Here is a 288,358-nt window from a genome sequence, read left to right on the forward strand (position 1 = left end):
CTTGACTTGACTTGACTTGAGTAATACTGTACCATCCCCAGGAAGGAGCAGAGTTGAGACACATTCTGTGGTGTTGGTGCGTTTGCAATAGCTTCAATCTTTTCCTTCACTGGTTGCAGTCTACGTTGATCCACTTTGAAACCTAGATACACTACTTTGGTCTGTAAGAATGCACATTTGCTTTTTTTCAACTTTAGATTGTGATCATCAAGCTGTTGCAACACTTCACTGAGTATCTCCCGATTCTCCTCCTCAGTAACAGTTGCAATCAGCCAGTCATCTTGATTGCTCAAACAATCTGATGTTCCTTGCAGAATCTTGTCCATTGTAGCTTGGAAGATTCTTGATGCTGATGGGGTGGTTTTGTGTAGGAATACAGCCCCATGTGTGTGTTTGTCGTGAGATACTGCTGGCTCTTACGATCAACATTTAGCACATGCATGCGACAGATCTAGTTTAGAGTACTTTGGACCTAGCAAGTTCAGTGTATAAATCTTGTGATACTGTTCATCATCTACTGCCTGGTTGATGGTCACATTGTAGTCCCCACACAATCTCACTGTGTTGTCCGCTTTCCAAAACACCACTATTGGAGTAACCCAATCACTGCGATCTAGTTTACCCAGTACGTCGTTTTGTTCCAACTGTTTGAATTCAGCTTGGAATGGAGTGGATTTATTGTCATTCAAACAACTAGGTTTGAACGAAATTTCATTTCTACAGTTTTTTACATTACAAAAAAACCCAAGACCCACACTTAACACCTCCAACACCTCCTCACTGTGATGGAAGGCAAAGTCTTATCTCTTCCCTTTGTTCTTCTCCCGTGGTCCAGCAGCCCAACTGCAGTGTCGAGGCGAACTGGGGCTCCGATGTTAAAGCCCCCGGTGGGCGATAGAAAGTCCTGAGGCCGTTTAAGCCACGCCGGGGGATGTTAGGCCCCGGCTCCATGTCCTTAAACCCGCGATTCCAGCGGGAGAAGTCGCCGTTGCGGAGCTCGGAAAAGCGGTCTCCCACCAGGGACCTGCGAGCTCCCGATGTTACTGTCCACCGGGTCTGTGGCCGGAGCCTCCGAAGCTCCAAGGTCGGGTCGCAGCCGAGCGCCACCACAGCTCTCCCCGTTCCGAAGACTGCCAGCTCCGCGATGTCAGGTCCGCAGGCTCCGCGACTGGAGCCCTCAGGTTGGTCCCGGCCAGAGGCCGCCGCCGGCTCCACGATGCTAGGCCCAACGACATCGGAGACCCGACAGGGAAAAAGTCAGGTCCCCGCATTCAGGGAAGAGATTAACAGTTTCCCCTACCCCCCCACATATACACAGCTAAAAAAAATTAGTAAAATCTAGCTCAAGACATACATTTAACAAGACAAAAAAAAAAAAAAAGAAAGACGACTTTGGTCGAGCCGCTGCCGTTAGGCGCCGCCACACCACGGCTTCCACTTTACTTCTCAGCAAATATGGCACTGGCCGTGGTCTGCAGTAGAGAGGGTCCACATCGGGTCAAATCCTGATGTGTGCTTGCTCACCCCTGATGCCATTGTAGCTGTCATTGAACACAGCATGATGTTTCTGCAACAACTGATCTGGTTGTGTTTGTGCTTCGACTTGGAACACAGATTTCCAGCCCAGTTTCAGTAAGCGGAGACAATATTTGCCCATCAACGTTGGCCTATTGACATAACTCGCGACAACTATTGGCAACTTCAAAGTCTTTTGCTTTTGTGTTGTACATCACAAACTATCTCTCCACATGTGTCCAATACTTCTCCAGAACGTTTGTTTCTGTGACAGGCATATTGCTAAACTTGGATTTGTAGGTGTCTTTGCTTATAATTGTGCGATCAGCATCGGTATCAATACACATTGTAATGTATTGATTGTAGACAAAAATGATGGAGAATCTCAGCAGGTGAGGCAGCATCTATGGAGAGAAGGAATAGGCGATGTTTCGGGTCGAGACCCTTCTTCAGACTGATGTCGGGGAGGGGGGTAAAAGAAAGGAAGAGGCGGAGACAGTGGGCTGTGGGAGAGCTAGGAAGGGGAGGAGGGAGAAAGCAAGGACTACCTGAAATTGGAGAAGTCAATGTTCATACCGCTGGGGTGTAAACTACCCAAGTGAAATATGAGGTGCTGTTCCTCCAATTTGCAGTGGGCTTCACTCAGGCCCAGGACAGAAAGGTCGGATTCGGAATGGGAGGGGGAGTTGAAGTGCTGAGCCATCGGGATATCAGGTTGGTTCTTGCGAACTGAGCGGAGGTGTTGGGCGAAGCGATCGCCAAGCCTGCGCTTGGACTCACCGATGTAGAGAAATTGACACCTGGAACAGCGGATGCAGAAGATGAGGTTGGAGGAGGTGCAGGTGAACCTCTGCCTCACCTGGGAAGACTGCTTGGGTCCTTGGATGGAGTCGAGGGGGGAGCTAAAGCGACAAGTGTAGCATTTCGTGCGGTCGCAAGGGGAAGTTCCAGGGGAGGGGGTGGTTTGGGTGGGAAGGGACGAACTGACCAGGGATGTATTGATTGTTTGCTTTGACCCTTGTCCGAAAGTCTTCCTTTCCAGACCCAACGTTCATAGTATAGATGACGTACGGTCCAAGTTCATTACTCTCTGAGTGTTCGAGGTTGTGAATCCCACGCATTTGGTTTTGGCGAGCCTTGTGTTTTGGTTTGTCCTGTGATGGTGCTCTACATGCCGATGCAATACGGCTACAGTTGTAGCACTTAGATTCCTTGAACTGGCACTTATTTGCTTTGTGTTGCCCTTTGCTTCGATAGCTCAGATCTGCACTGTTCCCAGAACGTTGCTGTGAAGGCCTTTTCCCCGTCTCGTCAGGCTTGTGTCTTGGAGCTGCCTTTTGACTGTTGACTGTGCCAGCATGTGTTGGTGGAAACTCAGGTGCACTTTGAGATGCCATCTCCATGGCCAAAGCAGTTTTGCATGCCAAATCAAAGGTAAGGGCTGGTGAGTTCAGTCATGTTGATTGGATTTGCTCATCCAAGCATCCCACATACAAATCTAATCACGCAAAGCTCGATCCAGAAATGTCGCAAAATTGCAATGTAGAGACAACTTCTTCAGTTAGATAATGTACAGTTAGATGATCCACAGTCTCACCAGACTTCTGGTTTCTTGTGTGAAATTTGTAACTTTCTGCAATCTCTTTGCTCTTAGGGTTGAAGTGAGCATCAAGTTTTGAAAGAACAGTCTCAAATGAACCATTCCTTGCTTTCTCTGGGGCGGGAAACTTTTAAGTCTCTTCCCTGTACGGGGACCCGACCTTTTCCCTGTCGGGTCTCCGTTGTCGTTGGGGCCTGGAGCTGTGGAGCGGCCTCCAGCCGGAGCGAGCTGGGGGCTCAAGTCAGGGAGCCTGCGGAGCTGCGGACTCACCATCGTGGAGCTGGCCGGCTTCGGAGCGTGGAGAGCTGCGGTGGCGCGCGGCTGCGACCCGATTCCGGTGGATGGTGACACCGGGAGCTCGCGGGTCCCCGGTGGGAGACTGCTTTACGGAGCACCAGCAATGGCGACTTCTCCCGCCCGAATTGCGGGGCTGAGAGCGACCTGGAGCGAGGCCTTACATCGCCTGGCGCGGCTTTAAATGGCCGCGGACTTGCTAGCGCCCGCCGGGGGCTTTGACTTTGACTTTGACATCGGGAGAGCAATGGAGAGCAGGGGAGAGACAAGACTTTGCCTTCCATCACAGTGTGGATGTTTGTGTACATTGTGTTGGTGTGTGTCTTGGTTCTTTTCTTGTATGACTGCAGAAACCAAATTTCGCTTGAACCTCATGTGAGGTTCAAATGACAAATAAATGGTATTGTATTGTATTGTATTGTATATCACATGACAGAAATCATACCATTCTAGTACTCACTACTTAAAGTTAGTTACCATTACTCTTCCTCAATCTCCCTCTCCCTCTCCCTCTCCCTCTCCCTCTCTCTCCCTCCTCTCTCCCTCCTCTATCTATCTCTTCTCACCCCTCTCTCTCCCCCCCATCTCCCTCTCCCCTCTCCCTATCCCTCTCCCTCTCCCTATCCCTCCCCCTCTACCTCTCTCCCCATCTCTCTCCCATCCCTCTCTCCCCTCTATCCCCATCTCCCTCTCCCTCCCCTCCCTCTCCCTCCCTCTCCCCTCCCCTCTCCCCTCCCCTCTCCCTCTCCCTCCTCCCTCTCCCTCTCCCTCTCCCTCCCTCTCCCCCTACCCCCTCTCCCTCCTCCTCCCCCTCTCTCTCTCCATCTATCTCCCTCTCCCTTCCTTTATTTCCGCTCCTCTCAACAATACGTTTGCCCGTCGAGAAGATAGAATCACACGTCGGATGAGATCCAAAATTAGATAGGAGGTCCCCCTTTTTTTAATGAATCGTTCTGCTTTGAAAGAAAAAGCGTCACAGAATTAGAGATACACACAGAGATAAGTGATCAAGGGATTTGGCACGCTGACAAACGTGGGTGCCTAAAGTCGATGCACTTACAGGCCAATGTATGTAAGAGCGCAAGGCCAACAAAGATATGTGTGCAACCTTTAGTAACCCACCTTGGCCATCTGTTATTTTAGATAATACAGATAGCATCATTTGTCTTACTTTGTCTCCTCAATAGGTGGCTGGTGTCATGTTGCTGGGAGTAGTCTGTACACAGGTGAGCAGATGGTTTGCAATTAAAGACAACTGACTTGTGACATCGGAGATGTGTAATTACAGCTTCATGTTAATGTACATTCTGGGCCGGCCTCACGGTTTCTCTCATTCCTCCTCGCTGGACCATCAAAATGATTCAGAACGTCGCTGAAACTTTAAGGGGTCAAAACTTAAAGGGTTCATTTTCGCAGCGCATGAGATTAGATGAGGGCATCAAACACTAATGCGTGCAGGGGTTTATCACGGCGCGCGTGGCCTCCAAATGTAGACACAAAAATGCTGGAGTAACTCAGCGGGAATTCAGAATTCGGTCCGAAGAAGGGGCTCGACCCGAAACGTTACCTGTTGCTTCTCTCCAGAGACGCTGCCCGTCCCGCTGAGGTACTCCAGCGTTTTTTGTGTCTATCTTCGATTTAAACCAGCACTTGCAGTTCTTTCCCACACATGACGTCCGTGTGTGGGGTAGACCATTTAGAGCGGAGATGAGGAAAAACTCTTTCACCCAGAGAGTTGTGAATCTGTGGAATTCTCTGCCTCAGAAGGCAGTGGAGGCCAATTCTCCGGGTGCTTTCAGGAGAGAGTTAGATAGAGCTCTTAAAGATAGCTGAGTCAAGGGATATCTCTGGAACTCTCTGCCACAGAGGGTAGTTGAGGCCAGTTCATTGGCTATATTTAAGAGGGAGTTAGATGTGGCCCTTGTGGCTAAGGGGATCAGAGGGTATGGAGAGAAGGCAGGAACAGGATACTGAGTTGGATGATCAGCCATGATCATATTGAATGGCGGTGCAGGCTCGAAGGGCCGAATGGCCTACTCCTGCACCTAATTTCTATGTTTCTATATGGGGAGAAGGCAGGAATGGGGTACTGATTGTGGATGATCAGCCTTGATCACAGCGAATGGTGATGCTGGCTCAAAGGGCCGAATGTTCTACTCCTGCACCTATTGTCTATTGTCTATTGTCTAATGTGCTTGGTCGCTGCACAGGCTTCCAGTAGGATGCTTCACGGCGACTGAGCCCCCCGTCACCCCCTCCAGAGTTGTGGTCAAACGGCAGGAGGGCTCTTTCCACAAACCCCTGTAGCGTGGATTTGCAGAGGAAGGAACTGCAGATGCTGGTTTACACTGAAGACCAGACACAAAATGCTGGAGTAACTCAGCGGGCCAGATAGCATCCCTGGAGCGAAGGAACGGACGACACTTTGGATCGAGACCCTTCTTCAGACTGAGATTCAGGGGAGAGGGAGTCTAGAGATATGGAAGGGCGAGGTGTGAAAATGACAGATCAAAGCAGATGAAGTAGCCGTACTTCAGAGTAAGGAGAGTAGAATCTTGCAGAGTAAGGAAATATAGAATGGTTCCTTGTTAGCCGAGTGGTACTGCTCTTCCTCTCCCAGGAGGCATACAGTCAGTAATATTTAATCAGGAGGACAGTAGAACTAGTCAGAGGACTAGGATGGGGGAGGAAGGGAGAGGGACGGAAAGCACTGCAGACGTTGGCAAAGCACCTTTGGAAAGTAGATTCACCAGGTTAATACCTTGGTGGAGAGGGTTGGCCTGTCAGTTTAGTTTAGTCTAGTTAAATGTAGTTTAGTTTAGTTTATTCGGAAGTGGCGGCGCTGTTAACAGCTGCGGCTCGCCTGTAGTCCGTCTGTCTTCACTTTTTTCTGGTGTTTTTTTTGTCTTGTTTTGGTTAAGTTTTAGTTTGTTGGGTTGTGTTAGAGGGGGGGGGGTGAAACATGTTCTCTGTCTCTTCCTTCGGGGGAATGCGATTTTTTTCGTGTCGTATCCCCCTTCTCTGCCTCCGTCTGCGCTGAGGCCTAATGGCGGAGCTGGCGGCCTCCAACCTGCGACTGACCCCGAGGCTCCGGAGGCAGAGCCGGCCAGGACTCACCAACGAGAGGCTGACCGACTGGCAGCGGTGGCCCGACTTGCTGGTGCGGCTTTCTGTCTTTCAGCGGCGGCCTGGAGCTGATGCAGCGGGGCCCGGAGCGGAGACTGCGGTACCCGGAGCTGGGGCAGCGGCCCGGAGCAGAGACTACGGGACCCGGAGCTGATGCTGTGGCGGGCCGTCTCGGAGCGGAGACGGCGTTCCGGCTTTCGGCGGCGGCGACATCACCACGGAGGTCCGCTGGACTGGAGGGCGGCATCTTCGGCCTGGATCGATCGCCTCAGCGCAGAGGGAGAACAAGGAGGGAAGAGACGGAGACTGGGACTTGGCCTCCATCACAGTGAGGATGTGCTTGGTGAACTCACTGTGGTGGATGTTTAATTTGTGTTTATTGTATGTTTTGTTATTATTGATTCTGTGTTTGACTGCAGGAAACATAATTTTGTTCAGACCGAAAGGTCTGAATGACAATAAAGGATCTATCTATCTATCTATCTATCTATCTATCTATCTATCTATCTATCTATCTATCTATCTATCTATCTATCTATCTATCTATCTATCTATCTATCTATCTATCTATCTATCTATCTATCTATCTATCTATCTATCTATCTATCTATCTATCTATCTATCTATCTATCTATCTATCTATCTATCTATCTAGTGTACCGAGGTCCTGTACCTGTTAGAATGAAGGGCAAGGCTTGTAGGAGTGGGGAACTCTGGCTGACAAGAGCCATTGAGTCTCGGGTCAAAAAAAATTTCAGTTTAGGTTCAGTTTCGCTTATAGTCAGTGGAAGGACTTCACATGATCAGCCATCCACAGTACACAGATACAAGATAAAGGGAATGACATGCAGGAAGGAACTGCTGATGTTCGTTTACACCAAAAATAGGCACAAAATGCTGGAGTAACTCAACGGGTCAGGCAACATCTCTGGAGAGAAGGAATAGATGACGTCACCTATTATGCCCCTGTCCCACTTAGGAAACCTGAATGGAAACCTCTGGAGACTTTGCGCCCCACCCAAGGTTTCCGTGCGGTTCCCGGAGGTTGCAGGGAGTTGTCGGAGGTTGCAGGTAGTGGAAGCGGGTAGGGAGACTGACAAAAACCTCCGGGAACCACACGGAAACCTTGGGTGGGGCACAAAGTCTCCAGAGGTTCCGTTCAGGTTTCCTAAGGTAAAGGGGAAGAGGGAAGAAAGAGGGAACTCCAAAATTGACGAGGAATACTGACAGGGGGCCTAAAGGAGATGCTGCCGGGGGGAAGAACCACCCCACTGAATTACTCCAGCAGTTCTATAAAGAGGAACCTGAAGATTAGAGCAAGTCCAGATAAAGTCCTGGAAAGGGGAAAATAAAGCAAGTCTGAGGGCCTCCAAGAGGGGGAAAGGAAAGGGAGGGGGAGAGAAGGGAAAGGGGGGGGAGGGGGGAATAAGGGGAAGAGGGGAGTAGAAGAGGGAAGAAGGAGGGGAGAAAGGAAGAGGCAAGGGTTCAAGGGAGCTGCCTCCGATGAAGACTCCATAGACTTGAGAGTAGACTTGGGAAGGGGAGGATGAAAAGGGAAGAGGGAAACAGAGAGGTTGAAGATGTGGGAGAGTGAGGGAAAGGTTAGGGGAAAGGGGGGGAGAGAGGGGAAAAGGGAGGGAGAGGGAAGAAACTGGGGGAAGAGAGGCCGAGAGGAGAGAGGAGGAAGAGAAGGAGGGATGAGGGAAGGAAGAGGGGGGAGGGAGGGAGAGGGGAGGGAAAGGAGAGAGGGGCGGCTGAGGATCCAGGGAGGACGGGGAGGGGACGGAGAGGGGAGGGGAAAAGAGGGGGAGGAGAAGGGAGGTTGGGAAGAGAGAAATGAATAGAAGAGAGGGAGACAGGAAGAGAGAGGGGAAAGGTGTTGAAAGGTTGTGGGGAGGAGAAGAGAAGGGAGGAGAGAGGGAGAAAGACGAACGAAGGAGAAATTGAGAGGAGAGTAACAGCCTGGGGAATGGGATGTTCCCTGATCAGGAGTGTTCTCTGTTGGCCCTGGGGGTGTTCGTTTAAACACACCTGTGCCTGACAAGGTGTGCGTTTTCACACACCTGTTCCTCTTGCCTGATGGGAGAGGGGAGAAGAGGGAGTGGCCGGGGTGAGCTAAAGAGGTTGCATCCATATTATTTGTAGTTTTGAAGAATGAAGAGTGATCTTATTAAAACGTTTAATAACCTTAAGGGGCATTACCAGGCCGATGCCAGGATGTTCCCATAAATAGGTTCATAGGTTCATAAGTCATAAGATAACTGCTGTGGCTCAGTGTTCACGACTTCAGACACCAGACCGGGTTAGACCAGAGCATTGAATCTAGGCCAATGCTCCAGTACCAGTGTCATAAGTTATTGGAGCAGAATTAGGCCATTCGGTCCATCTAGTCTACTCCGCCATTCAATCATGGCTGATCCATCTTTCCCTCTCAACCTCATTCTCCTGCCTTCTCCCTGCAACCCTTGACACCCGTACTAATCAAGAGCCTGCTTTCAAAAGAGAGTTAGATAGCGGAGTCAGGGGATGTGGTGAGAAGGCAGGAACAGGGTACTGAATATGGATGATCAGCCATGATCACAGTGAATGCCTCGAAGGGCCGAATGGCCTACTCCTGCACCTATTGCCTATTGTCTATTGTCTGTCAATCTCCGCTTTAAAAATACCCAATGACTTGGGTCTCCACAGCCGTCTGCGGCAATGCGATCCACAGATTCACCACCCTCTGGCTGAAGAAATTCCTCCTCATCTCCTTTCTAATGGTGCGTCCTTTTATTTAGAGACTGCGCCCACTGGTCCTAGACTCTCCCACCCGTGGAAACATCCTTTTCACATCTTGAATAAGGGGTCATGGTTACAATATTAGGGCACACTCATTAAAAGTGAGGCATCTTGCAAGAGGGTGGTGAGTCATGGGCATTCTGTACTCCAGAGCTAGTACACTATATATACTGTATATACACTACACTCTTTGATGACCCATCGGATTATCCTTGATCAGACTTGCTGTCTTTATCTTGCACTAAACATTATTCTATTATCATGTACTGTACCGACACACAGTAAATGGATCGATTGTGATCATGTTTTGTCTTTCTGCTGACTGGTTAGCACGCAACAAAAAGCTTTTCTTTGTACCTCGGTACAGGTGACAATAAACTAAATTGACAATAAATATAGGAATATATATATATTCTATATGAATATAATATATATATTCTATAGGAATATATATATATATATATATATAGACACATATATACACATAAAAAACAAACGATATTAGCGCAATAATAGTCTATGTGGTTCAGAGCTTATTGGAGGTTGTAGTGTTTAATAGCCCGATGGATGTAGGGGCACAACTCAATGTTAACGCAGAATTATCTTAAATAAAGCTAGGCTAAACTATTTTGCCATTGCCTACTCATTGCTATTGAAAACTTTGTGGGATAGAAATGTATCCCTCCCGTTTGATTTCCTGTAATTATTCCTCCTTCCTCAAGCAGATGATGACCTGTTTTATTGCTCTCATCTCCTGCATTGACAAGCTGGGCTCCTAAATCAATCTAACTACACAAAGGTTGCTGGTTGGTTGGTTTGAAACTATCCCACACTGACCTAACATGTGGGGATGATTGGTGGAGAAAGTTAAAATTCCGCAGCGTTTAAAGTCAAACATGTTTTCACTTGATTCCCCCGAATTTCAATCCTCAAGCTATCAAGTCTGCTAATGGTGCCAGCTACATATCTGAGCAATCTTGCAAGAGACCAAGGCAGTTTACATGCAGGCAGTAGATGCCATATTACACATTATCCACAGCCATCATTACTAGCAGCCCATACAGCATAGATTTATGGATAATGAAAAGGCAACTTACAGAAAGTCTTCATTGCTAATGAATTATATAGACATTTTTTTAAATCTCTTTCACAAGTCATTTGTTAGTATTTATAGGTCTTTGTTTTACCTAGGTTTCTCTTAGTTTTTTTTTTGTTCTGGGCATTGTGAAAAAAAGAGTTTTTACTGTAGACTGGAACAGCTTTTTACACTAAAGATAGACACGAAATGCTGGAGCAACTCAGCGGGGCAGGCAGCATCTCTGGAAGAAGGAATGGGTGATGTTTCGGGGTCAAGACAGGAGAATGGGGTTGAGAAGGGATGATAGATCAGCCATGGTTGAATGGCAGCGTAGACTCAATGGGCCGAACAGCTTACTTCTGCTCCTAAGACCATGTTTCAGACTGCTCTTCTTCAGACTGATCTCTCTGATCAATCAGCCTGAAGAAGAATCCTGACCCGAAACATCACCCTTTCCTTCGCTCCAGAGATGCTGCCTGACCCGTTGAGTTACTCCACCATCTTGCTTCTATCTTCGATTTAAACCAGCATCTGCAGTTCCTTCCTACACATTTCTCCAGGGATGCTATCTGATCTGCTGAGTCACTTTTGAACTTATCAATATCTTCCTCAGATTGATCTGTCTGATCGGTCAGTCTTCAGATAGTCTGAAGAAGGGTCTCGACCCGAAACATCACCTGTTCCTTGTCTCCCAAGATACTGTCTGACCCATTGAGCTACTCCAGCTTTTGTGTCTATCTCCGACATCCCTGGAGAACATGGATAGAAACATAGAAACATAGAAACATAGAAATTAGGTGCAGGTGTAGGCCATTCGGCCCTTCGAGCCTGCACCGCCATTCAATATGATCATGGCTGATCATCCAACTCAGTATCCCGTACCTGCCTTCTCTCCATACCCCCTCCATACCCCCTGATCCGGCAGAGAGTTCCAGAGACTCACCACTCTCTGTGTGAAAAAAGTTCTTCTCATCTCGGTTTTAAAGGATTTCCCCCTTATCCTTAAGCTGTGACCCCCTTGTCCTGGACTTCCCCAACATCGGGAACAATCTTCCTGCATCTAGCCTGTCCAACCCCTTAAGAATTTTGTAAGTTTCTATAAGATCCCCTCTCAATCTCCTAAATTCTAGAGAGTATAAACAAAGTCTATCCAGTCTTTCTTCACAAGACAGTCCTGACATCCCAGGAATCAGTCTGGTGAACCTTCTCTGCACTCCCTCTATGGCAATAATGTCCTTCCTCAGATTTGGAGACCAGAACTGTACGCAATACTCCAGGTGTGGTCTCACCAAGACCCTGTACAACTGCAGTAGAACCTCCCTGCTCCTATACTCAAATCCTTTTGCTATGAAAGCTAACATACCATTCGCTTTCTTCACTGCCTAGACAAAGTTTTGGGTCAGGACTCTTCTTCGGACTGACTGATCACTCAGATCTTATTCGCAAGTGCATGTCATAGGAGCAGAAGTAGGCCATTCGTGCCATCAAGTCTATTCCATCATTCAATCATCATTCCTTCTCAACCCCATTCTATTGCCTTCTCCCGATAACCCTTGACACCCGTACTGATCAAGTATCTGTCAATCTCCAATCTCTGTCAATTCATGTTCTCCAGAGATGCTGTCTGAGTTATTCCAGCACTTGATGTCTTCTTTAGGGGTAGGTCAAATCCGCGGCAGGTCAGGCAGCATCTCCAGAGAACATGCATAGGTGGCATTTTGGGTCGCGACCCGAAGCTGGATACATTGGTGATGTATTCAATAAATTGGTGAATTCAATGTTCACACCTGTTTGCATGTGGTCTCACTCTGGCTATAGAGAAGGTCCAGGCCAGGAAGGTAGGTAAGAGAATGGGAAGGAGATTTAAAACGGTTAACAACTGGGAGATCCAGCAGGCCTTGGCAGATTATTTTACAATGCCCTTTTTAATGGCAGGTTCTAGTACGATTAGAAGGATTCCGCAAGAGACTGGGTCATCTAGCCAAGTTACCTGGGGTAATGCCAGGAAGCACTTACTCACACAAAGGCTAATGAAAGCTTAGAACTTTACTCCCAAAATAAGATCATGTTACAGCTGTGGTGACATTGGTAAGGCCACATTTGGCGTATTGCCATAATGTCATAAGGTCATAAGTGATAGGAATAGAATTAGGCCATTCGGCCCATCAAGTCTACTCCGCCATTCAATCATGGCTGATCTATCTCTCCCTCCCAACCCCATTCTCCTGCCTTCTCCACATAACCTCTGACACCTGCACTAATCAAGAATCTATCTAATACTGCCTTAAATAATATCCACTGACTTGACCTCCACAGCTTCTGTGGCTAAGAATTCCACAGACTCACCACCCTCTGACAAAATAAATTTCTCTTCATCTTCCTAAAAGAACGTCATTTAATTCTGAGGCTATGACTGGTCCTAGACTCTCCCACTAGTGGAAACATCCTCTCCACATCCACTCTATCCAAGCCTTTCACTATTCTGTACGTTTTAATGAGGTCCCCCCTCATTCTTTTAAACTCCAGCGAGTATTGGCCCGGTGCCGACAAATGCTCATCATAGATTAACCCACTCATTCCTGGGATCATTCTTGTATTGTGTACAGTTCTGGTTGCCTTGCTGTAGGAAGGATGCCATTATACTGAAAGCTGTTCAGGAAAGATCATCATGATCTCTCATGGCTGATCATCCACAATCAGTACCCCGTTCCTGCCTTCTCTCCATATCCCTTAACTCCGCTAGCCCTAAGATCCCTATCTAACTCTCTCTTGAAAGCATCCAGAGAACCAGCCTCCACTGCCCTCTGAGGCAGAGAATTCCACAGACTGTGTGAAAATGTTTTTCCTGATCTCTGTTCTAAATGGCTTACCACTCATTCTCAAACTAAGGCCCTTGCTTCTGGACTCCCCCAATATTGGGAACATGTTTCCTAACTCTAGCGAGTCCAAACCCTTAATAATCTTATATGTTTCAATAAGATCCCCTCTCATCCTTCTAAATGCCAGAGTATACAAGCCCAGCCGCTCCAATCTATCAACATATGACAGTCCCGCCATCCCGGGAATTAACCTCGTGAGCCTATGCTGCATTCCCTCAATAGCATAAATGGCCTTCCTCATGTTTGGAGACCAAAACTGCACACAATATTCCAGATGTGGTCTCACTAGGGCCCTGTACAACTGCAGGAGGACCTCTTTGCTCTTATACTCAACTACTCTTGAAGGCCAACATGCCATTCGCTTTCTTTACTGCCTGCTGTACCTGCATGCTTACTTTTAGTAAAGGGAGTAATGTTTGGTGCAAGATAAAGTCCAGTAAAGACCGATTTAAGAGTCCGAGGGTCTCCAATAAGGTAGATAGTAGCTCAGGAAGAAAGAATGAATGAATGACTGCTTATCGGCCAAGTATTCACATACAAGGAGTTTGCCTTGGTGCTCCGCCCGCAAGCGACAACGACATACAATGACAGTTAGGAATGATACATAAAATATGGAACATTAATAATAAAACATTATTGATTAAACATGTGAATTAAATAAAATACCAAAGCAAAAGGAGGTTACAGATATTTGATTATTGAGTAGAGCTACTACTCGTGGAAAAAAGCTGTTTTTATATCTGGCTGTGGCAGCTTTGACAGTCCGGAGTCGCCTTCCAGAGGGAAGTGATTCAAAGAGTTTGTGGCCAGGGTGAGAGGTACAGTTCATCAATGGAGGGAAGGTTGCAGCCAATAACCTTCTCTGCTGATCGGACGATTGGCTGCAGCCTCCAGGTATCGTGCTAGGTGGCTGAGCCAAACCGGACCATGATGGAGAAGGTGAAGAAAGAATGGGTCGACTGGGCTTGTGTCCACTGGAATTTAGAAGGATGAGAGGAGATCTTATAGAAACATATAACATTCTTAAATGATTGGACAGGCTAGATGCAGGAAAAATGTTCCCGGTGTTGGGGAGTTCAGAACCAGGGGTCACAGTTTAAGAATAAGGGGTATTTTGTTATTTTTTAGGGTTTTTTTTAAGTTTTGCTTTAATGTTCTGTGGCTAGTTTTATGTGGGGAGAGGGGGGAGGGGATCAGGTTCTTACCTTCCCGGAAATGTGATCAATTTTTGGATCACATTCTCCGGGCTCTGCAGCCTTCCATCGCTGGAGCTGGAGACCTCCTCGGTCTGTCCTGAGCCTCACCGTGGGGCGCGGACTTAATATCGGAGCTGATCCCTTGCCTGGGATCGCTCCCACCACGTCCACCACGGAATCAACATCCAGGGTTCGCAGTCTCGGGTGAGGCCGAGTCGAGAGCTCCAACGTTGCGGAAGGTTCACCAGCCCGGACACGAGGTTTGATCGCCCGGCGCGGGGGAGCCGACATCCCCCCGATGCAGGAGTTTGATCGCCTCGACACGGAGGGCCTGAACGCCGCCGGCTACAGGAGTTAAGATCATCCCGTCAACAGGGGCTCCAGTCCCACGACCGAGGAAGAACTAAGGGAAGGACTTGAACTTTATTTCGCCTTCCATCACAGTGAGGAATGTGTCGGAGTCACTGTGGTGGATGTTCATGTTAAAATGTGTTTTTTAAGTGATCTGTTGCTTTTAATTGTATGACTGACCTGGCCAATGAAATTCCTCATTTGTTGCAAAATATAGACAATAGACAATAGGTGCAGGAGTAGGCCATTCGGCCCTTCGAGCCAGCACCGCCATTCATGGCTGATCATCCCCAATCAGTACCCCGTTCCTGCCTTCACCCCTGACTCCGCTATTTTTAAGAGCCCTATCTAGCTCCCTCTTGAAAGTATCCAGAGAACCGGCCTCTGTGGCAGAATAAGGTGTGGTGAATGAAGTGTGATTCTGATTCTGATGATTGAATGGGGGAGTAGACTCGATGGGACGAATGGGCCAATTCTGCTCCTTTGTCTAATGTCTAAGATCCTGTGTGTCCTTTCCCCTTCCATTTGACCTTCCAAAAGTGCAACACCTGACACTTGAAAGGATTAGGTTCCATCTGCCATTTCCCCGCCCCTTATCTGTAGCTGATCGACGTCCTGCTGCATATAATATGGAATTAATGCCTAGTCCAATCCAAACGAAAAGTCGAGCATTATTTACGCGGGGTGACCAATCTCACCACTGAGTGACAATTTAGGTAAACTTCCTCTATGACAGTACAACCGTCTCCCTGCTGTACCTGCAGGATTGCGGCCTTTTGTTTCCTGCACCACACACCTTGCCGTTACGGGCTTCAGCCTTCAGCTTGATTTTTGATGCAGGAAAACAGCAACGTAGTAACAGGCGCAGAAGTGCAGCAATCATTTTGATTCGTTGACCTGTGCTGGGGAGTTTATCTTTTCAATCTCCTAGCCCCAACTTTAAAACGCGCTCGGAATTACGCTCTCGTTACAACGGTACAAGGCGCCAAAAGACACAACGCTGTTTGCCTTTCTGAAAAAAGCATTACCATCCCCAAAAAAACCAAAACTGCTCAATTCCGAGACAAGGGAGAGTGAGAAAAAAAAGCTGTCTGCTTAATGATATGGCCACTAAACCATTCAGTCTGTTGCCTAGTTCATTTCCCTACTCGTTCCTTGGAGACTGCTTGCTCGGAACCAGCTAATTTAAATTGAACGCGGCGCTCAGGATAAGAGAGACAGGCTGCCAAACAGTGGGGGAGCCCCAGCAGACCCAGTGGTCAGGGTCAGGGAGATGGACAAAAACGGATGTTCCACACCTCGGGTCCCCATCCCTTCATCTATCAGTGCCAGAAAGGGGAGCCATCATCTTTTTTTATCCTAACCCTAATTGTGTGTTGCCAGCCAGATATGCATTTCTTTCCTTTTTTTTTTTACATTTAATTTATTTTTCCCCTCTCCTCCTTCGGATGGGGGACGCGCTACATATTCGTTAGGAGTGCACATCATTCCTATTCTCCCAGGTCAGTGTGGGAACAATTAAGTGTGGAGGGTGCAGCCAGATTTCACTGCACGGCGGACAATTGATGAATGGGCGAGCAGGCAGCTAGTGACAATATGCAGAGAAGTGATGTAATTTGCAAATGGATACAGACGGCAAGACAAAGTCACGAACGAACAGCAAGGAGGGGGGGGGGGGATCTTTGCTTTTTTTTCCCTTAACTTTATTTTCAGATTTTTAAAAACTATGAAGACGCATAACACTGACGCAGGTACCAATTAAAACAATGATTTGTCTGTTTTATACTAATATTTGTTGACATTCATCCAGACCACTTCAGCCCCTCCACCCTGGTGTAAAATGTGCTGTAAATACGATTTTCATTAACCCCATGGATACCGAACCTCCTCGACGACATTCTGAGGATGTTTGTCCTTTATTTCCCACGGTTGCAGCGGTCGATTTGCTGCCTTACAGCGCCTGAGACCCGGGTTCGATCCTGACCTCGGGCGCTGTCTGTACGGAGTTTGTACCTTCTCCCTGTGACCGCGTGGGCTTTCTCCGGGTGCTCCGGGTTCCTCTCCCACACTTCCAAAAGACGTGCACGTTTGTAAGGTTAATTGGCTTCTGAAAAGTGTGTCGGATATGGCTAATGTACGGGGGCGATCGCTGGTCAGTCGGGCCGAAGGGCCTGTTTCCTCGCTGTGTCTCTAAAGTCTACAACATCAGGTAAGTTGGCTAATAAATGTTGGCTCCATTAGAAATGAGGAAATAAAGAGCGAGTTTGCACTGCAGCTGGGCCACTTTCATTATGTAAACCACTTTATCTGAAATATAGGCAGATAGTTCTGTAATAAACTTCTACTTCAGACAGTTTATTACAGAAAGTTACTGTCTGGTTTATAGTAAACATGTCTTTATTAAAACTCCCTCTCTCTTGGAACTCTTTGCAAGCTCATGATAAATTCAATTGTTGGTGAGTCTGCTCAATGGAGAGAGAATCAGAATTAAAGTTTCAACTTCAATCCCTTCAATCCCTATGAATCTGCCAAAAGATCTCCATACACGTTTCTACACCTGGTATCCACTATTGCCCTGGTCGACTCTATCTTGACAATGTTTATCCCTGGCCTGATACATTCCAATTCCCTGCATGGAACTCTATTTCCTAACTCAGAAGATTCCACCACCCTGTCTCATCCATTGCTCTGCCTGCCAGCCTCTACAGCCTTGCCCTGAAATGTTTGTTGCCCTTCGGGTAACCTCTACTCCCCTCGCTGGTGTAGGATTATTGTGATGGATACAAGGAACTGCAGATGCTGGTCTACAACAACAAAAAAGACACAAGGTGCTGGAGTAACTCAGCAGCTCAGGCAGCATCTCTGGACAACATGGATAGGTGATACTTTGGGTCGGGACCCTTCTTCAGACTGCGGTGCCCTAATATAATAATGTTATGGTGTTTGCCACACTGTTTTTCTGCCATGCAGCTTCTATTATCTCGCCAATAAGTGTGTGTTATCCTCCCTGGTATTCTCTATTACCCCTCGATCTACTGTCCATTGTCCGGCCTGTCATTTGCATTACTCCTTCTTCAGCTAATATACTCAGGGCAGTTTTGTATAGTTTTTCATTTTTTTAGTTTTTTGAGATACAGCGTGAAAACAAGCCCATCGGCCCTTCGAGTCTGCACCGACCCCACACACTAACGCTAGCCTACAGACACTGGGGACCATATATATTTATACCAAGCCAATTAACCTACAAACCCGTACATTTATGGTGTGTGGGAGGAAAGCGAAGATCTGGGAGGAAATCCACGCAGGTCACGGGGAGAACGTACAATCTCCATACAGGCAAGCGCCCGTAGTCAGGATCGCACCCCGGGTCTCAGGTGCTGTAAGCGCTGTAAGGCAGCAACTCTGCTGCTGCGCCACCGTGCCGCTCGTAAGCGGAATGACGTTTTTTAAATGTGTTTCTGCATTCTGGATTTCATATTTTAAAAAACTTGAATAAGAAGAAACCCCAAATTAAATTTTAAATTATAAGAAGAAACCCCAAATTAAATTACTTCCATTGTTCTATTGCCTCGAATTAATTACATGTACACTGACTAGACATTAATAGAAAGGTTGGTAAACACAAGATAAATAAAATGCAAATTAAAAAAATGATAGATGTCAGATTAATTAGGTAGTTGAGGATGGGAGACTATACAACAGATGGGTATAAATATCAAATTGATGACATTGCACATAATAAGGAGTGCTTCAATGGTTCAGCTTTTATTTTTGTGTTTTAATGTTATTTTTGGTTATTAGAATAAAAATCTTTCAGAAAATGCATCGTTTTTAAATTTTCACTCTCAATTGCAGATCTGTAAAGATAATGACAATATTCCCTGAACATTCAATGTTATTGATCCCTTGCAGAACAATGGAAAGAACTGCAGGTACTGGTTTATACCAAAGTGCTGGAGTAACTCAGCGGGTCAGGCAGCATCTCTGGAGAAAAAGGATGGGTGATGTTTCGGGTTGAGATCCTTCTTCACCGAAACGTTGCCCGACCTTTGCAGTGGCGATGTGTAACTTCACCGACGGAGGCAATGTATTTACAAAGCAGGGCATTTATTCCAAATGAGCGGCACGGCGGCGCAGCGCTAGAGTTGCTGCCTTACAGCGCTTGCAGCACCGGAGACCCGGGATCGATCCCGACCACGGGTGTTCTCTGTACGTTCTCCCCGTGACCGCGTGGGTTTTCTCCGAGATCTACGGTTTCCTCCCGCACTCCAAAGACGTACAGGTTTGGAGGTTAATTGGCTTGGTATAAGTGTAAATGGACCCTCGTGTGTGTAGGATAGTGTTAATGTGCGGGGATTGCTGGTCGGTGCGGACTCGGTGGGCCAAAGGACCCGTTTCTACATTGTATCTCTAAACTAATTGGCTGCAACTTGGACTAGAGGTTGCCAGTGTGTGGAGGTGTTCACAGGAGGTGTGTGGGCCTGCTGTCCAGGTTATCGATGTCGCACATTTGGAGAGGCTGGGCAAAAGCAGTGCATTTTGTGGATAGTTTCATCGAACGATACAGCACGGCAACAGGCTCTTCAGCCCAGAAGATCCAAGCCAGCAATCAACAATCCATTTGCACTAATCCTGCATTAATCACATTTTTTAATTAGAGTCAGAGAGTCAAGGAGTGTTACAGCATGGAAACAGGCCCTTCGGCCCAACTTGCCCACACCGGCCAACATGTCCCATCTACACCAGTCCCACCTGCCTGTGTTTGGCCCATATCACTCCAAACATGTGCTATCCATGTACCTGTTTCTTAAACATTGCGATAGTCCCTGCTTCAACTACCTCCTCTGGCAGCTTGTTCCATACACCCACCACTACCCTCGATTCCCCTACACTGGGCAAGAGACTCTGTGCATCTAACCGATCTATTCCTCTCATGATTTTATATACCTCTACAAGATCACCCCTCATCCTCCTGTGCTTCAAGGATGCTCCGTTAGATTTAGCTCTGAGGGCTAAAGGGATCAAGGGATATCGAGAAAAAGCAGGAACGGGGTACTGATTTTAGATAATCAGCCATGATCACAATGAATGGCCGTGCTGGCTCGAAGAGCCGAATGGCCTACTCCTATTTTTCTATGTTTCTATGAGTACAGGAGTTGAGGTGTCATGTTACAGTTGTACAAGACGTTGGTAAGGCCATATTTGGGAATACCTTGTACAGTTCTGGCCACTCCACTGTAGCAGGATGGATGTCATTAAACTGGAAAGGTTAATAAAGGCAATAAAAGGTTTACGAGGATGTTACAGGAGCTGGAAGGTTTGAGTTGGAAGGAGAGGCTAGATAGGTTAGGACTTTTTTATCTGGAACATAGGAGGCTGAGGGGCGACATTATAGATGTGTATAGAATTATAAGGAGCAACTGGTGTCTTCACCTCAGGATAGGGAAATCTAAAGGCCCTGTCCCACTTTCCCGAGTTACTCACGAACTCTCCCGATTTTGCCCCTTGATTCGAAATCGGGGAATGTCGGGTAATGTCGGTAGCGAGCCTGTAGGAGTCGTTAGATGTTTTGTAGCGGCACGTAATGCCAGCCGTAGGAGCTCGGGGCATCAGGTAATGGGGCTGTCCCACTGTATGCGCTAATTCAAGAGTTCTCCCAAGTTTCTCCTGATTCGAACTTGGAGAATTACGGTAATGGCCGCTCGTAGGTACTCGGGGCTCTCGTGGACATTTTTCAACATGTTGAAATATCTTCACGCGTCTTCACGAGCTTACCGCGTTTCCCGAGTACCTGCCGTTAGCGTTACCAGCCGCTAAGAGACGTCCCGAGCTCCGACGTACCCTCTACGCACATTCTACGTGCTTACCACGAGTTTGATTTTTTTTTAAACTTGGGAGAGCTCTTGGGTGAACTAGTACAGTGGGACAGGCCCTTTAAATTCCGGACATTTTTTCAACGTTGTAAATGTCCAAGAGTTTTAAAAAATAGTCCCAAGTACTTACGAGCGGCTATTACCGTAATTCTCCGAGTTCCAGTCAAGGGGAAAACCCGGGAGAGTTTGTGAGTAACTCGGGAAAGTGCCTTAAAGCCCTGTCCCACGGTGCGAGTTCATTCCAAGAATTCTCCCGAGTTTGCCCCGATTCGAAACTCGGAGATTTACGGTAATGGCCACTCGTCGGTACTCGTTGAAAAATCTTCACGAGTCTTCCCGTGCTTACCTGCCGTTAGCGAGTCTTCCCAGGTACTTGCCGTTAGCGTTACGAGACATCCCTGAGCTCCGACGTACCCGCCACGTTCATTCTCCGCGCTTACCACGAGCTTGATTTTTTTTTAAACTCGGGAGAGCTCGTGGAATGAAATCACAACATGGGACAGGGCTGTTAAGCCTAGATGATTTAAGGTGAGAGGTGAAATATTTCGAAAGGACCTGAGGGATATGGGTCAAATGCAGGTAGGTGGGACTAGTGTAGATGGGACATGTTGGTCGGTGCGGGCAAGATGGGCTGAAGGGCCTGTTTCCACGCTGTGACACTCTATGACACTCAAAACTGCGATCTTCAGGAGGTTGTGTGGACTAGATTAGATTAGATTAGATTAGATTAGATTGGATTAGGTTAGATTAGATTAGATACAAGTCTCAGAGATGCTGTGTTTTGCATCCCGTTGCCATGTAAAGGGGGCTGATAAAAAAAAGTACCCCTTTTTTTGCCCCCGTGATCCCCTCTTCCCCCCCCCCCCCCCCCCCAGAGTTCTCAACCCCCCATCCCCCACGCCCAGTCCCCCACAATTCTAGGCGTCACCTCCACACCAGTTCCCCCATTTGTCCTCTGCGCAACCCCCCCCCCCCCCCCCCCCCCCCCCCCCCCTCCATGCGACTTGACTATTTGATCATCATTGGAAATCCACTGAAAGAAAGACTGTCTTCAAGGTTCCCCACTATCTGAGACATACCCTCTTCTCATTGCTCCTATCGGGCAGTTAGTACAGAAACCTGGAGTCCCACACCACCAGGCTCAGGAACAGTTACTTGCCCACAGCCATCATGTTCTGGAACCAATTTGCACAATCCTAATCCTACCTTGGCGATGAAAGACTAGGGACCAATTTAATTCATGTTTCAATTGTTATTTGAGCCTCTGTGCCTGTGATGCTGCTGCAAGCAAGGTTCCCTTGTACCTACAGCTCACTGTACTTGTGTGTGTACCATAATAAAGGTGAGGTTGTGCTGTGAATTTACACAGAGCATAAAACATAGAGCACAGGACAACACAGGAACAGGCCCTACATTCCACAATGACTGCGCCAAACTTGATGCCAAGATAAACTAGTCTCGTCTGCCTGAGCATGATCTGTATCCCTCCATTATCTGGTGTGGCCAAAATGCTCTATCTACCTACACTAGTCCCACCTGCCTGCGTTTGGCCCATATCCCTCCCAACCTCTCCTGTCCATGGACTTGTCCAAATGCCTCTGCATTTGGACAGGTCCATGGACAGGAGAGGTTGGGAGGGATATGAGCCAAACGTACCTGTGCCTCGTAGACAGTGGCAAAGCCATGGGGTGTCAGAAGGACCTGTTCATCTTCCCATGTTATTTATATATGCCTATAGTATAGCCATATATAAAAACATAAAAAACAGACATAAAAACAGTTTTTATCCACGAGTAGTTGCTCTACTCAACAGCCAAAAATCTGTAGTTTCCCTTTGATCTGGTATTTTGTTGGTTCACATGCGTGTTTTATCATTAATGTTTTATTATTATTAATGTTTAGTGTTTTCTGAGTCATTCGTAACTGTCACTGTATGTCACGTTGTTACTTGTGGGCGGAGCACCAAGGCAAATTCCTTGTATGTGAATACTTGGTCAATAAACTTACTTACATACTTAGACTGCTCAGTCTGAAGAAGGGTCTCGACCCAAAACGTCACCCGTTCCTTCTCTCCAGAGATGCTGCCTGTCCCGCTGAGTTACTCCAGCTTTTTGTGTCTATCTTCTCTTTTATTTATATGGCTGGCTCAAATTCAATGGTTGTCCCCGGGATATCGCTGGAATGGCACTGAGCGATGGTGATACCGTTGCATTTCTATGGCAAGTCTTTTGATTCTCTCTCGTTGTCAGTGTCTGGCACTCCTGTGGCAGGACTGTTACCCGCCATTTATTATCATAATCATGATCATCGGAATGCAAAAGAAATGAATGAGAACTGGCTTTATGAAGATGAGAGGGATGGGGTGCATGGAGGACGTGACATAGATATTGGCTCCGCAGAAAACCATCGGGATGAAAATCATCCAGATCGTCTGGAGGGTTTAACCGAGAGAAAGGTGCAGCCGCACCTACTCACAGTAGGTGAGAGGTGTAGCAGTGGTCAAGGCCATTAAATCGGGTAGATGCACAGAGTCTCTTGCCCAGAGTAGGGGAATGGAGGACCAGAGGACATAGGTTCAAGGTGAAGGGGAAACGATTTAATAAGAATCTGAGGAAGTAACTCTTTCACACAAAGGGTGGTGGTGGGCGTATGGAACAAGCTGCCAGAGGAGGTAGTTGCGGCAGGGACTATCCCAATGTTTAAGAAATAGTTAGACAGGTACATGGATAGGACAGGTTTGGAGGGATGTGGACCAAGCGCAGGCAGGTGGGACATGTTGGTCAGTGTGAGAAAGTAGGGCCGAAGGGCCTGTGTCAATAGACAATAGACAATAGGTGCAGGATTAGGCCATTCGGCCCTTCGATGCAGCACCACCATTCACTGTGATCATGGCTGATCATCCCCAATCAGTACCCCGTTCCTGCCTTCTTCCCATATCCCCTGACTCTGCTATCTTTAAGAGCTCTATCTAACTCTCTCTTGAAAGCATCCAGAGAATTAGCCTCCACTGCCTTCTGAGGCAGAGAATTCCACAGATTCACAACCCTCTGAGTGAAAAGGTTTTTCCTCATCTCCGTTCTAAATGACTTACCCCTTATTCTTAAACTGTGGTCCCTGGTTGTGGACTCCCCCAACATGGGGAACATGTTTCCTGCCGTTAGCGTGTCCAATCCCTTAATAATCTTATACGTTTCAATAAGAACCCCTCTCATCCTTCTAAATTCCAGAGTATACAAGCCCAGCCGCTCCATTCTATCAACATATGACAGTCCCGCCATCCCCGGGAATCCACGCTGCATCACTCTAGCACTCTATTGAATGAAGGTGGATCCATCGTGGTTAATGGTCGGGAGACAATCATTATTGACCACTGTCCCTCAAAGTTGCCTCTCTGTTTTTCCCTCTGTCACGTCACTTGGGCTTTGCATCAGTGTAAGAGGCCGATAACTCACGAGAAATGAGTGAGCAGCAAGAGGGGTGATGTATTGTGAATGATGTAATGTTCCTTGAGTGATTCATTCCTGCGCCTTAAACGTGTGCTGGAATCAGGCTCAGTGATAATTCACTGCTGTAGTGAATTAATGTCATGTCAGCTGGCAAAAAAATAGTTCCCCTTGCACCTGGGGATTGATGACATTTTCACTGCTGTTACCACAAGTGTGCAGATAAAGGGAGCATGAAAATGTGTGTGGCATTCCACCATAATTGAATAGTAACTGTCTGATAACACAGAGTGAGACCTCATTAACCTCTGCAATCTGCAACACAGCTAATCCTCGCTCACCCTACTCACAGTTTGAGACCACAGTGACTTTAGAGTTTAGTTCAGAGGTACAAGCGTGTAAACGGGCCCACCGAGTCCGCGCTGACCAGCGATCACACCAGCACTATCCGACACTCACTCGGGACAATTTACAATCTTTACCAAAGCCAATTAACCGACAAACCTGCAGGTGCTCGGAGTGTGGGAGGAAAGTAAAGCTCCCGGAGAAAACCCACCCGTTCACAGGGAGAACATGCAAACTCCGTGCAGACAGGACCCGTAGTCAGGATCGAACCCGTGTCTCTGGCACTTAGGAGATTTTTTTAGGCAACTACAGGCGACTATATTGTCGACACATGTTCGCCGGTGGTCACCAGGAGTAGTCTCCTCAGTTGGGCAAAAAATCTTCGCATCTTTCTGGTCGCTGCTAAATTTTCAACATGTTGAACATTTTTTGCCGACAGTGGGTTTGACGCCAATGAAATGAGCGTAGCTTGACGTAGGTACGTTGTCGCCAGGATGATGGAGGTTGGCGGCGACCTGCTATGACTATGATAGTCGCCGGCAGTTGCCTAAAAAATCGCCAAGTGGGACAGGCCCATTAGGCAGCAACGCTACTGCTGCCCCACCGTATCACCTATTTAGACTCCTGCAGAATAATGGCCCCCAGTGCTGATGTGGAGTATGTATGTTGGGCATATTTTGCCCAGTGGACAGTGTTTCCCATTCCTCAATGAAGGAAAACTCAAGAGGCCACTGCACAACGAAGAGATTGATATTTTAATCATCAGGCTCGACAAACAAGTACTAGCATTAAACCTGGTCCGATAACATTCTTGGGTGGCACAGTGGCTCAGAGCCACCACCTCACAGTGCCAGAGACCCGGGTTCAATCCTGACCTCTGGTGTTGTTTGTGTGGAATCTGCATGTTCTCTCTGCGAACACTTCATTTGGATGCTCCTGTTGCCTCCCAGATGTCAGGTCGGTCGGCTGGTTAATTGATCCTCGCATGCAGGTAGGTGAGTGGTAGAATCTGGAGTGAGTTGACGAGAATGTGTAGGATTAGTGTAAGTGGGTGGTTGACAGCTGGTGTGGATCTGTGGGATCGCCCGGATGTTAAACACTGCAACTACCCCTCCCATTCCCACACTGACCTTTCTGTCCTGGGCCTCCTCCACTGTTAGAGTGAGGCCACACACAAATTGTAGGAACAGCTCCTCATATTTCGCTTGGGCAGCTTACGAGTACCACCCCCTCCCCGGGCACTTTCCGTTGCAACCGCAAGAAATGAAAACACCTGTCCCTTCACCTCCCCCCTCGACTCCATTCAAGGTCCCCAGTCGTCCCAACTCCATGTCAGACTGATTCCTGGGATGTCAGGACTGTCCAAGCTTGGTTTATATACTCTCTAGAATTTAGGAGTCGTTACAAAATTCAGGGGTGCAGGACAAAGGTTCAGCTTAAGGATAAGGGGGAAATCTAAAACCGAGATGAGAAGAACTTTTTTCCAACCTCTGGAATCTACTGCATCCAGTTCTGCTATTTAGATATAGATGTGGCCCTTGTTTACATCGGGGGGAGAAGGCAGGTAAGCGATCGAGTTGGGATCAGCCATGATCATATTGAATGGCGTTTCGAAGGGCCGCCTACTCCGCAAATTTCATGTTTCTATGTTTCCTCCAACCTCATTTACTGCATCCGCGCTCAATGTCAGCTACCTGAACTCCCGCCGTAGCTCCGCTCAGTCCGCAATAACCTACCTCAACTCCCAGTGGCTCAGCACTTCAACCCCTCCCATTCCCAATCCGACCTCTCTGTCCTGGGTCTCCTCCATTGCCAGAGTGAGCAACACCGGAAATTGGAGGAACAGCACCTCATATTCCGCCTGGGTTGCTTGCATCCTGATGGCATGAATGTTGAATTCTCCCAATTTTGCTAGTCCTTGCTGTCTCCTCCCCTTCCTTACCCCTCGAGCTGTCTCCTCCCATCCCCCCGCCCTCGGGCTCCTCCTCCTCCCCTTTTTCCTTCCTTCTCCCCCCCCCCCACCCCCCATCAGTCTGAAGAAGGGTTTCGGCCCGAAACGTCGCCTATTTCCTTCGCTCCATAGATGCTGCTGCACACGCTGAGTTTCTCCAGCAATTTTGTGTACCTACGAGTATGAATATTGACTTCTATTACAGAGTATGAATATTGACTTCTCTAACTTCAAGTGCCCCTTGCCTTCCCTCTCTCTCCATGTCCCTACAAGACCCTAGTTCTCCCACTAGTTTCACTCTTCTCCTGATTCATTTTGCTGTTTGTAGGCCTTGGTATCACCTTGCCAATCAACCATTCCTGGTGCAGGAAGGAACAGCAGATGCTGGTTTAAACCAAAGATAGACACAAAATGCTGGAGTTAACTCAGCGGGACAGGCAGCATTCCCGCGGGAAGGAATGGGAGACGTTTTGGGTCAAGACCCTTCCCGCTGAGTTGCTCCAGCATTTTGTTTCTATCCTTGACCATTGTCTCATTTGATCTGTCCTTTTCACGCATTACATGCTCTTTGAACCCTTCCTTTTATCTCTAGTTTCCCTCTCCCCTGACTCTCAGTCTGAAGAAGGGTATCGACCCGAAACGTCACCCATTCATTCCTTCGCTCCAGAGATGCTGCCTGTCCCGATGAGTTACTCCAGGATTTAGTGTTAATCTATGCGCTGAAGGATGTATATCCATGCTCTATGCATCTGTGACAAGACATGAGATGTCATCAAAGCATGCCCAACACCGTGTGCAGTTCCCCTATTTTCTGCCTCTGTTTCAACTTACCTGCAGTTTCGAATACAGGTGAGTGACTAATTTTCCAGCACTCTTAGTTGCAGAGCCTTGCCGGATTATCTGGACCAACAGAGCACACGGCTTCAGTGGGCTGAGATACCGGCCTCGCAAAGGCGGCAATGGGAACAGGTCTGATGGACCTGGCCGGGCTGTAGTTCCAGACCCCCGGCTGCAACAAGCAAATTCCACCCACCAATTCTGGGAGGTCGAGATCAGCCGCCCCACCCAGCCTGACCACCATACATTCGGGGGGTCTTCTGGGGTGGGGGGTGATTTCAAGTGCACTTTTGCAGTTTTGTCTGTCTGGATTAAAAGAGGTGCCGAACTGCCAGTCGCTGTGAAATCGGTGGTGGACCCGTATTCTAATCGGATTGAAAACTGGGTTTCCAAGTACGTTACCAGACTGAGATGTCCACCTCATGGGCGTTCTCTTCCCTTGAGTAGCAAATGTCGATGGGGGGGCTTCTATTTCAACACGGGATGGTTTGGACGGTCATGGAGAAAACATTCTGGAGAAGTGGGTTTTCTCCATGAGTTTCGGTTTCCCCCCACACTCCAAAGTCATAAAGGTTTGTAGCTTGATTCAAGATACATTTATTTGTCACGTGCCAGTTGGCACAGTGAAATGTGACCACCATACAGCCACACAATCAACATAAAGAACATAACACACGATAGAGTTCAACATAAAACATCCCCACACAGCAGAATCAAAAGGTTTCCCACTGTGAGGGAAGTCAGTCATCGTCCTCTAATGTTCCTGATGTTCACCTGTGGTCGGGATGATTGGCTTGGCATAAACGTAAATTGCCCCTAGTGTGTGTAGGAGTGTGTTAATGTGCAGGGATCGCTGGCCGGTGTGGGCGCGATGGGCCGAAGGGCCTGTCTCCACGCTGTATCTCTAAACTAAACAAAACGAATTAGCCCGACAGAGGATCGTTGGCATGTGGGAGGAATCCTGAATAAGCCAGGGAGCATCATAAAACGACTGTTATTATTCAGGTGGATAAAACCCTCAGGAGGAACATTCTTACCAAGAGAGTGGTTAGAATTTGGATTTCCCATGAGCTGGAGTGGTTGAGGTAAACGACACTGTTACAGTACATTTAGGGGAAAGCTGATCAACACACGAGGCGGAAAGGAACAGAGAGGGTTGAATGAACTGAGCAGTTAGAACTTGTGCATGGAACATAAATACAGACAATGACCAGTGGGGCCGGATCAGCTTTTCCTGTGCTATAATTTCTATCAACTTGTGACACAGACCAGAGCCCAGTCATGATTTATCTTTCATAAGCCATTAGGGTGATGTTTCACATTATGCATGGCTCGCTGAGAAACGTCTCAAAGTGATTCAGGGCTTGAGAATTATTTTTGGATTGCAGTCGCAGCTCTTCGGAGAAGACTGAAGCTCCAACGGAGGTTGGGGGTCTCGGGGGAATGAGGGGGCGCAGTGCTGATAGTGTGAGCTCTGCAAGCCCGCCACAGAGGCAGGAGGGCAACTCCTTTCTGTAAGTTTCTGTAAGTTATTGCTTGGACTTTCTAAATGCAGTGGTAAATCTTTGTTGTCCCATTAGGGCAGCACAGTGGCACAGCGGTAAACCTGCTGCCTTATAGCGCCAGACACCCGGGTTTGACCCTGACCACGGGTGCCATCTGTATGGAGTTCGTACGTTCCCCCATGACCTGCGTGGGTTTTCTCCGGGAGCTCCGGTTTCCCTCGACACACCAAAGATGTACAGGTTTAGAGGTTAATTGGCTTGGTATAATTGTAAATTGTCCCCTGTGTGTGTGTGTATTATAGTGTTAGTGTGCAGGAATCGCTGGTTTGTACAGACTTGGTGGGCCAAGGGGCCTGTTTCCAGGCTGTATCTCCAAACGATATGAAACAAAAAATTGTGTTCAGGGCTGCCAATGATCAAAATAAGGTTTAACCGAGAGGAACACTGGACTCTTCGAGGGTTGTGGATTTTAGATCATTACACAGAGGGAAAGATGGAAAGGCATGGAAGGGTTTGAAGTCAAAGATAGGAATTTTTAATTGGGGCCATAATTGTCGAGAAAGCCCATGCAAACACATCCATAGATAAGTTCTCAAGCGATATATGAGGGGCTGTTCCTCCAATTTGCATTTGGCTTCACTCTGACAATGGGGGAGGCCCAGGCCAGAAAGGTCAGTGTGGGAATGGGAGTTAAAGTGTTGACTCCTTACCATTCCCACACTGACCTTGCTGCCCGGAACCTCCTCCATTGTCAGTGAGGCTTGGGCAGCTTACAACCCAGCGGTATGAATTTGAATTCCCTAACTTCAAGTAAACCTTGCGTCCCCTCTCTCTCTGTCCCCGTCCCACTAATCATTGTACTAGTTTCATTGTTGTCCTGTTGAGTTTCACTGTTTATGTAACCCACCCAGCCTGCAGCCAACAATGAACCAACAATGCACCTTTCTTTGACCAATTTTAGAGTTTGCACATCTTGTATTCATTTGTTCTATATCTCTCCCTACCACCATCTATATCTCCCCTTTGCCTTTCCCCAGTCTCAGTCTGAAGAAGGGTCTCGACTCGAAACATCACCTGTTCCTTTTAGTCAGAGGTGCTGCCAGACCCGCTGAGTTACTCCAGCATTTTGTGTCTATCTTTGGTATAAACCTGTGTAAATAACTGGTTCTAATTATGCCCCTGTCCCGGAAACCTGAACGGACACCTCTGGAGACTTTGCGCCCAGCCCAAGGTTTCCGTGCGGTTCCCGGAGGTTTTTGTCAGTCTCCCTACCTGCTTCCACTACCTGCAACCTCCGGCAACCGCCTGCAACCTCCGGCAACCGCACGGAAACCTTGGGTGGAGCGCAAAGTCTCCAGAGGTTTCCGTTCAGGTTTCCTAAGTGGGACAGGGGCATAAGCTTCCCCCCAGTCTAGTTTCAGTCAATAAAATACTAAAACACTTGCGCATCTAAACTTTATTTTGGAACATCACATTAACAGTTCCCCTCTATATATCTAACCACCGCGGGTTCGATCCTTGTATCTGCTCGGCCAAGCCCTCCTAGCCTCGTGCAAGCAGAGACACTCTAAAAGGTCACGCAGTCCCAAGAGTTCTTCCAGAAGATCGACACAGGACCTCGTGGGAGCTGCCTTTTATAAAGTCTTTTCGATAGTCGCCTTGCAACATGCATTCTTTCCTCTTCCTATTCATGAAGACAGCCGATATTTGTTTGCCCTCACATGTAGGGGCCAACAATACACCTGGACCAGATTGCCTCAAGAATTTATCAATTCGCCTACTTTATTTTCCAGGTGTCTACAGGATCAACTGAGCACCTTTAAGTTCAAAATGAATTCAACATTAGTGCAGTATGTTGATGATCTGTCAGCAAATATGAATCCAGTAATCGGAAAGATACTGCACAATTCTCGTTGCTCGTTCTTCACTGGCTCGTCTCCAGTTGGTTCAGAATGCTGCTGCTCGCCTTTTAACAGGGACTCGAAAGAGGGAGCACATATCGCCACCTGGCCTTACACTGGCTCCCGGGTGCACTTTCGGGTTCATTTTAAACTGTTATTTGTTTTTAAATCTCTGATGGGCTCGCCCCGCCTTACCTCTCTGAGCTGCTAGTGTCCCTCAGTCAGCTGGTCAGCTGCTCCTGATCTCGGAGGCTTAGCCTTCTCTGTTGTGCTCCCAGCAACCCTGCCGCTGCACATCAGACAGGCCCCCTCACTGTCCATCTTCAAATCCGGAAAACGCATACTCCCTGGCTTTTGACCATGCCTGAGGCTTTGCTTCTGTTTGTGGTGTTTTTGATGTTTCTTTATTTTACATGTCTTTTCCTACTATTTCTTTTGATTGTTATTTTTGGTGTGTATTAACTTTTTTGTCAATGATTAGTGATCTACAGCCTTTGTTGCATCTATGTTTTGTTTTTAAAGTGATATGTAACTCTAAACCATCTAGCCGATCTAGGATATGTGGTCTCACCATCAAAAGTACTGGTAGCTCAGGAGAAAGTAACATTTCTAGGGGTTATAATTTCGGCCACCGAAAGAAGGCTTGAGAAGAGCAGACTCGAACCTATCTGCGAATTTCCAATCCCAAAAGAAGCCAAACAAATGAGGCAATGGCTGGGCATGGTTAATTATTGCAGATCCCGGATTCCAAATATAGCTCTAGAAACAAAGGAGCTAACACCCTATACCAGCAAGGAGGGTGGAATTTAAACTAACAAAAGAGGCACAGGAAGTATTTGAGAACTTGAAAAGATGATTGATGCGTGCCCCGGCATTGGGAAGACCATTATACGATCGTCCTTTCCAGCTGTATTGTACAATTCTATCTGATTGTGCCACTTCGGTATCAATGCAAAAGCAAGGGGATAGACATAGGCCAGTTGCATATTACTCCTCCAAATTAGATCCAGTAGCTAGGGGCCATCCTCTTTGCACTAAATCTTAACTGCAATCTATAATAATTTACAATCAGCTGCTAATTTGACACTCCAGCAGGAATTTGTAGTGTACAGTTCACATTCGGTATTGGCATTGTTGGGGCAGCTACAAACCCAACACTCATCAATGGCCCGTCAAAATAAGTATGAGATCTATCTGTTGAACAATCCAAAATTGCAGTTCAAACATTGTACGTAGATTAATCCAGCCACTTTTCTTATTTCACCCCCAGAAGAGCAATCAGAAGCAGGACAACAGATAATAGACAATAGAGTAGGCCATTCGGCCCTTCGAGCCAGCACTGCCATTCAATGTGATCATGGCTGATCATCCCCAATCAGTTCCTGCCTTCTCCCTATATCCCCTGACTGCAATTTTTAAAAGCCCTATCTAGCTCTCTCTTGAAAGCATCCAGAGAACCGGCCTCCACCGCCCTCTGAGACAGAGAATTCCACAGACTCACCACTCTCTGTGAGAAAAAGTGTTTCCTCGTCTCCGTTCTAAATGGCTTACTCCTTATTCTTAAACTGTGGCCCCTGGTTCTGGACTCCCCCAACATCTGGAACATGTTTCCTGCCTCTAGCGTGTCCAAGCCTTCAACAATCTTATGTGTTTCACTGAGATCTCCTCTCATCCTTCTAAACTCCAGAGTGTACAAGCCCAGCTGCTCCATTCTCTCAGCATATGACAGTCCCGCCATCCCATTGTAAACTTACGCTGCACTCCCTCAATAGCAAGAATGTTCTTCCTCAAACTAGGGGACCAAAACTGCACACAATACTCCAGGTGTGGTCTCACTAGGGCTCTGTACAACTGCAGAAGGACCTCTTTGCACCTATATACGATTCCTCTTGTTATAAAGGCCAACATGCCATTCGCTTTCTTCACTGCCACTGCCTGCTGTACCTGCATGCTTACTTTCATAGACTGGTGTACAAGGACCCCCAGAGACTGATGTACAAGGACCCCCAGATCCCCTTTTCCCAACTTGATGTAATTTAGATAGTATTCTGCCTTCCTGTTTTTAATACCAAAGTGGATAACCTCACATCTATCCACATTAAACTGCATCTGCCATGCATCTGCCCACTCCCCCAACCTGTCCATGCCACCCTGCATTCTCATAGCATCTTCCTCACAGTTCACACTGCCACCCAGCTTTGAGTCATCTGCAAATTTGCTAATGTTACTTTGAATTCCTTCATCCAAATCATTGATGTATATTGTAAATAGCTGCGGTCCCAGCACCGAACCTTGCGGTACCCCACTAGTCACTGCCTGCCATTCTGAAAGGGAACCGTCAATCCTTACTCTTTGTTTCCTGTCTGCCAACCATTTCTCTATCCATGTCAGCACTCTACCCCCAATACCATGTGCCCTAATTTTGCCCACTAATCTCCTATGTGGGACCTTATCAAATGCTTTCTGAAAATCCAGGTACACTACATCCACTGGCTCTGCCTTGTCCATTTTCCTAGTTACATCTTCAAAAAATTCCAGAAGATTAGTCAAGCATGATTTCCCCTTCGTAAATCCATGCTGACTCAGACCGATCCTGTTACTGCTATCCAAATGTGCGGCTATCTCATCTTTTATAATTGACTCCAGCATCTTCCCCGCCACCGATGTCAGGCTAACTGGCCTATAATTCCCCTTTTTTCTCTCTCCCGCCTTTCTTAAAAAGTGGGATAACATTAGCTACCCTCCAATCCACAGGAACTGATCCTGAGTCTATAGAACATTGGAAAATTATCACCAATGCATCCACGATTTCTCGAGCCACTTCCTTAAGTACCCTGGGACACAGACCATCAGGCCCTGGGGATTGATCAGCCTTCAGTCCCATCAGTCTATCCAACACCATTTCCTGCTCAATGTGGATTTCCTTCAGTTCCTCTGTCACCCCAGATCCTCTGGCCACTACTATATCACGAAGATTGTTTGTGTCCTCCTTAGTGAAGACAGATCCAAAGTACCTGTTCAACCCATCTGCCATTTCCTTGTTCCCCATAATAAATTCACCTTTTTCGGTCTTCAAGGGTCCAACTTTGGTCTTAACCAATTTTTTCCTCTTCACATACCTAAAGAAGCTTTTACTATCCTGCATTATATTCTTGGCTAGCTTACCTTCGTACCTCATCTTTGCTCCCCGTATTGTCTTTTTGGTTATCTTCTGTTGTTCATTAAACATTACCCAATCCTCTTGCTTCCCGCTCATCTTTGCTACCTTGTACTTCTTCGCTTTAAATTTTAAACTGTCCCTGACGTCCCTTGTCAGCCAAGGTCACCCCTTGGAATCTTTCTTCCTCCTAGGAATGAACTGATCCTGCACCTTCTGTATTATTCCTAGAAACACCTGCCATTTTTGTTCCACTGTCATCCCTGCTAGTGTATCTTTCCAGTCAATTTTGGCCAGCTCCTCCCTCATGGCCCTATAGTCCCCTTTATTCACCTGCAACACTGACACCTCTGATCTACTCTTCTCCCCCTCCAATTGTAGATTAAACCTGACCATGTTATGATCACTGCCTCCTAATGGCTCATTAACCTTGAGGTCCTTTATCAAATCAGGTTCATTACATAACACTAAGTCCAGAATTGCCTTCTCCCTGGTAGGATCCAATACAATACATGGTACATTGGCATATCATAATCAGTAGCATCATCATACTCCTCAGATTGTAACCAATAAGCAACTCTGTATACCTTGTTTTTCCTCAACTTTTCAATTTTGACATTGTAAACTACAAGTTTTTGCTCTTCAAGCCACACATGACATGCCTTTCTGACCACTACTTTCCCATTAAGTGAAATCTCCTATTAAAGCGACTGGAACATGCCTGCCTGGCACTGCCCCAGTCCCACTCTCCCCACTTTGGCAGTCAGCGGGGTTCAGTAAATGGGGAAACCTAGAGGATCTGTCCTGACCCTTTAATTAGGCAGGTTCATGAGCCCTTAAAACCTGGGACATCTGCTGCAGTCTCATTTAATTTCCTGTTAAAGCGACTGGAACATGCCTGCCTGGCACTGCCCCAGTCCCACTATGGCCATTACCCCCACTCTGCACACTGGCAGTCAGTGGGGTTCAGTAAAGGGAAAACTCACAAGAACTGCCCTAACCCATTAATTAGGCTGGTTCAGGAGCAGGACCTCTGCGACAGTGTCATTAAAAAAAACACACTCACAATTATATTCATATTATTATTTTTATATAATATAATTATACTTAATTATATATGATAACATTCATATTAACAGGTTATATATATTATATATATATATATATATATATATATATATATATATATATATATTGGTATAATAATATGTAGTTTAAATGGACTGCAACACGGAAATAGGCTGCCCATGGTGAAATACGGGCATTGGCCACTAGATGGCGCTTATTTTCCTGATCTCATTTTCTAATTAGTTTTATTAATTAATGTGCAACTTTTGGCACTGACGAGTTATGACGTCATTCTCAATTATATTTCATCCAAATCTGTGAAAAGTGTCATGTAGTTTGGTGACTTAGGTCACGAAAACCTATTTCTAGACACATTTTTGATGCTCGGCCCACAGCCTATATTTAGTATTAAAATATTGACTATGGATAGACAGTACCACAAAATATACACGATTTAGATGTTCTTATGACATGATTGTCCAAAACAAAAGAGCATTTAAATTATCTTGCGAGTGGGATTTTCTGGAACGCGATCGATTGGAACGTTGCATTTGCAGTGAATTTGAAGCCCGTATCGGCAGGAAAAACACTGCTGGTTCATATGGGGCCCAAATCACATTTTCGCAATGTAAAATTAGATTAAAACCATCCCAAGAAGCAGGTTTAGATGTAAAATAAACGACTTACCCTTTGTTATGTCCCGTTCTTGCGATCCGTCACGTTGTAGGCGTTGAGGGCGTTAGAAGTCGCTTTTTATTTAAATCTAATTATTAAATTGTCTCGCGATTAAAAAAATAAAATCGGGAAGGAAGTCCGATCGATTATTCTTCAGCAGCTAGCAGCCCAAGGAAATCCGCTGCCGACAGGCAGTAGAAAACTGGATTTTAAACCCCCCCCCCCCCCCCTCAAAGGCGCCAAAATCGCGCTGCTGGAGGTAAGTTTTGTAACACGGCCATTGGCAGAACTTTTGCAGCGCCGCATGGAGGTGCAAAACTGCTGTACATTTTTATCAATTTTGTAACATCGCTAATTATACCAGTCTTATACTATTTGCAGTGACTTTAGCAGCGATCCAGTATAACGAAATGATTGCATTTCGGGTTTGTATGCAAACTTTGCTATCAATTTACATGTTTAACTAATTCAGATTAAAATTTAGGAGAAACAAGGAAGAACACACCTGGACCCCCCACCATCACTGTGAGGGAAGGCACTAAAATATAGTTCTCCCCCTCAGTCTCGGGGTCTATATGTGGCCTCCTCAGCCAACTAGACTGGCTGGAGCCATTCCAAAGCCTGTGAAATTTCAGCTGACAAGGTTACTCGGAGCAATTCTGAAAAGTGCCCAGGGATCCTCCATTTTATGGTGTCGTTTAGTCCCGGCAGGAAACGCCGCTTGGCCAGTATTAACATTAGCATCTGCAGTTCTTTGTTTCTACAAGGAATTAACAATATTGAATGCCCAGGTATATTATGCCCAGGTATTATTATCAATATAGAGTCAGAAAGACAGAGTGATACAGTGTGGAAACAGGCCCTTCGATCCAACTTGCCCACACTAGCCAACATTTCCCAGCTGCACTAATCCCAGCTACACTAGTCCCGCATTTGGCCCATATCCCTCCAAACCTGTCCTATCCATGTATCTGTCTAACTTAAATGTTGGGACAATCCCTGCCTCAACTACCTCCTCTGGCAGCTTGTTCCATATGCCCACCACCCTTTGTGTTAAAAAGCTACCCCTCAGATTCCTATTAAATCTTTTCCCCTTCACCTTAAACCTATGTCCTCTGGTCCTCGATTTACCTACTCTGGGAAAGAAACTAATTCTATATTCCTTTTGACCTGATGAGATCTGAACCTGAGACCGCAGGGTCTGAGTTTGCAGAGGGGAGGCAAAATGACACAGAGAAACCTCAAGCAAAAGCCGACCTCCAGTGCAGGAACCGACGTTCCTTGGTGCTCTGTCTTGGCACAGAGACGGCTTCATTAACAACGTGGCCACAAAGCCATCCCGGTGGCTTCTGGCTGCTTTCATCAGTGCCTTTCTCAAAGGTACTTTGCTCATAGCTAGTTAATTAAAATAAAATGAAGGTAGCTCTGAGGAGAGAGTAAAACAGCTTGCGGAGAGCAGTGGAGGTCCAGTTACACTTAATCATCCTCGCCTAATGGAACCGTGTAGCTGGGTCCCAGGCACAGGGTCTGGAGTCCCCTTTGTGAGAACTGAAGGCACAGATATGACTCCACCTGAGTCGCAGGGAGCCACAGGCTATCAGTAGCCACTACGGTAAGCCCAGTCTACATCGTGAACATGCTGCTTTCACACTTGCCATTATATTCATTGTTGTGTTTATCATTACTTTATGTCCACTGTTTACTGGGTGAGCTTGATGTGAACAAGGTACATCATTGCACCCCAATGTACAGTATATGAGTGTGCACATGCTAAGTGTGTAGAAAGGAACTACAGGTGCTGGTATATACAGAAGATAGACACCGTGGGTGGCATGGAGGTGCAGTGGTAGAGCTGCTGCCTTGCAGACCCGGGTTCGATCCTGACTACGGGTGCTGTCTGTACGGAATTTTGTACATTCTCCCCGAGACCCGCGTGGGTTTTCTCCGAGATCTTCGGTTTCCCCCCCACACTCCAAAGACGCACAGGTTTGTAGATCAATTGGCTTGGTATAAATGTATAATTGCCCCTACTGTGTGAATGTGCGGGGATCACAGGTCGGCGCAGACTCGAGGACCAAAGGGCCTGTTTCCGCGCAGTATCTCTAAACTAATCAAAGTGCTGGAGTAACTCTGCGGGTCAGGCAGCATCACTGGAGAAAAAGGATGGGTGACGTTTCGGGTCGGGAACCCTTCTTCAGAACCTTCTGAGACTTGAATAGCTATATCTCTAAACTGAAACTAAAGATACTTACTTGAACAGCTAAACAAAATTGCAATGCAGTAATCTCCCTTTGCCCAGATGTTCACAGCTCCAGCACCTCACGAGGGCTAGGGAATTACTCAGCAGGTCGGGCATCATCTGTCTTTCGGGACGGGACTCTTCGGGATGAAGGCACGAAGGGAATGCACGCTAATGGGATTAGCATAGATAGGTCAGCAGGGATGAGGTGGGCTGTATCAATTCTTGCCATTGAGGGAGTGCAGCGTAGGTTCACAAGGTTAACACCCGGGATGGCAGGACTGTCATATGCTGAGAGAATAGAGCGACTGGGCTTGTATAGACAATTGATAATAGACAATAGGTGCAGGAGTAGGTCATTTGGCCCTTCGAGCCAGCACCGCCATTCAATGTGATCATGGCTGATTATCCCCAATCAGTACCCCGTTCCTGCCTTCTCCCCATATCTGCTATTTTTAAGAAGGTTGAGAGGGCATCTTATTGAAACATATAAGATTATTAAAGGTTTGGACACGCTAGAGGCAGGAAACAAGTTCCCGATGTTGGGGGAGCCCAGAACCAGGGGCCACAGTTTAAGAATAAGGGGTAAGCCATTTAGAATGGAGATGAGGAAACACTTTTTCACACAGTTGTGAATCTGTGGAATTCTCTGCCTCAGAGGGCGGTGGAGGCAAGTTCTCTGGATACTTAAAGAGAGAGCTAGATAGGGCTCTTAAAGATAGTGGAGTCAGGGTATATGGGGAGAAGGCAGGAACAGGGTACTACTGATTGTGGATGATCAGCCATGATCACATTGCATGGTACTGCTGGCTCGAAGGGCCGAATGGCCTACTCCTGCACCTATTGTCCATTGTCTATTGTCTATTGTTGTTTGATGTTACTCAGCGGGTCAGTCCGCATCTCTGGAGGAAATTTCAGTCTGATGAAAAGGTCTCGACTCGAAACGTCGCCCATTCCTTTTCTCCAGAGATGCTGCCTGCTCCGCTGAGTTACTCCGGCACTTTGTGTCTATGTAAATGTAAACCAGCATCTGCAGTTCCTTCCTGCACATGAGATAAACAGAAAATGCTGGTGGAACTCAGTGGGACAGGCAGCATCTCTGGATGGAAGGAATGGGTCATGAGAGAGTCAGGGGAGAGGGAGATACAGGATGTGGAAGGGTAACATGTGAAAACAAGAGATCAGATCCTTCCTACATGTCTTTTGTTTGCTGGTTCATTAGTAACATTAGCCCATTGAACGCGTGGGTTACGGTTATATTAATGCACGGATGAAATTTAAACGATGATAATAAATATATCTAAATTAATAAAAGTTTCAACTCTCAGCTGAGTGTATCTGGTTTTGGTATTCACTCCTACTTGAAACTCTGACATACTTTTCCTTCTTTTTCTCTATAATCTTTTAGTTATTTTCTTCCTCAAGTATTTATCCAATTTGCACTGAAAAGTCATGATTGGCTTGTCTTTAATAGTCACTTGTGGGTAATATATTCCCATTTGAAGAACGTTTTACATGAAAGTGTTGAAAAACCCTTTTAAATCTCGCTGGTAAACTAATAGTCACACAGTGCCATTTCAAAGGCATCATTCTCTAAGTGGGCTTGCTCATTGTTTTTGAGACTTCTATAAATTAAAAAAATTCAATTCAATGAGGTGCAGGTAATTGCCTGGGATAATTTCCAGGCCAATGTTTGTCTGTTTACACAAACAAAGTACCTGTAGCCTGTTGCAGCAACATGATCACAAGCCAAGTAAAATCAACTATCTCTGACTCAACAAGCTAACATGAGAATGCCCAACAGCCATCACACACGCGCACACCACACATATACACACACACACGTGCGCACACACACGCACACACTCACACACACTCACACATACATTCAAACACACGAAAACACACTCACTCACACACACACACACATACACATATATATATACATGCACCCACAAAAACACATGCACACACACTCACACTTGCACGCACACATACACTCACTCACACACACACACACACGCACATACACACTCACTCACCCATACTCTCACATACATTCAAACACATGTACACACACACACACTCGCACTCACACTCACACACACTCACTCACACACACATATATATACGCACACACAAAATCACATGAACACATACGCACACACACTCACATACTCACACTCTCTCTCACACACACACTCTCACTCACACACACTCACTCTCTCACACACACACACACTCACATGTACACACACATGCATGTACACCTGTGCACTCATGGAAGAGCACACACTAACACAACCAAATGCATGCACAACCTGCCTTCACACACGTGTTCACACACACACACAATTTGCTCCAATAGTTGATGAAGTTCAGAAAGCATTGTGACAGTCCTGGCATCTCCTTCATTGCCTTGAACCTGGCTGGGTCAACTTCCACTCATCCCCGATGATCCAAACAAATGTCCTCCTGTACTGTGTTGATTCTAAATAGCCTTTCCCCAAAGAGTTATGAAGCTACACAGTGTGGGAAAAAAAGCCTTCCGCCCAACTACTCCATGCCGATCAAGTTGCCTAATCAAGCTAGTCCCACATGTCCGCCCTTGGAACATATCCCCCCAAACCTTTTCTATCAATGTATCTGGCCTGGTGTCTTTTATATCTCATAATTGCACCCACTGAGGTAGCTGAGGCTCCATCGGTTCCCACCTAATGGTTGTCAGATCCTGCCCTTGATCTGAATATATATATGAACACACCCCAAGGATACTGAAGACAGAACCTGTTGTTTATTCCTCCTTCATTCCTTCCCATCCCTCCACACGTGTCCCCTGACCTTTCTGACTCATAGTAACACATGATACGGTTAAATACCACGTCAGTTACAGTAATCTCCCTCCCTTAACAAACAAAAAGTATTTCTGCATCATCACATTGTAAACTGGACATTCCAACACCATTTAGGATATGGCATTGTTACATTGATAACGCAACAATTTATAAACCTATGGCCCCCACACACACACGGATACTCTTACACACACTACATACATGCACACAGACCTATACACACACATTCACACACACACACACACACATACACACACACACACACACACACACGGATACTCTTACACACACTACATACATGCACACAGACCTATACACACACATTCACACAGATATACACACACACACACACATACACTACATACATTCACACACAGACCTATACACACACATGCACACACAGATACACACACACATACACTACATACATGCACGTACAGACCTATACGCACACATACACGCATACACTACATACATGCACGCACAGACCTATACACACACATGCACACAGATACTCACACAAAGACACATATGCGCACAAATACACACACACACTACATACATGCACACAGATACTCACACAGAAATACAGAAACATGTATGTTGCAGATGGACCAGTTCCCAAATGCTGGGACGATCACAAAGCATTTTGGTCAGATTCTTTTCTATGGCGTAGCCAGCTTGGCACTTATACTGTGCATGTGTACTTTTGATCCAATAATTTGATATTGCAACTGTAATAATGCATATTACAGTCAAAATGTGTTTTGTTATTAATGTGATTTGTTTGTGACTCTTTGCTCCTAACATTAGCTGCAACCCCCACACACATTATTAGCTGTCCAACTAATCAGTCTGGATGGATAACATCTTTCTGTAATAAACATTTAGGTTAGTATTGCTCGTTATAATAAAAATGTAGAAAATAAAAGTGATTTAAAAAATAAAGCCCTCTGTGTGAACACATGAAGCATTTGGCGTGTAAGATGGAAAGCAAAATGAATGAAGCCATTGAAAGCTAAATAAAGACAGGGAACGTCCTTCATATATTTCACAGGGATTTAGATGGTAAGATATTGCACAGAAATTTACTTACAACTTAACCTGACTCCTCTGGAGTGGATTTAGAATATTAATGACAATAGACGATAGACAATAGGTACAGGAGTAGGTTATTCGGCCCCAGCGTCATTCAATGTGATCATGGCTGATCATCCCCAATCAGTATCCCGTTCCTGCCTTCTCCCCATATCCCCTGACTCCGATCATCCCCTGACTCCGCTCTCTTTAAGAGCCCTATCTAGCCCTCCCTTGAAAGTATCCAGAGAACCGGCCTCCACCGCCCTCTGAGGCAGCGAATTCCACAGACTCACAACTCTCTGTGAGAAAAAGTGTTTCCTCGTGACCTTGTCTCCGTTCTAAATGGTTTACCCCTTATTCTTAAACTTATTCTTAAATGGTTTGGATATGAATGTGATTCTAGTGCAAGATAAATTCCAGCAGAAAAAAAATACTTGTTTTCTCCCGTAGAACAGAAAGTGATGGGGTAACACTTTTTTTAAAATCAAAAATATTTATTCAAATATTAAAACATTATACACAATACAACAAAACAAAATAGAACCCACCACCATAATACAAGACAAACAAATATACTAAATAAACTGCTATACAACTATGTTACAATCCTTGTCAAGGATGCATTCAACCCCCCGTGGTGCCCAGCGGTCCTGGAAATCCCCCAGGGCGCCCGTGGACAGCGCGCGTAACGGAGTAACTCAGCGGGTCAGGACACGGGTGGGTGACATCTCTGGGTCAGGACTCTGCTCGCTTTCTGAATTTTAGTTTAGTTTAGGTCAGAGATACAGCGCAGAAGAAAGCCCTTCGGCCCATCCAGACCGTGCAATCCAGCAATCACCCAGCACACCATCACTGTTCTACACCCCCTCTCCAGTTAAAGTTCTAATCGTTTTTATGGTTATTATTGGTTATTATTGGTTATTATTATTATTATTATTATTATTATTTTTTTTTTAATTATTATTATTAATTTTTTTAAATTATTATTATTATTATTATTATTATTATTATTATTATGGATAGGACAGGTTTGGAGGGATGTGGACCAAATGCAGGCAGGTGGGACTAGTGTAGATGGGACATGTTGGTCGATGTGGGCAGGTTGGCCAGAAGGGCCTGTCTCCACGCTGTAAGACTCTATGATTGTCCATGTCGTTCCCCCCCCCTCCCCCCCCCACCCCAGTTTTGTGTGGAACCAGGAATGCTGGAAAATCCCGAAGCTCGACATGCTCCTTGTCACCACTAGATGTCACATCGCTCAGTTGTGGCGCCTTGGAACGTTGAATTCTCCAGTCTTTTCCCACCTCCTCTCGATCCTGTGCCTCAACCCCCCTCTACTCCCCAGACCGATGTGCATGGTCTATTCCTCACACTATCCCGTGACCTGCACCTCCTCCCACCTGCATCCCTCCCTCTAGCTTGACATTCCACGCTTCCCCCTTTACTCAACACCCTTGTGTCTCCTTGACATCTCCTTGTCTCCTTTGTCACCAATCCCACCCATCTGCCAAAAAAAACCCTCCCCCCCCCCCCCCCCCCCCCCCCCCCGCCCCCCCCCCCCCTGTATGCGCCTATCACTTGTCAAGCTCTATCCCGCCCCCACCTCTTTTCCAGCTTGTAGGCACTGATTGTATTTCCCAATTCATTCTTCTGATACAGTCTTGGAGACCTGGAGTCCTGGAGCAATACATACACAATATAGAAACAGCTCCGACGGCCAAACTTATCCATGCTAACTAAGTAGTTTAACTGAGCCAGTCCCACTTGCCTGTGCCTGCCCATATCACTCCAAATCTTTCCTATCCATATACCTGGTCGGATGTTTTTTTTAAATATTCGTTATTGTACCCAATTTACCATTTCCCTCTGGCAGCTCGTTCCATGTACGTACCACTCACAGTCAAAATGTTGCCCCTCAGGCCCCTTTGAACCACGCGGTCACAGGGAAACGTACAGACTCCGTACGGACAGCACCCGTAGTCTCTGACGCTGTGAGGCAGCAACTCTACCGCTGCGCCACTGTGCCCACCCCAAAATAAAATGTGAATTCTATTTCTCTTTCCGCAGATGCTGCCTGACCTGCTGAGTGTTTCCAGCATTTTCTGATGTTGAGTTGTGTCACATGTTTTCTTAAGTACATTTTGCCTGTGGCCTTAATGATGCCCTTGCAAGATGCAAGTACACCAACTCAATATGAGTGCCCAGAACTCCAGGCCTGGAGGACCCAAATGCAACCCTCCCCATGCTGAGTTCTGGGCACCATGTTGTAGCAAAGATGTTGTCAAGCTGGAAAGGGGACGGAGAAGATTTACGAGGATGTTGCCAGGACTCGAGGGTCTGAGCTATAGGGAGAGGATGAGTAGGCTGGGACTCTATTCCTTGGAGTGCAGGAGGATGAGGGGTGATCTTATAGAGGTGCATAGAATCATGACAGGAATAGATCGGGTAAATGCACAGAGTCTCTTGCCCAGAGTAGGTGAATCGAGGACCAGAGGACATAGGTTTAAGGTGAAGGGTAATCGATTTAATAGAAACCCGAGGGGTAACTTTTTCACACAAAGTGTGGTGGGTGTATGGAACAAGCTGCGAGAGGAGGCAGTTGAGGCAGGGACTATCCCAACATTTAAAAAAATAGTTAGACAGGTACATGGATCGGACAGGTTTGGAGGGATTTGGACCAGACACAAGCAGATTGGGGAGTCCAGAACCAGGGGCCACAGTTTAAGAATAAGGGGTAAGCCATTTAGAACGGAGACGAGGAAACACTTTTTCTCACAGAGAGTTGTGAGTGTGGAATTCTCTGCCTCTAGTGGAGGCAGGTTCTCTGGATACTTTCAAGAGAGAGCTAGATACGGCTCTTAAAATTAGCGGAGTCAGGGGATATGGGGAGAAGGCAGGAACGGGGTACTGATTGGGGATGATCAGCCATGATCACATTGAATGGTGGTGCTGGCTCAAAGGGCCGAATGGCCCACTCCTGCACCTATTGTCTATTGTCTATTGTCAGATGGGACTAGTGTAGCTGGGACAAGTTAACCAGTGTGGGCAAGTTGGGCCAAAGGGCCTGTTTCCACGCTGGATTACTCTATGATAGATCATCTCACTGTTGCACCAGATCACATACACCCCAACGGCATGAGTATTGATTTCTCTAACTTCAAATAACCCTTGCTTTCCCTCTCTCCTCATCCCTCCCCCACCCTGGTCCTCCTGCTAATTTCACCATTTGTATTCCTTCATTATCACCTTGTCCCCAGACAACAATGGACCATTGTGGGCTCCACCTTTCCCCGAGAGTCATCGACGCAGGCTCTGCTTTGTTCTGTACCTTCCCATAACTCTAGTTTCCCCTCCCCCGACACTCAGTCCGATGAAGGGTCTCGAGCCAAAAGGTCACCTGTTTCTTCTCCCCAGAGATGCAGCCGGCCTTCTGAGTTACTCCAGCATTTTGTGCCTACCTTGGGTGTAAACCAGCATCTGCAATTCCTTCTTCCACACTAAATGGCCATAGAGTGGTGAAGTAACTGCATGGTGAATACTCTCACCCCCGATCATTGCAAAGTCCTGAAATCACTAAGGAAACAGAGCAGCAATTAAGGTAGGATCACCTTGGGAAACAATGGAAATTTACGCTGCTTAAGCATTTTTAATTCAAACATGGCAATATCACATGCAATTATTTCAAGTCCAAGTGCTGTGAACAGATTAATGGTATAGGGAAAGGAATTGGAAAGGCAATGACCAATGTCTCATTAAGTTGATGGCATCACATTAAGAACAGCCTCTACGAGAACTAAATGAAGGAATGTGTTAATAGCAGGACCACTGAAGAACCAGGTTTATTAGTGGATCTTACTTCTCTCCGTTCCTGACTCTGTTGATTATTTAAATAAATACGATTAGTCAAAATCATCCACTGATGTTGCAGAAGGGATTTGCCACAGTTATAGAGGGAGAGGTTTTAAGGGAGCTGAATTAGTGATGGTTTAGGCATATTCATTAATCCAGAGGCTGCTGCACACAGGGAACTGAGTCAAAATCCAATGTCTTTTGCATTATCTGAGGTCCACCACTCCTGATGCTATGATTGGACTCAAGCTTGTATAAAATGATGGCAGCGGTAGAATTGCTGCCTTACAGCGCCAGAGATCCTGGTTCGATCCTGACCACGGGTGCTGTCTGAATGGAGTTTGTACATTCTCCCCGTGACCTGCGTGGGCTTTCTCCAGGTGTTCCAGTTTTCTCTCACACTCCAAATACGTACAGGGTTGTGGGCTAATTGGCCTGGTAAAATTGCGAATTGTGGGGTAGTGTTAGCGTGGTGGTCGGCGCGGACCTGGTGGGCAAAGGGCCTCTTTCCGTGCTGTATCTCTAAACTAAATTCAAACAAAACTCTCCGAAAAGGCATGTGAAACGAAATATAAAGATAAACAAAAGAACTGAAGGACGATTTGGTTTGAAGCTTTAAGGCACTCATTGTTCAATAGTTCTACATCCAAAGTCAACACCAAAGGGTTGTTACCCAGTAAGTACACATGCCACATGCCTTTGGACATATGACGACACATGGTATACTTGCCTTTGCTTTCATGGAGCAGCTTGTAGAACTTTAGTTAGGCTGCATTTGGAGTATTCCGTACAATTTTAGTTGCACTATTTTGGAGAGAGTGCAGAAGAGGTTTACCAGAATACTGCGTAAAAGGTATAAGCCATTAGGAGAGACATACACTGTGGAAACAGGCCCTTCGGCCCAACCTGCCCACACCGACCAACATGTCCCAACTACACTAGTCCCACCTGCCAGCATTTGGTCCATATCCCTCAAAAAATATCCTATCCATGTTCCTGTCTAAATGTTTCTTAACAGTTGCGATAGTCCCAGCCTCAACTACCTCCTCTGGCAGATCGTTCCAGCCACCCACCACCCTATGTGTGAAAAAGTTACCCCTCAGATTCCTAGTAAATCTTTCCCCACCCTCACCTTAAACCTATGTCCTCTGGTCCTTGATTCCCCTACTCTGGGCAAGAGACTCTGTGCATTTACCCGATCTATTCCTCTTATGTGGATGGATGAACTTGGATAATTTTCTCTGGAATGTCAGCGTTGGAGGGGAGACCTGAGAGAGGTATTTATAATTATGAAGCATACCTAGGGTAGACATCAGGACCCTGTTTCCATGCTGGTAATGTCAAAGATTGGAGGACAAAACATGAAGGTGAAAGGGGTCTAGTTTAAAGGAGGTGAGCAGGGGAGATTACACAGAGGGTGTTGGGTGCCTGGAACACATTGCCAGGGATGGTGGCGGATGGAGAAACATAGTATTGTAAGAGGATTTTAGATGGGCGCATAATATGTAGTGAATGAAATGGTATGGATCACATTCACGTTTAGATGAGATTAGTTTATCTTGGCATTATGCTTAGCACACTGTGGACTAAAGAGCCAGTTCCTGTGCTGTAATGTTCAATGCTGCATCAACTAGCGATCCTCGCACACTAACAGTATCCTACACACACTGGGGACAATTTTCAATTTCGCCAAGCCAATTAGCCAACAAACCTGTACGTCTTTGGAGTGTGGGAGGAAACCGGAGTACCCGGAGGAAACCTACACAGGTCACGGGGAGAACGTGCAAACTCAGCGTAGACAGCACCCGTAGTCACGATCGAACCCGTGTCTCCGGCGCTGTAAAGCAGCAACTCTACCGCTGCGCCACCGTGCCGCTCCTTGCGAATGGTGATGCAGTATTTCATACCGATGATTAGAGCTTGTGATATTTTAATCCAACTGATTAAAAACCCAAGGTAGACAAGAATGCTGGAGGAACTCAGCGGGTGAGGCAGTATCTATGGAGAGAAGGAATAGGCGACGTTTCAGGTCGAGGCCCTTCTTCAGACTGGAAAACCCAAAGCACAATCCAGAAGATCTAACCAGAAGATCAGGTCTTCAATGATAAATCTCTGTGCCGACAGTAAATGTCAGCCACTTCCATTCATGTTGCCTTGCAGGTGGCTTTCAAAGTGTTCACATTGACCAGTGGCCAACCTCATTGATCACTAGGCTGCCTACTTCTTTCATGTGATTGTGGTGAAATGACCAGAAGACTACATACGAGGGAGAGGAAAGAAGTGCAGGGCGGCACAGTGGCGCAACGGTAGAGTTACTGCCTTACAGCGCCAGAGACCCAGGTTCGATCCTGACTACGCCCGCTGTCTGTATAGAGTTTGTACGTTCTCCCTGTGGGTTTTCTCTGCGATAGTTTTGAGGTACAGCGCGGAAACAGGCCCTTCGGCCCACCGAGTCCGCGCCGACCAGCAATCAACCCGTACACGAACACTATCACACACAATGTGAACAATTTTACCGAAGCCAATTAACCTACAAACCTGTATGTCTTTGGGATGTGGGAGGAAACCAGAGCACCCGGAGGAAACCCACGCAGGTCACGGGGAGAACGTGCAAACTCCGTAGTCAGGATCGAACCAGGGTCTCTGGCGCTGTGAGGCAGCAACTCTGCCGCTGCTCCACAGCGTGCCGCCCTGAGTCATCTGAGCTATTCCACCTGCTGCTCTTGGGCTGCCTCTCTGTGACCATTGAATGCCTTCTATGGGGCCCATTACAAAATATCTCCTGGTTCTCGCTATCTCCATTGGTTGAGGATTCCTGGAGGGTCTCTGATGAATTTGTCAGGCATGATACAGTTCTAGAGGGAGATGTTATCAAGTCTGCTGGATTAACTGGTCTGGGTGCGTCCAAATATCCTTAAAATGAATCACCTGCCTTATCCTTTCACATTACTCTTGTCCTGTCTCCAGCTCAGTGGCTGCCTTTATAAACACTGGGATCCAGGGGGTGGGGGGTGGGAGAGAGGGGAAGCAGCAGGCATGATTCTACACACTCTTATTTAAGCATAAGGGGTAGGCCATTTAGGACTGAGATGAGGAAACACATGTACAGGGCCCTAGTGAGACCACACCTAGAGTATTGTGTGCAGTTTTGGTCTCCAAATTTGAGGAAGGACATTCTTGCTATTGAGGGAGTGCAGTGTAGGTTAATTCCCGGGATGGCGGGACTGTCATATGTTGATAGAATGGAGCGGCTGGGCTTGTATACTCTAGAATTTAGAAGGATGAGAGGGAATCTCATTGAAACATATGATTATTAAGGGATCGGACACGCTAGAGGCAGGAAACATGTTCCCGATGTTGGGGGAGTCCGGAACCAGGGGCCACATTTTAAGAATTAGGAGTAGGCCATTTAGAAAGGAGATGAAGAAAAACGTTTTTGCCTAGAGAGTTGTGAGTCTGTGGAATTCTCTGCCACAGAAGTCAGTGGAGGCCAAGCCACTGGATGTATTCAAGATTTAGCTCTTGGGGCGAACGGAATCAAGGGATATGGGGAGAAAGCAGGAACGGGGTACTGATTATGGATGATCAGACAAGATCATATTGAATGGCGGTGCTGGCTCGAAGGGCCGAATGGCCTACTCCTGCACCTATTGTCTATGTATCTATGTTGCTGGTGTCAACAGACACACTGGCCCGACATTATCCATGGTCCAGGCTGCGAGAAATCAAGGGCAGCTTCTGCAAGATGCGGTGTGAGAATTGATGGAAGCGGCAGGTTCCATTGTCTGTAAAAAGAGTCTATTAATTCCTCCTCAATCTCATATTGTTTACACTGCATAAAATGTGTTAAACTGCTATTGAGGTTTTATGGATTAAAACAAAGTAAATTTATTTTCCATTCCCTAACACTTGGCTTTAATTTACTGCAGGGTATAATCTACTTAGTACCAGTTGTTTCATGCGGTGAATCTAGGGACAGCTTGTTCAAAATGCTAACTGGCTAAAATAATTTATCATTAGCGTGCCGTTGAGTGGGGAACATTTTCCGGGCTCATTGACTGAAACACCGTGGGTGTAATAATTCCAGTGAGTCAGACTGCTTTTAGTTTTAGTTTAGTTCAGAAATACAGCGTGGAAACACCCCTCGGTCCACCAAGTCCGTGCAGACCAGCGATTAGCCCGTACACTCGCACTGCCCCCAAGACACACACTAGGGACAGTTTGCAATTTTACCAAGCCAATTAACCTACAAACCTGTACAGCTTTGGAGTGTGGGAGGAAACCGGAGCGCCCGGGGAAAGCTCACGCAGGTCACAGGGAGAACGTACAAACTCCGTACAGACAGCACCCGTAGTCGGGATCGAACCCGGGTCTCTGGCGCTGTGAGGCAGCAACTCTACCGCTGCTGCTTGCAGAGATGTCCAACTGATACACCTTTGGCAATGCCATATCACCTCTGAATCTAAGTTGATTGTGATCAGCATAGACTTGATGGGCCAAAGGGATAACTAATCTGTTGTGTTTGACGGTTATTTAATGATGAATATAAAATGGTCAGATGCAAAAAGTTAGAAAGTAGTTAGAGCTTGTGTCAAAGCTAATAAAAGTGTATTACCCTGTTGTTGTGGAGCAGGATGGCACAGTGGTGCAGCGGTAGAGTTGCTGCCTTACAGCGCCAGATACCCGGGTTCAACCCTGACTACGGGTACTGTCTGTACTGTCGTTCTCCTCGTGACCGCGTGGGTTTTCTCTGGGTGCTCCGGTTTCCTCCCACATTTTTAGGTTAATTGGCTTGGGTAAGATTGTAAATTGTCCCTATTGTGTGCAGGACAGCGCTAGTGTACGGGGTAATCACTGGTTGGTGCGGACTCGGTGGGCCGAATGGCCTGTTTCTGTGCTGTGTCTCGGAAGGCCCGAGTGTGACTCCGATCACAGGCTTGACGCCAGGGCTGAGGGTGACCGCATTGAGCACATTGAGCGCCTTCTATTCCCACGTGCCGGCTGCGTCGTACCTATGCAGGCTGGGGTTAGTGCGCGTTCCAGTGCAGCGTTGCTGCCGGAACAATCTGCTAAAGCCGAGCAGAACACTCTCTCACTCCACCGCTGTGACATTTCCATTTCCTAAACCATCTGTGCCTGTGGCTCCCCTTGGTGAGATCGGCCGACTGGTGTCGCAGGGGTCTTGCACCTGCTGAGAGCAGCGCACCTGACTCCACAGCAACTCAGTGTTAGGTACATGCCTGCAAACCCCAGGCACTCAGAGTCCTCCGCTTGGGGGGAGAGACAGGGCAGAGACGAGAGGTACAATCGTACGGAGCTTTGCTGTGTGAGGTATGCCACTTGTGCTTTCACGTTCATAAGTGATAGGAGCAGAATTAGGCCATTCGGCCCATCAAGCCTGCTCCACCATTCCATCATGGCTGATCTATCTCTCCTAACCCCATTCTCCTGCCTTCTCCCCATAAACCCCGCCACCTGCACTAATCAAGAATCTATCTATCTCTGCCTTATCCATTGACTTAACCTCCGCACTACAGAAACTCCTCCTCATCTCCTTCCTAAAGAAGTGTCCTTTTATTCTGAGGCTGTGACCTCTGGCCCTAGACTCTCACACCAGTGGGAACATCATGTCCACATCCACTCTATCCAGTCCTTTCACAGTCCGTTAAGTTGCAACGAGGACCCCCCCCCCCCCCCCCGCCTCATCTTTCTAAACTCCAGCGAGTACAGGCCCAGTGCCGGCAAATGCTCATCATATATTAATCCACTCATTCCCGGGATCATTCTGGTAAACATTCTCTGGTCCGTTTCCAGCACCAGCGCATCCTTCCTCAGATACGGGGCCCAAAATTACTCACAATACTCCAGATTGGAGGTGGGCAAACAGCATGTAATGGCAAAACCATTGAGGTGTTTCACTGAACACCTCCACACAATCCGCTTGTCCTATGCGATCTACTAGTTTCCTCCCAATTTAGCTCCCCTTCCCATTCCCACACTGACCTTTCCATCCTGGGCTTCACTTCACTGTCAGAGTGAGGCCACACACACATTGGAGGAACAGCACCTCATATTTTGCTTGGGAAGCTTACACCCCAGCGGTATGAACATTGACTTCTCAAATTCAAGTTCAAGAGAGTTTATTGCCATGTTTTCCCTGTATAGGGCAATGACATTCTTGCTTTGCTTCAGCACACAGAACATAGTAGGCATTTACTACAAAACAGATCAGTGTGTCCATATACCATTATATAAATATATACACACATGAATAAATAAACTGATAGTGCAAATAACAGATAATGGGTTATTAATAATCAGAGTTTTGTCCGAGCCAGGTTTAATAGCCTGATGGCTGTGGGGAAGTAGTTATTCCTGAACCTGGTTGTTGCAGTCTTCAGGCTCCTGTACCTTCTATCTGAAGGTAGCAGGGAGATGAGTGTGTGGCCAGGATGGTGTGGGTCTTTGATGATACTGCCAGCCTTTTTGAGGCAGCGACTGCGATAAATCCCCTCGATGGAAGGAAGGCCAGAGTCGATGATGGACTGGGCAGTGTTTACTACTTTTTGGAGTCTTTTCCTCTCCAGGGCGCTAAAGTTGTCGAACCAAACCACGATGCAACCGGTCAGCATGCTCTCGACTGTGCACCTGTAGAAGTTAGAGAGAGTCCTCCTTGACAAACCGACTCTCCGTAATCTTCTCAGGAAGTAGAGGCGCTGATGAGCTTTCTTGATAATTCTCTAATTTCAAGTAACCCTTGCATCCCCTCTCTCTCTGTCCCTGCCCCACCCTTGTCATCTTGCTAGTTTCATCATTCGTATCCTATCGTTATCACCTATTCCACAGCCAACAATGGACCATTGTGGGCTCCACCCTTCCCGAGTCATCGGTGTCGGCTCTGATTTGTCCTGTACCTTTTCATACATCTAGTATCTCTCACACCTGACTCTCAGTCTGAAGAAGGATCTTGACCTGAAACATCACCTATTCCTTTTCACCAGAGATGCTGCCTAAGCCGCCCGCAGCATTTTGTGTCTATCTCTGGCAGAGCCATAGGTTTAATCTTCATTACCAGGACCGCATGGAGGTCACTGAGTGCTACATCTATTGTGTGCTCATATCTTAAGTGCGGCATGATTCGAGTGCAGTATTTCATCAGTGCCATTTATTTTTTTTATTATTTTTTTAGTTTTAGAGATACAGCGCCCTTTAGAGAATCAGGCCCTTCAGCCCACTAAGACTACCCCAAACAGCTATTACCCCGTGCATTAGCACCATCCTACACAATCTGACAATTTACAATCTTTACCAAAGTCAATTAGCCTACACACTTGTAAGTCTTTGGAGTGTGGGAGAAAACTGGAGCATCCGGAGAAAACCCTCGCAGGTCACGTGGAGAACATACAAACTCCGTACAGACAGCAGCCATAGTCTGGATTAACCCGGGGTCTCTGGCACTGTGAGGCAGTAACTCTACCACTGCGCCACCGTGCCGCCCCTTTTCTTGCCTGTAATATTACTTGAGTTGAGTTTAGTTTGGAGGTGCAGCATGGAAGCACTAGCACTGTCTGATACGCTAGAGACGACTTACAGAAGACCATTAATCTGCAAACCTTTGGAGTGTGAGAGGAAACCAGAATACCCGGAGAAACCCCACGTGGTGGCGGGGAGAAGGTACAAACGCCGTACAGGCAGCGCCCATTGCAATGCTGCGTGAGTGCAGATTGCCTTGAGTGTAGTATTTGTATTTTAGAGTTCTTGAGCGTAGAAATATTTGAGTGCAAAATTCCTTGAGACCCGGGTACGATCCTGCCTACGGGTGCTGTCTGTACGGAGTTTGCACGTTTCTCCCCGTCACCTGCGTGGGTTTTCTCCGAGATCTTCGGTTTTCTCCCACACTCCAAAGACGTACACGTTTGTAGGTTAATTGACTTCGGCAAAATGGTAAATTGTCCCTAGAGTGTGTGTGGGATAATGATAGTGTATGTGGATCGCTGGTCAGAGCCGACTCGGTGTGCTGAAGGGCCTGTTTCAACACTGTATCTCTAAACTAAACTAAACTGGATGCGTAAGAAAGAACTGCAGATGCTGGTTTAAACCGAAGATAGACACAAAAAGCTGGAGTAACTCAGCGTGACAGACAGCATCACTGGAGAGAAGGAATGGGTGACATTTTGACAACATTACAAATCCAGCTGTGAATCTCATTTAAAAATAAGCTAAGAATACCCTTTGCTGAATTCATGGAACTCTGATTGAAACAACTTAATATCTGCATTATCATGATACTTGCCATCCAGACACAAACAAACACTTAACAATATTCACACAGTTAATTTTAATCTAAGATAATTTATCTATTACAAATCCAGCATTTACAAAAATTCTTTATTTTTATAAGCAGGGATTGATCCTGACAAAAATGTAGTTTAGTTTAAAGATACAGTGTGGAAACAGGCCCTTCAGCCCACAGAGACCACACTGACCAGCGATCCCCGCACACTAACACTACCCTACACACAATGTTACATTCATAACAAGCCAATTAACCTGCAAACCTGTACGTCTTTGGAGTGAGGGAGGAAACCGAAGATCTTGGAGAAAACCCATGCAAGTCAAGGGGAGAACGTGCAAACTCCATACAGACAGCGCCCGTAGTCGAGATTGAACCCTTGCACTGTAAATCAGCAACTTCATCGCTGCGCCACCATGCCACCCATAATCTCTTCATTTTCGGACACCAAAACTAAATCTAATGTACAGGAAAAAATAGTGCTCAACTGATAATGCCTTGAAGCATGTTATTCAATCACAATGCTATTGATTCAGCAAGTTTTAAATAAAGATTAACAATTTCAGGTATGTGAATATAAAGAAGGACAATAAAAGCTTCTTTAGATATGTTAAGGGGAAAAAGAATAGCAAAGTCAAATGTGGGTCCCTTGAAGGCAGACACGGGTGAAATTATTATGGGCAACAGGAGAGTTCAATAGGTACTTCGGATTTGTCTTCACTAATGAAAACACAAACAATCCCCCAGATGTACTGGAGGACAGAGGATCTAAGGGGGTAGAGGAACTGAAAGACATTTTCATTAGGCGAGAAATAGTATTGGGTAGGCTAATGGGACTGAAGGATGATAAATCCCCTGGACCTGATGGTCTGCATCCCAGGGTCCTCAGGGAGGTGGCTCTAAAAATAGTGGACGCATTGGTGATCATTTTCCAATGTTCAATAGTTTCAGGATCAGTTCCTGTGGATTGGAGGATAGCTAATGTTATCCCACTTTTCAAGAAAGGAGCGAGAGAGAAAACGGGGAATTACAGACCAGTTAGCCTGACTTCGGTGGTGGGAAAGATGCTGGTCAATTATTAAAGAGGTAATAATGGGGCATTTGGATAGTAGTAAAAGGATTAGTCCAAGTCAACATGGATTTATGAAAGGGAAATCATGCTTGACTAATCTTCTGGAATTTTTTGAGGATGTGACAAGTAAAATGGATGAAGGGGTGCCAGTGGATGTAGTGTATCTAGACTTTCAGAAAGCCTTTGATAAGGTCCCGCACGGGAGACTGGTGACTAAAATTAGAGCACATGGTATTGGGGGTAGGGTGTTGACATGGATAGAAAATTGGTTGGCAGACCAGAAGCAAAGTGTAGGAGTGAACGGGTCCTTTTCAGAATGGCAGGCAGTGGCGAGTGGAGTGCCGCAAGGCTCGGTGTTGGGGCCGCAACTGTTTACCATATATATTAATGATTTGGAAGAGGGAATTAGGAGCAACACTAGCAAGTTTGAGGATGACACAAAGCTGGGTGGCAGTGTGAGCTGTGAAGAGGATGTTAGGAGGTTGCAGGGTGACCTGGACAGGTTGAGTGAGTGGGCAGATGCATGGCAGATGCAGTATAATATAGATAAATGTGAGGTTATCCACTTTGGCGGCAAAAACAAGGCGGCAGATTATTATCTCAATGGGGTTAGGTTAGGTAAGGGGGAGGTGCAGCGAGACCTGGGTGTCCTTGTACACTGGTCACTGAAAGTTGGCTTACAGGTACAGCTGGCAGTGAAGAAAGCTAATGAATGTTGGCCTTCATAACAAGAGGATTTCAGTATAGGAGTAAAGAGGTTCTTCTGCAGTTGTATAGGGCTCTGGTGAGACCACATCTAGAGGATTGTGTACAGTTTTGGTCTCCTAATTTGAGGAAGGACATCCTTGTGATTGAGGCAGTGCAGCGTAGGTTCACGAGATTGATCCCTGGGATGGCGGGACTGTCATATGAGGAAAGGTTGAAAAGACTAGGCTTGTATTCACTGGAGTTTAGAAGGATGAGGGGGAATCTTACAGAAACATATAAAATTATAAATGGACTGGACAAGCTAGATGCAGGAAAAATGTTCCCAATGTTGGGCAAGTCCAGAATCAGGGGCCACAGTCTTAGAATAAAGGGGAAGTCATTTAAGACTGAGGTGAGAAAAACCTTTTTCACCCAGAGAGTTGTGAATTTATGGAATTCCCTGCCACAGAGGGCAGTGGAGGCCAAGTCACTGGATGGATTTAAGAGAGAGTTAGATGCTCTAGGGGCTAGTGGAGTCAAGGGATATGGGGAGAAGGCAGGCACGGGTTATTGATAGGGGACGATCAGCCATGATCACAGTGAATGGCGGTGCTGGCTCGAAGGGCCGAATGGCCTCCTCCAGCACCTATTTTCTATGTAATATCTTTTTTTATATAATGTAAGGCTACAAACACTCGCACTGAAATCTCACTTGATATGAATGCAAACTTTAATAATTCATACTATTCACTGTTCACAAGATCATGTCATAGGAGCATGAGTAGGCCATTCAACCCATCAAGTCTACTCTGCCATTCGATCATGGCTGATCTATCTTTCCCTCTTCACCCCATTCTCCTGTCTTCACCCCATAATCCCTGACACCCTTACACGTCAAGTATCTGTCTATCTCTGACTTAAAAATATCCGTTGATTTGACCACCACAGCCGTCTGTGGCAATGAATTCAACAGATTCACCACCCTCGGACTGAAGAAATTCCTCCTCATCTCCGATCTAAAGGTACGTCCTTTTATTCTGAGGCTCCCCCCTCTGGTTCTGGACTCTCCCACCAGTGGAAACATCCCCTCCACATCCAAGTGGCAGTTTGACAGTTTACAGAGATGAAGTGGTGAAATCTAGCACATTGTAGCGGTTGTGAAGTTTAAACCATTGTATGAACATCGAAAGACTGCAGATGCTGGAAATCTGAAATAAAATCAGAGAATCAGCAGGTTGGGCAGAAAGTGTAGAGAGAGAGAGAGAAGCAAGGTTAATCGCTTGGGTTCGAGACATATCGTTTTGATAAAGGGCTCTCAGAATGGGTGGCACAGTGGCGCAGTGGTAGAGTTGCACCCTGACAGCATTTACAGTGACGGAGATCCAGGTTCGATCCCGACTACGAGTACAGTCTGTACGTACTTGTAAGTTCTCTCTGCGACCTGCGTATGTTTTCCTCCCAGATCGTCGGTTTTCTCCCACACTCCAAAGACTGCGGGGCTGTAGGTTTGGTACCAATGTAAATTGGCCCTAGTGTGTGTAGGATAGTGTTAATGTGTGGGGATCGCTGGCCGGTGCAGACTAAGTAGGCTGTTTCATCGCGGTTTCTCTGAACTAAACTAAACTTAAATTTTAACTTTCCTCTTCCGCAGATGCTGCCTGACTTGCCGAGTGTTTCCAGCGTTTTTGCATCTATTCCTCTACACCAGTACAATTATTGGAACAACAAACCCAAACCCTCTCTGGATCTCTTTTCGAGTAAGTATTCCTTTGATCAAATTCTTGGTTTTAGTTGATGTACTGCATGTTTTCTGTGATGACGAACACTTTTAGAACATTGCACATAGAAGAAAGAGTACAAGGCAGGAATGGGTCCAAGGCCCAAAATGTCCTTACCGAACATGATGCCGAAGATCGGCGGGGAGGCTGGCTGGACTATGGTACCTTCCTAGTGGAATCTTATTGCCATAGAGGGAGTGCAGAGACGGTTCACCAGACCGATTCCTGGGATGTCAGGGCTGTCTTATGAAGAAAGACTGGATAGACTTGGTTTATACTCTCTAGAATTTAGGAGATTGAGAGGGGATCTAATAGAAACTTACAAAATTCTTAAGGGGTTGGACAGGCTAGATGCAGGAAGATTGTTCCCGATGTTGGGGAAGTCCAGGACAAGGGGTCACAGCTTAAGGATATCGGGGAAATCCTTTAAAACCGAGATGAGGAGAACTTTTTTCGCATAGAGAGTGGTGAATCTCTGGAATTCTCTGCCACAGAGGGTAGTTGAGGCCAGTTCATTGGCTATATTTAAGAGGGAGTTAGATGTGGTCCTTGTGGCCAAGGGGATCAGAGGGTATGGAGAGAAGGCAAGTACGGGATACCGAGTTGGATGATCAGCCATGATCATATTGAATGGCGGTGCAGGCTCGAAGGGCCGAATGGCCTACTCCTGCACCTAATTTCTATGTTTCTATGTTTTTCCTCAACTTTGGTGCCACTGTGTTGTGTTGTGGTTATGTTGTGTCGTGGACTTCTGTGTTTGTGCTTTTTTTAAATTTTAGTATGTTTTATTTATTTATTATTTATTTTTATGTTACTTGACTGTAAGGAAAATTCATTTTGTTATCTCTAATATGAGATAATAACAATAAATTGAATACAATACAATATAATACAATGCCAAGTTAAACTAACCCCATCTGCCTGCACATGATTCACTTCCTTTCATTCCCTGCATATCCATGTGCCTGTCGAAAAGCATCAGACACCACCATCGTACCCACCTCCCGCTCCACCTCTGGTAGCGCCTTCCAGGTACCCACCACCCTCTGTGTAAAAAACATGCCCCACACAACTCCTGTAAACTTCCCCCCCCCCCCTCACCTTAAACCTATGTCCTCAAGTCTTTGACATTTTACCCCTGGGAAAAAGGTTCTGACCCTCTACCAGATTTATGCCTCTCAATATTATAGAAATATATAGATGTACAGGATATCTGTGCGTGTGTGTGTGCTGAATGCTGCTTGGATAAGACAATTTCAGCTCCAGGAGGCATTAAATAGACTTGGATTTAACAACACATGCAGTGTGTGTGTGTGTGTGTGTGTGTGTGTGTGTGTGTGTGTGTGTGTGTGTGTGTGTGTGTGTGTGTGTGTGTGTGTGTGTGTGTGTGTGTGTGTGTGTGTGTGTGTGTGTATGCGTGTGCATGTGTGTACTTTCCAAACCTTTCATTCTGTTGTAACTCCTCCCAGCTTAAAGGACTGGAAGTCTTTGAAGTCCCATTTCAAGGCTGATGTCAGCGCAGCTCTGAAAGTGGTTTGGACTTGCAGCAGCCTGAGCCAAGTAGGCCATGTTTCTTTGCCTCCGTCCTGTGGGAGTCAGCGCCCCCCCCCCCCCCCCCCCCCCCTCCCCCTTCCCCGCAGAGTCACACACTCCATCACTTAGTGCCGGTGAAGCTCCCTGCCAAGTTGGTGACAGACTTAAAACCGAGCATCGGCCAGTAGCAGCACTGGAACATCGCAGCTATCCAAGAGGGAGGCAGGAGCATGCAAACCGTCCCACAGTATCCCCGGTCATTAACAGAGAAACAGTGACCCGCTAAATATATTCATTGAAAGGCGTTTTTTTTTGTTTCCGTACATGGAACTTATAGCACCTGCAGTCAGAAATATATGCGGGCTTTTGAATATGTAAAAGTAGTTTATATTCTGCTGATGCTTAGCCTACATTGGATAGTGTGCTCTAAATCTGAAGGTCACCCAGCATCCATATGCAGCACAGATATGAAATAGATGGTGCCCAGCCTAGAAGGGTTAAACATTCCACCAAACTTGTATGCCAAAGGTGCATTTGCAGAACGAAAAGCAAATTTGCTTTAAAATCGCTGACCCTTTGAAACGGGAGTCAAAGATCAGGTCCGAGGGGTTAAGCTGGATATTTACAAATCGTAGTTTTTAAAATTCTCAACAGAAAAATAGCTCCGTTATTCTGTGTTCCCATCTTCCGCCAGCGTTTTGTCTTTGACGCTCATTAATAAAGGATGTTGGCGAGGCGGAAAGTGAATCTCCTACTTTGGAAACGCAGGCTCAGGATGAGACGCTCCCAAGTGAAGTGGAGTCTGAGTTAAACTGACCCAGTAAATGCTCCTTAACCTCACTCTCAGAAGAGCTCTTACTAATGAAGCCCACCTGATTTCCCGCGCTAGTTATCATGGCGGCCATTGTGAAGGAGCCCGCTGACTTGTGTTAAAAGATGGTCAGTTTTATGCTCAATAGGTCAATTATCACATGTACAGACAATTAGTGAAATTCTTATTTTTTGCATACAGTTCAGTATGGCCACACCGAAGCACAATTAGTGCAAAGCGTATACGCGCACAGGTTTGTACACTAATTGGCTTGGGTAAAATTGTAAATTGTTCCTGGTCGATAGTTCACCGGTTAGCACAGACTCGGTGGGCTGAAGGGCCTGTTTCCGCGCTGTATCTCTAAACTAAACTAAGCATTCCAAAATATTATGGCGGCACGGTGGCATAGCGCTAGAGTTGCTGCCTTACAGCGGCAGAGACCCGGGTTTGATCCTGACAATGGGTGCTGTCTGTACGGAGTTTTCATGACCTGTGTGGGTTTTCTCCAGGAGCTCTGATTTCCCCCCACACTCCAAAGACGTACAGGTTTGTAGGTTAATTGGCTTGGTATAGATGTAAATATTGTCTTCAGTGTACGTAGGATAGTGTCATGCCCCTGTCCCACTTAGGAAACCTGAACGGAAACCTCTGGAGACTTTGCGCCCCACCCAAGGTTTCCGTGCGGTTCCCGGAGTTTTTTGTCAGTTTCTGTAAAGAAGTCTCAACAACACATTGTCTTAACTGTAGCTTTTATTAACTGTTCACATAATGGCTATACTAGCTGTACGTGGTCTGTCACTGGAGCTAGAGAGCCAGACCCCAGGGAGGGAACATGCAATTATACACCTAATAAGGGGAGTGGTTAAGGGTGGTGAGGTCACTATGTTAAAGGCACATGCACTAGCTATCTACATCCTTCCTCTTGGAACAAAGCAATATAACAGTGACAGGGCGACCACGTCTCATGCGCTACAAGCAGGCATACAATGATTACAGAGTTAAACAAAATCCCCGTAGCGAACAGGCGGCTTGACCAGCCTGCCTGACCGGGTGCGAAGCTCGCCACCTCCTCCCCCTGCAGGAACAAGAGCAGCCGGGGCCGGGGCAGGCGAGCGAACCGGGGATACAGGGGGAGAAGAGGCAGGAGAAGACCCACCCGCCGGCGGGGTAGAGGGAGAACGAGGGCTGGGAGGCGGAGACGGGGGCTTAATCAACGGCGAAGGGAGGGATCTGGGCACCTGCGGAACGGCAGGAGCGGAAACAGGCAAGGGAGGGGAGAAGGGGGCAGCAGGCGGAGGTCGGGGCTCGTTAACGAGCAGCAGATGCTGGCGGGAACGGCAGTAGATGACCCCGTCGTGGTCCACCAAGTAAGACCGCGGTGAGCCGGCATCACCGACCACCGTGGCGAGCTTGTAGTGGCCAGAGGTAGTCTGCATCCGGACGACCTGGCCGGGGAAACAGGGGCAGCAGGGGGCGGCAGGACTGGTCGTGGGAGCGCTTCTGCGAGTCTTGCTTGGCGGTGATACGCTCCTGGACAGTAGCAGGGGGGAGAACAGAGGGAACAAGGGATTGCTGGGCAACAGGGGGGGGGGGGGCGAGTTCTGCGAGACAGCAGTCGTTGTGCCGGCGAACCCAGGGCAGGGTCGCGGGAGATGTTGCGGAGATTAAGTAGGGCCAGGTGGAAGTCCGACTTGGACAGCCGACAGTGCTCCAGCAAACCCTTAGCACTGCGGACTGCACGTTCCGCCAGTCCGTTGCTTTGCGGGTACTCAGGGCTGCTGGTAAAATGTTTAAAGTTCCACTGAGAAGCGAAACGCTGGAACTCGGCACTGGTGAACTGGCTGCCGTTGTCGGATTGGAGGCGAGCAGGGGAGCCAAACGTGGCAAAGTGGCGACGCAGCCTCCCGATGACAGCCGAGGAGGAAAGGGAGTGGAGTTGGTCGACCTCAAACCAGTTGGAATAGGAGTCGACGAGGACCAGGAAGTGTTTCCCACGCCACTCGAAAATGTCAGTAGCGACCGCCGTCCAGGGGAGATCAGGGGCAGGTTGTTGCAGCAGCGGCTGACGTTGTTGATGTGGGGCCAGGCTGTTGCAAGAAGGGCAAGCAGAGACCCACTCCCGGATGTCGTTGGCCATGCTGGGCCAGTGGAACTGGCCCTGGGCGCTGGACAGAGTGGCCTCGGCCCGAGGATGACCGTTGTGGGCAGACTGAAAATAGGCAACCCTCAGTGACTCGGGCACTACGACCTTGTGCCCCTTAACCACCACGCCGTCGTGCAGGACGAGCTCATCGCGGACCAGGAAGTATGGGACTACACTGGCCGGCAAGGAGGAGCGGCGTTCAGGCCAACCCTGGATGATGATGTCGGACAGTAGCTGCAGGGTAGGATCCTTGGCAGTGTGGGAGACGAGGGACTGCATCTGCTTGGAAGGCACAAAGTTGACATTAAGCACCATTAGGTCCGACGACTCGTAGGGGTGGCGGGCAGAGGAAGGCAGAGGGGCGCGGGACAGCGTGTCGGCAACGAACATGTCTTTGCCTTTTCGGTAAACGATGGTAAAAGTAAACCGTTGCAGCTGCAACATCATACGCTGCAGCCTGGAGGAAGCAGCGTGGATCGGCTTGTTAAGAATGGTCACTAGCGGCTGGTGATCCGTTTCAATCGTGAAGGTATTGCCCAGAATGTAGTCCTTGAACCTCGAGCAAGCAAACACCACAGCAAGGAGTTCTTTTTCAATTTGAGCGTAGCGCTGCTCGGCAGGGGTCATGGTGCGGGACGCATAGGAAACGGGCAGCTGCTGACCGTCGTGGAGCTGCATGCAAGCGGCGCCGAGGCCAAACTTGGAAGCGTCACAGGTGAGAACAATGGGGTGCTGTAGGTCAAAAAAACTTGAGTGTGGGGGTACTGACCAGTCGGGACTTCAGGACGTCAAAGGCGCGTTGGTGTTGCGGGAACCAAGCCCAGGCAGTGTCCTTTTTGATGAGCTCCCTCAGGGGCGCACTCAGTTCGCTGAGGTCGGGGATAAACTTCCCCAGGTAGTTCACCATGCCCAGGAAACGCTGCAGAGCGGGCACATCGGTAGGAGGGGACATTCCAGAGACGGCAGCAGTTTTCTCCGGGTCGGGCTTCAGCCCCGAGGCGGTAAAGACGTGGCCCACGTAAGTGACTTCTTTAACGCGGAATCGACATTTCTTTGGGTTAAGTTTCAGATTAATGTCCCGGGCCCGATCTAGGACTTTACGGAGGTTCAGGTCGTGTTCAGCCACGTCCTTGCCATAGACCAGGATGTCGTCAACTATGATAGCACACGGCAGACCGGCGAACAGCTGCTCCATGGTCCGCTGGAACACCTCACTGGCAGAGTTAATGCCGAATGGCATCCGCAGAAATCGAAACCTTCCGAAAGGCGTGCTGAAGGTCGTCAGGTAGGAAGAACGTTCATCTAACGGTATCTGCCAGAAGGAGCTTTTGGCATCGAGGACCGAAAAGACAGTGGCCGGGCCAACCTGTGCAGCGACGTCCTCTACTGTGCGCATCGGGTAGTGCGGGCGTTTGATTGCCAGGTTCAGGTCCTTGGGGTTGATGCAAATGCGAATCTCAGATTTGTCCTTCTTGGCCGCCACCACCATGGTGGAGACCCACCGGGTGGGCTCGCTCACCTCTTTCAGGATGCCCTTGGAGACCATGTTCAGTAACGCAGACTTCACCTTGTCCTTCATGGCGAAGGAGACGCGGTGTGGCGGGCGGACCACAGGCTCTATGCTGGAGTCGACAGCAATCTTGTAGCAGCTGGGTAGCTTGCCCAGCCTGTCATCGAAGCGATCAGGGTATTCAAGCAGGGGGTCCATGAGGGTCTGTACCTGATGGATGTCGTGATGAAAGGAGACCAAACCGAGGTCCTGGCATGCTCGGGCGCCGAGCAGGGTCACGTTGTCGGAATCTAGCAGGTAGAAAGTGAGGGGCCGAGAGGCCTCCAGGACCTTGCAGTGCAAAGTTGTCTTTCCCACAGGAACGAGTACAGCTCCCCCATATGCATGCAGGCGGGAGTGAGCAGGAGACACTTTCTCACCAGACCTTATCTTGCGAAACAGGCTTGTTGACGTAACATTTCCAAAAGCGCCTGTGTCCAACTTAGCTGAGAAGGTCGTACCATTAACGGTCACACGGACAGAAGGGTTAGCAACCAAAGCATGAGAGTCTAGAAGCGAAAACACGCTGGCCTCCCCTTCGGAGGAACTGATATCAGAAAGGGTGAGATCATCAGGCAGGTGCTCTGAGACAGTACTATCAGCCTGAGCAAGGTTGACCGGCACTCTCCGAAAAGGGGGGGCTTGATTCCCGCGGGCTCGGCAGGCTGCAGAAAAATGATTTAGCTTTCTGCAGAAATTGCAGGTCTTCCCCAGGGCAGGGCACACGTTGAATTGATGGGTAGCAAAGTTGCAGTTGGGGCAGCGGCGGACGACTCCTGACCTGGGTGGGGGTGGACCCTGTTGTCGCCGCGGGGCAACGTTTCTTGGGCGGCCGGTGGCAGAGGCTAAGTCGACATGAGTGTCCTCGGGTGGCAGGGTAGAGGCGACAGCTTCAGCCATGAGTGCAGCGTGTAGAGCCGCATCCAGAGAAAGTTCGGGCATTCTGAGAAGTTCTGCTCTCAGTTTGGTATCGCGGAGGCCGTATACAAGGATATCACGAGTCAGCTGCTCGGGGGTCAGGGCATCAAGGCGGCAGCGCCGAGCCAGGTGCCTCAACGCGGCGATGTAGTTAGTGACGGACTCGTCAGCGCTCTGCCGACGGCCAAACATTTTGAAACGCTCCAAAATAGAGTTGGTGGGAACATCACACAGGGCAGTAAACTTAGCAATGAGACATACCGGATCGAGGGCACTCTCACCAGCAGCATACACAAACGACTCGGACCGTTCCAGGGCGTCGGGACCGGCCAAGTTGAGGAGCAGAGATGCACGCGTCTCAGCGGTGGCAGCAGGGTGGGCGATGGTCACATAATGCTGAAAATCACGTCGGAAGACATCCCATCGATGGGCAATGTCCCCATCGAATACAAGCGGGTCGGGCTTGCGGCACGAGTTTGCCATGGCACGAGGGAAGGAAACAGGATAAGGGTACTGGGGTATAAACTAAAAGAAAACCGGCAAACAGGAGGCGCAGGGTCTCACAGCTGAGACACCATGTAAAGAAGTCTCAACAACACATTGTCTTAACTGTAGCTTTTATTAACTGTTCACATAATGGCTATACTAGCTGTACGTGGTCTGTCACTGGAGCTAGAGAGCCAGACCCCAGGGAGGGAACATGCAATTATACACCTAATAAGGGGAGTGGTTAAGGGTGGTGAGGTCACTATGTTAAAGGCACATGCACTAGCTATCTACATCCTTCCTCTTGGAACAAAGCAATATAACAGTGACAGGGCGACCACGTCTCATGCGCTACAAGCAGGCATACAATGATTACAGAGCTAAACAAAATCCCCGTAGCGAACAGGCGGCTTGACCAGCCTGCCTGACCGGGTGCGAAGCTCGCCTACCTGCTTCCACTACCTGCAACCTCCGGCAACCACCTGCAACCTCCGGGAACCGCACGGAAACCTTGGGTCGGGCGTAAAGTCTCCATAGGTTTCCCAAGTGGGACAGGGACATTAGTGTGCTGGGATCGCTGGTCAGCGTGCAGTCAATGGGCAGACGGGCCTGTTTCCGAGCTGTATCTCTAAACTAAACTAATCTAAAAATAATTCCACGGCGATCACATGCAAGGGTCACCGGGTTTTGGCGCCAACTTCAAGGTCCAGTCTACTGGATCCAGGCGAGTTCCAGACTACTGCGGGACTTCCAGCCGTCACCTCCATTGCCCAGCAAACCAGCCAGTCCTCGCTTGTGGACTAATCTTCTCCAAACCAGGTCCAGCAAACTAAAAAAAAAGAATAAATGCTGGTAACACTCAGCTGGTCAGGCAGCATCTGCGGAAAGAGAAACAGATATTGAAGAACTGAAGGCGATTGAAGTTCCATTTCACATGTCCGTCAACATTGCTTCACAAGTGGTTTGGACTTCTTTAGTCAGAGGGTGGTGAATCTGTGGAATTCTTTGGACATTTTTAAGGCATGGATAGATAGATGTTTAGTACGGGTGTCAGAGGTTACGGGGAGAAGGCAGGAGAATGGGGTTATGAGAAAGTGATACATCAGCCATGGGGTGGGAGATTTCAACCTTCACGTGGTCCGCCCTGTTTCAATCAACCCGGCGTGCACAATCAAATGAGAGCAAATAGAACAAGTTGCCCTACAAGTTTAGGCTGTGCACGCCAAAAGCAAGAAGAAGAAGATCAGCCATGAATGAATGGAGGAGTAAACTTGATGGGCCGAATGGCCTAATGCTACTCCTTATCACTAGATCTTATGATCTAGCTTCCAGAGTAAAGGTTCTTGGTCAGAACTAAAAGAGAAACATTAGTTTTTTTAAAGATACAGCATGGAAACAGGCCCTTTGGCCCACCGATTCTGCACTGACCAGTAATCAGTCCAACACTACACACTATCCTACACACTGGGGACAATTTGCAGAAGGCAATTGACCTGCAAACCTGCACATCTTTCGAATGCGAGAGGAAACCATAGCACCTGGGGAAAACTGACACGGTCACATGGAGAACGTATAAACTCCGTACAGACAGCACCAGTAGTCAGGATCGAACCCAGGTCTCTGGCACTGTTAGGTGGCAACTCTACCGCTGCGCCAGCGTGCCACTGTTGTTAGCATTGCTCTGCATGTGGTTTGGACTTGCTGCAGCTTGAGCTGTAGCTTCCAGGCTGAAGGCTCTTTGTCAGACCTAGAAAAGAAGGAAACAAGTTACTTTTAAGTTGTAGAGAGCATGGGGAAGGGAAGAGAGGCTCAGATAATGTCTGTGAGAAGGTGAACTTGTGGCTGGCCCAGATACAAGTTGTCGAGGTCAGGTTCATTAGGAAAAAGGGAAGTGCAATGAGACCTGGGTGTCCTTGTACACCAGTCACTGAAAGTAAGCATGCAGGTACAGCAAGCAGTAATAATAATAATAATAAATTTTATTTATGGGCGCCTTTCAAAAGTCTCAAGGACACCTTACAGAATTTAACAGAGTAAAAAACATATAATTGGAGTAAAATAAATAATAAGGACAGCACCAATACACAAATTAAAGACAGAATACGATCCAAAGACAAAAAAAATCAAAAACACAATGTGAAGAGAGAGCAGCGGCAGCTAAACCGGGCCAGCGTACACTCTCCCTTCCGACAGCCATCTTGGACACAAACTAAAATAATCACTTACACACAAAAATCATCCCCCCACAATGGTTACCACTGTGGGGGAAGGCACAATGTCCAGTCCCCATCCCCAGTTCTCCCAAAGTCAGGCCTAATGAGGTCTCCGCTATTGCCTCTACGGAGGCCCGATGTTCCTGGCCGTTCTGGCCGGGTGCTGTTGTCCCGGCGTCGGGAGAGTCCTCTCAGCGGCTGGGCCACCTGGAATGGCGGCTTCCTTACCGGAGACCGCGGCTTCCGAAGCCGACAAGGCCGCGACGGTTTGGAGCTCCCAGGCTCCCGACGTTGAAATCGGCGCCGCCCGCTCCGCTCCGCAGACCCGCAGCCCGGAGGTGTTGAACACGGCGGTCTCAGCTCACCGGAGCTCCAGCGCGTCGATCCAGCGCGGCGACCCAGGCAAGGCATCGCCCGCTCCGTTCCGCGATGGCGCTCCAGCGCTGTGCCGCCACTGAAGCCGAGGTGCTGGGCGGTACCCGCCAGGAAACGACGCTCCAAGCCCGCTGGTAGGCCATGAGGACGGGTCGACGGGGCAGCCCGGAGAAAAAGCTGCCTCACCGACCAGGTAGGGACCTAGAAATATAGTCACCCCCTTCCCCCCACATTAAAAAGTCTATTTCTCCCACAAACAAAACACAGGACTCACTAGAACTACAAAAAAAAATTGAATTAAACAGACGGCTGCTGGTTAGCAGCCATTCCCCAAGATGGCTCCTCCTCCTGTTGTGATAGTCCCTTCCTCAACTACCTCCAGTGCAGAAAGCTAATGGCATGTTGGCCTTCATAACGAGAGGAGTTGAGTATAGGAGTAAAGAGGTCCTTCTGCAGTTGTACGGGGCCCTATTGAGACTACACTTGGAGTACTGTGTACAGTTTTGATCTCCAAATTTGAGGAAGGACATTCTTCCTATTGAGGGAGTGCAGCGTAGGTTCACAAGGTTAATCCCCGGGATGGCGGGATTGTCATATGAGGAAAGATTGGAAAGACTGGTCTTGTATTCACTGGACTTTAGAAGGATGAGAAAGGATCTTATAGAAACGTATAAAATTATAAAAGGACTGGACGAGGTAGATGCAGGAAAAATGTTCCCAATGTTGGGGGAGTCCAGAAACAGGGGTCATAGTCTAAGAATAAAGGGGAGGCCATTTAAAACTGAGATGAGAAAAAAACTTTTTCACCCAGAGAATTTGTGGAATTCTCTGCCCCAAAGGCAGTAGAGGCCAATTCACTGGATGGATTTAAAAGAGTTAGATTGAGCTCTTGGGGCTAGTGGAATCACAGGATATGGGGAGAAGGCAGGCATGGGTTACTGATTGTGGATGATCAGCCAAGATCACAATGAATGGCGGTGCTGGCTCGTAAGGGCCAAATGGCCTCCTCCTGCACCTATTTTCTATGTTTCTATGAATGGGAGTGAAATAAAAGCTGGGATGGTGAAAATGTTGTGAATTTAGAAGGATGAGAGGAAGTCTTATTGAAACATATAACATTCTTAAGGGATTGGACAGGCTAGCTGCAGGAAAAATGTTCCCCATGTTGGGGGAGTCCAGAACCAGGGGTCACAGTTTAAGAATAAGGGATAGGCGATTTAGGACTGAGATGAGGAACAACTTTTTCACCCAGAGGGTTGTGAATCTGTGGAATTTTCTGCCGCAGAAGGCAGTGGAGGCCAATTCATAGTATTCAAGAGAGTTAGACTTAGCTCTTAGGGCTAATGGAATCAAGGGATATGGGGAGATAGCAGAAATGGGGTACTGATTTTGGATGATCAGCCACGATCATGTTGAATGGCGGTGCTGGCTTGAAGGGCCGAATGGCCTACTGCTGCACCTATTTTCTAGGTTTCTCTATGTTTCTATGAGAAACAAAGCCAATTGTGTCGGGCGGCATTTGTGGAGGGAAATAGATTTTAAATGTTACCTCCGAGTGGCCTCCACACAGTCCAGATGAAGACTAGATCTACGGCTCTGCTATAGCTGCTATAGATAGCGACAAAAAGCTGGAGTAACTCAGCGGGTCAGACAGCATCTCCAGAGAGAAGGAATAGGTGACGTTTCGGCTCGTGACCCTCTCGAGAGCCTGGGGAAAGGGAAACGAGAGATATAGACAGTGGTATAGAGAGAGATACAGAACAGATGAATGAAAGATACGCAGGGTGCCTTGTGGAGAAGGGAACTACAAACAAAACTCCTGACGTAAAAAAAAACTTGGCATTCAAGCCAAGGTGCCGGAGCTCAGAATTCATTGAGGAAGTCCCCACGGTTATCATCCTAACTGTGCCAACTTCTAAAATTACCTCATAAAGTCAATTGCAATTCCTCTGTCCAATTCCACCCTGTTTTATTCTGCAGCGAGTCTGCTTGTAACACTGCCGTGTGAGTCTCCCCTTGGGTGGCATCATTGCTCATGCTGCTAAACATCTCGTGAGCAGATATGACCCCAGCGCACCCTTCAACAGCCGAGCCCCGGCAGCACAGTGCAGGAAAACCAGGTTACCCGATTGGACTTGCAAATTTAAAGCATACCTTCATTCCGGCAGCAAAATGAGCTGTGAAATCCTCAAGCAAAAAAAACAAACAAGGAAGTCCTCATTCCACCAATGCTGAACGAATTCTACAGAGCAAGACATTCAGAGGGGTCATATTTTAAAACAGCAACTTGGTCGATTGCAATCATGTTTGGTCTTTCCACTGACTGGCTAGATACGATACTTAGGCCCCCTTCAGTCATGGCTGACCATGGGTGTCTCCAGGGTGCTGTTCCCTATATGGAGGATGCCTGTGCGTGAATTTGTTTAACATAGAAACATAGAAAATAGGTGCAGAAGTAGGCCATTCGGCCCTTCGAGCCTGCACCGCCATTCAATATGATCATGGCTGATCATCCAACTCAGTATCCTGTACCTGCCTTCTCTCCATACCCCCTGATCCCCTTAGCCACAAGGACAACGTCTAACTCCCTCTTAAATATAGCCAATGACCTGGCCTCAACTACCTTCTGTGGCAGGGAGTTCCAGAGATTCCCCACTCTCTGTGTGAAAAATGTTTTTTCTCATCTCGGTCCCAAAGGATTTCCCCTTTATCCTTAAACTGTGACCCCTTGTCCTGGACTTCCCCAACATCGGGAACAATCTTCCTGCATCTAGCCTGTCCAACCCCTTAAGAATTTTGTAAGTTTCTATAAGATCCCCCCTCAATCTTCTAAATTCTAGCGAGTACAAGCCGAGTCTATTCAGTCTTTCTTCATGTGAAAGTCCTGACATCCCAGGAATTAGCCTGGTGAACCTTCTCTGTACTCCCTCTATGGCAAGAATGTCCTCTGCTATTTCCGGAAGATTATTTATGCCTTCTTTTGTGAAGACAGAACCAAAGCAAAGTAGTTTTTGTTTTGATACTATCCCTGATTTCCCTTGTTATCCACGGATGCACTACCTTCCCCGATTTATTCTTTTGCCAAACTGGGATGAACAATTGTTGTAGTTCATCCGTATAGACTTTAAATGCCTTCCATTGCATATCCACTGTCAACCCTTTAAGAATCAATTGTCAGTTCATCCGTCAATCTTGGCCAATTCACGTCTCATACCCTCAAAATTACCTTTCTTTAATTCAGAAGCCTTGTTTCTGAATTAACAATGTCACTTTCCATCCTAATGAAGAACTCAACCATAATAAACTGATAAAGTACAAATTACAGATAATGGGCTATTAATGTTCAGAGTTTTGTCCGAGCCAGGTTTAATAGCCTGATGGCTGTGGGGAAGTAGCTATTCCTGAACCTGGTTGTTGCAGTCTTCAGGCTCCTGTACCTTCTACCTGAAGGTAGCGGGGAGATGAGTGTGTGGCCAGGATGGTGTGGGTCCTTGATGATACTGCCAACCTTTTTGAGGCTGTGACTGCGATAAATCCCCTCGATGGAAGGAAGGTCAGAGCCGATGATGGGCTGGGCAGTGTTTACTACTTTTTGGAGTCTTTTCCTCTCCAGGGCGCTCAAGTTGTCGAACCAAACCACGATGCAACCGGTCAGCATGCTCTCGACTGTGCACCTGTAGAAGTTAGAGAGAGTCCTCTTTGACAAACCGACTCTCTGTAATCTTCTCAGGACGTAGAGGCGTTGATGTGCTTTCTTTATAATTGCGTTAGTGTTCTCGGACCAGGAAAGATCTTCAGAGATGTGCACGCCCATGAATTTGAAGCTCTTGACCCTTTCAACCATCGATCCGTTGATATAAACGGGACTGTGGGTCCCCCATCCTACCCCTTCCAAAGTCCACAATCAGTTCCTTGGTTTTGCTGGTGTTGGGGGCCAGGTTATTGCGCTGGCATCATATGGTCAGTCGCTCGATCTCTCTTCTGTTCTCTGACTCATCCCCATCAGTGTTACGTCCCACAACAGTGGTGTCGTCAGCGAACTTGATGATGGAGTTCGCACTATAACCGGCTACGCAGTCATGAGTATAGAGTGAGTACAGCAGGGGGCTGAGCACACAGCCTTGAGGTGCTCCCATGCTGATTGTTATCGAGGCTTCTTCTTCTTCTTCTGTGTGGCGTGCACAGCCTAAAGTTCACAACTTGTTCTATTTTATCTTCCATTTGTGCACGTTGAGTTGATTGCATTAGTCGAAACAGGGCGGACCACGTGAAGGTTGCAATCATCCACCCCGTTATCGAGGCCGACACATTTCCACCAATACGAACAGACTGTGGTCTGTGAATGAGGAAGTCGAGGATCCAATTGCAGAGTGATGCGCAGAGACCCAGTTCTGCGAGTTTGGTAACCAGCTTGGAGGGGATGATTGTGTTAAATGCCGAGCTGTAATCAATGAATAACAGCCTGACATATGAGTTTTTGTTGTCCAAGTGATCCAGAGCGGAGTGGAGAGCCAGCGAGATCGCATCCACCGTTGATCTGTTGTGGCGGTAAGCGAACTGCAGTGGGTCCAGGTTTTTGTCGAGGTAGGAGTTGATTTGCGCCATGATCGACCTCTCAAAGCACTTCATCACCACCGGCGTTAGTGCCACTGGTTGATAGTCATTGAGGCACATCACCTTACTCTTCTTGGGCACCGGTATTATTGATGACCTTTTAAAGCAAGTGGGGACCTTAGACCTCAGGAGTGAGAGGTTGAAAATGTCCGTAAAAATGTCCAGCCAGTTGGTCCGCACAGGTTTTTAGAACACGACCGGGTATACCATCAGTTCCAGGCGCGTTTCGAGGGGTTTACCCCTCAGAAGGATTTCCTGACGTCAGCCTCTGTGACTGATTGGCCACACTGGATTTGCCCTGCCTTTTTGAACCTCACATCCCTGGGCAGAGTCCATAAGTTGGAAATGTTTCCGACAGTGTCACACAGCACGGAAACAAGCCCCTCAGCTCAGCTCATCCACCCCAGCCAAGATAGCCATCTGAGCTGCAGGCACAAGGAACTGCAGATGCTGGTTTACAAATTAAAAAAAACACAAAGCTTATCTAAGATAGTCCACTTGCCTGTGTTCTGACACCTGAATCTTTCCCAGCCATCTTTTCACATTTTTCGTTGTACGAGTTTCCTCTCCTCTCTCTCCGTCCCTCCCCAACCAAGTCGTTGCACTATTTAACTGCCGTTCTGTTGTACACCCCCCTGTCTGTACACTCATTATTACCTATCACACAGCCAACAATAGCTTATTATGTGCCCCACATTTCATTGATTAGCAATGCTTTCTGCAAATGGTCCATTCATTTTTCCATGGTACAGTCTCTATCTCTGATTTCCCTTTTCCCCTGACTCTCAGAAGGGTGTCGACCTGAAATGTCACCTATTCCTTTTCTCCAGAGATGCTGCCTGACCTGCTGAGTTACTGCAGCCTTTTGTATCTACTGTTCAAGCCAGCATCTGTAGTTCCTCCCTACACTTCTCATCCATTTACTTTGGCTTTTCTTACAAGAGGGATACAATATTCTTGCAGATCAACATATGATGGAGGATTTGCTATTGTGCAAACTCTCCTTAGATCATCAGGTTCTTGACAGTTGTTCATTCAAAACCTGACTCCATTATCAGCCATTCTCCAAGCAAAGATTCTCTCACCACATTGGCTTCCTTGTGAAGATAGACACAAAATGCTGGAGTAACTCAGTGGGCCCGGCAGCATCTCCGGATAGAAAGAATGGGTGACGATTCAGGTCGAGACCCTTCTTCTGAAGAATGAGAATAAACATGCAGGAACGAACTGCAGATGCTGGTTTACACTGAAGATAAACACAAAATCCTGGAGTAACTCAGTGGGGCAGGCAGCATCTCTGGAGAGAAGGAATGGGTGACGTTTCTGAAGGGTCTCACCCTGACACATCATCCATTCCTTCTACCCAGAGATGATGCACGTCCCGCTGAGTTACTCCAGCATTTTGTGTCTATCTTCGGTGTAAACCAGCATCTGCAGTTCCTGCCGGCACCCGTTGGTTTCTCGCTCCCGATCCAAAGCTGTTTCACTCTTCATCAAGCTTTCACTGAGAATAAACTGAGAAACATACTTGTGTGTTTGAAAATCAAGATTTTCTTCAGGCAGCCTCCGTGCATTGCTTGACATGCAAACCAAGGATCTTCAAGAAAGTGACAATGTATATAATTAGTGCAAGGAATCAGGCGGCTGAAAATTCCTTGGAGTGAATTCCCGATTCCCAGTGGCGAGATGGTGCAGAATGGTGGAATATTTCTTCATTGAAGGGAAGGAGGGAGGAAGGACAACTTTCACGACCTGCAAGTAGTCAGCTGTAATATGGCATCGACTAGGGGATAGGATTCCCTCACAACGTGTGGCTTTAGAGAATGCGAAGAGAGAATGCTTCAGGAGAACCTTCTTTCCTGTGGCTATCAAACTGTACAAATGAATGAATGAATGAATGAATGAATGAATGAAAACTTTATTGTCATTCAGATATACACCTAGACACAGTGCACCTTGAACGAAATTTCGTTGCATTTTACTCTCCAAAATCAGTTAATAGTTACAAAGTTCTAGGTGCGTCCATAAAAATGCCTCATGCGCATGGTTCTGTAAAATAAATATATATAAAAAAGTTTTTAGTCTCTACTGCTTACCCATTGTAATCTCAGTAGTGCTACCCCCCGATCGTAAACGTAGGGAATTGAAGAAACTTGCAGCCTGTATAACCGCTGCAAGTTCCTTGAATGGAACCGGACCTGGTAAAGAAAACTTTTATCGCTATCCCCGACGAGCTGGGAGTCAATGTTAAAAGTACAAGGCATTGGTGAGACCAACCATGGGCGTCGCCAAATTGTATGAGCAACAAAATCTACAGACTCCTTACTCTGTTCCTCAGTTTCAACGTAAGTTATTGAGATGCTTGAATGATAGGTCTTTATTTCACACCTTACCCTTCCAGGTCTTTAAAAGACTCTCTCTCCTGACTCTTCAGCCTGAAGAAGGGTCTCGACCCGAAACTTCATCCATTCTTTTCTCTCCAGGGATGATGCCTGTCCTGCAGAGTTACTCCAGCATTTTTTGCCTATCTTCAGTGCATAACCAGCATCTGCAGTTCCTTCTTACACAATTGAATGTGTCATGCAATTGATCAAAAGGATTGCATGCTGCATTATAGTGCGCATGGGCCAGCGGAAGTCATCATGCAGCCCAATGATTCACCACAAGGAGTGGTTGGACAAGCTTGGATTGTTTTCTTTGTAGTATCGGAGGCTGTCGGGAGAGATAATAGAAGTTTATAAAATCATAGTAGACACAAAATGCTGGAGTAAGTCAGCGGGACAGGCAGCACTTGCAGAGAGAAGGAATGGGTGAAGTTTCAGATCGAGACCCTTCCTCAGACAGTCACCCATATCCTTCTCTCCAGGGATGCTGCCTGTCCCGCTGAGTTACTCCAGCATTTTGTGTCTATATTGGGTGTCAACCAGCATCTCCCTCCTAACCCCATTCTCCTGCCTTCTCCCCATAACCCCTGACACATGTACTAATCAAGAATCTATCTATTTCTGCCTTAAAAATATCCACTAATTTGGCCTTCCCAGCCTTCTCTGGCAATGAATTCCACCGATTCACCACCCTCTGACTAAAGACATTTCTCCTCATCTCCTTCTTAAAAGAACATCCTTTAATTCTGAGGCTATAACAAGTCCTAGACTCTCCCACGAGCGGAAACATCCTCTCCACATCCTCTCTATCCAAGCCTTTCACTATTCTGTATGTTTCAATGAGGTCCCCCCCTCATTCTTCTAAACTGCAGCTAGTACAGGCCCAGTGCCGACAAACGCTCATCATAGGTCAACCTACTCATTCCTGTAAAGGATCATTTTTGTCAACCTCCTCCCAAAATTGCTCACAATATTCCAAATACGGCCTTCCCAGCACCTTACAGACCCCTCAACATGACATCCCTCTTGAAATAATCATGTGCAGACTGTTTGGAACTGATGTCTGGGTTGAAGGGCCTGTTGCTGTGCTGTACTCTTCCATGTTGCAAATCCACCAGGGCAGGCTTCTATTTCTCCTTCGCAAACTCTGTCAGCACCAGAGACGTGGCGACTCTTGTGTATTGCCCAGGTGATTTTACTGGGGTACACAAAACAAAGCATCTTACCGTGCACAGGGACACGTGATAATAAAGTATCATTGATACTTTACTTCAACTTTTTGTGCCTATCATCGGTTTAAACCAGCATCGGTACTTCCTCCTTAGTTAGGTTTGTTTATTGTCACGTGTGTACTGAGAAACAGTGAAAAGCTTTTAGACAATAGAAAGTAGACAAGAGGTGCAGGAGTAGGCCATTCGACCCTTCACCGTCATTCAATGTGATCATGGCTGATCATCCCCAATCAGTACCCCATTCCCGCCTTCTCGCCAGATCCCCTGACTCCGCTATCTTTAAGAGCCCTATCTAACTCACTCTTGAAAGCATCCAGAGAATTGGCCTCCACTGCCTTCTGAGGCAGAGAATTCCACATATTCACATCTCTCTGGGTGAAAGAGTTTTTCCTTATCTCCGTTTTAAATGACCTACCCATAATTCTTAAACTGTAGCCCCTGGTTCTGGATTGCCCCAACATTGGGAACATGTTTCCTGCCTCTAGCGTGTCCAAACCCTTAATAGTCTAATATGTTTCAATAAGATCCCCTCTCATCCTTCTAAATTCCAGTGTATACAAGCCCAGCCCCTCCATTCAATCAACATATGACAGTCCCATCATCCCGGGAATTAACCTTAACCTACGCTGCACTCCCTCAATAGCAAGAATGTCCTTCCTCAAATTTGGAGATCAAAACTGCACACAATACTCCAGGTGTGGTCTCACTAGAGCCCTGTACAACTGCAGAAGGACCTCTTTGCTCCTATACCCAACTACTCTTGTTATGAAGGCCAACAGGCCATTAGCTTTCTTCACTGCCTGCTGTACCTGCATGCTTACTTTAATTGACTGATGAACCTTTTTACCACCATTCAGATAATAATCTGCCTTCCTGCTTTTGTCACCAAAGTGGATAACCTTACATTTATCCACGTTAAACTGCATCTGCCATGCATCTGCCCACACACCCAATCTGTCCAAGTCACCCTGCATCCTCATAGCATCCTCCTCACAGTACACACTGCCACCAAGCTTTGTGTCATCTGCAAATTTGCTCATGTTACATTTAATCACTTCATCTAAATCAAAAATGTATATTGTAAATAGCTGCGGTCCCAGCACCGAACCTTGCGGTACCCCACTAGTCACTGCCTGCCATTCTGAAAGGGACCCGTTAATCCCTACTCTTTGTTTCCTGTCTGCCAACCAAATTTCTATCCATGTCAGCACTCTACCCACAATACCATGTGCTCAAATTTTGCCCACTAATCTCCTATGTGGGACCTTATCAAAGGCTTTCTGAAAGTCCAGGTACACTACATCCACTGGTTCTCCCTTGTCCATTTTCCTAGTTACATCCTCAAAAGATTCCAGAAGATTAGTCAAGCATGATTTCCCCTTCGTAAATCCATGCTGACTCAGACCGATCCTGTTACTGTTATCACATATTCCTTCTTACACATATTTGTTAGTTTAGTTTATTCTTACGTACCGACATACAGTGGATAGCTTTTGTTGCGTGCTACCCAGTCAGCAGAAAGACAATACATGATTACAATCGAGCCACACACAGTGTACAGATCCATGATAAGGGAATAACATTTAGTGCAAGATTAAGCCAGCAAAGTCCGATCAAGGATAGTCCAAGGGACACCAATGAAGTTGATCATAGTTCAGCACTGCTCCCTTATTGTGGTAGGATGGCTCAGTTGCCTGATAACAGCTGGGAAGAAACTGTCCCTCAATCTGGAGGTGTGCGTTTTCACACTTCTATACATTTTGCCCAATGGGAGGGGAAAAGAGGGAGTGGCCGGGGTGCGACTCGTCCTTGATTATGCTGCTGGCCTTGTCGAGGCAGCGCGATGTATAAATGGAGTCAATAGATGGGAGGTTGGTTTATGTGGTGGTCTGGGCTGCAATTTCCTGCAGTGTTCAATGGAGCTGGAGGTCTTGGAGGTGACCAAGCATATGTTGCTCAATGGGATTAGTATAGATTGATGTCCGGGGCATACACTCGTCACCCCACTACCTTCAGGTAAAAGGTACAGGAGCCTGAAGACTGCAACAACCAGTTTCAGGAATAGCCTCTTCCCCACAGCCATCAGGCTATTAAACTCGGCTCGGACAAAACTATGAACATTAAGTCCATAATCTGTTTATTTGCACTTTATCAGTTTATTTATTCATGTGTGTGTGTATATTTATACAATGGTATATGGACACACTGATCTGTTCTATATTCGTGCCTACAATGTTCTGGTGTGCTAAAGCAAAGCAAGAATTTCATTGTCCTATCAGGGACACATGACAATAAACTCTCTTGAACTATTGAATGATCAGCATGGTCAGTTTGGGCCAAAAGGCGTGTCTATGCTGTAAAACTCAATCTGAAGAAGGGTCTCGACCCGAAACATCACCCGTTCCTTCGCTCCGTAGATGCTGCCTCAGTGTTTCTCCAGCTTTTTGTCTACCTTAGTAAAACTCTGCAACATCTGTTAAGGAACGCATTCTCCTAATGCATACCCTTACAGTTCAGACTTGATTTTTATAAATCCTCTTTGCACTGTCTCCATCGTTTCTAAATCCTTTCTCATAATATGGGATTCAGATTATTAATGGAGAAGACCAGAATAAACGCAGTCTCCCCTCTTCTATATGTTATTATTTGGTCACAAAGCAGCAGACTGCAGCATGTTGCATTATCTTGGAGAAGGGTTGAAGAGTAGCAGGGAGGGAGAGGGAAGAGGTATTTGCAAGGCGTGGAGGATAATTAAACTCACTAATTCAAAGTAGTTCTGCTCTTCCCATAATCTTCTTCCACCCTGGAGGATTCAGTTCTTGACCCGAGCTATTTCAGACAGAACTAAGATGATGAGCTTTTGAAAGCGCGTACCTATTTGGAGAAATGTTCTTTGTTCTGCCCTATTATACATGCAGAGGGGTGGAAAAAAGAAAATCTATTTAATTAGCACCTTTCACAACCTAAGGGTGTTCCTAAGCACGTCACAGACAATTAAGTACCTTTCGAAGTGTAGTCACTGTTGCAATGAAGGGAAATGTAATTTCTACACAGCATGGTCCCAGAAACACCAACGGACTAAGTGTCCAGTTGATCTGTTTTAGTGGTTCTGCTTGGCCAAGAACATGGCAAATCCCCAGCATTTGAAATAGCACCAAGGGATTGTTTGTTTAACCTTTCTTGTTAAGTAGTAGTACAACACTCTGGAGAGAGTGGATGTGGAGAGGATGTTTGCATTGGTGGGAGGGTCGAGGATCAGAGGCCACAGCCTCAGAATAAAAAGGACGTACCTTTAGAAAGGAGATGAGGAGGAATTTCTTCAGTCAGAGAGTGGCAAATCTGTTGGATTCAATGCCTCAGATGGCTGTGGAGCACAAGTCAATGGATGCACAAGGCACAAGTCGATGGCGGGACTGTCATATGCTGGGAGGATGGAGCGGCAGGGCTTGTATACTCTGGAGTTTAGAAGGATGAGAGGATATCTTATTGAAACATATAAGGCTATTAAGGTTTTGGCATGTTCCCGATGTTGGGGGAGTCCAGAACCAGGAGCCACAGTTCAAAAATAAGGGGTAAGCTACTTAGAACGGAGATGAGGAAAAACTTTCACAAAGAGGATCACAAATCTGTGGAATTCTCTGCCTAAGAGGCCGGTTCTCTGGACACTTTCAAGAGAGCTAGATAGGGCTCTTAAAGATAGTGGAGTCAAGGGATATGGGGAGAAGGCAGGAACAGGGTACTGATTGTGGTTGATCAGCCATGATCCCATTGAATGGCGGTGCTGGCTCGAAGGGCCGAATGGCCTATTCCTGCACCTATTGTCTACTGATATTTTTAAAGCGGAGATTGACAGATTTTGATTAGGACGGGTATCAGGGGTTATGGAGAGAAAGTAGGAGAATGGCGTTGGGAGGGAAAGATAGATCATTGAATGGTGGGGTAACTTGATGGGCTGAATGGCTTAATTCTGCTCCTATAACTTGTGAACATTCCTCGATACTGGTGCTGGAACATTGACCTCAATTCAATGCTCTGGTTAAACCCAGTTTTTTCATCTGAAGCTGTACGACACTGTGGCACAGGCAGTTATCTTACATTTGCACTATATATTTAGCATGAATTGACATGTTTAACTTTGCACGTGCATTCTGACAGAGCCAGATCCCCATATTAGTGGAGGGGTGTTGAAATGGAGGGAAACATTTTACTCTGCAGTCCACTCTTACCCCAGTAATTCAAATTTCACTGTAGAAACATAGAAAATAGGTGCATGAAGAGGCCATTCGGCCCTTCGAGCCAGCACCGCCATTCATTGTGATCATGGCTGATCGTCCCCTTTCAATAACCCGTGCCTGCCTTCTCCCCATATCACATGTACCTTAACTGGTACATGTGACAATAAACTGGCCTTGAAACTTTTACCTTGAAACCCTATAATATTGAGAACAAGGGGGACCTTAATCTTAAAATTAATATCCAAATGTACCCTGCCCCACACACTAAGCTTGTGGTTCCCTGTCTTAGAGACGGGGTACAGGCAGCACAATGGCACAGTGGTAGAATTGCTGCCTTACAGCGCTAGAGACACTGGGTCGATCCTGACAATGGGTGCTGTCTGTAGGGAGTTTGTACATTCTCACCGTGACCTAAGTGGTTCCCGGGGACCTCTGGTTTCCTCCCACATTCCAAAGACGTGCAGGTTTGCAGGCTAATTGGCTTCTGTACATTGTCCCTAATGTGTAGGATAGATCTAGTACTGGGGTGATCGCTGGTCAGCAGGGGCATGGTGGGCCAAAGGGCCTGTTTCCACGCTGTATCTCTCAACTAAAAGTGATGGGGAACAGTTACGTTTTTCGAGACAGATAATCCTCCGTGATTTCACTGGCACCTGGTCAAGCAAGAGAACAGAGGAATCCTTAGCAATGGTAGCATGCCAACTTAAATAGTAGCACAGACACACTTAGCTGGATCATGAAGTTCAGCGATCAGTTTCCACTGGCTCTCCACCTGGGATTAGAGTCGGACCAAAAATCAAATGGAACAATCAGTGATGTACAAATAGCGAGGTCGGCTAATTCTGTTCCATGGAAATGAGCTGAACTGTACAAATTCTCCGGTGGCCAGCTTAAACATGGCTACTGACCCTATTTTCAATTTCTTCAGCTTTCCCCACAGTACATGTACCTGCTATTAAAAACAATGAAAATCATCTCAGTTCATTTTCTTACTGAGTTTAGTTTAGAGATACAACGTGAAAACAGGCCCTTCTGCCCACCAAGCCCACGCTGCCCAGCGATCACCCCCATACAATACCACGATCCTGCTCACTCGGGATAATTTACAATTTTTACCTAAGCCAATTAACCTACAAACCCGTCTTCGGAGTGTGGGAGGAAACCGGAGCACAGAGTAAATCCACCCGGTCACAGGGAGAATGCATTTCGTTGTCTCTGTACCGTACACTGACAATGACAATTAAAATTGAATCTGAATCTGAATCTGAACATACAGACAGCACCCATAGTCAGGATCGAACCGGAGTCTCTGGTGTAGTAAGACAGCAGCTTTACCACTCCGCCATCGTGTCGCTTCTCATTTTCAAGCTGCAAACGTATCATGGATATATACCCAGAAAATGAAACATTACCAATGTCAGCACAAAAAAGATCTTTCTATTTATACACACACAGTGGTAGTGACAGGAATTTAAGCAGTAATACTTTTTAAGGCTTTTGGTTTCTTAATAATTACATTTTATGCTTTTGTAAAAAAAGTATCATGTTCAAAAGTAACTATTTCACCCTGAAGATGCACTTCAGTCAAATCGGGTGGCATGGAGGCGCAGCAGTAGAGTTTCTGCCTGACAGCGCCAGAGACCCGGGTTCGATCCTGACTACGGGTGCTGTGTGTACAGAGTTTGTACGTTCTCCCCGTGACCTGCGTGGGTTTTCTCCGGGTGCTCCGGTTTTTACCCACATGCCAAAGATATGCAGGTTTGTAGGTTAATTGGCTTCTGTAAACTGTCCCGCGTGTATAGGATGGAAATAGTGTGTGGGGTAATTGTTGGTCAGCACGGATTGTTGGTCATTGTTGGTCTGGCCCTTCAGCCTGGTGGACTGAAGGGCCTGTATTGCACGCTTGATTTCTAAACGGAACTAAACAAAACTCGAGCCTGATCACGGAATAGAGCTGTTCCATTGTAGAATCCAAACAAGTACAATACTGCTGCAAATTCATTGAGATGTCCAATTTTGTACTGATGAACTTGACTTATAGGTGGCTTATAGGGATGTTATTGATTTAGGGACATTGCTTTGTGGAAAGTGTGGGTCCTTCCCTGACTCAGGAAGCAATATAACAGCCTGCTTGTGGCTTTCCTACTTCCTGCACCATTATTCCTTGCTGGGGATCTCAAGGACTTTGAAAATTGTGCAAAACCTGGGACCTCATGAATGTTGGCTCAGTAGACTATTTCTGTACACGTTACTAATCGGTATTGTACTTGGGTAATGGCAATACTCCACTGGACTGTATGTAAGAAAATAATTTCACTGTGCGTTTGCGCATGCAACAATAATGAAGGAGCAGAGAATTGTTCTGAAAAAGTGTTTTAGGGGATAGGGCAGAGGCCTATCTAATTGTCGTAAAGTACTTTAGGCAATTTCCCCACTGTAAAAAATAATGAAGGGCAAGGTTATGAAACTTGCCCTGTATAAAAAAATGCAACAAAATGATTAATTGTTTAAAAATACTATTTATAGCAGTCCCTGCCTTCAGCCAGGTCGGGGTAGTTTCCCCCCCGCCACGGATAGCATGTAATCCCGTGCTACCTGCTCCATGGTCAGATAGTCGGCAACCAAACCGTCTCCCCCACCTGGTTTGCCAGGTGAGGAGGGGGCTGTGGACCCCCAGCAGGACCAAAAAATAGACCTGTCAAAGGGCGGGTGAGCTTCTAGCGAGCCAACGGCCATCCACACTTCAGTAGAAGTTGCGATCACTGTCGTACACAGCATCGTAAGGAATGATGATAAAGCACACACACACCAACATCCTATACTTCCAGCGGCGGAAGTCGGCAGGAACTGGAGGACAGGGATGTGTGGTGCGTCCGTCACCGTTCCCGCCGGAAACCAGCGCCACTGCGTCGCTAATGTTTTCAACGCTGATGAATGAATGACTGCATACATTACACACTAGGAAAACAAAATGTGCATTTTAGCTGAAATCGCAGAACAAATATTTTACTTGCTGTGGAATACACTGAATATTAATGTGGTTACAGGGCAATAATAGGTGTATGAAATAACTTCAAGATTTTTTTTAAGCCAATACCATCATTTTAATGCCATGATGTTGGGGAATGAACAGCAACATTCCCGGCTTTGGGAAAATGTCAAAGGCTTTGCATCCTTTAAACATGAAAAGTAAAAGTGGAAACTGGAAATTAGTTGACGATGAGCAACAAATGTAATTTAGTTTAGTTTAGAGGTACAGAGCGGAAACAGGCCCTTCAGATCACCGCGTCTGTGCCGACCAGCAAACCCCGCACATTAACACTATCCTACACACCCTAGGGACAATTTACACTTATACCGTCAATTAACCTACAACCTGTACGTCTTTGGAGTGTGGGAGGAAACCGAAGATCTCGGAGAAAACCCATGCGGTCACGGGAAGAATGTACAAACTCCGTACAGACAGCACCCGTAGTCAGGATCGAACCCGGGTCTCTGGTTTTGCAAGCATGTAAGGCAGCAACTCTAGCCCATGGTAATATTTTTTAAGAGTTTTGTCTTAAATTTGATAAGATCCCACACAGGAGATTAGTGGGAAAAATTACGGCACATGGTATTGGGGGTAGAGGGCTGACATAGATAGAAAATTGGTTGGCAGACAGGAAACAAAGAGTAGGGATTAACGGGTCCCTTTCAGAATGGCAGGCAGTGACTAGTGGGGTACCGCAAGGCTCGGTGCTGGGACCGCAGCTATTTACAATATACATCAATGATTTAGATGAAGGAATTCAAAGTAACATTAGCAAATTTGCAGATGACACAAAGCTGGGTGGCAGTGTGAACTGTGAGGAGGATGCTATGAGAATGCAGGGTGACTTGGACAGGTTGGGTGAGTGGGCAGATGCATGGCAGATGCAGTTTAATGTGGATAGATGTGAGGTTATCCACTTTGGTAGCAAAAACAGGAAGGCAGATTATTATCTAAATTGTGTCAAGTTGGGAAAAGGGGAAGTACAATGGGATCTGGGGGGTCCTTGTTCATCAGTCAATGAAAGTAAACATGCAGGTACAGCTAGCAGTGAAGAAAGCAAATGGCATTTTGGCCTTCATAACAAGGAGTTGAGTATAGGAGCAAAGAGGTCCTTCTGCAGATGAACAGGGCCTTAGTGAGACCACACCTGGAGTAATGTGTGCAGTTTTGATCCCCTAATTTATGGAAGGACATTCTTGCTATTGAGGGAGTGCAGCGTAGGTTTACAAGGTTAATTCCTGGGATGGCGGGACTGTCATATGTTGATAGAATGGAGTGGCTGGGCTTGTATACTCTGGAATTTAAAAGGATGAGAGGTTATCTTATTGAAACATATAAGATTATTTTTTGTTTGGACACGCTAGAAGCAGGAAACATGTTCCCGATGTTAGGGGAGTCCAGAACCAGGGGTCACAGTTTAAGAATGAGGGGCAAGGTATTTAGAAGGGGGATGAGGAAACGCTTTTTTTTTTACACAGAGTTGTGAGTCTGTGGAATTCTCTGCCTCAGGAGGCCGGTTCTTTGGATACTTTCAAGAGAGAGCTAGATAGCGGAGTCAGGGGATATGTGGAGAAGGCAGGAATGGGGTACTGATTGGGGATGATCAGCCATGATCACTTTGAATGGCGGTGCTGGCTCGAAGGGCCGAATGGCATACTCCTGCACCTATTGTCTATTGAAAGTTTTCAAATAACAGTCCATTTCCAAGAGTTCCGGAGTTCCTTGCAGATTGTGGTACAAACGCCTCACATCTTTCCACTTCGACTATTACTTATTCCCTTTATTAGTGCCTATTATCCTGTATCTGTACACTGTGGATGGCCTGATTGCAACCATGTGTAGTCTTTTCGCTGACTGGGTAGCATGCACCAAAAATTTTTTTTTTTACTGTACCCCGGCACACGTGACAATAAACAAATCTATTTTTAATTAAATCTATGGTTTACCTGTGCAATGGGCTTGAACTTACCTGCAGCTTTACAAATGCGCGGGATACATTTTCCTTTTAAAACACAGAAAGGGCGGCACGGTGGTGCTGCGGTAGAGTTGCTGCCTTACAGTGCCATAGGCCCGGGTTGGATCCTGACTACAGGTGCTGTCTGTCTGGAGTTTGCACGCTCTCTCTGTGACCACATGGGTTTTCACCGGGAGCTCCGGTTTTCTCCCACACTCAAAAGATGTAGGTTAATTGACTTCGGTAAAATAAAAAAGTAAATTTCCTTCAGTGTGTTGGATAATGTTGGTGTGCGGGGATGGTTGGTTGGTTGGTTGGTGCGGACTCAGTGGGCCAAAGGGCCTGTTTCCACGCTGTATCTCTAAACTAAACTACAAAGAAACAAAGTGCTGAAGTAAATCAGCGGGACAGCGGTATCGTTTCGGTTCAGGACCCTTCTTCAGACTGGGTCGACATAACACACATGACTCCTGGCACACTGGGGACTTGGCTTCCATCAACAGAAAAATTGGGACTTACCTGCTTGCCTTCTTTTCTGCTGTTCGGCCCTTTTCATTTTCACAGGTTTTATAGCTTGAAAAACATGCCGTCCACTCACTCAGTGGGGAACTATCCACCACACTTACAGAGCTCCGTGCTGCACATTGATACAGCATGATAAAGATTTCTGCATGTGCTTCCCTCCACTTCCTTTTCAGTTCAGCAGAGCTCAATCTGCACTGGGTTTTGGTATTACCCATTACTGTACTGTGCCTCTTAACTTGATAAGAATAAGGCATTAAACGTTCAGAGGCCTCAATGAGGTGTGCAAGATTGAAGGGGCTTTGGAGAGTAGATGTTTTGAGAATGTTTTCTTGGTGGGAATCTTAAACTAATGGACAAAGTTTCAGAACAAAAGTATGGCCACTTAAAAATAAGAAGTAAATCTTTGGAATTCACTGATCAAGTGGGCCATCAATGCCGAATTACAAGATATATTCAAGACCGAGTTGGATATTGTAGGATGCAGGAGAATCAAGGGTGGGGTTTGGGCCTGGTTAAAAAGATCAGATCTTATTGAATGGCAGAGCAGGCTTATGTTTTTAAACAGAGGCATACGGTACTTGCAGCATAATTCCACTAGGGGCAGCTTGGGTGAACATCTCTTATTCATGTTCATACTTGGTGCTAGAATACACCACAGTCTTAAAGCAACAGGTCCGACAATTGCAATGCTTCCCTTTTGAAACAGAATACAATACAACTGCACAACATAAGACAGGCTGTTTGCAACAATCTGCATTTATTTCTGCCTCAAAGATTTCCCCTTGGGCTGTGGTTTACAAATCTGAACAAAAAGACTTCTGCAGAGGAGAGGAGTCAGAAAATGGAGTCACAAAATTGCAAACAAATTCAGTAGCAAGTGGAAGATATATTTTCTCAAAAAAAACCCCAAAGTGCACCCTAATTATCATCTTTGGAAGGTGAGCTTTTTGTTAAAAAAAAAATCATCCTACTAAGTAGTCACATTCAAAAGCAAATACAGCCACAACTTCCGAGGGAAAAATAAAGCCATTTAACTGAGAATACTGCTAAACGTTTACCAATAAGTGATTTATTTTAGTGTTTTGTGAGTAGAAGCATCTAACACAAAACCTAAATCAGACAAGTAGTTGATATTTTAATGAAAGGACAGTGTTAAGCCCGTAGCTTGTTTGACACTGGTGCAGGGTATTGGAAGATGACATGGACACAGTGCTATTAGCGAAGACACTCCCAGACAGAAGTGTTGCTCAGGCCACTCTCTTCCCCCAAATTGGTCACGTTAAAAAAAAATTAAAAAAAAATTGCTAAAATAAAAATTCACTGTCCTTAAAGGATTCGGTGAGCAATACTAGCAAGTAAATTAATAACGAGTGCTTTGTAGAATTTGCTAAAACAACAAAACTCTTCTTCAAATAGAATAAATGGTGCAGAATATGTAAATAGTGGAATGAGAAACCAGCAACTAGATCTTTACATTTCAACATTTTTGCCATCCTCCAAAACATGGGTTTGCCCTAGTCTCAGGATACAGTATCGTTTTGCTCACAATGATAAAATCAACTCCAGCATCTCATAAAGATCCAAAGCTAAATTTTGCAAAGCATCAATTTTTCTGAGGTAATGGTAACCAACTAGTTGGTTGGAGCTATAAATTTTTGTTTTATTCTCAAAGGGGCAATTATCCTATTTTCCATATTACCACATTCGTTCCATTCAGACCATTTCTGAACTATAAAGGAAACTAAACCAGACAAGAATCTGAATTAAACAAATGTTCGGTAGTTGGGGATTTAGTATGAGATAATCTTTTGAATTGAATTGAAAGACACCAGCATGGAAACAGGCCCTTCAGCCCACCGAGTCCACGCAGACAATCGATCAGCCTTTTTATATTAGCCCACATTCTCATCCACTCCCGACACACTGCGGACAAATTAAAGAGGCCAATTAACCTTCAAATCTGTTAGTTTTTAGGATGTATGAGGAAGCTGGAGCTCCCAGAGAAAATCCACGTGGTCATGGGGAGAACATGTAAATGCCACACACAGACAGCATCCGAGGTCAGGATTGAACCCGGGTCTCTGGTGCTGAGAGGCAGCAGCTCAACCAGCTGCTCCACCCAGTTCCCAATTTCAACTACGCAGCTTGCAAAGTTAGCAATGGACATTACTTTGATGGCAATGGTTGGTGCTTAAAGCAGCGTCTCGGTACTTCATTGTTTAATACGCCCAAAGGCAATTTGTCCATTACATTACCAGAATCTGAATTTCAATTGCAAACAACACTATAACACAAAGTGGGTATCAGACTTTGCTAAGCACCAGTTGATGGCAATTTAAATGAACAGATTTCCTTGTTAAGTGGCGGCACGGTGGTGCGGATTGCCTCCTCACAGTGCTTTCAGCGTCAGAGACCCGCGTTCGACCCCGACTACGAGTGCTGTGTCTGTCTGGAGTTTGCACGTGCTCCCCATGACCATGCGGGTTTTCTCCGAGATCTTCAGTTTCCTCCCACACTCCAAAGTCGCAGAGGCGCGTAAATTAATTGCCTTGGTATAAATGTAAAATTGTCCCGAGTGTGTGTGTGGGTGTGTGTGTGTGGAAGATAGTGTTAGTATGCGGGGATCGCTGGTTTGCACGGACTCTAATCTAAACACTATTGGAGGCAAAGGAGTGGTGAAGTTGAGAGCAGAAATAAAATGGCAAATTATCAAATCTGCAAGGGTGAAATTCTAAACATTTACTTTAAGAATCAGTGTTATAACTACATTCAATGCAAACTTTGCTCTCTTTGTAACATATCAGGAGAGAGGATTTATTTTCCCCCCTCTACAGTAGTCACCGGAGTTCATTAACCCATATAAGCATGGCGGATGAAACAGTAAAAATGGGTAGAGTAACCAATATAGACTAAAAACAAAATATACAGCTTTGGTTAAAATATGGGGGTTACATGACCAAACACTTAGGGGTAAAAGTGCGACTGAAAGATGTGGGCAAGTGTCCTATGGCTGTACTGGGTCTCCAATTTTTGAAGGCCATTAAACCTCAGCCCGCACAAAATCCCATCTCGCGTGGAATGCGGTAGCACCTGGTGACCAGCTGCTCCCAGTCTTGTGTGGACACGATATATCTCTAGTTGGGGGGTTCAAACACATGGCACCAACTTACTCATGGGAACTAAGGGCCACACCAGTTTAAACTGTCAGAGACCAGAACAGTAAATATTAGCCTAGATTTTCTTTAAGTGTTTGCAGATGGCATTGATGCCAAATGCATGAACCCATCAACATTATCAAAGGCTCTAGAGTTTTGAAGGATTCCCAAGTTTCTAAGCTGTGGTTATAAATGGCTTCAGTTTGCCCAGTCAGAATGATGAACTTCCCTGCAAGTCATAATGCAGAATTCTATGTCAGCCTTCATCTTGTGGTGATGTTTAATGATTACAATATGCCTCAAGCAGACACGATGCTCCAAGAAGGCATATGGAACCATGACATTCACTCCCTGGTACACAAGTTGGTTAATCATTCACCGTTGAAATACTTTTCACCAATGGGAGAAAAAAACTAGAAATAGCAACCATCTGATTATAACATTAGACAAAGGGCTGTGATCACAGTGGATGGGTTGGAGTGCATATAATTGTTTGTACTCCAACTGAATTCTTATAAATGTAGAAACAGAAAATGAATATTTTGTTCAAAAGCATTACATTAAATCACCAAAAGGGCACAAAGTGCTGGAGTAACTCAGAAAGTGAGACTGTATCTTCAGGTGACGTTTTGGGTCGTGACCCTTCAGCAGTCTAGAAGAATCTTGACCAGAAACGTCCAGTCTGAAGAAGGGTTCTGACCTGCAACTTCACCTATCTATGTTCTCCAGTGGTGCTGCCTGCTCAGCTGAATTGCTCCAGCACTTTATGGCCTTTTGTGTATTAACCAGCATTAGCAGTTCTTTGTTTCTGCATTAAATCACCATGTTCTCCAAACAGCATGCATGTGGCATTAAATTTAAAGGCCTTACTTCGCCAAGAGATTTTCTCTATTGCTTTTCAATTGTCAGAGCTTTTTTTTGCTCTAAAAATGCCTCGTTAAAAACAAATCTGAAATCGTTGACTTTTGATGCTGAAATCGTACTTGAACCGATACAAACTCTCCCTCCATTCTGCACGCAAGGTTGAGATGAGGCGAACGAACATCGGTTGGAAGCTATTTTAGGACCACCTCTTTTAAATGAACCAAGAAAGACACAAACTGCAAGAGTAACTCAGCGGGACAGGCTCTGGAGAGGAGGAATGGGTGACATTTCGGGTCGAGACCCTTCTTCAGACTGATCTGTCTGACAGTCTGAAGAAGGGTCTCGACCCGAAACGTCATCTATTCCTTCCCTACAGAGATGCTGCCTGTCCCACTGAGTTACTCCAGCATTGTGTCTATCTCCAGTTTAAACCAGCATCTGCAGTTCCTTCCTACACCCTTTTAAATGAACTATTATTTTACCAGGAAGTACATTCTTGTGACAAGACCATTTTGGCTCCAACTCGTCTCACCTTAAAAAGACATGATCAAATATGCTGCACTGTCAGCAAGTGTAATGTTCAGAGTTCCCATCTGCACCTCACACTAGCAATGACTGGACTCTTGTATTGTGATTGTCTTTCAATTTCAACTTTCACTACATTCAATCCTGTCTGCAGTAGTCTCTTTGGCATCTCCATTCTCTTTGGTGTCGTCTTCTTGTTTGCCGTTCTCTTGGCTTTTGGGATCGGTGTGGTTGGGAAAAGTGCTCTCGCCGTTCATTATCCCCAGACCGCCCACAATCCCGTCATCCAAAACCTCTGTGAGCTTCAACTCGTGATCTCCTTCCTCGTCACTGTTTAAATTTCTCAGGACCAGTGGGATTTTTGAGTCTGTTATAGTGTTCTCCAGCATGGCTATGTTACTCTCCTCGTATTTGGGAAGTGGGGCGTTCTCGTCCTGGAGTTCCGTAAAGTGCTCTCGTTTCATGGCCGCGCTCTGCACCGCTTTCTCCAAGATCTCCTTCTCGGCCGTACGGAGCTGGATAGCCATCTTACTGTGGTACGACAGCTCTGGCTTTTCCAGCAATGACTTATCGTCCTGACATCCCAGGAGCATAAAAGGGAAGAGGAGGAGGAGGAAGAGTACAAAGGCAATTATTGCAATGGAACTGCGTCATTTTCCTTCGAAAAGATTTAGACTTTTATTTAGGAGATAGACACACAATATGCTGGAGTAACTCAGCGGGACAGGCAGCATCTCTGGAGAGAAGGAATGGGTGACGTTTTGGGTCGAGACCCTTCTTCAGACTGATGCCAGGGGAGTGGGCTGGGACAGAGATAGAATGTAGTCGGAGACAGTAAGACTGGTGGGAGAACTGTGAAGGGGAGGGGATGGAGAGAGAGGGAAAGCCAGGGCTATTTGAAGTTAGGGAAGTCATTGTTCATACCGCTAGGGTGTAGGACTTTTATTTACCTGGATACACTTGAAAAATGTCGATGCCCTCATTTAACAGTGCGGTTGCAATCAAGAACTGGTTGGATAATAATCTGCATTTAATCTGATTTTTTTTTTTAAAAAAGCAGCACTACGATGCGGCAGGAAGTGCAGCTGAGTCTGAGCTCGAGGGATCTGGGTTTAGTTCTGACCTCCTTGCAAGGTTTTGTGGAGTGTGCATATTCTCACTGTGGCTGCGTGTATTCCCACCTCCACCCACACCCTGAAGTAGTGACCGTTTTTCACATTTATTAACCACTGAACATTCCCTTCAATGCACTAGGTTGGATCAGGGCAATATCTATCAGGCATGAGAAAGAGACAGAGAATAGGTTACAGGGAAATAAGTTTGGGAGTGGAACTGAAGAAATTAACGGGCCTGTCCCACTTAGGCGATTTTTTAAGCGACTTCAGGTGCCTGCCGCAAATTTTCAACATGTTGAACATTTTTCGGCGACAGTGGCGACAATTTTTGTTGTCGTTGGCTGTTGTAGGTTGACGTTGGTGTTATCGTAGGTGCTGTCGTAGGTTGTCACCAGGTGTTGTAGATTAATTCCTTTAAAACTAGTCCCTGGCAGTCGCCTAAAGAGTCGCCCAAGTAGGACTGGCCTATGAGGCACTGAATGGGACTGAAGGGGCTCGATGGGCTAAATTCCATGACATGGGAAAATATGAAATAAAATGTGCCCACGGGCCAAATACTCCCTAAAAGTTGAAAAAGAGTGACATTAGCAACTTGGCCGAGGAGGTAAGCTTGAAGGAACATTATGAAGGAGGAATGGCATAGAGAAGCTAAGTGGCAAATCCACATCTTAGGGCCTTGATAGAGACATGCACTGCTGCCAACTGGCAGAGAAAGGCAACTCAGTGGTGGCGCAGCGGTTAGTGCTGCTGTACCACGAGGCCATGGGTGCTGTGTGCATGGAGTTTGCACATATTCCCTGCGGGTTTCCTCCAGTTTCTTCACAGTTCCCAAGGACATTGTGACAGTTTGAATGACCATTGGAAATTCTCCAAAGACAGACACAAAATTCCGGAGTAACACAGCGCATCAAAACATCACCTATCCATTTGCTCCAGAGATGCTGCCCGACCCTCTGAGTTACTTTGGTATTTTGTGTCTATCTTTGGTATAAACCAACGTCTTGCCTGGGTCTGGACCGCGCTGGAGCTCCGGTGAGCTGTGACCGCCGAGTTCAACACCTCCGGGCTGCGGGTCAGCGGAGCGGAGCGGGCAGCGCCGACGTCAACATCGGGAGCCTGGGAGCTCCAAACCGGCGAGGCCTTGTCGGCTTCAGAAGCCGCGGTCTCCGGTAAGGAAGCCGCCGTTCCAGGTGGCCCAGCCGCTGAGAGGACTCTCCCGACGCCGGGGCAACAGCACCCGGCGAGAACGGCCAGGAACATCAGGCCTCCGTAGAGGCAATAGCGGAGGCCTCAATAGGCCTGACTTTGGGAGAACTGGGGATGGGGACTGGACATTGTGCCTTCCCCCACAGTGGTAACCATTGTGGGGGGATGATTTTTGTGTGTAAGTGATTATTTTAGTTTGTGTCCAAGGTGGCTGTCGGAAGGGAGAGTGTACGTTGGCCCGGTTTAGCTGCCGCTGCTCTCTCTTCACATTGTGTTTTTGATTTTTTTTGTCTTTGGATCGAATTCTGTCTTTAATTTGTGTATTGGTGATGTCCTTATCATTTATTTTACTCCGATTATATGTTTTTTACTGTTAAATTCTGTAAGGTGTCCTTGAGACTTTTGAAAGGCGCCCATAAATGAAATGTATTATTAAAATGTATTATTATTTTTAATTATTTATTGTAAATTCTCCTTTGGAAATGAGCTGGCTGGGGGATCGGCAGGAGATGCATGTGGCAAGGAGAAGGCAATGGGAGGGTTTGGGAGGATGGCTTACAGATGGCTTACAGATTTGATGGGTTAAATGGCTTTCTAGGTCATAGGATAATAGGAATAATTGGAAACAGCATCAACCACTATTTTTGAGAGACCAATAAATACTGAAGGCACAAACTTGCGTGGCAAGTGGAGTAACTGGATGGTTCTTTCACATACTTTGCTGGGCTCTGTGGACTGAATGGCCTTGTTCGGCACTTCAGGGGTCCCATTGTAGTCTGGTGTTATCAAATGCAATTGTTAATGGAGATAATCTTTACATGCATTGTCAAACATAACCCGCCAAATGTATACTGAGCTTCCAATTGTATATGCAAGGCAAAGACAATCATTATGCTCATCATGGCCATAGAAGGCTTTGGAGGCCAAATCAATGGATATTTCTAAGGCAGAGATAGATAGATTGGTGATTAGGATGGGAGTCAGGGGTTTTGGGGAGAAGGCAGGAGAATGGGGTTAGGAGGGAGAGATAGATCAGCCAGAATTGAATGGCTGAGTAGATTTGATGGGCCGAATGGCCTAATTCTACTCCCGTCACTCATGGACTTATCTCATCACTTACAAATTTCATTCAGATTTTCACAGAACTTACCTCGGTAGTAGTTTTATATGTCTTTAACAGGAGTGCAGCCCTGGTTTCAAGAAAGGTCCACAGTTTAATTTCATTATCCCAGCTCACAGGGAAATCAGAGTTCCCCAAGGTAAAGATCTTATCGATGACATGTTCTCGAACAAGATGTCCTTTCAATTCATCTGAAATTAAAGGTCATAATTAAGAGTATACAAACTATGATGGATCAAATACCCCAAGGCCCATTTTAACACTGGGATAACTTGAATTGATTACATTTTGAACAAGAAAACCATAACATCCTTGCCTTCGCCCCATGGTTTTTCATTACTTCTTGCACCTTTTTGCATTCGACAGCCATGCAACAAAGGACCAGGCACACACTCGTTTCTGAGGTTTGTGCAAGTGGATATATATAATTGGATGCATCTTTGCTGACTGCACATTTCTCCTTATTTGTTTTTTTTAGTTGGGGGATACAGCATGGAAACAGGCCCTTGGGCCCATCGAGTGCACACTCACCATCGATCACCTCTTCGTACTAGCTCTACGTTATCCCATTTACCCATCCACCCCCTACACACTAGTGGCAATTTACAGCGGGCCAATTAACCTGCAAACCTGCACATCTTTGGGATGTGGGACCAGAGGAGAAACCCGCGTGGTCACAGGGAGAAGTGCAAACTCCACACAGACAGCAGCCGAGGTCAGGATCGAACCCCGATCTCGACCAGCTGCGCTACTGCGCCGCCCATTGTCGTACCGACTGATCAGTTGAGAAAACTAATATTAGAGTTACCTCCTATTCATTAAAGTCAAGCTGAACTTTAACAAGTCACTTTTCAACCTTACGATCGTTGCAAACCTGACGAGGACATTACCGTTAATTGGACTTGAAAAGTTGGCATAAGTAATTACAACAGTAATCACAATTCAAAGGTGCTTCAACTGAACAATCTTTCAACTTATCAACTTAATAACAAATAAGGACTTTGCAATCTTTGTCTCAGTTAATTAGCAATGATGAAACCTAACCAAAAGACTAAATGACAGCAGAGAAAGAGACAGAGTATTGAAGGGGTCTACTTCTCCAAAGGTCAAGTGCAACACACTTTACTTGAGATCAGCTCCTCCAGCATGAAGTAATCAGGAAATAAAAGCACTAAGGATCAGCAACTGCTTTTAATTTTTGAAAAAAATACAATTAATCTCCTCGTATTGATTGATTAACGATCTATCTTACGTTACAAAGGCCGGGGCAGAAAAAAAGGCTGTATTTCATACGTACCGCTTCATTTGTTACATTGAGGCCAGGCACAGAGTTGAGGAACAGCACCTCATCTTGCATTTCGGCATTTCTGCACCATTCTAGACCTGATATAAAACTCTACATTGTAGACAGGAGGAACTGTAGATGCTGGTTTACAAAGAAGATACAAAGTGCTGGAGTAATTCAACAGGTATGCGGCATCTCTGAAATACGTGGGTGGGTAACGTTTCAGGTTGGGACCCTCGTTTAGACTAAAGAAGGGTCCCGACCTGATATGTCCCGTGCACAGGTCTTCCTGCCTGACCGGCTGAGCTATTCCAATACTTTGTGTCTTTATTGAATTCAACAACTTGAGGTAACTTGATTTCTTGGTCTGCACCTGTCATCCATCTGTGATATTGGTTGAGCACGTGTGCTTTTTTTCCTCTTAACTCCTAAGCTCCATTATCTATATTCCCATTCTCCAACTAGGAATCGGGTTAGACATTCGCGGAAACAGGTCCTTCGGCGCACCGAGTCCACGCCGACTAGCGCTCACTCCATTCCCTAGCACTATCCGACACGCTAGGGACAATTTACAATTTTACCAAAGCAAATTAGCCTATAAACGTGTAAGTCTTTGGAGTGTGGAGAAAACCGGAGCAACTGGAGAATACCCACGTGGTCACAGGGAGAACGTACAAACTCCGTGCAGACAGCACCTGGAGTCAGGATCGAACCTGGGTCTCCAGCGCTGAAAAGCACCAAATCCACTGATGTGCGCTACTCCAATCTATTGATCGATTGACTGATTGAAAGATACAATATGGAAACATGCCCCTTAATTCACGGGGTCCATCCATTTTCTCATCCACTTCCGACACACTAGGGGCAATTTACAGAGGCAAGTTAATTGACAAAGCCACACGTCTTTGGGATAATTTCGCTTTTGCTAATGTTTGAATTGAAGTCGTGCGGCGACATGGAAATGAGAAAATCTTCCAATAAGCTATATTCCCATTTTCAAAGTTATTTTATTGGTTTTCCCTTTCTTTCACATGGGATGATAATCGGTGTTTGAAGGGTGAGATTACAAGGACAGAATCTGAATCTGAATCTGAATCGGATTTGACCTGCCAATGGGCTTTACTAGCTCAAGGGTGATCTGATGGAGATAGTTAAAAACAACAAAGAGCTTTCACGGGCAAGATATTTCTACTTGTCATAGCCTTGATACTACATCAGGGCAACGGGCCTTCATGGCCAGGCCAAGAACCCTACACTTACAACAACTGGGACATGAAACTGGCACCAAACTGGTGACCCGGTATACTGTCTCAAACTATACTCGTTTTTTGTTTTGTTCATTTAGTCTAGAGATATAGAGTGGAAACAGGCCCTTCGGCCCATCGAGTCCACACCGACCTGCGATCTCAGCACACTTAAAACTATCCTTAACACTATCCTACACACACTAAGAACAAATGTTACATTTATACCAAGCCACTTAAAGCCCTGTCCCACTTTTACGACCTAATTCACGACCTATTGTGGACATTTTTCATCATGCTAGAAAAAACGTCCCGACCTACTTGATGCCACGAGTACCTACGACCTACCTACGACCCCGTGACGACCACGCTGCGAGTATGAGTCAAGGGCAAACTCGGCAGAGATCGGGAATTAGGTCGTGAAAGTGGGACAGGGGCTTAACCTGTGCTGCTTTGGAGTGTGGGAGGAAACCAAAGTTCTTGGAGAAAACCCACCCAGGTCACGGGGAGAAGATACAAACTCTGCACAGACAAGCACCCGTAGCCAGGATCGAACCCTGATCTCTGATGCTTCAAGCGCTGTGAGGCAGCAATACTACCACTGCACCACCATGCCACCCTACCACCGCTATACTATATCTGTATCGGAGATGCTTATCTAAGATGTATCTGTGTGATACTTGTACTGAACTGTATACTAGATGAATTGCACTGTACCTCGGTACCATACCATACCAAGGCACACAGGGCAGAAAATCAGAAGCACCTTTTGCACTGAAAGGACACCTGAAACTGGTTAAATTACCAACAATGATTTAATTGCGATTTCTCAGACCAAAAGTCCTGTTTGTTGGTGAAAGGCCTCGAGAGCGGCAATGAAACAAAACAAAAAAAAACGATGAATGGATTGAAGGCGACTATTTGCCAGATCTGGGTGAATGTTGGAAGAAGCTCAGGAGGCTAAACAGATGAATCATAAGCAATGTGCATCCGGAGGCAAAGATCCTGTCTCGCTAACCTGCTCAGCTTCTCTGAAGCAGCAGCACCTCAGGGGAGCACTCAGATTTACAAAAGGTATTGGCAAAGTTCCTCGTGATCAGCAATTAGTCAAACTCAGAGCAGCGCAGATTCAAGGTGAACACTACTTTTGAAGAAGAAACATGGATGAAGAGCAAAAGAAAGTGTGCACAAGCACAATTATTCCAATAGCAAGCAAAAGGGGAAGAGACAGAGGGCAGAATATATGGTTCTCAGCAATGCAGGTCAAACAGTGATAAGGTAGAACAAAAATAAAATAATGTTGGAAACACTCAGCAGGTCAGGCTGCATCTGTGGGAAGGGAAAGAGTAAATGTTTCAGGTTGGAGACCTTTTATCAGAACTTAAAAGGAGTGAAAGCTTGTGGAACGTGCACTTTTCTGGGGGTGTGTGTTGTAAGAGGAATATCTCTTACAGGGTAAAACTAGGATGGCCATGGGGATAGGCTATAAACAAGGTTATCTGGTCAATGAGTGAATGGGAGCATTTAGAGAGCAAGAACATAGACTGCATCTCAAAACTAAACTAAAACTACATCTTTACAGATCTTCCTCATAGCTCCAACTGGTTTATTTTTTGTGTAGTAAGGGACTGCAGATGCTGGTTCAAACCGAGGATAGACACAAAATGCTGGAGTAACTCAGTGGGTCAAACAGCATCTCTGGAGAAAAGGAGTAGGTGACGTTTTGGGTCGAGACCATTCTTCAGTCTGAGAGTCAGGGGAGAGGGAAACGAAAGATTGGAAGTCAGTGGATTTGTGGAGTGACTGCATTATTGGAGGGAGAGATGAGGGTTTGGAGAGAGGAACTGCATTCCCCAGCTCTGTTTACAGGAGGTTTAGTTTTGTTTCAAGATCCAGCAGGGAAACAGGCCCTTCAGCTCACCAAGTGCATTCTGGCCCACCCTGGCATTGGTGAGGCAGCAAATCTACCACTGCTCCACTGTGCCGCCCAGGTGTTTACCTTGTTCACTTCACTATGTTCAAGCGAATGGATTTCCAACAAGTGTCTTGTTAATACTGGTGGTCCTAGCATCTACTCTGATCAAGAAGGCTCATCAGCGTCTCTTCTTCCTGAGGAGACTGAAGAAGGTCCATCTGTCTCCTCAGATCCTGGTGAACTTCTACCGCTGCACCATCAAGAGCATCCTTACCAACTGCATCACAGTATGGTATGGCAACTGCTCTGTCTCCGACCGGAAGGCATTGCAGAGGGTGGTGAAAATTGCCCAACGCATCACCGGTTCCTCGCTCCCCTCCATTGAGTCTGTCCAAAGCAAGCGCTGTCTGCGGAGGGTGCTCAGCATCGCCAAGGACTGCTCTCACCCCAACCATGGACTGTTTACCCTCCTACCATCCGGGAGGCGCTACAGGTCTCTCCGTTGCCGAACCAGCAGGTCGAGGAACAGCTTCTTCCCGCGGCTGTCACTCTACTCAACAACGCACCTCGGTGACTGCCAATCACCCCCCCCCCCCCCCCCCCCCCCCCCCCCCCCCCCCGGACACTTATTATTATTTATTCAAATCATGTGCTATGTCGCTCTTCCAGGGAGATGCTGAATGCATTTCGTTGTCTCTGTACTGTACACTGACAATGACAATTAAAATTGAATCTGAATCTGAATCTGATCTGGTTTTCCAGATTGAAAGGTGCCTTTTCAGCGCAGGTTAATCCTGCAGCAAGTCCCCATATTGATAATACCTATAGGAGTAGGATTAAGCCATTCGGCCCATCAAGTCTACTCTGCCATTCAATCACGGCTGATCTATCTTTCCCTCTCAACCCTATTCTCCTGCCTTCTCCCCATAACCCCTGACACCCGTAGTAATCAAGAATCGGTCAATCGGAGCCTTTAAAATACCCAAAGACTGCCTCCACAGCCATCTGTGGCAATGAATTCCACAGATTCACCACTATCTGACTAACTAAATTCCTCCACATCTCTTTTCTAGAATTCCATCTGAGGTTATGACCTCTCGTCCTAGATTCTCCCACTGGTGGAAACACAATTCAAAGAATATAATTTTAGTACAGGGAAATGTACTACATTTTGTTTGCCCCCATCCTAATAAACTAGACAGTACATTTCTGGTCTCAAATCTGGTTTAGTTCAGAGATACAGCATGGAAACAGGCCCTTCGGCCCACCGAGTTCATACCGACTAGCGATCCCCGCTCATTAATTGCTTTGTTAGATTAACATTTATACCAAGCCAATTAACCCACAAGCCTGTGCGTCTTTGGAGTGTGGGAGGAAACCGAAGATCTCGGTGAAAACCCACGCGCTCACGGGGAGATCGTACAAATTCTGTATAGACATTACCCGTGGTCGGGATCGAACACGGGTCTCTGGTGCTGTAAGGGCTGTAACACCTCAACCACCGTGCTGCCCAAATGCGTGCATAATTCTTGTACACATTTTTGGGACGGATCTTGCTGGGCAATGCATGTTCTAATTCAAAGCCTTGAACTGGATATCCACTACAATCTATTTCTATTCATCAAGCACTTCATGGGAAAAGGTTGTGTGTGACTCGGGTCAGTGTCCTCCTTCTACACCCACGGAGAACCCCACCACCTCTCCATTTATCACTCGAAGCTGCAGTAAAGATCATTAATTTCCAGCAAGCGTGGTGCATTTTCACCAGTGTGTAATAGCCCCGCTGATGAGCAGCTTTTGCATTGCGACATTTGTTTTGAATGCCACCGTTAGAAAATATCGCCAGATGGATCAACAGATATGACGGATGTGAAATCCTTGCTCACAACCAAGGTGCCTCCAGCTAACCATTGCAGTCATGAATCAGGAAAGGAGACTGGTCAAAACAACAAGCATTCACAAATAAATATCAGTAAATGAAAACATAAGAAATTTCAGACGCTGGAATCTTGAGGAAAAACTAAATGCGGGCCAGGTAGTATCCGTTGAGGGAATGGACAAGGACAATTTGAGTCAGGACCTTTCTTCAGACCCCAAGTCAATAGTCAATAGACAATCGGTGCAAGAGTAGGCCATTCGGCCCTTCGAGCCAGCACCACCATTCAATGTGATCGTGGCTGATAATCCCCAATCAGTACCCCGTTCCTGCCTTCTCCCCATATCTCCTGACTCCGCTATTTTTAAGAGCCCTATCTAGCTCTCTTTTGAAAGCATCCAGAGAACCAGATTTTGATCATTCAATGCAAGTAATTTTCACCAAGTAAGAATGTAATGAACAGACAGGGGGATAAAAGAAAAACCCACCCGACCCAACAAACCTGCTCCACACCATCATGATCAGAACACGAGTACCTTCCCTATCCCCCTTCCCCCCTCCCCCCGTAATAAAGTTTCACTAAAAACCTTCCATACAACTAACTACTTAAGTGGAATGCAAAATCAGAACAAAAGAAGAAGAAAAAAATCAGCCCATAAATAAAGAACAGCTTACTCAAATCCCTTTAAAGCTTTTTACATGAAAAAAAAATAGATAACACTAGCAGGAAAAGACGACAATATTAATAGCAGTTCTCAATACATCTGAGTGACAAATCAGAGTAGCCTTTTAACAATTACAGTAGAGGCAATAAATAAAGGATTTTGCCACCCTTAATGCTGACCCAGTACTACTTAGGACAGTCTGAGCAATAGGAAAGGATAGTCATTGATGACTGAGGTAAATTATGTGGATGAAGAGACACAAATGAGCCAACGCACCATTACACTTCTACAGCTGAGCGCATGCTGGCCAATGTCCACAAAGGCTTGTCAGCAGCAAGTTCAAAATCTAACCAACGTTTCGATCATAAGAGTTTTTTTTCCCAGGGATGATCTCACTTCAGACATCTATTATAACTTATTCCGATTTCTCTTGAAATTCAAGAGAGCCAATTTTGGTTTCCCAACAATACCGGGGTCCTAAGTGGGAGGCAAAGGGGCACAGCTAGGAGAGCCACTGCCTCACAGTGCCAGAGACCCGGGGTTCAATCCTGAACTCCGGTGCCGTCTGCCTGGGCTGAGTCCAGACGTTCCGGGGGGTTTTTTTCTCCCGCTTCCCAAAGATGTAAAATGTGGACGAGTGTGTGAAGCTGGGGGAAAATGATGGGAATGTGGGAACAAAACAAATGGGTTAGGATAGCATTACTGTAGACACATTTGCTTGGCTGACAGCAACAGTTCGATGGGCCGAAGGGTCTTCTATTTCCGTGCTACATTCCTCTTCGTCTCTGATGCAAGAGAGTCAGAACATTTAATTGTCATATGTACCAATAAATGGAGCAATGAAATGCTTACTTTGCAGCAACATAACAGGCCTGTAAACACAAGTATAATACACAAAAGGAATCAATAAATGAATAACCCCAATGCCAATGAGAAAAATAAAACCGAGGACTGTCCATAATTCAGGTTAGTGCTGTGTAGTATTCAAGAGCCTGATGGTTGTTGGTAAGAAGCTCCTATTAATATCTAGTGCCACATCAGTCTACCCGCTCCACCCAACTGTGGAAATGGCAGGAGTTAGGTTTTACCTTCAGTCATGCTGAACACCCGGAGGAAAGCCAGCAGTTGGGCTGAGATTGGAGGCTCGCTGCAGTGCAGAGCAAATACACTGGACCTGAGGAAAGAATATGGGTAGAGTTTCGTCAATTCCGTTCAGTCACCTCATCAGCTTCAACAAGCATCTAACGGCACCAAAGTCGAGCACACTCCAAGTTTGCTTCTCTGGTAATGGAGTAAGGTTTCCACTCATAGGTTCTCGGGGCAGATTTAGGCCATCCGGCCCATCAGGTCTACTCCGCCACTCAATCATGGCTGATCTATCTTTTCGTCTTAACCCCATTCTCCTGCCTTCTCTCCATAATCCGACACCCATTACTAATCAATATTACCTACCAATTCAGTGACTAATAATGCACCTCGAGATAAAACACCACCACAGCAGGAGGATTCAGAACTGCTGTTTAAATGAATAGACAGTAAACTGATTGGGCTGTGCTATTAATGCTATTATACACCTACGATTCCATTTATTGAGCTCTCACTGGGCGAGTCTATGTCCTGCTCTGAATTGAATAAGTGGGAAATGAACCCAATGATCACTGATCATTAATGGTTCAGGCGATTTTGTCTTCCTCTCCCTGGTACTTTTGCCACTCGTCCTTCCCTCCAGGCTTGCTCTCTTTAGCTGGAAGATAAGATGAGAGCACCAGACAGCTTGGGTTTGTTGTGAATGTTACCCCTTTGACAAAGGCCTTAACAAGAAGTAGGATATACCAAGATTGTACAATACTGTGAGTGTGGAGCGAATAGAAGAAAACAGCTTAGGGTGGCACAGTGGCGCACGGGTAGTTGCTGCCTTACAGCGCCAGAGAGCTGGGTTCGATCCCAACAATGGGTGCTGCCTGGATGGAGTTTGAACGTTTCCCCCCCTCCCGATCGTGTGGGTTTTCTCCGAGATCTTCGGTTTCCTCCCACTCTTCAAGGACGTATAGGCTTGGAGGTTAATTGGCTTATTATAAATGTAAATTGTTCCGAGTATGTAGGATAGTATTAATGTGTGGGAATCACTGGCCGGTGCAGACTCGGTGGGCCGAAGGGCCTGTTTTTGCGCTGTATAAACTAAACTAAGTTCAATCTGAATTATAGCAATGGGACACACATTATGCCAGGCACAATGATTTCTTATTGAGCTGGGTAGAAGTCATGCAAGAGCATGGGGGTGTACACAGAAAAATCTCTCTTACATCACCATACAAACTGAGAGCAGGAATGGACAACATAGCATGCCAAGGAATATACTATAAGGGTTTTAGATCAATAGAAATTGTGTGCAGATACAGCAGCTAATTTTTTATTTTGGATTACCTCTGTACTTTTAACCCATCTAGTCTAATGGGTGATATACACAAAAAGCTGGAGTTACTCAGTTGATCAGACAGCATCTCTGGGAAAAAAAGAATAGGTGACGTTTCGGGTCGAGACACTTCTTCAGACTGAGAGTCAGGGGAAAGGGAAACGAGAGATTTAGATGTGACATGGAAAGATATGGAACAAACAAAAGATATTCAAAAATAATGATGATAAAGGAAACAGGCCATTGTTAACTGTGGGCAAGGTAATGGGTGTTTCTATGTAAACAGAGCTCTACGTTTTGCTTTTAGTCGAACATGGTATTAAAGTGAGGAGAACCATAACACTACGTATTATCAGCTCACACAGAACTGGTATCAGAACATGATATAAGGTAGCTTTGGCCCATTTCTGCTATGAACAATAGGACTGGCGTAAGGAAGAGACATGGTCACTTAAAGTTGTCTTTGGAAGTGATACTAAACATTAGTCAAAGCAAGTAGCAATTTGGAAAGCTTATTATATATGCTTCCTTTACTAATTATTGCGTTAATTGGTTGTGATACAGACTCTACAAGTGAAAGGGCAAGGTATGTAAAAAGTGAATACTAGAGAATTCTAAAACTGAATACAGTGGAATATGCGGCACGGTGGCACAGCGGGAGAGTTATCGTCTTACAGCGCCAGAGACCAGGGTTCGATCCTGACTATGGGTACTGTCTGAATGGAGTTAGTATGTTCTCCCCATGACCTGCGTGGGTTCTCTCCGGGAAGCTCCAGTTACCTCCCACACTCTAAAGACGTGCAGGTTTGTAGGTTAAGTGGTTTGGTATTAATGTAAATTGTCCCTAGCGTGTGTAGGATAATGTTAGTGTGCGAGGATCGCTGGTCGGCACGGAATTGGTGGGCCGAAGGGCCTATTTCTGCACTGCATCTCTAAATTAAACAAAACACTACTGTTAAAAGCACAGAATGTTTGTGGTAAGTGCAGCATTTAACGTGTGCTGACCGATTTAACACCCTGCAAGTTTCAGGGAATCACACAACACTTTGTCCTTCTCACCTGTCAGAGAGACCTTTGTGTGCACTTAAAGCTTGAGAACTGAGAGGGGAAACAGTTGTGGGGTGGAGAGAAATTGCAAATCAGTCAGTCCATGGAAGATCGCATTAACCATGCCAAAGCTTTAAGTATTAATTTAAATGCTGAGATAATAAATAGAGAACATTCTTCATCCCCTCAATTTGCCTCCAGATTCACTTTTATTAATTGAAGTACACTCAGCCTCTTCACCTAACATTATAAATTAGCTCCGATTCATGGAATCATATAAATTTACGGCACAGAAGAAGTGAACTCACTCTTGATGTCTAATACAGCTGTGAAAGAGCTACTCAAGACTAGTTCTCAGATCCCGCCCTGCAGCCTTATCGGTTATAGCCTGTGGACTGTCCATTCGCCTGCTAATTGAGCACAAGATAGACACAAAATGCTGGGAGTAACTCAGCGGGACAGGCAGCATCTCTGGAGAGAAGGAATGGGTGACGTTTCGGGTCGAGACCCTTCTTCAGACTCCAGAGATGCTGCCTGTCCAGGTGAGTTACTGCCAGCATTTTGTGTCTATCTACGGTTTAAACCAGCATCTGCTGTTCCTTCCTACACACTTATTGAACATGATGAGTGTGTGCGAATCCAACACCCTTTTCTTCAATGAGCCTTTTCTTAATTGAGCCGTCTTGATGAAGGGAACCTGGGAAATAATTATCTTAAATCTCTGCCCCCTATTTATTGGCCTCCATGCCCACGGAAAATAGGTTTTTCCTGTTTACTATATGTAGCACTTTTCAATTTGTACATCTCAATTAATTATCTTGCTGTCCTTGTTCATGAACAAACAGTTGCAACCAAGACGAAACATCGTGAACACAGGTGGGGAGGGGGTTGATAAGCAGATGGTTGGACAAAGGCCGGAGATGATAAAAAAAACAGGCAAAAGGATTAAGGTGTGAATTGTTCCGTCCCTCCTCTCTTCCAGTTTTCTTCCCTATCGCACTCCTCCACCCCCCCCCCCCCACCTGACACTCAGGCCGAAGAAGGGTCCCAGCCCGAAACACCACCAATCCAAGTTCTCCCAGCAAAGGGCTTGTTTCAGATCTCTCTCACTTCATGATTCCACAATGATGAGATGGTAAGAAAGAGAAGAACCCCCTTTATAAGATACTTACGTTGGGATCCCAGCACGTGCCAAAACCTCTGCTTTCATTGCATAGAGTCGATCACTTTTACTCACTCCCAGTTTTATCTTCACTCTATCATGAGAGTTATTGTTGAAGAAAAATCCATTGTGTATCACAAACTCAGCATTGGATCGAGTCCCATAGAAAATGTAGATCTGAAAGATTGGTAGAATCTACGTTAGTCGAGTACAGATTATCTGATAAAGTTCTGTAACGTAACATTTTGAGTCTCGGACCTGAGCATTCGGCTTATTGTGTAGATTGAAACAATGTGCAGAGGGGATCTCCTCTCCAAATGACAATTTGGAAGTCTTAGCTTGAGTTGCAAACGTACACTATCTGTACACTGTGGACAGCTCGATTGTAATCATGTATTGTCTTTCTGCTGACTGCTAAGCACGCAACAAAAACAGTTTTACTGTGACCATAAACTAAACTCAACTCAAACTTCAATGGACTTTTCAATATGATTCAGGGATTTGCAGTCTTTTGCATTCCTTTCCTCAGAGAAGTCTAAACCTAAAAATAAAAATTACTGTAAACAACTTAAAAAAGAAAAAAACCTTTTAAAAAAAAATGAGTGAAAAAAGCAACAATATAGATGAACTAAGTTTCCAAACTTTCTACTGACAAAAATGGTAAGTGTACTTATGTTACAATATTTGGACTTTAATAGTCCAAACGGCCTGTCTCACTAGGTGATTTTTTTTAGGCGACTGCCGGCATCTACGACAATGGAATTCACCGAAGTCAGCACCGGCGACAACCTACGTCACTCTGTGGCAGAGAGTTCCGGAGATTCACCTGGCGACTGTGTGAAAAAAGTTCTTCTCATCTCGGTTTTAACGTCAGCACCTACATCACGAGAAGATAAGCCCACAGTCGCCGAAAAGTTTTGAACATTTCAAAATCCAGTGGCGACCAGAAAAACTCTACGACTCTTTGGGCGACTGAGGAGACGACTCACGACCGTACAGGCGACACCCCGGCGACCGTGTGGCGGCAGCCTAGTCGCCTAAAAAATCGCCTAAGTGGAACAGGCCCTTAACGCCCTATCATCTTTAATCTCACACATGTTAGATCATGATCCAGATTGACACCTTAGAGCAGTTCTAAGACAGTGCTGTACCACAGAACCTTGGACTATCCTTGATCAGACTTTATTGCCTTTATCTTGCACTAAACATTATTCCCTTACAATGTATCTGTACACTGTGAATGGCTCGCTTGTAATCATGTATTGTCTTTCCGCTGACTGGTTAGCATGCAACAAAAGCTTTTCACAGTACCTCGGTACACGTGACAATAAAACTCAACTCAACTACCAGAGGAGCAGCCTACTGATTGGGACTTTTAAACTGATGCCCATCTGCCCTCCCTCATGGTGGTAAAAGATCACCTCGCTCCATTTAGAGAGGAGCATGGGAGGTTCTTGTCTCTATTCTGGTCATTATTTATCTCATGGAATCACAGTCAGAGTTATACAGCGTGGAAGCTGGCCTCTCCACACATCTCATCCATGCCGACCAAGGTGTCCTTCTTGTGTAATACTATTTGCTGGCATTTTGCCCCTATCCCTCTGAACTTTATCTATCCACGTACCTGTACAAATGTCCTAACCAAAACACAGATGATTTTGTTTTCTTTCATTGCTCACAGGAGGGACATGTTTGCTTCCAATTAGCCATCACAGTTCCCACCTTAGTACAACATCAACATTTAACATCACTAGCTGCAAAGCAATTTGGACGATGCCAACACCACATACAAAGGCATGTTATAACTACTTTCATGAGATGTTATTGGCAGTAACCCTTTCGTCCGCTGAGACCTTAAGATTCAGAATTTTCTTCCTAAAGCTTACAGGTTTTCAACCTTTTCATTCATAAGAAGATGCTTCTTATAACCAAATCTTGGTCAGCTGCAGTAATATTTCTGTTCATGACTTGTCAAGTTTTGTTTAATAACATTGCTATTCAGTGCCTTGAGACCTTTTACATTGTCCAAGGCTCTCAATAAATAGAAGCTATCATTACTAAATTCCTGCTTTCATTTATTTAAAATTTAAAACAGATTCTCATCCTGTCTCTTTAAAATTATCATTCACAGACAGCCTATTTAAGTGTATTCATCATTTATATGAGCTATATTAAGACTAGGAATTTGCTGAAGGTCTTTACACTGGGGTGGTTAAGAAGATCCAAATACAGTCATTTACTTTGTTCGGCGATTAGTTAATTAGGTGGTGATTGGCAATATTGTGTAGGTACCATTCATATTTCTTCGTGCCAATGCACTTTTGTGTATTAGCTATCAACTTAAAAATTCATCAAACAAAAAGATTCGACCAAAATGATAATTTCTGCATTAAAAATATCTATTGACTGGTCCCCACAGCCGTTTGTGGCAATTAATTCCACAGATTCACTATCCTCTAAAGAAATTCTTTATCTTCTTTCTAAAGGTACACCCTTTTATTCTGAGGCTACGGCCTCTGGTCCGAGACACTCCTGCTTGTGGAAACATTCTCTCTACATCCATTCTATCCAGACTCTTCAGACTGAAGAGTCTGAACTTGTCATGAACAGACTGTACAGACACTGCACTTTCATGAGACATTTTAGGTTCTAACCCCAATTCAATGGATCATTTAGGCAACATACGAAAACCGTGAAAAGTGATACTGAAATGGTAATAGCAAGCAAATTTAGTGCAAAAAAAATCAAATACAATCATCGTTACGGTGAAGGTTAAGATTTAAAGCATTAAGATGAACTGGTCAAATCAATATTTTCCAATTGCAAAAATTCTGTCGTCCTATTTGTCAAAGGTTAGGTGTAATTATTTTTTTTTCACTCAACCTATTGCTGAAAGAGTGGATATCGTGGTTTATTGTTCATCCCCAAATATGCAACACAACATTTATATATTGGAGATGAAATCAAAAAGTGCTGGAGTAACTCAGCAGGTCAGGCAGCATCTGTGGAGAACATGGATAGGTGATGTTTCGGGTTGGGACCCTTCTTTAGACCCCTGTTTGAAGAAGAATCCCGATCCAAAATGTCACCCATCCATGTTTTTCAGGGACGCTGCCTGATCTGCCGAGTTACTCCAGCACTCTATGTCTTCTTTTGTAAATCAGTGCTTGCAGTTCCTTGTTTACACACTTCTTTACTGAAATTCACACCAGTGAAACGGAATATCCGGTCCAAATGTGTACGAGGGAACTGCAGATGCAAGTTTCCACCGATGATGATTGACATAAAATGCTGGAGTAACTCAGCGTGTTGGGCAGCATCTCTGGAGAAAAAGAAATAGGTGACGTTTCGGGTCAAGACCTTTCTTCGGACTGAGAGGGTCGCAGTCTGAAGGAGGTTCCAACCCAAAACGTCACTTATATAATTTCTCCAGAGATGCTGCCTGACCCACTGAGTTACTCCAGCATTTTGTGCATATCCAATCCAAATGATGCGATCTGACATTGGGGATTCATGCAAACTTTTGCCTCTGTTAACTTTAACTAATTTATTAAAACAATCTTGTAAACGTAGAAACGGATTCCCAGCTTACTCATCTGTCAGCACAAGTCCTTTTTCCTTTCCGACAAATGCCATTACAGTAATGGAATGATATTAATGCGGTTTTCTTGACAAATCCTTCGGGAAGAATGGAACCTCCAGTTTTTTCCCCCTTACCTGATCTCCAGCTTTGTAATCCTGCAGAGCTACACATTCGCATCTGTCATCCTCCAGGTTGTAGCCAGTTGTGATCTACAAAGAGAAAGGCCAAGAGTACACTTGGTGAATAAAGAGTGTATCACAGCAGACAGGGACCTCCCATGTTTTTATAATTTAAAATTACCCGTGCCTGTAAAACACTCAGAAGGGGAAACGTACTTTACTTCCACATATTACAAGACATTTCAAAACGAAAGCTTATGCATACTTTGGACAAAATTTAAATGCATACTTGGTTTTGATCTCCTCAGCCATCCTTTTCTATTTTCCATTTGTAACAAATAACATTAATGACACAAAATGATGTTGAATGAAACAACGCTGTGTTGTTCTGCATGAACGGCTGTGGGTTGAAAGTCATGTGGAATATCTTGCTGTGTGCATGACTCACAAGCACACACCCATTGATTTCCCATCCAACTAGCCCAGGGGTTCCCCAACCTTTTTCGTCCCGTTTACCCCTGGCAACTTTAACAGCACACAAGAATGTTGTTTCACTTATTTATGAACAACTAATGATGAACAGACAACAGTATACCAGAACCAAACACAGTCAGTCAATGAGAAATCATATGTGTACAAATCCCGAATCAACAAATTTACCCCCTGGGTAGGCGAAATTTACCCCAGGTTGGGAACCCTTGAACTAGCAGAAGAGTAGTATCCTGACCGTTAACCCTTCTATCGTGGCAAAAGTGCACTTAGTGGCCACATTCAAGTGTTATCATTTGCTTTAGGAAAACAGGGTCTGCTCTGCCATTCAATTACTTCATGATTGATGGTGCTTATCGACTACCTTTGCTCCTTCGTGATACCAAACAAAAACTTTCCTCTCATATCCCAAGGACGTATTCCTGTTCTTCCAATCTACCTTGTTATGCCTGTTGAACTTTTTTTGAATCTGTTTTCTCTAAAGCTGCAACACTATATTCTGCACTCTGTTTATTTGATCTTTTACATTTACACTATCTGATTTAGTTTAGTTTAGAGATACAGCGCAGAAACAGGTCCTTCGGCTCACTGGGTCCGCGCTGACCAGCGATCCCCGCACATTAACACTATCCTACACCCACTAGGGACTATGTTTACATTTATCAAGCCAATCTACAAACCTGTACGTCTTTGGAGTGTGGGCGGAAACTGAAGATCTTGGAGAAAACCTACGCAGGTCACGGGGAGAACGTAAAAACTCCGTACAGACAGCATTAACCATAACCCTAACGCAAGGTATTGAACCAGGGTCTCTGGTGCTGCATTCCTTGCAAGGCAGCAACTCTACCGCTGCGCCACCATATCCGCCCATACTTATGTATGGTACAATTTGCCAGGATAGCATGCAAAACCAAATGTTTCACTGTATGTTTGTACATGTGATAAGAATAAACCAATACTAATCTCAATACCCAAACTTCTGTCCCGAAATCGCCATTAGTCCCAATATCCACAGTCATTTGAGGAAGAATTTAACTATGTGTGATGAAAGAGGGGCAGCATGGTGGCAGAGCGGTAGAGTTGTTGCCTTACAGCGTGAGAGACCCGGGTTCGATACTGACCATGGGCACTTGTCTGTACGGAGTTTGTACATTCTCCCTGTGACCTGCGTGGGTTTTCTCCGGGAAGCTCCAGTTTTCTCCCACACTCCAAAGACGTACAGGTGTATAGATTAATTGGTTTAGTATGAATGTAAATGGTCCCTAGTGTGTGAAGGGAAGAGTTAATGTGCGGTGATCGCTGGTCGGCATGGACTCGGTGGGCCGAAGGGCCTGTTTGCACGCTGTATCTCAAAACTAAACATGAAATGCTTTCCCTTGCCTTCCTCAGTGTCCAGGCCCAGTTTTGGGATTACAAATCTCTTTCTTTATTGCCACATCATAGGAAAGGGCTTCTTTTTTTATCTGTCCTGTTGAAACTTTTAGAAACATAGAAAATAGGTGCAGGAGTAGGCCATTCGGCCCTTTGAGCCTGCACTGCATTCAATATGATCATGGCTGATCATCCAACTCAGTATCCTGTACCTGACCTCTCTCCATACCCCCTGATCCCTTTAGCCACAAGGGCCACATCTAACTCCCTCTTAAATATAGCCAATGAACTGGCCTCAACTACCTTCTGTGGCAGAGAATTCCAGAGATTCACCACTCTCTGTGTGAAAAATGTTTTCCTCATCTCGGTCCTAAAAGATTTCCCCCTTATCCTTAAACTGTGACCCCTTGTTCTGGACTTCCCCAACATCGGGAACAATCTTCCTGCATCTAGCCTGTCCAAACCCTTAAGAATTTTGTAAGTTTCTATAAGATCCCCCCCTCAATCTTCTAAATTCTAGCGAGTACAAGCCGAGTCTATCCAGTCTTTCTTCATATGAAAGTCGTGACATCCCAGGAATCAGTCTGGTGAACCTTCTCTGTACTCCCTCTATGGCAAGAATGTCTTTCCTCAGATTAGGAGACCAAAACTGTATGCAATACTCCAGGTGTGGTCTCACCAAGACCCTGCACAACTGCAGTAGGACCTCCCTGCTCCTATACTCAAATACTTTTGGAAGAAACTTGACAGTGTCGATTAAAAGTAGATGGCAAGTGAGATTCCACCATCACAGTGGTTAAGCTGTGGGACAAGTCATGCTGAACTGCTTAGAAACCAGACAGTTCACTGTTGACTGCAATAACAAGATTATAAAACACAGATAGCCATTTAACTTTATCGGAAATAGAATGGTGAAATGTCATCAATGGGCCGTTTCCAGGAAGAAGTACTAAATGCTCAGTTTAAAGAGAGGTTCAAAACATGGAGTGTGGCTATATGGTTTATAGAGTCATACAGCACAGAAACAGGTACTTCAGCCCAAATTCGGCCCGTATCCCTCGACAACTTTCCAATCCATTTACGTGTCAAAATGTCTTTTAGATGTTGTGATAGAACCTGCCTCAGCTCGTTCCATATACCCACCACCCTCTGTGCGAAATTAACCTGTAGATAGAATTAAGCTTGTCAAACTTTGTAAGTAGGGGTTTTCACTTACCAAGCCATTGGTGTGATTACACATATCCCACAAAGGTATCAGGGCCAAAGTGACCCGGGATCCATCCTCAGTTGGAATTTGGTTCTGACGGGTCATGACTGACGATACCGCCCACCTGTCACAACACATAAAAAGCAGCAGTCGTGAAATTGGATGTGTGCATTGGCGAGTGCATATGAAACTTGAACATTTTCACACATGTATATGGGGCTGTGTTGTCTTGAATGGAACGTGTGAATGTCTCATGCACAAAGTACCAAATCTTCATAAGTTCATACAATCATGTGTCATAGGAGCCGAATGATGCCATTCTGCCCATCATGTCTACTCCACCATTTGATCATGGCTGATCGATCTTTCCCTCTCAATCTCATTCACCTGCCTTCTCCCCATAACCTTTGGCACCCGTAATAAATCAAGAACCTGTCAATCACCACTTTAAAAAAATACCAAATGACTTGGCATCCACATCCGCCTGTGGCAATGAATCACTCTCTGGCTAAAGAAATTCCTCTTTTTCTTCTTTCTAAAGGTACGTCCTTTTATTCTGAGGCTGTGGCCTCTGGTCCTAGACTCTCCCACTAATGGGAGTATTGTGTGCAGTTTTGGTCCCCTAATTTGAGGAAGGACATTCTTGCTATTGAGAGAGTGCAGCGTAGGTGTACAAGGTTAATTCCCGGGATGACGGGACTGTCATATGCTGAGAGAATGGAGCAGCTGGGCTTGTATACTCTGGAGTATGGAAGGATGAGAGGGTATATTATTGAAACATATAAGATTGTTAAGAGTTTGGACACGCTAGAGGCGGGAAACATGTTCCCGATGTTGGGTGAGTCCAGAACCAGGAGCCACAGTTTAAGTATAAGGGGCAAGCCATTTAGAACGGAGATGAGGAAACACCTTTTCACACAGAAAGTTGTGAGTCTGTGGAATTCTCTGCCTCAGAAGGCGGTGGAGGCCGGTTCTCTGGATACTTTCAAGAGATAGCTAGATAAGGCTCTTAAAGATAGCGGAGTCAGGGGATATGGGGAAAAGGCAGGAACGGGGTACTGATTGTGGATGATCAGCCATGATCACATTGAATGGCGGTGCTGTCTCGAAGGGCCGAATGGCCTACTCCTGCACCTATTGTCGATTGTCTAATGGAAACATCCCCTCCACAACCACCCTATCTAGGCCTTTCATCAAATTTTCCAGCAAAAGCTTCCAAAAACATTCCTCTCTTGACATTTACCACCTATGTTTTACAAATCTCACTTTGTATTTTGCCTTCCTTGGAAGGCCATGACAGCCAATGAAGGAAGCAGTGCATAAAGACATGTTGCTGCATTTACACCATGTCGGTATGTGTTCAGACACAAGATCTGATTTACGAGTGGACATACCATTGTTGGAAAGCACCCAATTGTAAATTACATTGTACATTCAGTGTACACACACTGCCATTGTTTCCCCATGCTTATTATTTTGTTTACAGTGTATTATGTTTACATATTCTGTTACATGCTGCATGTAGGAATTTCATTGTTCTATCTGGGACATATGACAAGAAAACACTCTTGACTCACTCTTGGCATTTCATAAAGTATATTCTGCACACTGTATTTTCCTCTTTGCTCTACCTATTGGACCTGAATTTGATGAGTTTGTATTTATGTACAGTATTATCTGGTCCGATCGGATACCACACAAAGCAAAGCTTTTGACTGTACCTTGCTACACGTGAGAATAAAGCTAAACACAAGTATGTGTGCTTGTGAGCATGATTATGAAGAGGGGTTCAGACCCGAAATGTCACCCACCTGCCCCCCCCCCCCCCCCCCCCCCCCCCCCCCCCCCCCCCCCCCCCCCCCCCCCCCCCCCCCCCCCCCCCCCCCCACCCCCCCCCCCCCCCCCCCCCCCCCCCCCCCCCCCCCCCCCCCCGAGGTGCTGCCTAACACACTGAGTTACTCCAGCACTTTATACCTATCTTCCATAAATGCTTCAGCTCAACATCACATAATTATTGAAGGATGATGCACAATGATATCCAGGTTAAGCTGAGATGAGAAGAAATCTCTTCACTGAGAGAGCTCACAACCTTTGGCATTTACTGCTTCTGAGATTTGTGGTTTATGGCATATGACCGGCAAGTACATTCAAAGTCAGTCGATATTTTTTGGCACTGAAGGGAGCAAAATAATATTTTGATATGGCATGACAGTGTAGCTGAGGTAAATGGCCATAATCACACAGACACAGGGAATGGAGTCAAAAGCCAGATCAACCTGTCCCACTGCCATTACTTATGCCAAGACCACAGAGGACATCATTGCAAGATGACTTTGCCAGTTACACTTTCTTCCCAAGTCTCTCATTACTTGTCTGCATTTCCAAAATGTTGAATGGTCTCATCCTAAATACAGGCAAATGGGACTGGCTGGGTTATCAAACATTTTTTTCAGGTACACAATAAATCCTAAGGGGCAGAAAGGTAGATCAATGGAAGGATTAGTCCCAGGATGCAGAAGAGGTCTGATTCCTTCTACCCCTACCTCCTGCCTCCATGACGAAGCTCGCCTTTGTCAGATATTTACATAACCTTTCAACATCAATAACGGTAGACAAAAATGCTGGAGAAACTGATCAGTCTGAAGAAGGGTTTCGGCCGGAAACGTTGCCTATTTCCTTCGCTCCATAGATGCTGCCGCACCCGCTGAGTTTCTCCAGCATTTTTGTCTCCCTTCGATTTTCCAGCATCTGCAGTTCCTTCTTGAACAACATCAATAACATATTTAAAACACATCTCAACCCATGGCCAAGAATGAAATAACTGTAATACACTCAGGATATGCCAGGCGTTTGGAGTCATGGAGCCCGATAGCACGGAAACCTAACCTTCCTCCCAACTTTTCCGTGCTGACCAAGATGCCGACCGCAGCCGGCACCATTTGCCTGTATTTGGGACTAAACCTTTTCTATCCATGTACCTGTCCAAAGGCCTTTCAAATGAAGTCATTGTTTAAATGACTTTCCAAGAAATTACTGATAACAATCAACCAGAGAAATTACCCTGCCACTAAATTCCAAGTGAGCCGATATTTACCCAACATTTTTAGTGCTTTTTATTAGCTCTAAAAATAATGACTGCATCTGGTGTTCATGAAACAGGCAAGAAGTGAGAAATCTGGAGAAAGCGTTGAATATTGATTTCTCCAACTTCAAGTAACCCTTGCATCTCCTCTCTCCTTGTCCCTCCCCGATCCTAGTCACAGTCGCCCTGTTGAGTTTCACTGGCTGTATAACTCGTTATTCACCGAGCCTACAGCCAACAATGGACCATTGTGGGCTCCACCTTTCCTTGATCATTGTTACTTTTTGCACACCTATCATTCATTTGTTTTACATCCCTCTCTATTGCCATCTAGATCTCTCGTTTCCCTTTCTCGTGACTCTCAATCTGAAGAAGGGTCTCGATCCGAAACGTCACCTATTCCTTTTCCCCAGAGATGCGGCCTGATCTGCTCAGTTGCTCCAGATCTTTGTGTCTGTCTTTGGTTCAAACCAGCATCTGCAGTTCCTTCCTGCACGTGGAGAAAACTGTAACTGTTTTCCAAAGATGTCCTTTACGATCGATCGCAAGAACATCAGTGGGACATCCTGCTCCACGCGTTTCTCCACTATTCAACTTGAAGGCATGCAATGAACTTCAAAGGTAACATGTCTGCTGCCAAGCCCAACAGCTACACGCGGAACAAGTCTGACAAACCAGAAAGTGTCCTCTGCAGGCTGCCAAACCTCAGACTCGTATCTAGGATTTGCATTTGGAGGAAAGAGGACTTGGGAGGTCGTTGCTTTTGATAAGTGCTATATTTCACTCATTCGCAGAGCATTTCAGACAACGCATTTTACATCTTTGGTTGGCCGGCCGGAGAGCTGATGAAATAAATGGATTGCAAGTGCACAGGGGTCCATATTATTAAAATAAGGTGGTAGCTTCACACACATGCCTCAGAAAATATCTCACGCCATTGTGCTGACACTTAAAAAAGAGAGCAAATATTTTCCTTTTTTAAAAAAAAACATGTTCTCCTTTAACGCTTGCTTTTAAATACCGACCTGTAGTCGTCAAAGGTGAAGGATTCCTTCAAGGGCAGCTTGCTTGCGTTCGGATGGGTCTGGGAATCAAGACATGAATGGGGAAGGGTCAGGGGGGGCCAATGACAGGGGACAAACAGGACAGAGAAAGAGAGAAAAACGGAGGGGGGGGGGGGGGGGGGGGGGAAAAAAAGAGAAGCATAAGTCAGTCAACAGAATTTCATTACTTAGCAGCCTAACAGATACTAACAAGAGCCAAATGTAGCAAGAGGAGTCCAGTGGAGCTGTGGCAGGATCATCGTGCCATAATGCTCCCATACATCACTGTCAACTTAATTTGTTGTGCCCAGCAGCTGTCATAAATCTGCTCCATCAACTGCTGCAAGCAGAACCCACCAGCAATACAAAAATAAAACTTAGTGCCTGTGACAGTAACGCAATCTGCTGCCAACAAGTCCTTCAGCAGCCCACCGAATGTCACCTCGCTTCCTAAAAACATTCACTTGTTGACACTGGCAGGGGCCCCGGAGATGGATTTTTTTTTTTCTCTTTCCTCTTTTACGAACTGGGAGTCTTTCCTTGCGCTGAGCTCTGATGCAGTACTACTGTCAGTGGCACTCTGTGTAGCGTGCAATTTCTTCCTTGATGCATTAGCATCAGAAGTTGGGGTAATTCATCATCTCACTCAATAGTATATTGGCTGGCATCAGGAGTACAGTCGTGGAGGGGGGGGGGGGGGGGGGGGGGGGGGGGGGGGGGGGGGGGTGGGTTGTGGAAACTGAGGCTTAAGTAGCTGCTCTCCAAATCAATTATATACAACACAAGCCGGCACAGATAATGCAATTTCGGCCAAACTACAGATCACGAAAGACTGCTAATTGGATGCTGTAGTTGAGTCTGAAAAATTGTCCTGTTTACGTCTGCTTTCTTCATACGATGAGAGAATAAAAGGAGACGGGGGGGCAAGGTGCTTCTGAAGTACAAGCGACAATATTCCTTTTTAATGACTGTGTACTGTGGCAGGCTTTAAGGAGCATCAAATTAAAAAACGTTATTTTGCTATTTTCTTCGCTGATGGAAGACTGCGTAAAATTTGATGTGGGTGGTGGTGGTGGTGGTGGGGGGGGGGGGGGGGAGGGGGGGGGGGGGGAAATATTGCCTCCATGCACCAGAATCAATAGACAACAACCAACTTAAAAAAATCTTTGAAAATGACATTTATAAAACTTATACCAACCTACATATACAGAGCGGCAGAGCCGTAGAAGCTACAACCTCATAGTTAACTGATATCAGGGATCAAACGCAACCTCAGGGACTGTCATAAGGTCAGAAGGAATTGGAGCAAGAATTAGGCCATTTGGCCCATCAACTCCATTCAATCGTGGCTGATCCATCTCTGCCTCCGAACCCCATTCTCCTGCCTTCTCCTCATAACCTGTGACACCTGTACTAATCAAACAATGCGCTGAAATTGCGTGGGTGGCCTCCGCTTTCCTCCCACATGCCAAAGACTCCGGAGTTTGTGGGTTGAATGGCCTCTGTAAATTGCCCCCTAGTGTGTAAGGAACAGATACGAAAGTGGGATAACATAGAACTAGTGTGAATGGGTGATCGATGGTCGGCGTGGTCTCGGCGGGCAGAAGGGCCTGCTCCCAAGTTGTATCTTTCAATCAATTCAGTATGAACCCGTAAAAGAGTGTTATTTTAAATGCAGTGAATTCACATTTCTGCTGGTAAATGTTTTGAAAAGGTCGTGTGCTGTTTTGCACGCACAAATGAGGAGTTATTCTCTCTATTGTTTTCAACCTTTCGACCTGTGTGGACCTAATCTCAATCCTAGAAATTTTTGTTTAGAAATCGGATGTGGAAAGGTAGAGCTGCAGATGATTACAAGGTTGGAACGAACGATGCTGCACATCGTAGTCAAAAAGAAGCAAATTATATTTTGCAAATATCCCAAACACTGAATGCTGCCACAGACTAGAGAACATGAAGTGCAGGTTAACAATTGCTTCAATCCCCAGCACCGGTAACATTCAGGCCTCAATCAATAGAAAACTCACAAATTATAGGCAACAGTACATTATGTCATGACAGAGTAAGTTAGTTGACTGCTGCTGTGAAGAACAACTTCAGAACCGCACCAAGACTCGGGCACCAAACTGAGCTGCTGAAAGAAGCTGGAAAACCGGAGTCCATTTTAGTGTGTTTTTAATTTACTCCATGCTATTCATTAACTAGACTTCTGACAGGAGAGACAGTTTTTGCCATGATCAATCAAAGGAATCAAATTTGGCAACATTTTAGTGGGCTTAATTTATAGAAAAAATGGTGGCATTATAAAACTGTGCCTGATATATGCAAGTGTTCAGGCTTATTAACGCGGTTGTTTCATTAATTCAATTGAAAGCAAGTAAATAATTTTTAATCAGGGTGTCATGCCCACTTATGATTAACCTGAATTTGTAATAGCTGAAAATTACTACACAGAACAATCTACCAGTCCTAATGGGTTTCTAATGGTTACAAGAAGGCTTGGTACACCCTGATGATGTGAATGACTCTACTCCAGCTTTCACCACACTAGGTTCTCGTATCTGCCCAATCGACATGGGCAATTGTGGAGAGATGACAATGCTGTTTGACCATTATTGTCTTCAAAGTGATACTTCCTGCCATCTTTAGCCCCCCCCACACCGCCCCACACCGCCCCCCGCCAGGCATCGTTTACTCTCCAAGAGGCCAGGCCATCTGCAGCAGGATTTGTGCAAACAGTACTACTTTCAACCAGTTAGAAGTGCGTGTAGCTTCGTGTTTTCCCCTCCTACTGCAGACTGGCCTGCTGGAAGGTGAAGCACGTCACCTCATGTAACACAGCATCAGCAAAGTTCGATGCTTTATCAAAATAAAATGACAGATCATTACTTGAAATGAGTCATCACGAGTCTGCCACAGCACAGTAAGCCTCGGAACACACAGCATTAACAGGGATGGTCATCATCCCCTCAGTCAGGCTGGTCTAAGGAAATGGGATGAGCAGCTGCAGTGGTGCTGCCATTTCCACAAGACCATATGACATAGGATCAGAATGATGCCATCAGAATTATGCTACTTTACGTTGTGCAAAGCAAGGCCCTAAATGAAAAGGCTCTGCATTTCAGGTCCACTTTACTTTGGAGATACAGTGCAGAAACAGGTCCTTTGGCCACCGAGTCTGCATCCACCCACAAACACCACCGTTGTCCTGCACACTAGCGACAATATTTTTACATTTTACGGAAGCCAATTAACCGTCAAACCTGTACGTCTTTGAAATATGGGAGGAAACCGGAGAAAACCCACGCGGTCACAGGGAGAACATACAAACTCCGTACAGACAGCGCCCGTGGTCAGGATCAAACCCGGGTCTCTGGCGTTGTAAGGCAGCAACTCTACCGCTGCACCATAGATTTCTTGGCTGGGATACCACTCACCTTCCTTCATTGGGTTTGCCCTCAATGTTTCAGCAAGATTGAGTGGCCGAGATACAGACTGGGAATGACTGTGGTTTAGACCACACAGTTAGTGGAGACGAACTGGCAATTTTTCTACTGCCTCCGATCACCTGGGTTGGAGGAAATGGTCTGGCACGCAGTGGCGGTTTTGAGACCCCATTGCACGCAAGGCGAGGGCAGGATCAGGTTTATTGATACACCCTCTATCAAAGCTCGCACACTAATAATGCTGACAGTGCAGAATGGGAAGCTAGCAAAGAACCAACTGCTTCAGGAGATCAGGGAGAGGGCACAGTGTCCCCCACAGGCAGTGATGGTTTGCGGCGGACCAGAGAGTGTAATAAATGGAAAATAACATAGGCTCTTGAAATATGTTTTGTAATCCATGAAAGATGCTGCATTCGGCATCAAGGCAACAGCATGCATTAACAGGCAGCTGGCTTCGATAAAACTCCCAGCTTGAATGTGAGACAAGTCTATCGGCTTTCAATGTCGACTGCATTATAAAGCAGGGAAAATAATTACAGGCGACCAAATCCCTCAGATATATGCTGACAGATACCAAAGTAGTTTCATGTAGAAGCCCATTTTTATTGACTTCTGTGCTCACAAGACACTAGAGCAAAATAGCCATGAGTCTGGTAATAAAAAGTAAATCTACTTTTGTTTTATACGGACTTTTTAAACAAAAATTGCTGGAGATATTGATTATACTTCTTCAGATTAATATTGCAGCCTTTCTTTTTTAAACGAATCCCAAGTTTAAACATGTTACCATTTTTCAATTATCAGTAATATACAATAACACAGCTTTGGTGCCGAGAAAGATTAAAATTGCAAGAGTTCACTGAGTTCAAATGTTTGCAAAATCATATTTCTTCAGAGAAAAGAAAAGGTTAAATTAATTTCTTATTGATCTTATCTCTCTGTAAGAACATTATGTTTATTGCTGCAGGAAAAAAAAAATCAATTTTATATTAAAAGAAGTTCCAAAATTCACTTAAATCCACTGATGCTATTTTGCAATATTGCACAACATGCAAGTAAGTGGCACCATCTGCTGGCAATGTGTTGTTCTGCAAGCAACTGAACCCCAGTCAACGTTAAAATGGAGATGAAACACAAAGTTCTAGTGTAACTCAGCGAGTCAGACAACTTCTGCGGAGGGAATGCAGGAGCAATGTTTGGGGTTGGGGCTCTTCCTCCGACTCAGAGTCTGAAAAAAGGTCCTGGCGCAAAACATCGGCTATCCATTTCCTCCGCAGATGGTGCCTCACTTGTCAAGTTACTCCAGCACTGTGTTTTGCTCAAGATTTCAGCGTCTGCATTTTGTGTCCACATTAAAAAGGAGATCGCTGGTCAGGCAGGAGGGGGGGGGGAGGTAGGGAGAGAGAGAGAGAGAGGTAGGGAGAGAGAGAGAGAGGGAGAGAGAGGGAGAGAGAAAAATAAACCAAAAAAATCAACTTGTTCCACCATTCAGTTGCTTTGTTGTCTCCGAGACAGTCACAGTACACCATGAACCACTTCGACTTTTGCTTTTACAAAATATGGTGGAGAAGGTTTACCTTAAACACTGGTGCACTCAGCAGACGTTGTGATTAGATAGAGTCATGGAGACACGCAGTGAGGAAACAGACCCTTCGGCCCAACTTGCCCACACTGACCAACATGTCCCATCTACACGAGTCCCACCTGTCTGTGTTTGGCCCACACCCCTCCAAACCTGTCCTGTCCATGTACATAATGTTTGGAACAAAAAAACATAATTTACTTATTTCCCTCTGTACTCCACAATTTGAGATTTGTAATAGAAAAAAAAAATCACATGTGGTTAAAGTGTCACAATTTAATAAGTGCCATTTTTATACAGTTTGGTTTCACCATGTAGAAATTACAGCTGGGCTTATACATAGTTCCCCCCATTTCAGGGCACCATCATGTTCGGGACACATGGCTTCACAGGTGTTTGTAATTGCTCAGGTGTGTTTAATTGTCTCCTTAATGCAGGCATAAGAGAGCTCTCAGCAGCTAGTCTTTCCTCCAGTCTCCATCACCTTTGGAAACTTTCATTGCTGTTTCTCAACACGAGGACCACATCAGCCAAAACCTAGGCTTACCAAAATCAACTGTTTGGAACATGATTAAGAAGAAAGAGAGCACTGATGAGCTTACTAATCGCAAATGGACTGGCAGGCCAAGGAAGACCTCCACAGCTGATGACAGAAGAATTCTCTCTATAATAAAGAAAAATCCCCAAACACCTGTCCGACAGATAAGAAACACTCTTCAAGAGTCAGGCGTGGATTTGTCAATGTCCACAGAAGACTTCATGAACAGAAATACAGAGGCTACACTGCAAGATGCAAACTATCGGTTAGCCGCAAAAATAGGATGGCCAGGTTACAATTTGCCAAGAAGCATTTAAAAGAGAAACCACAGTTCTGGAAAAAGGGGGGACACTATGTATAAACAATGCTGTAATTTCTACATGGTGAAATCAAAATGTATAAAAATGACCTATATGAAAATCTGACAATGTGCACTTTAACCACATGTGATTTTTTCTATTACAAATCTCAAATTGTGGAGTACAGAGGCAAATAAATAGATGATTGGCTTTTGTCCCAAACATTATGGAGGGCACTGTACCTGTCCAAATGTTTTTTTAATATGTAGGAAGGAACTGCAGATGCTGGTTTAAACCGAAGGTAGACATAAAAATACTGGAGAAACTTGGCGGGACAGACAACATCCCTGGAGAGAAGGAAAGGGTCTTAAACTGGTCTCACAAATATTTTCACTCTGGCTAACTTCGTATGACTTTTGCTGAATGAGCAAGCTGCAGGCTGAAGCCCACAAAAGGTCTTTAGGTTGTTAGTCACAGCCAAGAGCAGTGCAGTGCCGAGTACTACACCGAGGAGTATTTTGGAGGAAAGCATACAGTTTCCAGAAAGCTCCCACGGAAGCGAGAGGGATACTTGCTGCAAAAACAGGGCCACCGAGTACAGGCGACACAGGTGGAGCCAGAGTTATGGTCACACTGACCAGAGATTGCACCATTTTGTTTTCCAAATTACCATCCAGGCTCTCCTCAAAATAAAACTTTTGGCTGCCATGTTGCCCCCTACAAATTTTGCAGAGCATGAATCGCGCCTCGATAAGCCAACTAATACAAAAACTTCCAGAGCTCTCATCAATACAACTGCATCGGTTTGTGTCCCCAGAAATGAAATTGTGCAACGTTGTTGTAAACAGCTCAAGTAGTACATTTGTTCCAAATATCCCATTGCTGTGTTAGTGCAAGACTTTCATGTGACAAAAGGGCGGCATGGTGACGGAGTGGTAGAATTACTGGCTTTACAGCATCAGAGACCCTTGTTCGATCCCAACTACGGGTACTGTACGTATGGAGTTTGTACATTCTCCCTGTGACCAAGGATTTTTCCCCGGGTGCTCCGATTTCCTGCCACACTAAAGATGCTGCAGGTTTGCAGGTCAATTGGCTTCTGCAAATGGTAAATTGTCCCTAGTTTGTAGGATAGTGCTGGTGCACGGGGTGTTGGCTGGATGGCGCGGACTTGGTGGGCACAGGCAGAGACGCAAAGAGATTCGGAGAAAAATAAAAGCATAATTAACAAAAAATGTCACATGACGCTGAGATTCAGAAGCCTGACAAGAGACCAGTGTGTATTGCCAAATTAATATAACAGGGATTTGCAACAGAATTTTACAGATGGCAAGTGTCACATTGTTAAAACTGACCGCGGCAAGCACAGTATGAGTACTTCCAGAAAGGGCGAAGAGGAAAATAACATAGCCAAGTCACCGCTTGCTGTTCAGACTTGAGGTATGAATAGGACATTAACATCTGGCCCCCAGTAAAACGGGGAGAACAAATCAATCCAGAGGTCAAATGGAGTATGTCCCAGTGCCACAAGACTTCACCCTGACACAGTCTGAGGAAGAGTTCCGACCGGAAAGGTCACCTATTCCTTGTCTCCAGAGATGGTGCCTGACCCGCTGAGTTACTCCAGCATGTTATGTCTATCGTTGGTATAAAGCAGCTTCTTCTTACAGTTACTGGCCAACTTGCACACACTCCAGGAGCCCATAAACTCCCAAGCAATTCCAACTAATCATTTATTTAAAAAAAGATATACAGTGGTTACAAATTGGTGAACAAAATGTAATAATTACATGCCAGAATTGACATAAATGATATGATAATAAAAACAAAAATCCATGACTGCTTCATGGTGATATTAATATAAATGTTTAATATTTACAATAAGTTGACAGGCAAAGTAAAAATGAGACCATGGACAGAGAATTGGGCAATATCTTTTAATAAAAGATTTTACTCCAGAAATGTTTGATTAATTGATGTCAATGTTAAAACTCATAAGAAAAATTGCCATTTTCTTTGATTTCTACTTGTGACCACTTCAAGGAACAGCAGAACCTGTTTTAATTGTCAACAGAATGCTCCACTGGCAAAGAAAAATGAACTACCTGATCTTGCAAGTCCATGACCAGCCAGAATGGTGTTCGTAAATATGTAATAAATAAGAAGTCTAAAAGCCTTCTTGACAAAGGCAATTAAAATAAATCGCCATGCAAAGCGGTAGATCTTTACAAATAATCACAGGACCTTTATCCAATGCATTCGAAATGCAATTTAATACCTGTCTGCTCTTCAAAGTGAATAGATTTTAATGGTAATACACATATTTAAGAGGGAACACTACACTTTCTACGGCAACAAGGGAAGCACAGAGATGATCTTTCTTGCCCAAGTCAAAAAATGTAAATTTGGCAAAAACATTTAAAATTAAAAGGAAATAGATTTTCATGCAGATACGCATGAAAACCCACTAGCTTATTTTTTTCACATCTGCTTCTCACTCTTACCCTCACATTTTATATACAATGACATCCAGGTCATTCAAAGAGAATGTGAATGACAAAGACATTATTGAAAATTTCAGGTAACACACAAGCAGGCCACCTGAATATTCTTTATCTCAGCTGCAGGCAGTTCTCTGTGGCAAAGATTGGAATTGGCTGGCTGCCCACACAGGTCGAAATGACTGCTAAATTAAATCTCTACCAATGTCTCTTTATCCAAATTGATCTGCCCAATCATCTAATCATTTGCTTTGGCCGTGACCTTATTCCGAACACTCTTTCCACCTTTGTGTCCTAATGGAAATTAGCAACTCCTTTAATGTCAAAACAGGCTTCCCGAATTGTGCTAAATACTTTCAAACAAGTGAGCATTACTCAGAGGAGGGAGAGACACACGGGAATGTACAGTAGATGCAGGAATCTGGAGTTTAAAAAAACACGCAGCTTGAGGAACTCAGCGAGCCAAACAGCACCCGTTGAGAGAGGAGGGGTGGTGCAAGGAACGATCAAACTTTTGGATTGAGACCCTGCATCAGAATTAAGAGCAGAGGGGAAAGATAGGCAGTATAAAGAGAGGGGAAGCGGTAAAAAAAGGAGCTGGTAGGTGTTGGTGGTCTGAGGAATGGTGCAGGATAATGGGCAGAAGAAGCAAGGTGGGGGATGAGGTGTTGGAGACAAAGGTAAGTAGGTGAAAGCCAAGATAGATGCAAAAAGCTGGAGTAACTCAGCGGGTCAGGCAGCATCTCTGAATAAAAGGAACAGGTGACATTTCGGGTCGGAACACTTCAGTCTTGAGGAAGGGACTGGACCCAAAATGGCCACCTATTCCTTTTCTCCAGAGATGCTGCCTGACTCGCTGACTAACTCCAGCATTTTATGCCTATCTTCGGTATGAATCAGCATCTGCAGTTCCTTCCTACGCAAGCAGGCAATAGGTGGAAGCAGAAAAGAAAAAAGAAACAAAGTGGTAGATGGAGCCAGTTGGTGGGAGGGGAGAGGGAAGGAGGAAACAGAGACGGGAGGGTGACACAAAGGCGACAAGGACAGGAGCTGGCCGACCTGCTGAGTTACTCCACCACTTCTGAGTTTTGCTGAGGATTCCAGCATTTGAAGTTCCTGTGTCGACAAGTACAGGGCTCTACAGATACGCAAGGAAGGCGAGAGTGAGAACCATCAAGGGAGAGACAGGGCGGATAGAACCAGACGCGGGAGGGGATATGGTAGATGAAGTGTGCGGATAGTAGGTAGACAAAACCAGGATGGGAAGGAGATGGAATAAAAGACAGAGGATAGAAGAGTGAATTAAAAACCGAGGGAGTTGGGGAAAGAATAGGTGGCGAAGATAATCACTATCAAAATAACGGTTTTGTTCTAGAGCCGTCATATGACTCTCCCTTCAAGACAAAGGCACCAACTATATGAAGCATTATCAACTCACAGGTAGACCATTCACCCCAATGCTTGTGTTTAAACTCCACTCAAGCTTTCTACCTTCTTTCCTCATCTAAATTGATCAGTTTAATCCTCTATTCATTTTCCCAGCTTGGCCCAACACCCTTTCAATATTGCCTGAAGAATTCTGTCAGACCGAGATCCCCATTCACAACAGTCCTTGAGTAAGGCCGTTTCTTACTAATTCCCTTCTGGGTTCTTCGTAATCATGTTATATTGGCATGGCTCCTTTTGCCCATGTTGATACAAATGGAAAACTCAGTATCTACAATCAAAATCTGAGGTGGTCACTGTGGAATTCTCACTCTATCATTCTTATCATACCTCTCTTACAAACTAGTAATGATTCTGGAAACTAATGTCAATCCATATAATGGTTTCACACAGTGATGGAATTGGATCTAATGACAACTGGCTTTGCAACATCAACCACCTTTACCCAGATGAACAACACGGCATATTTTTTACTTGACATGTTTTTAAACAACTTTACGTACACCCGCATCCTTTCAATGAGCTAAAGGAAAAAAATGGCATTTAATATGCAATTGCATATTACTGGTTTTGCAATTAATGGTCCTACGATTAGCATTTGCACTTTGCTGTGGCACTCAGTTCATTGTGCTCAAATGAATGATTTCTTCTACTCTGTAGGTGATGGGTATCAAAGGTCTCTGACTGCAAATACATTTCTCAGGCTTCCTTGTGTGAATTTGGAAACTGGCATCTATGAAATTAAGTGCAAAGGGAAGCAAGGGCATAGGCCTGGTACTGATCTATTTCAGGCCTAGAGTGGGTAAGTGCACCATAGTTTTAACCCAACAAAATAATTTTAAAATCTACTTTTTGTTCCAACCTCCATTTGGTTCTTCTTTCAGAGAACATCCGTGATGCATTTCAGTAGTCTTTGTGGATTCTCATACTTAAGATATGAACAGGGCTTTCCTAATTATTAGTAACAAAGATTAAATTTTGTATCAATTGGCATACCGAACCTTGTGAATGATTCATGTTCAGAAGTTCTCAGAGCAGCACTGGGCCATTCGGGCCCATCAAGTCTACTCCCCCATTCAATAATGGCTGATCTATCTTTCCCTCTCAACCTCATTCTCCTGCCTTCAACCCATAACCCCCGACACCCTATTGATCAAGAATCTGTCAATCTCCGCCTTAAAAATATCCATTAACTTGGTCTCCACAGCCGTCAGTTTGCAATGAATTCCACTGATTCATCACCCTCTGACGAAAGAAATTCCTCCTCTTCTCTATAGACAATAGGTGCAGGAGTAGGCCATTTGGCCCTTCGAGCCAGCACCGCCATTCAATGTGATCATGGCTGATCATCCCCAATCAGTACCCCGTTCCTGCCTTCTCCCCATTTCCCCTGACTCCGCTATTTTTAAGAGCCTATTTAGCTCTCTCTTGAAAGCATCCAGAGAACCTGCCTCCACCGCCCTCTGATGCAGAGACTCAACGCTCTCTGTGAGAAAAAGTGTTTCCTCGTCTCCGTTCTAAATGGCTTACTCCTTATTCTTAAACTGTGGCCCCTGGTTCTGGACTCCCCCAACATCGGGAACATGTTTCCTGCCTCTAGTGTGTCCAAGCCCTTAACAATCTTATATGTTTCATATGTTTCTCCTTTCTTAAGGTATGCCCTTTTATGCTGTGGCTATGGCTATGGCCGCTGGTCCTCGACTACCTCACTAGTGGAAACATCCTCTCCACATTCACTCTATCCAGACCTTGCACTATTTGATAAGTTTTAATTAGGTCCCCCCTCATCCATGCAAACTCCAGCGAGTACAGGTCCAGTGCCTTCAAACGCTCATCATATGTTAACCTGATCATTCCTCGGATTATTCTCGTAAACCTCCTATTGCTGCACTGCTTTACGCTGTACCAGCTGTACACTCTGTAACTTAAGAGGATGTTTATCAAGTCCAACTCAAATCCATTGCATCAGTTTTAATTTAGGGAAGTGCTTTAAGAGGGAATCGATGTACACTGGCATAGTGTAAAATCTTCCACTGGTAATTTATAGAGAATGGGAAGAGATCAGCAACGCTCCAAATTAACAATGGGAACACAAAATAACCCATCACCTAGACAAATTAAGAGTAAATACATTTGCAGCCCTACAATATCAACACGTTTGATCTCTTTGGGTGAAAGGTACAAATATGCAGCGTTTTAATGAACTTCTGCCACTCTTGCGGTTACAGCGAGGCCAAAAGAGGAACTGCAAAGCCAAGCAAATATTGAGGAATTCTTCAAAATGCCCACTGGAATATGACACTTAGCAGCAGTACACCCTTCAGCTGAAACCACCAGCAATCAACATGTCATGCACTCGGTTAATTGTGTCAAGTCAAGTGGGGAAGCAATTGAAACTTCAAATTGTCTTGTATCTCCAGACACAAGTTATGAACACAGCAGAAAGACAACTGCTGTGTTGCACAGATTAACAATTTCAATGAGGTAGAAAAATCATTACGAAAAAAAAAAAAAAATTAATGAGTTTAATTATATTAACCCTTTGAGGGGTACAAAAATTCAGTGAGGGGAAAAATGCGCATGGATTATCTGCTCTAAAAACAGCAAATCAACATGGAGGGGTGAATTTCCAGCTCGTTTAAACGACAGGGCAAACACAAGTATCTTCAGATCCACATTTATCACTACCAATTAATATTTGCATTGCTAAGTGTCAGTCTGAAATATTTCAAAGCACTTCATATAATTAATTACTTGAAAGAGTGGCTGACAGTTGTTATACGGGTAAATTAAACCATTAGTCCCGGCCAGCAAGTGTCATGAAATGCTGCGAGTGGGAGAAACACTAACCCGTTTTGGTCTGAGGAAGGGTCTCGAACCAAAACATTTCCCATGTATTTTCTCCAGAGATGCTGCCTGACCCACTGAGTTACTCCAGCTTTTTGTGTCTATCTTTGGTGTTAATTGGTTGGGGGAAGAACAGCAGTCAAGGCAGAAGGAGAACGGCATGGACTTCCATTTTATGGGAACTTTGGTGTTCACTCAATTAAGGCATCTACAGGTCAACATAACCAATATAAGGACATTTTTGGAAAAACAAATAAAAATACAGATGCTGGAATCATTGATTTCTCCAACTTCATGTGAACCGCCCTCACTTTGTTTCCTATCATGTGTAAGAAAGAACTGCAGATGCTGGTTTAAACCGAAGGTAGACACAAAATGCTGGAGTAACTCAGCAGGTGAGGCAGCATCTCCGGAGAGAAGCAATGGGCGATATTTCAGGTCTAGAATGTCACGACCCGAAACGTCGCCATTCCTTCTCTCCAGAGATGCTGCCTCACCCACTGAGTTACTCCAGCATTTTGTGTCCACTATTGTTTCCTATTATTATGCGTATGGCCCTTTCTCATCCTGGTTCTTCAAAATGCGTTGGGTAATGGAGAGTACTCATGCTTCTTATCAGCTGCTCTGTCTTAACCTGTCTTCACTGATTGAAAGATACAGTTTGGAAACGAGCCTTTCGACGCACTGCGTCTGTGCCAAACATTGATCGCCCATTCACACCAGTTCTATGTTATCCCAATTTTGCAGCCATTCCCTACACTCTGGGGGGATTTAGAGACTTATTAACCTACAAATCCGCACATCCAGAAACTGGAACACCCAGAAGAAATCCACATGGTCACCGGGAGAATGCGCAAACTGCACACTGAGAGCAACCGATATCAGGATGAACCTGGGTCTCTGACACCGAGGCAGCTGACATTATATTGTCTTTTATTTCATACCTCACTCCTCCCCCCTGCTCTGCTTTGGAAACAACTTTTTACTCTTTCTCCCCATTCTGAGGAAGGCTCACCAACTCAAAATGTCAACTAGTTTCTCTTCAACAAATGCAACTCGAGCTGGCTTACTTTAGTTTAATTTAGAGATACAACGGGAAAGCAGGCCCTTCGGCCCACCCAGTCCGTGCCGACCATTATCGTATGCACACTATCGTATGCACACAAGGGACAATTTACAGAAGCCAATTAGCCTACGACTTTGGAGTGTGGGAAGAAACTGGAGCACCCGGAGAAAACACACGGAGGGCCTGGGGAGAACATACAAACTCTGTACAGGCAGCCCCCAGTCAGGATTGAACCTGGGTCTCTGGCACTGGAAGACAGCAATTCTACCCCTACACCACCTTGCCGCCCTGCAAATGCTGCTCGAGCTGGCTTAGTTCTTCCGCCATTCAAGTTTTTAATGTGTAAAGCACTTCCATTGCATGCTGTAGGGTGGAAGATTGCAACCTTCACGTGGTCCGCCCTGTTTCGACTAATGCAATCAACTCGACACGCACAAACGGAAGATCAAATAGAACAAGTTGTCCAACAACTTTAGGCTGTGCACGCCACACGGAAGAAGATGATTGCCTGCTATTAGAGTGTTTGATTCAATTAGAACAAAAAAAGGCAAAATTGCTGGAGGAACTTAGGAGGTCGAGCAGCATCCATGGGGAGAAAGGGATTTTTGTCATTTCAGGTGGAGAGCCCTCATAGCGTAAATGTGAGATGTATTTCGGAGGGCAGTTCCATTCTGTGCTTTCCCGCAAACTACTGTACAGAGACATTAGCTAGATTTTCTAGGAAACCACACGGTGAGCTAGTAGATCCATTAGATCTCCATGGATGGAAAGGTCTGGCTGGTTATTCACCTGTACATTCCCTCTTGTTATAGCAGTAACGATCTGGCAGAAGAGCATTGACCAACACCAGTTTTAGTGAATTGATTAGAGTCCCGGTCACAATGTGTCAAATGGAATTTAGCTAGACATATACATTATTTGGAACAAATAATAGTTACCCAGGCAGATGTTGCAGTTTTTTAGTTTTAGAGATACAGTGCGGAAGCAGGCCCTTTGGCCCACCGGGGTGGTGCCGACCAGAGATCCCCGCACACTAACGTTATCCCACACACACTAGGGCCAATTTACATTTATAGAATGCCAATTAATCTACAAACCTGTACCAGTTTGGGGTGTGGGAGGAAACCGAAGAAAACCCACTCGGTCACGGGAGAACGTACAAACGCTGTACAGACAGCACACGTAGTCGGGATCAAACCCGGATCTCTGGCGCTGAAAGCGCTATAAGGCAGCAACTCTACCACTGCGCCACCATGCCGCCCTGTTGAAAAGACCATTGCCACAGCCAATGTACGGGGCACGCCAGAGACAGCAGATGCTAGAGTCTGGTGCAAAGAACTAACAGCTGGAGGAACTCAGCAAGAGTTTCTCAATTCCAGCAGCATCTGTGGAAACAAAGGGATGGTCAATGGTCCATTTGCCTCCAGAGATGCTGTTTGATGCTGCATTTCTCCGGCAGATTCTTTTTTTTGTTTAGTTTCGGGATACAGCGCAGAAACAGGCCTTACTGCCCAACGAGTCAGCGCCAACTAGCGATCCCTGCACACTTACACTATCTTACACACACTAGGGACAAGTTACAATTATACCAAGCCAATTAACCAATTAACCTATACGTCTTTGTAGCGCGGGAGGAAACCGGAGAAAACCCATGCAGGTCATGGGGGAGTGTACAAACAAGCACCCGTACTCAGATTCAAATCTGGGTCTCCAGAGCTGTAAGGCAGCAACTATACCACTGTGCCACCGTGCCGCCATAAGCCCTTTGCTGTGAGATGTTTCTGCATTGCCTCCCAGATACTTACGGCCGACTGATGCAATGTATATTACATCAGTAAGGAGAGACGGCCAAAATAGTACATATGTATTATAGATGCTCCGATATACTTTTTGTGTGATGGGTCATTTTATTGTCATTGACAGTAATTTACCTCGATGTTATAGTCCAAGAAAAACGATGGATCTAGCTTTGGAAAGCCAAATGAAAAGTGATGCCAAAAGGTGCATTTTGTTGTTCAATTGGCCACTGCCTGAAATTTGACATGCCATTTCCTGAAATAAATAAACTTCCACAAGCTTTTGAGGGGCCAGTGTCACAAACCAACAGCTTGTAAAATTGGTCTGGCACAATGCGTCATGACAGCACCAGCCGCGTGTAATATTTCTGTAACTCCAGAGTAACTGACTGTGCAAGAATGCCGCTTTAAAATACAAACTAAAACACAAAAACAAAATCAATGCAGGAAGGAGGGAAGGAACACGATGCAAGGTCCCATCACCTCTCATGCTACAAACTGCAGCAAGACTGCATGTCCACAAGGCTGCCCATCACTCTCTATAACAAAACACTTCTTTGAAAATGTCATTCATCACGACAAAGATGCCGATCTACTTACGTTTATTGCCCGAAAATATACTTTCAGCGGAGAATGCTAGAGACAGCGGTGACTATATATATATTTTTTGAGTTTACAGATGAAGAGAAAAAAAAAACCGCACTAACACCGGGTGCCATATATTTCCCCACTTTTAATATCGATACGTGATCCGCAAATAAAGTATAAATGCCGCAGGTGGTGGAAATACTCAAACTTTAAACTTCCCTTTCTCTTTTGTAAGACATCTAAAAGCAAAAATCCTGGCAGTTGAGAGATCAGTCACAAGTTTCCTATCATTTAGATTATCCACTACTTATGAACTAAATTGAACCTTAAATAAAATTGAAATAAAACCTTGTTTTAGGTGAGGCAGCACCTCAGAGGCAAGAAAATGGACACAAAATGTAGGAGTTATTCCAGCATTTTGAATCTACCTTTGGTATAAATCAACAGCTGCAGTTCCTTCCGACACACAGAGGAAAGAACACAGTTAAATGTACCAGGTGAATGACATTTTATCAGAATTCCTGAAGGATTCACTTTTTCCACACACTTCTACATCAATACACATTTCCATCTGCATGCGTGTATCAGCTGGGTATGCTCACCATTTTCTGCTTTTATACCAGCACCATCAGTTTTTCATTTTGTGAATAAAAATGAACTACAGGTGTAAATTGGAGCCGTAAGAGACTGCAGATGCTGCAACCTAGAGCAATAGCAAACTGCTGGAACAACTCGGCGATCGCGCAACTTCCGTGGAGGCAATGGGACAGTGCGGACTGATGCTGGGTCTTGACCCAAAATTACCACCATCCCTTTGCCTCCACAGATGCTGCCTGATCTACAGAGTTCTTCTAGTAGTTTTATTTTACATAAATTCACTTTAAATCACATGTTGCATAATACCACATTTAGAAATGCAATGAAAACTACAAAAGATCATTTGACATCACTCAGACACAATCCTGAAAATTAAATTGGTTTCTCTATCCTCGTTGTAGCTAATGGTTCAGGATAGAAGTACATGCTACATTAAACAACATGAGTGTAAAAGCTTCCGACTTTATAAAATGTGGAACGAATAAATGGGATCTGGCTTCAGTTTATAGCAAGCAGCACATAAAAGCAAAGGAGAACACAATCCATCACAACTGATCAAAAGCAAGAAAAACAGTGAGCACCTTGTAAATGGGAGTAACATCTTGGAAAGAATGCAGGAACCAAATTATGGATTCAATACGTTTCCCTTTATGATGAGTGGAATGTAGCCATAGATCTAAAACAGTCCTTTTGTGCAAACTGAGAATTCATGCACAAAATACGACATGCAACCTGCAATAAAGGCAATAAAGGGGTGGCCTAATCTGTGGCTCAGCAATAAATGCTGAAATGAGCTAAATCAAGATTGGGAATGCCTTTTGGAGAACAAATGCTGAAAACTACCCACTCTGATACTCCACAATAAAATAAAAGTTACACGATGTTGATCTTGCTGCCATTATGTCACCTAAACTAAATGTAGATTACTATGAAAAGCAGCAAAAGTATTAATTTATCCAACTGAGAAACAGGATGCTTTCAAGTTTGATCTTTGTTTTGGACCAGGGATAAAAAGAACGAAGGTAAAAACGGAAGACAAAACAGAATTGAACGGCATAGCTACAAATAAAAATTAAAGAGAAAAGAAAAGAGTGGGAATAAAATCAAATAAATGGACATGCGGTTCCAGGTAAAGAAATAATTACAATCTTAAGCCAAGAAAAACATGCAAGACAAAATGTGTAGGATGGAACTGCAGATGCTGGTTTAAACTGAAGATAAACACAAAAAGCTGGATTAACCCAGCGGGTCAGACAGCATCACTGGAGAAAAGGGAAAAGGTGTCGTTTTGGGTCGAGACCCTTCTTCAGCAAGCAAAAGTTGTAAGAGGCAAGAACTGCAACAGGCAAAAGTTACACAGGAACAACCATATCATGCAAAATGTGAACGGTTGATCAGTGCTTGGATCGTGGACTCGTTGGGCTGAAAACTTGTTTCCTTCTTGTATCTTTAATAAGAAGATATTAAGGAGTAACAGATAGAATTTGGAAATTGGACATCAAGCCCAGTCTGCACTGTGGTATGTTCTGAATGGCCACAGTGGTGCACAGGACATTCCTCAATTTTCTCATGGTGCAAAAAGTAGACATGGCAATCATACTCCCATGACTGCACATATTTCCTTCCCAAAGATATACACTTTCAGTGATTAATTAGTTACTGTAAGATTGTTCAGTGTGTATGTTAGTGGTAGAATCTGGCGGGGAAGTTCAGGAAGATGTAGAGAATAAAACAAATGGGATTATTTTAGGATTAGTGTAAATGGATGGATGATAGTGGTATGCCACAGTTCGGGACTATATCTATGCTGTACCTCCCTATGACTCTACAAATTTAGTTTAGCTTAGTTTATTGTCACGTGTATAGAGGTTCAGTGAAAAGCCCTTGTTGCGTGCTATCCAGTCAGCAGAAAGACAATACTTGATTCCAATCGAGCCATTGCCGTGTACAGATGCATGATACAGACAAGACTAAAAAACAGCTTCTACCATAGAGCTGTGACACTACTGAACTCTATCCCCCTCCCACACTGATTCCCCCCCCCTCTCTCTCACACACCCGCCCATACTCCTATATGTTTATAGTCTAATTTTTTAATAGTTCTTTTTTAAACGTATTTTTATACTCATATTCCTGTGCAGCTGGAGGACTGCTCCAACAAAATTTCATTGTCTTGTACAATGACAATAAAGATTATTATTATTATTATTATTATTATTATTGATAAGGGAATAACATTTAGTGCAAAGTTAAGCCAGCAAAGTGTCTGAGGGATACCAAAGAGGTAGATAGTAGTTCAGCACTGCTCTCTGGTTGTGGTAGGATGATTCAGTTGCCTGATAACGTTGGAAAGAAACTGTCCCCGAATCTGGAGGTGTGTGCTTTCACACTTCTATACCTTTTGCCTGATGGGATAAGGGCCAGGGTGCGACCCGTCCTTGATTATGCTGCTGGCCTTGCCGAGTCAGCACGAGGTGTAAATGGAGCCAATGGAAGGGAGGTTGGTTTGTGTGATGGTCTGGGCTGCGTCCACAATTCGCTGACATTTATTGTGGTCTTGGATGGAGCTGTTCCCAAACCGAGCTACGATGCATCCTAATAAAATGCTTTCGATGGGGCATCTGTAGCAATATGCTCACAAAGGGCCTGGCAGCAGTCAATGGTTGAGGTGATCTGACCATTCCTCAATGGGCACTTCGGCACTCACCATCAACTAGAGTAGGCAGAGCCTTTAAATGTGAAAGTTTTATTGTCAGGGATTCAATTCTACACGTAACAGGTCTATAAAGGCTATACATTTATGATTGGGAAGATCTGAAGATCAGCATGAACCATAATAAGGGAAAGGTATAAAACAGCTTGTGCAACAAGCATTCTAAAAAAAAAAATTCCCAGCATGATTCCAGATTGAAAACTTTGCAGAATTACGTCAAATCAGAAAACACCATTAAAAATACAATTTGTGGAAATTAACCAGCAGTTTAGCAAATTTACTAATGATTTCATTTTAAACCCAGAGGAGATCATGGAAAATATACACCACCTGGTATTCAGTTAAGGAAAGCTAATTAGGCTGGAAGACTATAGGTACATTGAGAATCTGTTAAACAGGTTGTATCTGTGCATAGCAGCATGTATTAGGGGAATAGATCAGTTATTGTGTGTGCATTTAGCTGATGGTTCCAGATGTTCAAAAGGAAAAAAAACCTCGAAACTATATTTGGAAGATTTTCTGAATGAATTTGTCTTGAGTTCGGCACTCCAAGGAATAAATGAAATGGCGGGTTGGAGTTAGTAGATTGAGGGTGGGAGTGGGAGGGGGGGAGGGGGAGTGAGGAGGGGGGGGGGGGGGGGGGGGGGGGGGGGGGGGGGGGGGGCAAGGTGGTATGTAGCCTGCACAGTACCATGGCTTGTGAACTATGGAGACAAGCTCCTAGAACCAAATGCATATCTGAGGAAATATCTGATTGGAAAGTTTTTGCAATTAAAAAAACAAGTCTCTCTATTTTATTGTAGCTATCCAACTTCAAGATGAGCAAGTCTTCGTTTATGGACGGTTCATATAATATTCCGGCAATTCCAGAAAGTCAACATGTCAGAGCTTGTGATTCGCAAACCAGCTGTGAACCCATGAGTCTGGACCCTCAAGAGTATCAAAGAATTAGAGGTGCAAAATGGAAAAGTACAAAGTTCTGAAGGGATGTGCACAAATCATTCTTTTTCTGATCAAATGCCAGGTATTTAGTTACGGCCACATATAATGGATCTAAATACTCTGGAGGAGATTATTGGACACTTTGTCTGGTACATCAGATATAGGGGAACCAGGTGATGTGTTGTATTTGGACTTTCAGAAGGTCTCCGATAAGAAGCCACACAAGAGCTCATTAAAGTCATTCACGATTGAATAACAAATAGAAACCAGGTCATGTTTAACCTCATACTTTGATACGTTCATGTGGCAGTAGTAGAATTAGGCCATTTGGCCCATCAAGTCTACTCCACCATTCAATCATGGCCAATTTATGTCTTCCTCCTAACCCCATTCTCCTGCCTCTCCCCGTAACCCCCGACACCTGTACTAATCAAGAATCTATCTATCTCTGACTTTAAAATAACCTTCAAATTTCCTTCAAATGTAGGAGGAAGACCCTACGAGTTTATGCTGGCTCTCAGAGCAATCCTATCAACCCCATTCCTTAGGAAGCTGTGACTAGTAGGGTATTAGTGTTCAGTGCAAGGATGCCAACACTTCATAATCTCTGCCCATGATTAGGACGAGTACCTTATACAGCTCTGCTGATGTTCAAAAGCTGGGTGACAGTACATTTTGCTAAGAGGATGAAGAAAGATATAACAGGTTACATGAATAATTCAGTGCATGGTAGATGGAACATGATGTGGAAAAATGTCAAGTTCTTCCATTTGAGAGGAAAATAAATAAAAAGGTGCTCTTTTGTCTTTCGAAGGATGTGAATATCTTTGGGCACTAGTCATTACCTGCGCATGTCGGTATGCCAAGCAATTAGGAAAGCAATTGCCATTTGTCGCCTTCATTTCGCGTGAATTAGATTACAAAAATAATAAAATGTTACTGAAATTACCTGGGGCTTTAATGAGTAATTCCTCGGATGGGCCTTGGTAAGAGGTGGGGAGGTTGGGGAGGGCAAGGCCTTAGAACATAGAAGAGCACAGCACAGAAACAGACCTTTCAGTCTACAATGTCTACATCAAACATGATGGCAGGTTTAGCAAATCTACCCTGCCTGCACCTGACCCATATCCCACAATTTTCATGTGGTGTCTTATGAGGAACAATTAAGCAGATGGAGTCAAGACCCTAGATAGTTTAAAAGAAAGAGAGTTTCAAAATGAAAAGGGATTTGTAGGGGGGAAGACATTGTCCCTTGGTTGGGATGTATAGAACATGCCATCCTTCTAAATTCCAGTGAATACAAGCCCTGTTGCACATGGCCCTGGTGACACCACACCTGGAGTATTGCGTGGGGTTTTGGTCTCCTAATTTGAGGAAGGACATTCTTGCTATTGAGGGAGTGCAGTGTTGGTTCAGGAGGTTAATTCCCGGGATGGCGGGACTGTCATATGATGAAAGAATGGAGCGACTGGGCTTGTATTGACCGGAATTTAGAAGGATGAGAAGGGATCTTATAGAAACATATAAAATTATTAAGGGATTGGACACGCTACATGTAGGAAACATGCTTCCGATGTTGAGGGAGTCCAGAACCAGGGGCCACAGTTTAAGAATAAGGGGTAGGCCATGGAGACCGATTCATTGGATGTATTCAAAAGAGAGTTAGATACAGCTCTTCGGGCTAGCGGAATCAAGGGGTATGTGGAGAAGGCAGGAACGGGGTACTGAATGTGGATGATCAGCCATGATCACATTGAGTGGCGGTGCTGGCTCGAAGGCCTGAATGGCCTAATCCTGCACCTATTGTCTATTTATCTATGAAACATGGGACCAGAGATTCAAAATAAGGAGGACTGGTGAAGGACTGAAGTGAGGGCAGTAAAACACGGGATTCTCTACAGAATAGGGTTAGAGTCACAATTGCTGAGTACATTCAAGACAGAGATTGATAGATCCACTATGATCGTATTAAACAGTGGAGCAGACAGAAAGAGTGAATGGCATTCTCCTGCACTTGTTTCTCATGTTTGTAGATTTTTATGTCAGGTTTAAATTGTCGACCAGACCTCCTTTTATCAAAAAAAACTGAAAGTATGGCCACTGCAGATCAATCCGTTTTTATTTATCTGAATGTCATATCCTCTATTAGTCTGTATTCCACGCTTGGTGCATTAAGATGTACTGAGGTATTCTGCAGATTCACTTCTAAACACTACTGCTCCATCTTGTGGTAACAGGAAAAACATGCAACATGCAATGGTAACATGGTTAAAAGAAAAACACTGATACACTGTATTGCAACAGGGATAACAGTGAAGATAACAGGTATTCACATCAGACAAGTGCCATATGTAAGCATTGTGGCATTGGTCATGACACAAGATTAATAATGAACACACTGGCACACACAGGAAGGTGAACTCCCCCGATGGGCTTTATATCTAGAGACAATTAGAAACAGAAAATAGGTGCAGGAGTTGGCTATTTGGCCTTTTGTGCCAGCACCACCATTCAATATGGCTGGTCATTCACAATCAGTAACCCGTTCCTGCTTTCGCCCCATATCCCTCTATTCCGTTAGCCATAGATTCACAACTCTCTGGGTGAAAACGTTTTTCCTCATCTCAGTCCTAAATGGACTGAGATTCTTCAATTCTTCAATAAGAATGTGCAGAATCATCCCTGCAGCTTCCCTTCTGGACCCCAGGGTTTATTCGGGGAATGCCTGTGGGATGGGTTAATTGGCCCAATGACCTTTCATTGGACTTGGACAAGTCCTGTGGCTGGGAGAGGAGCCGATCCTACAGCAGACGCGTTGTCACATTTCCCCTCCCCACAACGATGATCCCGGGATTTGAAGCAGATCCTACCAAAGGGCGGGAGAGGTTATCCATGTTCTCATTGTTGAGCTTCCGCCGTTGGCTTACATTTTCTCTCTTCTGTCCAACCCTGTGCTGGATGGCAGGCTCCGAGTTCAGAGTTTCAACCTGCATCGTGGTCCCTTGGAACCCATCATCGAGGCACTCCACGCCACTCTGTTCTCCCTCAGAATCCTCCAGGAGAGCGGATTTTCCAGATGTGCTGTTTGCAATTTTGTCTACCAACTCATCAAGTTGACATGGTGATGTGTTCACTCTTAAGCAGCCCGCTCCTCACGAAGCTGCAAGATTTATGCGTCAAGATTCTTCAGCTTTCTTTTGTTCTTCTTTGACTGAGTGAAGATCTCCTCTCAGGAAACATGAGCCTCTTCCAACTCCAGGGCTCAAAATTAGCAGTTGCCTGGGTGCCATTGACCACCCAAAGTGCCGCCGGGCAACCTAAACGGCGAGTCATTTTGCCCGGCATGGCACTGCAGATACTGGTTTATATGGATAGACACAAAAAAACTGGAGTAACTCAGCAAGTCAGGCGGCATCTCTGGAGAATAGGAAGGTGGCGTTTCGTGTCGGCGGCAGCTGTATTGCGGGGCAAAGATACTAGGTGCAGGGTGACGAAGGGTTGGATCGAATGACGGGCCCCAAACAGCAGCAGCAGCGGCCGCGACAGTGGCTCCACCGCCTCCTCCAACTGCACCCAGCCCGGCGGAAGGAGGCCTCCCTCCCTCCTCCCAGCCTCGGTGTGCGAGAGGGGTTGTTTTGAAAGCGCCATTGGCGGATTTGCAAGCAGCGGCCGCTATAGCCTTGATAATGGCCGCTGCCTGCAAATCCGCCAACGTAGCTTTCAAAACAACCCCTCTCGCACACCGAGGCCAGGAGGAGGGAACCTCCTTCCGCCGTCTGAAGCAGCTACACCAAAGATCCTATAGCTATAGGATCTTTGAGCTGCACTGCTCAGCCCCGCACATTCCTGTTGGCTGGCGGAGGAGGGGAGGCAGTGGCGAGGAGATCCCAACCGGTGGAGAGGGACGGACAAGGCAGCGGGGTGAGGTTGTCCGAGGAGGGGTGACCTTCCTTCCCACCTCCTCTGCCCCTTCCCCCTCTTTCTCTCTCTCTCTCTACGCCCCCCTCCACCCCTCTTATCCTTTGACCCCTCCACTCCATCCCGCACTGATCCTCATTCCCTCCTCTATTCAGTCCTCACTGACATACCCTGTGCTCCCCTCCCCATCTACCCCCCCCCCAATCTATTCATCACCCTACCACCTCGCATTGATTCTCCTGCCACCACCCCATACACCCTACACTGGTCCCCCAATTCATCCTGTACTGACCCCCCTTCCCATCCATCCTGCACTTCTCCCCCATTCATCCCGTACTGCCCCACCCTCCATTTACCCTGCACCGATCCCCACCCATTCATCCTGTACTGATGCCCCCCATTATTTATCCTGTACTGATCCCCCACATTAAACACCACTGACACCCCGCACGCTCTCCCCTTACAATTTTACATACTCCAACCAACACGTACTAATTTATGTTTTCTATGTTTTCCACTGTACCTCGATACTTGTGACAATAAACTAAATCTGAACTGAACTTATTTGCGGCCCCAATTTACGCTTCCAGGCCTTTGAGGTCCATCTCCACGCTGCTCCCGTTCATCCACCAGCTCGGCTTCAAGCTCACAAAGTTGTCTAACCGACATTATCCCCTTATCATTCTGCTCATCTCCGGCCTGCGTGTCCCACTCAGCCAGGTACACCGGGTGCGAATGAGGCTCCCGGGGCTCCTTGCGTCTTCTCCAAGAGCAGACGGATAATTCCTCTCAACTGCTCTATTGCACAAAGTGATTTATCATTGTGGAAATTTATGAGCTATCTTCTTCAATGTCTACCAGCATTTCTATATCCTCATCACTTATTTTCCCAGTCTCATTTAGTCATCTCTGCTTTTACATGTTTGTAATTGCCTTTTTATTTAAAAAAAAAAGCACTAGCTTCAGACATATGTTTGATACTCTCTCAAATGGAATAATACATCGTTTCGAATTATGATCACTATTCCCTAGAAGATCCTTAACTATGAGATTGTGAATTAATCTTATTTCATTTTAAAACAACAAGATCTAAAACAGTCTATACCATTTGTGTTGGAAGGAAGTGCGGATGCTGGTTTACACTGAAGATAGACAAGTAAAACTGGTGTAACTCAGCGGATCGGGGTAAAAGGAAGAGGCGAGGTGACATTTCAGGTCGAAAGGAAGAGGTGATGTTTCAGGTCGAGTTCGTTCTTCAAGTCTGAAGAAAGGCCTCAACCCAAAACGTCACGTATTCCTTTTCTCCCGAGATGCTGCCTGACCGCTCTGAGTTACTCCAGTGTTTTGTGCCTATTCCCCGTTTGGTTCCTCGATGTGTTATCCTAAGAAACTGAACCCAAATAATATGCGACAGAATCTTCCTAAAGGCAGTCGTTACTATGTTGGCTGGTTGGTTGAATTTATACAATTAATATTAATGTGTGATTTTTGCAGTACTTCTCTGACAAGCGCCCACGATTTACAATCTGTCCTGCAGTGAACTTCACCAGCCTGCACATGCGACAGCCTTGCTTCATGCGCCATCATTTGATTCAATTAGTCATTAGGTTTTCCAACTGGTCATTAATTAGATTAAGCTATAATTATGAATTATAATCTAGTTTTAAGATACCAATTTTTTTTTTTCACTTTTTAAAATTAGATGATAATTTACAGTGAATGTCATAAAAAACAGAAATAAAACTGCAATCAATTACTTCCTGCCACACTGCTTATTTCCTGTTTCTCAAAATCCTGATTGGAGCTGGGAACACTGGCGATTCTTATTACCTTAAACCTTATTTCTTCATAATTCTTCAAATTAGTGAGCAATTTTGGGGACCGTATCGGAGGAAGGATGTGCTGGATCTGGAGAGAGTTCAGAGGAGGTTTCCAAGAATGATCCCAGGCATTAGGAGGTTAACCTATGATAAGCGTTTGTCCGCACTGGCCCTGTACACGCTGGAGTTTAGAAGAATGAGGGGGGACCTCATTGAAACATATCGAATAGTGAAAGGCTTGGATAGAGTGGATGTGGAAAGTATTTCCACTAATGGGAGAATCTAGGACCAGAGGTCACAGCCTTAGTATTAAAGGACATTATTTTAGGAAGGAGATAAGGAGACATTTCTTCAGTCAGAGGGTGGTGAGTCTGTGGAATTCTTTGCCATAGAAGACTGTACAGGTCAAGTCAGTGGATATTTGTTACGATAGATAGATATTTGATTAGTATAGGTGTCAGAGGTTATGTGGAGAAGGCAGGAGAATGGGGTTACGGGGGAGAGATAGATCAGGCATGATTGAATGGCGAAGTAGACTTGATGGGCCAAATGGCCTAAATCTACTCATGACATGACACACACACCTGTTTTCCCCCTTGCTAACCAAATTCCAGTGTTTTGTACTCCGTGTGAGGTATTCCACAGAGTTGTATTACTTATTCTGTGCATTGCCAAAGATCTACATTAATACTAGCAAAAATTCACATACCATGAATCAGCTCCAACTGTTGGTGATGAAATAATAACCAGTTTTAACGATCCATCGCGTCAAATGCAACAACTCTTCTCCCATCTCCAGGGCAGTCTCCAGATTGAGAATGACTTGCGTTGACTACATTTTTGTAGATCTCGAAGGCAGTTGATGAAGTTGGCGTGGGGACTGCAGATTGTCCATAGATAGGGCAGGACGTGGTGGGGCAAGTGGGTGGTTAGTTTGTGAGGCGCTAATTTCCTCCTGTCACTTATGCTCCCAACGCACAATTTAGCACAGTGTATCGATTCTGCGTCAGAACATGTCTAAATGCTCGCGTATCCCCGACTAACATTGTTCATGCAACTTTACGGTTAAAATTAAATGCTAACTACTAATGACAGAACATTAAATCATCAAACAGGGATCAAGAGCAAAACCCCTGCTCACCAAAATCAAGTATCATACTCAGTAAAACACAGGCTCTGTGGACTAGATCTTGTGCCTCTTACTTCAAGCAAAAGTCTACTGTATTTATACAAACAAAAATCCAATTTCAGCACATATGACAATAAAACAGTCTTGACTTGAATTCCAAAGTCCTATACTAAAGTTCCAAAGAACTATCTCTGCATTTTTTCCTGGAAAGGTGTTACTATAGTTCTGACAAAAGTTCTTCCCAAACTTGAAATAGACTCAAGATAGGCACAACGTTCTGGAGTAACTCAGCGGGTCAGGCAGCATATCCGGGCAAAAGGAATGGGTGACGTTTCAGTTCGGGACCCATCTGCAGACTCAGTTTGTTCAGCTCTCAAACATTCTCCCCGACTTACCTATTACAACAGTGTTATGAATAGACACGCAAAAGTAGTTAAGGGAGAGACAGATCAATGACAATGGGCTTCCGCAATTTGGGCTGAAGCCCTCATCAACTCTCGACTTCCAACCGACGCGATCTTCTGGTAATCAGATGAGTGTAAAATAGACAAGAGCAGATTTGCTTCACACGTGAAGTCCTACACTACAGCATACCAGTGTTACATATCCGGACATGGATAGTGGGTACTTGGTACAGATACCGGAAAATGCCTGGAACCACTGGAGCTTTACTGTCACAAACAGGAAAGATGTTAGCTACAGATTCTGGTTTAAAAACACACACAACAGATGTTGTAACAAGAAGGTGTGCAAAACAGAGTGAAAGAAGGACAGGTGCTATGAATTTGACAATGATGCTGCAGCTTAGAAGGTTGACTGCTCCACAACTCCCTGAAATCTAGCTGTTACACCAAAACCAAGTCAGAGAGCGAGGTTTAATTCTGCAAATGAGAATATCATCTCAGAGGATGTTGCCCAGACAGCGAGCTGCTCATGAAGAAACCCGTCTCAGACAGCGCGTGTGATGCTTCAGATCATTTGTTGCTGATCCCAGAGGGAAAACAAGAAGTAGGCTAGCCAGGTTTGCGTCCTTTCGTGTATTTTATTCGGGGCACTTCCAGACAATGAGACATCCTCCAGGGCACAAATGCAAGCTCTCTGAAGAGAAGTGGTTCCTGCTCAAGACCATGTACTGCGATGTCTGTTGCTGCATAGTAAAGCGTGCTTCCTCTAGAGACAGTCAGCAACTGCAACACCATTCTGCTGGTAATTCTAATAAGGCCAGCCACCTCCCACTAGAGTAAGCATGGCTGCCAGTTGCTCAACCACTTCAACACAAGGAGGACAGCAGTTGTTTCTGCACTATGGGATTTGCTGTGCAACAATATAAATGATATGGAACTATAGCAGCAGGTAGTTATGCTGTTACTGAAGCACAAATACCTTGTTAATTTCAAAAGTGATTGGATTTTCTGAGACCTACATTACATTTATTTATCATTACCCTTGAGTGAACATAGATACAAAAATGTATGCATGTAATTTGTGTCTTAAAATGATTTGATCATGGACCAATGAAAGAAATAATGTGCCTTGGGAATATTTCAGAATCAGGCCGTTTTTCCTGAATGAATAACCAAAGGCAATCTACTTCATCCTTAATTCATACACAAGAGTGCAGAAACTACCCTATAATTATCAATTACTTTCAAAGCTTCCCGATGAAATTCTTCTATTAACAATGGTGCACTGGTTAGTTAGGAAAGCTACACAAAATAGAACAGCTAATGGATATCTTCAATGCTAAACTATTTGCTTTCCAGCACATTTCTAACAATTGCACTCCATTTGTTTTTTGACTGCACCAAAGTGTGATTTTGGATATGTACTTCAGCTTATGGGCAATTTGCCTTTTATAAACAGAAATAAAATCCTTTGTAAAATACAAATTGCTGGAGTAACTCTGTGGGTCATGGCAGCATCTCTGGAGGGCATGAATAGATGACCTTGCAGGTCAGGACTCTTCTTCCGATGTTGCAGACTCAATGCACTACTGTTAGCTCGCTTTTATTTAATCTTGATGAAGGTTAATACACCACAAATCTTCTCTACAGATGCAGCCACTTAGGGTTCTGCTTTTGAGCTCAAGAACATCCATTCAAAAAGAAAAATAAAACACTTTCTCTCTCTCTCTCTCTCACACACACACACAAGGTCATAACCAAAGATTGCCAAAATGGCAACAAAAAGTTCACTGTTGACAAGAACATGGTTATTTTGCTTTGAATGGTCCAACATTGCTCAGTTTACAGGCTCAGTGTTCAAGGAAGAGGGCTTGCCAACATTTGGAATTAAACCAATCCCATTCATATTGTTGATATTGGATAAGGCAGACAAGGAAATTCAAGTGGCACTTTGACCACTCATGTGTCTAACCCAAGGTCAGTTTCCAGCTTTATTTACTCTACCTTAAAACCAAAACCTCTGGTGCTCACAAGCTATGTATTGTCTCTTTAGAGGTCTGTGGATAGACCACCAACATTGTGATATTGATTGAGATCTTGGTTAATTCAGGTTTGTCCATCTCGAGGTCATGAGACAGGCTTGTAGAGGAAATGTTCTGATGGTAACTTTGCAAATGTACAATCATTTTTTTTTAATGTTTTGGTTCATGAACTACTTATAAACAAATATAGATGCAAGGTTTGAATTATGGATTGAGCTCATTTTGCCATGGCCATGTTTCACAGATGGCACAACAAGGGTGGCAATGTTCCCGCGACGCCTTTATGCCATGCTTGCGTCACTGTAACGAGTAAGGTTTCCAACTCTGAAGGAGTTGGCAAGACTGCTGGATTGTGTGACTCATGGAGACATGAAGTTACAAAAATGCAAAGAGTGTTTACATGAAAATAGAAATACAATTTTCACTATTGCACGCATTTAAAGAGAAGGAAGGTGTTTTCCCTTCGACCTCAGGACACAGCCAATAATTTAAAGGCAACTAAATCTCCACAAGAATCATTTACCTTCTAACTGAGTTAAGGATATATCTAAACAAGGAATTGCGGATGCTAGTTTACAAAATAAAAAGACTGGACTAACCAAGCAAGTCTGCCAGCATCTCTGGAGAACAAGCCTGGAATGGGACTTGATCCAAAATGTCACCTTGCTCCTTGAGTATAGGAGCAGGGAGGTTCTACTGCAGTTGTACAGGGTCTTGGTGAGACCACACCTGGAGTATTGCGTACAGTTTTGGGCTCCTAATCTGAGGAAGGACATTCTTGCCATAGAGGGAGTACAGAGAAGGTTCACCAGGCTCGAAGGGCCGAATGGTCTACTCCTACACCTGTTTTCTAAGTTTCTAATGTCACTTATCGATGTTCCCCACAAATGCTGCCTGAACTGCTGAGCAACTCCAACACTTTGTGTCTTTTTTTTTTTTTTTTTTTAAAAAGGATATTTGTTGGCAGCAATAAGATCTTTCTTTTCAGATAGATTCCGTGTCATCCTGCCATAGTTCGACAATTACATTGCATCAACGAAGAAGAAATACTTTTAGGTGCCTTATCTGCCAGAAGATGCAAGCCAGACGAGTTTTGCCATAACAGTATACTTGCATCGTCACTCGTTTCACTTTGTCCCATTTGTAAAGAGTGCGGAAAGAGAGGACTGGTGGGGGGTAGAATACAAGCACCTTTACATGGTGACAGAACATAATGAACGAGCACTTAGAAAAGACACATGGGATCATGGGCTTCATAAACAGAGGACGAGGTTATGATGCATCTTGATAAAGATATTAGGCCACAATTGAAATACCGTATTGCTTTGGGCCTAGTGCAGGCATGACTCGATTACTCCAAAATGGACAAGATGGGCCAAATTGCTGCCTTTTCTACTATAATTAGTTCATGACCATTTCTAGATCCATGTCCCCTCGAGTCAGGGTTCCTTTAACATTACACCAGAATCAGTCTAAAATACAAAGATAATCCCAGCCTTGTTAGTCTATTGCAAAATGCTATCTTAAATTCCTTTCCTCTGCCTCTTTTTGTTACTCATCTCTGATAAGAGAAACCCACAGCCACACCTCGACAGCAGGCCAGGCCAGCAAGCACATAACAAATGACATACCAAAAGGCAATCTACTGTTCCTCTTCCTTCTCAAGAAGTCGGCAGCATTTGGTACAGTTCCCTGACCATCCTCGTCCAGCATCTCATTATCATTTGCATTTGTTATCAACCAGTTGCAGGCGATTCACCTGCCACTCACAGCAACAAGGCTGGAATGTTTCACTCAATACTCTCATGGTTGATCATTCATCTTGCAGCTTTAATCTGGCGTTCCTCAAGAAACAAACATCCGACTCCTATTTCTCCTCACGATGTTGCCCTAAGCAAAGTCATCCAAAGCATGTAGGACAATGACACACAGCTCTTGCTCACCAAACCGAGTTGTTATTTTACTCGTCAATATCCACAACTGGGTGGCCAGAAACATGCTCCACTTAAATACGGTTTAGAAAAAAAACACTTTAGCCCCCTTCCCAAACTTCATTCCTTAACCACTGATACCAATCTCAGCCGTGGCAAATGTGAGGTTGAGCCCTAACGACCTACAGATCTGGCAATGTTCAGTCTGAAGAAGGGTCTCGACCCGAAACATCGCCAATTTCTTCTCTCCATAGATGTTGCCTCACCTGCTGAGTTTCTCCTGCATTTTTTGTCTACCTTCGATTTTTCCAGCATCTGCAGTTCTTTCTTAAACATACACAGTTCTGGCAATGCGTCTGTTCCACAGCCAAGCTGCTGACCACATATCAAACCATCAACATGAGTGCCCAGTTCTAATTCTGTAATGTCACTCTTCTATTGACCTTCCTCAGCTCATTCCATGCCAAAACCCTCATCCGTATCTGTTACCTATGGGCATGAAATAGTTCCAATGTACTATTTGACAAATTCCTACAGTTAGACTTGTGATCAACCAGAACTCTGCCGACCAGAACTTAGCTTGCATCACGCTTCATTTATCCGCCAACCCTTGCTCAGGGGCGGCACAGCAGTAGAGTTGCAGCATCTATGGAGCGAAGGAAATGGGCAATGTTTCGGGTCGAAACCCTTCTTCAGACTGATGTGAGGGTGGGGCAGGAAGAAGAAAGGAAGAGGTGGAGCCAGTGGGCTGAGGGGAGCTGAGAAGGGGAGGAGAAGGCAGGGACTACCTGAAATTAGAGAAGTCAATGTTCATACCGCTGGGGTACAAATAGCCCAAGCGAAATATGAGGTGCTGCTCCTCCAATTTATGGTGGTCCTCACTCTGGCCATGGAGGAGGCCTAGGACAGAAAGGTCGAATTCGGAATGGGAGGGGGAGTTGAAGTGCTGAGCCACCGGGAGATCAGGTTGGTTATTGCGAAATGAACGGAGGTGAGTTTCGCCAGCATTTATGTCTACCTTCGATTTTCCAGCATCTGCAGTTCCTTCTTAAACAGCAGCAGAGTTGCTGCCTTACAGCACCAGATACAGAAGGAGAGAGCCTTCGGGTCACGGCCCTGTTTCCACCAATCTTTCCACCACCACGCAGAAGAAACAACAAGACAGACGCCATTGTATGCAGATGCCAAGAAGTGTGTTCAGCTCTGGCTGAACAACTTCTAATCTTGTGTGTGGACTTGATAAGAAGAAGCACCAGAGACTCAGGTTCGATCCTGACTGTCTGAACGTAGTATGTACGTTCTCCCCATGAGTTTTCCCCGAGGTGCTCCAGTTTCCTCCCACATTCCAAGGATGTAAAGGTTAATTGGCTTCGCTGAAGATTATAAATTATCCCCAGTTTGTAGGATAATGTCAGTGTACGGGGATCGCTGGTCAGCATGGACTCGGTGGGTCGAAGGGCCTGTTTCCATGCTGTATCTCTAAACTACACTAAACAATGAGACATTAAGTTACACAATAACATAATTTTAAAATTCTTAATCACCCATCCAGCAACTAAAGAGACAATTTTAGGGTGGTACACAAAAATGCTGGAGAATCAGCGGGTGCAGCAGCATCTATGGAGCGAAGGAAATAGGCAACGTTTCGGCCCAAAACGTTGCCTATTTCATGCGCTCCATAGATGCTGCTGCACCCGCTGAGTTTCTCCAGCATTTTTGTGTACCTTCGATTTTCCAGCATCTGCAGTTCCTCCTTAAACAATTTTAGGTTGGGACTGATATCTTTGTTTCCTATTTTTTTGTTTAAATAATAGGAAACAAAGATATGAAAATGTGCAAGTTTACAACAGAACTTCAAAAATCACAGAAGTATTTTGTTTTGGGCAAGTTAGCAAAATAATAAATTGATTACACAATATTTAATCACAAACCACCCCAAATTAATATTTTCAGTGTATTTAGACCATGGAACAGTACAGTCCAAGAACAGGCCCACAATGTCTGTGTTGAACATGCTGCAAAGCCAACTCTTATCTAACTGCACATTATCCATATTCTCCATTTCCTGCATATCATAAGGAATAAGAGTAGAGAGAGGCCATTCGGCCCATCAAGTCTACTCCACCATTCAATCATGGCTGATCTATCTCTCCCTCCTAACCCTTCTCCTGCCTTCTCCCCATAACCTTGGATACCGCATAATCACATGCCTATGGAAGTCTCTTAAATGCCACTTTCTTATCTGCCTCAATCACCATTCCCAGCAGCGGTTTGAGAGAGAACTGCTTGTAACTAATTGTAATTATGAATAATTCATTGGAGGTGGACTTATCTTTGCCCCCAAAAATCACTGCCTGCTCCTGTAGCTTACTACTTGTTGCAAGAAGCACAGTCTTCCCCTTGAAACAAGGAATCACTGATAACAGATTTTGGGCTTTATTAACTCACCCCTCTATAGAAACTTATCATTTCCATGGTATACCAGTGAATGCTGACAGTTTCTTCATCATTAATCTGCAAAATCAGGTCCTGAAGAATGGACAATTTATTGCCCAACTGGGGCAAGAGGGCGGCATGGTGGGGCAGCAATAGTGCTACTGCATTACAGGCCCAGAATCCCGGGTTTGCTGCAGACTACAGGTGCTGTTCTGTACGTTCCCCCCGTGACCTGCATGTGTTTTCTCCGAGATCTTCGGTTTCCTCCCACACTCCAAAGACTTACAAGTTTGTAAGTTGATTGGCTTGGTATAAATGTAAAATTGTCCCTAGTATGTGCAGGGTATGTTAATGTTGAAGTGTTTAAGTGTTCCAAGTGATTGATAAGGCAAGGGAAGTTCTACTCTTTTTGCTTTGGTCTCCATGTGCTTCTAAGTAGATGTTCACTGGAGAGAGATACAAGTACAGGTGCACAACCTTTTATCCGAAGTTCCAAATAACGAAAACCTCCGAATAGCGACATTTTTTCAGTCCTTGAAGACGTTCACCGAGGGCGGCCCGCAGAGGTGACAGCGGAACCTCCGGTCGGTCCTCGAAGTAAGGGGAACTAAATCCCCATTCATAAAAGAGAAGGTGAGGGTATATTGCGCGGGAGGGTTAATAATTGACAATCTGCTGCTGCCTGCCCGCTGAGTTAAAAAGTTCCCACGGTAGACTCACGATACACAGTGTATCGTGAGTCTTGCATGAGAACTTTTTAACTCAGCGGGCAGGCAGCAGCAAATTGTCGCTCCCTTAAGTTTCACCCCTCTGCTTCCCGGCCATGTGTGTGACCCCTTCCCTCCCCTCTCCAGCTCCCCGCCCATTGCACCGGCGCGGGGGTTTTGCACTGTCTTCACGTCGGAGCTAGTGCCAATCACCGGAGACGTCAGGACCAACGGGACACCGACCCCCACGCCCACTGCAAGCACGGAGATCCCAGAGACCCACAGCCAGCAGCAGCCCAGCCCCGTTCCAATTCCAGAGGAACACGCTCCCCGTAGTGACCGAAGCTGATGGTGTGCAAGGTGCGTCTTGGTCTTGAGGTTGCGGATGAGGGGGCGCAGCTCGGGCTGTGACGTCTCCGGCCACCCCCTGTACAGGAGCTGAGACTGGGAACTGTGGGGTTGTTTGCAGTTGCAGAGGGAGGGGGCAAGGGCAGTACAGTTCCCAGTCTCAGCTCCAGTCCAGAGGGGTGACCGGAGACGTCAGGACCAACGGGACACCGACTGCAAGCACGGAGATCCCAGAGACTCACAGCCAGCAGCAACTTTAGCCCAGCCCCGCTCCAACTCCAGAGGAACCCGGGTTGCGGATGAGGGGGCGCAGCTCGGGCTGTGGGCGAAGTGCCACTTGTCGCTGTAGCGGCGCATCGGAGAGCGGGTTGCTGTTGGTCCTGACGTCTCCGGCCACCCCCCTGGACAGGAGCTGAGAGACGTCAGGACCACCAGAAGCCGCTCCCCGATGCGCCGCTACAGCGACAAGTGGCAGTTCGCCCACAGCCCGAGCTGCGCCCCCTCATCGGGACACTGACCCCCAGGCCCACTGCAAGCACGGAGATCCCAGAGACTCACAGCCAGCAACAACTCTAGCCCAGCCCCGCTCCAACTGCAGAGGAACCCGGGTTGCGGATGAGGGGGCGCAGCTCGGGCTGTGGGCGAACTGCCACTTGTCGCCGTAGCGGCCCATCGGGCAGCGGATTCCTCTGGAGTTGGAGGGACAGGGAGACACAGCGGCTTTTGAGAATGGTGGGCAATCCCTTCCAAAGTTCTGCCCACACAGTCAGTACACCTCTCCTACACTTGTCTCCCGCACTAAGATTATTTCGCAGAGAATGATCCCAGCCTAACCCTCCCTATTCTCTCCTATTCTGCAAGAAAAAAACTACATTGAAGACTCAAACTCGCGATCGAGTAACTGCCGGGATCGAGGCGCAAACTCGCGACCTTGCGGATATGAGCCGAGCACTCTACCACTGAGCCAGCCGTTAAAATCTACGCTAAAAATCTTCCATTCCGAAAGCCGAAAAATTCTGAATTACGAAAAATGTCTGGTCCCAAGGCTTTCGGATAAAAGGTTGTGCACCTGTAACAGCATATTTCACCACATGGAGGTCAAAGTGACGTTTTGTCAACAATACTGGACAGGTCCTTGTTTGGATTCTCGACCCCATTCTCCTAAAACATTTTCCTGCTGGCTTGGGTGATGGTCCAGAGGAGGTTTACACGAATGATTCCAGGAATGAGTGGGTCAGCATGTGATGAATTTGACACCACTGGGCCTCCACTCGCTGGAGTTTAGACGGTTGAGGGGGGGGGGGGCCTCATTGAAACTTACAGAATAATGAAAGGCACAGATCGAGCGGATGTGGAAAGGATGTTTACCCAGGTGGGAGAGTCGAGGACCTCAGAATTAAATGGAGCTCTTTTAAAAAGGTGGCGAGGAGGAATTTCTTTAGTCAGAGGGTAGTTAGTCTGTGGGACTCATTGCCACAGAGGGCAGTGGAGGCCAAGTCAATGGATATTTTTAAGGCAGAGATTGACAATTCTTGATTAAAACGGGTGTCAAGGGTTATGGGGAGAAGTCGGGAAAATGGGATTAAGAGGCAGAGATTGAAGTAGACTCGATGGGCCGAATGGTCTAATTCCACTCCTATGACTTGTGAAAACAGGCATTATTTTGAGCTTTGTCACAGGACAGGATTACCAGCCAAACAGAGGAAGAAAGATTCAAGGACGAGCTCAAAGACACCTTGAAGAATTCCAACACGGGAAGCCGTGCAGCGATGATTAGGCAACTCGTCCTGACTACAAGGAAAAGACGGACATAAATAAAACAGCTGGTGTTACAAACAGGAAAGATGTCAGCAGAAGTCAAAACGCACCAAGTCAGAATTTTTAAAAAGGGGAAAGCTGCAAACACTGGCGTCTGGCTGTGGACAAAAATACTGGAAAGGAATTTGCAGGTGAAGATGAACTACCCATGTAGAAAACACAGCATGTTATTTATTTGTTCATTACGTGGAAACAGGTTCTATTTAGGGCTGTCAATTAATCTACATTAGTATGTGCGACTGACATGAATGCAAATTGATTATTCTTTTTTAAAAAGTCAGGTTATTAGTGCATTTTAGTGGCAAAACCCCCCCACAAATGCTTCACAAATTGCCTTCTTGTTGGATGGCATGGACAGCTCATGTAATGAGCACCGAGCAGCGGTGTGGTTGTGAATGTCTCCCGGGATTCATTGAGGCAGCTACCACTCTTGTGTGGTCCATGTGGAGCCCAGGCTGTGACTTCTTGCAGCCAAGGAAAAGCGGTTCAGAATTGTGTTGCATCCCTCGTTCTCTTCCTCTCAGTTTGGAAGGTGAAGGGGTTAGGCTAGGCAGTGTCGGGCAACAAGGCCGTGGCTACTGCTTCCGATCACTTCACCGACCTGTTGGACACCAGGTAATAGCAGCTGCTCATGTGTTGGAATACCTGTGTGTCTTGCCTTCCTTTTCCATTTCAAATTTTTAGCCCCGACCCAAGAATATTGCAACCCTTTGCTATAACATAGAACGGCACGGTGGCACAGTGGTAGAGTTGCTGCCTTGCATCAAACGCAGCATCGGAGACCCAGGTGCTGTCAATATACGGAGTTTGTACTTCTCCCCATGACCTGCAGGGGTTTTCGCAGAGATCTTCAGTTTCCTCCCACATTACAGGTATAGGTTTGTAGGTTAACTGGCTTGGTAAATGTTAAAAAAAATTGGCCCCAGAGTGTAGGATAGTGTTAATATGGGGGATCGCTGTTTGGCGCGGACCCGGCGGGCCGAAGGGCCTGGTTTCACACTTTAAACTAAAAGTACAGGACAGCCGTGACCCTTCGGCTCACAATGTCAGTGCCAAACACCAGCTTATGTGCCTGCACATAATCCATATCCCTTCATTCCCTGCACATCCATTTGCCTAACCAAAAGTGTTTTAAATGTCGTTATCATATCTGCCTTCACCACCACCCCGGCAGCACGTTCCAGGCACCCACCAGTGTGTGAAAAACCTGCTGGGCAAACTTCCCTTCAACTTTGCTCCTCTCACCTTAAAGCTCTGCCCTCTCGTATTTGATATTTCCATCCTGGGGAAAAAAAGCAACTTCCTGTGCCTGTCATAATTTTATTTATTAAACAATTCCCTTGAAGATAAGCACAAAATGCTGGAGTAACTCAGTGGGACAGGCAATATCTCTGGAGTGAAATCATTCCTTCAATCCAGAGATGCTGCCTGTTCCACTGAGTTACCCCAGCATTTGGTGTAAACCAGCATCTAGTTCCCTCTACACTAAACAATGTCCTTGCATTAGTCCAATCTAACCATTCATCATCTTGAAAGCTTCAGGTTCATTTTTACTGAATGCATTCTTTCTGGAAAAACCTAGATCCCCTAACAATCCTTATGTTTCTGCTGTGAAGGAGTGTCTGAAATTACAAACACGTGTTTTACGTAGATAATTTTCTTCCTGCAATTGTGGGATAAGAAAGTTAGGTTATTGAAAGTTATATAATAATTAGAAGTATTAAACAAAACTATAGGGACAATATAATGGAAATGGAGTTTTCATTAGGCCAAATATTGGCATTTTACTGTTGTCTAGCTCTGCGATTAACTCACAATTAATTATTTCAATCATTTAACAGATCCAATCGACAGGCCACTTCCTTTGGAAAAATTGCCCCTCGTGTGCCAAATACAAAACTGGAATAACATAGAACTAGTGTACAGGGGTGATTGTTAGTCAGGACAGACTGTGGGCTGATCAGCCTGTTTCTACGCTGTATCACTAAATTAAATATCAAAACACAAAACAATAAGCATGTCAGTATTTTAATATGTATACTCGCACAAGTTTAAAGCCTATTCCTACACTCTAGCATTTGGCTACCTTACCCGAAGGATTTACCCATAGTAAATCCTTTGAGAAAATCATTCTCTTGTAGCCTCTTATGCCGTGATCAGCAAATACATTTTTACTGCCTCCATCAATAATTTATTGTAAAGGCACCATCTTTAATTATGACATTCACACAAAAGTTTTATTGCAGCAGATTGGTTGAACAAAATGATTTAGTATCAACTCTAACACTATATTGCAACCAAGATGGTTTCTTAAAGAGTAATGTTTTATCCTATTTCACATCCCATGCAAGTATCCCTGTATTATTTGTGCTGAAAACCTTGATTCTCTCAATGAGTTCGCTCATTACTCACAAGTTCAGCTCCAGCTCTACAGAGCCTACGTCATCATCACTGCAAAGAAAAAGGTTCATCAGGTTTTTCTCAATCATACGAATGGAGTCCAAGTAGGCACCTGTCCTAACAAGGAGGAGAAATAATTTAAACATGGTTCTGTACTTCTCGGATGCAAGAACATCCATTTATCCTGTAGAAACGAGGAACTTCAGATGCTGGATTACACAAAAGGCAACAGAGTGCTGGAGTAACGCAGTGGGTCAAGCAGCATCTCTGGAGAACATGGATAGGTGACATTTAGGCCGGGACCTTTCTTCTCAACCGAGAACATAACATTTCCAGGTTCTAAAAAGAGTTACTCCAGCACTTTGTATCCTTCCATTTATCTAGTGCCTTATTGTTCCTCTTAAATCAAGAGATTACTTGTTTCAAAGAGTCACAATTACAAAATATGAATAATAATTCTCATGTACTCTCTTTTTTTCATTTCCTCTTCAAGAAACAGCTCTAAAATGTTGAAAAAGGGTGCACCCTTGTAAGCACTAGACACCAGAATGCAGCTTCATTTAGATCTGCAACATCCAGTTAATGAGTCAGGAATTATAAACTTTTAGTTGCCAATAAATCTACAGGTAATCAAGTCTTAACCATTTAACAGAGCCGAGGTTCTGATGAAGGGTCACTGACCTGAAACAATAACTTGACTTTTCACTCCACATGTTGCCTGACCTGCTGAGTACCTCCAGCGTGTCCTGCTTTTAGCATCACATTTCCAGTGGGAGATTTTCTCTGCTTTTTATTTAACCATTCAAGTTCCTTTACTGAATTTCAGATGCAAGGTCATGCATGATCATAAGTAAAGCTATCTTGAAATCTAGTGGTTGAACTATAAGCTTGTGGTTTCACGAGAGAGATCTGGGTCATTACAAAAATGCAAAAACATGTCAACTCTTCAGTTAGAAAAGGATACTAAATAGATTATTAATTTTAAAAAGTATAGCCAAACAATAATAGCATTGGAAGGTACTGCAGATGCTGGTTTATACCAAAGACAGACACAAAATGCTGCAAGAACTCAGCGGGTCAGGCAGTATCTTCCGTGAAAAGGAATAGGTTCCGACCCAAAATGTCCTGACAACCAAGTTCTGGTTCAAAATATTGGAAAACAATCTTCAAAAAGTACCCAACCTCCATTTATAGTTTGCTGAAGTTTGATCCTACTGGCTGATAAGCTAAATTCTTTAGTTGCTAGAATGCTAACCTGAAGTGGACCACATTAGAACGCTGAAGAATGGCCCGGACCCGAAACGTCACCCATTCCTTCTATCCAGAGTTGCTGCCTGTCCGGCTGAATAACGACAGCATTTTGTGTCTATCCACATAGAAAAGGTTGCTTTACAGATCACGTCTATGCCAGTAAAAAAAAAAGTAAATGATGCTAACAAGGTCCAGATCTTAGCCGAGGCAAGATGACATGTCATATGAGATCAATATAAAAATAAACCAACAACATGTGGAAGATTGGTACCTCGTGCTAGCCTACAACCCAATGGTATGTACATTGAATTTCCCACTTTCAAGTAATATCAACCCCCCTCCCCCCCACCACCTCCTGGAGTCCCTCCTCATCTAGGGGTACACACATTTATCCTATCATTCTCATCACTCTACTCCTCTCCTCCACATGCTCATCTCCAATCCCAGTTCTAGATTTTCCTTTTATATCTCTCTGTCTTTTCACCCCTCCTCTTCTTTCTTTATCTGGCATTCTTTTGTCTCTTTTTTACCTCTGGCCTTTGTCACCCCTCTCCCATTTTCACCTGTTTCTACCTACCTTCCAGGCTTCAGCCTACCCCATCTCTCTTTACCAGCTCCCCCCCCCCCTCCAATGTCGTCTGTCCATTTCCTCCACAGGTCCTGATTGACCCGCCGAGTTCCCACAACACTGTTATTTTGCTCAAGATCCCAGCATCTATAGATGGTATCGACGTAGCTGGAATCTTCACCCTTGACCTTATAGGGTTAGTGGCAGCGCCTAACGGCAGCGGCTCGACTACAATCACCTGTCTTTTTTTATTTTTGTTTTGTTAAATGTATGTCTTTGAGTTAGTTTTTATTATTATTTTTTAGCTGTGTATATGTGGGGGATGGTGGGGGGGCTGTGGGGGAAACCGTTTAAATCTCTTCCCTGTGCGTGGACCCGACTATTCTCTGTCGGGTCTCGGATGTCGTTGGGCCTAACATCGTGGAGCCGGCGGTGACCTCCGGCCGGGACTAACCTGAGGGCTCCAGTTGCAGAGCCTGCGGAATTGACATCGCGGAGCTGGCCAACTTCGGCGCGGGAAGAGCTGTGGTGGCGTGCGGCTGCGACCCGACTTTTGGAGTTCGGAGGCACCGGCCGCAGACCCGGTGGACGGGAACATCGGGAGCTCGCAGGTCCCTGGTGGGAGACCGCTTTTTCGAGTTCCGCAACGGCAACTTCTCCCGCTGGAATTGCGGGTTTAAGGACATGGAGCCAGGGCCTAACATCACCCCGCGTGGCTTAAACGGCCTCAGGACTTCCCATCGCCCGCCGGGGGCTTTAACATCGGAGTCCCAGTTCGCCTCGACACTGCAGTTGGACTGCTGGACCACGGGAGAGGGAACAAAGGGAAGAGATAAAGACTTTGCCTTCCATCACAGTGAGGAGATGTTGGAGACTCACTGTGATGGATGTTTATGTAAAACTGTGTTAAGTGTGGGTCTTGGATTGTGTGTAAACTGTAGAAATGATATTTCGTTCAAACCTAGGTTTGAATGACAATAAATTGCATTCTATTCTATTCTATTCTATTTTGCTCCTCTCAATCCTATTGTAAGTGCCAACAGGATGGAAGACGAGTGCTCTTTGCTGAACGTGGACAAGATTCTCAGGATCCAAGAGATACTGACTTCTGGGCAATGTCGAAGTGTGGAATTCACCTTTAATACAAATAAATTGGCAGCGGTGTCAGGAGAGTTACATTTGGATATGAGCAGCACTTTATCAATGTAAAAACACCTTGAGGCTTGCAGCTATAATACGATTCTCGATTCCTGCCTTCAGCATTATTATGCTGAACACCTAAAGCATTTGGCTTCATTATTACTTCATTAATTGGTCTTGCAAAGTCCATAATAGTACACAAACTGGTTAATTGAATTAGATAATACGGAATTCAGGTGATTTCACTGTTGGCTTGCTGGAAATTACAACTCTAATTGTGTTATATACTGAAATACGTGCATCACTGAAGGCAGAAATGGAAACAGGCCAATGAATCCCCTGAGCCCTGAAACACAAAATGTGAAAATATAGATGCATGTCATTTGACCTCAACTGTTTTGTGCACTTATGATTTCCCCCATGCAATCCCATCTAAAATGGTCAAAGTAGAACAAAATCCAGTATTGCAAGATACTGATTAAGCAATCAAATTCTATATATTATGGGGAGAAACACACAACTACTTTCATCAGCACTAATTACCTTCATCACAAAACTAAATAAAACATATTCAAACAATTATATACAAATTCTTTCCAATTTTCCCCACAGTCATTCTGTTAATTATACAATCTTTCTAAATTTAGGACTGTTGTAGATGTCTTCGCGTTTTTTTGTTTTTTTTAATGGCTTCTGTTGCTCCTGCAGCGGTGTGTGCATTTTAATTGCAAGACAATGGTATCCCTTTGTGACCTGAACCAGATATTGATGTATTTTGTGTGTGCACTTCAATTTCTCAAAAGACAAACTGAGAGAGCATTAGTGGGAAAGGGTTGCCACGAATAAGTAAATTCCTATATTTCATCACAAAATGATCTCAAGAACTGCGGTTGTGATCAGGTTCTCCTCTATTCAATCAATCAGCACAACTTAACCTTGCACCATAATACACAAAAGGAAAATGTCACTCTTCCCACAGCGATGGATCATCTTAAATAACCTACACATCACGACTTCCAACTGTCCTCTAGTTGTTCCACTTGTTCGTCTTTAAGGCATAGAGCTTTCTCATTTAGAAACCCGCCTGCATCCTACTCTGTGTCTTTAAACAGCAGAAGATAAAACATCAGTATTGATCAACACTATACAACAGGCAGAAGCAGTTTATCAGTTAATGAAAGGAGATCATGGTCGGTTGACCTGCCTAACTAAATCCCCCAACATTCTTATCCATCAACTAATCTTATAAAAAAAAATAATAATCTGTGGCAAATGATTTTATGCGAGAGTGAGGCAGTGGAATTGAGAGGGAAGGAGGTTGGAGGGAATGTTGGCGAAGGAGAAAAAAAGGTTCAAACATTTCCAAAACCTTTTGCATGCGGGGAAAAACAAACTTCTTTCACACTTCACAAAGGGGCGGCACAGTGGAATCCTCTTTAGGATTGACCCACTTGGCAAGTTGTTGATCAATCCTTTCAGGCATCAATTAATCAACTGCAACACCCACTAAACGCGAAGGTATATTACACTGGTTTTCATAATTTGTCTCTTGTGAGCCGAGGAGCAGTGAAGGGCGTCACTTGTTATGGATCCCCCATGAGGTGAAACATCTTGTTAGCACATATCAATACCAAGTCTTTGGGTATTTTTAGATTGATAGATTTTTGATTAGTAAGTGTCAAAGGTTACGGGGAGAAGGCAGGAGAATGGGAATAAGAGAAAAATAGATCGGCCATGGTTGAATGACGGAGTGGACTCGATGGGCTGAATGGCCTAATTCTGCTCCCATGCCTTATCGTCCAATTCAAGTCCTGTCGGTGTTGAATATATTTGAAAAACACCACTTCTCACTTTCCAAACTCCAATGAGTACAAGTCAAACCTGCTCAAATGTATGGTGTCCATCTGATATCAATCTGCATGTGTTCCTTTTGAGGTCTGTTCCCGAAACCAGGTGCAATGAGGTCAGAGAAAAGACACTGTTTGAATGAAGCCCAAATTTTGCATTCAAACCCTTGGGATACCAAGATTAATATTCCATGTGTCTTTTCAATAACTTGTACCAACCATTTACATCAAACTCAATTTTGTGTTCATCTTTTACGGGACATGAACATTTCTAGCGAGACCAACATCTATTGCAGATCCCCGATTGCTCGAGAAACCATGGGATGCTGGGCCGCTGCACAGCTCAGTTTAGATCAGCATTACTGTGGCTTTGAAGTCATTTAAGCTTAACCGAGTCTAGGCAGCAGATTCGGACCTCCGCTGTTTCTAGTTTTTCACCATACTCTCATCTTGCCTTTATAAATACAGTGATTTCACACAATAAGCACAATCTATTTTTATTTGCAATCTTATGCTTCTAACTGCACTGCTTACAATGCCATTGCCAAAACTGAATACAGGCCTCTATACTCAGATTAGTCACTCATATTGAATTGAATTGATTGAAAGATACAACATAAAACAGGTCCTTCGGCCCACCGAGGGCACACCGACCCTCGATCACCATTCACACTACAGCTGCTCCTCAACATACGATGGTGCAACGTTCCGATAAACCCATCGTAAACTGAAAATATCGCAAGTCGAAAACACATTGCGATATATTGCGATCACGTGACCGGAAGTGACATGCGGCTCACTGCCGTTGCCGAGCGTTGGCTGTTCGTAAAGTCAAAATATCGCAAGTCGAAGCATCGTAAATCAGGGGGGGGGGGGGGGGAAACACCCACCCGTAGTTATTTCACTTTCGCATCCACTACACACCGAGGGCAATTTGTAGAGCCAATTAAACAATGGCGGGGGGGAAGGGGTTGACGAATAAAAGGAGGAGCCAGCGTGCTTTATAACTGTGTCTGCACGGTAGGTAATACATACCATATTTGTATAGATTGGGTATGCAAGCAAAGAATTTCACTGTGCCTTGACACACGTAACAATAAAGTGAAGTATTCCATTCCAAACCGTATGTCATTGGAATGTGGGAGGAAACCGGAGCACACAGAGGAAATCCATGTGGTCACAGGGAGAGAATGTGGTTGAATCTTACGTGATCAAAACAGATAACATGGCAAGGGTGTGGAACTAAAATGCCACCAAAATCAGTGGTGGACCTGTACATATGAACAGCTGACGTCTCAACACATATCCCTTTAGGATGACACTCCTAGAATCCTGGAAATCATCCCCATTCTCTGCTTCATTAACTGGAGATAGTTTATCAAACAAAGCAATATATTTGGAACTCTGCCACGGCACAATCTTGATACGTACCAAAAATTGCTATTGGTCAAACGAAAGAGGTTGTCTCTGAATCATGGTCACCATGTTTATAGGGATGTTCCTCAATAATCAACGGGACAGGGTTGGAAACATTCATGTTATAAGAAAACACACACAAACATACTAAGGTCGTTTTCTAACTTTGGGGAGGTCCATGAGAGGTTCACAGATAGGGAGAAGATTTGGTTAATTCACAAAAAACAAATAAAGGTAAACGGGTATATATTGAGCAATTTGAATGTCCACTTGGATATCCAAACACCCCCAACTTTCGAAAAGGTACAATCATTGACATTGCTTTTCCAATTCAGATGAAAGATTTTCCACTTGAACCAATAACTCTCGGAACTGTGTGGAGCTTCAGCTGTTCATAATATACTTGTGACTTGAATTATTGAGTCAAGAGCCCTGTATTCAAGTTTCTCTTTCCACAGTGTGTACTTTTTAACAGTTGCCACCATCACAGAGGGTGGGGTCACACATTCTCTGACTGCAAACAAGTTATTTTTACTCAAAAATATAAAACCCTAGGTATTAGAATGCAAAATATTCCATGATGTAGTTTATTCTTCCCTAACATAGAACCAATTACATCAATAACTAATACTAAGGCAGTTCATTATTTCAATAACAAAAATAACACTAATAGCTACCTAACCCCAGGTTAGGCTGTAATTTGCCTTCTGCAAAAATTACACTTTAAAAGGAACTCAGCCCATTTCACAGCAGAAATACATACTTTGCTGTGCAGAGGTTATGTGATGGTCATTCACCACACTTCAGAATTCGTGGATAATGTCATGGCAATATATCATTGGGTAATTAATATTAAGAGTGCCTCTAAACCCAAATCACAATTGAAAAATATGCATTTGAAATAGTCTCCAGCTGATTGTTGAAATGGAGAACTTCTTCAGAAGAACATTGCTACATTGGGTAAACTTACCTGGATGAGTTTATAGAAGTAGGCATATTGGCGAGCAGTGTTTTTATACTGACTAAAGACATCGTGGATGGCTTGCGTTGACTGAAGGTAACGTACTTCTTGCTCTTCAAAATACAAAGGAGTATGGTACTCCACGGGCAAAGTCTTAATGTAGGGCAACCAGAAGGAATCGGGATTCAGTCGTTCACAAAGCAGGTGAAAGGCAAGAGTGATATTTCCCATGGCTTGTAGAATCCGGTCCTGGGAATACACGGGACCTGGATAGCAAGCAAGGTACACATTTTAGGCTGGTTTTTATGTTCGGAGTAATAAAGCGATTAATTAACATCTATGAATACCAAGAAATCCGCTTTTTGGGGCTTTTGCAACGGCGACTTCTCCCGCCCGGGTTGCGGGTTTGAGGATGACCTGGAGTGGGGCCTTACATCGCCCGGCGTGGCTTTAAATGGCCGCGGGACTTGCTAGCGCCTGCCGGGGGGCTCCAACATCAAGACCCGGATTATGGCCTTGCATCGCCCCGCGCGGGTTTAATGGCCGCGGGACTTATTTACCATCGCCCGCCGGGGGCTTTGACTTTGACATCGGGAGGAGAATGGGGAGTGCAGGGGAGAGATAAGACTTTGCATTCCATCACAGCGAGGAGAAGATTCGCTGTGATGGATGTTTGTGTAAATTGTGTTGTGTCTTGGTTCTTCTACTTGTTTGTATGACAGCAGAAACCAAATCTCGTTTGAACCTCAATGAGGTTCAAATGACAACAAATAAGTTGTATCAATTGTATGTATCAATTGTATCAAATCCAGGAAGCTAGTGATTTTAGCGCAGGTGCGGTAGTTTAGTTTAGAGATACAACGTGGAAGCAGGCCCTTCCACTCACGTAGTCCTTGCCGACCAGCGATCCCCATACACTAGCACCATCCTACACGCGAGAGACAATTAACCCGGAGCCAATGAACTGACAATCTTTCGAATGTGAGAGGAAACCGGATCTCCCAGAGAAAACCCACATGGTCACAGGGGGAATGTACAAACTCTGTGCAGACAGCATGCGTTGTCAGGATCAAACCCGCAACTCTGCTGTTGCGCCACCGTGTCATCCCTGTAGCGCCGTGGATAGCTGAGATGTTAGAAACCATTAAGGCTCTGAAAGTTTAACGGTCTGCTTTATTTCCACATCACCCTCATAGATCATACATTCATGTCTCACTTCTAGAAAATTATTCTTGGAACAAACACAACTCTTATCAGAATCCCAGACGAAGGAGATTAGATTGGACAAATCTTCCATCCTGTCAGATCCTCAACATGGGGAAACCCAAGCTATTGAAATTTTAAAGTCAGTCTTTTATTTGTTTATTGGTCCACTCCGCTAACTAGCTGTGTAGAAACATTATGTAATGTGGTCAATGTGAAATAATCACAGAGCAACCCACTTCAAAAACAGATCCAATAAGCACTAGTTCATTGTGAGAGATGTGACAGTTCAACAACTATGAAACAGAACTAAACACAGGGAGAGATTTCATCAACATGTTTAAAAGAAAAATTAATTACAGCGCAAGAGTGATTACGAATTTAATCCATGTTTAGAGGTGGCTTGAATATCTGTGCAGAGGCCAGAGCTGGATGCTCACAATTCTAAACACGCCAATGAACTGACTACATAGTCATCTGGAACACTCCGTTTTTGGATTTATTAATAGATGTACAGCTTGCCAGGCGATGGAGGTGAATGCGAGATGGTGTTAAGGGACACCAGTGAATAAAATGCAGGTGATCCAAATCCTAATATACAAATCCAAAGGGCCTGCTTCAGATTTCCACAAATGGGTCTGCACAAACAGTTACTTCAGTATTTTATCTGTGTTCTCCTCACAGCTAAGCTTCTGCACAGTTATCAGGAGTTGCAATCCCTAAACTCAATATTCACTCCCATTGGGGAATTACTCTACTGACAATTAACAAAACTAGAGCCATGCAAGGCTGTCAAATGACAAGAATGGAGCCTTCATCCAACTAATTCAATAAAACTCAAAATGACTTGACATTCGTAATCTTCAACTAAAAAAGGTATCTAATGACTCGGGCATTAAGAATTAAATTCTATGTTAGCCAAATGAGAATTGGGTGAGCACTGGATGGAAAATAAGTTTAATGGCTATGGGGAAAGAACAGTGGAATAAAAGTGATAGGATTCCTCTACTTGGAGCTAGCAGAGACTCGATGGGTTGAATGGTCAACTTTATGCACAATTTTAGAGGTTAGAAAAATAAACCTCATAGTTTGAATACGGTTACAATAAAAATACTGAAGCAAAGTTTCAGAGAATTTTTCACCTGTTAGTACAGCCATGCAATTATAGTTGGTGTCAAATACTTTAATTTTAAAAGCTGTAAAACTACAATTCTCCATGCACGAGAGGAATTAACACTAAGTCTTTATTTATGCACAAATGCTACATACACATCAGATGAAAGCAGGCAGTGTTTAAATTTGGAAATCCAAAAACTGCTGCTGGCTCTGCTTCACCATAGAACCCGAGTTTCAAAGTAGCAGTGAGAAAGATTGATTCTTGATTAGTACAGGTGCCAGAGGTTATGGGGAGAAGGCAGGAGAATGGGGTTAGGAGGACAATAGATCAGCCATGATTGAATGGCAGAGTAGACTTGATGAGCTGAATGGCCAAATTCTGCTCCAATTCCTAAAACTAAATGACGGAGAAGTGACGTTTCATTTTGGGACCATTCTCAGACACAAAATTAACCTGCGAGCCTATGGGCTGAGGGAGGAAAGCAGGTAAACTCTCAGAATCCCTGGAAAAATATGCAAACTCCACATACCGTCACAATCAAACCTGTGATGCAGCGGAATATCTATTTGTCATCTGCCTGATGGTGCAACAGACTTGAAAGATGCAGACTTTAAAGACAGCCTCCCAATTTAATGAACAGCATGCAATCCATACCCTACCAAACATAGGCAAATCCACATGCACTCAACTGCTTGATGTTTCATAAATGACTAAATATTTGGAAAAAGTGAGACACAGGCAATGAAATACATGGAGATTAGTAAATGATTACCTACCCAGTATAGAGTTTTTAGCAGATTCAACAGTCATCAGCATTTTTCGAGGGATCCACAGAAAAAGTTCTTCTGCCTAAAAACAAAAGAAGCCCATCACCAAAGTCTGCTGTGATAAAGCCACAAGCAAAACCCAAATTATATTATGCTCCTACATTTGAAATGATTCTCATCAATCCAAGAAGATATTCAGACTCAAATTCGGGAACAAAGTAAGTATGTCAAAAAAAAAAAGTTGGCAACATAGTAATTTTGGGCAATAACTACACCCATGCCCTTTTCAAAGAAGCATGGCACTAATCTCTGCTTTTACCAATTGTCATCTTCGCTGTGCAAGAGAAGCAAATGCATAATAAATGCATTCAGTGTGTTCGAAATGTGGGTAGAGGAAAATCAATGAAGTGGCCACCGCCATATTTTTTGTACAACTGCAAGAAATCTATTGCCTTCAGTGATAGTGTATTCTGTTAACACCAAGTTTGTGCTGCCTTCATCAGTAATTATCTAGTACTGGTGTGGTTCCTTGTTTATCTCATCAGGGGCCTTGATTCCACAAAAGAAAGTTGACTAATCTGATGGCGTTGCAGGAAACGGCTGTGTACTTTCATGCCAAATTTACCCAGTCAACCGTGCAAACAAATGAACATGACAATACTTTGGCCCCTCAATCCTGAATATGGAAGCTGCGAGCCAAAATTTCACCTGGCATGTTCCGAATACAAGAGGTACTCTTTATTCACAAACTATCTTGTCTGGGCCATACATAAAAGACATTGAACCATAAACATACTAGGAAGTTGGAATTAGTTACAAAGTCAACACTCCAGAAAAACGAATTGGAGGACAGGGTAATAGGGGCAAAGAACAATTCAGCAGTGAGATTCGAGAAGTATATTCAAAATATTGGGAACCCAAGGATCCCAGCTGACATAACTGGGATCATCATGCCTTAACGTCCTATCCCTGTGCCTTAATCCCCAACCCCATTCACCACAAAGTGCAGGTACACCATTGATTTTCCAGCACCCTTGTCACATTATCCATTTTACAAAACCAACAGAGGTCACGTAATAATAATTCAACAATACACCTCTGACCCACTAATTATACCCATCCCGTGTCTCTAAAGCACCATGGACTGCTAGAAACCTAAAGAATTAGTAATTAACATAGAAGCAAACAATTAACTCTTTCAGGACGGAGACACACGTCCCACACCATCAGTTACCGGAAATAGGTGGTGGTCCTGCAGTTTAAAACCAATGCAATACTCAGCTAAGAGAAACAAATTGCCATTTGAATTGTCAGAATGGAACAGGATGCAAAATAATTTGTCAATTGCCTTTCCATCAAATATCAAGTAAAACATGCCGTGACTGCAGGGGTTGACTTGATTTTACATTCCTGATCGGCCAGTTCATTACACAACGTGTTTAAGCATGTATTTATTCATATAAATAATGACTTGTTTGGCACTTGGCTCATGTGAAAATGTGCTACTGAATTTGAACAAATGACGAGGATGTGCACATCTCCAGCTCAACTTACTTAGCACATTAAGTAAAGTGTAAATTTACAGAATATAATTGAACTTTGGATCTGTACCTTTTACTTGAAATTTCCAGGACCTGCAATCTTTATTGATACCCACATACTATGAATTATTTATTTCAAATCAAAGTTCAAGGATAAAAAGGCACACAAATGGAGAGAATGAAACAAAATAAAAAAATTAAAAAAAAATTCGGGTCATGGCCCTTTTATCTTAGCAAAATGCAACCACTGCCCCTCAATGGCCCTTCCTGGGACCATTGCCCCCTTATCAAGCTTTTCCCTTGCACCTTAAGCCCAGATGCTCTTGTTTTGGACTCTCTCACGCTGGGAAAAAGATTGTGACCATTTATCTTCTCCATGACTCTTGCGATTTTATCATCCCTCTGTCTCCTCAGCTCCAGGGAAAAAAGGCCCAGCCTATTCCGCTTCTCTTAACTGAAGTCCTACTAACAGTCTTGGATATCAATTTTGCACCCTTAATGATATCTTCCAAAGCTGTGCACAATACTCCAAGGGTGGTTTCACGAATGACTTGCACAGATGCAACATGACATGACATCCCAACTCCTGTATTCAATACCCTGGCCGATGAAAGCAAGCAGGCCAAGCGCCTTCTGAAGAAGGGTCTAGACCCGAAACATCACCTATTCCATAACTCCAGAATAGCTACACTGAGTTACTCCAGCTTTTTGCGTCAGCCTTCTTCACCATCCTGTCCACTTGTGTTAACTATGCACCTGTATCCCTCGGACTGTCTGTTCCACAGCACTCTCTAGAACCAAATGCTAGCCGTCATCGTTTGATCTCCCTGCTGTGGGGTTAATGTTAGATAATACAGTTTTTACTTTAACAGATTTGTGATTAGATACGTCTGTAGGAAATAGACCGACCTTGTTTCGTCAACAGGAAACCAAGTTGTGACATCACATTAACTTTTCCAGAATGATGAAGATTTCCATTCTATCTACCGTCCATTAGACTATTTTCCTCATTTATCTAGATTCTGCTGTAATCTTAGATCGCCTTCACGGTCGACTGTACCACGAGTTTTGGTTTCGTCCACCAATTTATTAACCATATTAACAATGTTGACATCCAAAGCATTAATATAAATGACAAATGGCAGTGTACCCAGCCCCGTCATGAATAGCAACCCTCCACTACCACCCTCTGACTCCTTCCATCAAGCTAATTTTATATCCAAAGGGTTAGCTCACCCAGTGCAGGTCCACAACAGATTTCCCAGGAACTGGTGATCCAGCACTTCCTTTATTCCGGACAAAATTACGAGAGCACACTTGAAATCTGGCCAGTAGATACGCTGGAAAATATGGCGCCTAGGCTGGGTGAGGTGGCTGATCACAGCCTCATCAAGACTTCCGTGGCCTAATCGGCGAGTTGAATTTACTGTCGGCGGCGGCTGGGGCTCTTGAACTACGGCCCGGCAGGAGATGGCAGATCCCTTCCCATAGCCGACTTCAACAGCCGATCGGTGCGTCGATTTTGTCCCCTGCGGCCGGAACTCTGGAACTCCTGGCGGATCCAAGGGATCCGTTCTCATAACCGACTTCCGAGGCTGACTTTGTGGGTCGGTATCTCGGCTCCTTGGCGGCCTAGAGGGACCGTTCCGGTACCCTTGGACTCCTCTCGGAGGCCGTGACCTCTGTTGGTCCGGCAAAACAGATAATTCGGAAATGCTCAGGAACCAAGGGTGCTGGTAAATCGGTGGTGCACCTCTATCCCATGCTATCTAACCTTCCATACCAACAGAACTTTGTCAAAGGCATTGCTAAAGTCCATGCAGACAATGTCTACTGCCCTGTCTTCATCAATCCTATTGGTGACCTCTTTAAAAAAAATCATTAAATTTAAGACCATTTCCTACTCAAAGTCATGCTGGCTCAGTCAGTCCTTGCTAGTGATATATTCTAACCTTCACTGTGATAAATTATACTTCAATGAATTAAACCATGCGGTTCCTCAAATAAGATTTTCACATTTATGAGATTTCAAGTTAAAAGGCTTATATAAAAATAAGCCACTGTTAAAAATACTACAGGAAAGTAGAAATGTACAGAGGAGATTTACTAGAATGTTGCCTGGGTTTCAGCAACTAAGTTACAGAGAAAGGTTGATTAAGTTAGGTCTTTATTCTTTGGAGCACAGAAGGTTAAGGGGGGGGGGGACTTGATAGAGGTCTTTAAAACGATGAGAGGGATAGACAGAGTTGACATGGATAAGCTTTTCCCATTGAGAGTAGGGAAGATTCAAACAAGAGGACATGACTTCAGAATTAAGGGCCAGAAGTTTAGGGGTAACATGAGGGGGAACTTCTTTACTCAGAGAGTGGTAGCTGTGTGGAATGAGCTTCCAGTGGAAGTGGTGGAGGCAGGTTCGATTTTATCATTTAAAAATAAATTGGACAGGTATATGGATGGGAATGGAATGGAGGGTTATGGTCTGAGTGCGGGTAGATGGGACTAGGTGAGAGTAAGTGTTCAGCACGGACTTGTAGGGCCTAGATGGCCTGTTTCCGTGCTAAAATTGTTATATGGTTATAGGAAAGAAGCTTTACGTTAATATGGAGAGTGATTGCGAGTAAAGAATTATGAATACAAATCGCAAAGATAAAAAGCAAATTAATTTGCTACGCCACTAAGCTGAAGGAAAATGTTTAAATTGATACAAGACATATGAATTACAAATCAGATTAAAATGGTTGCAAGAAACAGGCATTGGTCACAGAAGGTCAGCCAATGTTTCGATTTGGAAGGACAGGAGTGTTGCCCCTAAAATACATCGTTCTACTTTACTGCAGTGAAAATCTAACCTTTTAAAAGAGGTCTAGATTTAATTGCTGCTAAATAAAGACAGGCTGAGATCATCAACGTGCTCAGTGTCAGGTTGCAGGTTCCAAAATAACTACCATTTTAAGATAGTTTTTGCATGTGCTAGACAGCGTCTGTGGATGCTCAATGTACAGATTCAACAAATATCTGCTCAAAGGAGCTGGCAGTGTGTCTCAAGACAAAGCACCAGACAAATGTATATTGCTCATCTACTTTTAAAATAGTTACTCAACAGATATTGAATTCCAGGATGAAAACAGTTGAAGTCAAACAGAAGCACGAGGCTGCGATGTGCAAAAACTTGCAAACTTTATACGCACTCTGATCAAAAGGACAGTTTATGAAGTAGATGGAACTATTTAAAAAAATTATAGGAACAGGAAATGAATTGAGGCTCATTGAAATTCTGTTGAAAATAGGAGCAAGCAGACAGAACAGATGAGATGGACATGAAACCACAAAGTATGTGACCCAAGTTATGCTTTGTCATACCGTTGCGTAGCTTTCAAATATTATTTCATCCTTCTCAGCCTTTCACTGGCAAAATTTGATGTTTGTCATCAAGGATTGGTTTGGCTATTGCCTCCAGCTACAGCAAGAGTAAGTTGGCTTTGCACCAGGGACTTTGTCATGGCAAACATTAATGCTATGATCTCCCCTGCTGTGGGGTTAATGTTGGATAACATTGTTTTCACTTTAAAGGATTTGTGATTAGATAGGTTTTGTAGGCAATAGACTGACCCAGTTTATTCAACAGGGAACCAAGTTGTGACATCACATTAACTTTTCCAGCGTATAAAGGATTTCAATTTGAATCAATTCCCAATAAATAGGTAGTTCTTGGAAACTCTGAATCTGCAGTCGCCATTTGAAGTAAAATAAAAACCACTGTTTTGTCTTTTCAAAGAGTATTCCAATTATTGCCAGTAAGAGTATTTCAATGATTTTGTCGACTTAAAAAGCTTTATACAGAAAGTGCTCAAGTTCTTCAGTCAGAAAGACACGCTATGTTTCCCTTTCAATAGATGCTGTCTGACTGATTAATTCACATTATTTCATGTTTGAACAGAAGACTTTGTGTATTTATTTGAATGTTTAATTATCAGCTTGTTTGTTGCTCATTTCATAATTTTATACTTTTTTATAAAATAAATCTTGCATAATGATCTGCTGCTTTCATAGTTTTGGTTTTAAACCTGACAAGTTTTTCATCTTTCTTCCTGCTTATCGACGAAGGTTCAATAAAACCCAATGGTATCTCCTTCTGGTGCTTTGAGTATACGTAAATCTAAATGATGGCTCAATAGTTTCTGGATACAAGCTTTATTAAATGTCACAAAATCTTGAGCATTTTCTAAACAAAGGGAAGGACAGAACAAAAAATATTTAAGATTTTTTCCCCCCATTTTCTACATTTCCAAATATAGTAATTGATTAGTAGGATCTGGAAATAAGCAAGTTACAACCATTCCGAAAGACTTGCATACTTGTTCTTCGCCAATCATCTCTATTCTCCTGCTGGGAAACAGGCGGACAACCTTGTTTGCTGTGGAACCTGACAGCCAAACAGGGAAACATTTAAGTTTTCCAGTGTCTTCATTACTCTGATGCACCCTCAAAAAGGTCTTCTCAATTGGTCTCTCGAGAGAGAGTATTGTAGATTATCATTGTGACCGCAGTACAGATTCCCTATCAATTGATGGGTAAGCCTTTATATACTTTCTGAAGATTTCCATCATGATTTAGTTTATAATTCAACTGGAACTGTTCCAAGTGGCATTTCTTTCCCCCCCAGAAGAATTCCGTACGTGTGTATATAATATCTTGCCCTTCCCATTTGGTTGTGCAATAGGAAAGCACACACACACACACACAGTGTTCCATGCATACAAACAATGATTCTATCAGCAAACTAACCTTTTAGTTTAAAACATGCCACTGTTCCAATATTTTGCAAGATCTTTTTTTAAATGACGTCTTTTTAGATGGGTCTAGATGCATCATAAATCAGAGGAATAGCCTCACTTATTATGGAGGACTGCAAATGAAGCTGGAGTTCTTATGGAAAACATGATAGATGCCATTACAGCATTATGCAGGTGCAGCAGGCAGTGAAGAAAGCGAATGGTATGTTAGCATTCATAGCAAAAGGATTTGAGTACAGGAGCAGGGAAGTTCTACGTGCAGTACAGGGTCTTGGGAAGACCACCGAATGGTAGTATTGCATACAGGTCTCCTAATCTGAAGAAAGCGAAAAGGTATGTTAGCATTCATAGCAAAAAAGGATTTGAGTATAGGAGCAGGGAAGTTCTACTGCAGTTGTACAGGGTCTTGGTGAGACCACACCTGGAGTATTGCATACAGTTTTGGTCTCCTAATCTGAGGAAAGACATTCTTGCCATAGAGGGAGTACAGAGAAGGTTCACCAGACTGATTCCTGGGATGTCAGGAATTTCATATGAAGAAAGACTGGATAGACTTGGCTTGTACTCGCTAGAATATAGAAGATTGAGAGGGGGGATCTTATAGAAAGTTACAAAATTCTTAAGGGGTTGGACAGGCTAGATGCAGGAAGATTGTTCCCGATGTTGGGAAAGTCCAGAACAAGGGGTCACAGTTTAAGGATAAAGGGGAAATCTTTTAGGACCGAGATGAGGAAAACATTTTTCACACAGAGAGTGGTGAATCTCTGGAATTCTCTGCCACAGAAGGTAGTTGAGGCCAGTTCATTGGCTATATTTAAGAGGGAGTTAGATGTGGCCCTTGTGGCTAAAGGGATCAGGGGGTATGGAGATAAGGCAGGTACAGGATACCGAGTTGGATGATCAGCCATGATCATATTGAATGGCGGTGCAGGCGCGAAGGGCCAAATGGCCTACTCCTGCACCTATTTTCTATGTTTCTATGTTTCTATTATGTCACGATTAATGAGCAAGTACAAAATAATTCAGATCATAAGATCGTAAGTGATAGGAGTAGAATTAGGCCCATCAAGTCTACTCCGCCATTCAATCATGGCTGATCTCTCTCTCCCTCTAAACCCCATTCCCCTGCCTTCTCCCCATAACCCCCAATACCCGGTCATTTCCAAACTACAAAAAACAGCTACACACGATTATCAATGCACTGATCTTTGCCGGCCAAACTACTGAAAGGAAATCAAACGAAGCGGGTGAAAATAAAAGCAAACCTTAATGTCTTTAGTTGCCTTCAATCCAAAACCCTCTTCTGGGAAGTAAGTGATTTCAAAACCTTCTGTTGAGGCTCCACAGTCAGCTGCCCACTGCAATAGTTCATCAAAGTGTTGTTCTCTGTTCCCATCAAAGATGACCGATAACCCTAAATGGCCAGAGAGCAACTTAAAACCATAACAGTCAAGCAAACTTGAAAACCTATTAGTGGGAAAAGCAGCAAAGTAAAAACAGAACCAATTTAGTAATGGCCATTGGAAAATGCTATGAAAGAATTAAGTGTTTAATTGTCATATGTACTGACAATGGAGCAATTAAATTCTTATTTGTTTCAGCTTAAAAAGGTCCATAAATGTAATATAGAAATACAATCATATAACTTTGGGTTATACGAGTCTTTTGCCCAGAGTAGGGGAATCGACGACCAGAGACATGGGTTCAAGGTTAAGGGGAAAAGATTTAATAGGAATCCGAGGGGTAATTTTGTCACACAAAGGGTGGTGGGAGTTTGGAACATGCTGCCAGAGGAGGTAGTGGAGGCTGGGACTATCCCATGGGTTAAGAAACAGTTGGACAGGTACATGGTTAGGACAGGTTTGGTGGGATATGGACCAAGCGCAGGCAAGTGGGACTAGGGCAGCTGGGACATTGTTGGCTAGTGTGGGCGAGTTGGGCCGAAGGGCCTGTTTCCACACTGTATCACTCACTCTATGACTCTATAACTATATGCATCATTCAATTAACCAAATGTTGACACCACTGATGATCATGCTGCATAACTTGACTGGAGAAGTAGGCTGCTACCCAAACTAATAGCACACAATACAAAATAAAATTCAGAAAAGTGTAAAATAAAAGCTTGACAACTTATTAGAAACTTAGTCCACCACGTTTGCCATGTTATGTTGTGTCGTCAGTGTGTAAAGCTACCTATCTCGCATTTTATAGAGAGAGAATATACACACATACATATATATATACACACATACATATATATAAATTTAGATACATAAATATATATAATTTATGTGTGTGTGCGCGTGCGTGCATGTGTTAGGTACAGCACCTGGTGCCAGAGTGAAGGGCCTGTCCCACTTTCACAGCCTAATTCACGACCTTTTTTACTCGTGGACATTTTTCATCAGGCTAGAAAAAACGCCCCGACCTACTTGATGCCATGAGTACCTACGACTAGCATCGCGGCCTGCTACAACCTACCAACGACCTCCAACGACCTCGTGATGACCATGCTACGAGTATGAGTCAAGGGCAAACTTGTTAGAGGTCATGAATTAGGTTGTGAAAGTGGGACAGGCCCTTTAATGTACTAGCATGGATTAAGGATTACAATTCCACTCAAAGGGCAATTCTGTTCTTTAGGAAGCAAATCACAGAAAGAACATGATACAGCAGAAGTAGAAAGCCAATCCCTTGTTCCTGCTCCACACTCAATTAGATCATTACAATGACAGTGGGTTCGGGCAGGGTTTGATTATGTGCGGAACAGAACCCATATTAGCTAGCTATTACCCAAAGGAGGAAATCCTACATCCATACCTTTTTGCTTTTTACGGATTTTCTCAATCAAGCCTCGGATCTGTACATATTCTTCCCACTCCTTTCCTGGTGCAGTGGAAGGATTACTACACTCTTGAAAAGAAAGATTAAAAGTGGAAATATATTACATAACATGTACCACTTGGCTGCCTTGTCCTGTGGAGGGTGAAAACGTATAGAATTAGCAACCCATCACTTCGCTTTTATGTCTAATATTTCAAACCACTTAAACTAATAGAATGCATGTCAGACCTTTGCCCAACTATCAGCCAATCAAACATCCCATCATCTGTCTTCATCTATTGCCTGCCACACTTTGTCCTTGCTCACTTCCAACTTTCTTGGAAGATCATGACCCTGAACATCAGCAAGCCACGTTCTCCAGGGATGCTGCCTGACCTGCGGAGTTACTCCAAAACTTGGTATCTTTTTTTGTAAACTAGCATCTGCAGTTCCTTGTTTCTAGGAAAAATCTGTCACTATCCCCGTTTGAAATCCGTAAGTTTATCCATCCTTAAAAGGACAGTAATTTGTGGGTCGTTACATATAACAAAATCACAGACACTTCTGCATTGACAGGGGTGAACATCTCCAACCTCAAGTAAAACTCCATACAGACAGCATCCATCATCACAATTGAACCCGAGTCTCTGGCATTGTAAGGCAGCTACTCTACCGCTGTGCCAGTGTCGCCCCAGAAGAATGAAGACCTCTTTGACCTGCATTTGTTGCAATCCATTTTTGCACTCTATAGAACAATTTTACCATAGATTGAGTTAATGAACCAGATATACCCAGCTTTCATTGTGTGATATTTAAATCACCATATTACTCACAGCATCCTCTTACATCCACAGTGTCCCATAACATCGTTCACTCAGAACAATCTCAGAGATTATAAAAGAAATGCAAAATATCTGGCACGAGTCAGGTTATTAAATCTCAATGCTGTGACAGAATACATGGTACTGATACATGGACAGCACATGGTTGATTCAAGTCCAATTTATAAAGGAACTTGGCCAACACCAACTGAAGAAAGGGATTGAAAGTTACAGCAATAACATTAACGGTTCATCAAGTGAGGACAAGAGAAGGATTATTTTAGAAAGTGGCCAGGAGTTTGGAGTAGGAATGGAGCGAGGGAGACCGTGGAATCTGTTTTTAAAAATTATCTTTTCAAAGATGTGAAAACATCTTTTTAGGGGTGACACGGTGGCGCAGCGGGAGAATTGCTGCCTTACAGTGCCAGATACCCGGGTACATTCTCGCCAAGACCACGCGAGTTTTCCCTGGGTGCTCCAGTTTCCTCCCACACTCCAAACAGGTACAGGTTTGTAGGTTAATTGGCTTTGGCAAAAATTGTAAATTGTCCCTAGGATCGTATTAGAGTAGGATAGTGTTAGAATAGACAATAGACAACAGGTGCAGGAGTAGGCCATTCGGCCCTTTGAGCCAGCACCGCCATTCAATGTGCTCATGGCTGATCATCCCCAATCAGTACCCCGTTCCTGCCTTCTCCCCATATCCACTGACTCCGCTATCTTTAAGAGCCCTTTCGAGCTCTCTCTTGAAGGTATCCAGAGAACCGGCCTCCACTGCCCTCCGAGGCAGAGAATTCCACAGACTCACAACTCTGTGAGAAAAAGTGCTTCCTCATCTCCATTCTAAATGGCTTACCCCTTGTTCTTAAACTGTGGCCCCTGGTTCTGAACTCCCCCAACATCGGGAACATGTTTCCTGCCTCTAGCGTGTCCAAACCCTAAACAATCTTACATGTTTCAATAGGAATCCCTCTCATCCTTCTAAATTCCAGAGTGTAGAAGCCTAGCCACAGCATTCTCTCAGCATATGTCAGTCCCGGGAATTAACCTAGTAAACCTACGCTGCACTCCCTCAATAGCAAGAATGTCCTTCCTTCAATTAGGGGACTAAAACTGCACACAATACTCCAGGTGTGGTTTCACTAGGGCTCTGTACAACTGCAGAAGGACCTCTTTGCTCCTATACTCGACTCCTCGTTATAAAGGCCAACATGCCATTCGCTTTCTTCACTGCCTGCTGTATGTGCATGCTTACTTTCATAGATAGATAAACAAGGACCGCCAGATCCCATTCTACTTCCCCTTTTCCCAACTTGACGCCATTTTGATAGAAATCTGCCTTCCTGTTTTTGATACCAAAGTGGATAACCTCACATTTATCCACATTAAAATGTATTTGCCATGCATCTGCCCACTCCCAACCTGTCCAAGTCACCATGCATTCTCATAGCATCCTCCTCACAGTTCACACTGCCACCCAGTTTTGTGTCATCTGCAAATTTGCTAATGTTACTGGATCCCTTCATCCAAATCATTGATGTATATTGTAAATAGCTGCGGTACCAGCACCGAGCCTTGCGGTACCCCACTAGTCACTGCCTGCCATTCTGAAAGGGACCCGTTAATCCCTACTCTTTATTTCCCGTCTGCCAACCAATATTCTATCCATGTCAGCACTCTACCCACAATACCATGTGCCCTAATTTTGCACACTAATCTCCTATGTGGGACCGTATCAAATGCTTTCTGAAAGTCCAGGTACACTACATCCACTGGCTCTCCTTTGTCCATTTTCCTAGTTAAATCATCAAAAAAATTCCAGAGGACTAGTCAAGCATGATTTCCCCTTCGTAAATCCATGCTGACTGACTGATCCTGTTACTGCTATCCAAATGTGCCGCAATTTCATCTTTTATAATTGACTCCAGCATCTTCCCCACCACCGATGTCAGGCTAACTGGTCTATAATTCCCTGTTTTCTCTCTCCTGCCTTTCTTAAAAATTGGGATAACATTAGTTACCCTCCAATCCACTGGAACTGATCCTGAATCTACAGAACATTGGAAAATTATCACCAATGCATGCACGATTTCTGGAGCCACTTCCTTAAGTACCCTGGGATGCAGAACATCAGTAGGTATGTTGCAAAGCGTACCTGAAGCGTCGCTGAAAATCTGTCCCAGCCCGTGTGCGCGATTTTGGCGCCGTTTAGAGGGGGGCAGGTTTAAAACGCGATTTTCCCTAGGCTGTTCAATTTGAGGTTTTTCAGCCTAGTTAATTATTAACGAAAAATCGCTGGAAGATTCCCTCGCTTGAGCTATTATTAATTTTAAGGGCTTTATTAAATTGTTATAGTAGGTTAAAAATTAACCTCTAAACCCCCGACCGCCAGCAACCGGCTGGATCTCATACAGGGGAAAACGAAAGGTAGGCCGCTTATTTTTACGTTAAAAAGGGCTTCTTAAGATCACTTTATACGAAGTTTAATGTTGTGAGTAGCTAATTTTGGGCCCATTATATCCCGCAGTATTTTTCTGGGCATTTGAGGGTACAAATCTACCGCAATGTGAACGTTCTAAACCAGCACGTTCACAGGATCCCACTAGATCTAAATGGACTTTAATTTACAGCAATTAAGCACTAAATTCCTTCCATTTGGCCTATAAATTGATGTAAATGAGATTTAAAAATCACGTTTTACCGCAAATTATTTGTGAATATTATTTGGACACTTAGGCTATTTAAAAATGTTAATCATTTATTAAGAAATGGATAGATGTTTAGATATAGTAATTGAAGTTTGAAATTAGCTACAATTAGGTAACTAACTAATTATATGCTTTAATTTCAGGTCATCCAAGTAAGATTATTTTATATTTGTTTCAGAATGGTTCAATCTATGATAACTGAAAATTTCATTCAGTTCTCTTAATTTCTAAGAAAGTTATGGGCTTTTGACTGTCCTCGATCACAGCTTTTTTGTTATGTCCATAGAAAATCAATAGGGAACAAGATGCTAATTTCCGAGTATGAAAATGGCCATAACTTTTTCAATACTTGAGATATGAAAATTAATTAGGTGTCAAATTAAACCTATTTTTATGCTTTATCTGATGGGATAAATTGCAGACTTGATTTTTAAAATCTCAAAATTTTGTAACATTGCTACCATCAGGCCCTGATGGGCTGCATCACAGGGTAAATGCTGGTCGAACAGCCTGTTTCCACGCTGTATCGCTAAATTAAATTAAAAGGAACATTACATTTGTGAAGTGATTTCTAATTTGCTGGATGTGCAATTGGACTTGTTGCTGGTGAAAGGGGAACAAACCTACAAGCTACGAGTGTCAGGGGTTACGGGGAGAAGGCGAGAGAATGGGGGATTAGACTTGATGGGCCGAATGGCCTAATTCTGCTCTTATCACATGACCTAATTGCACTGATTTTAGAAAAGATACTGTCCAATTAAGTTATATTAAGTGACAGTCCAAACTGAGCTGTCAATGCACTAGTACCAGTATTTCACTCAGTGGAGTTAAAGCAGGTTAAAGGTATACTTACTCTGTAACAGCTCAGTTATCAGATTCATTATTTCCTTTGTAGAAACAGTGGCTGTGGCTCCACCTCCTCCTGATTTTTGAGTTTTGACTCTACTCTTTTTCCCCATTGTTCTGTTATAAAATAAAGCAGCACAAAATTACACATTAGTTCATATTTACACTTTTTAAAAAAGACAGACACCAGCAAAAATTCAACTTTAATCCTTATAATGTTTCCACGTAAAATCTCAAAAAGATTGCACCCAACGCAAAAGACTGTTCATTCACCTATCGAAGGAGATTACAGAAAGTGATGAACCCTGCCCAGTCCATCATGGGTACTCACCTCCCCATCATTGAAGGGATCTACAAGGAGGCACAACCTCAATAAGGCAGCCAGCGTTAACAACCCAAAAGAGAGATTACAAAAAGTGAACGCTGACCAGTCCATCACAGGTGCCCCACCATCGAAGGGGTATGCCTCAAAAAAAGCAGCCAGCATCATCAAACCCCACACTGGCCAGATTCTCATTCCACTCCTGCCATCAGGAAAAAGGCAAAAGGAGTCCGAAAATTAACATCAAGGTTCAGCAGCAGCTTATTCTCAACAACCATCAGGCGATTAAACACTATGAACTTCAACTAAACCCCAAAAAACAAACTGCCTTGATTGCACTAGGGACCTGGTGCCTTGTTTTTTAATCTTTGCACCATATTGTTTCTTGTGTTTTTAATATATTGAACTTAATTTTGTTCTTTATGTTGGTATCTACTATGTTTATGTACTTCTTGTGCTGCTGCAAGTAAGAATTTCATTGTTCTCTTGAATCTTGACCTATTGTTGGCTTAATAATCAACATATCAAACAGTCAAGGATTTTATTATTGGTCAGCCATTTGATTATTTTTGCGCTTGGAATATTTCGTTTAATTTGGAGATGCAGCGTGGAAACAAACTCGTCTGCCCACCAAGTCCGCACCGACCAGCGATCCCCGCACACCAACACTGTCCTACACACACTAAGGCCAATTTACATTTATACCAAGCCAATTAACCTAAACCTGTACGTCTTTGGCGTGTGGGAAGGAACCGAAGATCGCAGAGAAAATCCACGCAGGGCCCGGGAAGAACGTACAAACTCTGTGCATACAGCACCTGTGGTCAGGATCGAATCCGCCGCTCTGGCGCTGTAAAGCGGCAACTCGACCGTTGCTGCCCACGTGACTGTGAATGTGACTATGTTTTCAACTCTTCAGAGCTCACGGATGGTATGGAGACAATACTAGGTGTAGGAGAAATACATACCCAAGTGCATCAATGGAAGAATGAAGAATAAATAGAGAGATAAATAAAAATGACAAAATCCTGCCCGAAGAAATGAAAGACACAATGGGGCAAAAGAAGGGAATTAATAAAAATTATTCGATAGTGCATTTCAGTCGATATGGATGGGTTGCACCCAAGTGCCCGTTTCCCTGCTCGATGACTCTATCAGAAGCGTGACCAATGCAAAATTCGGATTCCTCAAAGCGTGTAATTGACATCAACCTGGACTGAAAAACTTTATACCAACTGTCGAGATATTAAAGTGAGGCCAAGAACAACAAAGATGTAAAACAAAACACGTTGGATAGGTTTCTAACTGATGCAATAGAATTAAAAGTGCCTCCATGAATACTGCAAAGTTAACATGGAGGTAAAAGGAAAATAGGGAGGATTAAAAGAATATATTAACAGCCAAAAGTAAACTTAAAATACAGCCCAGCGCCCCAAGCTCAAGAAAAATGAGACTATTATACTCAGCAATTGCAAAAACACATCAAATCAAAATGTATACAGCAAAAAAAAAACAATACAAACTGCATCCATCCACACGGGGGCGCCGTTTGAAGGCAGCCTCTGTTTATTTTTTATCTTTTTATTATTTTTAGTTCATTTAAAAGTATGGTTTGGAGGTTTTAGTCTTTTTATGTGGGGGAGGGGGGCAGGGGGAACTGTTTCCCAGTCACTTCCTGGCGAGGATGCGATGATTCTCCGAGTCGCATCTTCGCGCCCCCCCCCCTCCTCGCGGCCTACCAACTGGATTGGCGCGGCCTTTCCTGCTAGAGACCAGCAAGAGCTTCAGCAGCGGCAGCACTGAATTAACATCGCGGAGCAGAGCAGGCGATGCCAAGTTACTGGGGATCACTTGTTGTAGCTCCGTAGCGTTGGGCCTGCTGCTTCTACATCGCGAAGCTGTGGTTTGCGGAGCTTCCAGCCGCGGGCGGTGCTGACCAACACCGCGGAGTCCTGGTGGTCCCTTTGCCGAGGGCCGCCAGTGTGATTCTCCGCCCAGCTCGGCCTGTGGACTTCCAGAGCCGTGGACTCCAATATGAAGTGGCCGATTCGGAACTCCAAACCGCTGAGAGTGTTCTCCGTTCCGACGTCAGAGTTTTGATCATCCCGGCGATAGGGCCTAAACATCGGGGCCCCTGAAAGTCCAGGTACTTTAATGCCTTTCCTCAGTGGGAAACGTTGATTCTGCTGTGTGGGGATGTCCATGTTAAATTCTATTGTGTGTTGTGTTCTTTTTTTATTCGTATGGCTGTATGGCAACTCAAATTTCACTGTACCAACTGGTGCATGTGACAATAAATGTAAACTTGAACTTGCAAATGTTAAGCCTGCAGGTTTCGGCCAAATTACAGAGAGGCATGTGGCCAATTTAAGACTGAGAATCATAGACTGATGTCTCACACTTAAGGTGCTGCATGAAAGAGCTACAGAGCGAGGTTCTCGTGAAGGAGTACTGAATTGAGAGGGGAAGGTTGGAGCTATTCGGCCTTGAAATTAGGAATCAATGGCTGGTTAAACTGCCCTCAACGGGATAGTTAAATGGCAAAAACTACAAACCAAACTGTGACGGGAGTATAAGAGGACACGGCCTAAAAGTCAATCTTATTTATGCCATTTAGTTGTGCTGTGTAAAATTCAACATAAAGCTCAAAAATCATTTTGCACATATTTGTGATTGCAAACAGAAGGACTGTAATCATGAATTAACACTTTGAGCTTGTAAAGCCACAGCAAGCAAGAATTTCATGGTTCTGTTGCTGGTACATATGATAATTAAACAGTCCTAAGTCCTGAATCTACAAAATTTGTATTCCTATCTACAAAATTTGTATTCAAGCAGACGTGTAATAATCAAAGCTGCAAATTCAACTTCCTTCCTCAAGATGGACATAACATACTGAAGTAACTCAGCGGGTCAGGCAGCATCTCTGGAGAAAAGGTTGGAACTCTTCTTCAGTCTCCTCAAGATCCCTTCCAATGTTTTTGCAAGCTAATTTTTCTTCCACTTCCGCACAAGTTTTTCAGTCTCTAAAGACTGTTTGCTTGTCAGATTAAATGTAATTACATATTTACGTAATTAATTAAATCTTTTTGCAAACAGGTTAACAGCAGCTTCTGTGTCTGCTTTACCTATTTTGCTGTTTTGTTTGCAACTATCCCCTGGTGCACTAGCTGAAAAAAAATAACATTCGTAAATTAGTTGGTGCACAATAAATAATTATTTGCCTGATTAACGACTGCTCCTGCAGACCAACAAATTCAAATTGTATCCAAACACAAGAGGAATTTTCTCATCGGTTCTGTTCATGTCATGAATCTTAATTGCTCAAACTTCCTTGAAGCACGTGATGCATTGTAAATCAGAACCAAAGAAGTCTTGATAGCCCGCGATAAATGAAAAGACACGTTGAATCAGATCAACGTCGCAGCCAGTCTTGCATCCCAATTCAAGCTTTCGTCTAGTACGAAAGATAACACGTTCGAGTCCTGCTCCAGAGACTGAAGGGCACTCCAGCATGTTTGATTCAATTATACTTTATTGTCACGTGTAACTAGGTACAGTGACATTCTTTGTTTTTGCATACAATGCACAAAGTTTACAGTCGCTCCCCACGTGTCTCGTGCCGATGGAGAGAATAAATATTTTTCATTGCATTGTATTGCTGTTCTTTCAAATGAGATATTACATGGAGGCCCAATACTCCTTTAGGCAAATACCAAATTTCCAGAGCACCATTTCAAAGAGTTGGGGTGTTACTCCCATTCTTCCAGGTAGTAATTACCTTCAACCAAAATCCAAAGAGATCTAATCGACTAGATTTCTGTTTGTGGGAGCCTGCTCGGCACAATCTGATGCATTTCCAGCTTTGCAGCAGTGAACATAGCACAGTACAGCACAAGAACGTAGCCTTCTGCCCACAATGTCTGTGCACAACATGAAGCCAAAACCAACTCTTATCTGCCTTCAAATAATCCAGATCCCTCAATTCCCTACACCAAAACATACTAAGGGATGACCCTTGCACTAAACATCCATAGACACAGGGGGATGGCCAGAAACGTGCTAAATGAAATTAAACCTGGAGAAGTAACTGAGTAAACAAGGCATGCAAGTGCACAATACGTGGGATGGCAGAGAGAAAAGGAAAAGTTGTCTATCATCTTGCCCAACAGTATCCATGTCCCCTGTTGAGCATCCCCTACATTACCTTAGGCGGAATGTGAAGATCTTGAATGGGTCTCCTCACTTGTCTTAGAACCCACCAAACGGACCTCTTGACCAGAAAGAACTGCCCAAGAGTGTATAGCGCTCTGGGCACAACACAAGAAGGATGTGATTGCACCATGCACTGGCAGATTTGGAGAAAGAGTCATGAAAACAGATCATTTGGATTGGGGTTGCTTCTTTGGGAACACATGAAGTACGCAGAAATAAGTCAAGAGGAATTTAGGCCAAATTTCATTTAACCGAGGGGCGATTACCACAAGGGCAGAGTTTAATCAGGATGCATCACAGCATGGTTTGGGAACAGCTCCATCCAAGGCTCCATTCCTTCTCTCCAGAGATGCTGCCTGTCCAGATGAGTTACTCCAGCTTTTTTGTGTCTATTTTAGATAATCTTTAATCAGACTTTACTTGCATAAACATTATTCTCTTTATCACATATCTGTGCACTGTGGATGGCTGGACCGTAATCATGTACACGTAATCGAGTCGTTCCGCTGACTGGTTAGCATGCAACAAAAGCTTTTCACTCTACCTTGGTACACGTGACAATAAACAAATGTGGTAACTGGCAGGAGAGTGAAGGGGAAAAAAAAAAATTAAAAACGAGAAACTGCCGTTCTGTAACCGTAGGTGTGGTGAGACTGAGCACGTATTGCCTTAAATAATATTGAATGGAAAGACTCACCATGTTTGCAGAGTACCTAGACAAGTACTTCTTCACTGCAATCTACAAATTGAAGCATGGAAACATTTGCCCAAATTGTTTTCAGCATCTGCCGTTCTCCATAGATGCTGCTGCACCCGCTGAGTTTCTCCAGCATTTTATCTTCCAGCATCTGCAGTTCTCCATAGATGCTGCTGCACCCGCTGAGTTTCTCCAGCATTTTTGTGTACCTTCGATCTTCGGACATCTGCAGTTCCTTCTTGAACACTTTGCCCAAATAGTTTATTTGACCAAGAGAACCAAGAGTCAATTTAATTGTCATTTGGACCCCTGGGGGTCCAAACGAAATGCCGTTTCTGCAGCCATACATTACACACAAATAGACCCCAGACACAACATAATTACATTTAACATAAACATCCATCACATAACTGTGATGAAAGGCCACAAAAACTTCTCTCCACTGCACTCTGCATGTCACAGTCAAAGTCAAAGCCCCCGGCTGGCGATGGCGATTGTCCCGCGGCCATTGAAGCCACGCCGGGTGGTGCGAGGTCGCACACCGGGTCTTGATGTTGGAGCCCCCGGTGTGCGCTCGCAAAGTCCCGCAGCCGTTCCAGCCGCGCGGGGCAATGGTGTTAGGGCCCGCTCCAGGAGCTCTTCGACCCCGCAACACGGGCGGGAGAATTCGCCGTTGCAGCAGCCCGAAAAGCGGTCTCCCTCCAGGGAGCCGCGCGGGGTCGTCCGAGCCGTCCGCAGACCCGCAGTAGCAGCCTCCGACTCAGCAGCAGCAGCGGCATGAACATGAGAGGTGTCCTTGTTGTCATCTTTCTCTGGCATATATTGCAATGGTTTACCGATTCTCCCTCTCAGGAGATCTCTGTGGTCAAGTTTTTTTGTTTTTTTTGACATACAGCAAATGTTTAATATTTTGAAAAGAAAATGACTAACTTGCAAAATGCTTTAGGATATTTATATAGTTACAGCTATTATACAAAGACAAATTTCCATCTCACTAATTAATCATCCACAGGCGTAGTGGCTATGATCATGTAGACACTGGAAGAGATAAGACTTTCCAGTGCATTAAGGAAAATAGAACTTAAAGCACAATTTGCTCCTATGATGTGGCCCTACTTGCATTGCAGGATAAACTTCAAAATAAAAACTGTGGCAGATTTTTAGATAAGCTTAATCTATACAAACACTGTTGTGCTTTCTAAAATATATACAGTGCCCTCCATTATGTTTGGGACAAAGATCCATCATTTATTTATTTGCCTCTGTACTCCACAATTTAAGATTTGTAATAGAGAAAAAAAAAAATTATGTGGTTAAAGTGCCCCCCCCCCCCGAATCTCCGTAATTTTCTCATGAAGAAGAGTCGCTGATGTGCCTTCTTTATAATTGCATCAGTGAAATCTTCGGAAAGATCTTCAGAAATATGCGCGCCCAGGAATTTGAAGTTATTGACCCTCTCCACCATCGTCCCATTGATGTGAACCTCTCCACCATGGTCCCATGATGTGGTCTTACTGATGTTGAGAGCCAGGTTATTGTGCTGGCACCATTTGGTCAGTTGGTTAATTTCACTTCTATACTCCGACTCGTCCCCATCTGTGATTCGTCCAACAACAGTGGTGCCGTCGGCGAACTTGATGATGGAGTTCGCATTATGTCCAGCTACGTAGCCATGGGTATAGAGTGAGCACAGCAGGGGCTGAGCACGCAGCCTTGAAGTGCTCCTGTACTAATTGTTACTGAGTATGAAGTGTTTCTGCCAATTCGAACAGACTGTGGTCTGTGCATGAGGAAGTCGAGGATCCAATTGCAGAAGGATGCGCATTTTATTCGGGACCTTGAGCTACCTTTCTACCTGTGCTCCAAGCTCATAGTATGTAGTATAGTATCATACTTGAACATTATGTAGCTACTTTTTAATTGTCTTGAATGAGTCAGAGTGATACTGTGTGGAAACAGGCCCTTCGGCCCAACTTGCCCACACTGGCCAAACTCGTCCCACCTGCCTGCGTTTGGGGTCCACATCACTCCAAACCTGTCTGATCCATGTACCTGTCTAATTGTTTCCTAAACGTTGGTATAGTCCATGATGCAAATACCTCCTCTGGCAGCTCGTTCCATACACCTTTTACCCTAGAGGTACGGACAGGGGTTTCTGCGACAACAGATGGGATGCGAGGATGGTGTGCTGCCTTCCCGGTGCCAGGATCCAGGATGTCACGGACAGAGTGCAGAAAATCCTCAAGGGCGAAGGTGAACATCCGGAAGTGGTAGTGCAGGTTGGCACAAACGATGTCGGAAAAAAGGGGATGAATATTCTGCAGTGTGACTTTAGAGAGCTCGGAAAAATGTTGAAAAGCAGGACCTCCAGGGTTGTTATCTCCGGTTTGCTTCCAGTTCCCCGTGCTAGCGAGAGCAGGAACAGGGAGATACGGGACCTGAACGTGTGGCTGAGGAACTGGTGCACGGGGCAGGGATTTAGATTCTTAGATCACTGGGATCTGTTTTGGGGTAAGGGGGAACTGCACAAAAGGGACGGATTGCATCTTAACAGGTGTGGGACCAGCATTCTGGCAGGCAGGTTTGCCACTGCTACACGGGTGGCTTTAAACTGAATAAGGGGGGTGGGGTGTTGAATGGGATATTGGAGGATGGAGTTAAAGGGAAAGGGTTTCTTAAATGTGTGAGCGTAGAGACCGAGGGGTGTAAAATGAGGGTAGAAGAAATAGGTAGCAAGGTGAAAAGTAAAAGTGGCAGGCAGACAAAACCAGGGCAAAAATCAAAAAGGGCCACTTTTCAACATAATTGTATAAGGGGTAAGAGTGTTGTAAAAACAAGCCTGAAGGCTTTGTGTCTCAATGCAAGGAGCATTCGTAATAAGGTGGATGAGTTGAATGTGCAGATAGCTATTAATGACTATGATATAGTTGGGATCACGGAGACATGGCTCCAGGGTGACCAAGGCTGGGAGCTGAACATCCAGGGATATTCATTATTCAGGAGGGATAGACAGAAAGGAAAAGGAGGTGGGGTAGCGTTACTGATTAGAGAGGGGATTAATGCAATGGAAAGGAAGGACATTAGTTTGGAGGATGTGGAATCGGTATGGGTAGAGCTGCGAAACACTAAGGGGCAGAAAACGCTGGTGGGTGTTGTGTACAGGCCACCTAACAGTAGTAGTGAAGTTGGAGATGGTATCAAACAGGAAATTAGAAATGCGTGCGACAAAGGCAAAACGATTATAATGGGTGACTTCAATCTACATATAGATTGGGTTAATCAAATTGGCAGGGGTGCTGAGGAAGAGGATTTCTTGGAATGTATGCGGGATAGTTATCTAAATCAACATGTAGAGGAACCAACGAGAGAGCAGGCTATTTTAGACAGGCAATGGAAGACATTTAAAGGCTGCATGGATGAACTACAAAAATTGTTCATACCAGTTTGGCAAAAGAATAAATCAGGGAAGGTAGTACATCCATGGATAACAAGGGAAATCAGGGATAGTATCAAAGCGAAGGATGATGCGTACAAATTAGCCAGAAAAAGCAGCATACCGGAGGACTGGGAGAAATTCAAAGACCAGCAGAGGAGGACAAAGGGCTTAATTAGGAAAGGAAAAATAGATTATGAAAGAAAACTGGCAGGGAACATAAAAACTGACTGCAAAAGTTTTTATAGATATGTGAAAAGAAAGAGATTAGTTGAAACAAATGTAGGTCCCTTGCAGTCAGAAACAGGTGAGTTGATCATGGGGAACAAGGATATGGCGGACCAATTGAATAACTACTTTGGTTCCGTCTTCACTAAGGAAGACATAAATAATTTGCCGGAAATAGCAGGGGACTGCGGGTCAAAGGAGTTGGAGGAATTGAGTGAAATCCAGGTTAGCCGGGAAGTGGTGTTGGGTAAATTGAATGGATTAAAGGCCGATAAATCGCCAGGGCCAGATAGGCTGCATCCCAGAGTACTTAAGGAAGTAGCTCCAGAAATAGTGGATGCATTAGTAATAATCTTTCAAAACTCTTTAGATTCTGGAGTAGTTCCTGAAGATTGGCGGGTAGCAAACGTAACCCCAATTTTTAAGAAGGGAGGGAGAGAGAAAATGGGGAATTACAGACCAGTTAGTCTAACATCGGTAGTGGGGAAACTGCTAGTCAGTTATTAAAGATGGGATAGCAGCACATTTGGAAAGTGGTGAAATCATTGGACAAAGTCAGCATGGATTTACGAAAGGTAAATCATGTCTGACAAATCTTATAGAATTTTTCGAGGATGTAACTAGTAGCGTGGATAGGGGAGAACCAGTGGATGTGGTGTATCTGGACTTCCAGAAGGCTTTCGACAAGGTCCCACATAAGAGATTAGTATACAAACTTAAAGCACAATGCATTGGGGGTTCAGTATTGATGTGGGTAGAGAACTGGCTGGCAAACAGGAAGCAAAGAGTAGGAGTAAACGGGTCCTTTTCACAATGGCAGGCAGTGACTAGTGGGGTACCGCAAGGCTCAGTGCTGGGACCCCAGCTATTTACAATATATATTAATGATCTGGATGAGGGAATTGAAGGCAATATCTCCAAGTTTGCGGATGACACTAAGCTGGGGGGCAGTGTTAGCTGTGAGGAGGATGCTAGGAGACTGCAAGGTGACTTGGATAGGCTGGGTGAGTGGGCAAATGTTTGGCAGATGCAGTACAATGTGGATAAATGTGAGGTTATCCATTTTGGTGGCAAAAACGGGAAAGCAGACTATTATCTAAATGGTGGCCGATTGGGAAAGGGGGGAGATGCAGCGAGACCTGGGTGTCATGGTACACCAGTCATTGAAGGTAGGCATGCAGGTGCAGCAGGCAGTAAAGAAAGCGAATGGTATGTTAGCTTTCATTGCAAAAGGATTTGAGTATAGGAGCAGGGAGGTTCTACTGCAGTTGTACAGGGTCTTGGTGAGACCACACCTGGAGTATTGCGTACAGTTTTGGTCTCCAAATCTGAGGAAGGACATTATTGCCATAGAGGGAGTGCAGACACGGTTCACCAGACTGATTCCTGGGATGTCAGGACTGTCTTATGAAGAAAGACTGGATAGACTTGGTTTATACTCTCTAGAATTTAGGAGATTGAGAGGGGATCTTATAGAAACTTACAAAATTCTTAAGGGGTTGGACAGGCTAGATGCAGGAAGATTGTTCCCGATGTTAGGGAAGTCCAGGACAAGGGGTCACAGCTTAGAATAGTTTCTTTATTGTCATTGTAACATGAACCATGTACAACGAAATTTAAAATGTCAGCCAGTCAGTGCAGCATTCAAACATTTCTAAAAGCTAACAATACATACAAGGTAAAATATTAAAGATAAACAACTAAATAAATATCACGGACAAAGCACGCATAAACACCCAACCCTCCATCCTTCTGTCGATTCCACAGTTACCACAGTCCCTTAGTCTGTATCGCCCCTGCGTTCCTTGGCGGCTACATTTAGTGCTTTTATAGCAGTGGGGTAAAAACTGTTTTTTAGTCTATTTGTCCTTGTCCTTGTAGATCTGTACCGTCTGCCTGACGGCAACAGTTCAAACAGGGAGTGTCCGGGGTGGGAAATGTCCTTTATGATATTCTGGGATTTTTTGGTGCAGCGGGAACTGTGTAAGTCCTCCAAGGTAAGGAGAGGGCAGCCGACAATCCTCTGGGCGTTGTTAATGGCCCTCTGGAGCGCTTTCCTCTGAGCCGCTGTGCAGCTGGTGTACCACACGCATACACAGTATGTTAGTATGCTCTCAATGGAGCACCGATAAAAGGACAGCAGCAGTCTCTGAGTGATGTTATTCTTCCTGAGCACCCTCAGGAAGTGCAGTCTCTGCTGGACCTTTTTCAGCAGCGCAGTGGTGTTCACGCTCCACGTCAGGTCCTCCTCAATATGGATTCCCAGGAAGCGGAAATCCGCCACCCTCTCTACACAGTCCCCTCTGATAGTCAATGGTACCATGTCCGTTTTGTTCTTCCTGAAGTCTATTATTACTTCCTTTGTCTTTAAGGTGTTGAGGAGCAGGTTATTTTCTTCACACCACACTGTCAGCTGCTCCACCTCATCCCGGTAGGCGTACTCGTCCCCCCCGGAGATGAGTCCCACCACCGTAGTGTCATCCGCAAATTTGACAATGGTGGGCGGGGGTGCAGTCATGTGTGTAGATGGTGTAGAGCAGGGGGCTCAGAACGCAGCCCTGTGGAGAGCCGGTACTGAGGCTGAGGGCCGTGGATGTATGATGGCCCACTCTGACTCTCTGGCTGCGACCCGACAGGAAGCTATTTATCCACGTACAGGTGGAGTGTGGAAGTCCCAGGTCCCCCAGTTTGTCCACCAGTTTGTGGGGAAGGATGGTATTAAAAGCAGAGCTGTAGTCCACAAAGAGCATCCGCACGTAGCTTAAGGATAAAGGGGAAATCCTTTAAAACCGAGATGAGAAGAACTTTTTTCACGCAGAGAGTGGTGAATCTCTGGAACTCTCTGCCACAGAGGGTAGTTGAGGCCAGTTCATTGGCTATATTTAAGAGGGAGTTAGATGTGGCCCTTGTGGCTAAGGGGATCAGGGGGTATGAAGAGAAGGCAGGTACGGGATACTGAGTTGGATGATCAGCCATGATCATATTGAATGGCAGTGCAGGCTCGAAGGGCCGAATGGCCTACTCCTGCACCTAATTTCTATGTTTCTATGTTTGGGTAAAAAAGTTACCCCTCCGATTCCTATTAAATCTTTCCACTTCACCTTAAACCTATGTCCTCTGGTCCTCGATTCACTTACTCTGGGCAAGTGCATCTACCTGATTTATTCCTCTCATGATCTTTTACGCGACTATAAGATCACCCCTCATCCTCCTGCGCTCCAAGGAAGAGAGTCCCTTGCGTATTATACTATGCATGGTGCAGAGTCATAGAGTGATACAGTGTGGAAACAGGCCCTTCTGCACAACTTGCCCATACCAGCTACACTAGTCCCACCTGCCTATGCTTGGTCCAAACCCCTCTAATCTTGTCCTTTCCATGTACCTGTCTATAACTTTCTACAGTGCAAGTACGCGAGGCAGAAAGTAAGACAATGGATGATGAAGACACTCTTAATCTGTGGCACATTTAGCTTTACTCACCCTTTGAAAGGAACCAACAATCACAAAGAAATGTTTGGCTGGTCGCTACTGTTTGGAAATTGGGAAAAACAGAACCGTGATCATTATGTCACAATGATGCATTTTGTTCACACCTACACAACAAAAACGTTGTCCACCACTCTTTAAAATGGAGACCGAGCCTTCTTAAAAAGTTGCTTATTCCAATCACATGTCTTTATTCTTGTGCCAGTCTTCAAGGCTACCAAACAGCAGCATCTTCACAACATGGTTACAAAAACAACACACTGGAAAATTCAAAGCATAGAAAAATGTTTGTCTTTAAGCAGGTCAAGCAGTATCAATGGACTATTCAGAACAACGGGCTTCTGTCTGAAAATGCTGAACTACATTGACAGCTATTTCTGTTCTAATTTAATGTTGTGATTTTTCTTGGAGCTCTTCATTAGTTTTCTGCTTTATTTCCCCTTTTGCACTACTGCCTGTTATACTGTGATAGCATCACCATTCTTTATTCAACAAAAATAAAAGCAGGACTCGGCATTTCAAGCCTACCCTGCCATTTAGCACAGTCACACAGCCAATTGGAAGGAACAGCACCTCATATTTTGCTTGGGCAGCTTATAACCCAGTGGTATTAACATTGTTTAAAAAAAAAATCCCCCCCCCCCCCCACTCACTGGTCATCCTACTAGTCCACTATTAACATCCTCTAGATAGCACATCTTCATCAACCAAAAAAGGACCATCCTTCTTGAGGTCATCAGTCCCAATTTCTTCTGACCTTTTCTCACCTCCAATTTCTCCAACCCCACCTCTACCTTTCAGTCTGAACAAGGGTTCCCACCCAAAACATCACCTATTCCTTTTCTCCAGCAATGCTGCCTGAACCGCTGAGTTACTCCAGCATTTAGAGCTAATCTCTGGATGCTTTCAAGAGAGTTAGATCGAGCTCTTAAAGATAGCGGAGTCAAGGGTTATGGGGAGATGTCAGGAATGGGGTACTGATTGGGGATGATCTGCGTTAACACATTGAATGGTGGTGCTGGCTCAAAGGACCGAATGGCCTACTCTTGCACCTATTGTCTATTGTCTACCCCAAGCCTCAATTCCTCTTCCATGACCGCACTGCCAGTCAATTTTCTGATTGTGCAAAAATTCTCCTTTTCTTTAAATACCTCTAATGATCTCGCCTTCACAACCTCCCAGGGTAGAGTATTCTACTGTGAGACCCTTCCGAGTCAATTCGTTCCGTTGAACAACTCTAAAAAAATAAAAAATATATATATTTTGGGATGTGGGCAAAACTAGCAATGAAAGAATGTATTACCCAGCCCAAATTACCCTTGTGCAGCTGGTGGTGAGACACCTTCTCAATGTGCTGCAATCCTTTGAGAAGTTGTCACACCGTTCTATCAGGCCAGGATTTCCACTATTTAGGCCCAGTCACTGTGAAGGACAAGTGGCATGTTGCCATTGTGAACAGATTAAGTGGAACCTACAGGTGCTGGTGCTCCCATAAGTATTCTGCATTGATCCTCGTGATAAAGTTTGAGAAGTTGAGAGATGGTATCAAGCAGCCTACAAGTTGCTGCTAGATGGCACACATAGCATTGTGTGCAGATTATGTGAAGAATTAATGCTTAGTGCTGAATTCAGTACCAATCTGTTGTGTTGTTCTAGATGGCGCCGAAAATCCTGACTTTGCCACGGATCCAATCAAGTGAAGAGTATTCCATTAATATCCTGACTTTCCCGGTAGTGGAAATGTTACACGGTATCAACGCATGAACCACTTGCCACAGGAAACCCAGCCATTCCATCGGGTGGCGCCACCGCGGTGGCTGCCTCGTCAACAGTCTGGGGGGGGGGGAATCAGGGGAAACCCTTTATCAGCCACTTACCTCGACGGAGATGCAATTTTTTTCCATGTCAGATCTCCATCCCGCCCTGCAGCCTACAAAGTGGAGTGGTGCAGCCATTCTTGGGGACTGGCCCGGAGGTCCAAGCCGCGGGCGAGGCGCGGACTTTAACATCGGGAGCTGCAATCCTTTGACGATGGTGGCCAGCGGAGCGCTGACCGCGGGGCCTGTGGACTTTAACAACATGAAGCCGTGGTCTCCGGTAAGAAGAAGCCAACTCGGGAGCTTCATGCCACGGAGTGTTCCGATCCATCCCGACGCTGGAGTTCCGATCATCATGACAAGACGGCTTGAACATCGGACCGTCAGTTGCGGTCACTGCGGAGGGTTTCAAAGGCCCCGACCATGGGTGAACAAAGGAGGAAGATGACTGAACTTTATTGCCTTCCATCACAGTGAGGAATGTGGATTCCACTGTGGTGGATGTTTATGTTAAATTTTATTTTATGTGACTGTGTGTATTGTTGCTTTTCACTTCGTATGGCTGTATGGTAACTCAAATGTCATTGTACCTTAGCTGGTTAAGTGACAATAAACGCAAAACTTGAACTTGACCTGCTCTTGTAACCAGTTTTTACTTGTCTCGACCAATTGAATTTCTGGTCAAGGGTGGATGTTGATGTAATGATGCTCTTAATGATGGCCACTCCATTGAACATCAAGAGGTTAAATTCTCTCGTTGGGGATCGCCATTGCTTGGCGCCAGTGTGTCATGAATGGTTCTTGTCATTCATTATCCAATGTTTCTCTCTGTCTTTCTGCAGGCAGCAATGGAGTGGTTCATTTGCCAAGGAGTTGCAAAGGGAATGATCTACTCATACAATTGACATTCTTGCTTCTGACCATATGATGGAAAGGAGGTAACTGATGAAGATGGTTAGATCGAGGACATACTCAGTGTCACAAAGAAATTAGAATCTGTGATTCCAGCACCTCCGAGACAGCCAGTCTACCTTCCATGATTCCAAAAACCAATTATTCACAAGGGCGGCACAGCAGTAGAGCTGCTGCCTCAGTGCCTCAGATCCGGCCTCCATCCTGCCTACATGTTCTGCCTGTGCGGAGTTTGTACGTTCTCCCAATCACCGTGTGGGTTTACTTCAGGTGCTCCAGTTGCCTCCCACATTCCAAAGATATGCAGCCTTGTAGATTAAATGGCTTTGTAGATTAATACACACTATGACATAAACATAGTGTACATGTGATTGAGGGTCAGCGTGGTCTCAGTGGGCCAAAGGACCTGCATTAATATTGTACCTAAACTAAACTGTCAAGAAGGGCCCTACCCAAAATGTCACCTATCCATGTCCTCCTGGAATGCTGCCTGACCTACTGAGTTACTCCTGCATTTTGTCTCTTCACATGTCTTGCTTTTATCATTAGGTCAACTCAACTCAATTTTCTATCATTACTGCCATTTCCATTTTTATTTTCTGGCAAGTGTATCGTTGGCATTTCACCAAAGACATTGCTCCCATCACATTGCAGTTTTATCAACAAGTTTAAAAATCAAGCTACTAGAATGCAGTTTATCTTTTACATATGCAAGTTTTTTCCATTTTTATATTCATTAGCTTCCATGCCTTAAGTTCTTTAAAATGGAGGCGTTGAGCAGTTGTGGGATCAAACCCCTCCCTTGCCCACCCCCCACCCGTTTCCTTTCTTGAACAACACAACATCTGCAATTCTCCAGCAGTCTGCCGTCACTCACATCGAAAGTCAATTGGAAAATGATCAGCAGCTCTGCAATAGCTTCATCAGCAACCTCACATGTATCCCTACCAAATTTGTCCAATGTCAGCTCTGACGTAGTGCAGGATCATGGCAGTGGATTTGTTCACTGCAAATTCCCATAAAACAGCTCGGTGATCATGATGAGACAATCGGGGAAGGGGAGGGGAAGGAGGGAGAAAGTAAGGACTAGCTGAAATTGGAGAAATCAAAGTTCATACCGCAGGGGTGTAAACTACCCAAGCGAAATACGAGGTGCTGCTCCTCCAATTTGCGGTGGGACTCACTCTGTCCATGAAGTCTGCCCAGGACAGAAAGGTCGGATTCGGAATGGGAGGGGGCTGCAAAAATGTTTAATCTTTCATAAACATTTTGTCTATTCCACTGTGAAATCTCTTCAAGGTATGTTTACTATTCCTTCCCTCCATAGATGCTGCCGCACCCGCTGAGTTTCTCCAGCATTTTTGTCTACCTTCGATTTTTCCACCATCTGCAGTTCTTTCTTAAACATTTTGTCTACTCCACTGCAAAATCTCCTCAAGGTATGTCCAGCACTTCAACTACCCCTCCCATTCCGAATCCAACCTCTCTGTCCTGGGCCTCCTCCATGGCCAGAGTGAGTCCCACCACAAATTGGAGGAGCAGCATCTCATGTTTCGCTTGTTTAAGAAAGAACTGCAGATGCTGAAAAAATCCAAAGGTAGACAAAAATGCTGGAGAAACTCAGTGGGTGAGGCAGCATCTATGAAGCGAAGGTGACGTTTCGGGTCTGAAGAAGGGTCTCGACCCGAAACATCACCTATTCCTTCACTCCATAGATGCTGCCTCACCCGCTGAGTTTCTCCAGCATTTTTGTCTAGCTTCGATTTTTCCAACATCTGCAGTTCTTTCTTAAACGATACTTCTCCAAGTGTCAGTCTTAGTTTTTTATGCTCAGCTCTAGGGAGTGGACTTCAACCAACAACCTTCCAATTCAACAGCTAAAGTACAACTAAAGTGCACTAAAGCTGACAAGGCTTGTACTATAATTTTCCTAATATTAATGATGTTGCTTGTTTCAGTTTAGTTTAGATACAGCGCGGAAACAGGCCCTTCGTCCACACCAACCAGCAATCCCCGCACATTAATATTATCCTACACACACACACGGGGGACAATTTACATTTACCAAGCCAATTAACCTACAAACCTGTGCGTCTTTGGAATGTGTGAGGAAACCAAAGATCCTGGAGAAAATCCAGGCGGTCACAGGGAGAACATTCAAACTCCATACAGACAGCACCCGTGGTCGGGATCGAACCCAGGTCTCCGGCACTGCAAACGCTGTAAGGCAGCAACTTTACTGCTGCGCCACCGTGCCGCACCTATTTTGCTATTATGTACCATTTCTTCCATTTTTAGCCACCTGACATCTCAATTTCTTTTACTCTCTGTGACCACAGCAGGATCTTCTTCGTCACAAAAACGGTTGCAAAATGTTCGTTTAGTCGCCTCGATGAGAGAGCCGACTTTTCATTTGCTAATCAGCTCCATCATTACCGTTACTATCTTTTCACCATTTATTCAAATATACAGCTGCCTTTTGGAAAGTGCTCGGGAGCTCCAGGGATATGAAAAATATCAAGAATATGAATATGAAAAGGCAATAATAAAACACAAGATGTACACCACAAATACCCAGAGAAAAACATATTTTTGAAAAAAGGGCAAATCACTAAAAATAACAACCACTGGTGTGGCATTACTCCACATACGCAACATCAGAAATCAGGAAATGCCTGGATTTGGAACGTGGGATTGAGAGGGGATGTTCAGTAATTCAAAAACTAGAAAATGATTCATATTTTGTTTGGGCAGCTTACAGCCCAGTGACATGAATATTGATTTCTCCAACTCCAAGTAACCACTGCATCCCCTCTCTCTCCATCCCTCCCAAGTCACACTCACCGCTCGTTCTCACCCAACAAACAGCTAACAATAGCCTGCTTCCTTTATCATTGATACTTTTTTGCATATCTTTCATTCATCATTCTATATATCTTCACATCATCGTCTATATCTCTCGTTTCCCTTTCCCGTGACGTTCAGTCTGAAGAAAGGTCTCGACCCGAAAAGTCACCCATTCCCTCTCTACAGAGATGCTGCCTGTCCCACTGAGTTACTCCAGCTTTTTGTGTCCATCTTTGGTTTAAACCAGCATCTGCAGTTCCTTTCTACACCAATGATTCAGCCAGCAAAAAAAAAAATGAAGATGTTTAATGAGTGTCTTGGTGGCTCTGAGGCCTTGCAACATTGAAATTTGAATGCCTTTTCCTCCAATTCAATCTTTCCTGTGATATTTGCTTCATGTCCCAATGAAAACCAAAGAAAAAGTACTGACACTTTTGAAAAATATAAAAGTGGATAAGTCTCCAGGTCCTGACAGGATATTTCCTAGGACATTGAGGGACGTTAGTGTAGAAATAGCAGGGGCTATGACAGAAGTATTTCAAATGTCATTAGAAACGACATAGTGCCCGAGGATTGGCGTACTGCACATGTTGTTCCATTGTTTAAAAAGGGTTCTAAGAGTAAACCTAGCAATTATAGACCTGTTAGTTTGACTTCAGTGGTGGGCAAATTAATGGAAAAGATACTTAGAGATAATATATATAAGCATCTGGATAAACAGGGTCTGATTAAGAACAGTCAACATGAATTTGTGCCTGGAAGGTCATGTTTGACTAATCTTCTTGAATTTTTTGAAGAGGAAATTGGTACTAGGGTAAAGCAGTGGATGTTGTCTATATGGACTTTAGTAAGGCCTTTGACAAGGTTCCTCGTGGAGGGTTGGTTAAGAAGGTTCAATTGTTGGGTATAAATGCAGGAGTAGCAAGATGGATTCAACAGTGGCTGAATGGGAGACACCAGAGAGTAATGGTGGATGGCTGTTTGTCAGGTTGGAGGCAGGTGACTAGTGGGGTGCCTCAGGGATCTGTGTTGGGTCCACTGTTGTATGTCATGTACATCAATGATCTAGATGAAGGTGTGGTAAATTGGATTAGTAAGTATGCAGATGATACTAAGATAGGTGGTGTTTTGGATAATGAAGTAGATTTCCAAAGTCTACAGAGAGATTTAGGCCATTTGGAAGAATGGGCTGAAAGATGACAGATGGAGTTTAATGTTGCTAAGTGTGAGGTGCTACATCTTGGCAGGACAAATCAAAATAGGACGTACATGGTAAATGGTAGCGAATTGAGGAATGCAGTTGAACAGAGGGATCTAGGAATAACTGTGCATCGTTCCCTGAAGGTGGAATCTCATGTAGATAGGGTGGTAAAGAAAGCTTTTGGTGTGCTAGCCTTTATAAATCAGTGCATTGAGTATAGAAGTTGGGAGGTAATGTTAAGATTGTACAAGGCATTGGTGAGACCAATTCTGGAGTATGGTGTACAATTTTGGTCGCCCAATGTCAGCAAAATAGAGAGAGTACAGAGGAGATTTACTAGAATGTTGCCTGGGTTTCAGCAACTAAGTTACAGAGAAAGGTTGAATAAGTTAGGTCTTTGTTCTCTGGAGCACAGAAGGTTTAGGGGGGACTTGATAGTGGTCTTTAAAATGATGAGATGGATAGACAGAGTTGACGTGGACAAGCTTTTCCCATTGGGAATAGGGAAGATTCAAACAAGAGGACATGACCTGAGAATTAAGGGACAGAAGTTTAGGGGTAACATGAGGGGGAACTTCTTTACTCAGAGAGTGGTAGCTGTGTGGAATGAGCTTCCAGTGAAGGTGGTGGAGGCAGGTTTGATTTTATCATTTAAAAATAAATTTGATAGGTATATGGATGGGAAAGGAATGGAGGGCTATGGTCTGAGTGCAGGTAGATGGGACTAGGGGAAAATAATTGTTCGGCACGGACTTGTAGGGCCGAGATGGCCTGTTTCCGTGCTGTAATTGTTATATGGTTATATGGAAAAGGCTTTTCAAATTCAGTTAAGTCACCTCGTCACTGAATTTGCATTGATATGGCTAGTCTTGTTATCAATTATGAGCCAAAGGCCATTTAGATTTCTAAACTCCATTTCTTGTGAAGCACCATTCAGTACTTGGGTAGGAAGGAACCACAGATGCTGGCTTGTTCCAAAGATAGATGCAAGATGCTAGAGTAAGTCAGCGGGTGAACAAGCAGCATTTCAAGGCTTACATTGTGGAAATAGATAGATAGATAGCCTTTATTGTCATTCAGACCGAAGTCTCACTTGAAATTGCAGCAGTCATACATATCCAAACAATAAAAACATGTACCTGTATGTATTTTGGGCTACAGTTTAGTAGCATCCTACCTCCAGTGAGTTCCAGAATGATCATCAGTGGTGTCAACATTTGGTTAATTGATGATGCATATAGTTAAGAGTCATTAGTGAGTCTACAGTCTTCCCAGGCCCTTCGGCCCCCTCACCCGCTGGGGCGATACCCCCCCCCCCCCCCCCAGTCGGTGTTATAACTTGGTCCCGCGGCTCAAACCTGTCCTGTCCATCGCTGTCCCGATGTTTGGTTAAAGCTGGGCCGCCCCCAGACTCCTGTAGACGCAGCCGCTGGCCCGCGGCCGAACCCTTTGTGACTCAGGCCACCACCGCCGAGAAAATCCGTCCCAGCCACTCTCACGTGAGTCCTCTGGTCCTCGATTTCAGCCTCGGGCTGTGGCCGCCCCCGATTTGACATGGGCGCCGAACCCGATCCCCCGGACCTCCTGCGCTCCAAGGAATAGAGACCCAGCCTACTCAACCTCTCCTTATAGCTCACAGCCTCTGGTCCTGGCAACATCCTCGTGAATCTTATCTGAACCTTTTCAAGCTTGACAATATATTTCCTGTAACATGGTGCCCATAGAACTGAACTTGCCTGTTCTTGGTCCATATACAACTGCAACTTGACCTCCCACTTCTGTACTCAATATCTGTGTATTTTGAAGGCCTAAGCCTTTTTGACCATCCTACTTCTACCAGTTGAGTTATGCAGAATGATCATGCAGTGGTGTCAACATTTGTATGAATTGAATGAGTGATATATGCCGTATAGGGATCATAGAGTTCTTATTACAGTGTGGAAGAAACAGGGAATTATTCGGCCCAGACTCGCCCACACCGGCCAACAATGTACCAGCTACCATAGTCCCACTTGCCTGTGCTTGGTCCATATCCCTCCAAACCTGTCCTGTCCATGTACCTGTCTAAATGTTTCTTAAACCATGGGATAGTCCCAGCCTCCACTACCTCTTCTGGCAGCTTGTACCATACGCTCACCACCCTTTGTGTGAAAAGGTTTCCCCTCAGATTCCGATTAAATCTTTTCCCCGTCACCTTGAACATAGGTCTAAGCCGAAGAATTAAAGGGTGCCCTTTGTGAAAGGACGTGAGGAGGAACTTATTTAATCAGAATGTAGTTAGTCTGTGGAACTCGATCACCCCTCATCCTCCTGCGCTCCAAGGAATAGAGACCCAGCCTACTCAACCTCTCCTTATAGCTCACAGCCTCTGGTTCTGGCAACATCCTCGTAAATCTTATCTGAACCTTTTCAAGCTTGACAATATATTTCCTGTAACTTGTGAAATTGCGAGAAGGGTTCTAAATCCAAAACGTCAGGTCATCTATTCTTTTTCTCCAGACTCTGGCAGACCCACTGAGTTACACAAGTATTTTGTGCCTACCATTCGATATTTAATTATGTAACCATATGTTAATCCGTTGCAATGCTACATTTAAATCACTGATCATGCCAGAAGAGAAAAGCGGCATAACCAGTTTATTTTAGCTTTAATACAACCCATTTCACTCGTAAGCAGTGCTTCTGTTAGTTGCACGTTCACCTATGAAGCCCCACTCCAGAGAGCCCAGAACCTAGACTGAAACTTGGAGAGGGTAGACACAAAAAGCTGGAGTAACTCAGCAGGTCAGGCAGCATTTCTGGAGAAAAGGAATAGGTGACATTTTGGGTCGAGACCCTTCTTCAGACTCTTTCAGTATTGGTGAACTGTCAACAATACCTTCTAAACTTGGCATTTTAAGCCATTGTGCTGTTCAACCTCTGAAGTGGACATTATAAGATAGCACTACCTTATTTCAAGAGATTGAGGGACTGTCCCCACTTCTATAACCAATAGAAATCCTTCAATCAACATTATTCAAACAGATTACCCAGTCAATATCATCGCGCTGTTTTTTAGCACCAATGTGGTTGCAACAGGACAAATCAATGGCGATATTTACGACAATCAGCTGGAAGCTCTGGCCCATTTCCACTTTAGCACCATTGATAAAGCTGGGCATGCCACTCAGCATTTTTACGTTGACCACGCGCTCCTTTCTTCGGTGACGTTGGGGGAGAAGTTGTTCTTAAATAAATAGCCCACTCCTCCAGACCCTGAGGAATGCAATTCCTATCACTGCAGAATTTTCATTTCATCACCTCCCTGCTGATCACTCAATGCATTCAAAATTTCCCATCATAGATCTTCCTTAAACCCCAGTCAAACTTGAGATTATTTCCGTATCTACAGCAGCAGGATTATAAGTGCAGCATGCTCAAATTATACACAAGTAATTGAAATCTGTAATTCGGTACCTTCCAATAGACGCTGGAAATTCAAAACCATAGATCAAGCCGCAAACATGGAGAACCCGAGGACCGAGTTCTCACTCAAAGGTTCCAAGATGGCTTCCAATTCTAGAACTGCAGGCTCACAAAAAAAAATACTGACATTTGCATGCATGTTGGCAGGAGGTCCTTGCCAATTCCTTTTTTGTCCTCCCCTCTTTAATCTTTAAGCATAACAATTTTCACAAGGCACAAGACACTGCAGGTGCTGAATCTTGAGTAAAACACGGAGGTTTGTAGACGGGTCGCGATCCGAAACGTCACCTATTCCTTTTCTCCAGAGATGCTGTCAGACCTGCTGAGTTATCCAGCTTTTTGTGCCTCTCATCACAATTTTCAGTAAAGTAGGTTGAAACCATTGCTCCTCCCCGCTTGTGATGTCCACGTCAGTTTTCTTGAGATACACATTCAGCAGGTATTTGTGTCATATCTTTTGATTACCAAGTAATTTCAGACAGTGGTTGAGCTAGAAGCAAAGGGGGCTACAAACCACAGTGAAAATCCAACATCTACAAACAATGTCCAGTACAGTGGAGATGGAGCAGCAGACATTTTGGCTGAATGGTGGTAACATTTGTCTCAGGGAGATTGTTGGCCGCAGGTAGACAAAAATGCTGGAGAAGCTCAGCGGGTGCGCTACGGAGCGAAGGAAATGGGCAAAGTTTCTGGCCAAAACCCTTCGGGGGGGGGGGGGGGGGGGGGGGGGGGGGGGGGGGGGGGGGGGGAAGAAAGAAAAAGAAGAAGGAGGAGAGGAGCCAGAGGGGCTGAGGGACAGGTGAGAAGGGAACAGACTGCCCAAGCGGAATATGAGGTACTGCTCCTCCAGTTTCCGGTGGTCCTCACTCTGACAATGGAGGAGGCCCAGGACAGAAAGGTCAGATTCGGAATGGGAGGGGAGAGTTGAAGTGCTGAGCCACAGGGAGATCAGGTTGGTTAATGCAGACCGAGCGGAGGTGTTCAGTGAAACGATTGCCAAGCCTACGCTTGGTCTCACCGATGTAGATCAGCTGACATATAGATCAGCGCATGATCTTCAACTTGAAGTGTGGGATCTTAACCGAGGCACTGCTAGTGTTGCATCTCCTCGGCTGTCGTGAGGAGGTCCCTCACATTTCTCAATCACGGTGGACTGTTGGTATGATTACTGCAGCCTGGAATTGGATCAGAGTACCCTTCTACAATAGGGAATTTCAAAACCAACATCAGCACGATAAGAGAAATGGTTACCAAGGTGACAGAAGTGCACAATTGACCTAAAATCCGATTTTGTGTAGGTTATATGCAAGGCTTGAAGCAGGCCGAAAGAGAGTCCCAAATACTACTGTGCCGTGTTTGCAACTAAGAGCCGAACATCGCTTGGGTCATTCACGTTCCCCTAGACTGTAGTGAAGTTTGTTCAATAGAAAAACAATTCCACAAGGTAAAGGATGGTAGAAGGGGACATGATGGGCCCTTGTTTAAAGAAGTCCTTCAAACTATCATGACGTGAATAGAGGTACAAAATGTTTCAAGTTCAAGTGAGTTAATTGTCATGTGTCCCTGTATAGGCCAATGAAATTCTTGCTTTGCTTAAGCACACAGAAAATAGTAGGCATTTACTACAAAACAGATAAATGTGTTCATATACCATGATATAAATATATACACACATAAATAAACAAACTGGTAAAGTGCAAATAACAGAAAGTGGTCATTAATAATCAGAGCTTTGTCCGAGCCAGGTTTAATAGCCTGATGGCTGTGGGGAAGTAGCTATTCCTGAACCTGGTTGTTGCAGTCTTCAGGCTCCTGTACCTTCTACCTGAAGGTAGCAGGGAGATGAGTGTGTGGCCAGGATGGTGTGGGTCTTTGATGATACTGCCAGCCTTTTTGAGGCAGCGACTGTGATAAATCCCCTCGATGGAAGGAAGGCCAGAGCCGATGATGGACTGGGCAGTGTTTACTACTTTTTGTAGTCTTTTCCTCTCCAGGGCGCTCAAATTGCCGAACCAAGCCACGATGCAACCGGTCAGTATGCTCTCGATTGTGCACCTGTAGAAGTTAGAGAGAGTCTTCCTTGACAATCCGACTCTCCGTAATCTTCTCAGGAAGTAGAGGCGCTGATGAGCTTTTTTGATAATTGCATTAGTGTTCTCGGACCAGGAAAGATCTTCAGAGATGTGCATGCCCAGGAATTTGACGTTCTTGACCCTTTCAACCATCGACCCGTTGATATAAATGGGGCTGTGGGTCCCCCTCCTACTCCTTCCAAAGTCCACAATCAGTTCCTTGGTTTTGCTGGTGTTGAGGGCCAGGTTATTGCGCTGGCACCATATGGACAGTTGCTCGATCTCTCTTCTGTATTCTGACTCATCCCCATCAGTGATATGCCCCACAATAGTGGTGTCGTCAGCAAACTTGATGATGGAGTTCGCACTGTGGTTCGCTGCGCAGTCATGGGTATAGAGCGAGTACAGCAGGGTGCTGAGCACGCAGCCTTGAGGTGCTCCCGTGCTGATTGTTATCGAGGCTGACACATTTCCACCAATACGAACAGACTGTGATCTGTGGATGAGGAAGTCGAGGATCCAGTTGCAGAGGGATGCGCAGAGACCCAGTTCTGCGAGTTTGGTAACCAGTTTGGAGGGGATGATTGTGTTAAATGACGAGCTGTAATCAATGAATAACAGCCTGACATATGAGTTTTTGTTGTCTAAGTGGTCCAGTGCGGAGTGGAGGGCCAGTGAGATCGCATCCACCGTTGATCTGTTGTGGCGGTACGCGAACTGCAGTGGGTCAAAGTTTTTGTCAAGGTAGGAGTTGCTTTGCTCCATGATCATGAGCATACATGGTGAAGATGCAGTCAAGACACTGCAGGTGCTGAACCTTGAGCAAAACACAAAGTGCTGGTGGAATTCAGCAGGTCAGGCAGCATTCGTGGAGTGAATGGACAGACGATGTTTCTAACAGAAAATGGGTCGCAATGCGCCGGGAGGTAGCAAAGGTATCCTGGATATAAATGAGGTGGGACGGGATAAAGGATGATAAAAAAGTCAAATTAGACAGAAATATGTTATCTGGAGTAAAAACAAGCAACATTAGATTTACCAGGATACTTCTGCTTTTAAACCTTGGGAAGGAAGTAGAAGTCGGTTGTGAGATTCAGGAAGCGAGAATTATGACTAGTTGCAAGACATTGGTGGTGTCACAATTGGTGGGAGATATGAAGAGTTGACAGAGAACTGGCATTCAGCTTCTGCAAGGCATGGGTCAGTTTGTGAACCCACAACACCACCTCACTTGTCAGAAGATTTCATGTTAGTATTGGTCATTGGCGAGCAGTGTGCTGCAAATTCAGAAGGCTCCTGATTTTGTCCCATCAATGTGTCGATATCTTTGAGCAATTAAGATGACGACCACTATCCCACGTGATGTTCTGAAATTGCACTGAAATTCCAGCAGAAATGAAAATAATCATTTAAGGCTATAATGGGGAGCATATATTCTTGTGTGGAGAGCTAGACAATGCCTTAACAATTTCAAACTTGGTCTCAGACTTGTCAAGTCCTCTGAAACCTTCCGATTACAAAATCCAAATAAGCTATGTGGAGGTTCTGAAACATTTCTCCATTTGACTTTTTAGCTTCAGCTGGTATGCCATCTTGTTCTGCAGCCTAGTTGTTCATGCTTTAAATGCTGGCACAACTTTATTCTTTGAGGTCAGGGGAGGGGTTGCTAATGAGAGAATCTCATTCAAAGCAAGAAGGGACGAGTTCAATAGTTGCATCTGCTGCAGTTGACTCATGGTTCAGAACTGTCTTAAAGTGCTTCTTCCATCTGCTTTCGATGCTTCACTTTCTTAAAGGAGCAGCAACACATCTTTGGCTTAGAATGATGTAAGATAATGGGATCAGTCTCAAAATAAGCAGAAATTTTCAGGCACTTAAAACTAAAGGGTACTTGCATGTTTTGGGGAACTTTTAGTCATGTTTTTAAATGATACATCGGGAAAACATTTCCAAAATAATTGACTGCAATATTACAAGGTCAGAAAAAACAGTGAAAAAACATAAATGTTCTCCATTCTATTTGTGATGCACGTGTTGCTCACAATTACCGTCAAATTTACTCTATACTCTAATCATGCCATGTGATCAATTCATTATTTCTCAAGAACAGACAACAAATAAGCAGGAGGAACTTCAGATCCTGGATTAAACTGAAGATAGACACAAAAAGCTGGAGTAATTCAACGGGTCGGCCAACATCTCTGGAAAAAAGGAATAGGTGACATTTCAGGTCGAGAAGAAGCGTCTCAACCCGAAATGCCACCTATTCCTTTTCTCCAGAGATGCTGTCTGGCCTGTTAAATAAGTAATAATGTTTCCTACATATTCTATATCTTCGTTTTCTTTTTTGCCAATGGAAAATCATTTTGAAATGCAGCATTTTGAGGTCTCAGTCACAAGTTCACATCACCTGCCTCAAGAGCAGACCACTTCTATATCAACTTAACTACTACCATACAAAAACATGCATACATTTCAAAAACTCCTGAGCCAAACCACCTCTGGGCTTGACATCTTTTTGTTTACAACCCTACTTATAAAGCTCCAATGAAGGCCTGTTGAGCAAAAAACGTTAACCTTTTATCCCCCTCAGTCTACGGATAACTAGACTATCCATTATGTCCAGCATTTGCATTTTTATTTCAGATTTCTGGTATTAGTTTCCAAAGAAAATGCATCAAAATGAGATTAGGAAAGTAAAGGACTGCTACAGGTATGTTAGGCCACCAGGTCATAAAAAACAATATGCAACCATTTAGGATTTAAAATATTGCCACGAGCAACAGCATAGGAAAGTTTTGTGCAAGAAATATCTGAGGAACCAGTCAATGGAAGAAACACTTCAAGGTAGTGTCTGCGAGAGACTATATCACCTTCACTCCAATATAAAACTCCAAAAATAACATTTTCAGGTCAACAAATATCCATTTACAGTGGGAATGAAAAAACATATCCATATATGTCCTGCAAAGTGATAAAAGATTTAGAGATTTTATCATTTCATACATACTAAATATACCAAATTAAATGCAGTTTTTATCATAGAATTAGAAACAACCTTCTTCCCATGATTAAAGATTATAGTTATATTTAAAAAACAGAGATCATCTATTGGTATCAACACTAACCAAGTTCATTTCAATGCCCACTCTATATGCAAATTAATTACCTTTATTTATCTACAATTCAATAAACAGCAACTCCCTACTTCCCTTTTGAGTGACACTGCCCATTCATAGTCAAAAAGTAGCTGATTTTACTGCTTACTCTCAAAGCTACCAGTTAACGAAGGTTTGCAATGAATGTTCATTAAGAAATAGCAAAATCATGATTGAAGGTGGCACTTTAAACCCGCTTTGCTCAATGTCTGGCCCTCGAACAACTGCCTCAAGTTGTTGAATCAACCCTTGGTCTAAAACTATTCCAGACGCCACACCAAATAAAGGGTTAAGGCTGGCAGATGAAGCTCTGCAGGCCCTGCCCTGCCCCGCCACTCACTCATGGTCTACCTCCTTATGGCCATGTACAAGAACAGTTGTGCACTGGGACACCCGCCACACTCCACGCAGGGCACACAATTAACCGCAAGAAGACGATGCTTTAAGGAAAAGAATAAGCAAATAACCTGAATACCCGCAGCTCTTGATGGATCTGCGATGAGAGAGTGAGGGGTTGAGTAGGGGGTGAGGGGGGGAGCGAGGAAAAACACAGCCCAGCAAAAAAAAATCAACCTTTACTGCTGTTCCTCAACCTAACTTGATCGTCGCCCGAGGTCCCGCCTCCCCTCCGCTGCGGCGCCTTCACTCCCTTCACGTCCATTGGTCGCCAGCGCCGTCAATCAACCACCAGTGGTGTTCCTCGACCTAACTTGATGGTTGCCCGAGTCCCGCCTCGACTCTTCCTCGGCTGCGGCGCCGCGCCGTCACTGCCCTGCCTTCCATTGGCCGCCGGCGCCGTCGATCACCCGGGGATGGTCGAAATGACGTCACGGATAAAGCCCGCCCCCTTTGACGCGTCTCGGATCGCACTCACGTGGGGCGGTGACGTGTCGGCCGCCCAGTTCCTGGATGGGAATAGGACGAGCCGGGTGTCAATCGTGTGAGGTCACACTGAAAGAAGTGGGGAGGGGGCGGAACCTTGTGCGCGCGTGCGCACTCGGGGCCGCTCGTCTGCGTGTGGGGGTGGTTTATTCAAAATGGCGGCGCCCTGTTCGACTCGTTGGGGAAGTTAAGAGAGTTGTGAGTTGAAAGTGTTGCCGGTTCCACCTGATCATCGCCCAGATTTGGTGTATTTTATTTTAGTTTTTTTTTCCTCCCTCCCCTACACTTTGCCCTTCTCTGATTTCCGCCGACGGTCTTAACCAGGAGTTGACCGGGGAGGAGCTGTGTTTGTGGCGGCCGAGCCTTGGTGAAGTGGAGGCCGAGCCTCAGCGCTGTCTCAGGTAAGAGTGACGATGGTGCTGCGGCTCTAATTCCAAACAATTCCAACATACACACATCGCACTACTTGTTGATTTGCTGCAGGGTGGGTGTAGTGCTTCTGAAACCAAGATTTTTAAACATTTCTAAACAAAGAAACCCCTAAGAAGAAGGATCTCTACCCGAAACGTCACCCATTCCTTCTCTCCAGAGATGCTGCCTGTCGCGCAGAGTTACTCCAGCATTTTGTGTCTGTCTTCAGTGTAAAGCTGCATCTGCAGTTCCTTCCTACACCGCTCTATTTTGGTGTTGCTCGTTCTTCACTGGCTCGTCTCCAGTTGGTTCAGAATGCTGCTGCTCGCCTTTTAACAGGGACTCGAAAGAGGGAGCACATATCGCCAATTCTGGCCTCCCTCCACTGGCTCTCGGTGCACTTTCGAGTTCATTTTAAGATACTGTTATTTGTTTTTAAATCTCTGAATGGGCTCGCCCTGCCTTACCTCTCTGAGCTGCTCCACCCATACGCTCCTGCTCAGTCCCTCGGGTTAGCTGGTCAGCTGCTCCTGGAGGTACCGAGGTCTAGTCGGAGGCTCGGAGGGGATAGAGCCTTCTCTGTTGCTGCTCCAGCACTCTGGAACACCCTGCCGTTGCATATCAGACAGGCCCCCTCTCTATCCATCTTCAAATCCAGTGTTAAAACACATTTGTACTCCCTGGCTTTTGACCATGCCTGAGGCTTTGCTTCTGTTTGTGGTGTTTTTGATGTTTCTTTATTTTACATGTCTTTTCCTACTATTTCTTTTGATTGTTATTTTTGGTGTGTATTAACTTTTTTGTCAATGATTAGTGATGTACAGCACTTTGTTGCAGCTATGTTTGTTTTTAAAGTGCTCTATAAATAAAATTATTATTATTTTATTATTATCCCCTGTTCCTTCCTACAGCAAGTTCTGTTCTACACACACCAAGGTATGAGGTGTAGTGGCTATGATAATAGGCAGGCAATTACTAACATCTGAATCAATAATAGTTAATTTATATTAATGGCTCCATTGAAAATGCTAAAACAACAGCATAAATAGTCTTAACAATGCGGGCTGAATTGAAGAGCATTAAATAAAGGACAAAGGCTTGATGTTACCTGGGTTAGGAGTTGAGGAATGGGGGTGATCTTAGATTTCTGAGAAGGATGATATAAAATGTACATTTCCTGCTAAAATTAGCCCGTCGTGTGAGTGGGAATGCAGACAAGCTGAGTGGAAGACAGCAATGTGCCAGATGACAAACACTACTGCAAAATTTAGGTTATCTGTCTTTCTAAAATAAATGTCTCAGATGCTGTGTTTTTAATGATTGTGAAATGTTGACATTCAAAAGTTCCTAGGTGTCCTTTACACTGCTTAATTATGAACAGCAGCATCTTCCATGGTTAATGTGAACATTGTCAGATTTTAATAAAGGCCATTTTTATACATTTTTGTTTTGCCATGTAGAAATTACAGCTGTTTTTATACATTGTCTCCATTTCAGGGCACCATAATGTTTGGGACACATGGCTTCACAGGTGTTTGTTATTGCTCAGGTGTGTTTCAATGCCTCCTCAATGCAGGTATAAGAGTTCTCAGCACCTAGTCTTTCTATCACCTTTGGAATCTTTTATTGCTGTTTATCCACAAGGACCAAAGTTGTGCCAATGAAAGTCAAATAAGCCGTCATGAGACTGGGAAATGAGAATAAAGCTGTTAGAGACATCAGCTAAACCTGAGGCTTACCAAAATCAACTGTTTGGAACATCATAAAGAAGAAAGAGAACACTGGTGAGCTTACTAATCGCAAAGTGACTGGCAGACCAAGGAAGACCTTAACAACTGATAACAGAAAAATTCTCTCCATAATAAATAAATATCCCCAAACATCTATCCGACAGATCAGAAACACTCTTCAGGAGCCAGGTGTGGATTTATCTATTACCACTGTCTGCAGAAGACTTCATGACGAGAAATATAGAGGCTACACTGCAAGATGCAAGGTGCAAAAATGGGATGGCCAGGTTACAGTTTGCCAATAAGTACTTAAAAGAGCAACCACAATTATGAAAAAAGGTTTTGTGGACAGATGAGGTGAAGATCAACTTATTATCAGAGTGATGGCAAGAGCAAAGTATGGAGGTGGGAAGGAACTGCCCAAAATCCAAAGCATACCACCTCATCTGTGAAACACCGTGGTGGGGGTGTTATGGCCTGGGCTTGTATGGCTGCTGAAGGTACTGGCTCACTTATCTTCATTGATGATACAACTGCTGATGGTAGTAGCATAATGAATTCTGAAGTGTATATACATATTCTATCTGCTTAAGTTCAAACAAATGCCTCAAAACCTATTGGCCAGCGGTTCATTCTACAACAAGACAATGATCCCAAATATACTGCTAAAGCAACAAAGGAGGTTTTCAAAGCTAAAAAATGGTCAATTATTGAGTGGCCAAGTCAATCGCCTGATTTGAACCCACTTGAGCATGCCTTTTATATGCTGAAGAGAAAATTGAAGGGGACTAGCCCCCAAAACAAGCATAAGCTAAAGATGGCTGCAATACAGGCCTGGCAGAACATCATCAGAGAAGACAGCCAGGAACTGGTGATGTCCATGAATCGCAGACTTCAAGCAGTCATTGCATGCAAAGGATATGCAACAAAGGATATGCAACAAAATGACTACTTTCAGTTACATGACATAACTGTCCCAAACATTATGGTGTTTTGAAATGGGGGGGATTATGTATAAACACTGCTGTAATCTCTACATGGTGAAACCAAAATGCATCAAAATGGCCTTTATTAAAATCTGACAATGTTCACATTAACCACGTGATTATTTATATTACAAATCTCATATTGTGGAGTACAGAGGCAAATAAATAAATGATGGGTCTTTGTCCCAAACATTATGGAGGACACTGTGGGTGTTCTTTACACAGGTTAGTAGAATCTAGCCAGTTATGAACAGAAGTGTTGATTTTGATTGTAAGAAAACTTGAATGTAAGAATAGGTATGCCCTATTACAATTTTTAGTTTAGTTTATAATTATTGTCATGTGACCTGAGGGGCAGTGAAAATATGTTTTTGTTGTGTGCTATCCAGTCAAAGAAAATATCAAATGTGATTACAATCAAGGCATCCACAATGCACATATACAGGACAAAGGGAGCAAGATAAAGTCTTATAACATGGTCTGATGGTCTCCATTGTGGTAGACAGTAGGTCAGGACTGCTCTCTAGTTGGTGATAGGATGGCTCATTTGCCTGATAACTGCTGGGGAGAAACTGTCCTTGAATCTAGTGGTGTGCGCTTTCACGCTTCTGTACCTCTAAGCTAATGAAAGAGGGGAGAAGAGGGTGACCAGGGTGAGGCTCACCCTTGATAATTCTGGTGGCCTTGCCGAGGCAGTGTGAAATATCGATGGAGTCCATAGAAGGGAATGTCCAAACCTTGCAGTTCCCATGCTGTGATGCATCCTGATAAAATGCTTTTTACAGCGCATCTGTGGAAGTTCGTTAGAGCAATTGGAGACATGCCACGCATCCTATGCATTCTAAGGAAGGAGGCATTGGGTCCTGTTGATGATGTTGATGAGATCACATTTGGAGTATTGTGTGTAATTTGAAAATTAAGCACAAAATTCTGTGGTGCTGGAAACTTGAAATGATCAGAAAGGTCAGAATGTATTGTTTTTTATTTGTATATCATGTTGGCCTCCTTATCCTACCATATAATGCTTGCTGCAGTGGAATTTGCTACTCTAGTTGCTGGGATCATGGGTTTGTCACATGCAGTGATAGGCAAGGGTAAGCTTCCGTTCTTGAATATTTGGAACAAAAAGAACTACTTCGTTGGAATGCACAATTAAAGGTATTGACAGAGATGATGTCCATTAAAGGGCTTGACAGTGATGATGCGTGGAGGATTTTTTGAATGCTAAGTAGTCACAGTCAAAATAAAGACTGAATTGCTGGTTAACAAATGGGTGAAGAATGTATTTGATGTCTCTGGAGTTGGTGTGCTATGATGCTCTACCTCTGATACTCCAGTCTTGCTTGATTGTATGTACATTATTTGATTTTAATTGGATAGCATGCAAAACAAAGCGTTTCACTGTACATTAACACACGTGGCAATAATAAACCTAAACCTAAACCATAATTTACTTGTGGCTCTTGAGCAGAATTGCCTATCAAGTGATGTAAAGAAAGTATGTCCACAAAATATATTTGTATCAAACGGAATTATAATGCTAATCTGAATAAATACTTATGTCTTGTAACTTTAATCAGGAATTTTGGTACCTGTACTGAGGAAAGTTAATTAGTCTTTTTTTGATGCTGCAATTCATTCTGAATAAATACACACTGCAACCACTATCTGCTTTAATACTGAATTCGAATATTTACACCTGCCTTTATCACAATTACTACACCAATGCTCAGTGCTGAGGGCTAGTATTAGTCCACAATAGCATCACTGATGCAGTTATCAAAATCATGTTAGTCAAATACAATTTTGTTATGAAAGTATAGAATGTTTTGTAATCTCGCTTCATAGTTTTTGATAATCCAAAAGTAAAATCTTGTGAAACCCAGTTGTGAAACAATTTGATAACTGACCTTTTCCATAAATGTTTACTTTCTGACTAGGTAAATGAAGGAAAATAAGGAGAACTCTACCCTGACTACAGCACTGGCAAACGTGGACCTTAGGAAGCCATGCTGGTATTGGGATAAGAAGGATCTGGCACACACCCCATCCCAGTTGGAGGGTCTCGATCCGGCAACAGAAGCACGCTACCGCCGAGAGGGTGCCAGGTTTATATTTGATGTGGGAACACGTTTAGGGCTGTATCCTTTTGAATGTCTTTAGAAATTTTCTCCATCAATGGAAGGATATAAGGATTTTTCTTTGCAAGGACCCTTTCACTCCTGTTTAAGTACAAGTCAGCCATTTGTGGAATATATTTCCTGTATGTTCATACATGTTCATTAGAAAGTGCTTGGAGAAGATTGGTTAGGACAATTTAGCTGACAGTTATTTGTCCCATAATTAAAAGAGAATTCAAACAACAGCTCCTTGCTCTTACTCTGATTTGGTCTACCATTTAGTTACCAGTCAATCCCTCCCCCGCCCAATAGTCGTTAATATTCCACTATTTACAATATAACTATTCTGTTCTAATCGCCCATAGTCTGGATTTTTTTTTATCGGTAGGTGCCTTGTATAAGAAGATAGAAAACACACGTTTGATGACAGAAAGTTATGAAGAGAAGGCAGGAGATTGGGGTTGAGGGGAAAGATAGCTCAGCCATGATTGAATGACGGAGTGGACTCGATGAGCTGGATGGCCTAATTCTGCTATGAGTTATGAACATTTCAGGACATTAGATTAGTTCAACATTGAACTTACATCAGAATATTTAATATTACGACTTGTGTATGCCTTGATTGTACTTATGGTATAGAGTATTGTCGCAGAAGCACATTCTATTAAAGGTAATGTACTTTCAAAAAACACATTTACCTGCTCTTTTTCCACCCTTCCAGTTTTCAGCTAAAATTCTGCAGTCATTCTTGACTCTAGCTCAGTCTTCAGAGTTCATGATGATTGTGTATTTCCTCATTAAGCTATATTTTGAGATATTACTTCCCTCGTTCGCTTTTGGCTGAATTCATTTCTTGGCAAAAAGTTCAATTCTTGTATTCAGTAAGTTTACAAAATCTTAAAACCAATTACGCATCATTAAAATGATTAACTCAAGACTAAGAGAAAATAATCTGAAAATGCAAGGTCCTCTACCTGAAATGTTAACTGTTTCCATGTTCATCAATGGTGTTTAACCCACTGAATATCCTTTGTGTTTTCTATTTTTTTTCACCATATGGAATTAACTTTCGGGAAAGAATTGTTTAATCTTTATCTGTGTAGCTGTGACCACCATTTACTCGTATTAAAATTCCACTTTAAGGAAAGAGTTAAAGTATTAATATCGCCAATTGTAATAGAGCATAGTCTAGGAATCAAATGAGATCTTACTAGCATGAAGATAATCTTGGGGGGAGAAATATTTACATTTACAGAAGTATTTCGATTTTGTTTACATAGCTGAGGGGAATTATTACTAAATATGTCTTTCTTTAACCAAAACTGCAAGACATTATGACACACTGGCCACAGGAATCATCTATTTTCATCGTTTTTACATGTTTCATTCCTTCAAACAATTTCCGAGATATGTAAGTATGAAACCGCCCTGCTGAATTAAGTTCAGTAATTTTTCAACGCTGATTAAAGCATCTTAGTATTGTTCAGTTATGTTTTATTCAGACTAACTGGCTTTTCTCCCACGTGGATTGCAGTAGATTGACAAATTACTTTTGCAGCACAACCTCCAAATGTGTCTTTTGTTTGGGTAATAAGAAACAGCGTTAACATGTCCCGACAGATCGTAACCAATTTTTACTTCATGAATGTTCTGCTGATGAGAGAATCCTGCTCAATACTTGACTCTAATCCCTGAGGATTATATTATCTGGTAGCTTCAATGTCATAAGAGATTGTCTCCATCTTAGAGATTGTTCCCATCTTGGGGAACTGCGAGAGTGAGCTACATGCTCTTGAACCGCTGACCAATTTTTCATGAGCGATGGCCAAAGACACTGATGCTCACTTGAACTGAGAAAATGGAATAAAATATTTTTTTTAATAACCATTTAAGAAAGGAAGGAGGGAGGAGAGGAGAGGAGAGAAGCAGGGAACAAGAAACTAGATGATTAGGCAACAGTAGAAGGGAAAATGCTGGAATTTATAAGCATTAAAAAGTTGAAGGTTTTCTCCGAGATCTTCTGTTTCCTCCCACACTCCAAAGACGTACAGGTATGTAGGTTAATTGGCTTGGTGCACGTGTAAATTGTCCTGGGTGTGTGTCAGTTAGTGTGCGTGGATCGCTGGTCGGTCCAGACTCAGTGGGTCGAAGGGCCTGTTTCCTCTGTCTCTAAACTAAACAATTGGAACTGAGATTGTAACCAGCAGAATATACAAGGGTGAACCAGATGATGGAGGGAGTACTTGGACTTTTGTAAGGTCTTTAGTAAGATACTGCGTGGGTTTGTTAAGTAAAATTCCAGGGCACAATATTAGGGGGTAATATACTGGTTTGGATTAGGGTTGGCAGAAAACGAGGGTTATTTTTGCGCTGCTTGTTGATGTGTTGTGCTCGGCTCTTCACAATCTGTGGTGATGGAGTGGAGTGTAATCTATCATCAGCAACCTTGTACATAAAGCTAGGTGGTTGTATCAAGTGTAATAAGGATAAGTGATGCGTCATAGATGGATAAAATGAATGGATGAGGACATGGTAGCCAGAGCACAATGTGGAAAATTGAGGTTGACTACCTTAGCAAAAAGAAGCGTATTTCTTAATAAAATGAGATTAAAACGTATGTGTTCAAAAAGACCTGGATACAAGGTGATGTGATTGCAAGAGCAAAGATGTCGTCCAATAATGTCCAGCCACGTATAGATTATATCTGGAATGTTGGCTAATCCTCTATTCCAAAAAATCCTGATCCTGCTGTCACATAAGCATTTAGTTATAGTGTTAAGGCATTTGAACAGAATATTTTTTAGAACAAAACATTTGAGGGATTGCATAAGCAAGTAGCTTGAGCCTAACATCCCACATGCTGATCATACTGCTGCTTAGCACAGCACAGACTTAGTCGACTGGTACCTTTTCCTGGCTTGATCTTCCGGGATTTAAACACCATGCTGTCCCCAGTTTAGTATGGTGACAAGGATAGTACACATGTTGCTTTCTATTGCTTTTTGAATGCTCCTGCTCGGTTTTGTTTCCTTTTGTTATTACCATGGAAGAAAGTATCCTGGATCCCATTCCTGCATTGTGCCCTGTAGATCAGACCACATTAAATTCATTGTAATGCAGATATGCAGTGAGTAGTTGTCTCGTGTACTTGTGATGCTGCTGATGATGCTCCTAGTACAGCTTCAAAGAGTGATTGAACAGTGGGATTAGTCATAGCCTGCAAATAGACAAGTGGGCGAATTACATACAAAGAAATAAGAAGTGATGTATTTTAGCAAAAAGAATAAGAGGTGATACAGACCAAAGATCTATTTGTCGTAGAACAAAGGACCTGACTGGGAGCATCATCAGCAGCATCACAAGTATACGAGACAACTACTCACTGCATATCTGCATTACAATGAATTTAATTGTGCATGTATATCATTGGACAAGCAGGCTGATTAATCATTCAATTAGAGGGATCCTGTGATTCATAAAGTAGAGGTATAGAGTACAAACGTGGCCCCTTCATATCTCTCATTAGGTCACGTGTGAAGTTTTGTACCCATTTCTGTTAACCACATTGTCAGGAGGATGTGAGCCAGTGTGAGGAGTTTTCGGAGGAAAACATGCTCAAATGGTTCTGATAATAGAAATATTGGGGGTCACCTTAGAGCAGAGGTTGAGAAATCTCTTGGAACTGTACAGGCTCTGATGGTTTTAACTGGATAAAGAGAGTGCAGGGAATGTTCTAACGACCAGAGGGATTCATTTGTAATTTGTGGTAAAGGGACTTATGAGAGAAACACTTTTTCTTTGAAGGAGTAGTTATGATCTGGAATTTATTTAGAGTCACAGAATGATACAGTGTCGGAACAGACCCTTCGGCCCACCTTTCCCACAAGCCAGCATGTCCTAGCTGCACTAGTCCCATCTAACTGTGTATGGTCCATATCCCTCCAAATCTGTCCTATCCATGTACCTATCTAACTGTTTGTTAAATGTTTGGATAATCCCTGCCTCAACTACCTCCACTGGCAGCTTGTTCCATACACCCACCACTGTTTTTGTGAAAAAGTTACCCCTCAGATTCCTATTAAATCTTTTCCCCCTCGCCTTAAACCCATGACCTCTGGTCCTCGATTCATCCACTCTGGGCAAGAGACTCTATGCATCTTTTCAATCTTTCTCTTGTTTTCCCTCTGATTTCCCACAATGTCCTCGGATATATTTAATTACATATTTCTTGTAGGAATGGTGCAACCAATCAGTGCCTTCATTAGGAAATTAAATCTTCACTGGAAAGATCATAGAAATGTGATGATGAGATTATTCTACTTTAACGTAGCATAGGTTCATAGGTCGAATGGGTTTCCTTTGTATATCATAATTCTATGATTAATGCTTGTGATGAAAAATGCTTTAATAACACCAAAAATTGCCATTCATCCAGGGACAGATGTAACACTGTAAATCAATAAACACATTTTATAAATGACAAATATCAGAATATTTGTGAAGTAGGTCCATTTTTTTTTTTTTGTAAAGCTGCTAAATTGATATATGGGAATGATTTAATGTTCAGATTGGGGCAACTTTAAAATCAAATCTTAATCTTTATCTCTGAAGTCTGTGCCCGGAGTACTTTGCCACTTCTGTAAAATCAATGTTATTGCGTCTGGATCTCAACAGTTTGAATGCTTGGTTAATTTGTTCTCAATTTCCAATTCTACCAAAGTCAGATGTTTAAACAAAGTCACACAGTGCAGGAGCAACTCAGCAGGTCAGGCAGCATCTCTGGAGAACATGGACAGGTGATATTTCAGGCCAAGACTCTTCTGCAGGCGTTTATTAATATTTAAAGTACTCTCTAGCAGTGCTTAGAATTAAGCCACACAATATAGTTTTGTATCTAACTTTCCCATTAAATTGAATGATAAAAGCATATTTATAGCAATGTCATCTGACAGACCAAGCACTACTCCATAAAAAGGAAAAAGCTCTTATTTCACTTCTTTCTGGAGACCTGATATAGGGTAATGTTTAACCGATTTGGAGATTAATGCACTGCCCTCGGCCAATGGAATAATATGACAAGGAAAGGTAAATAAGGAAATGCATTGTATTCAATGTTTATGGTTTGGAAAGGCTGTTGTTAAACTCCATTGGTTCCTAAGCAAGCTTTTCTGAAGGATTTTGCAGTCTTATGTTTGTATATCGGTGGCTGGTTCCTGCTCATATATTGTTTTGTCATTGAAATTCCTTCCAAAGCCGCATATCAGAGTTGTTGTTCACCACAGCAGATTGCGGGACGCACGCATATTTCTAACTTGTCTTTCTGTTCATGTAGGTCACAGGAGGCTGCTGTCTCTTTCTGGCTGGCAAAGTAGAAGAAACTCCCAAAAAGTGTAAAGATATCATTAAAACCGCTCGAAGTTTGCTGAATGATGTACAGTTTTCACAATTTGGAGATGATCCCAAGGTTGGTGTTAATTTTGGGGGTTTTTTGCATCAGTGTAGTAATATGTTGCAGGTAGACAAAGCTGGAGAAACTCGGCAGGTGAGGCAACATCTATGGAGCGAAGGATTAGGCGAGGAAGGATCTCGACCCAAAACGTCACCTGTTCCTTCACTTCGTAGATGCTACCTCACCCGCTGAGTTTCTCCAGCTTTTTGTCTACCTTCGATTTTTCCAGCATCTGCAGTTATTTCTTAAACAGTAATATGTTGCATGTCATTTTTCAACATATTCCTGGCGAGTAAACTTTTTTTTAAATCACGGTAAGGCACCCGATACCTTGGGTGAATAGGGAGATGTACTCTCTGCTAAACTTCAGATCGAAGGCTATTGGGGGATTGTCCAGCACTGTGTAAAAAGGCCAGGTTTGATCTTCGCATGGCATAGATTACAAACTGAAATCGGGAATGATCTATGGCGGCGACACATCTCTATCAGATGAGCTTTGTTTATTTGTTCAAAACGGATGTAAAGAGCACTAAATATCACTGAGAGATGTCCTATACATCTCAGTGGTAGAAGTCAATGCAGCTTTCATGAGGATAAACTCTTGGAAAGCGAGGGGACCGGATTGAGTCACTGGCAGGATTTTAAAATCGTGTGGCAGTCAAGTAGCCACAGTATTTATCAAAATCTTCAACCTCTGAATTCAACAATCTTCTCCCCCATCTGCTTCAAAGATCCTCCATCATACCGGTCCCCGATTGTGCTGTCTCAATGGCTAACGGCTGTTAGCTCTAACAACAACCATAATAAAGGTGTTTGAAAGATTCGTAATAGTCCACACTTGCGTTAGTCTTCTGAACAACCTTGACCCCCCCCCTCCTGTCGTTCACATACTAGAAAATCAGACTAACAGAGAATTCCATCTCTCTTCCCCTGCATTCAACCCTCGATTATCTTGACATCATAAACGCCAATGTCTGGATGCTATTTGTTGACTACAGCTCAGCCTTTTACGCCATAATACTGAATAAGCTCACCCCTAAATCTCTGGACCTTGGTCGCGAGATCTGCATCTGGCTGCTGGAGCACTTCACTGGCAGACCTCACTCAACACTTTCTCCACCATGACCCTCAACAATGATGTCCCTCAGAGTTGTGTGCCCAGTCTCTTGCTCTACCCCTACTGCACCCATGTTTGTGTGGCCTAGTGCAGTGCCAACTCAGTCTATAAGTTCTTGGATGATACCACTGTTGTCTGCTGATCTACTACAATTACTGGTGGACACAAATGTTGGAGTAACTCAGCGGGACAGGCAGTATCTCGGGAGAGAAGGAATGGGTGACGTTTCGGGCCGAGACCCTTCTTCAGACGGGAGTCAACGGAGTGGGCGGGACAGTGATAGAATGTAGTCGGAGACATTAAGACTGGTGGGAGAACTGGGGAGGGGATGGAGAGAGAGGGAAAGCAAGGGCTATTTGAAGTTGGAGAAGTCAATGTTCATACCACTGGGGTGTCAGCTGCCCAAGTAAAATATGAGGTGTTGTTCCTCCAATTTGCGCTGGGCCTCACTCTGACAATGGATGATGCCCAGAACATAGAAACCTAGAACATAGGTGCTGGAGTAGGCCATTCGGCCCTTCGAGCCTGCACCGCCATTCAATATGATCATGGCTGACCATCCAACTCAGTATCCTGTACCTGCCTTCTCTCCATACCCCCTGATCCCTTTAGCCACAAGGGCCACATAAAGGTTAGTGTGGGAATGGGAGGAGTAGTGAGTGCTGAGGAACTGGGAGATCTGGTGGGTTAAGGCGGACTAAGCGGAGGTGTTCAACCAAACGATCGCCGAGCCTGCGCTTGGTCTTGCCAATGTACAGAGGTACGATGGGCCTCCTCCATTGTTGGAGTGAGGCCCGGTGCAAATTGAAGGAACAGCACCTCGTATTTTGCTTGGGTTGCTTACACCCCAGCGGTATGAACATTGACCTCTCTAACTTGTTTTCCCCTCTCTCCATCCCCTCCACCTTCCCAGTTCGCCCACCAGTCTTACTGTCTCTGACTACATTCTATCTCTGTCCCGCCCACTCCCCTGACATCTGTCTGAAGAAGGGTCTCGACCTGAAACGTCACCCATTCCTTCTCTCCAGAGATGCTGCCTGTCCCGCTGAGTTACTCCAGCATTTTGTATCTACGTTCGATTTAATCCAGCATCTGCCGATATTTCCTACTACAATTACTGTTTGGTTTATTTAGCTATCCAAACCACAATTTAAAAATATATTTTTTGTTTCTTAATTAGGAAGAAGTCATGGTTCTCGAGAGAATACTATTACAGACAATTAAATTTGACCTGCAGGTTGAACATCCTTATCAGTTCTTGCTCAAGTATGCTAAGCAACTTAAAGGTACTGGAATTGCATGTTTGTGCTGAGACTATGGAGTCTTCAGTTTATTTCGCTTCAATTTGCTGCTTTAACACTGTTCAGTTTAGTAACAAATGCACATATTTCAAACAAAACTCAGCTGGTTATATTTCTCAAATGCGCATTATGATTTGTAAATATTGATCTAAGAAGCTTGGATTACTGAGAAAAGGTCTTTGATGTTAAGCATTGATTGCAATATAAAAATAAATAGATGCAAAATTCACTTTCGTGAGCAATATTGACTATATGGTCGCATGGTAATTATCTGCATAAGCTTCTGATCTTGTAAACCACAATTTGAAGTAACTTGACCAACTGGATTCTTGTAATTGGATTGTAGCTCTGAAATCAGTGTATCTGTTGTGCTAATTTTTAATTGCATGGTTTTATGTGATATGTGCACGTGGATGCTGACAGCTCGGTAACAAGTTAGATGTTTGCACTGAAAATCAATGTCTTCCTCAGTTACTAACATTTATCTGAAAACGTATCTGTAATACAGAAGAATAAGCTATTAATTCCTGATTGAGGTCAAAATTTGTTTTATTTGCATTCGTCGCTTGTAAATGCACCACCAATAGAAAACAGAAATGGTTCTGATTTGATCTCATCCCCATGCATTTATTTAGTTTGATGTCACAAGGCCACAGTAGATGGCAGTATATTGAAAGACTGGGAGAGATGGTGGCTTTAAATTTAGAGAAGAGAGTGAGGGAGAGCTCTAATGGATCAGTCTTAGCTTTATGGCAAATACTTTCGAGTTGAAAAGCTTTCTACAACCCTCTGGGGTAGAGTTTCATCGTCCTCTAAGTGAAGAAATTCCTTCTACTTGTATTAATTGCACCTGGGAGTCACAAATGAAAAATATAAAAAGACTTCCGGATCAGGCCTGTGTATTCCTGGTTTAAGTACCAAAGCATGTGGTGCATTTACATGTTGACAGTGACATTTTTTTAATGGGGATATTTTTGGAACGGAACGTGATGCATTAACTAATATTATACAAAATGCATGTTATGCGCGGTCTTAATCATCTTGCGTAAATAGGTTAAATGAGTTAGAAGGGAGTGTCCAGCTTCCAGTCTCGGAGTTGCAGGCGACCACCAAGTTCTTACAATCGGACCTTGGAAGTCGGTGGAGGGGAGGGAATTCAATTCTATTTCTTTTACTTATCTTTCACCCAGGTTGCTCTGTTTGAATTTTGTATGGCATGGAAATTTATACAGTATTCTTACATAGAAACAGAAAATAGGTGCAGGAGTAGGCCATTCGGCCCTTCGAGCCTGCACCGCCATTCAATATGATCATGGCTGATCATCCAACTCAGTATCCCATCCCTGCCTTCTCTCCATAACCCCTGATCCCTTTAGCCACAAGGCCACATCTAACTCCCTCTTAAATATAGCCAATGAACTGGCCTCAACTACCTTCTGTGGCAGAGAATTCCACAGATTCACCACTCTCTGAGTGAAAAATGATTTTCTCATCTCGGTCCTAAAAGACTTCCCTCTTATCCTTAAACTGTGAACCCTAGTTCTGGACTTCCCCAACATTGGGAATAATCTTCCTGCATCTAGCCTGTCCAACCCATTAAGAATGTTGTACGTTTCTATAAGATCCCCCCTCAATCTTCTAAATTCTAGCGTGTACAAGCCAAGTCTATCCAGTCTTTCTTCTTGGTGCTAGAGCAAGGTGATGCCACAACATTTGTATTGATAAGGACATAGATTTGACTTTTATCAATAGGTCTGCAGGCCACATGTGACCTACTGAGATCAGAAACCTGGACACCTCAGATCAATCAAGGAGTGGTTCCAGGAGCAATTGAAGTTTGATGTCTGTTATTGCCTGCTAAATGGGAAGAACTTGGTAAAAATGTGCTCAGTTATGTTTTCAAAATTTCAAACATGACGTGAAAATAATCACATTTGAGAACACAACTCAGAACATTTGTCATTTTATTGCTGTAGCTAAACGTTAGACTTTAGATAAACCTAACACTATTTCTTCTTGATTCATAGGTTTTGAGCTTCGAGGTTACACATAATGTTAGTCCAATTTTCTCTCTCTGTAGGTGACAAAAACAAACTTCAAAAGCTGGTGCAAATGGCCTGGACCTTCGTAAATGACAGGTAAACTGTCTTTTGAAATGTACTCTTCGCATAGACTTAAAAGGCTGATCATACGTTAACAGGATAAAATCATTTTTTGTTGTTTTCCGATATGCTTTTCGTACAAAGGTCTTCGATGGCTCCTTTAGCAATGTGCTATTTGTCTTTCAGCCTGTGCACCATGCTCTGTCTGCAGTGGGAACCTGAGATCATTGCCGTGGCTGTGATGTACCTTGCTGGTAGGCTGTGCAAGTTTGAGATCCAGGAATGGTCGGCCAAGCCAATTTACAGGAGATGGTGGGAGCAGTTTGTGCAGGATGTGCCTGTCGAATTACTGGAAGGTACAGTTAACAGTCACAGAATCACAAAGGTCATGACACAGTCGGAGGTTTTGCAGCCCATTGTGTCGGCAATAGTTTCTTTCACAGGAACAGTCTCACTAGTCTCGTTCCACATCCTCTCCTAATAACCCAGCCAAAACCTTCCTTTCAAGTTTTCATCCTACTCCTTGTGTTCTTCAAATGTTTTCAGTATGATTTGAAAGCAACCAAATGCGTGCCTAAACTGAGATATTTATCGCATTGAATTCAATGTAATGGAGAATTCTGAAGAAGGATCTCAACCCGAAGCGTCATCCATTCCTTCCATCCAGAGATGCCGCCTGTCCTGCTGAGTTACTCCAGCATTTTGAGTCTGTCTTTTGAATTCAGTGTAATCCTGGTTTATGCTGTGGTACAAAGGATTTTTTTGCTAGTCTTTTTGTTGCATCTAGCTTCTGAACACTAGTTTAGTTTTACTTCAGTTTATTGTCACGTGCACAGAGGTACAGTGAAAAGCTTTTATTGCGTGCTAACCAGCCAGCGGAAAGACAACGCATGATGACAATCTAGCCATCCACAGTGTACACACACATGATGAAGGGAATAACATTTGGTGCAAGATAAAATCTGGTAAAGTATGATTAAAGATAGTCCGAGGGTCTCCAACGTGATAGATAACAGTTCAGAACCACTCTAGTTGTTGATTGGACAGTTCAGTTGCCTGATAACAACTGTGAGGAAATTGTCCCCGAATCTGGTGTCAACTGACATTGAGCGAACCCAACAAAATATAAGATGAAAATGTGAATTCCCAATTTTTTTTGAGAGCAATCATTCTTGGAAACTACATTTTACCGGTTTCGGTGAGGACTTTTTTAAAACGGTGACTAACTAGCCCTTTGTACTGGAATTAAAGACCCTGGAAGATCAACATGTTTAAATTTAGCAACTCTGTGAAGTCATTTGCAGCAAGGTCATTAGTTTTTGCCAAATTTAACCTAATTTAATTTTGTTTTCTGAAATATGTGTGGAGAGTTCCCAGTGGATTCGTTTGATGGTGGCAAAGTTAAATGCTGCGATGCACAAAGAAAGGCCCAGGACTGATTCATTGTAATTGATGTTCAAGCTCTGATAGTAATGGGGTCATAAATTGATCTCTGGGCCCTGTTCAATGGTGAAATGGACAATGTTTTTTCTATCCTGACCCTTCAACATTGTTAGCCATAGTGCTTTGTATTCAAGAGAGTGAAATTAATAGGTTCTGCTGCAAAACGCATGTGCGGTTGATGGCACAAGGACAATGCACGGTCAGGTAGAAACACCTACAGGTAATGATCAGTGGGCCAGAAAGGAGCAGCTTGTGGAATATATCTGAGCATTAATGAGCATCTTCTTAGATAAGGAAATCTGTGTGGGTTGGAGGCAAACTGCATTGGACTTACCATTCATTTTCCCTATAAACCAATAGCTCTCAGCATGCTTCCAGGGGGTATTTCATCTTACAGCCACTCCAGCAACCTAGTAGTTGCCTAATGTTCCCACCAAACCTATTCTACTACCTACTAGGTTTTAAATAGTTTTTCTGTTTTGTTTGAGGGATCTTGTTTTTATGTTCAGTATTAGGATTATATTGGTGGCCACATTTGGTTGAATATTGATATCTCATTGATCATACAGTGGTATATTTCCCGTTGGGGCTCGACTTGCTTGCAGCAGCTGCATTATTGGCCAATTCTTTATTTCTCAGCTGCCTGCTGGTTTTTTTGTAAGTTTTGTTCAGTTTGAATAGTGAAAGGCCTAAATAGAGTGGATGAGGGAAGGATATTTCCACGAGTGGACCAGTCTAAGACTAGAGGCCACAGCCTCGGAATAAAACGATTTTCCTCTGGAAAGGAGATGAGGATGAATTTATTTTGTTGGAGGGTGGTGAATCTGGAATTCATTGCCACAGAAGGCCGTGGAGGGCAAGTCAGTGGATATTTTTAAGGGGGAGATTGAGAGATTCTTGATTAGTGAGGGTATTAGGGGGTTATAGGGAGAATGCAGGAGAATGGGGTTGAAAGGGAAAGATAGATCAGTCAAGATCGAATGGTGGAGTAGACTTGATGGGCCAAATGGCCTAATTCTGATTTGATACTGTGATGTTGCAATGCCTGATGCCTGACTTTTGGCTTTGCACAGATATTTGCCACCAGATACTGGACCTCTATTCCCAAGGACAACAGCAGATGCCCCAGGCCTCCCAGCACCAATTGGCAGCAATCCCAAGCTTGGAGCAACCCCTACCACCAATACAGGTGCAGCAAGCCAAAAAACATTCCCCTCAATCAACACCACCTCGACAGATCAAGCGAGCAGCGGTGAGTGAAATGGTCTTAGTGTGGAGTCACCATTTTCTACTTAATTTATTCTAGGTGTACAAGTATGCAGACTTGAAAACTGTGTGTGACTTAATTCTTCTGTCTCTACCCATATGAACTTAATGTTTTTATCATTTGCCATGCATCTCACCTTTTGTGTTTGATCTTTCCTCTGCCAGGTCGCTTCTCCAAAGGAAGATGGGAAGACTCTAGGTATTGTGCTTCTGGATTTTAATTATCATTTTTGTTGCACTCTTAGCATTGATTTACTGTTCAATATTTTATATTGACAACATAAACTCATTAAAAGAAATAACACAAAGGAAAACCTTTGTTACATTCAGTCCAACCAAAAATGAATTGTTTATAGATTTCTCTACTTCTTTGCTCTCAGTCGATAACTTTGGAGGTTATGCTGCTTCATTGAGGTACCTTTTTAATGTGATTTTTTTAATTATCCTCTTCCACCTTTTCAGATAATACGTTTCAGATCAGCACCACTCGTTAGATAGAAAACATTTGATCGACTTCATTCCCAATTTTTCTTTCAATTCATTTAAAACTCCATCCCTAGTTATTCACCGCTCTGTTATGGGGAAAAGATTTGCATTTTAAATCCTATCTGGGTGGCGCATTGATTTACAAATCAATTAAAACACACCTCAGTGACGTTTATTCCATTGGAAGCAATTGTAATCCACTCGCATTTCTTCCCAGATGCTATCAGGCAACTGAATGTCCTCTCACAAGCTAAAGTGTTGGCCCTAACCTCCCAGCTACCTCATTGGGGACTTTTGAATTATCTTTAATCAGCTTTAACTAGTACTAAATGATATAACCGTTACCCTATATCTGTACACTGTGGACAGCTTGATTGTAGTCATGTGTAATCTTTTCGTCGACTGGACAGCACACCACAAAAACGTTTTTTGCTGTACCTCTGTACGCATAACAATAATAAACTAAACTAGCCTGTCTTTCCTCATAACTATAATTCTCCAGGACTGGCAACCTATTGCCTCTTCTGTGGCCTAGCTTGTGTTTTATGCAGTTCGGGCATGACTTCTCTGTGATGTATTTTGTGTTCCGACTGTTTAAAGATAAAGATCTGAGGCGCCTAATTATCTATTTTATCTACCTTTCTCTCATGGAAAACCATACTCATGAATTATTACGCTTATTTCTATAGGTTTCTTCCAGGTTGAATTTGCTCTTTCAGTGGGTATTCAATAATGATCAATGGAAACTTTAGTGACTGGATAGTTGTGCAGTGATGTCTACACATATGAAGAGTGCTCAACAGATCTAAGAACCTAATTTATTTTTTTTACCTCCTAACGATTATTGCGTATGTTCTCAATTGTGCTCTCCCTTCCCAAATGAGTTATCTCTTAAGGGGCTGTCCCACTGTGGCAACCTAATCTGTGAGTGTCTTCGACCTTCAAACTCGCAGCATGGTCGACATGTGGTCCTATGAGGTCACTGGAACTCTCCTTCATGCTCGAGGGAAGTTCCCGAATACTCGCGGCCTCAGCTAAGTCGCGGGAAAATTTTCAGCATGTTGAAATTTTTTCCGCGAGTAAAATTTGGTCGGCATGGTTCTTTAGCCGCTAGTGCAGTGGAGTGGGGTCGCTATTTAGTTACAGGCAGTCTCCTTCGCTGACCGGACATTTTGATTGGCTCATTGGAGTTTTCAGGAACAAGGAAAACCTACCGGCAGGTAAAATGCCCGCTAAACTTTATTATACTTCTTAATAGTGTCTCCACTCCTTCTCTCTCTTCCCCCCCCCCCCTCTCGAAAGAGCTTACTGTTACTGTGCAGCCGTTTTACCTTCTTCTTCATCGTGGGTGTGAATTTCAGACAGCGCTCCCCCGCTTTCCCTGGCCCCCGCCTTTGCGATGTGTGTGTGCGGTCTGTCGGTCGATCCAGTTCGCGGTTTCAACACTGACGGTCAATCCAGCTTGCGGTTTTTCAGGCGAGTGGCCTCAAGCTTGAAGGTCGAAGATACCCTTCTGAAATCGCGGATTAGGTCTCTGCAGTGGGAGAGCCCCTTCTCTGCACTGGATGACATATCACTTTTATGACCTATTAACAAGTTGATTATTACTATCAAGCACCACTACCAATGTTATTTTCATTGGGAAAAGCTCTCAATTATGGCTCTTGCATTTAGGTGTAAATTGTTATCTGTGATGGGAAGCAAGAGGCCCAGTCCTTATCACTGCAGAGCTATAGAGTCACACAAGCTTCACTGATTATCATGCAACCCCTACTGAAGGACCAAATAGGATGTCTAGAAAAGAATACATAGAGATAATGGAGTAATAATGAATTTGATTTCCATAAGAGAAAGTTTTCCTAAATCAACAGTGATATTTATTTTTTAAAGTGGGTCTGCTGATGCAACAGATATAAATTATACATATTTTCAGAAGGCTTTCCATAAGATGCCTCAGAATAGACAAATGAATGTTGGAAAATGCAGAGGCAGTGGGAAAGTAGCAGTGAATGAAAGGTAAAACCAAGTATAAGGAACTTGGATAAGAAGGGATGTTGAGGGTGGGGAAAAGCAGGGGGGGGGGGGGAAGAAAAAGCATGCAACGTTTTCAAGAAACAAAGCAGGAGAGGTGGTCAGGAGTAGAAATTGTCGAGAGGAATAGTCTAAAAACAAAATTGAGGCTAAAGAGGGGGTATGAAATGTTATTGGTGGATAAGATTAAGGAACATCTCATAGTATTTTGGAAACATAATACGGGCAAGTAGGTAACAAGGAAAGAGCGGGGCCCATTAGGGGCCAAAGGAACAATCTGTGCACACAGTCTGAAGAAGGGTTTCGGCCCGAAACGTTGCCTATTTCCTTCGCTCCATAGATGCTGCTGCACCCGCTGAGTTTCTCCAGCTTTTCTGTGTAATCTGTGCACACAGTTCACTTAAATAAAGGACATTGTAGAATTTGGCATGGCAATACATTTCTAGAAGCGGGAGGGTTTAAAGGTGTATAAATCCCCAGCGCCTGTTGACATGCATCCCAAACCTGCTGTGTGAGGCAAGGTAGGAGATTTCTGGGGCTCTGACAGAGATTTTTATATCTTCACTAACTGCAGGTGAGATGCCAGATGACTGGAGGACAGCAAATGTTGTACCTTTATTCAAGAAGGGCAGCAGGGAAAAGCCAGGTAATTACAGGCCAGTGAGTAATGTCATTGTAGGGAAGTGATTGGAAACAAAATGGAGGGACAGATTTCTTCTTGGAAAAGTGATCAGTATGGCTTTGTCGGGCTAGGATCCTGTCTGGCCAACTTGACTGAAGACATAACATTTGTATTGAGAGCATTGCATTTGATATTATCTACATGAACTACAGTATGGTCTTTGACAGGGTCCCATGTGAAGACTGCTCTATAAGATTAGAGCCAATACGATCCAGGCAAATTGGATGCAAAACTTGTATTAAATGGCAGAAGGGGTAGGGGGTTGTTTTTTTTAATTTGAATTTCAAAGCCAATGACCAGTTTTATACCAAGGATTGGTGCTCAGGCACTTTTTCCGTGTTTTACATGTAATTTATTTGAATCTGTACGTGCATATGCTTTCTAGGTCCGGAGATGACATGAAAATTGGTGGTGTTTTTGTGCAGGGGTAGTGTTGGACATTGGGGCAATATTTATAAGTTGGTAATAATGGTGGAGTTGGAATTTATAGCTGGAATTTAGGACGAATAAGGCACGAACGTTCACTCTGAATGTCGTGCCCTTGGGAGTGTTGGAGGCAGGGTCGACAGACCTCGATGCAATTCCAAGGGTCCCTCTGGGTTCCAAGGCAGCACAGGTTGGTAAGGTGGTTAAAAAGGCACACGGGGTGCGAGCCTTCATGGGCTGAGAACATTAGAATTGGGCATTACTGTACAGCAGCATGAAATGCTCATCAGACTACAACTGAAGTGCTTGGAGTAATTCTGGTTGCAGAATTGTAGGAAAGACATGATCGCAGTGAAGGGACAGCAGAGGTGATCCGTTCTGATGAAATTGTCACTTACAATTTGTGAAGAGAGACTGAATGGGATGGATTTGCTTTCCTTGGAGTTGAGAATGTTTGAGGGGGATCAAAATGAGATTTGTAAAGTTATAAGGGGCTTAAATAGTTCAGGTAGGTTGGAACGCTTCCTCCGTTTAGTCACACAGCACGGAAACAGCCCCTTTGGCCCAACTCTTCCTTATCAATCAAGATGCCCAATCTAAGCTAGTTTCATTTACCCAGGTTTCTCCACATCCTTGGTCAGCTGACTGGTTAGCATGCAACAAAAGCTTTTCACTGTGACACTAAACTAAACTCAAAATCCCTCAACTATTCTTATCCATCCACCTAACCAGGTGCCTTTTAAATGTTATTGTACCTGCCTCAACTACTTCCTTTGGCAGCTCGTTCAATTTACTCAACTGTGTTGATAATCTTACCCTAAGGTTCTTATTAAATCCTTCGGCTCACCTTAAATCTATTCCTTTATTTCTTGTTTCCTCTACTCTGGGGGAAAATTACTCTGCAAACCCCCATCTATTGCCCTCATGTTTTTTTCGACCTCAATAATATCAGTCCTCAGCATTCTGTGGCTCCAAGGAATAATGACATGCCCAGCTTCTCTCAATAGCTCAGGCCATTGAGTCCTGGCAACTTCCTGGTAAATCATCTCTGCACGCTTTCCACCTTGATGGCATTGTTCCTCTAAACCATATCAACAGGATGTAAGTTTTGGATAAAGGGTAGATTTATGGGGGGTTCCAGGAATAATTTTTTTTTTCCACCCAGAATGTGGTTGGAATCTAGAAAACAGTCTGAAGGGGTGATCGAGGGAGGTTTTCCAGCAACATTTAAGAAATAAGAGCAAGCATTTTAATTACAAATTGGCAGTAAGGAAGAATGGTTAGATGATTACTTGATGGTCAACATGGACACAGTGAACCAAAAATGGAACTGTCTGAAGAATGGTCCTGACCTGAAATGTTGCCTGTGCATTCCCTCGACAGATGTTGCCTGACCCATTGAGTTCCTCCGGCACTTTATGTTGTACCAGTTATTAAAGTTGTGCCGCCGGTTCTCAATGTCATCAGGAAAACAAGTCTAGTGCTCACGTTTATATCAAAGGGGACCAAAGTGAAAAGTCATAAACTTGCTTACGACACGTGTATTGAAACTTGGTGAGACCACACATGCAATGCTACTTGGTGTTCTGGTTAACATATTAAGAAACAGTCGCAGGGCAACTGGAGATGGTGCACACAAGGTTTCCAAAGATAGTACCAAAGATAGTAATGTGAGGCTCCACATATCGGGAAAGGATGTACACACTTGGTCTCTTTTTCCTTTAGAAAAGACAAAAGAGTGGCTTAATTGAGGGTTTTTTTTAATTATGAAAGGTTTTGATTGAGTGTATACAGGGAGAACATTTTTTACATGCAGGGTAAAGATTAACTAGAAGCCATCACTTTGGAAATGTAATGGGAATTTGAAGGAATATCTTTACCTGGAGGGTGGTGAGAATATGGAGCTATGTGTCGCTAGTGGTTGACATGAACAGTATAGATTCAATTAAGGGGAGTGTGTACAAGGGGAAAGGAAATGGTGGGTAACACTGATAGATGGGGGGAAAGCAGTAGAAGGTTTGAATGGACGTGGGGTGAATGGCAGGTTTCTGAGCCGTATACAGCATGTAATCTGGTAGAGCAGGAGTGAGTTAAAGGGTGTTGGGTTTACCTGCACAGTGAAATTTGGGCAGATGTAACAATGTTTTTTTTTGGTGAACAGTTGTATTTGTAATCTGATTTATAATTTTTTTTTTCTAAAATTAAAATGTATTTTAATTTCCCAATTCTTTGCAGATCAACAGCCTCCAAAAATTCCCAAGTTGGAAAATCATCATCCAGCACTTCCACCAACAAACCATCCTGCTCCAGGTAAGCTTATTCACTCACTGCCTTAACAAAATGGTATTTAAAAACACATTTTTGTGTTATAAACCTTATGTTATTTGTCACAGTTATTAAATTAGTCTGATGTGAAGACCTGCATAGGGACTTGACATCCTTGCTCTGCATTTTTAAAAGTGTGAATAGGTTCCCGTTAGGATGTCAACCTTTGATAAAAGATAATAGCAATGTGTGTTTACAACTTGTCTGCAGATAATTAAGTCTGAAGAATTTTGCACAGTCCCTAAATGTCCCCATCTTGAGTGCTTCTAAGAACATGTAATGCGAAATGTGAAACAGAATTCAGTAAATAGTGTAACAGTTTGCAAAAAAAGTTGCTGCAAACTCTCCCTGCATATTATTCCCGTCAAGCAATTACCTGTCTCTCTTGAAAATTACTGTAATCTACTTCCATCCTTTGAGCCAAGCCTCCCAGATCATAACAAATTTCATCACAAAGTGCTTCTGGATTTTGGGGTTTTTGCTCAACCTGTATCTCTGTCCTTCGTTTATTGACCCTTCTGTTTCTGGGAACAGTTTCATCTTTACTCAAAACCAACTGTGATTTTTAAATTGCACTGTCAAATATCCTGTGTAAGAAAGAACTGTCGATGCTGATTTAAATCGAAGGTAGACACAAAATGCTGGGGTAACTCAGTGGGACAGGCAGCATCTCTGGAGAGAAGGAATGGTGACATTTTTCGATTTGAGACGCTTCCTACTCTCTGATTATAACCCACAACTATCCTCACAACTCCACAACAGCCTTGTACCTCTCGCCTTTCCACGTGCCTTTTCTCTGGTATTGTTGTGTTGCGTCAACATCCCCTTAAAACTGCATCCTCCTTGCATCTGGAAATGAGAGTCGTACCTCGTTTGACATTTAACCAGTGTTTGTTAACATCTCTTCAACCGTTTTCCAACCTGTGCTATCTTCAAAAACTGTCGTGCAGACTCCCTAGTCCTTTTGTTCCCGCGTCCCATTTAATATTGCACCAGCATTTCCCATAGACTTGCATCCTTCCAACCAAAATTGCAAGCAGATCGCTACTATATTTCATCTACCACGTCTTCCTATTTCAGCATTATATCTGTGGCCTTTAGATGCTGGATATTATCCTCCTTGTTTCCTACAAGTTCTGTAACTTTTTAACTTATGCCATGTCTTGATCATTAGCTGGTTCATTTTTTATGAATATCTGGAGAAGAAGTTGTAAGCCATTTAGAACGGAGGTGAGGAAACACTTTTTCACACAGAGTTGTGAGTCTGGAATTTTCTGCCTCAGAGGGCGGTGGAGGCCGGTTCTCTGGATGCTTTTAAGAGAGAGTTAGATACTCTTAAAGATAGCGGAGTCGAGTGTTATGGTGAGAAGGCAGGAACGGGGTACAGATTGTGGATGATCAGCAATGATCACATTGAATGGCGATGCCGGCTCGAAGGGCCAAATGGCCTCCTGCACCTGTTGTCTATCAGCTCTATGAAATTAATAAGCATGCTTCTATTTTCTGGAGGTTTAAGAGATGTCTGGAATATGCGGGAAAGAACTGCAGATGCTGGTTTAAGTCAAAGGTAGACACAAAATGCTGGAGTAACTCAGCGGAACAGGCAGCATCTCCGGAGAGAGAGAAGGGTTGACTTTTTGGATCGAGACCCTTCTTCAGTTACTCCAGCATGTTGTGTCTACCTTTGACTTAAACCAGCATCTGCAGTTCTTTCCCGCATATTCCAGATATCTCTTAAACCTCCAGAAAATAGAATATGGAATATGCAGTTCTGCGTTGTTTAACAGGCAGGAATACTTGGATTTTATTTTCCTAAGTTGTGATTTAGGTGACTGTGACCTTCAAACCAATTTTCTGAAGCTGTTGTAGTTTTCCCTCTTTCCATCACTTGTCAATTCTTTCATCTTTGTTGTTTTATATCCGCCCAAGTTGTTTTAGTTTTACTTGAGATACAGCACTGAAATAGGCCCTTCACTCCACCGAGTCCACACTAATCAATGATCCCTGCACACTAACACTATCCTACACACACACACACGAGGGACAAATTATATTTATACCAAGCCAATTAGCCTCCAAACCTGTACGTCTTTAGAGTGTGGGAGGAAACCGGAGCACCCAGAGAAAACCCACGTAGGTCACGGGGAGAACGTACAGAAACGCACCCGTGGTCAGGATCGAACCTGGGTCTCTGGCGCCGTAAGGCATCGGCTCTACCGCTGCACGCACCACTGTGCCGCCAAATTCTTGAAGGTATTGCCTTCTTGCTAGGGTGCCCTCCCGCAAATAACATTGCAGCATAAAATGATGTTCCTTCATGTTTAAGAGGATCCTCTGCCAGTCAGACAACATTTCCTTCTTTCCTTTTCTGTGTGAATGTATACTTGTATGTTTATGCATCTGTTTGTGTTAAATATCTGAAGATAAAATTTGCCTTTATTTTTTACACAGAGCGCAAGCCATCAATAAATACAGGGGCCACCATTATAGACAGTGAACCACCTTCCACAGGAAACTCCTCTGAAGTGGCTAAAGCCACAATCCCACCGCCTCTTCTTCCTACTGCGCATCAACAGCCACAGATGCCCCAGCGACCTCCACCTTCTGCTGCCTACATAATGGGAATGTCAACAACCAGCTCTTATATGTCCGGGGAAGGTTTCCAGAGCTTGCAGTCTATGATGAAGACTGACGGACCCTCCTATGGAAGCATACCATCTTATGGACCACCTGCTCGTGTCTCTTACCACCCACATGTTTATCCCAATCCGTCTGTACCTCCTCCCACAACTTACCCACCCAACATCCCTCCTCCCACCCCAGGATATCCTCCTCCGGGGTACAATCCTACTTTCTTGCCCCCTCCTCGGATCCCGCCTTCCCACACGGTGCCACCTCCTCCAGGACTTGGTCTTCCGCCAACTAGCTACCCTCCCCCCACAGTGCCACCTGGAGGCCAGCCTCCTGGACCTCCGCCGCCACCACCACCAGGATTGCCGCCTGTCAGTGGGCTAACACGAGGTTGGCTGAGGTAGTGGACGTGTACAATCCGGTAAGTGAGGGGTGAGATTTGGCTTGCAGGGTTAGTGGTGAGCCTAAAATCACATATGGTCTGGATACCCAAGGTTACACTAATGCAGGTACCCTTTATTCAGCTATAATGTGCTTTTCTGCTGAGTTCTCACCATTTGATGAGTACGGATGAAAGAGCAGCTTGCATTTTTACCATTAATTACTCTCTCTTCCTTTAGCCATCCTTCTCCTCCGGTCCACCAACAACCCAATGTATTCCTCCTGCACCTTGTTCCATCTGGGGGGTTGTCTGTGGCTAATTCTCACCCACACTTGAAGCGGCCACAGGAAAATAACTGGGGCAAAAAGCAAGATTCTGTGGATGTTGGAAATCTGTTTAAAGGAAATCTGTTTATTGGAAAGAGAAACAATTGGGCTAGTTGCCTTAATCTATTACCATTCTTGCATCGTCCATCATTGCCCACTTATCCCATAAAAAGGGCAATGCATCAGTGGCTTGCTCTCCCAACACTAGACTTAAGTGGCAATATTTTATTGTGACTGCAAATGAAGGGGAAAGCAGTTTAACTTTGGGGAATCATCTTGTCCATGTCTGGTTTTGGTGTCCACGTGTCAGGAATTGCCGACAAATGTCCACTGTACTAAGAAGCGACATATAATTGTAATGCCTTAGTTATTGCAGCTGTTGCTGTCACTGGTACAGACCAAGAATTCGACCTGATATCTCATGATGATTTGGTGCTGCATTGGCTGACTCAACGCATCAGGTCACATTCTTTCTAGTATTACTGTAATATGTTTACAGATTAATGGTTAAAAGAGTTTATTTTTAAAAGGAAAAGGTTTGTTACTGTTCAAGTTAAAAGTGTTTGAGGTTGTTATTATTAAATATTCCTGGCTCCGCTGTTACACCAGCCCTCGTATTCATCAATGAAAGACCCAGGCCAACTGGGATGCAGATCTTGCTGCTGATTAAAGCAGTGTCCACTGGGGGTTTTTAATCACCCCAGTTCCATCATTACAAATAGTCAGCACTTCGGACACATGCATGTTCAGCAGAGACAGTAACTTTCTTTTTGTTTTGAAGAACTGGTTATTTTGCTGGTTTTGCAGGAATGATTGCCACAAATTCAATGTGCTATTCTGTCCAGCTTGATTGGAGGGTTTGTTAATCTTTGGACGCGCCTTGCTTTCTGATTAGTGTCTGATCTGAGATTTGAACTCTGGCTCTTGGTTGGGAAAGACGGGCCTGTACGACAGCACCTGTGGTCGCAAGGACATTTATATTCCTTTGGAAATCACTACTTTAAAAAAAAAAATAAAAAATAATAAGAATACAAATTTGGGTGAACTTGTACTAACTTCTCATACATCACGTGACAAAAATGCATTGTTATTGTCGTTCAGAACAGTGATAGATTCATGCCAATCTGATAACAAGCTTAGGGGTAACATTGTAGTTTATTTAACTCCTTGACCCTAGTTTGCCATTCAGTGATGGAAAGGAACAGCGCCAGAGACCCGGGTTCAATTCTGACTACGGGTGCTATCTGTACGGAGTTTGTACGTTCCTCCTTTCACCTGCATGGGTTTTCTCCAGGGTTTCTCCAGTTTCCTCCCGCACTCCAAAGATGTACATGTTTGTAGGTTAATTGGCTTAGTGTAATTGTAAATTGTTCCTATTGTGTGTGGGATAGTGTTAGCGTGCAGGGATCGCTGGTTGGCGCGGACTCAGTGGGTCAAAGGGACTGTTTCCGCACTGTTTCTCTTGGGGCAGTCACTGTGGCGCAGCGGTAGTTACTGCCTGACAGCGAATGCAGCACTGGAGATCCAGGTTCGATCCTGATTACGTGCTGTCTGTACGGAGTTTGTACGTTCTCCCTGTGACCTGCATGGGTTTTCTCCGAGATCTTCGGTTTCCTCCCACATTCCAAAGATGTGCAGGTTTGTAGGTTTGGTAAATGTAAAAATTGTCCCGAATGGTTGTAGGATACTGCTAATGTGCGGGAATTGCTGTTCGGCGCGGACCCAGTAGGCCGAAGAGCTTGTTTGCACGCTGTATTTCTAAACTAACCTAAACTCCAGAAATTGTTCATCCATGTCTGGCGAAAAAATATAACTGGGAAGGTAGCTCAACCATGGCTGACGAGGGGAGTCAAGGATAGTGTTAAAGCCAAGAAAGAGGCATATAAATTAGCCAGAAGAAGCGGCAAGCCAGAGGACTGGGAGAAATTTAGAGCTCAACAGAGGAGGACAAAGGGGTTAATTAAGAGGGAGGGGGGGAAAGAGCATGAAAGAAAGTTTGTGGGGAATATAAAAACTGACTGTAAAAGCTTCTTTAGGTATGTAAAAAGGAAAAGATTAGTGAAGACTAGTAGTTCTGAATTTATATTGGGGAAACAAGGAAATGGCAAACGGCTAAACAAGTTCTTTTGTTTGTGTCTTCTTTAATGAAGACAGAACCAATCTCCCGGAAATACTAGGGGACCGAACATCTAGTGGCAGGGAGGAACTGGAGGGAATCCACATTAGTCAGAAAATTGTGTTAAGTAAATTGTTGGGACTGAAGGCAGATAAATCCCCAGGGTCTGATGGTCTGCATCCCAGAGTACTCAATGAGGTGGCCCCAGAAATTGTGGATGCATTGGTGATCATTTTTCAATGTTCTCTCGACTTTGGATCAGTTCCTGTGGACTGGAGAGTAGCCAATTTTAAGACATTTTAAGGAATCCACATTTTAAGAAAGGAGGGGAAGAGAAAACACGGAATTATGGACCAGTTAGCCTTACATCGTTAGTGGAGAAGGTGCTGGAGTCGATTATTAAATATTTTAGCGGCGCATTTGGAAAGCAGTGACGGGATCGGTCAAAGTCAGCATGGATTTATGAAGGGGAAATCATGCTTGACTAATCTTTTGGAGTTTTTGAGGATGTAACAAGTAGAATAGGTAAGGGGAAAGCCAGTGGATTTTGTGTATCTGGACTTTTAAAAGCATTTGACAAGGTCCCACACAAGAGATTAGTGTCCAAATTAGAGCACATGGATAGAGAACTGGTTGGCAGACAGGAAACAAAGAGTAGGAATTAATTGGTCTTTTTCAGAATGGCAGGCAGTGACTAGTGGGGCGCCGCAAGGCTCGGTGCTGGGACTCCAGTTGTTTACAATATATATTAACGATTTAGACAAGGGAATTAAATGTGACATCTCTAAGTTTGCGGTTGATACAAAGCTGGGTGGCAGTGTGAGCTGCGAGGAGGATGTTATGAGGCTGCAGGGTGACTTGGATAGATTGGGTGAGTGGGCAGAGGCATGTTAGATGCAGTATAATGTGGATAAATGTGAGGTTATCCACTTTGGTGGCAAGAAGAGGAGGGCAGATTATTATCTGAATGGTGTCATTATGAGAAGGGGAGGTGCAACAAGACGTGGGTGTGTTTGTACATCAGTCACTAAAAGTTAGCATGCAGGTACAGCAGGCAGTGAAGAAAGCCAGTGGCATGTTGGCCTTTATTGCAAGAGGATTTGAGTTCAGGAGCAAGGAGGTCCTACTGCAGTTGTACAGGGCACTGGTGAAACCGCACCTGGAGTATTGTGTGTAATTTTGGTCTCCTAATTCGAGGAAGGACATTATTGCTATTGAGGGAGTGCAGCGTAGGTTCACCAGGTTCATTTACGGGATAGCGGGACTGACGTATGATGAAAGAATGGGTCGACGGCTTGGTGTATTCACTGAAATTTAGGTGGATGAGATGGGATCTTATAGAAACATCTAAAATTATTCGAGGATTGGACAGGGTCGATGCAGGAAAATGGTCCTGATGTTGGAGTCCAGAATAGGGGGTCACAGTGTAAGAATAAGGGGTAGGCCGTTTAGGATTGAGATGGGGAAAATCTTTTTCACCCAGGGAGTTGTGAATCTGGAATTCTCTGCCACTGTGGAGGCCAATTCACTGGATGTTTTCAAGAGATTTAGATTTAGCTCTTTGGGCTAACGGAATCATGGGATATGGGAAAATGGTACTAATTTTGGATGACGGTGCTGGCTCAAAGGGCCGTATGGCCTACTCCTGCACCTATTTTCTACTGTATGTTTCTATGCTGTCTTTGTTCATTAATGTGGCATAATCTGTGTTTGCATCATTTTCTGTTTTTATTTCAGATTTCCAGCATCTGCCGTTTTTTGAACCATGTTCTCTGGACATTTGAAAAGAAATACTCAACAAGGTCTCGGGCAGAAGACCGAACATTTGCCTACATTGAGGATCATTATTCCAATTTGCTTTCATTTATTTAAAATGTATAATACTTGTAGATGCATTGTTTACAATCGCATCGATCTTCACAACAATAGTAATTTGGGCTTGTAGCCTCAAAATATGACGTTTAAGGCCACAGCCCAGATTGTGGTAATTAATTCCTGCCAATTAAAGTACCTTGGCCACTTTCTGTTCTGCTTCAGTTTCATGAAACTCGCTATCAGCTGAACGTTTTTTTGCAAACACTTTATAAAATGCCATTTGGACGTCAATAAAATCTCTTTGCATTTCCCTATTCACCACATTGCTCCTCGCTTCAAAATGTATTATGTTTTTTGGGCACGAATTGCTTTACTCATTCATGTTTTTTCCAGACAGCTGAAAATGTAGTCGTGTTCAGTCACTTGATCCTTAAGTGCAGACCTGTACTCTCTTGACAGCGTAATTTGGTCAGGTTGGTCTCCGATTCACCGATGTCTCCTTTTGGAAGTATCAACAACAAAATAACTTGTAATTTTTCCATTTGAAGAAACGACTCAGAATTGCGAGACCTTTGGAAGGCATCTTACAATATTGTACGTACTTCTTTTCAAGAGCCTGAAATCAAAACTGATCCTGGAGATTAGTTTTTCTTCAGTCGTTTTGTTGGCGTCCCCATCTTTGATCTTCTCCATTAACATCTTGAAGTTGACCAACATCCTGCCCTTTTCATCTCCAACTCCATATTGCAAGCTGGAATATTCCAATTTGGCAAATGATGAAGCGAACTTGCCTTTGTTTAATTTAATGTTTCTGTCCTTGAGTTCTTTGGTTGTCTGATGTAACTTGAAAACAAATTCACAAGTAATTTACTCTGTCTGTAGTATTTTTGTCTACAGGTTGAATTACGTTTATTTTTCCAAATAGTATCAAAGCCTGAATGTAACATATGAGATCGTACTGTGAGCTGGGCTTTGATAATAATATTGTACAATTAGTGGCTAATGCAGCCTAATAAATTTGATATTGGAATCATTGTGTCTATTCATGTATAACCATCTTTTCATCAATCTGCTTTTTAGGCTTGGTGGCAATTTGGAACGTGACATTCAAATCTAGAGTGGATTACATTGTTCAACATACCTGTCTGTTTTCTCTTAACAAAGAGGATCAGAAGCTAGTGGGAGGGGAGTAAAATGACCGACAAATAGAAGCTTACTACTCAAGAGCTCCACTAGTTTACTTCAGACCCGAGGAGCTTCTACACTGGATGGTGCAGAGTCTTTCTGATCATCTACAAGGTCTGAAGAAGGGTCCCTGCCCAAAACATCACCCGTTCCTTCCTTCCAGAGATGCTGCCTGTCCCGCTGAGTTACTCCAGCATTTTGTGTCCATCCAACAGGAATCCTGGTCTATAAAACTACAAACCTTCGTATCATAAGAGATGGGAGAAGAATTGGGCCATTCGGCCCATCAAGTCTGCTCCGCCATTCAATCATGGCAGATGTATTGCTCCCTCCATTCTCCTGCACACTCGAAATAACCTCTGGCACCCATACTAAATAAGAATCCATCTCTGCCTTAAATATATCTGCTGACTTTGCCTCCACAGCTTTCTGTGGCAAAAACTTCCACAGATTCACCACCCTCTGACTAAAGAAATTCCTCCTCATCTCCATCCGAAAAGAAGGTCCTTTCATTCTAGCACTAGACTCTCCCACTCAAACAGTACAGATTATCACATGACAAATGATGATGCTCGACGGCCTATTGAGTCTGGCCCTGACTTCACCTGCTCGTTTCAGTCTGGCGTGCTTATTACAGAGACACATGCAAAATGCTGGCGAGGGGACAGTTCAGTTGCCTAATGAGAGCTGTGAAGAAACTGTCCCTGAAAATGGAGGTATGCATCTAATTTACCTGATATGTCATTGTGCTAGTATTGGCCATTAAATGAGCAGTACATGACATGAAGGACAGAAGTCAGTCGAGGAGCCTAAACTATTCACTGTTGATTTTAATGCTTTCGTTTAGATGAAGAAATCCAACTTGTAGCCAACTTTGCTGACTATAAGATAGATTGAAAGGCGAGTTGAGAAAGATGCCGTGAGTGCAGAATGATCAGAATAACATATGTTTATTAAAAAAAAATTGGCAGATGGCATATAATGTGGAAACATTTACTGGAATAACTATAGAGAGCAGAATATTGGTTAAATGAAGACTAGGATGTGGTACTGTGTTTTTGGATGTTGTATATTAAATAACAACGTTTGAATGCAGATATAAGCAAGTTAGGAAGTTTAGTTTAGAGATACAGACACTCACGCCGATGTGTGGGGACAATTTGCAGAAGCCAATTAACCCACAAACCTACATGTGTTTGAAGTATAGAAGGAAACCAGAGCACTGGGGGAAAATCCACCCGGTCACAGGGAGAAAGTGCAGACTCCACACAGATAGTACCAGTATTCAGGATTGAACTGGGTCTTTGGTGCTGTACCACTGTGCAGCCCCAAATGTTGGCCTTGTTCAAAGGGGATGGAGTATAAGGTAGGGAAGTCATGCTGCAACTGTGGAAGGTGTTGGTGAGACCACAGCAGGAGTATTCCTTTCTGTTGGTGCCTCTTAATGAGGAACATACTTGTATTGAAAGCAGTTCAGAGAAGGTGAGCTGGGGTGTTGGTTTTATGTGGAATGTATCCATTAGAGTTTGGAAGGGAGATGCAACCATGACTCGCATGAGGATTGACAAAGGTAGAAGATTCGAGAATGTTTCCCTTGTTCTGCCCATGGTTCTGGGCACCCTCTGAGTGAATTATCCCTCATCTCACCCATCTGGACCCCACCACAATCGGAAGCAAATAAACAACCAGCAACCTGACAAAAATCCAGCAACCTGATTTAAGCTATCTGCATTGCTGCTCCTTGTCGAGCATTTGAATTTGGAGGAACTTCTGACCGGGTTTAAAATACGAGTTGGTTGGTAAAATGAGAAATGATTTATTTTGTCTCGGAAGAATGCATGTGTTGTAATGCAAGCACTTGTACAGCAGGGGGCGGAATGGCACCATGAACATACACAGAGGGCGGATTCAGACTCGTCTGTAATGTGTATCCTTCAAATTATCCTTGTTTTATATAAATAATAACTCGACCAACAAAAGGACTTTGTCCATCTTCTTTACTGTTCTCTGGCAGTCATCTTGAAGAACATGGGGAGATGAGAAGAAGTTCAGAAGATCCTTGAAGAGATGTCACAAGAGAGCAGTCAAAATGTAGACACAATGAACCGCAGATGCTGGTTTACAAAGAAAAGGCACTTGTGAAAATTGTGCAACTACTGCTTTCCATAAGACCTGACCAGTGCTCCAGTTGCATTGCTCAGTTTTTCATTAACATTCGATAGACAAATGACTGGAGTAATTCAGCGGGTCAGGCAGCATCTGTGGAGAGAAAGGATGGGCAATGTTTGGAGTCGGCACCGTTCTTCAGATCAGCACTCCAGCACTTTGTGTCTATACTTAGTATAAACCAGCATCTGCAGTTCTTTCTCTCGACGATTTTTATTCCATTAGCGTTGCCTGACTTGTCGGGGTACGCCTCCACTACTCTGCATTTTGCAACTTTTAGGAGACTGCCAGGGACTAGTTTTAATGGAATTCGCCTACGACACCTGACGACAACCTACGACAACACACGGCAGCAAAAATTGTCGCAACTATTGCCGAAGAATTTTCAACATGTTGAAGATTTTGCAGCAGTCGCCTGTAGTCGCCCAAAATATCGCCTAAACGGGACAGGCCCATGACTTTCTATTGTTTGTGTTCTCACGCTCTGCCTCGTTTCATCGCTTTTCCATTTCATTGTTCATGTTCTCTGAAACTGCCTCCATTAATCCATCGACTGGTTGACCTTGTGTACAGTTTATCCCCACGGCAACCCTGGCCTGATTTTATCAGAGATTTTCCCTTTGTCACTGCGTGCAGATTGGCTGCCGTGCTTCCTGACTTGGCAATGATTGAAATACAAAAGGGCAATTATTTTGATGCAAAGCAGTTCGGAATATCGCAAGATCATGAACGGTGATGGCCAAAGGCAGGATATTCAGCGGGCAGGGGTTTGATGTCGGTGCAAAGTGCATAATGTGAATGTGGACTTGCCCAAGATACTCGTACGTTCATAAGTGTCAGGAGAATAAGTGAGCAGAATTAGGCCATTTGGCCCATCAAGTCTACTCTACCATTCAATCATGGCTGACCTACTTCTCCCTCCTAGCCCCATTCTCCTGCCTTCTCCCCATAACCTCCGACACCCATACTAATCAAGAATCTATCTATCTCGGCCTTAAAAATATTAATTGACTTGGTTTCCACAGCCTTCACCGCCCTCTGACTGAAGCAATTCCTTCTCATCTTCTTCCTAAAGGAACATCCTTTAATTCTAAGGCTATAACCTCTAGTCCTAGACTCTCCAACTAGTTGAAACCCCCTCTCCGCATCCACTCTATCCAGCCGTTCACTATTCGGTACATTTCAACGAGGGTCCCCCCCCCCCCCGACCCACACTCTTCTAAACTCCAGCGAGTAAAGGCCCAGTGCTGTCAAACGCTCATCACAGGTTAACCCACTCATTCCTGGGATACTTGTTTTTGTTTTCTTAAGTAGTCCAACACCAGGTGAAAGATGTTTACCTTGAACCCACACCGTGAATGGCAGGACTCTGGGAAATGCTGGTACATAGTTCCTTGAAAGTGGCGCCATGGGTGGATAGGGTGGTCAAGAAGGCTTTTGGCGCATTGACCTTTTATCAGTAAAGAGCATTGAATAAAGAAGTTGGGAGGTCGTGTTACAGTTGCACAATACATTGGTGAGGACACATTTGGGTATTGTGTACAGGTTTGGTAAGATGTTTAGCTGGAAATGGTCTATGAGTACCTTGCCAGGACTGGATGGCATGAGCTATATTGGGGAGGTTGAGCAGGTTAGGACTTTATTCCTTGGAGCGGAGGAGGATGAGGGGTGATCTTATAGAGATGTCTAAGATCATGAGAAGATTGGAAAGGATAAATGCACAACTTTCTTTACCCACAGTAGGGGCATCAAAAACTAAAGAACTATTGTAATGTTTAAGAAATATTAAGACAAGTGCATGGACAGGATAGGTTTAGAGAGATATGGGCTAAATGCTGGGAGGTGGGATGGCGTAGATAGGGCATGTTGGTTAGCATAGGCAAGTTGGGCTGAAGGGCCTGTCTCCATGCTGTAACACTCTCAGACTCTCTCATAAGGCAACAGGACAGAGTTCCATCGTGGAAGCTAGGGCTGACTCAATAAATTCAGCAAAGGTGAAGTGGAGACAGCAGCGAGTTTTAATTGTTTTTATGATGGTTTAATTTCCAAATAGTTGTAAATTCTAGGGCATGCACGTACTTAATTTGGTCTGTCTGCAGTGACTCTTACAGATGACTGCAGATGCGCCATTGAAAGCCATACTGTCAGTTTGCATCACAGCTTGGCTTGGGAACAGCTCTGCCCATGACTGCATGAAATTGGAGAGAGTTGCAGGTGTAGCCCAGTCCATCACACAGATGATACTTCCCACGATTGAACCCATGACACTGTTAGGGTGGCACAGCTGGTAGAGCCGTTGCCTCACAGCGCCCGAGACCTGGGTTTGATCCTGACCTCGGGTGCTGTCTGTGTGGAGTCTGCAAGTTCTCCCCATGGCCATGAGAGTTTCCTTCCACATCGCAACGCGGTGTGGGTTTGTAGTTTAATTGGCCTCTGCAAATTGTCCCATATGTGTCGAGAAAGTGAAATAACATTGAACCAATATGAACGGGTGATTAACTTGGTGGGATGAAGGTTTCCATGCGTTATCTCAAAACTAAACTAAATCTCAACTTTACGATGCCTCGGAGCCAAAAAATCAAAGAGTTGACACTTGAAAAATGTCCTTGTCCCAGCTCCTGTCTGGCAGAAGGCATAGAAGCTTGAAATTCCTCGTATGTTGCAAAACATACTTGGCGAATAAAGTGTGATTCCGATTCTCATTCTGAAAGCCGCACGATCACACTTGGGAACTGTTCTTCGCCTCTGATATTAGGCTGCTGAACGGTCCCCCTATGAGCTAGGATACGGTCCAATTCACCTCTACCCTATTGTGGACTATTGTAGTTGAGTTTTATAATGTATCAGATTTGTTTGGATAGCTTACTAAAAAAGGCTTCTCACTGTACCTTGGTACATGTGACAATATAATAAACCTAAACTTAAGACAGGAACAAGTCTGAGAAGTGAGGTTAGGAATGATACCAAGCTGTCCATTATTACCCAGGATAATCTTTAAAATAGGAAAAAACAATGTCATCATTAAAATATAGCCGTGTATGGATGGCTCCATCGATCCAGGATGAAAGGCCTGGATAGAGTGGATGTGGAGAGGATGTTTCCACTAGTGGGAGAGTCTAGGATCAGAGGGCACAGCCTCAGAATAAAAGGGCGTATCTTTAGAAAGGAGATGAGGAGGGATTTTTTTTTTTAGTCTGAGTGGAGAATCTGGAATTCATTGCCACAGACGGACATAATTTACGAACATAATTTAATAATGAAATCATGAGAAATCATGACCACTCTTGTCTGTGTTGGCTCTGTGGATTCCAAGATGAAGTCTCACACAATCACGCGTGTCCATGCTTACACTTGTTCACATGCTCGCCCACACACATGCACATGCACACGCGTGCGAAAATACACAAACACTGACGCAAAAGCATAAAGAATCTGCATGTTTTATTTTGTTTAAAAGCCAACTAACAGTTCCTATGAAACACATCCTTTTCATTGCTCAACTAAAATATCGAAAGCTAAAATCAGTACTTTAAAATGAAAATAAACACCAGGATTCGAGGCGTGGGGAAAGCCAGGATGTGAAATGCTGTGTTCCATCGAGAATACAAATCCATGCCAGGCCCACTCAGTTCAATATGTACAGAAACAGTCATCAAAACAGCAGCATAAGCATGTACAGCAGGCAAAATACAGCAGGAATTTCCTCGTCACAAGTTCCATCGAGAAACTTCAGTCGCAATTCTGCTCAAGTAGTTATGGTCGTGTCACAACCTTATTAAAATATTATTCTTTTATATTCACAGTTGATCTACACTCATTCTGTGTTTTTGTCCTTTTTTTTTTTTACACACATACATATCATCTTCTTTCTCACCTCTTGCCCCTCAAATGCCACTTTCATTCTCTCCAAGTACCTTTACTGCAAGATGCAGGGGTTGAGCTGAAATTTGACTGCTTGTTTTTTCCCCCCTGTTTTACTTCACTGAGATTCCAGAGACAGCCAAGCTCCACCTTTTTTTAAATATTAAACAAAATATTCATCTTCCTTCTCACCTCTTGCCCCTCAAATGCCACTTTCATTCTCTCCAAGTACAAAAAAAAAAAATCACAATCTTGACAGAAGATTGTATGTTTACAGCTATTTGGAAACTCATAGCCATTTTCAGCTCAACTATGGTGTGAAGCAAAGAGTTTGGTGTGTTTCCCCCTACTGCACCTTCATCTGATGACATTTCTTTTGCATGAAGAAAGCGTCAAGGTTTGGAAAATTCAAGAAATAGTTTGTTCGAATAGTTTGGACACGGTAAAATGCCAAATTTAATTGCAAAGTGTGAATCTCAAAACATGTCAGGGATTGAGCTAATCGATGTATAAAATGTGGATAAAACTAGTGTTATCCAATTATTCAATGAAAGAACAGATTTTTTCTTTCTCGGCCATATTGCTCTTCTATACAATTCTCAGCAAAAGCAACTCAGCTCGACAACACAAAGAGAGTACTGTCTACAGAATATCACACTCGAATGATTAACAGCACTGTGCAAGTACTTTCACTTATTCAAATACAGACAATCACAACAAGGGCTACTTGCATTGCTGAGAAGGAGTGAAGGGAACTATGGTAACTTGCTCTGCTTGATACCTCTGACTTTCCAAGTGCTGGTATACAACAAGAATCACATTTCTGTTTTCTTCCCCATGCCACAATGTTAAGTCAAACATCTGTAGGCCAACACGCCTATGTTTGCAAACAAAGAATTCCCATGGACAGTGCTTCAATTTTTGAAGGACTGATCGCCTTTGACTTTAGACTTTAGAGTCACAGCGTGGAAACAGGGCTCTTTGGCCCACTGAGTCCGCGCTGACCAGCGATCACCCTCATACACTCACCAACGTGCACTCGGGACAATTAAACAAGTAAGCAAAGCCAATTAACCTACAAACCTGTACATCTTTAGTGTGAGCGGATACTGGGAGCAAACAGAGAAAACCCAGGTGGTCACAGGAAGAACGTATAAACTCCATGCAGACAGCACCTGTGGTCAGGATCGAGTCCGGGTCTCTGGCGCTGTAAGGCAGCAACTCTACCATTGTTCCACTGTGCTGTCTAAATACTGATAGCTGAGGACTACAAGATAACATGGGAGATGAAGTTTGCGACTGTTGAGATGTCTTTTGGAATCTTTATATTCTCAGTGTCTTTGGAGCATATGGGGACATGGAATGGGGTATCTAGTGATGTCCCATGGTGAACTCTCCAGTTTGTTGATTGTCTCGGGGAGTTTGGGAAGAACTTCCCCACATTTCTTTCCTTGAGAATGGCTTCAGGTGTGCTTCAGGAGTATTGACCAGAGGCAACAGTGTTGATGGGCATGTTTGCACCATTGGACAAATTGGTGAGCAACTTGTGCAGGAGATCAAAGTGCTGGAGTAACTCAGCGGGTCAGGGCGGCATCTCTGGAGAACATGGATTGGTGATGTTTCGGGTTGGAACCCTTCTTCGGACTGAAAGTAGAGGAGAGGGGGAGGGACTGGAGGTAGGAAGAGGCCAGAACCTTGTAAGGGATCTCTGCAAGGACATAAAATGTTGGAGTAACTCAGCCGGACTTGCAGCATCTCTACACGGACACTTCATGTTCCTACTAATATTACAATGTAAAATGGGCAGCATGGTGGCGCAGTGGTAGAGTTACTGCCTGACAACACCAGAGACCCGGGTTCGATCCTGACTACGGGTTTCCTCCCACACTCCAAATACGTACAGGTTTGTAGGTTAATTGGCTTTTGTTAAAATTGTGCATTGTCCCTAGGAGAGTGCGTAGGATAGTGTTGGTGTGCGGGGATCGCTGGTGGGCATGAACTGGGTAGGCCAAAGGGCCTGATTCCGTACTGCATCTCTCAACTAAACTAAAATCTTCTTCCTTGGTCCAAAAACCATTGTCTGCATGTATTTATCTTCAGAGTTAGGGATGAAAATGAGCCTGTGAGGAACTGATACGACAGCTCACTGGATTTGTGCCAGGTGGACATTGCTGTTCCATTGGATACAACACGGCAAGGCGTTGGCTCTTCCAACTGGTGCCTTAATGAGCAACCACTGATGATAAATAATCTGTCTGAAGAGGAGTCCCGACCCGAAAGGTCGCCTATTCCTTTTCTCCAGAGAAGCTGCGTGAGTTACTTCTAGCATTTTGTGTCTAACTTCGGCTTAAATAATCATGTTCAGGCCTATTAGTCATCTTCTGCTTGTTAGTTTGCAAACATAACACTGGCTGGAAATTTGGATTGGACTCATGCCCATCTGATTCAGGGAGAAGAATAGCAGTCACTGACCTGAAGCTCAAAGTTAATGACTAATGTGTGTGACCTCGCTTGGATGGAGTGCCCATTTTATTCTCTGTACACTAGAATTCATCCCAAACTCTGCTCCTGTGCACTACTCTCACCGACTTCCATTCATCTTCAGTCCTCTGCTCTCTGACCTACATTGGCTTCCGATTATGCAATGGTTTGCTGGTAAAATTCTCATCTGTGCCTTCATATCTCTCCCTATTCCAACTCTTTGTCAGTGGGACATTATGGGCTCCCCCCTTCCAGAGGTCATCTGTTGCTGCCCTGCTTTGTTCTGACCTTCTCTATCTTTCAGTCTCTGAAGAAGGGTTCCGACCCTGAAACATCACCTATTCCTTTTCTCCAGAGATGCTGCAAGACCCACTGTGTTACTCCAGCATTTTGTATCCATCTTCGGTACAGACCAGGGTACACAGGAGCAGGAACAAGCCATTCAACTCCTTGGGACAAGCAATTGGATCAGTTTTAACCACCTGTTTTAGCTCAGTGTCTTCTGATGGCCTCATCTGACAAAAACCTCTTGATCTCTTCTTGAAAGCTTCAATTATCCCAACATTCACTCGTGCCTTTAGGGAGTGAAACGTCCAGATATTGAAACTGGAATATTTAGGTTTAAGTGGCTTAATACTATCAGACTATGCCACAGGGGACGTTCTCCTCAGTACGTCACTAAAGACATGCATTTATACCACAGATCTGGAGTGAGAAACACACACAGGCAACTCAGTTACTGCTGTTACTGTTATCCTCCTGAGAAGGATAATTAATTATCAGTGAAGTGAAGGCTATTTCTATTTTGCCAATACAAGATTACTTGCAAATGGGGAAAGAAAGGACAATCCATACGAGTTGTTGATCTGCCATAGGAGGAGGCAATTAGAATTGTAAAAGTTCGATAGGTAAACACTTGAAGCCACTTACCCAAGAGTATTCATCTTGAGCCAACCTGTGTAAATTAGTGTCAAGTACAAAGATCAGCATGCAGTCCCACAGTTAGTACAGGTTTATGATGATCGTAATACTATGTGAGTACACAGACTCCCAGTCTGATTTTTACAAGATGTTCTGTAGATGGGGTTGAGAGGGAGAGATAGATCAACCCAACAATTGAATGGCAGAGGGGACTTGATGGGCTGAATGGCCTAATTCTGCTCCTATCACTTGCAAACGACCCTAAGTCACAGAATTGTAAGGATGACCATTTTTGTGTGGAAATATGGTAAGACTGAAGTTAATAGAGATTTTAACTTGTCCTTTAGGTTAAACGATGCAATGTGTACACAACTACTTTTAGCAAAATGGGCTTCTGAACCACTATGAACGATTACACTAGTGTACTATGACCAAGTAACGCATTACCACATTGGAAACGTTTATGCTGTAAAACATGCCAACACAATAATAACTGAGGATCTCACAATTTAATTCCCTCACATTAGTCTGGATCAAACTATTTGTATCTTTATCCGCTTCAGATCAGCACCAAAAAACATTTTTATAACTTGGTTATTTTTCAGATAATGTGCAGTGTGCTGTGATAAGGAGATGCTCGATAAATAAGACCCGAGCTTTTTGAGTCTGTTTTGATTGCTGGACACTGATAGCATTGAGTGACCGAGCTTGAATGAATGCCTAAGTTCAAGCAGTGGGATTAATGACTACATCACCCAAGCCCCATGGGTTAATTGCCAGCGATCCCTCAGTTACAATCTGTTAGCTCAGGGTAATCAAACTCAATTTGTCTTCAAAGATGCCTCTAATCTCATCTCGTAAACAGAACGAAAAACCATCAGTGTTTTGAGAAAGTTTAGTTTGGAGATACAGCGTAGAAATGGGGCCCTTCGGCCCATCGAGTCTGCACTGACCATCGATCCCCACACACTAGCACGATCCTACACACACTTGGGACAATTTCCCTGTTACACCAAGCCAATTAGCCTACAAACGTGTACATCTTTGGAGCGAGGGAGGAAGCCGCAGATCCCAGAGAAAACCCGCGCGGTCACAGGGAGTGCGTGCAAACTCCATACAGACAGCACCCATGGTCAGGATCGAACCCGGGTCTCTGGCGCTGTAAGGCATCAACTACTACTGCTGTGCCACCGCGCCGCCCTAGAAGTTTCCAATTTAAAATTTTAGTTGTCAACCACTCCCACACCCCCCCCCAACCAAATTATAATCAACCTGCATTTATTGAAGAGCGATCAATAATTGAAGCTTTTTAAAAATTGAATGATGTGGCATCGCTAAGATATTTGGGAGTTCATTTATTCCTCCTGGACAATGATTGTGCTCGGCTTGTCTAAAATGGGATCAAGGTCTCTTGAGTAAATTCCGTCTATGAACCTCAATCCATCATCCACAGACTCAAGGAGAGAAGTGAAGTTAGCCGTGGTATAGAGTCACTCGCAGTAACTTTCAACCTTTAGGAATAAGTGGACTGGATCTTCCTCTGGCTAATTTATTTTTGATGGAGAACTTTGCAACCTATCGATGTAATGGCATGGAAAAGAAAAGTATTGCAATTGTACCAGCTTATTTTTGAACCCACTTCAACAAACAAATCACACTTATCAGCAGATTAGGCCTGGGGCACTCCCCCCTTTCACAGAGGAAGAAACATTTCAACAATAACAAAACATCGACATTATCATATATAGATATATATATATATTTGATATAACATGATAAATTTATACTGTGGCCTTATTAAAATATTATAATGTCAGAACACAATTGTATTGGGAAATCTCCAATTTCCAGTGTATAGCTTGCTACTTATTATATTCTGAGGTACAAGAAACATTTTAACTCAGGGTTTGGAGCACCTTCAGAACAGTACATTTACAAGCATTAGTGTGCATAAATATGCAGTTGCCTTCAGTGTTGGACTGAATATCAAAATTCTAGTTTAGTCGAAGATCAGATTGAAACAGAATACCCTTTGCTGTAGACAAATTAAATGGATGAAGTTGTTTTCAGAACACACTGGCTGGACCACGACTGTGACCAAGCACTGAGGGGCCCGCACGCTGGACTTATACCTTTGGTAGTCTCTTTCAGTAGATTTTTCAGACCGTTAGAGATACGGTGTGGAAACAGGCCCTTCGGTCCACCAAGTCCACTCCGACCAGCGGTCAACTGGTGCACTAGCACCGTCCTACACACCAGTTACAATTTGCAATTTCACCAAAGCCAATTAACCTACGAACCTGTACGCCTTTGGAGTGTGGACGGAAACCGGAATACCCGGAGAAAAATACCCGGAGAACGTACAAACTCTGTACAGACAGAGTCTCTGATGCTGTCAGGCAGCAATTCTACTGCTGCGCCACCGTGCCGCCTCTTAATCTACACTATGGGCAATTGATAGTAGTCAATTAATCTAGCAATGGGTCTTTGGGAGATGGCATCAATAAAAGCCCAGATGGTGACAGGGAGACACCCCACATAAAAGCATACAAGGTCAGGATCAAATCCAGGAGCGGTGTGTCACCAATGCTCACGTCTATGCCACGGTGCTGCCTTTTAAATGACATTTCATCACTTAGGATGCAGTCAGCAAGACGACTGCAGTGATCTCTCTCACGCACATACTAATTCCACCCTCGCTGCATATGATGAATGAATGTGACATCTTTACCTTGTGATAACCAACAGATCAAACTTTGGCTGCTATCGTTCTCCAGCCCAATTCACACCAAATTTATTTGCAGTATACTTTAGGTCAACCTCATTGTAGCTCTCGTGCAGAATAAAACTCAGGGTATAAATATTATGATTTGGACTTTAGAGATGTGTAGGAAAGAACTGCAGACACTGGTTTAAATCAAAGGCAGACGCAAAATGCTGGAGTGACTCAGCGGGACAGGCAGCATCTCTGGAGAGAAGGAATGGGTGACGTTTCGGGTCGAGACCCATCTACAGGTTGATACAGATTGAGTCTCAAGAAGGGTCTCGACCCAAAACGTCACCCACTCCTTCTCTCCAGAGATGCTGCCTGTCTCGCTGAGTTACTCCAACATTTTGTGTCTACCTTAGACTTTAGAGATACAGCGTAGAAACAGGCCCTTTGGCCCACTGGGTCGGTGCCGCCCAGCGATCCCTAAACACTAACACTATCCTACACACTGGGGTCAATTCATAATTTTACCAAGCCAATTAACCTATATACCTGCACGTCGTTGGAGTGTGGGAGGAAACCGGAGCTCCCGGAGAAAACCCACGCAGTCACGGGGAGAACGTACAAACTCCGTACAGACAGCATCTGTAGTCAGGATCGAGGCCGGGTCTCTGGCGCTGTAAGGCAGCCACTCTACCGCTGTGTCATCGTGCAACCCTTATGATCCGACTGTAATTTGGAACTGGCGAAGGGCCTCTTTATGGAACGATTTGATTCACGGTAGAATCCCAAATCATACTCTAAATTAAGTGGAGATACACATTTCTCTGCCAATTTGCTTCAGCTTCTTATCTCAGACTTACCCGGGTCAGATTTCACTGGAGATACATTGACTCCTGGCGCGGGGAAATCAAAGCCAGCAAAATAAACATTCTCCCAACCACAAATCACTTGGGATTGGCAGTCAAGTGCCTACACAATCAAACCAGGCAGCGGCAGAGACAGATTCAATCTGTCAATGGACATGTGTTGCCTGGGTACAACACTAATATATAAAGCAGGTTAGATAAGGCAAATCTAAATGTTTATTTAGCTCTTGATGCCTGAGGTCAGGGCGGTGAGATTAGTTTGGGGGGAGGGAGGGAGCAAGGAAGGGGGAATTTGATAAAGATTGATTCGTCAAATGTTAAGCAAATCTTCAGCCCGCTGCAAGAGTGAACAATGGATTAGTTGGCGGAGATGAGAATCCGTAGCAAATTCGCAACAATCTTTGCAGTCCCCACCCACTGCATTGTGTAATTTTGAATGAAAATCATTCCACAGAGTTGGCACAGCTCGGCGATGGCATGTTAGAAAGCCATTTACTTTTATAGTGTGGGCATCTCTGGGAAGACAATTATTTACTGCCCACTTCCGAATGTGGTGGCGAGCCACCTTGTTAAATCACCGCAGTCGTGTGAGATCTCCTTGTCCCTCACTCAGTCCCTGTTTCCTTCAGCTGAACAAGGGCTGTCCAAGCACCAAACTCTGGAACCCACTCCCTCTCAAACTTCTTACCTCTTGCCAAACTCTTTTAAAAGTTTCCTTTTTTATAGAAACTCTCCTATTCCCATCTGCTTTGGCCCAATCAATATTTGCTGATCATATTCTACAGCTTTAAAGATACTACATGAATGTGAGTAGTCGTTTCGTGAGCCTTGTCTAGAGATAACCTGTGATATACACAAAGCGCTGGAGTAACTCAGCGGGTCTGACAGCATCTCTGGAAAAAAGGAATAAGTGACGTTTCGGGTCAGGTCTGAAGAAGAGTCTCAACCCGAAATGCCACCTATTCCTTTTCTCCAGACCTGCTGTTTGACCCGCTGAGTTACTCCAGCTTTTTTGTGACTATCTTTGGTTTAAACCGGCATCTGGTTCTTGCCTACACATTGAGATACCGTGTCTCAATGGACTAAAGAAACATTGTTCTGATGATAGACACAAAATGCTGGAGTAACTCAGCGGGACAGGCAGCATCTCTGGAGAGAAGGAATGGGAGACCCTTCATCAGACAAGGTTACAATGAGGTGTGCACTGGGGCTAAATATCCCATGGCACTATCTGAAGTGCCGGCAGAAATCCCAACTAACATTTCTATTTTAGCCATATCGTCAAAACAGGTAACATCATGATTTATCTGATTACCCTTTCTTGGACGTTGCTGTACGCATTGTGACTCTAAGACCTTTGAACACCATAATACTGGGCTGTACGTGAAAGACTGAGGAATCACCTTGCGTTCTTTATACAAATCTTCAGTGCACACAACTATAGTTTCCCTCGCTAATGTAAGTGAGAATATCGGGAATTTCAAAATGGTTGAGGCAGGTACAATGACAACATTTAAAAGACATTTGGACGGGGACATGGACAGGAGAGGCTTAGGAGAATAGTGGACAAACACAGGCAAATGAGACTAGGAGTCTTGGTTGGCACGCATGAGCAGGGCCGAAGGGCCTGTTTCCATGCTCTGTGTCTCTATAACTCATTCACAAATTTGGTTACCAGATAATAATATGCTCAATATGAAAGTGAACAGAGCACTGGGCGAGGGGAGAGGAAAAGAATGACCCATGTGGGGGTTAATTGTTGGCTATAGACCTTTCCATGCAGTGACACACTGGGATCTGAAGATACCCCAAGCTCAATAATCCTTTCCTCCCAATGTTATGAAAACAACCTCGTTCGTCGTGAGTTGACAGATTATCTCTTGTGTGAATTCTTATTTCAACCCGACTTGGAAAATTCCTGAAATTGCACACGACACTCATCAATAACCTGGTCGCTAGCATTTGCCAATGGTTTAGCACTTGAGCTGAAGTGAGTCGCTCGTGCATGGCGTGATTGGCACCGTGCCACTTTCACCCCCGCAGCCTCCGACGTTACCGCTCGACCACAACCATTTCCGTCTGTTGAAGAGGCAGTGTTCCGTGCGGGAGTCAGGCTGGGCTTGGAACGTGGCAGCGGGCGGGCAAGGGTGGAGGCAGACGTTGCACGACTTCTGCCACGAGCTTTACCGGTGGGTTTGGTCACTTTCAAAGCTGATTTTACGGGGCCACAAGTTGTGTTCCATCATCTTCCTTCATCTGTTTCACATCCACATCCATTCCAGAAATAACACGTGGGTTTTGACCCACTTCTCCGAGATGGAGCAGCTTGGCGATCAGCGGATACTTTCCTACCGCAGACAGAGGACACTCTGCACAGACTAACGTCAGCAAGAAATACCATCAGAAGAAAAGAATACTGTCCCTTTAAACTTCTATTCCTTAAAAAACTATACTTTTATCGGCCATACTTTTCAACAAGGGAGGAGGCCTTGTCTCTTGTGTTAGACCCATACGAGTCAATATCATTGTTATTCCAGGACTAGCTGTAGGTTCACACAGCCATAACTGTACATCTACACAATGGGAGGCCAATGTACTTGTGGGCCGGGTTTTCCTGTACTTGGGAAAGTGGCTTCATCTTTCACCTTGATCTCACTGAAGAATTCATGGATCCATTCATCTTACTGGGACCTTGCAGCTTGCAACCTGTCCAACCTAGGAATTTAATGAAGAGACAACGCACTCAAAGGAGCCTGCTTATGATGCGGTCTTATCGATCATCCACGTGGATGGGTCAGTCAGGGAGCGGCGATGGGAAGGTGGTTCAAGATTACACACCAATCAATCCTTTCAGATGCATCTCACCACTCAATCTCCATCACATCAATGCATGTGACTGCACAATGTGGTGTGGTACACCTTACAAGTGTTGTGTGTACAGTCAGCCATCACGAAAATGAGTAATTTACACTGTGGTCAGTCAGTTTGCAGCAGTCCCCAGCACAGTGTCACCGTTCTTCATGTACAGGTTAGTGGAGAGGGCCACGGTGGGTCAAAGGCCGGGGTTACACTTCTCTGAGGTCCTGGTTTGTTCACGTGTACTGATGCAATGAATGTGCTTCTTGGAGCAGGCTGTTGGCCTCCAGGCTTCCAGGCCTCCAGGGGCAACAGCACTACAAAGGTCCCTTGAACTGATTGCCCGAGAGATGTTGCCTGATGGACGGGTTCGATCCGGCTGCATCTCCAAGCTTACGCCAAACCACCTGAAAGACACACAATGCACAAATCAGCAAACCCTCATCCATACCCACTCATAGAAGGAAGGAAAGAAGGAAAAAGAAAGAGAAAAAAGAAAAAGGAACAAAAGAAAAAACAGAAAAATGAAAACAAAATTCTATAGAAACATAGAAAAATAGGAGCAGGAGTAGGCCATTCGGCCCTTCGAGCCAGCACCGCCATTCAATATGATCATGGCTGATCATCCAAAATCAGTTCCCCGTTCCTGCTTTTTCCCCATATCCCTTGATTCCTTTAGCCCCAAGAGCTAAATCTAACTCTCCCTTGAAAACTCCAGATTCAGGGACATTTATCACAGCTGTTATCTCCAGATTCATGGACTGGTTTATTCCCAACTGTTATTAGACAACTGAACCATCCTACCAGTGACTAGAGAGCAGTCCTGAACCACTGTGTACCTCATTTGAGACCCTCGGACCATCTTGGATTGGACTTTATCTTGCACTAAATGTTATTCACGATATTCCCTTTATCATGTAACTGTGCACTGTAGATGGCTCAATTGAAATCATGTATGGTCTTTCTGCTGACTGGTTACCACGCAACACATGCTTTTCACTGTGCCTCGATACACGTGATAATAAACTAATGACACATGACCATTACAGGGAGGAGAGCAGTAGGGTTCTACCATTCACACATCCCAGCCAAATCACGCAAACTTCCCTTTCTCTTTATCTTTCCCCACACACGTCAAAGCTGATCAGATCCCCACTCACCCCTTCTCTCTCCTTCCCACTATATTTTACCTCCTTTTTGTCTGAATCGTGGAGCTCTTGTTAAAAGAGAGTTCTGACAGGTCGGTCTCTCTCAGGTAGATGCTGAGATGCTCCCCCTTGTGGCTGAGTCTAGAACTGGGGTGGGTTTTTTGATTTTAGAAACATAGAAACATAGAAATTAGGTGCAGGAGTAGGCCATTCGGCCCTTCGAGCCTGCACCGCCATTCAATATGATCATGGCTGATCATCCAACTCAGTATCCCGTACCTGCCTTCTCTCCATACCCCCTGATCCCCTTAGCCACAAGGGCCACATCTAACTCCCTCTTAAATATAGCCAATGAACTGGCCTCAACTACCCTCTGTGGCAGAGTTCCAGAGATTCACCACTCTCTGCGTGAAAAAAGTTCTTCTCATCTCGGTTTTAAAGGATTTCCCCTTTATCCTTAAGCTGTGATTTATCCTTAAGCTGTGAATCAAAATAATTTTGGAACAAGGAAATGCCACCTTATGGCACAGATGAGGAGGAATGTATTCGGTCACCGATTTTCCGGCACCCTTGATTCCAGATCCTTTCTGGATCATCCATTTTCACAAGTTATAGGAGTAGAATTATGCCATTCGGCCCATCGAGTCTACTCCACCATTCAACCATGGCTGATCTCTGCCTCCTAATCCCATTTTTCTGCCTTCTTCCATAACCCTTGACACCTGTACTAATCAAGAATTTGTCTATCTCTGTCTTAAAAATATCCACTGACTTGGCCTCCACAGCCCTCTGTGCCAATGAGTTACCCTCTGACTAAAGAAGTTCCTCCTCACCTCTTTTCTAAAAGAGCGCCCTTTAACTCTGAGGCTATGACCTCTGGCCCGAGACTCTCCCACCAGCAGAAACATCCTCTTCACGTCCATTCTATCTGTGCCTTTCATTATTCTGTAAGTTTCAATGAGGTCCCCCCTCAACCATCTAAACTCCAGCGAGTGGAAGCCCAGTGCTGTCCAGCGCTCATCAGATACTAACCCACTCATTCCTGGGATCATTCTTGTAAACCGCCTCAGGGCCCTCTCCAGAGCCAGCACATCCTTCCTCAGATACGGGGTCCAAATTTGCCCGCAGTACTCCAAATGTGGCCTGACCTTGCGCCTTTTGCTGGACCAGCAGAGGTCACGACCTCCGAGAGGAGTCCAACGTTAGCGGAATGGAGGAGCCGAGAAACAGGCCTCGGAAGTGGGCCTCGGAAGTGGGCCTCGGAAGTGGGCCTCGGAAGTGGGCCTCGGAAGGCGGCTATGGAAACGGATCTGCCGGCTCCGGCCGGGCCGGACCTCCACAGCCCCGGCTGCAAGGGGGGCAAATTCATCTCGCTGAATGGTGCTGAAATCCCAATGAAGTCGGGGATTCTGCTATCTCCACTGAAGTTAACACCAACCTGGCATCTGTAACATGGGTAAACATCCCAGGCTGATTTACACAGAGGTTATGAAATAAAACCTGAGCCCAGGCAGCACAAAGTGATTTGAGGAGAAACAACCAAGGTAATGGTCATTGGAATAGGTTCTTCAGGAGCATTTTAAAGGAAGAAAGAGTAGAAACATGGAGAATAGGGGCAGGAGTAGGCCATTTGGCCCATCGAGCCAGCACCGTTGGCTCATGGCTGATCATCCAAAATCAATACCCCGTTCCTGCTTTCTCTGCATATCCCTTGATTCAGTTATCCCTAAGAGCTAAATCTAATTCTCTCTTGAATACATAGTAGGCGTGGAAATTCCAGAGCTGGGGCCCAGATTCATACAATGTTCTGCCAAAGCTGACCTGCCCAGAATATTACGCTCGTTTTTCCACCTACAGAGACTGTCTAACCTGCCAAGTGTTTTCTGCGTTAATTTTAATTCAGTAACTCGGAATAATGAACACTTGTGATGTCGGCACCCTGGCGCCATCTCCACAGAGTTACTCTCTCTACTGGTTTAAGTCTAAATCAACGTCTGTGCTCACGACTTGATTCCAATACCAGCGCTTGCTTCAAGCCAGAATAAACACGATTCTATCTGATGGGGATAGACACAAAAAGCTGGAGTAACTCAGCGGGACCGGCAGCATCACTGGAGAGAAGGAATGGGTGACGTTTCATGTCGAGACAAGTTCCTTCCAACACGGCATCTGCACTTCCTACACATTTCGTCTGCTCAGCATCTGCATTTTTTCTCTACACGTTTTATCTGATGGGGTAAAGCTTAGTTTAGTTTAGTTTACTATTTTGTCACATATACCGAGGTACAGTGAACAGCTTTTGTGTTGCTTGCTCTACAGTCGACGGAAAGACTATACATGATTACAATCGAGCCATCCACAGCGTACGGGTAATTATGAATCATTTCATCCCTCCTGATTTTTCTGATCTCAAAGTGGAAGAAAAGGGCTGGAGAACAAGCTCTGTCAATTCACTATTGCTCATTACAATTAAAGTACAAAGACAAAATCCTCCTGTTATAAAAAAACAGAAAATGCTTGAAATACGTAGCAATGAGAACAAGAGTTTATGTTTCGGGCCAAAGAGCCTTTGTCAGATTTTGTCAATCTCGGTTTTAAAGGATTTCCCCCTTATCCTTAAGCTGTGACCCCTTGTCCTGGACGTCCCTTACATCGGGAACAATCTTCCTGCATCTAGCCTGTCCAACCCCTTAAGAATTTTGTAAGTTTCTATAAGATCCCCTCTCAATCTCCTAAATTTCTAGAGAGTATAAACCAAGTCTATCCAGTCTTTCTTCATAAGACAGTCCTGACATCCCAGGAATCAGTCTGGTGAACCTTCTCTGCACTCCTTCTATGGCAATAATATCCTTCCTCAGATTTGGAAGGGTCCCGACCCAAAACATTGTCCATCCATGTCCTCCAGAGGATGTCTGTCTGAAGAAAGGTCCCGACCAGAAGGCTGTTCGCTGCAGAAAGTGCCCTGGGCGCAGCCAGACACCAATGATACTCTCAGTGACAGACAGACACAAAGTGCTGGAGGGACAGGGGGACAGGCAGCACTTGGACAGGTGCAGTTTGGGGTTGGGACCTTTCTTGAGACTCCGTGAGTTATTTTGGGCAAGGGATGGGGATGGAGGTTCTGACATGTACAATCTGACTTCACGAAACAACACCTCATATTTCACTTGGGCATCTCACAACCCAGCGGTATGAATATTGACTTCTCTAACTTCAAGTAACACTTGCTTTCCCTCTCTCACCACCCCACCCCCACCAATCCCAGTTCTCCCACTAGTTTTACTGTCCTCCTCATTACATTTTACTGATTGTATGCCTCGTTGTCACCTTCCCCTCAGCTAACAATGATCCATGATCATTGATCTTGAACTTCGTCCCCTTTGATTTAGTTTTCACACCTTACCCTTCCATATCTCTATGTCTCCCTCTCCCCTGACTCTCAGTCTGAAGAAATGTCTCGACCAGAAACGTCACCCGTCCCTTCTCTCCAGGGATGCTGCCTGTCCCGCTGAGTTACTCCAGCATTTTGTGTCCATCTTCATGGAACGTAACCCTTACGTAAGGCGGGGAGTGCCTGGATAGCTTTGCAGTCTGCGTTTTAGTCCAAGTCACCCAGAGAATGCAGGGTGACTTGGCAGGTTGGGTGAGTGGGCAGATGCAGTTTAATGTGGATAAATGTGAGGTTATCCACTTTGGTAGCAAAAACAGGAAGGCAGATTATTATCTAAAATTGTGTCATTGGGAAAAGGGAAAGTACAATGGGAACCGGGGGTCTTTGTTCATCAGTCAATGAAAGTAAGCATGCAGGTACAGCAGGCAGTGAAGAAAGCGAATGACGTTAGAAACATAGAAACATAGAAAATAAGTGCAGGAGTAGGCCATTCGGCCCTTTGAGCCTGCACCGCCATTCAATATGATCATGGCTGATCATCCAACTCAGTATCCTGTACCTGCCTTCTCTCCATACCCCCTGATCCCTTTAGCTACAAGGGCCACATCTAACTCCCTCTTAAATATAGCCAATGAACTGGCCTCAACTACCCTCTGTGGCAGAGAATTCCACAGATTCACCACTCTCTGTGTCTTGGCCTTCATAACAAGAGGAGTTGAGTATAGGAGCAAAGAGGTCCTTCTGCAGTTGTACAGGGCACTAGTGAGACCACACCTGGAGCATTGTGTACAGTTTTGGTCCCCTAATTTGAGGAAAGACATTCTTGCTATTGAGGGAGTGCAGCGTAGGTTTACAAGGTTAATTCGCGAGACGGTGGGACTGTCATATGCTGATAGAATAGAGCAGCTGGGCTTGTATGCTCTGGAGTTTAGAAGGATGAGAGGTGACCTTATTGAAACATATAAGATCATTAAGGGTTTGGGCACGCTAGAGGCAGGAAACATGTTCCCGATGTTGGTGGAGTCCAGAACGAGGGCCCACTGTTTAAGAATAAGGAATAGGCCATTTAGAACGGAGACCAGGAAACACTTTTTTTACACAGAGAGTTGTGAGTTGTGGAAATCCCTTCCGCAGTGGAGGCCGGTTCTCTGGATACTTTCAAGAGAGAGCTAGATAGGGCTCTTAACGAATCAGGGGATATGGGGAGAAGGCAGGAATGGAGTACTGATTGTGGATGATCAGCCACGATCCCATTGAATGGCGGTGTTGGCTCAAAGAGCCAAGTGGCCTACTCCTGCACCTATTGTCTATTGTTGCAGAGCAAATGTTCAGAATCTGAGATTCTGATGCAGGGTCCTGCATTGTAACTCATACAACAGAGTCCTTATGTGTGGGAAGGAACTGCAGATGCTGGTTTAAACACAAGATGGACACAAAATGCTGGAGTAACTCAGTGCGACAGGCAGCATCTATGGAGAGAAGGAATGGATGACGTTTCAGGTCGAGACCCTTCTTCAGACTGATGTCAGGGGAGAGGAAGATACATAGATAAGGAAGTGTAAGGTGTGAAAACAGGACAAAGGGCATAAAAATCAAGGAAAATATAGAATAGATCATTGTTAGCTGGGAGAAGGAAACAACAAAGCAAACAGAGATTAAATGTAGTCGGAGACAACAAGACTGGTCGGAGAACTGGGAAGGGAAAGGGGGGATGGAGAGAGAGAGAAAGCAAGTCAGAGAAGTCAATGTTCATACCGCTGGGGTGTAAGCTGCCCAAACTAAATATGAGGTGCTGTTCCTCCAAGTTGGGCTGGGCCTCACTCTGACAATGGAGGAGGCCCAGGACAGAAAGGTCAGAGAGAGTAAAAGGGTTTAGCAACCGGGAGATCGGGTAGGTTTAAGTGGACCGAGCGGAGGTGTCCTTACGTTACACATTTCGCGAACAATGGCTTTCTCCTTCTCACTTAGGTCATCATGATCACAGTCTTCTGGCAACTGCCTATCCAGGTTGTCATGGACTTCCAGGACCTAAAAACCCAAATTGTGTACAACATTAGCAGTGGCGAGACGCTAAGTGGCGTGTACCGGTCCACCACCGATATTCTGGTACTGGTTAAAATCAATTAAAGGCACCTCCTTTAACCTGGAGCAAATTAGTAGAGTGCACATTAAATCCTCCCCACGGTATTCCCATCGGAAACATGCCGCCTCGGCCGGGTGAGATGGCCGACCTCGATCTCATCGGGACTTCCGCGCCGACCGGCGGGGTGAATTTGCCTCCTGGGGCCAGGGCTCTGGGACTCTGGCTCAGCTGGAGCCAGCGGATCCGTTCCCATCGCCGACTTCCGCGGCCGGCTTTGCGGGCCGGCATCTCGGCCCCCCTCCCCTGTGGTCCATTTCGGCACCGTTGGACGCCTCTTGGAGGTTGCTCCAGCAAAACAGATCATCCTGAAAGGTTCTGGAAGCATGGGTGTCGGAATATTGGTGGTGGACCTGCTTCAAAATTGCTTCAAAACTAATGGCCCTGGAAATGTCCAAATGTTGGCAGCTACCGTTCCAGTTTCTTACAAATAAAACACAGTTTTTTATTCGTTCCCGAGCTGGGTTTGTGTTTGTTCAGTTATTTAATTGATTAAAGGGATGAAAGGAACAGGATTCCCAGGTCTGATCCCCGCTGGTTTAGTTGGTTACAGGGCAGGAAGGGATGATAGATAAAGGAGATGTGGCGACCAACAGGGGCTCCCGGCATAATCCCCATTCCCTGTTTTCAATTGACTGCTGTCTTCTGGGGGAAAGAATCCCAGATTTCCACGACAAGATAATGACCAAAAGTCTAGCTGTGCGGTTCTTTCCAATGACAACAAAAACCTGATTATCTGAAGCATAACAAAGCCTAGTCTTTAGAAACAAAGAACTGCAGATGCTAGTTTGGAAAGAAAATACACAAAGTGCTGGAGTAACTCGCTGGTTGGTACAGACCAATGTGGGCCGAGGTGCCTGTTTCCATGCTGTATCTCTAAACTAAACTAAATTAATAAACTAAACTAGACTAAAGCATCTCTGGAGAACATGGACAGCTGTCATATTTTCGTATGACAATGAGAGGGGCCATTTGGCCCATCGTTTCAATGCTGGATCACAGAGCAATGCTGATCAGAGGCAGCTAAAGATGTTGGATCAGTTGTCTTTGTAATTTAGAAGAACGTGGGGTAATCTTATTGAAATTATTGATTATTAGTACTGGCTTCAGGGGTTATGGTAGAATGGGGCTGGGAGGGAACGATAGATCAGCCATGATTGAATGGCGGAGTAGACCTAATGGGCCGAATGGCCTAATTCTGCTCCTATCACTTGTGAGTTTATGAACCTATAATTGAAGAGAGGTTCCTGGCACATTTATTCGGTTAGTCCCAAACCAGCTAATTTTGGGTAGGAATATATCTTAAGATGAATAAACACATCTTTGTCGAGAAATGTCCGGTGTTTTTTATTTACCTTCATTGCATGTACTACAGCCTCAGGCTTTTGGGCACTGGGGAGGAGCCCAGGCAGCAGCACTGGATTGTTGGGGTCTAGAGTCACCAGCCGTGGAGCGCCCTGTTTAAAGAACACAAGAGTGGTGAGGACAAGGTGCCTTGAAACAGGGTCAGCGCGGGGAGGGAAATAATGGGGAAAAAACGATCAATAACAGCAAGGGAAGAGGTGGTGAAGAGGAAGGCTGTTGAGAAAGACTGGTAAGGGATGGGCTGAGATAGGAAGGGGGCGAGGTGGTTGGAATATTGGGGAGAGGGAAGAATGGGAGAAGAGGAGGGAGACTAAGGGGGAAACTAGAGAGAGAAGGAGGGGGGGGGGGGGGGAGACACAAATTGCTTGAGTAACTCAACGGGTCAGGCAACAAGTTACCTGACCTGTTGAGTTTTTTGCTTTCATAAACCAGCATCACAAGGCTAATTCCCGGGATGTCAGGACCATCGTATGGCTGGGCTTGTATACTCTGGAATTTAGAAGGATGAGATCTTATTGAAAGATATAAGAATATTAAGGGATTGGGCACATTAGAGGCAGGAAACTTGTTTCCGATGTTAGGGGAATCCAGAACCAGGGGCTACAGATTAAGAATAAGGGGTAGGCCATTTCGGAGAAGAGGAAACACCTTTTCACCCAGAGAGTTGTGAATTCTCTGCCTCAGAGGACGGTGGAGGCTGATTCTCTGGATGCTTTCAAGGGAGAGTAAGAGAGGACTCTTAAAGATAGCGGAGTTTTTTCTTCTCTCTTTTTTGTATCTTTCTTCTTTCTCTTCATTCTTTCCTTTTTACTTTTTTTTCCGATTCATTTATCAGTTTACAAAATGTTAAAACTGAAGCTGTACGAAAATTGTATAATTGTTATGTCGACTGCTTTCTTCTTGTACAATTTCTTCTAATAAAATAAACATTAAAAAAAAAAAATAGCGGAGTCAGGGGATATGACGAGAAGGCAGGAACTGATTGTGGATGATCAGCCACGATCATATTGAATGGCAGTGCTGGCTTGAAGGGCCGAATGGCCTACTCCTGCACCTATTGTCTATTGCTGGGGTCGGCAACCTACGGCCCCCGGGCCGAATGCGGCCCCTAACCCAAAAACATCCGCCCCATAGTAATCCGGCCCACAGATTACCGTCATCTCCGGTACCTCCCGGGCCCGAGGCGCCCAGGCGCGGTGACACAAGGAGGCCTGCGCTGGCAGCCGCAGTTGTGGAGCTTCTGAGCGCATCCGATCGCTCGAGAGGGGCCGATCGCTCGAGAGGGGCGCTACGAGCTCTGTACCCCATCCTACGTAAAGCCGCCAGCATGGCCGCGCACCTTCTGTGCCTGGGCTTCACTGTCGGGATCGGGGCTCTCAATAATAATATAATAATATATAATAATCTTATTTATATAGCACATTTTTAGTCAACTTGCATTGACCCCAAAGTGCTTCACATAATTACATTACATTTACACACAGGCAAAGGTGGGTGAAGTGTCTTGCCCCAAGGACACAACGACAGTATGCACTCCAAGCGGGATTCGAACCGGCTACCTTCCGGTCGCCAGCCGAACACTTAGCCCATTGCGCCATCTGTCGTCCCCAATAGGCCGGGGACGAGTGAGTGTGAGTATCTGACCCACCGCCTTCAGGACAGAGCCAAGGCAATGGTTCGTAGGTGCGCCATGTTCGTGAGCGCCCATAACTAGGAGAAAGTGCTCCGGGTGGCGTCCGCGAAGGGGCGGGATCTATGTGAACATGTGATTTGATGCCTGCCATCTGGGGGCGGGATCTATGTGTACACGTGATAAATGTGGCCCGCCATCCACTCACAGACATGCATCCTGGCCCCTATGCAGAACAAGCTTGCCCACCCCTGGTCTATTGTCTATTGTCTATTATCATGTCCTTGTTTCTACAGAGGGAAGGGAAAGTTGGGACGAAGAGGAAATAAATAGATGCAACTAGTGGGAGATGGAACAGACAGCGAGAGCTGGAGCGAGAGAAGAATGGGAGAAGCAACAGAGAGGAATGTGAGAGAGGGAAAGGGTGAGTTAAGTGCCGTGCATCTACACGGGGAACGGGCTGAGACATATTTAAATGACAAGTCACTGAATAACACTGGGAGTTCCAGTCATTTCTCTTGACGTCTTGAGCTGAATTGCATCCAAATGCAGCCATTTGCTAATGATAGAATCACAAGATGCCAACAACATAGAAATAAGCTATTAGATTATTTCAGTCCATACCAGTTTTATACAAACGTATAGCCCATTTATTTTATCATCGTTACTTTTCTGCATACCTTCCATTCTTTGTTCTACATCTCCTTTTATCACCGTCTGTATCTCTCGTTTCCCTCTCCCCCTGACTCTCAGTCTGAAGACGGGTCTCGACCTGAAACGTCACCTATTCCTTCTCTCCAGAGATGCTGCCTGACCCGCTGAGTTACTCCAGCTCTTTGTGTCGACCTTCTATACAAGAGCAGTCTAGCTGGTCCCACCCTACATGCCCCTCTCACTCTGGCCCTGTGCACTCGTTCCTTTCAGTTACTTATCCAGCTCCCTTTGGAAAACCACTATTGAATCTGCAGCCCACACCCGATTAATGACGTCAGATGCTGTCTGTGTGGAGTTTGCAAATTTTGCCTGTGCCCGTGCCCTCGTGTGGATTTCCCGTCGGGTGCTCCGGTCTCCTCCCACATTCCAAAGACGTAAGGGTTTGGAGGTTAATTAGCCCCTGTAAATTTTCCCTAGAGTATCAGGATCCCACACTGACCTTTCTGTCCTGGGCCTCCTCCACTGTCAGAGCAAGGCCACGCGCAAATTGGAAGGAACAGCACCTCATATTTCACTTTGGCAGCTTGCAACCCTGCGTTATGAATATGGATTTCACTAATTTCAAGTAACCCTTGCAACCCCTCCCTCTCCGCCTCTCCCCCACAATAGTAGCTACTAGCTTCACTGAGGGCATCCCTTCGTTATCACCTACTCCACAGCCAACAATGGACCATTGTGGGCTCCTTGGCCTTTTCATACCTCTAGTTTCCCTCTGCCCTGACTCTCTGTCTGAAGAAGGGTCTCGACCAGAAACGTCACCCATTCCCTTTCTCCAAGGATGCTGCCTCACCCGCTGAGTTACTCCAGCATTTTGTGTCTATTTTCACTGCCACAACAACATTTCACTGCTCCCTTCAAGTTCATGTGGTGAGAGTATAATTTGTATATTAACATGTTTTAGTTTTTTTTTTAGATACAGAGCTGAAACAGGCCCTTCGGCCCACTGAGTCAGCGCCAACCAGCAATCCCCGCACATTAACATTACCCTACACACACTAGGGCCAATTTACATTTATACCAAGCCAATTAACCTACAAACCTGTACGTCTTTGGAGTGTGGGAAGGAACCGAAGATCTCGGAGAAAACCTAGACATGGGGAGAACGTACGAACTCTGTACAGACAAGCACCCGTAGTCAGGATCCAACCAGGGTCACCAGCGCAGTAAGGCAGCAACTCTACCACTGTGCCACTGTGCTGCTCCTGATGCTGCAAGTCAATGTTTGCAAACACTTCACTCAAGGTGAAGGAACGTTGATGCCGGTGGTTATGTTCAAAAGGTGACTGGATTTTAATTACATTTCATTGTGTAGAAACATAGAAACATTGAAAATAGGTGCAGGAGTAGGCCATTTGGCCCTTCGAGCCAGCACCGCCATTCAATTTGATTATGGCTGATCATCCAAAATCAGTACCCCTTTCCTGCTTTCTCCCCATATCCCTTGATTCCGTTAGCCCTAAGAGCTAAATCTAACTCTCTCTTGAAAACATCCAGTGAATTGGCCTCCACCGCCTTCCGTGGCTGAGAATTCCACAGATTCACAACTCCCTGGGTGAAAAAGTTTTTCCTCATCTCGGTCCTAAATGACCTACCCCTTATTCTTAAACTGTGTGACCCCTGGTTCTGGACCCTCCCAACATCGGGAACATTTTTCCTGCATCTAGCCTGTCCAATCCCTTAAGAATTGTATATGTTTTGTAGAGAGAATCTATCACACACCAGGAACAAAAGCCCATTCCCTAACTCCGTCAGTCAACATCCAGGCAGCACAACAGTGAGGAGAAATGAAACAAGTTACTAATTAAACTCTGACCTTGGTAATTAAGCCTAGTAATAAGACACCAACCTCCAGGCAACGAGTCTTTCTGATTCAATCTGATACATATTTGTGTCATTGTCAGAAGGAAAAAAAGACATAGAATAATCTTTCAAGTAGATAAAAACAGCTTGGATGAGTTTATTCAACATGCTCCTCGCTTCCCTTGGGACAAGTGAACCTGCATCAGCTGCACAGTTTACTGAAGATAAGATAATATAAACTCTATTGTCAGTTGACGTTTAGCTGAAATGTCCCAAAGCTACAGCTGGAATAACATGTTGGGATGGAGCTGTCACCGTTAGGAGACTCCCTTCAGGTCAGCGATGAAAATTGTGTCGTTAAACAGTGGCGCAGCGGTAGAGTTGCTGCCTTACAGCGCCACAGACATGGGTTTGATCCTGACTACGGGTGCTTGTCTGTACAGAGTACGTTGTACCTTCTGCGTGCGTTTTCTCCGGGATCTTCGTTTTCCTCCCACACTCCAAAGAAGTACAGCTTTGTAGGTTAATTGGCCTGGTATAATTGTATAAATGTAAAATTGTCCCCAGTGGGGATCGCTGGTTAGTGCGGACTCAATGGGCCGAAGGGCCTGTTTCCACGCTGTATCTCCAAACTAAACTAAACCTGCATTTGCATAGCGTCCTCGACAGTGTTTTCAAATTATTTCAGTCAATTCGGGCTTCAAACAAAGGATGGCACGGTGGCATAGCAGTAGAGTTGCTGCCTCACATGCCTGAAACCCAGGCTAGACCCTGACCACGGGTGCTGTCTGTATGGAGTTTGTATGTTCTCTCCGTGACCACGTGGGTTTTCTCCAGGTGCTCCGGTTTCCTCCCCCAATCCAAAGACTGGCAGGTTTGTAGATTAATTGGCTTCTGTAAGTTGTTCCAGGTGTGTAGGACAGAACTGGTGAACGGACGATCATTGGTCTGCTCGGACTCGGTGGGCCGAAGGGCCTGTTTACATACTGTATTTCTAAACTGAACTAAATATCCTGCAGACAATGAAGTGTAGTCGTTCTCACAGCAATGGGATAACAGCCAGATCAGCTGTTTTACCCATAGAACATGGTACAGTTTTGGCACAGGCCCTTCGGCCCACAATGTCTGTGCTGAACATGATGCCGTTAAACTAATCTCCTGTGCCTGCAGTTGATCCATATCCTTCGATTCCCTGCATAACCGCGTGAGAATGGATGTATGTACAATGCTGACAACTATATTCTACACTCTAAATTTTCCTTCGCTCTGCCTCTTGTACCTGAGTTTGGCTTGATTGTATTTAAGTGTAGCATTGTTTGATTTGATTTGATAGCAAGCAAAACAAAGCTTTTCACTGTCCCTCAATACACGTGACAATAATAAAACTAAACCGAGATCCTCTTCAATGCAATGTCGAATGAAAAAACAATCAGTCTGGATGCACTCCCCTTTTCCTCAAAATTGTATTGTATTGTATTCAAATTTATTGTCATTTGAGACAACAAAATGAATTTCCCTTACAGGCAGTATCACAAAAAAAAATCATAAAAAATAAATAAATAATAAATAAATAATAAAACATATTAAAAATAAAATTGAAATTAAATTTTAAAAAAGCACAAACACAGAAAGCCCACGACCCAACATAACATAAATGGCACCAAGGTGAGGATGGCACCATAGTCCAGCCAGCCTCCCCTCCGTGTTCATCAGTGGTCGGGGCCTTCCGAGCACCCGCAGTCGCCGCCCGATGTTCAAATAGTGCTCTGAAAGGGTGCAGAGAAGATTTACGAAGATGTTGCCTGGACTCGAGGGTCTGAGCAGGCTGGGACTCTACTCCTTGGAGCGCAGGAGGATGAGAGGTGATCTTATAGTGTACAAAACCATGAGAGGAATACATCAGGTTCACGTATCAGGAGCCTCTTGCCCAGAGTAGGGGAATCGAGGACCGGAGGACGTGGATTACAGGTGAGGGGGGAAATATTTAATAGGAAGCTGAGGGGCAACTTTTTCATGCAAAGGGTGGTGGGTGTATGGAACGAGTTGCTGGAGGAGGTAGTTGAGGCAGGGACTATGGCAACGTTTAAGAAACATTTAGACAGGTACATGGATAGGACAAGTATAGAGGGATATGTGCAGGTCAGGCAGCATCTCTGGAGAAAAAGGATGGTTGATGTTTCGGGTCTTCAGACGCTGTGTGTTCTTTCCCCATAGCCCTGCAAACTATCCACCCAAGACTGCCTATCCAATTACTTACTGAAGGTGCTGTGACTCTATTTCAGTATAGCTGCAGGCAGTCAGCTCCTGATCCTAACCGCTCCCTTGAGTTGGAAAAAAGCCTCTCACATCTCCCTTGCATCTTTCGCCCCAAAGTTTCAATCTGTGACTCTGTCCTTGATCCAAACATTAATTGAAACATGTGCAGGAAGGAACTGCAGATGCTGGTTTCAACCGATGATACAGACAACAAACTGGAGTAGCTCAGGCAACAGGCAGCATCTCTGGAGAGAAGGAATGGGTGACGTTTCGGGTCGAGATGCTCCCTCAGGTCCGAAGAAGGGTCTCGACCCGAAAGGTCACCGATTCCTTCTCGACACAGATGCTACCTGTCCCGCTGAGTTACACCAGCATTTTCTGTCTATTAATTGAAACAGCTTTCTTTCATTTACTCTGTTTCTCCCAAGCGTAGCAACAGGAGCCTTGACATCACCACGCAGTGCCTTTCCGGTAAGTAGCACAGGGGTTATTTTTTATCCCCCAACAAAGATGTTAACTGTAAAGAAGGCATTGTGACTGTTGAAATGTGTGGGCAGAACACTGAGTCGGGCCAGTGAACCGAGAAGAGTCCAACAAAGGAATGTGCAGTGTCCGCTCTTGAGTTGCTTTCAGATTAATTAGTGGTTTAAATTTAGCTCGTGGCTGTTCAGGATCTTAAAGGGCCTGTCCCACTTGGCAATTTTTTGGGCGACATATCAGTGTCGCCAAAAGATTTTGAACATTTCAAAATCCAGCGGCGACAAAAAAAATATTGCGACACTTGAAAAAACATCGTGCGCCAATACGTCATCACGTCGCGTCACGCCGCAAATTTTTCGGTGACCTGATATACGTCAGTCAATTATGCCGGCAGTCGCAGAACAAAATCGGCAAGGGGGACTGGCCCTTAAGCTTGCAGGAGAATTGGCATTGACAATTGGAGTTATCTTTCTCTCCACAAGTCAGAAGTCTATAAAATCATGAGAGGAATAGATCAGGTAGATGCACAGAGTCTCTTGCTCAGAAGAGGGGAGTCGAGGACCAGAGGACACAGGTTCAAGGTGGGGAAAAGATTTAATCGGAATCTGAGGGGTAACATTTTCACACAAAGGTTGGTGGGTGTATGGAACAAGCTGCCAGAGGAGGTAGTTGAGGCTGGGACTATCCCAACGTTTAAGAAACAGTTCGACATGTACATGGATAGGACAGGTTTGGAGGGATATGGACCAAGCGCGGGGCAGGTGGAACTAGTGTAGCTGGGACATGTTGGCCGGTGTGGGCAGGTTGGGCCGAAGGGCCTGTTTCCACACTGGATCACTCTATCACTCTATAAGCAGCAAACACTACACTGCGGATCAAGTGGAGCTGCAACCAAAAATAATATATTTAACTATTTACAATAATATGTACAATACTAAATTATTCAAAACAATCCCCACCACCACCACAATACAAGGAAAACAAATGTTCCTGAAACAACTATATTCCCATCCTTATTAAGGATGCACTCCACCCCCCGCGGGCCCGGAAAAGGGAACACTGTACTAAAGAAGGTCTCGACCCGAAACGTCAGCCATTCCTTCTCTCCGCAGATGCTGCCTGTTCCGCTGTTCCTCCAGCATTTTGTGTCTATCTTTGATTTAAACCAGCACCTGCAGTTCCTTCCTACACGTTGTATGGTCGGGGTACTGGTTTCCATGAAGCTGACCTGTCTCTACCCCCTGATGCAAATATTCACATGACTTCTTTGGAAGACATGGAACTAATCCAATGCTACCAAAAACTGATTAATTGGTTAGTTACTTAATTATTCTCATCATCCATGTTTTGTCACCTCATTACAAGCACTTAATGAGTTATGAAGTTCATTTTTTGAAGTGTAATCAGAGTTACAGCAGCCAGTTTGCACTTAGCCGGCTGGTTAGAGCCGTCACCTCGCTGAGCCAGAGAACCCGGGTTTTATCCAGACCTCGGGTGCTGTCTGTGTAGAGTTTGCACGTTCTCCCTGTGACCGCATAGGTTTCCTCAGGGGTGTTCCGGGGTTTCCTCCCACATCCCAAAGAGGCGTGGGTTTGCAGGTTAATTGGCCTCTGTAAATTGCCCCAACCGTGCAAGGAGTTGATGAGAAAGTGGGATAACATAGAACTAGTGTGAATGGGTGATCGATGGTCGGCCTGGACTCGGATGGGCCGAAGGGCCTGTTTTCCATGTTGTATCTTCCAATTAGGGTTGCCAACTTTACTCACTCCCAAATAAGGGACAAATTCCTGACGGCAATTCGTGGACCGACTCGGCCGTGGCTGGGTGAATGATGAGTTGGCCCGGGTGCTGGACCGCACGCAAGGCCCAGCCAGTGGGCCAGCTGAGGAGCTTTGGCCTGGGCGCTGGACTTTGCGCCTCCTTCAATCTCCTCAGCTGACCCGCCGGCTGGGCTTTGTGTTCTGCTGCATGCAAAGTCCGGCACCCCATCCGATGATCGGCCATGACAAGTACTGGTGGTGTTGTGGGCGCTAAGCGAAGGTCCGAAGGTCGGACAGCTGGCTTTTTGTGTCCATCTTCGGTTTAAACCAGCATCTGCAGTTCCTTCCTACACATACAATAAGTATATTTGGCCAGGATGGTGGCTCAGCGGTAGAGTTGCTGCCTTACAGCGCTTGCAACACCGCAGACCCGTGTTCGATTCCGACCACCAGTGCTGTCTGTACGGAGTTTGTACCGTCTCCCCGTGACCTGCGTGGGTTTTCTCCGAGATCTTCGGTTTACCTCCCACACTCTAAAGACGCACAGGTTTTTTAGGTCAATTGGCTTCTTATAAATGTCAATCGTCCCTAGTGTGTGTAGGATAGTGTTAATGTACGGGGATCGCTGGTCGGCGCGGACTCAGTGGGCTGAGGGGCCTGTTTCCGCGCTGTATCTCGAAACTAAACTAGACTGAAGCCACTGAAGCGGCCCCATGAACTGTCGGGGTAGAGCCACGTGGATGGAGCTGTCAAATCTGTTCTCATCAGGAGAGTGACTCATTCCTGCAATAATAATCTGCATCTGTTAACTGCCTCCATCAGTCGCTGCTCATTCTCAGCTCTCAAAGACCAAAGGCGGCAGATTGTTTCTCATCCGAGAGGTCAGACCAGCACAAATCCAATACTCATGATCTTTCTGGTTACGCTTCCCACAGCTTGGTTTGGGAACAGTTTAGTTTAGTTAGAGATACAGAGCGGAAACAGACCCTCCGGCCCACTGAGTCCACCCCGACCAGCGATCCCCGCACACTAACACTATCCTACACACACAAGGGACGATCGACATTTATACCCAGCCAATTCAACTACGAATGGGGAGAACATACACACTCCGTACAGACAGCACCCGTGGTCAGGGTTGAACCTGGATCTCTGGCGCTGTAGGGCAGTAGCTATACCCCTACGCCACCATGCCACCCCGTCAGCACCATCTAGGACCCCAATAGAGTGCAGCTAATTGTGGACGCAGTCTAGACCATCACACAAACTAACCTCCCTTCCATTGACTCCATTTATGCAGTACCTCACGCTGCCTCGGCAAGGCCAGCAGCATAATCAAGGACGAGTCGCACCCTGGCCACTCCCTCTTCACCCCTCTCCCATCAGGCAAACGGTATAGAAGTGTGAAAACGCACACCGCCAGATTCAGGGACAGTTTCTTCCCCGTTGTTACCAGGCAACTGAATCAACCTACCACAACCATATAGCCATCTTGATCTACCATCTACCTCATTGGAGACCCTCAGACTATCTTTGATCGGATTTTACTGGCTTCATCTTGCACTTAACGTTATTATCAGGTATCAATATGGCTCGATTGTAATCGTGTATTGTCTTTCCACCGACTGGTTAGCAACAAAAGCTTTTCACTGTACCTCGGTACACGTGACAATAAACTAAACAGAACAGAAGTGCTTCTCCTGTTTTCAAAAGAACCTAGTCCTTCACGAAAAATGAAACATCAAACTTCTGCAATGTGAAAGAGGCTGGAAAGGCTGCTTAAACAGACATCAACTTCACCAATGACATTGGTGAAGCTGAATTTGGAGTACGGTGCATAGTTTAGATCACACTGTTAGAGGAAAGATGTTGTTGAGCTGGAAAAGGGTGCGGAGATTTACGAAGGTGTTGCCAGGACTCGAGGGCCTGAGCTTTTGGGAGGGGTTGAGCAGGTGAGGAGGTTGAGGGGTGATCTTATTTAGGTGTAGAAGATCATGAGGGGAATAGATAGGGTGAACACACATAGTCTTTTACCTAGAGTAGGGGGATCAAGAACCAGGCTACAGTAGGTTTAAGCTGAGAGGGGAAAGCTTTAATAGGAACCTGAGGGGTAACTTTTTCACACAAAAGGTGGTGGATATATGGAATGAGCTGCAAGAGGCAGTAGTTGAGGTAGATACTATAACAACATCTAAAGGCATTCGGACAGGTATATGATAGGAAAATTTGAGAGGGATATGGGCCTAACATGGGAAGGTGGGTCAAGTGTAGATGAAGCTCTTGGTCGGCTTTGACAATAGACAATAGGTGCAAGAATAGGCCATTCGGCCCTTTGAGCCAGCACCGCCATTCACTGTGATCATGGCTGATCATCCATAATCAGTACCCCGTTCCTGCCTTCTCCCCATGTCCCTTGACCACGCTATCTTTGACCTTGGCCAGCTGATGCTGATGCAATTATAAAGAAAGCACATCAGCGCCTCTACTTCCTGAGAAGATTACGGACATTCGGTATGTCAAAGAGGATTCTCATGATTCTCAAGTTGGGCCGAAAGGCATGTTTCTGCGCTGTGTGACTATGACTCTAACAGATAAGTTACGCCAATTGACCTGACCAACACTTATCCCTCATCAATCAACAGCATTCAGAAAAAATAATTAACCATGATCCTGCTGCTCTGTACAAACTTGCATTGTGTAACGTGACTGATAGATAGACACAAAAAGCTGGAGTAACTCAGCGGGACAGGCAGCATCTGTGGAGAGAAGAAGTTGGTGACGTTTCGGGTCAGAGACTCTTCCTCAGATTGAAGAAGGGTCTCGACCCAAAACGTCACCTATTCCTTTTTTCCAGAGATGCTGCCTGTCCCGCTGAGTGACTCCAGCATTTGATGTCTATCTTCAGTGTAAACCAGCATCTGCGGTTGCATCCGGCATATTTTGTGTAACTTGACTGACTTGGTTGCTACATTGCAATAGTGAAGGCAGTTCTAAAGTTACTGTTGGTTGTAGAACAGTTTTGTGACGGTGAAAAGTGTTGAGTTGGTGTTTACATAATGCAATCACGATATTCAATGGCTGTTGTAAAAGAGTGCGTTCAGGATCCGGTGATTGTCACACTGCTGTTTAATCCAACTGGTTAGTTTCGGCCTGAAACGTTGCGTATTTCCTTCGCTCCATAGATGCTGCGGCACCCGCTGAGTTTCTCCAGCACTTTTGTCTACCTCACTCACTTGAATTCCAGGTACATTTTTCTCCCATTTCCACCTTCCTAATGCATAGAGCGGGTCCTTTTGGTGTAGTTATGATTAGTTTAGTTCAGTTTAGTTGATTGTCACGTGTATCGAGGTACAGTGAAAAGCTTTTGTTGCGTGCTAACCAGCCAGCGGAAAGGCAACGCCTGATTACAATCGAGCCATTCACTGTGTCTGTCGGTGTAGAGATTTAGAAGTGTGGAGTGATTGTAATATGTGACTTCTGTTTCTGTGGTTAGCACACAAATAGTCGCCTGGGTTGCGCGCCATCTTGGAAGCAGAGATACAGCACAGCGACAGCCCCTTCGGCCCACCGCGTCCGCGCCGACCAGCGATCCCCGCATGCTAATGCTATCCTACAGGCACTGGGGACAATTTACAATTATACCAATCAACCTGCAAACCTGCACGTCTTTGGAGAGTGGGAGGAAACTGGAGATCCCGGAGAAAACCCACGCAGGTCACGGGGAGAACGTACAAACTCCGCACAGACAAGCACCGTGGTCAGGATCGAACCCGGGTCTCTGGCACTCTACCGCTGCACCACCGTGACCCAACTACCCAGCGGGACTATTCATGAAGCCAAGAGCAGTCGGAGAGCACAATAGGGTTTTTATTTTTGCCTGGGCTTCACTCAGAATACACCACACAAAGGCAAATGACTGGCTCATACTCTGACTCCACTATAGCTGAGCCACAGGCCTCCCGGGTCTCGTCCAAATTGCTGTTGCTTCAGTCCTGATCCCAGCAGGAATTTATCATGCGGCACGCTGCTGCCAATTACATTGCTTTTACCTCCACAAGTATACGGTATAAGTGAGTCTGAAGGGGGGTAATTTAGACAAACAACCTTGCTCTTATCATGGACTCACAGAGCCGCATGCCATTATTCATGTCACTGTTCAGCCGCACAGGTCATTAGTGATGAAGCTGTGCCTGTGCGAGTGCAATTAGGTGTGGAATTATGCCTGACTTGATGGGATTATATATTTCTCACCGCAGCCGTGCATAAAGGGCACGGCTTAATGAGCCAGAGCAGCAGAGGAAGCGAAGGCAAACCTTGCCTTGAGAGCTCGGCTCCTCAAATTATTCACTTGGCTGCAGACGATGCAGGAGATTCACCGCTCTCCCTGATTTTACCCCCTTTCGTGTTCCGTCAGCCGCGATAATCTTTTAATAGGTACACAGTCTATTTTTGATTGTTTCTGTGACCAGGGACGGTTTAAGTTCATCTGTTGGCCTCTCTTTCCGCTACTGTTTCATCACGGACCACATGTTGGCATTTTCGAATGAATTCCATTCCGTTCAAAGACATGGAATGGGCGCCATCATCGGCCCTAAACTGCGCACAAGAATCTGAATGAAGAACGGTTCGGTTGCCCCGTAACACCTTCTTCCCAGCAGTTATCAGGCAAATGAACCATCTGATCACCAACAACAACCTAACCTACCATTGACCTCACTGGAGACCCTCAGGCCATCTTTACTTTTTTTTTAACCAAAAATAATTGTATCAATTATTTACAATACGTACAATACTAAATGATTCAAAACAAAACCCACCGCCATAATACAAGTCAAACAAATATTTATCAATATCAAATATACACTCGTAAGCAACTTTATCACCATCATTACCAAGGATGCATTCCACCCCCCGCGGTGCCCAGTGGTCCCGGAATTCCCCAGGGCGCCCGTGGACGGCGCATAGTCGGCCCTCTTCCACCAGGCGCCGTGACTCGCGGATGGCCAGCTTGGCCAGGCCTAGGAGCAACCCAACCAGGACATCTTCGGCCCTACCCTCTCCCCTACGCGCAGAGTGTCCGAAGATGAGGATGGTGGGTGTGAAGTGCAGCCAGAAGGCAAGGAGCAGCCCCTTTAGATATTGGAACAGAGGCTGCAGCCTCACGCACTCCATGCGACTGGACTTTATCTAAACGATGTTCCCTTTATTCAGTATCTGTACTCTGTGGACGGCTTGATTGTATTTCATGTGTAGCCTTTCCGCTGACTGGGTAACACGCAACACTGGATAGCACCCTGAGGGAGTGCAGCGTAGGTTTACAAGGTTAATTCCCGGGATGGCGGGAATGGAGCGGCTGGGCTTAGAAGGATGAGAGGGGATCTTATTGAAACATATAAGATTATTACGGGTTTGGACACGCTAGAGGCAGGAAACATGTTCCCGATGGTGGGGGAGTCCAGAACCAGGGGCCACAGTTTAGGAATAAGGAGTTAGCCATTTAGAACGGAGACGAGGAAACACTTTTTCACACAGAGAGTTGTGAGTCTGTGGAATTCTCTGCCTCAGAGGGAGGTGGAGGCCGGTTCTCTGGATACTTTCAAGAGAGAGCTAGATAGGCTCTTAAAGATAACGGGGTCAGGGGATATGGGGAGAAGGCAGGAATGGGGGTACTGATTGGGGATGATCAGCCATGATCACATTGAATGGCGGTGCTGGCTCGAAGAGCCAAATGGCCTACTCCTGCAACTATTGTCTATTGTCTATAACATAAACTGTACCTCTAAACTAAACTAAATACCTAGAGTCCCGACCCAAAACGGCACCTAGCCATATTCTCCAGAGATGCTGCCTGACCCACTGAGCTATTCCAGCACATTGTGTTATTTTTCTACACAAGAATCCTCGGGTCATCATTCACTGCATTTCTCCACCAACAATTCCACCTGGTTTCTCGTTAAATGCATCCCAGTTATGGCTTCAGCATCTCAATGTGATCCAAATTCTAAACATTCTCTAGATAAAGAAGCTTCTCTGAAATTCCCCATTGGTGGTATTATCTTCTAATCACATCTTGTGGGCAGGGACTCTTGCACATGGTGAAGTACATTTCCTGGCTCCAGCAAGCATGTGTTTGATCTCTCTAGAACACACACACATGGTGATAGTGACATGGTGGCCCACACAGTCAGTATCAAAGAGTTATGGTAATCACACACATTGTTCGAGATGTCATGGTGATTAGTTTCATTTCGAGTTACTGCACAGAAACAGGCCTTTGGACTCTGGTCGCCAACTTTCTCACTCGCAAATAAGGGACAAAAGGTCAAAATATGGGACAAATTCCCAACGGCAATTCGTTAACCGACTCGGCCATGGCTGGGTGAATGATGAGTTGGCCCGGGTGCTGGACTGCACACAGAGCCCAGCCGGCGGGCCAGCTGAGGAGTTTTGTCCCGGGCCGCGTGACATCGTGCGCAAAGTCCGGCGCCCCATCCAACTCGTGAACCGATGATCGGCCATGTGAAGGAGGGGTGGTGGTGTCGGCGGTAAGCGAAGGTCCGAAGGTCGGACAGCTGGCCGGGCTGCCAACCGGCGAGGCGCTGCTGCTGCACTCCATGGGCTGCACTACGTCGGGTTGTGTGAGACGGGGCCGGATGCGGCGTTCCGACCCGACAGTCTCCTCGACCCGAGCAGTAGCGGTCAAATACAGGACAAGGGCGGTCCCTTATGGGACAAACCAATTTAGCCCAAAAAACAGGATGTCCCGGCTAATACGGGACAGTTGGCAACCCTAGCTTGACGCAACGAGTCCGTGCCGACCAGCGATCCCCATACACTTCCACTATCCTACACACTAGGGACAATTTACAATGACACCAAGCCAATTAACCTACAAGCCTGTACATCTTCGGAGTGTGGGAGGAAACCGGAGCACACGGAGAAAACTCACACGAGTCACGGGGAGAACGTACAAACTCCGTATAGACAGCACCCGTAGTCAGGATCGAACATGGGTCTCTGGCGCTCTTACACTCTTACAGTGTCAGCATGGGGCTCTTGCAGGGTCTTGAATTGGACATTTGACACAGCGATTGTATACTGTACAGACACAAGGGTTAGGTAAAGACTTGGACAGGTTGGGGGAGTGGTCAGATGCAGTTTAATATGGATAAATATGAGGTTATCCACTTGAGTGGCAAGAACAGGAATGCAGATTTTTCATCTGAATGGTGTCAAGTTAGGAAAAGGGGAAGTACAACGGGATCTGGGTGTCCTTTTAGATCAGTCACTGAAAGTAAGCATGCAGGTACAGCAGGCAGTGAAGAAAGCTAATGGCATGTTGGCTTTCATAACAAAAGCAGTTGAGTATAGGAGCAAAGAGGTCTTTCTGCAGTTGTACAGGGCCCTGGTGAGACCACACCTAGAGTATTGTGTGCAGTTTTGGTCTCCAAATTTGAGGAAGGACATTCTTGCATTTGAGGCAGTGCAGCGTAGGTTCACAAGGTTAATTCCCGGGATGGCTGGACTGTCATATGTTGAAAGAATGGAGCGGCTGGGCTTGATTACACTGGAGTTTAGAAGGATGAGAGGAGATCTTGTTGAAACATATAAGATTATCAAGGGATTGGACACGCTAGAGGCAGCTTGAATAAAGAGGACTCTTCCCGATGTTGGAAGAGTGCAGAACCAGGGGCTACAGTTTAAGAATAAGGGGTAGGCCATTTAGAACGGAGATGAGGAAAAACCTTTTCACCCTGAGAGTTGTGAATCTGTGGAATTCTCTGCCTCAGAAGGCAGTGGAGGCCGATTCTCTGGATGCTTTCAAGAAAGAGTTAGATAGAGCTCATAAAGATAGCGGAGTCAAAGAATATGGGGAGAAGGCAGAAACAGGGTGCTGACTGTGGATGATCAGCCATGAACACATTGAATGGCGGTGCTGGCTTGAAGGGCCGAATGGCCTCCTCTTGCACCTATTGTCTATTGTCTACTCTAACACTATCCTACACACTAGGGACAATTTACAACTTTGCCAAATTAACAATGAAATTCTTACTTGCAGCACCAACTCACACGGGGCCCCAGCGATGCCTGCCTTATTATCAGTTACATCAAACAGTCCTTGTTCCAGACATACACTGGCACCATCCCTCAACTCTTTCTGTAATCCCGCACTGTACTCACGTTTTGTGTGGGCTCCTGAAATGGCGGTGGCAACGGTGAAGAATGTGGAGAGTCGGGCTTGTGCGGTGCAGGGTAGGCCTTACGGAGAGCCTTCAGATCACCGGCACTTGACTGCTATGGAGGGAAACGCATTGCACTTTATTAAAGGAAAGATGCTTCCCATCTAGAGTCATAGAGTCATAGAGTGATACAGCGTGGAAACAGGTCACTCGGTCCAACTTGCCCACACCAGCCAACATTTCCCATCTACATTAGTCCCACCTGCCCGCATTTGGTCCATATCCCTCCAAACCTGTCCTATCCTTGTCCCTGGCTAACTGTTTCTTAAAAGTGGCGAAAGTCCCTGCCGCAACTACCTCCTCTGGCAGCTCGTTCCATACACCCACCACCCTTTGTGTGAATAAGTTACCACTTAGATTCCTATTAAATCTTTTCCGAGTCACTTTAAACCTATGTCCTCCGACCCTCTGGGCAGGAGGCTGTGCATCTACCCAATCTATTCCTCTCATGATTTCTACAGGTGCACAGTAGAGAGCATGCTGACTGGTTGCATCGTGGCCTGGTTCGGCAACTTGAGCATCCAGGAGCGGAAAAGACCACAAAAAGTCTGACCTCCCCACCATCAAAGGGATCTATCGAAGTCGCCGCCTCATCAAAGACCCACACCATCCTGGCCATGCACTCATTACACCATTTCCATCGGGAAGAAGGTACAGGAGCCGGAAAACTGTATCGTCCAGGTTCAGGAACAGCTTCTTCCCTACGGCCATCAGGTTATTAAACACAACAACAAATAAGCTCTGAAGAACAACAGACTATTATTATTATTGCACTATATTTGTTATTTATTGAGTATGTGTGCATGTGTAAACACACACTGAACCTTTTTCTCTTCTCCCAATATGTACAACGTTGACATATTGTATTGTGCTGCAGCAAGTAAGAATTTCATTGTCCTATCTGGGACACATGACAATAAAACACTCTTGACTCTCTGCTTGCTACACCTCTATAAGATCAACCTCTCATCGTCCTGTGCTTCAAGGAATAGAGTCCCATCCTACCTAACCGCTTGAGTACATTTCTACATAGAGTATCTTTACAATATGCTGACAAAGTTCAGAGATACTTTACCCAAATGCAAAGATTCCCATTGACCAGAGAGCAGAAAACATCCTTGGGTTGCAAGACAAGTGTAAATTTTGGGGGGTTTGAAAGTGGAATGAACAGAAGTGCCCCAAATTCACGGCAGGACAATCGGCACATGAAGGAGAAAAAAGACAATATCAACAGAGCAGCCCCAACTTTGACCGCATTTCTTCCTTCGTAAAATAAAAAGGCACAGAGTGTTGGAGTAACTCAGCATGTCTGGTAGCTTCTCTAGAGAACATGGATAGGGACCCTTCTTCATACTGATGGTGGGGTGTGGGTGGAGGGAAGGGGCTGGGAAAGTTGGTAGAGAGGAGGGGTGGGGCCCAAAACATTACCTATCTATTTCCTCCAGAGATGGTGCCTGACCCGCTGAGTTACACCAACATTTTATGTCTATCTTTGGTGTCAACCAACATCTGCAGTTCCTTTTCATTACATAGGGCTTTGGACCATATAACCATATAACCATATAACAATTACAGCACGGAAACAGGCCATCTCGACCCTTCTAGTCCGTGCCGAACACATAATCTCCCCTAGTCCCATATACCTGCGCTCAGACCATAACCCTCCATTCCCTTCCCATCCATATAACTATCCAATTTATTTTTAAATGATAAAAACGAACCTGCCTCCACCACCTTCACTGGAAGCTCATTCCACACAGCTACCACTCTCTGAGTAAAGACAGACAAAGCCTGGCAGGCAATCGGTTGAGGAGGAAGGAAGTGCAGATGCTAGTTTAAACTGAAGATGGACACAAAAGGCTGGAGTAACTCAGTGGGTCAGGCAGCATCTCTGGAGAAAAGGAATAGGTGACGTTTCAGGTCGAGACCCTTCTTCAGACTGGTCTGAAGACTTTGGTACACATGACAATAAACTAAACTGAATCGTATTCCAACAGCAGCAACTGCACAATCTGTCTCTCCAGCTCCTTTTAACCCTTGCTGTAGGGGGTCAGAACCTTTTCCAGCCCTAGACTCCTGATACGACGCGGAGAGACCTGTTCATCTGTCCAGCTGTCAGCCACTCACTCTCAGATCTGGGCCAGGCATCCCACCCTAGAGAGCTCCACCGCTGACCTCCATCACCCACGCTGCAGCCCCAGCGCAGTGCATCTAATAAACCTCGCAATACTCAAGGCAGCTCAGAGTTGGAGCCGGTGTGGCTGGTATTAAACAGTTCAAAGACAGAGGAGGCCTGACACCTTTTTATGACCAATCTCAGTAGTTCACCACTGCTCAGTCAGGCAACTGAACCATCCTACCCCAACCAGAGAGCAGTCCTGACCTACTATCCACCTCATCATAGAAACATAGAAAAATAGGTGCAGGAGTAGGCCATTCGGTCCTTCGAGACAGCACCGCCATTCAATATGATCATGGCTGATCATCTAAAATCAGTACCCAATTCCTGCTTTTTTCCCCAAATCCCTTGATTCCTTTTCGCCTAACAGCTAAATCTAACTCCCTCTCGAAAACATCCAGTGAATTCGCCTCCATTGCCTTCTGTGGCAGAGATTTCCACAGATTCACAACTCTGGGTGCAAAAGTTTTTCCTCATCTCAGTCCTAAATGGCCTCCCCCTTATTCATAAACCGTGTGTCCCCTGGTTCTGGACTCCACCAACATCGGGAACATTTTTTCTGCATCCGGCCTGTCCAATCCTTTAAGACTTTTAGATGTTTCTATGAGATCCTCTCTCACCTTTCTAAATTCCAGAACAATTCATCGGGGTCCTTCAGACTGATCGGACTTCACTGGCTGTTCGTTGAACCAAACGTTATTCCCTTTATCATGAATCTATAGACTGTGGATGGCCTGGTTGCAATCATGTATTGTCTTTCCTCTGGATGGCTAGCACGCAACAAAAGCTTTTCACTGCACCTCAGTACACATGACAATAAACTAAACTGAATTGAACTCATTAAACTCACGATATTGTCTTCTTTCTCCAAGTGCTCCGTAAAGCAGGACTATTTAAATAAAAATAAGGCCTTTTCCGAAGCTGGGAAAACATGTTTTAAACTCAGTAAATACAAATTGGTCGTAATCCTCTTGCAAAGGTTCCGTGCAAGGTTCGATCCTGACTGTGGGTGCTGTCTGTGCAGAGTTTGTAGGGGGAGTTTGTAAGTCACACCAGGTCTCCTAGACTGGTTTTACAGGCCTGTGTATACTGGTGGAGCATTCTGGCCAGTCAGCACTCTAACCCACGACTCAGACCCAACATACACGGTCAAGTCTTGCAGCCAGCTGACAGATCATAGGGAAAGGCCGAGGAGTTCAATGGCATGCTGGTCATGGACAATAGGCAACAGGTGCAGGAGTAGGCCATTCGGCCCTTCGAGCCAGCATCGCCATTCAATGTGATCATGGCTGATCATCCCCAATCAGTACTCCGTTCCTGCCTTCTCCCCATATCCCCATGACTCCGCTATCTTTAAGAGCCCTATCTAGCTCTCTCTTGAAAGTCTCCAGAGAACCGGCCGCTGAGGAAGAGAATTCCACATTCACAGCTCTCTGTGTTCTTCATGAGAGGAATAGATTGGGTAGATGCACAGACTCTCTTGCCCAGAGTAGGGCAATCGAGAACACGAAGACATACATTTAAGGTAAGGGGGGAAAAATTTAACAGGAATTTGAGGGGTAACATTTTCACGCAAAGGGTGGTGGGTGTATGGAATGAGCCAGGAACATGGATACAGGAACTAGTTTAGAGAGATATGGGCCAAATGTATGCAGGTGGAACTAGTGGAGATGGGGCATGTTGCCGGTGTGGACAAATTGGGCCAAAGGACCTATTCCAACACTGTAAATCTCTATGAATCTCTGACTTCAGACCTTAAATGGATACAAAAGCACCCTCATGATTGCTTGGTTAGAATAGGCAACGAAAGGAGCAATCATACCCCATGCTGAGAGAGGGACGACGGTTCGTTGGATGATTCTGACTGAGGCAATGGCTGTAGGCCCTACAGCAGTCTGGGGCTCGCCTAGATCAGTCATCGCTCCAGAAGACCAAGCACTCAAAGGCTGGACTAGGCTGGACCAGTGTCGGGGGTTATGGGGAGCAGGCAGGAGAAGGAGGGAGAAATTGAATGGCAGAGTAGACTTAGAGTCATAGAGTGATACAGTGTGGAAACAGGCCCTTTGGCCCAACTTGCTCACACCGGCCAACAATGCCCCAGCTACACTAGTCCCACTTGCCTGCGCTTGGTCCATATCCCTCCAAACCTGTCCTATCCATGTACCTGTCTAACTGTTTCTGAAATGATGGGATAGTCCCAGCCTCAACTACCTCCTCTGACAGCTTGTTCCATGCACCCACCACCCTTTGTGTGAAATATGACTGGATGGGCCAAATGGCCTAATTCTGCTCCTATCACTTCCGACCTTGTGAATTTATGATTTTGAAATAGGCGGCAAAACATGGCAACTCTTGCATGCAGTGTCAATGGACTAATTCTACACACCTTGGATTAATCGGGGATTGGGCTCAGGTAAGGCAATACTTAACTGAACTGTGTGCAAAAGAAAGAATTTCGCTGTATGCCTGTACAACAAACAATAAAGAGCCACTGAGCATTGAAGAGCCCCAGTCAATTTGTACATGCAAGAAACACACGCGATTGCACTAGAATAATTGAGCATCTGCTCCGTTCAGGTGGACTGGCTCCAGAAATGACATACAGGGTAGCTTGTCATCCCTGAAAGGAACACGGAGAAACATAGAAACATAGAAATTAGGTGCAGGAGTAGGCCATTCGGCCCTTCGAGCCTGCACCGCCATTCAATATGATCATGGCTGATCATCCAACTCAGTATCCTGTACCTGCCTTCTCTCCATACCCCCTGATCCCCTTAGCCACTTAGCCACATCTAACTCCCTCTTAAATATAACCAATGAACTGGCCTCAACTACCCTCTGCGGCAGAGAGTTCCAGAGATTCACCACTCTCTGTGTGAAAAAAGTTCTTCTCATCTCGTTTTTAAAGGATTTCCCCCTTATCCTGTGACCCCTTGGCCTGGACTTCCCCAACATCGGGAGCAATCTTCCTGCATCTAGCCTGTCCAACCCCTTAAGAATTTTGTAAGTTTCTATAAGATCCCCTCTCAATCTCCTAAATTCTAGAGAGTATAAACCAAGTCTATCCAGTCTTTCTTCATAAGACAGTCCTGACATCCCAGGAATCAGTCTAGAAAACACGTCAGGCTTTCTACTAAATTAAATATATTGGAATTTTCCTTTTCGTTCAGTATTAAACCTCGGGTAGCTTCCGTGACATTGTTCATCCCTTCCTCCTGACTTCCTCTCCTCCTCTCTGAGTCGCTCCATCTGATTCCCTTCCCTTCCCTCTCCCTGCTGGCTCCTTCACTCCTGACTGCTTTCGCTCTTTCTTCTCAGACTCACACATAGGGGGTTCTGTAGAAGATTCAGAAGCCCAAAATACCAACGAGCTGGCTGAGGATGCTCAGTTTGGGGATACTGCACCATAGCTTTGCCTGATGCCTCTCACCTCCTGCCAGTGGGATTGTTCCTGGTGTCCATAAAGTCATGTGGTCTTGTGTGATTGGGGCAGAATTGGGCCATTCGACCCATCAAGTCTACTCTGCCATTCAATCATGGCTGATCTACCTCTCCCTCCTAACCCCGTTCTCCAGCCTTCTCCCCATAACCCCTGACAGGTAAACTAATCAATAATCTATATCTCCGCCTTAAAATATCAATTGGCTTGGCCTCCACAGCCTCCTCTGGCAAAGAATTCCACAGATTCACCAACCTCTGACTAAAGAAATCTCCTTCATAAAGGAACATCCTTTAATTCAGAGGCTATGACATCTGGTCCTAGACTCTCCCACTAGTGGAAACATCCTCTCCACATCCACTCTATCAGGCCTTTCACTATTTGGTAAGTTTCAACGAGGTCCCCCCCTCTTCCTTCTACACTCCAGCGAGTACAGGCCCAGTGTCTTCATTGCCCAAAACAGTGAAATTACTTTATCTTACAGGGCAGCACAGTGACGCAGCTGGCAGAGCTGATGCCTCACAGCGTCAGAGACCCCGGTTCGATCCTGACCTCGGGTGCTGTTGGTGTGGAGTTTGCACGTTCTCCCTGAGACCGCGTGGGTTTCCTCCAGGTGCTCTGGTTTCCTCCTCTGTCCCAAAGGCGTGCGGGTTTGTAGGTTAATTGGCCCTCTGTAAATTGCCCCCCTAGTGTGCAGGGAGTGGATGAGAAAGTGGGATAACATGGTCTGGTACCATTCCCTTCTCCCGGATAAGTATGGATTGTTCATTGCACGGTGTCGCAGCGGCAGAGTTGATGCCTAGCAACGCCAGAGACCCGGGGTTCAATCCTGACCTCGGATGCTGTCTGTGCGGAGTTTGACCGCGTGGGTTTTCTCCAGGTGCTCATCACAGACCATTTTGAGGCCCGACATGACAGCTCAGTGATCACCCACACACGAACACTATCCCACACACACCAGGGACAACATACAGGTCAATTAACCCACAAACTCGCATGTCTCTGTAATTGTGGGAGGAAACCAGAACACACGGGGAAAACACACGCGGTCACAGGGAGAACGTACAAACCCCGCACCGGACAGCACCCGTAGTTAGGATCGAACCCGGGTCAATGGCGCTGTGAGGCAGCAACTCTACCGCTGCGCTCTGTACTCACTGTGTCTGCATAGAGCAAAAGACAAATCCTCAGCAGGTTTCCAGGATCTATTCATTTCAAGAAGTCAACATTTATACAAGATTATATAAACGCATTTGAGGTAGGTAGGGGCCGCAAGAGTGCCAACACTCTCAGCACTAATTGATGGCAAATATAAACGTGATCCCAGCAGAGTGAAATCTTCAACTAATGAGCTTGGGATGATTGTCTGTGCAAATATTTGTGCTCAGAGATCAGGAGTATCATATTGGTCGCTCTCAGACCAAATCATTCAGCCGTATTATATCAGATACCAGAATAATACCCAAAACCAATGGCTACTTCAGCAATCATTCGGAAAGCTGTGGAATGCACATCCTTATGAGGAGAAGGCAGGAGAATGTGGTTCGGAGGGAGAGAGAGATCAGCCATGATTGAATGGCAGAGTGGACTTGATGGCCTGAATGGCCTAATTCTGCTCCTATCACATAATCTTATGATTTTATGATCTTACGAGTGAATTGTTGTACTTTCATCTCGATATTAGCAGGTTTGACATGTTTTTTTACCTCCAGCTACTTTTTACCAGCTGTTTCTAGTTTCCACTAGTGGGAGAGTCGAGCACCAGAGGACATAGCCTCAGAATTAGAGGACCTTCCTTTAGGAAGGAGATGAGGAGGAATTTCTTTGGTCAGAGGTGATGAATCTGTGGGA

The 288,358-nt window shown here is 44.7% G+C and overlaps 3 protein-coding genes across 11 annotated transcripts in view; 1 reads left to right on the plus strand and 2 right to left on the minus strand.

The window, feature by feature from the left end:
* Nucleotides 1-86,169: 86,169 nt before the first annotated feature.
* On the minus strand, nucleotides 86,170-207,598 carry setd3 (SET domain containing 3, actin histidine methyltransferase). Of its 3 annotated transcripts, none has more exons than XM_055640102.1 (13): nucleotides 207,463-207,598; nucleotides 179,044-179,153; nucleotides 174,659-174,751; nucleotides 173,101-173,249; nucleotides 165,511-165,583; nucleotides 162,424-162,680; nucleotides 115,900-115,958; nucleotides 111,802-111,916; nucleotides 108,741-108,815; nucleotides 105,034-105,200; nucleotides 101,490-101,575; nucleotides 93,447-93,607; nucleotides 86,170-90,550 (listed from the first exon to the last, which is right to left on the minus strand). In XM_055640102.1, exons 2-13 carry the CDS (start codon nucleotides 179,147-179,149, stop codon nucleotides 90,098-90,100), a joined length of 1,794 nt encoding a protein of 597 aa, XP_055496077.1. In that variant the 5' UTR covers nucleotides 179,150-179,153; nucleotides 207,463-207,598; the 3' UTR covers nucleotides 86,170-90,097. The 3 variants fall into 3 exon arrangements, with proteins under 3 accessions (XP_055496077.1, XP_055496075.1, XP_055496076.1); XM_055640100.1 differs by having other exon boundaries at nucleotides 207,357-207,510; XM_055640101.1 differs by having other exon boundaries at nucleotides 207,365-207,504.
* Nucleotides 207,599-207,878: 280 nt separating this feature from the next.
* Nucleotides 207,879-239,946, plus strand: ccnk (cyclin K). Of its 2 annotated transcripts, none has more exons than XM_055640104.1 (13): nucleotides 207,879-208,172; nucleotides 212,839-213,039; nucleotides 214,348-214,429; nucleotides 218,351-218,482; nucleotides 220,765-220,870; nucleotides 222,966-223,023; nucleotides 223,174-223,343; nucleotides 225,504-225,682; nucleotides 225,862-225,895; nucleotides 228,788-228,859; nucleotides 231,557-231,631; nucleotides 234,098-234,698; nucleotides 238,839-239,946. In XM_055640104.1, exons 2-12 carry the CDS (start codon nucleotides 212,843-212,845, stop codon nucleotides 234,679-234,681), a joined length of 1,689 nt encoding a protein of 562 aa, XP_055496079.1. In that variant the 5' UTR covers nucleotides 207,879-208,172; nucleotides 212,839-212,842; the 3' UTR covers nucleotides 234,682-234,698; nucleotides 238,839-239,946. The 2 variants fall into 2 exon arrangements, with proteins under 2 accessions (XP_055496079.1, XP_055496078.1); XM_055640103.1 differs by having other exon boundaries at nucleotides 207,880-208,172; nucleotides 222,945-223,023.
* Nucleotides 239,947-247,057: 7,111 nt separating this feature from the next.
* The window catches only part of ccdc85ca (coiled-coil domain containing 85C, a), a 191,762-nt gene continuing 150,461 nt past the window's right edge, over nucleotides 247,058-288,358 (minus strand). For 2 of the 6 annotated variants that reach the window (XM_055640107.1, XM_055640105.1), the window contains 4 exons: nucleotides 280,831-280,944; nucleotides 264,000-264,101; nucleotides 262,431-262,532; nucleotides 247,058-256,372 (listed from right to left, as the gene is read on the minus strand). In XM_055640107.1, coding sequence (XP_055496082.1) covers nucleotides 256,283-256,372; nucleotides 262,431-262,532; nucleotides 264,000-264,101; nucleotides 280,831-280,944 — 408 coding nt within the window. In that variant the 3' untranslated portion in view covers nucleotides 247,058-256,282. The remainder of the gene's footprint in view (nucleotides 256,373-262,430; nucleotides 262,533-263,999; nucleotides 264,102-280,830; nucleotides 280,945-288,358) is intronic. The other 4 variants (XM_055640109.1, XM_055640108.1, XM_055640111.1 and 1 more) reach the window with 2 other exon arrangements.

The sequence above is a fragment of the Leucoraja erinacea genome, chromosome 9 (genome assembly GCF_028641065.1).
Source record: "Leucoraja erinacea ecotype New England chromosome 9, Leri_hhj_1, whole genome shotgun sequence".
Taxonomy (NCBI): domain Eukaryota; kingdom Metazoa; phylum Chordata; class Chondrichthyes; order Rajiformes; family Rajidae; genus Leucoraja; species Leucoraja erinaceus.

Excerpts from the sequence above, each read along its gene's own strand:
- ccnk (XM_055640103.1), top strand. The coding sequence starts at position 212,843 with ATGAAGGAAAATAAGGAGAACTCTACCCTGACTACAGCACTGGCAAAC. Across the intron at positions 214,430-218,350 it reads TCAAACAATTTCCGAGATAT|GTCACAGGAGGCTGCTGTCT; the intron begins GTAAGTATGAAA and ends CTGTTCATGTAG. Across the intron at positions 223,024-223,173 it reads TGGACCTTCGTAAATGACAG|CCTGTGCACCATGCTCTGTC; the intron begins GTAAACTGTCTT and ends TTTGTCTTTCAG.
- setd3 (XM_055640102.1), bottom strand. The coding sequence starts at position 179,149 with ATGGGGAAAAAGAGTAGAGTCAAAACTCAAAAATCAGGAGGAGGTGGA. Across the intron at positions 174,752-179,043 it reads GATAACTGAGCTGTTACAGA|AGTGTAGTAATCCTTCCACT; the intron begins GTAAGTATACCT and ends TTTCTTTTCAAG. Across the intron at positions 101,576-105,033 it reads GCACGTGCTGGGATCCCAAC|GTCCAGTGTATTTGCTCTGC; the intron begins GTAAGTATCTTA and ends TTCTTTCCTCAG.